Source organism: Saccostrea echinata, unplaced genomic scaffold (assembly GCF_033153115.1).
Source record: "Saccostrea echinata isolate AGI-Se365-2 ecotype Australia unplaced genomic scaffold, CSIRO_AGI_Sech_v1 ptg000038l, whole genome shotgun sequence".
Lineage (NCBI taxonomy): Eukaryota > Metazoa > Mollusca > Bivalvia > Ostreida > Ostreidae > Saccostrea > Saccostrea echinata.
Window position 1 is genome coordinate 2,333,168 of NW_026889787.1, and position 251,833 is coordinate 2,585,000.

Genomic DNA, 251,833 nt, shown 5'->3' on the forward strand with positions numbered 1-251,833 from the left:
AAAGGGTTACAAAAAAAAATAAAAAAAAATAAAAAAACAAAACAAAAACAAAAACAAAACAAAGCACAAAACAATCAAAATAAAATTTAATTAAAAAAAAACAAAAAAAAAAACAAAACAAAAAAAAAAAAAAACAGACAAGTTGCTTCTGTTGAATGTGGGATAAAATGAAAACAGAAAACAAAACAATGGTTTTGTTTTCAATAAGAACCCAACTAAGAGAATTCGTCCAATAGCATTTATCTAATCACTATAATACTGTTCAACACCTGATTGCTATAAAAGCAGAAATGTTTCAGAGAGTTTTGTCTTTTCAGAGGAAAATTTCTGAAAAAGATACCGTTTCTGATGAAGTTCTTGTGAAAACCTAAACAATGTGTACGCATTATTGAAAAAGAAATAACCTTACAGTAAAATCATATCAATATTGTCATTTTTGGAGATGTTAAAGTGGAACAAAATGAGACATTTTTAACGTAGATCACAAAGAACTTTTACAGACATAGTAATTTTACTTGGAAAAGCTGTTCAACAAAGATATGGACAAGAAGTCAGACAAAGAAGAAACTGTGGGCTGATGGTTGATGAAGAGACAGATATGTCAGCTGCTGAACAAAAGATAACTTTTACTCAGTTTTATAGTAAATCCGATGGTAAAATGAAATCAAAATTTCTATTTGTTGATGATCTTCAAGATTCAAGACTGCAAATGCGAAAACTATGAGAATAAAACTATCTTCAACAATATAGCAAAAAAAAATTGAACTGGACAAGGAAGGTTTTGTGCATTTGTTTCCGAAGGTGCTCTGTAATGACAGGTATATAATCAAAAATGGTAACTCTATTAAAGAAAGAAAACCTTCAATTTAATAGCGTGCACTGATTGTTATTAATTAACGTCGAGCCGGCAATATTTCAGTCATATTTCGGCTCTCAGTATGCACAGTATTTCATCGTTGAGATCCGACATGCATAGATACTCTTTAGCATGTTTCTTACATTAAAAATATACACATTGCTGATGCACCTATGGAACATTTGACAAAATACCCCAAGAAGATTATATCCTTCTTGCAAACGATGCTGAGAATAAAGAATTTTCAATTAAAAAAAAAACTGGAGCCTCTTCAAAATTTTAAAAGGCATGTTCTACTAGATGATTTTCCTTTGAATCTTCTTTCCACGCCACTTACTAATAAGTTTAGGAGGTTGTTTTCCACACATGGAAAGTACGGAAAGAATAAGACCCAACATCCATTGCTGAACGATGTAAAATCCATTGCCTTAAATATATATGCGTGTTAAAATTTTAGTGAAGAACAAATTCATTCACTAACAACAAGACGGACTAATGATATAAAAGAAGGAAGGAAATACAGAATTTGGTATGGCCGAAACATAACAGTAAGTACAACTGATAGAAAACATCAATAATAATATAAATGTTTTGTTAACAATGTTGAAAGACGACTTAAAAATTGTCTACCAGTGTTGTCTTCTGTCAGTGTTTGGTCCCCTGTATTCACCAGGATTTCAAATTAATGGAGAATCTCAAATCACTGCAATATGTAATTATTTCACTCTGAAATTAAATGAAGATCCAAAAGGAAAATAATTCATGTCTGGAGAAATAGTTGCAGAGCATGGAAAATTTGAATATGCAAGCTGATCATGAAAGCAAAAATGAAATTGGAATCTAATCCTGAGAATGGACCTTATAAAGTTTCATCTTTGTAGTCGTGTTTGCAAAGGATTGTTGGGGCATCACTTTTCTACCTCAGATTGAGCTTTATTGCAGAGGCAATTCTGGTAGATCCTATATCTGATGCATGGCCAGAGAGAGGAGCCAGTTGTGTTAAAAATTAAGACAAGATTAAGATAAAAATTCTTCAACCAAACAATAAATGAATTTATGGCCGTCTTAAATAATGAAGAAGAAGCATGAAGAAAATGAACCACTTCTTTAATCTCAGAAGATGTAAAGATATGACAGGTAACAAAAAATGGAGGTTACCAAAGAAGACTCAAAAATATTCAAATATGTTGAACAAAATAGAGACAACGAAAATGGAACTGTGACTGTAATAGAGTCATGCTGCGGGAGAATTTAAGAGCCTATGTGAAAGCTTTATCATCATTCAACAAGGATGAATTTATTATTTCAGTAGACTCTAAAGATTAGGGATTAGATAATGATAATGATGATTACGAAGGTGATTTTTAATCAGTGTTCAACCTTCCATTAATATAATTTTAAAAAAAAACAATAAATATCTTCACCTTCTTTGGAGAAAAGAGTAAAAATACAAAACTAACTTTATTTTCTTTACAGAAAACATAATTTCAATTGAAACTTTGAAGAATGTACATTTAGTTTGCTAATTTGGATTATTAAATTTTACGATGTGTGTATTATTGACTTGTACGAGTTTTCTTTAAAATTATGTTTAAAACATAGTGGAAATTGCAACATAAAAATATGTGCTTTAGGTCTCTCCAGAACCATCTTAATCATTCCTAAAACTTTTAAATTCATTTTCGGTCACTTCCCTCTGCAGGTGAGCTATCTCCTCAGAACCTGCTGGGACAGGACACCAAGAACCCTTCTAGTTGTTTTTAATTTCACTATCTATTTTAATTCTTATGAACAAATCTGATTCATCTAGCAAAATAGTGCCTATATTTTTAATACTTGCCCCAGATTTTACTGAGAGAGAAGGAGGTAGAAATTTGGACGGGACCGAGGGGAAGGGCACTTTAAATTACAGATTCTTTGGGGTAATACTATTCTACCCCAGTTTATGAGTAAAAGAACCTCAACACAATACAAACAAATGCGTTCTAATTCTCCGGGTTTTTTTTTTTTTATGCAGTTCATGTGATGAATTAATCTCAATCTTCAGTATATTACTCGATTTGGAATCAATTCAAGTTATTATTCTTATCAATTTCCCAATCTTAGTGAGCGGCACAGGTGTCATTTAAATAAATCACAGTTATAGAGAACTCGTTTATAAGGGAAATTGATTTTGGTTATAAGTAACTTTTTACAAATCATTTATTATGCATTTCAATATGTACCTTATTTGGATACTTAAGGAAGCTTAATTTGATCTGAGGTCCAAATGTCTTTATTACAAGATTTTTTTAAATTGTACTTCTTTGTCTTTAACCAAATTTCCTTGTTGGAAATTGTCGGTACATTACATGTATATTGTAAACGAATTGCTAATTCTATGAATTAAAACTTTATTCAACATACATTTCTCGATGTTCAAAGAATATTTTACGTAAATATATAGAGGGTCCTTATTCTTTGTAAAACGCTATCTGTGCCCAAGTGTTTTGTCAAATTGTTTTTATGTTAAGTACCAGGCGCTGATCTGGGAGCAGGTTTGAGTTATCAAGTTTATTTAATGAATCAACCAAAAATGTTAATTCCTCTGCCTTAATTTCATTTGATTAAAAGGAACCTATGTTACTCAGTTTAAAAAATCAACAAGTTTTGTTACTGAGGAGCAAGTTTAACAACAATTCCACGTCAAAACCAGCGTCAAGAAAGTCTCTCAGAACCTCCGCCTTTTCCTGTAATACATGATCTCTAGCGCCTTTCATATTCTATAACATTTGACACCTAGTTTCTATCTATTTTTCGATGAGCTAAAGATAGTTTGTCAGTATTTTTAAATACTTTACTGTGTAACTCTAGATCTGCTTTCACAACTTCTGCAACAGTGAGGAACACATCACTTTCCATCAAGTTATTTACTCTGATGTATATATTTTGATCTATAATTTGTTTTTTTCACAGACATTCCATCGTCCGATTCAAAGATTGTACTACTCAAAATTGTCTTTACCATTTACATTAAATACATTGCATTGCTCATTTATGATACATATTTTCTGGTTTCTCCAGCATTTTCAGTTTTTTTTTTTTGCAGGCTTACCTAGTGCAAAAATAGATTTGATCGCTACTAGCTTCTCCCTGACCTCGTTTGACGTCATTTTTTGCGTTTTCTATAAGGTCTATCTATCTTTGGTTATTGATATCGTATAACGGGAATTTTAAGCGGGGTGCAAATTAAACTTCAGCTTATTTCAGCGGTTTTGTAGTAGCCCGCTAAAATTTTAATCGCTAAATTTGCACCCTAGCTTATAAGTACTGAATACAAGAAAAATAACTTTGATCAGCCTGTTGATAAATGTGATATATTTCATCTGGTATTGGTTTGTACTTAAACTCTTGCGAAAGTAAATATTCAAACGAATATAAAACGTGCTAAAATTCACATAAAATGTTAATTTCTGTGTCCGCCAAAACAGTTCCGCTAAAATTATTGGCAAACCTTTGAACAAGCTAAACGCCAAATTTTACACCCACTAAAGAAACCCGCTATAAGGTATATTTTTAAAACGAGGCAACTAGTTTCATTTCAAATTGGCATCTGACGGAAATCAAACAATACTAAATTAAAAACATTTAATGTCTATTTTGCTTAAACGCCATTTATTGGAGACATGACTGTAAATATTATAAAGTGTATTGTTGTAAAACTATTCTATTTAGAGCTTGCTCCGTGATCCCGTTTTCTCTTTCTTAAATTTGAGATAATTTTGATAAATAATATGATATATACATATTTTAAAATTCAAATTCATTGAATTATTTGATATTTTTATGTCCAGTTCACTTTGTCAATTCGATATTGTCGACATCACAATGTAAACAGTGTTGATACGGTATGGTGTTTGTTAGACATCGCAATGTCGACAATATTGACACGAAATCGTGATTTCATCGTCTACGTTGTTTTTATTCACTATGTTGGCATCGTCTACATTGCAAAGTTAACAATTTTGATGGGATATCGAATTAACATCGTCTACATTGTAATTATTTCTACACTGTATGTCGACATCGTCGACATCGCATTATTGATATGTTGAATTGAAATCGAGTGTACATCGTCTACAATGTTATAATTTCCAGTCTACATCGTCAAAATCGCAATGTAAACAATGTTGATTTAATACTGAGTTTACATCGTCCAACGTTACAATAACGACGATGTGAAGGATGTAATCAAGAAAAAGGGTTCAATGTTGACAGGATGTCGACTGGATATCGTCCGACATTTCAATGTCGACAATGTAAATAAGGAAAAAGAATGCATCGTTTAAATGATGTCGACTCGATATCGTCGCACATTGTAATGTCGACGATGTGAACAATATTAACAAGAAAACAGAAGGCAACGTAGAGACAATGTCGACTCAATATCGTCCAACATGCAATGTCGACCATGTAAAGGATGTAGACAAGAAAAAAAGGCAATGCTGATAAGATGTTCACTCGACATCGTTTAACACTGGAATGGAAATTAACAAAGATATTGTCCAACATTGCTATATCGGCAATGTAATCAGAATAAAAGAGTGCCATGTTGACACGATGTCGACTTGATGTTATCCTACATTGGGAAGTTGAAATAGTAACAGTAACAATGCTAGTTGAATGAGGAGCAATGTGTAAATGTGTTTATGAATTAAGAATTATATAAAGTGATGTCGACAATATCGATAAAAAATCCTCCACTGAACATACCATAAATATGACGACCAAATTTGGCTATAATTTGATGCTGAATAAAAAAAAGTAATGACAAAGTCTCCTTTTTTTTTTTTTGTTTTTTTTTTTTTTGTTTTGTTTTTTTTTGAATGACCAACGTACAAATGTAAATTTGTTTCATAAAGTATACATGTCAACTTAGTAAATGTAACATTTTCTAATTATTGTTGTATTCTCACCTGATATCTCTGTCCTCCACAGACTGTATTCACCCACGAATTCATTATCTACGAGAGAAAAAAAAATACAACGATAACTAAGAAATAATATAAGATAAACATTGAATAGCCTATTTATATATCTAAGATTAAGTTATCTGCCTTAATATGTAAAAATTGATTTTATTTTTAAACCAGAATACCTGTACTCATTGTATATGTTAATCATTTTAACCTCGCGTCATATTTTCAATCAGTTTTCTGTTTGTTGAAGTTTACTTTTAAGCATACTGTCATCAGACATAAAGAAAACAATACATATATTTTAGGAGATGTGTAAGAACTGTTAGAATGACAACGAAAACATGTGTGAGACATATGGCAAAAACGTGGGGATTACAGGGAGAAGCAATCATGCAAGGGACCTCTACTTATGAATTTTTAGCGAAGTCTCCCTCGGTTTCCTTTATGTTATTTTTCGACACTTTGAACCTAACTTCAATAAACGTTACAAACAACAGCCTAATTCACGTCAGTGAGTAAAAGAGATTATTTTCAATGTTTATAATCAGCTTAGCCCCACACTGTTGCCTGAACCCTCGCCTACAGGACATGAATTTAGCATTTCTGATAAAAGCCTGTCGTTCCTTGTAATCATGCAAACAGTTCTTCTGCTAGATTTCATTAAATAATTATTTTTTTTTTTTTTTACAAATCAAAGTTTTAATACATTATCAATATTTTCTAAACCTAAGTTCTATACCCTAGGCCCAGTGAGCTAGGACCAGGCTATTTACAGTTTTATTCTTCTTTATCATTAGATGCGCCATAGAAACATTGAAATTGGTGAGGTGTTCAGATATCAAGCTGAAACATTTGAATATCATTAAATATCAGAAGACGTATGGCGGAAGTAATTTAGGACACCACGCATTCCTGATATAAATAGTTCTGAAGAAGGATGTATTCAGAAATTCTTCCTTTAAAAAATCTACGTTATAATTTCCCATTTTATGCATACACTGTACGTTCATTCGATATTTCCCATTAGTCTCAAAGAAAAGACACCACAGAGCCTAACATATTCGTCTCATATTTTGATGTTTTATTAGAGAAAGACATCGATGTCAAACTAACGACTTAACTGTATGATAAATATAATAACAAACAATTATCTTCAACGTCCTTAATTTATGTAGCAGTATACAATAATCACCTGCATATTGTGAAAACGTCTCTCAATCGATTCAATACACAAGAGTATCTTTATAACGTGAGAATAATTTTTAAAACGAGGCATGTCACTGAAAATTTAGTTGATGATACAAGGGTAGAATGATACAAGAAGTCAACATTTGGAAAAAATCCATGGTCAATTCAGTGACCTTGTTTGCAAATACAATGTACAAGTATAGCTAGGTCAAATGTAGCTCTCTGGTTGAGAAAATTGTGACATGCAAAATAAAGAACTACAGATCAATGCATTGTAAAAACCTTCGATTTACGGCGACGTCTTTTTGTCTTAGCTAGATATCGCGTTCTAGTTACCAAGCCATTGAAAACTTTCTCCTTGTAAATGAAAGTTATTTGATAACCAGCAAAACATTGAATGTCGGGTAAAACTTAAATATGGCTTAATAAAAAGCAGCATCATGTTGACTTTTGGCTTGTATTGATTACTTTGAGTTTGTGGTCTGCCATTTAGTCTTCTAAAGTAAATCATTTACTAACGGTTTATTGGTAAGATGCTGTAGGCGTCCTTGACATTTCAGAGGAGCATTGGAACTTGTTAATTACCCTTTGATTTTAATTATAAATAATTGTGTATTTAATTGAATTTTAAAATTTATCCAACTAATTTCAGCTTTATCGAGTCATTCAAGATTTGAAGTTTATTCCTAGTATACATGAAAGAGGAAAAGAACTGATTTCTTATCACTATCTTCACATGAGCTTTGTTAAAACATCAGCATCCATCTTAACACTTACATGTAGAATCACGATAACCCCGAAGTTATCTATAACTTACACGTACTTGAGCTCTCTTGCAGCAAGATCGAGAAAGCTCTAAATCGTGCTAAAGAATTCATTGTTTAAGCTACAGCCGACCGCAAGATTGAACGGTCAGTACTCAGTATCTTAATACTGAGTGTGTCGAAAAAAGTGTATTCTTGAGGGTTGCACTTCAGAGAGGAGGTGTAGATATTGATACTGAATGTTATTTTAAGTTCTTCAGAATAAAATAAAGTTATGACAATCGATCACCGCCCCAAATTTGATAGATTATATATATATATATATATATATATATATATATATATATATATATATATATATATATATATATATATATATATATATATATATAAATATGTAATATGTTTCAACATAATTTAGGTCACTACCTTGAAAATGTAAAATTATTCATTCATTATTTATAGTCATTCATCTATTCCGCAATAATTTAACTGCTGGTATGGATTAAGCATGGTTTTGGAATTTTGATACTTTAATACTTTATTCAATATTGAAGACAGCCTTGTTTAAGAATTTTACAAAAATATAGAAGCATTATTCTCATATATTAAATATATTAAATTACCTTGGACTCTTTCTTCTCTGTTCAACAATATTTCACTTTCTTCTCCTTGCAAATAATAACAATTAAAAAATTAAAATAATTAAAAATATAAATAAAATAAAAATTAAATAATGGACAGCCAATAAGACTTCGAAAGCAAGGGAGCGGATCTTATGAATGAACATACGAGGGTTGTCCGGTAAAATCGTGGACAAGTAGTCTATATTGAAAAATAATCATAACTGCGTTCTAAAACTTTCACTACTTTTAAGTACATTTTTCATCAATATACATAGCAAATTTCAAATATATATCTTCTCAAATAAACGAAATATGAGACTTTATGTTATGTATGGTATCGACTTACGGCCGGCGCACGGATGACAACGTCAAAGTCTCTAAAGCAGCGTCATCTTTCCTCTTTGCTAAATTAAAGTTGGATAAGCCCTACATAAATTAGGGGATTTCATTGATGTACATTCTTGATTTTCACTTTATTCGTCCATAAACAGTCGAGGAATCAATTTCGCACACACCTGGGACCTTCTGAAGGTTTATTAGTAAGTTATGGGGAGTACTCTCATACATAGATGCATCATTTCACTTATTGCGGAAACATGTTAAAACTTATTTACACCAGTATTGTGAAATTCATATTCTACCCACAAAGTCAGAATGAACGGTATAATCATTCCTCGTGCATCAGAATTAGCATGCAGCGACAACACGCGAGTGATAAATATTAATTCATGTATTTTTAGGATGTTAACTGTTAGTAAGATTTCATGTATAACACATGCATTTGATCACTTCATTTGAAAACGTGGAGAAAAATTCATCCTGATACTGAGGAAATGGGGAGGGGGGGGGGGGTTACCAGCAATGTTCTTTCATATTGGTCGCAAGCTAGTATATGGCCCTAACTCTCAAACATTTGTTAATTCTCTTAATCAAATTTCCATATGCAAAACGTAACACACTTGCATTTAGTTTATACACAGACAGCTTTTGTTATATAGAAAAAAGTGTACTTGATACTTGTAAACTATTATCTGTTCACAGTACGTGTCATATAAGTCTGACAGTCCGGGTGTTAGTATAAATTTATTTTTAATGCATTTCAGAATTTCTTAGCCCGGATATACATAGCGACTACACAAGATTCAAATAAAAAAATAAACAAATAAGAATAATGATAATAATAATAATATAGAATAAATAACAGGAAAATACATGTGATTAAATTTCATCCGTTTTAGTGTTGAGGATTGATTCGATCTTGAAAGTATAAAAATATTTCCGCCCGGCTTTGATTCCCAAACATGGTGTATTAAGCATGTTCCCTTTGAGTTGCAAATTACGTATGCACATACAACCCTTCAAGTTTTCGGCTAAGCCTTTTTTTTTCTTTTTTGCATACCATATCTTTTATGATGACTAATTTTGATTGACATTTAGCTGTTAAGTACTGTAACACTTACGATATAAATTATTCCTTTCATTTCGTACGTATTTAGTTTGTTCTAAGACATTACACATAATCACATCAGAATTCAAACTGTAATTTAATAATACCCGATCTTGGTTGAGTTGGTTCATACATGTACGAGGTTTACGTACAACAGTATGCACTTTGTATTAATCTACTTGATTCGTACATACTATTTATGAAGTCATTTTCAGAGAATTATACGGGAAACAACGCAACGTCGCTTCTGTGACGTAATTGACGTCATAATCAAATGTGCACAAAATAACCACTCGAATCGTCAAAATTGTGTACCAAAATTGATGACAAAAGCAAACCCGCGATCTACCTTAACGTCGTGATGTTGACATTTTGTATAAGAAAGTAACAGATGTACGTTAATGGAATAAAAATAATCGATATGGGCTCTTCTTTAAAATTATGGGAAAATTTTACTATGAATTTTTCAAGAAGTTCTTTATTTTTTAATTAAAGCTATTTGTACTCTAAAGAAATGCCAAATATTTGTTATATACAATGGTTGTCTGGTATAATCGTAGATACATTTAACAAGCTTTAAATGAAAATATGAGATACGCTAAGCTGAAAACAAACTTTCAGGTCTGATAAGACATTAAAAAAAATCTTGATAGATATTTTTCGATTTTGATGACGTCACTTCCGGTCCGAATATTTGCGATTTAGTGATTTTTGGAGGGTCAGATTGTCCGCAGGTTTTCTTAGAACCACTCATCACGGGAATGTGAAACTATTAGCGAATACAGAGCAACATATGTAGACCTGTAATACGTAATTAACTTTCACCGGAAGTGCCACACGTCAACGCTCGCTATGGCCTGAAAAAAGTCATATCGATAGTTTCAAAATTTTGAACACCTTCTGTACGATATCTTTTTACCTGGAAATATTTTGTAAAAACACGTAGAACAAAATTTGCGCATGGATTACAAGATCTTTTAAATGATATCTCAAAAAAAGGGCCGGTCCCTTAAATAAGGGATCTAGAGGGCCAAAAAATATTTTCCTGATATCTCAAAAAGTATTGAGAATTTGTAATACTTCAAAGAAGCAAAGTTGTTCAACATGACAAGTAGCAGCTTGTGAGATCATCAAAATGTGTCGAATGACGTCACTTCCGGCCAAACAGGAAGTAATAGAAAATTGCTTATTTTCACAGATATTGGTATTGAATTCAATTATGCATGTCACAGAGGACGTCTTATTGTATTTCTTGTCGAGTATCGTCACTTTTGTCAACTTCCGGTTAAACCGGAAGTAGCTATAAATAACGTATTTCTGCAGAAATCAACTTCAAATCAAATGATTTATATAGTTACTTCCGGTTTAACCGGAAGTTGACAAAACTTCAACTGCTTGAAGGAAAAGTCTTGGGTCAGGACTGAGGCACGTAGTACACAAAAAGTCGACATTATTGCCTGCATGCGGTCATTCTTAGCGAGAGTTTTGCGTACTTTTTTGGCACCACAACACAAAATAAATTATGATAAATAGAACATTTGCATTTCGAAAATTCTTAATATTTACAAAAGCAGTATAGAATCTTTCTTCTCTATTAAACTAGGGTAATCCCCGTTATTTCCACTGTGAGAGTCGGTGATAAGAGATTTGAATCGAATGTAAAGTATTAATTTCGATATGGCCACACCCCTCGAACAAAATAAAAATATGCTTTATTTATTCATATTTTAATTCTTTTTCCAGTGGTAGAGATTTTATTTTGTTCGAAGTGCGTGCGTGGCTACAGCAAAAAATTGAACCAAAGACGAAAAAAAACCGCTTTATTTTGATTTTTTTTAAGCTTGACACCCAAGGATAATATTTCTATTGTTAATTTTTCTTCTTCCCCTCAGTTTAATTTTCCTGAAAAAAAATAGGCTGATTTAGCCCCTTCCTGGGATTACATGTAGCTCTTTCTCATCGAATGCTTTTATATATAGAAGTTTGAGTGATATCATAAGATAAAATCATCTATCTGCACCGATATTCTCTTCATCAAGCTATTCTAAATTTCAAGTGCAAGTCTCAGTATATCACACAGGATCTGCAGTGGCAGCACCCTGAGGAAGACGATTTGAAAACATGTAGTTGTATATACCCTATGTTAGAGTATAATTTGCTAGGTTGATAAAATGACCAAAAAAGCACCTTATTCGAAGTCGAAATTAAAAACGATTTATTTTGCCTGAAGACACCCGTATTAAAAACATTTTTGCAATATTAAGGATATCAGATGGAATTGTAGCCCTCTCCTGAAAAAATCAGATGAAAAATATCAGAGGAGCCTACATTTTTGCAGCTATCAGGGCCATTGAGTAGTAAGGGATAATTATCGCGCCAACGCCTGCCGTGACACGGAGCCTCGATTTTTAAGGTCTTATGTAACTTTCATTACACGTTCCACGCACTTGGCAAAGAGAAAATTGCTACATTACCTTTTTTAACGACCTAGGTCAGTCGCCGCCGCTGCGGTTTGAACCAACGACTTTTCGATCTCGGAGCGAGCTCTACTGACAGAGCTACCGTGACGGTCTCGCGGGAATGGAATTTTACCGTATTTTAAAGTTTCTGTAATTAACCAATTAAACAATTAATTACAGTCTCATAGCAGAAACTTTGTTCACAACCAAGCAGTTAGTTATGGTGCAGAAGTAGATATACACACACTCACTTCCCTTCTATTCTTTTCTTTTAATCGGTAAAAACTTTAAAATTCTAATTTCATGAAATGTCATTTTCACTTTGCATGTTAAAAATCCTTATTTATTTATTTCATTTATTTATTCTATTTATTTATTCCATTTATTTATTCCTTTTATTTATTTATGTATGTACTTATGTATTTTTTACCTGTTGTAAATTTATACTGTACTTCGGGTGCTCTGTTTCACTTTCAATCAAGGATAAAAGTATAGTACTGCGGCATAGGTAACTTATTGTGCATTATGTGATAAAAGCACCATTTTTTGGCAAAAGTATGGAAATTTACATTGTCAAGAGATCTGGATATTGAGCCATTGCAGAATAGAGACCTCGCGGCCATGGCAGCCATTACACAAAATGCCCGCCAGAAATTATCGTCTGATCGTTGAAAGTTACTAGAACCTTTCACGGATTTCACCTACAATCATGGTTTATAGATAATAAGAATACTCTCTGAATTGTTAAAAACAATGTTTAGTGCTTCAAAATAAATGTATGTCTATGACATCCTACGATGATGAAAAAGTTCGCGAACTATCTCCATATTTTCAAAACCACAATTCAGATCAGAATGAGATTTGGCACACATATAGTCATACACGTGTTCTATATATAGCAGTTTTATATAATGTTTTGCTCCATGTTTGTGACGTCACAATGTGAAAATGACGTCATTAGATAGGTTACTTGTGACAAAAAATGATTGACTCCGTCGTACTTGAGCAACGAACGGCTGTAAAGTTTAATGTGTATCTTGGAAATTCCTTTGCAGTAGCATATAATACTTTGTACCAAGTTTAAGAAGACAATAGACTTGCCAGGAATTCAATCATTAATTGGATTGAATGTTTTAGTGAAAGTAGGGAGATGGTTAAAAATGATGTTTGTTCTCTTGCCCAGTGAAAGCAAGCTAGGGAAGAGATGTGTCCTTAGTTGAGCAATTGGATATGAAAGACCGCCAAGTTACAGTTAGAAAAATAAGTGAAAATCTTAACAATAATGCAGATATCAAATCCCTAAAATGTCGTTTACTTTAGACTTTAATCATATCAGATATGATAAAAAGAAGGCGCCATGCCTTTTATCCACATTGGATAAACGACGCTCCCAAGACAGAAGACTCGGATTGTGATGGTCACCATGCTCATTCCGGGAAAGGATATCCTTATCCACCCATCTTTTTGCCGAGATTTGGTCATTTTTGACAAGTTGACTGTTCTTGTTATAAAAAATAACTGGCATGGTAGGAAATATAAGACTCGGAAATATCTTTTACATCCTGTGAACGGAACGCTTCACGTCACGTGACCGCCTGTACCACGTGATTCGCGCATGGGCCGAACGGTGGCAGATGTGCATTTAAATCGGAGAGGACTACTTTAAAAAATAATGAACACTTAAACCTAATTTCATTTCTTTTATGGAAGTTATTCAATTTGTTCGCTTTTTGATCACCCCTCGTATTTGATATACTATGCCACTGTTTTTTTTTAATCATACAGTACCGACCAGACACAACCTAACAGAAAGCGAACCCAGAGCGCACCCCGGGTTCGCTCTCTGGGTTCGCTTCGGGTTCGCTTGGGGTCCGCTAGTGCTGACCCCTAGCGAACCCGGAGCGCACCCGTAGCGAACCCGCAGCGAACCCAGAGCGGACCCAGAGCGAACGCTGAAAGCGAACCCAAAATTCAGTAGCGGTCCCAGAAAGCGAACGCGCGTTCGGTGATGCGTAACAGAGCTGTCAATCAGGATTAGCGATTAACTAATCAGCGCGTCGACCAATCAACATGCCGAACAGGTCTGTCAATCAGGATAAGTGATGAAATGCCTTGACCATCAGCGCATCGACTAGTCAACATGCCAGTTTGTAATCTAAACATTGTACAAGCAAAGCGTGTGAATGTACAATGTAAAAATATTATCAATATGATTTCTAAACATGATTTCATATTTATATATTTTAATTCTCCAGACAACATGCAATATTTACACATCTATTTTCATTATTTTTTATTTTTAAAATCTATTAATACATTATATATTTTTATTATCCAGGTAGCATGTTACATGTATAGTTACATATTTATTTTCTTCATATTTTTAAAATCCACTAATATATAAATATACATTGCGTAAATTTATCAGACAATAAGTACTTTAATTCATAATAGAAAAAAAGAAGATAATATAATGGTTATAACAATTGTTACTAAAAAAGAAAAAAGAATTAAAGAAACTGGTCTTCGATAAAGTATAGAATTTTAATTTATTATCTCAAGATACAGTATAAGAACATGTACGTGCTTTAATTTAATTATTTTTTATCTATTATTTCAATTTACATGCACGTTTTAATTTATCCAGATCAACATCGTAATTGTCATAATTATTTAATTTTAACACTTTAATAATTATAGTTTCAAAGTGAAGCCAAGGTCATCACGTGTCGGTAATCATCCACCTGTTTCGAAGAGATTTCGGGTGCTAAGAGCAATTGCGGTGGGTTTTTTTTTTAATTGACACTTGCTAGCTGGATGTATACTGTCTCCATGGTCACGGTAAACATGTACCTGAATATATACTCCTCCTACATTTGATCCCCTTAAGTTACATGTACCTCGTCTGGGCACGTTATCAATGAGAAATTCAATTATTATTATTATTATTATTTTTTTTTTTTTTTTTTTGATTTTTGAATTTGGAAACGTCATAGTTCTTTGGTACGTTGCATGAAGAGTACATGTTTATGTAATTTGCTGCCACCTGAATGCTGAAAATCAGTAAAATAGCTTTACGAGAGAGAGAGAGAGAGAGAGAGAGAGAGAGAGAGAGAGAGAGAGAGAGAGAGAACACTGTATATTATTTGTAATTAAAATCGCTACAACCGGCCCATAGAAAACAATTCGAGTACGGAGAGGGGTGGGGGCTCATCGAAATAAAACAATAAAAAAAACACACACACACATCGGGCGTTATTATCTTAATTTCATCTACTTAATCATGCGAGTTTACAGTTATTGAATTTTTGTTGTTTTCTTTCTTGTTTTTATTTTTAAACATTTAGAATTTTGTTTGTTAAGATGCCGCTCCAGTATGTACATGTATGTAGTGGGGCGGGGGGGGGGGGGGGTCATGAACCAGTAAGGAACACAAACTATTCAAATGATCATTTACGTGTATTTGAAAACAACTTAAAAAAATAATATATTCTTATCAGTGGACCAGTTAATAGTGTTTGTTTGTTTGTTTTAGTTTTTTGATTGTTGTAGTTGTTGGGGTTTTTTTATGAGTCTTCCGTTAAACTCGCCTTATAAAACAATGATTTATAGCATGGAAGTAAATTATAAATGATCTGTAAAACGAAACTCAAGTTACACTGTATGAGAATTTTTAGTGATTTTCACGACCTACATATACATATAATGGACGACAACCTTAAGCTTAAATGTAAACTGCTAATTATGAAAACTTAGCATTTTACGTGTACAGTATGTCTCAGTTATTTCATAGATAAGATCATAATTCAGTTATTTGTCTTTCAAACATTTAAATTACGATTTAGCAATTTCAATTAGAATTGGAAGTTCCAACTTATTTTAAAACGCATGAATTATGTAAACAAATGAATTTGAAAGCTTTTTTTTCATTAAGATACTCAATTTCAATCCGTCCGATACATCGAAAATAAATTTAACACCTTTTCTTCTTTTTCGTTCGAGATATACTTAGCTTGTAAGTTAAGAAAAATAAAAGTGATAATTCTACGTCGAATGTACGGTGAATTTCTTGAAAATTTATCAACGTTCTCCATATTGTCACTTACATGTACACACGTACATGTTTCGATCGCCATAAAAACAGTAATGATCGATTTCACTACTGTGTTTGGAATATACAAGGGGCGGGGCTTACTGGAGGCAAGATTAAAGCGAGGTCCGCTTCACGCATGAGTGCGTAAAGCGAACCCGGAAAGCGAACGCCGGGTTCGCTCTAGCTGACCCCGAGCGAACGCAGAGCGAACCCGAAGCGCACCCAGAGCGGTCCCATATTTTCTGAAAGCGGACCCGCAGCGGACCCCGAGCGAACCCAGGAAGCGAACCCGGGGTGCGCTTTGGGTTTGCTCTGGTGTTAGGCTGTGTCCGGTCGGTACTGTACGATGAAACAAAGATAAAGTCGAAACCATATTTGCCTCTTCCTGAATTTATATTAATTTAAGGGGGATGTATATAGGGTATCTTGGATATATCTGGTCTAAAGTAAGAAAAAAAAAAGAATTGGGGGAAATTGATCACGTTAGAACTGCGCAGCTGCAGCATTCAGGAGAAGAAAAATGCATTCAAAATTATGTCAGTTCAATTCATTAATAATATAACCATTTGGTTTGCTTTTTTCTTGTCATTATCCATAATTCATAAAAATTGGATTTTTCATATGGTGGTCTCCCTGTGGTCACATTTTCCTAATGACCGCCATTCTTCCTTCACATTGTTTTTTAAGAATATATGCAACAGTAATAACATCAAGACAAGACATTTCTAAAAAATAGTCCGTAGGTTAAAACTCAATACTTTTATTTGTTGCATCGCATCGTCTGATTAATGAAAAAAAAACACGATTTTAACCCTACTTTCGTAAACCGGGAAAAACGTCCTGTTATAGCTCGAATTTCCTCAGTCATATCATTTCACGGAGCACGTGGTCAGTATGTGCATATTTTATCTTTGGATATATGCATTTATTACACTTGAATTATGCTTAGAATAAGTTTTTGATAGTTTGTTGACTCCTTTCAAACTAATGGAAAAACATTTATAACTCCTAGACAAACATGTTAACGACAGGCCTCTTTACTAAACCGATAGAGGAATGAATGTCCATTATTTCCGGTTAAACAAGCTGATTGGGGTTTAAGACATATCGGGTAGGTAAAAACTTTCCTCTTAGCTTGATTCCTTGTAATACACATATAATTCTTTTCTAAAAACTTGCGGTGTTTCTAAAGACGCCATATATTTGTGTTATTTCTTGTCAATTGTCAAATATCGGTTTTTACTCTCGACTTCAAGTCCCTATTTGCCTTCTTATTCAAGTGTGTTTGTTTATACAGTCTATTTTTAAATTGGGTTCGGTAAGGAGTACTTAACAATTTTAGGAAGAAATATGGAGATAACGAACAGTATTTAGATTCAGATTCCATTTAAAATGTACAAATCGAGAAAAGAGCAAACACGGACCTCCAAAATCATCAGATTTTGGATCAGGTGCCATAGAGGAGTGAACATTCCCTGCCGAACGCTCACACCCGCTGTTCGCTCCTTTTTGTGATCAGGGAAAATGATCAATTCAGCGTGTTAATAATGGCCTAGCAATTAATATGAAAAACGTCAGTTAGCATTTGACTTAATGATAGGTTTTATTTGCTGAAAAGGTCATTGTATCGACCACAAAACTTGCCAAATGGTGACTTCAAACGAGACTATTGATAGCCTTATTTCATCAACTTGTTTGTCATTAGTTTGCCTCGTCTTAGATATTGTTCATACGTAGAGCATGCTTTTGCGTATCGAATCAACTCGGAAACAAAAACCCCATATACAAGTGATAAAGGTATAATGCTACATAAGTAAGGGAAGTTGACCATTGAAAAGTTAAAGTCATCACGTTTATCATAAAGCTTTATAGTTCGGTTACCATTAAAATCTTTTTCTAGTAAAATATCCAAATATGAAACAGATGTTTCAGACTCTGTGGTATCTTTTATTTTAAGCTCGCTGGGATATATCAAGTCGGCATATGAATCGAAGTAACTATTGTTAATTGATGATACGTCGTTGTTGTATTTAAATATCAATTTGAAGGCCACAGCAAGTGTATTCTTCTTCTCATGTAGACGTTCTTTAATAAATTCGGCTTCATATACAGCAATAGGTCTGCTAATAAGGAGGCGCAATTGGTATACATGGGTTTCCAACAGATTGTTTGAAGACCTGATCCCAAAAAACAACATAGATATTGTCAATCAGAAACTCAAGCATTTGTTTTAATATCAACTTCAGAGTACTTGTGTGTACAATCAGATTGTTTTTAACGAAATAATTTTGCAAATGACCAATGACAAGGTAAGTATATTTACGCGTTCCATTTTATTGAAAACGCCGCTGTCTATGATGTCAAAAAGCCTTAACTTTAATTTATATAAAGAAATTGTGTATAAAGTGTTGTAAAGTTGTACCACAGGTTTTGATGTAATTGATTTTGGAAAAAAGAATTGTGATTTCAAATTTTCTAAAGTTCCTTAGAGTTTTGAAGTATCCACATCTGATTTACACCACTTCTCGAATATACTGTTGTACAGTACCCCTGAAGTTTTTCCTTCACTGCTGTAAATATAATAGTGAGGAGTAAAGAAAGAGGCTTGATAGAACATTTACTGGAATCCGCTATGTATCTTTGTTTGTAAGGATTTATTTTGGAGTTTTAGAATCCAGTTTAGGTATGGTAATTCAATTCCATTTTGAGACCGTCACGGTAGCTCAGTCGGTAGAGCGCTCGGTAGAGTCGATAAAAAAAGTTAGCAAATCTTCCTTCGCTAAGCGGTTGGCACTTTGAAGTGAAAGTTGAGGGTCCTTCCCATGAGTCCTTCAAAACCAAGGCCCCGTGTCACGGTAGGCGTTGGCATGATAAAGAACCTTCACTGCTCAATGGCCCTGAGTGCCGAGTAAAGGTCTAAATTTGAAGCCCTTCACCGGTATACGATGACGTCTCTATATGAGTGAAATATTCTCCAACGGGACGTAAAACAACATACAACTAATCAATTTAGTATGCTGGAGTAGGTTGAGGATTAAAGTTTGAATTTTACTCATTAATTAAGTCATATTGACTTGAAATGCCCTTGCATGCAGATGAAAAAGCACTTGTTAAAGTGTTGACTATTTGATGTACAAAATTCATTTGATACCATGTAATTTTTAGTATTTATTATATTATTTGATGGAGATCAATAAGTGGCTTAATATCCAAAAAAAAATGTGTAATATATTACTATACCAATACTCATATCCACTTTTATCACAAAATGCACAAGTTTTTTGAAAATGTGCAGCTATGACTTATAGTCTTTCGATATACAGCATAAATATATTCACTACTCATGGTGGTAACAAGTTCTTCACCATGCCCATGTATCATTTGTATGTATATGTTAAAACATCGGGTGTGATGGCTTTGATGCCATATGATGTTCTAGAAATTTCTATCAAGACTGAGATCGGGGAATGCCGAAAACGACTGGCAATTTTTTTTTAATTTTAGTCAGTTCTCACAACTTATTTCTTCTACATGTACAGTCCCTGAAACGTTCTACTTTCCCACTTGAAGGGTGAGCGAACCCTGAACGAACGGTGAACGAACGCAGAGCGAACGGTGAGTGAACGATGTGTGAACGCTGAACGCAACTTGGTGAACGATGTGTGAACGGTGAACGGTGAGCGAACGCAGAACGCGAACGGAGCGCAAACGCGAACGCAAAGTGAACGGTGAACGAACGGTGAACGCAAGATGAACGATATATTCGGAATGCCTCTGATCTTTTCCTTGCATTAAAACTATTTTATTGTATTATAATGTCAGATGCCAAAAAACAAAAAACAAAAAACAAATAATAAATAAGTAAACAAATAAATGAATGAATAAATAAGTCAATAAAATAAATTCTCCAAAATTGTCCTAAGAAAGACGATGCATGCACATTAAGTTTTTAATCACACGATTTTTATCGCATTAAAACATTGCAATTGTTGCCGAACGCTGAAGTATAAAAGATGTTTTTAGTTGGAAAATAAAAATGTTAATTCTTATTTGATAACAAATCAGAGAAAACTTATGATTTATAGAATGAATTAAAGCGGACAACGAAAATGGAACTGTGACTGTAATAGAGTCATGCGGCGGGAGAATTAAAGAGCCTATGTGAAAGCTTTATCATCATTCAACAAGGATGAATTTATTATTTCAGTAGACTCTAAAGATTAGGGATTAGATAATGATAATGATGATTACGAAGGTGATTTTTAATCAGTGTTCAACCTTCCATTAATATAATTTTTAAAAAAAAACAATAAATATCTTCACCTTCTTTGGAGAAAAGAGTAAAAATACAAAACTAACTTTATTTTCTTGACAGAAAACATAATTTCAATTGAAACTTTGAAGAATGTACATTTAGTTTGCTAATTTGGATTATTAAATTTTACGATGTGCGTATTATTGACTTGTACGAGTTTTCTTTAAAATTATGTTTAAAACATAGTGGAAATTGCAACAAAAAAATATGTGCTTTAGGTCTCTCCAGAACCATCTTAATCATTCCTAAAACTTTTAAATTCATTTTCGGTCACTTCCTTCTGCAGGTGAGCTATCTCCTCAGAACCTGCTGGGACAGGACACCAAGAACCCTTCTAGTTGTTTTTAATTTCACTATCTATTTTAATTCTTATGAACAAATCTGATTCATCTAGCAAAATAGTGCCTATATTTTTAATACTTGCCCCAGATTTTACTGAGAGAGAAGGAGGTAGAAATTTGGACGGGACCGAGGGGAAGGGCACTTTAAATTACAGATTCTTTGGGGTAATACTATTCTACCCCAGTTTATGAGTAAAAGAACCTCAACACAATACAAACAAATGCGTTCTAATTCTCCGGGTTTTTTTTTTTTATGCAGTTCATGTGATGAATTAATCTCAATCTTCAGTATATTACTCGATTTGGAATCAATTCAAGTTATTATTCTTATCAATTTCCCAATCTTAGTGAGCGGCACAGGTGTCATTTAAATAAATCACAGTTATAGAGAACTCGTTTATAAGGGAAATTGATTTTGGTTATAAGTAACTTTTTACAAATCATTTATTATGCATTTCAATATGTACCTTATTTGGATACTTAAGGAAGCTTAATTTGATCTGAGGTCCAAATGTCTTTATTACAAGATTTTTTTAAATTGTACTTCTTTGTCTTTAACCAAATTTCCTTGTTGGAAATTGTCGGTACATTACATGTATATTGTAAACGAATTGCTAATTCTATGAATTAAAACTTTATTCAACATACATTTCTCGATGTTCAAAGAATATTTTACGTAAATATATAGAGGGTCCTTATTCTTTGTAAAACGCTATCTGTGCCCAAGTGTTTTGTCAAATTGTTTTTATGTTAAGTACCAGACGCTGATCTGGGAGCAGGTTTGAGTTATCAAGTTTATTTAATGAATCAACCAAAAATGTTAATTCCTCTGCCTTAATTTCATTTGATTAAAAGGAACCTATGTTACTCAGTTTAAAAAATCAACAAGTTTTGTTACTGAGGAGCAAGTTTAACAACAATTCCACGTCAAAACCAGCGTCAAGAAAGTCTCTCAGAACCTCCGCCTTTTCCTGTAATACATGATCTCTAGCGCCTTTCTCATTCTATAACATTTGACACCTAGTTTCTATCTATTTTTCGATGAGCTAAAGATAGTTTGTCAGTATTTTTAAATACTTTACTGTGTAACTCTGCTTTCACAACTTCTGCAACAGTGAGGAACACATCACTTTCCATCAAGTTATTTACTCTGATGTATATATTTTGATCTATAATTTGTTTTTTTCACAGACATTCCATCGTCCGATTCAAAGATTGTACTACTCAAAATTGTCTTTACCATTTACATTAAATACATTGCATTGCTCATTTATGATACATATTTTCTGGTTTCTCCAGCATTTTCAGTTTTTTTTTTTTGCAGGCTTACCTAGTGCAAAAATAGATTTGATCGCTACTAGCTTCTCCCTGACCTCGTTTGACGTCATTTTTTGCGTTTTCTATAAGGTCTATCTATCTTTGGTTATTGATATCGTATAACGGGAATTTTAAGCGGGGTGCAAATTAAACTTCAGCTTATTTCAGCGGTTTTGTAGTAGCCCGCTAAAATTTTAATCGCTAAATTTGCACCCTAGCTTATAAGTACTGAATACAAGAAAAATAACTTTGATCAGCCTGTTGATAAATGTGATATATTTCATCTGGTATTGGTTTGTACTTAAACTCTTGCGAAAGTAAATATTCAAACGAATATAAAACGTGCTAAAATTCACATAAAATGTTAATTTCTGTGTCCGCCAAAACAGTTCCGCTAAAATTATTGGCAAACCTTTGAACAAGCTAAACGCCAAATTTTACACCCACTAAAGAAACCCGCTATAAGGTATATTTTTAAAACGAGGCAACTAGTTTCATTTCAAATTGGCATCTGACGGAAATCAAACAATACTAAATTAAAAACATTTAATGTCTATTTTGCTTAAACGCCATTTATTGGAGACATGACTGTAAATATTATAAAGTGTATTGTTGTAAAACTATTCTATTTAGAGCTTGCTCCGTGATCCCGTTTTCTCTTTCTTAAATTTGAGATAATTTTGATAAATAATATGATATATACATATTTTAAAATTCAAATTCATTGAATTATTTGATATTTTTATGTCCAGTTCACTTTGTCAATTCGATATTGTCGACATCACAATGTAAACAGTGTTGATACGGTATGGTGTTTGTTAGACATCGCAATGTCGACAATATTGACACGAAATCGTGATTTCATCGTCTACGTTGTTTTTATTCACTATGTTGGCATCGTCTACATTGCAAAGTTAACAATTTTGATGGGATATCGAATTAACATCGTCTACATTGTAATTATTTCTACACTGTATGTCGACATCGTCGACATCGCATTATTGATATGTTGAATTGAAATCGAGTGTACATCGTCTACAATGTTATAATTTCCAGTCTACATCGTCAAAATCGCAATGTAAACAATGTTGATTTAATACTGAGTTTACATCGTCCAACGTTACAATAACGACGATGTGAAGGATGTAATCAAGAAAAAGGGTTCAATGTTGACAGGATGTCGACTGGATATCGTCCGACATTTCAATGTCGACAATGTAAATAAGGAAAAAGAATGCATCGTTTAAATGATGTCGACTCGATATCGTCGCACATTGTAATGTCGACGATGTGAACAATATTAACAAGAAAACAGAAGGCAACGTAGAGACAATGTCGACTCAATATCGTCCAACATGCAATGTCGACCATGTAAAGGATGTAGACAAGAAAAAAAGGCAATGCTGATAAGATGTTCACTCGACATCGTTTAACACTGGAATGGAAATTAACAAAGATATTGTCCAACATTGCTATATCGGCAATGTAATCAGAATAAAAGAGTGCCATGTTGACACGATGTCGACTTGATGTTATCCTACATTGGGAAGTTGAAATAGTAACAGTAACAATGCTAGTTGAATGAGGAGCAATGTGTAAATGTGTGTTATGAATGAAGAGTTATATAAAGTGATAGGTTTTTTTTTTTTGAATGACCAACGTTCAAATGTAAATTTGTTTCATAAAGAAGTATACATGTCAACTTAGTAAATGTAACATTTTCTAACTTTTTTTGTATTCTCACCTGAAATCTCGGTCCTCCACAGGCTGTAATCACCCACGAATTTATTATCTACGAGAGAAAAAAATACAAGGATAACTAAGAAATAATATAAGATAAACATTGAATAACCTATTTATATATCTAAGATTAAGTTATCTGCCTTAATATGTAAAAATTGATTTTATTTTTAAACCAGAATACATGTACTCATTGTATATGTTAATCATTTTAACCTCGCGTCATATTTTCAATCACTTCTGTTTGTTGAAGAATACTTTAGACTTTAAACATATGAGATATGATAAAAAGAAGGCGCCCATACTTTATCCATATTGGAAAAACGACTCTCCCGAGACAGAGGACTCGGGTTGTGATGGGTCACCATACTAATTGTGGGAAGGGATATCCTTATCCACCCATCCTATTGCCGAGATTTGGCCATTTCTGACAGATGGACTGTTTTTGTTAGAAAAAATAACTTGCATGGTAAGAAATATATGACTCGGAAAGATCGTTTTGCTTCTCTGAACAGACTGCTTCGGAGCATGTCACGTGACTGCCTGGATCACGTGATTCGCGCATGGGCAGAACAATAGCAGATGTGCATTAAAATCGGAGAGGACTACTTTAAAAAATGATAAACACTGAAACTTCATTCTGTTTCTTTTAAAGAAGTTATTCAATTAGTTCGCGAACTTTTTGATCACCCCTCGTATATATATCTCCGTGTCAAGGCGATTTCGTGTAAAGTAATGAAAAAAAAATTAATTACAAAGGTCAGTGGACGTTTTGCATTTATACGCTCGTATTCTAAATTTTTAACACAATAATATATGATGTGTCATTTCTATTTTTCATTATAAATTATTGAGCAGACTTCTACATGTATCTCTAGATGGCCGTGATTATACTCGGACAAGATAATACAAAGATACATATTCATATTATTTGTTATAAATTCAATTTTCAGAACTTGATATTTAAGTAATATGGTGTTATAGTTTTTATTAAACAGACAACTGAGAGAGAGAGAGAGAGAGAGAGAGAGAGTAATATTCAGTTTTAGCCCCCCCCTCCTGTCAGGCTTCACCAAATGTTTGTACCTATATGAAACAAAAAATCTGAAATTTTTTTTCTAAATATATCAGACAGTGACCGTAACTTTTTTTTTTATCAACAAATCATATCCATTTGTTTGACAGTCATACTCGTTTTTATTTTCCTGCTTCAAGTTCACACGAAGTCCACGTCATTCGACACTGTGCAGGTGTGAAAGTTTCGTCACATCGAAGACGAAGTGCGAGTATTTCCAACAAGTTATAACATTTATTTTTATCATTTCTAGATTTGATTCCAACATTTGAATAATAAATTAGTAAAATACACTGGGCATTAACACTTCAAAGTGAAACATACTCTATGCCAATTTCAAATACCACCGCCGACACGTGTACATTTTGATCTACCATTGTTTTGTGACTTTTTTAGATGCATGTTTGTTTTGAATCTGAAATTTTTGTTCTAAAAAAGACCGTTGCTTTTTTTTTTTTAAATGTTAATTAAAATATTCTGGAAATACGGTACTGACTAAGTAACCGATTTAGGGGGAAGGGCGGGGGGGGGGGTATTAATCATACCGAATGGCAAACATATAAAGTTGAGGTGAAGAAAGATTTTTTTCTCTATAACTATAGACTTTACATATTACAGTAGAGAAATTCTGTAGTGTATTACATTTTAAATAAATATTTCCTTTAACCACACTATCAATTTAATTCGTTCTAAAGATAATAAATTAACAGGATATCCGCAGTACTATGTGTAACTCTCAGAACTAGTTCTATTATATTTTCTGTAGTAATTGAAAAAAACGTATTAGAAATAAATATTTTTGTAATTTTGCTGCGTAATTATTTGACTTGGATAATAATATCTCCATTAACGATTTGTCGTCTTTAACAAAACAACAAAATGTAGCAGTGCTTGAAGTGTTTGCACATTGCCCTTAGTCAAATTTAATATTTCAGCATCGTTCTACATAGGTACAGAATGTGCTTGTAACAACATTCATTTTCCAGAGTAATTTAATAAATAACCTAACAGCTAAGTTAGAATAATATATATATATCGTAGATATTTTTCCTCATGAAATAAGGATTCTTTAAACACGATATGTTAGTTAATAAATTTAAAAACCTGTAACTCCTTAACTACAAAAAGATAAGTCCTTTCACTTCGGAGTTCCGAATGACAATGAAAACTGAACGATAGGTGAACGCTGAACGCAAGGTGAACGCAAAGTGAACAGAACGAAGACCGAACGCTGAACGCTTTGTGAACGGTGAACGCGAGCGCACGGTGAACGGTGAACGCAAAACTGTGAACGGAGAGCGAACGGTGAACGCACGGTGAACGAACGGTGAGCGAACGGAAAAATGGGAAAGTAGAACGTTTCAGGGACTGTACATGTATATCACTTAAATCGAGTTTAGAGTGAATAACTGACTATTGAAGTTTTATCAAATAATTAGACAATTACTTTCGTGAGAATTTCGTGAAAAAATCCCCATTTAAGAAGCTCTAAACAACAACAAATAATGCTTTATTTGGATTTTGATAATAGTTTATCTTTATCATACAAGGATTACATTGATTTTTCTAGATCATTTTGAACACAGTGTATCATCCTTATTTCTACAGGAAAAAAATTCAAAGACGAAATATTAGTAAACTGATATCACTGTTGTTTACTTTTATTGGGAAAATACGTGCAATTAAAATTAATGTCTCAGTTACTTTAGCTTGGTTTAATATAATATTTAGAATACTTTAATCTATTTTAAATTGTGTTATTCAATGTAGAGTTATCCTTTATTTCATTTTACATCAAAGGGCAGTTCACCCTGACTGCATAAAACTTCAATGGAATTTGAAGGCTTAAGTGGGCGTTTTGAGCTTCCATAACGTGCTAAAAATTTTGCACTGTGACCAAGACGTACGTTCTTAAAAAAATAAAACAATGAATGGAACGATTTGGATAATGAATTATAATGAAGTAAAGGTCAGTGCTACTAAATAAAATAAACGGTTAGAGTTTGGACAATAAACTTGATAAAAATATTGCAGTACGAATTTTTTCCTCTGTTTTGTTTTTTAATTATACCATTTTAAATCTAATATACAAAAAAAATGAATGATGAGACTTCTAAAGTATTCATAGCCTCAGTTTTGCTTCTACTGTCCTTTTATGCTGAAACTAAAATTATATAAGGTCAGTGATCATACTTTTGAAATATACTGAATTTAATTGCTTCTATTCAGATTTTCTTCTTGACATGCCCTTCCGATTATTTATAATAATACATGAATTTTAGTAAACATTATATAGGGGAAAAGATAAAGGGAAAAAAACAAAGAAACCTTATTTCTAGGATAACAACCCTAGAAAAATAATCACTTAACAAAGATAAAATAAAAAATGTTGACAAAATTCCCTCTGCATTTCTACAATTTTACATTTGTTGGTGCATACGATCTTCAAATTGTAAAACATTGAATCTTTTATATTAATATTATTTAATCACATGCTTATTTTGTCTGTTTAGAACAATTTTTGATTTAAATTAAAGGTTTTGTAATTTATAACCATCCGTTTCTGGCAATAAAAACCCTGAGTAAACGTCATCAGGCTCCTCCACACCCCGTGACTTGTGACGTATATCGAGAAAAAAAAATACTTTTATTTCCGGTTTTGTATAATTTAGGTACTAATGATTTGCCTGACACTGCCTTTGAAAGAGTCTTACAAACACTTTAGAGATCGATTCTTGTCAAGGAAAAAGTATGCAGAATGCTGAGAGCGACGCCCTATCATGAATAATGAACGCATGGTATGATCATAGTGTGAATGATAGAAAAAGTTCTCGATTTTTTCAGTAAATAAAAAACAACCGTTTGAGTTCTTATAGCATAATAATTTGTATTTAGCACGTATAACTATAAAAAAGTTTCCGTTTTTTTTTAATGAATACTTTATGGCCAATCAATCCAATGCGATATCGCCAACAAAGTCTGTTGTGAAAGTTTTTATTTTGGCAGACTGATTTGTGCTTTTCGGTAATACCTATCTCGTGTTTTCATAAATATTGACAAATAGTTTGCATTTCTAGTTTTGCTCATTTATATCTGTCCTGTTCACTTGCCAATTATGAGTAACATGAGTACGATGACGTAAACGGAGACTTACCAAAGTTTATGAGTCCTTAGTAACAGGAAAGATAACTCTAAAAAGGAACCTTGATACCAAAGATTTTGAATAATTTTTCTACATCAACAAATTTGATTCAATTTCTTTTTGTCATTTAAATCATTAATGTTTCTTCTATAGGATCAGGAGTCTTCTCTAATTTTTCATCCATGTATTTTACATAAAATCAGTTATATTGATTATTATGACTTAAATTAATTTCATAACAAAATATGTTGACGGATAAAATTAAGTTTTTGTGGTTGTTTTCTGAGCTTAATAATATATGCCAGGAAAAAGCAAAATTTGTTGTGCTTCTTATCAAAATTCATTGGGAAAAATATCTTAAAAATTATGAAATTATTTTTTTAAAAAGTCAGTTTAAATTAAACTTCAATTCCAATGCAGTTTTTAAAGTTTGATAATGCTTCTTCAAAGTATAATGTTCAGTAAAATTAAAACATAAGCTGAGGGTATGTAAAATTCATAAAAACCTTTTATAAAATATTAAAAATGAGCTAATATTATACTATACATCAACGAGCATAAATGTTGTAAGCATAAAAAAATAACTGAAACTAAGGAAAAGAAACACTTACTTGAAATTTCATTTTCTATCCATTTTTTCTGTCTTTGTTTTCTTTTCCACACAATAATTGCTATTATCAGAAGAAGTATAATAATAAACACAACAACAAAAAGACTTCCTACGATTGCCCCAACATTTGCAGAGTCATCTTCCGGGAATGTGGTTGTTTGACTATTCATTGCTGTTGTGTTATAAATTCCATGATCTGTTGTAATATCCCATGTGCTATTTCTAAAAAAAAATCAACACATATTTATGCTAAATTTAAAACTCACACAATGTTCAGTGATTTCTTAAATAAATAACAATAACTTACGCATTTGCACATGATGGAACTGCAAGATAGCAATGGTGTTGTGAATTAATCCTTAGACAAGCAGGATCTGATGCAAATGCATATAAAATAAACATTAAATAATATGACAGTAACTGTAAGGATGTCAATTTAGAGAAAAATGCTCCCTACATCTGTACAATTCTGTGCTGTGGAAATCGACATCTGGACAGCCCGTTAGAAATTCTGAGCAGTCACTTGTAAACAGTTTGCCCTCAGCTGTTTTCAAACAATTACCTAAGTTGTAAAGAGAATTGAAATAGATTAGAAAGTTTTAGGAAAGAAACTGGACACACTCAACTTATCATTCCTCAATCAATTAAAATAACATTGTTTGGCAAATTTTGAATACCCTTTTTATTTTAATTTATACATTGAAGATTACATATTTGTCATTTAAACATGTAAATGTGTATTCTTTGTAGTAGTTATACAGAAGGATAAACTTTCCTTTTATGAACTGTATATCATGACAACTCAATTAAATTTCATGAAGACTGTAGAGACTGTAGTTTATGTTTTTACATTTGAAAGACTCTGTGTTAATGCATACTTTAAATGAGTTTTTTTTATAACCACAATATTATATCACTAACCTCTTTCTATTATTCCCATGATTCCATTGTGACATAGTTCTACCAGACTGGTCTTCTCTATGTTGGGGAGACATATATACTGATCATTACCATACTTGTCACGACCACAACCCAATCGTGTAGATGCTCTTATTGTTTCTGTCAGGTTCTCGGGGCAAGCGTCAACTAGACTATCCATAGCTATACATTAAATAATAACATGCATGCGCGATATTAAAAAGGAAATTTAGCGATCAAAGTTGAAAAACTAGAAATTCAGTTATTAAAGTTGTTTTATAACAGTTTGAGTGCATGTAAAACAATGTGTATTTATCAGATTTTACATATATTTCTTAAGTTTACAATTCGATGCCAATTGCCAAGAAATATTGTTGAAATGAACTATTTTTTTGTTGTTGAATAAGCTAATGGCTGTGGAATAAAAGTTCTTTTAATATGTGTATGCGTGTTAGAAATTTAGCCATTTTACTTATATAATTATCATTCTTTTTCTAGATACGAAACCAAAACATCCAGTATATGGAATTCTTTGATATCAGGAATGAATGAAATCATAATGAAACAAAAATACATTTTTTAAATGAAAACAATGCTTTAGTTTGTTTGAATACTGTAGCACGATAATTTTTATTACCCATCTTTAAGTGTGAAACAGTATGAAATTTTGTAGTTTATTTTAAACTAGTTTTTTTTTAGTTTAAGAGTCTTAAAGAATCAAAAAAAAAATATCAGGTTTTATTTCTCTGCATAATATATAATTCTTAATGATAATGTGATTATTTAGCAATAAATCTGTCGTTTCACTTGAATTGTGTCAATTACGATGCTCTTAAAACACTTCAAAATGTCAATAAACATGTCTTATCTTTATGGAATACTTTGTTTCCCTTAGATATCGTGATACTGGCGATATATGATACCGATTTTAAATGAATAATTCATGTATGCATAGGTAATACAATTTGATTTTTAAAAGATTAATAATCTCATCGATTTCACAGAAGTCGATAATACTTTAATTTGTCTCTATATTTCTGCTTATTTCTATAATAATCCCTAAATATCTTGTAAGGGTTCATGTCACCATTGCTCCATTCAAACAATTAATATTTAAAACGAAACTAGATTTTTGTTTAACATATAAAAGTCATACTTTAAAAGATTTTATATAAAAGGATATCTTTTGTCATCCATTTTACCTCGTGTGTTTATCTTCTCTCTACATCTCTACAATGAAGTACTTTTGTTTTTCATCATCTGATTCCCTTACATTCAGGGCGTCCTTACATGACCTTCACCTTGTTTTTAAATATCCGCTTTACATGTGTATGGTGCACACCGTGGTGAAAAATTCTTACTATGACTATAAATCTGCAGTTCTATATTCAAACTAAAAAGAATACAAAAGCTTTGAAACGATTGGCAACACATTTTTTTTTACCTCACTATAGATGGATATACTGATTTAAAAAAGAAAAAGGATTGAGTAGTTTATATACACTACGTAGTTACTCATCTACAAAACAGTTTTCAACCTTGAGAAATTCTAAACGCAACATAGAATTTTCAAAACACACAATAAGCCGCTATTCTTTTTATACGGAAGCCTATGTCTGAAAAATAGCATAAATCGTTTTAGTTGGCGAGACAAATAATCATTATCATCAGTTATCACTTCTTTTATATCCATGCATATCTTTTTTTCTTACTTGATGGACACAACAAAAATTAATTATAATCGAAATTTTTTCTTCTATCTCCTTTTTTTGTTTCATTTCTTTTTTGAAAAATTGGAACATTAGGCTAATTTCAAGAGAAGATCTTATAATAATCTTGCCTCTTAATTAAATCTTTTAATTACTATAAATTAAGTTTTGATACTAGATGGAGTAAAGTGGACAGGGGTTGGAGTGCATGGTTTTCAAAGTCATATTACAATTAAAAACACAAGACAATTGTAAAACTAGAAAGTAGTATCTTAAATTTTGTAACTATTATACATATGTTATTAAACGTGAGAGGGGATTGCATATTTATGAAAAAAAATAGTACTATTTATCTAGCCAAACTTTATGATAATTTTACCGTATGTTAAAGTGTCATTGAGCCTACTGGCAGTCTTTGTAAAGTTAAGGACCCTTATTTTTTTACAGTCCAATTTTCATGGTTAAAAAAAAATATAGGCTCGAAGGGATTTGATTTGTGATTGAATAAGTGGGTTTGTTCTATTATTTTGAAATTTTAACTTTTCAATGTGGATATAAATTCGATAGTCTCTTCTTACCACTAAACAACAAAAATTAAAACCCCCAGTGAGGTAAATGATTTTACATCAATTTTTTAAGAAAGAAATATACTATAAGAATTTGTAAAACAGTTTTCCCAGGCTATGCTAATTATAAAACACAAAATGTTCACGAATGTTTTAACATAACCTGCCTTATTTTTTTTTTTCATATCTTCAAATTTATCCCTTTATATGTACACAAAAATTCAATGCAAAACATAAAGAAATGGACCTTCCCAACAGAAATGTCAATTTTCCCTAAGTCTTCCATGTTTTCATTTGTTTGTAACAAATTAAACGGAATCTTTAGTAAAAACAATACAGGATGTTAAAAAATACCAAACTTTCTTAAATATAGCCTTATTGTACTCCTAAAGGAACTTTTAGAATCATCCAGATTAAGATAATCTAATTCATACTGAGAGCAGTCAAAGAGAAAAGCAACATGCACCCAGATCAGTTTTGTTGTTAAGGTAATTATACCATCCCACTCCCCTTATGTAGCTTATTATGAGTGACTTACAAGTATAGAGATGTGACAAAACATAAAAGAGTTACAGTACCATACATTCAATAATGAACTATTCATTTTCAAAAAAGAAAGAAACTGTTTGAAGAACATATTAAAGCTCCAGTTAACTAAATATGTGCTCATATTTTGGATGAATACAATCTTTTGAAAATTTCAACAATTTTCATATACTAGTGTTGAGTATCCCTAATCCAATTTTAGTCAAGTTATTCATTTATGTTCAATTATTAGAAGGCAAATTATTACTACATTTATATACGTGGTTTTCCATCAAACAAGTATAAAAATACAGGGAGCCCAAGCTCAACTCTGCAGAATCATTTATGAGACCCCAACATTTTGAAAATTGTATCTAATGTCATTTTCCTGGATAAATGTATTTCAGCACTACTCAATCAAAACTATGAAAAAATAATAATAAATCATAATGCTAATATCATTTGCAGGCCTCTTAAGTATCAGGTGCACAGCTAATGACACAAAACATTTAATTTAGAAGACGTTCTTATTTTATCAAGTGTATAAGGTGAAGATAACGAACAGTGATCAATCACAGAAATCCGAAATTCCAATAAAGAATGTGAATCGTTAACAGGACAAAAACGGACCACTGACACACCAGAAGTGAAATCAGGTACCTACATGTAGTAATGAAAAGCATTCCCTGTCGCCCAGTCACACCCTCCGTGAGCCCTTTGTCTTAGTAATGTAACTCATTATGGAATGAATGGTTTAATAATTTGTATTAAGAGGTAAATTGTGAGCACTTTGTATTGTCTATAGATAAACGGAGTAATCCGTATTCAAAATATTATAAGAACAAGGCTTAAAAATTTGTAGAAATATACTACATGTAGTTAAAATACGACCAAAGATATGATTAATATTACGTTCAAGATCTTTGTCAGAGATTGCAAATAAAATAAAAAACGTAAGGCTTAAATTGAAATGTGTACTGAATCATGTATGTCATAAACACTTTCTTTGCGGAATTTTTGCACAAGTGTATTGGAAAATTGTCTCTTTCTCTCTTTATATCTGTTCCGTTATCCATATATTTGTTTGCTCACAATTTGGGAAAAATCAATAGCTGTGCAATAAGTTTATCTATGATAAACTTTTATAAGATATCCTGTCTATAATCAAAAACCAGACGCAAGTGAATCAAAGTTTGGTGACACGATCGAGGCGAGTCAGAGAGGCAACTTGTGTTTACACGCTGGAGTGATTTAGACAGGTATACTATGTTGACACACATAACTGCTTTAGAGTTCGTTATGTTGACGCACTGGTTTGTTTCGGACGGATATGTTAGCTAGACACCCTGAAGTGATTAGACAGGCACATTATGTTGACACGCTGGAATGATTTAAACAGGTAAGATATGTTGACATGCTGAATTGATTCAGACAGTACCTTATTCTGACACACTTATAAAAAAGACAGTTGAAAAATGACAAAAAGACAAGGCAATTGTTTCGCTATTTATTAATTAAAAATGATAATCAATGAATTTTAAACAAGAGGCCCAGGGGCCACATCGCTCACCTGAGCACTATGGCTAGGAAAAAGCAGAAATCAGTTCAGTCTTGAAAGGTTGAAAAGTTTAAATAAAAAAGGGGGGGAGGGGGGTCATGAATTGAACAAATTTGAATCTACATTATCTGAGGATGCTTCCATTTAAATATGACCAATCATGGCTTTGCTGTTCTTGAGTAGGAGATTTTTAAAGATTTAACCTATGTATTCCTATGTAAAACTTTGATCGCCCATTGTGGCCCCACTCGACCCCCGGGGGTCATGATTTGAACAAACTTGAACCTACACTACCTGAGGATGCTTCCATGTAAATATGACCAATCATGGCTTTGCTGTTCTTGAGAAGAAGATTTTTAAAGATTTTTCCTATATATTCCTATGTAAAACTTTGATCGCCCATTGTGGCCCCACCCGACCCCCGGGGGTCATGATTTGAACAAACTTGAACCTACACTATCTGAGGATGCTACCATATAAATATGACCAATCATGGCTTTGCTGTTCTTGAGAAGAAGATTTTTAAAGATTATTCCTATACAGTGCTCCCTCGGTATATTGCCAACTTTTGTCCAAGACAGATTTTGGCATTAGAGCGAGGGTGGCAATATAACGAGTTCTGTCATAAATTACAATGCAATAAGCCCAGTTCAAGATGAATACATAATTCATTTTAGTTAAAATCAAATGTCATGCTTTTGCGCGTGTGTACATACATATACACTCAAGCGCAACTTTCATTTCTTCCGGAAAAAAGTCATTAATGTATTTGTTTTTAAAATGAAATGAAAATGTCAAAATATTACGACATTTTTTCAATTTCCCGCTCATTCGCTCTTCTGTTGATCCTGGGTCGAAGAATTTAACAACCCGATGATAACGATGATAACGGTCTCAATAGCAGTTATAGTCTCTCGGTATACAAAAGTTTTTGAGGTTTATCGTCAATATCATCTGAATCGGAAGTAGATTATTTCACCATCTCAATAATACTCGAATGGAAAGTCACGTGCCAGGGCACATGAACCTGTTGTAATATACACGTATTCTCATGTTTGCTAGTACCTGAGTACTTTCTCTTCCTATTCTGTTTTGATATTCATCAATCAATCCATTAGGTGTCCAACAATTGATGACTGTTTCAGGGGTAACGGAATCCCAAGCTATTTTCACGTGCGGAATTATAGTAGTCTAAAAATAGAGATGGGATTTCCTTAGAATTTAGAATTTGGTTTTTTTTTTTATATATGGGGAATAAAATGATTTTTTCATTTATTATGGCCTGGTTCGGTGAAAGCAACAATCGGCGATTTACAGTTAAATAAAATGTACAATTATTTGTTTGGGTTTATTTTAAATTTTCGTTTGTAATCTAAATTTGTACGCTTTCTCTTCCCTGACTTTCCCATTATTGTGATGAAATAATACTTCTATCTTATAAAAACAACACAAAAGAAATTGCTAATTTTGAGTTTTATTAAACGATTATCTTTAATTTAGCTGAACTCCTTGTTCAGGCAGTCACGCTTCACCGCAACCACTGTCAAAGCACGGGTGTGACGTCCAAATTACCGACGCGCGCTAGATAATTGGCATTGTTACCGAGGGTTTTCCTTATATAATTTGACCTTTTGTTTCCCCAAACAAGTGGCGGATGGCAATAAGCGGGGGTGGCAATATAACGGGTGTATTAACACAGGGGGAAATCCGTTCTTGGAGAATTCCTGGCAATAAGCGGGGGTGGCAATATAACGGAGGGCAATATACCGAGGTAGCACTGTATATACCTTTGTAAAACTTTGATCGCCCATTGTGGCCCCATCCGACCCCCAGGGGTCATGATTTGAACAAACTTGAATGTACACTACCTCAGGATGCTTCCACATAAGTTTCATATTTTCAAGCACAGTGGTTCTTGAGAAGAAGATTTTTTAATGATGCCATTAATTTTTCACGAATTCTTAATTATCTCCCCTTGGAAGAAGGCGTGGCCCTTCATTTGAACAAACTTGAATTCCCTTTACCCAAGGATAATTTGTGGCAAGTTTGGTTGAAATTGGCCCAGTGGTTCTTGAGAAGAAGATGAAAATGTGAAAAGTTTACAACAACAACAACGACGACAACGACAACAACGACGACAGACAACGGACAAATTTTGATCAGAAATGCTCACTTGAGCCTTTGGCTCAGGTGAGCTAAAAAGTTATAATAATCTTGAAACAATGTGCATACTTTTCCTAGAAACTGTTTGTTGGAGTCATTATGCAATGCCAAATTCAAGTTATCTGAACGAATTAAGTAAACAAATGTCATGGAATTATTTCAACACATTCGTTTGTAGTTATTGCATTTGGCCCTTACATTTATATGATGTTGCTATGAATGATTCCCTAATTCAACAGATTGACATGCATAAAAGTAAGAAAAAATGCATATTATTTTGCTTAAGGTAAAATATAAATACAAAGTGCACACATGTATATATTATCTCAAATAACCAATAAGGATATGCTGCAAAATTATATGTATGAAAATACAAAAAAATCAAGTCATTTCTATTTATACACAATAGAAATTTTAATTCAACTCAAGAGGTCTAAGCCTGCTTCTCGTCATTCGGTACAGGTTCTTGTGGATGTTAATTATAAAGTCCCACTGAACTTAGAAATTTTCTCCAGTGAATGAAGGGAAAGGGGGATTTCTTCCACTCTGAAAGGTCCATTAAGGGCAATGAAGAACACTTAACACGGGGATTTCTGCAAAAAAGTAAAAATTTTGTTATTTTTGTAAAAGTATGCATAGATATACAAGAAAAACTTAATAATATTATTAAAGATCCTTTTAATCTAATTTAATATAGTCTGTTGTAGTTTGGATTGGTAAATGAATGTTGTGTTTAGAAGTGAAATAGGTGAAGATAAAGAACTGTGATCGATCTCAAAAAACCTAAAAACAATACAAATCAGTGAACGGGGGGAAAATACGCATCCCTGGAAATTCCAGAGGTGGGATAAACTGCCAAGGAGGATTAAGCATCCCGCTGTGAGCACTTTGCATTGTTTAAGAAGACGAGTAATCCGTTGTTAAACTTATTAAGAAGGAGTAATCTGTTGTTACATTTAGTTTAAAATCAAAAGGCCTAAGAATTGGAATGAAATATCTCTAAGAAAAATTAAACTTTACTCAAGAACGTTTTTATAAAATTTTTTTAGTCAAAATACGACAGAGTGATAGGTTGTATTTCAAATAGGATCATTATATCGACCATAGAATTTACAAAAGGCTGACTTCGATCGAGCTTGTTAAAATTCCTGTTACATCAACTTATCTGTCAATACCTCAAGAAATACAAATGAAGCTGGTTTCAATGTGACTCAGAGCTATTCAATATCAGATGGTTAGTTAATCTTTAACCCCACTCCCTACCCCCGCCGGCCATCCTCCGAAGTTCATTACATATGTTATAAATATGTATGAAATTGGTGAATTTATCAAAATCAGAAACTAAATTATCTATTATGAATCTTAAGTTTTCTAATACACAAACGCGCCTTCTTGGTGTATTTGCACTACACCAGTGTGCATTTGATCAATTTTACGTATAGAAATGCAGTAGTGGGATCTACCCCTGATACTTACTTTGATCCTACGAGGTTGAAAACTTCTTCCTGAATTGTATCCAGATTCAGCGTCTCACAAAGAATCTTAGATAACGTCATTTTTCTTATTTCTCTAAGTTGACCTACCAAAAATCATGTTTGTCAAATATTTAGCTGTAGATTTGCTTTGACATGCAGTTTACTTATTTATTAGCTGACATATTTACAAGTAAATGAGCAAAACACAAATAGGATTTATAAACAAACGAAAACTTCAAAAGTTTAACTTGGTTTAAAAATGTTTATCAAGTTGAGACAATACATTTTGGATGTAACAGTGCATTATATTTTTTCTATTTCCAAAAAGCACATGTTAACATTGTTCCATCTTTTTCTGTGTAGCTGTGGGATACTTACATTGTACATGCAAGATATGGTAACCTCAAAGAGTTCACGTTGCAACTGTATCCACGATATATTAATTCATATGTAGGAAACCGTATTTAATCATTTAGCAAAGATTGAATTAGTAGTCTTATTCGGCCCTATCTAATATTTATCCCAAATAAAATACTTGTGTATACCTCTAGAGAATCCCTCTATCCCCCGCTTTTCGTACCAATATCTGTCCCCAAACCTTAGGTCTCTGAACTGCCATCCTAGTAAACATTCGAAAAGTGGACCTACAACTGCGTCTGCGCGAGGTATTTCTGAAATACCTCCAACGAACACATCGATGTCATCAACGTGGCTGCAAATAGAAACACCTACATTCCTATGAACATTTCAATAGACATATTTCCTGAAGAGAAGTGAAGAGTTCTTCTTTTTCTCTTTCCAGAAGCTGTAGTTTATTTGATGTTCTAACTCAAATATTCAATATGCACTATTATTCTTAACAAATAGATTTGACTGGACATCGTTATAAGTATATAGAAACACTTACTCATAAACATTTTGCAATCTTGCAATCGTGTCAGAATTATGATCTTGTAATTCGGAAAAAGTGTTTGCTACCGGAAGTTTACACCACTTCCGCCATTCGTTGTAGGCAGGTAAACCGTGGTCCCGCCCTCTTTGAATGTTGAATGACATTAAGTCAAACGTTACTCCATTTATATCACGAAATAATTCATTTCTGGCGGCATTTTCAATTTGTCTGAAATAGTAAAGTAAAAACAGTTGACTCTAGAATTCATGTCTCCGATGTGTCCAAGCATGATTATTTACGAACTTTTGTAGAGCTTTGAATTAAAATTTATGTTTCAAAGAAAGGATATTTGTTCATTTACGTGATCTAATATTTTTTATAAACAAAATGTTAATATCTCAAAAAAGTCTTAATATATTGTTTCATTATTTGTTATTATTGTTTATCAATCCTAACGTCTGCATAAGAGTTAAAGTGAAGTAAAGTTGTGTACCTATCAATCTTTCTTGAGGGCGTGGCTAATAAAAACCGCGCCAAATCTGGAATGTTTTGTCCTTGTTGTGTAACAACTATATGGGGATCCATGAAGACATCTTCCGATTTAAATACTCTAGATGTGGCAAACATCCTCGTCATATAGCCTAGCTCTGGAGGAATCTGCAAAATGGAAAAAATTAGTTGTTCATTTTTTCGTACACAACAACAAAACATTATTTTATTTTAAAATAAATAACAATAAATAAACATAAAGAAAAGATCTTTAAGAAATTCGGAATTTCAGACATTATTCAATAACAAGGAACTTTGATTAAAACAAAAAAAATGGTGCATTCCACATCGTGCAGGACACAATTGCAAACATGCTTTTAAATGTTATTCTCAAAGTAATCATGAAGTTATCCAAACTTTAAGTTACCTGTGAGTGTCCATATCGAAGTGCTGCAGTAGCAATGACGTTCTTAACAGTGGGGTTCACCTTAGGATCATATTTATTCCAATAACCTTTTTGTCGAAGGTTTAGAGACATTTTTTTCCTAGTATCTTTCCCTAAAATAGCGGGAAGGTATTCCCCGTACGTCACTTGTTGCATAATGGCGCCCATAATCTTCTTTGTTTCCAAAAACACATCTTGACTAGATTGTCCAGTTAATTGGCGTAATTTGTTTGCTATGATATTGTGAAGGCGAAGGAATACGACATGGAGACCACCCAAAGAAGGGAATTCATTTGATCTTTCGTCACCTAGAAATTACATACATTTAGTGAAAGAAAGAACACTGCAGGCTTGGGGCGAATTACATTGTAAAGTAATGCATTACATTACAATTACTTCAAGAATTTGGGCATTAAATCACCTTTACCATTACTTTAAATTCTTAAAGTAATGCATTACATTACCATTACTTAGCATAGTAATGCATTACCATTACTTTTGAAGGTTTTCAAAAATAAAAGTAGAAAACTTTGCAACTATTTTCATAAACATGCATCCCACCCCTTTAAAATTGAACATGATGAATGATAATTCGAATTTAATTTCAAGTACCTGTATTTATTACATTGTACAGAAATAATTAACATATCCATTTATTATACAAAGGAAGTTCGAAATTTTCGACTGCCAATAAAATGAAAATATGTACAAATACACACTTTTTGTGTAACTATATAATTGATGCCATACAGCAATTAAACTTTTGGGGCAATTTACTCCCTCCCCAAAACTAAAACTAATCTTAATAAGACATAAATTAGAAAGATTATTTGGATCTAGTATACGTTAAAATATGACAAAATTTAAATGCATTGACAAACTTGTAAAAAGGGTTAGACAGAATGTACATTTTGCACTTCTAAAAGTAGAATGTCTGTCCTCTGTTCCTTTTGATGCAATGGATTTGTCATAGTCAGCTCAAGCTAGACCAGTTCAATTAATGTTTCATAAACACAGTCAGAAGAAAGGGGCTGGTTTTTGGAGTACTTCTCAAAACAATACATTGTTTTAATTGTTACACAACCTTAAAGGCATTTTGTGATTTGATGACACTCTAAAAAAACTCTTTAAAATATTCTTTGAAATTAAATCAGATCTAAAATAAGTATAAAAAATTATATGTATGGTATTTATACCTTCAACAAAATAAAAAATATATGTAAATAAATATAGAGAGTTTATTTAAAAAGGTTAACCTTTTTCATTCATTTCTATTATTTAAGAAAAAAAATTAATCTTAACAATTACTTCCATGTCCATTTTCATTTTTTTAAATAGATATATACAAAAGAATGCTTTGAAATGCTATGTCATGCCAGCATTACTCTTGATTTGAGAAAGTAATGCATTACATTACTATTACATGTAATGCATTTTTTTGGCATTACACATTACTAGCATTACTTCGAGTTCAAGTAATGCATTGCAATGCATTACCATTACATTTAGCATTACCCCAAGCCTGGTACATCGTGAAATGAAATAACATGTTACCTAATACTTGTTATACCGTATCATGAAAGGAAGTGAGAGCACTGTTTTTTTTTTTTTTTTTTTTTTTTTTTTTTTTTTTTTTTTGTTCGTTAGTTTGTTTGTTTTTTCTTATTTTTTTAGGAGTTAATTAATAGAAAATAACATTGTATTTGAAGTAGGGATGGTAATTCGAAGTATCCGTTGAAAACACAACCAGTTAAAGATTTTTTTTTTAATTTTAGATGCATCACAATATCAAGGCTGTGATGGATCTTATGAAAATCGCCCTTTAGAATTTGAATAAAGATCCGTTTCAATTCCTTACCAGCCAGTTGGCAGAAATCTTCTGTTTGAGATGTCTGACAGGCTCCTCCAGGAGGAAGTATGTCACCTGATGACGTCCTCATGGTTCCTGACAACAGGAAATGACGTCATATGATTAAAATATCAATAATATAAAATGACCAAAAGATTCATGCTGATCTTTTCAAATTTAATGTTAAAGGAAAGTTATGTTTTGATTTTTCAATAATATCATACCAACATGTCCATTAAGATTTTCATTAAATCGTTTAGAGTCTCCATATAACATTCCTGCATCAATAAAGGAAGATAGTCGGTTCACCTGTTGCCTAGGGCCTATAAGGAATGCAGAAACAGTAAGTTATTTTACAAAGGTTCAGAAAATATCTATAATCAATACACATATTATTGTGAATGCCGTTATTCTCTTCTCTTTTTAATTATTCAATATAACAATATCATGGGTTGTATGGCTATTGCAGCTATTCATAAGGATATTTCTTTAAATTTATAAAACTTTTTTAATCTCAGTTAAGTACCTATGCTGCAGCCTTCGTCATGTGGAGTCGGTATTGAGCGAGAAAAATCCATACATGTTCTGCTTGGAAATCGAGCATCGCCTGTTGGGATTTCTATCACATAACACTCAGAGCTATAAAAGGAAATAAAATATTTAGTTTACTTTGAGATATCTAAGAATAAAAATCTACATTAACAAGATGCCCAAGGAACGGTCACCTGAGTATAATACAACAATTTAGAGGATCTTTAGAAGTATAAGATAAACTGATAGATGGTTTTGTTACCCAAAGCAAAAGAAATAGGATGAGCAGGATCGACAATTTAAGATGATTTTTTGTCAAGACGAAAAACAGGATGAATCTACACCATTCAGTCATTTAATGCTTCTTTCTTTTTGTTTTCGTTGTTCCTGTGTGTATGTGTGTGTCTTGCAATAGTTTCATGTGAACAAAGTTTAACGAATCAACTTACTCCGAAGCATCGACTCCACAACAATCAAGAGGACTTCCATTTTCTCCTATAAAAACAATTATCATGAATTAAACGTATACAGGTTCAGACAATTCAAATCTTTCCACTTTTTTGGATGAGAAAAAATTAACTGCAACGATATTCTCTGGTGTATACTTGTAAAAAAAATTTTTATGCATTTTAAATTTGATCTGATTTAATATGAAGAACAGATTACATTTCTTTTGAATGATAAGTATGGATCAAAATTATAATTTACTAGAAGACCAATAAATTTGAGAATTAAGAGTAATGTTTCATTATTCACCAATAACAATGGGCGTAAAAGTCAAGTCGTGGTCTATAAATTGACCGAAGGTGAACAACATCAAATTCCGCTTGCTGTCTGGAGGTGTCAACATATCTCCGGCCAATACTTTGTTACTGATCTCTCTTGGACTTGGAAGTGTGCCTCCATTTCTACCTCTTTGACGCGGACTGGTGTACTCTATTCAAATAAAAAAAATGGCTATGGTCAGCTTTCAATCTTTGGTGACATATAAAATGTCGGGTTTACAATCTAGTTTTAGTTAAAAAGTTGAAAGGAATGGACCTTTTTTTTAAAAAAAAAAATGCAAATCGTAATATTGTCTTATCAATAAATATATTCTGCATTTACAACAAATACGATAAGAATATGGTGTTCTTACCATCATCATAGATGGGTTTTAAATACCGCGCATGGGCCTGCAGTGCCATACCCCATGTTGGATTGCGGAGATTATTGCATAAGCCGTCAGCACTTCGATATCTTGAATTCTTGTATTTTTTACATGAGGTAGGGACTGTATCACACAGTTGAGCCCGGAGAGATCTTTGATACTCATCGCTACTCTCTAAATCTCGAAATGTTTTCCCGGATCTGAAACATTTTGTTATTGTTACATATTTTAGCACATACTAGTACATATACATGAAAGAAAGATAGAAGCAAGTACTATCTTTGTGCTAACGAAGGAAACACAGTATGACTATATGTAAGACTCTAAACTTTGTGACATTTAATGTAGCTGGCGGGTTTACTGTCTGGCTTAAAACACAAACTGAAATTTTGTCAGCTAGATCCATTCGTTTCAAAATTTTATTTCTTTTTTGAGATTAGTCTGCATGGTTATGTTCTAATTGTATTTCAATTGCACCAATGTTGCTGAACACAGCTAATGCTATTTCATTGAAGCACATAGTAAAACACTTTTTACGCCGGTAAACGCAGTTTAAAAATATGCTCATAATTTTAAAAACAAAGAAAAATTTTATCATACTTAGCGCAGTTAAAGTGAAGATCATTTAGAATCAATCCATAAAAATATACTAATATGTGTTCTACCTCAATTTTTTGGCAAAAGTCCTCTTATTTTTGCAATCTTTCATCAAATATATTATATTTTCGTAATATTATTTTACGCGACGTCATTATTTTCTAATGTCTGAAATATTGTTCAACAAATAACTAAAAATAAAGCATGCAATCCGATATTTCAATTTTTTATTGAGAATACATTTAATGCATACTTTGCCAAAGGCATGAAATTATTTCTACTGACATTTTATGAAACATAGAGAAGATATTTATTTTAAATCTCAAGCAATGCGGAGATAATTGGAAAACAAATCATATAATAGAAAAATAGCATGAAATTGGTTTCGATTGTACTTGCAAACCGATTCTAAATTATTTTAATCTGTTTCAAAAAGTGCCAATTTTTTTATTGTAATTGTAAGAAAGTAGCATCGATCTCAATTGATATGAATTAAGGTAGCTCAGTGAACATGGAAACTTATATCGGTATTGCATTTCACGTGTATTTTGAAAAAATAGTATTCATTTTAGCTTCGCATTTTCCAACATAAGGAAAACTTTAAATTTAATTATACGATCTATTTTTGATTACGTTTAAATAAATATTTGTACAGAACACAAAAAGCTTTAATGAAAGTTTTGATTTATACTGCTAAAGATGTTTTGTAGCGGTTTGTAGTTTGATATTGTAAACACGGTAGCTTTTATACGTCGAATTCTATTGTGACGTCAGCAAATCCGCAAGTACCTCAGATATTATTGTTAATGTAATTCATATACGGTACTAATTTTGATGCACCAGATGTGCATTTCTAAAAATTATGTCTCTTCAGTGATGCTCATACCGAAGCGTTGGAAATCGAAAATAATTAAATAAAAAAACTTTGAAGAGCTGAAAAAAGGTGCCAAAGACTGGAGCCAAATACGTCGAAGGATCAGAGCCATGCCTGAGGGAGATAATCCTTAATTTTGAAATAAATTTCAAAATTTTACCACAGCAATTAAATGTATATGCGTCTTTTCAAGCTAGTACCAAAGTACGTAGCTACTGGGCTGTAGAGACCCTTGGGGACTAACAGTCCACCAGCAGAGGCCTCGACCCAGGGGTCATATTGTAAATCATATGCGGTACCAATTTTGATGCACCAGATGTGCTTTTCGATAAATTATGTCTCTTCAGTGATGCCTATGCAAAACGTTGGAAATCCAAAATATTTTAAGTTAACAATAATTTAAAATATATAGTTAACTATAATACTAGTAACTTTAGTGAATCATAGGTTGAAGTTTTTACTAAGTAAATCAAAGCAAAAATGTTTTACTGTAATAATATGAGTATTTTTACTATGGAGTTGAAATTCTGTTTTTTTATATCCCCAGAAGCAAGCGACTTGCATATTTGTATATTATTTACGAAATTACCACAATGTGTTTGCAGTTTAAAACTTAATAAAAACTTCAGATCAAAAACTAAAGATCGTACTTCCAAAACCAACCTAACTGAAAAAAGATACCTAACGAGAATCTTCTTTTAATTGAACTGAAATGTGACTTATTATATATGCATAAGCGTGTTACTATTTCTGAAATTACATTTAAAAAGCATTTTTTTCTATTGAAAGAATTTCTAAATAGTGCTATTGTAGCAATACGGTCAAAATTTTTAAAAATCTTAAAAAGTCTAATATTTGCTCTAGTCTCCTCAAACCTAAATTAGTCTATACCATGTATGTAAAAATATGTCACAAAGTACCTTTGGATGAGATTTTTTATCATACTCATATATTTGTACCCCGCCCTCGCTATCCTGTCTTCGTCTTCCTTCTGTTTCTGGAGAAAAGCAAAGCTGTTGCCGGTATCAGGAATATCTAAAGAGAAGAAAAGGAAACAAATTATCAATGAAGCTTCAGAAAGATCTCATGTTAATCTTTCGTGTTTTTAATAGCTTTATTGTGATTAACTAATTAGTTTTACAGTGGATTTTTTTTTATCTTCTTGCAATACAAAATGGGTCAACAAAAATGAAGTGAATAATGAATTTTTTTAAATGCAAAACTTCCTTAAAAATTTACGTTATGAAAATTACAAACTTATTCAAATAATAATAAATGCTATCTGTATGAAACGTACTGCCATCTCCTTCTCCGAATTTACGTTGAGGATCTCTGTATGTGTCTTGAATAGCGTCAGCAATGACGTCATCAACCTCTACACCACACTCCACATAAAAGTTTGAGAGATACGCGAACAGCAGAAATATATGCATGAAAACCATGTTGACAATTAAACCTTTTTTTTGAAATAAAAGAAAATCATTTAATTCTATTCACTTATACTTATAACAATTAATTTACTTGCAATGATAAGAAATACTTCTTGCAGATTACTAATGCTACATTTACATGATATTTGTAAGGACAGTAGTTTGTTGATCAAACAATTCTCAAACATTTCTCAAAAAAGTTTTGCTCTTTAAAAAAATTAAATTCGGAGATAAATTTTGTTGCACGTTTAGATTCATGTAAATAAAATAAAAAATTGCAGTTAAAATTGTTTCCAGAATTTTTCCGGTAAGTCCCTCAATATTTCAAACAACAAATATAAATTAAAGATAACATCAGAAAAAACTATTAAATATGTACATCCACAGAATAAAGTCAAAATTAAAGTAGAATTTACAACATTTGTTAAAATACAAGAGTTTTTGCAGACTTTTTCTTACACATTGTTCAACCAAATTTAAGTGTCGCTGATTGGTGAGTTTGCAAAATAACGAATACAGATAAACTACTAAATACATAATAAATAATGTTATTAGACATAATAATAATTTAAAATCATTTACTGAATAAGGCATTTTAAATAAAAAAATGAAAATGTGAATTATGTCCTTACCTTTAAAGTTCTGATTGATCTGATGGAAAAAATTGATCCCGTATTTTATAGATTGAAAAATATTCATTTAATGGGTTTTCCACACAAACAGATATTTTATTGCATCAACAGTACACTTTCAACAACAGATCTTATCAACAGAATATCGTTCATGCATATGAGTAGACAATCTTATAACAATGATAACAATAAAGATAGATGGGTTTTTAAACATAAAAACCTACCGAACCGGGTTTTCATGTCCTGTTATTCAGGATCAAGATAAGTAAATTTTCAAATATCTTAAAAGCAATTTTTGAAATTGTTTTTCAATGTGCATAACAGAAAAAAATGAACTGCAAGTACTATGCATGTATAATTAATTTCATTGTACATACACAAATGTCTCTTCAATTTAGTCAATAACTATCAATTTTCTTTATGAGATTCTTTGCCGAAATATGGCACTTTGTGGTTTTTCATTAAAATAAAAGATAAATTAAGTTAGAATATAATATGAATTGGTCTGGAAGAATAAATAAAAGTGATTTATTTACAAACAAAAACTTTTAAATCCTGTTTTATCAATATAAAAATCAACTCAACATGTTGCAAATATGATAAGCTAGTGAAAGATATTTTTCGTGTTTTGTGTGACCGAGCACTTTGGGTATAAAACATACATCTAGGATAAAATGAGAAAAATCGTGTTTCAATCCGGAAGGGGCGATTGTAAAAGTGTTGCTAAAATTTACCCAGAATACTTATTTATAAAATTGACTGTACTTTGGAAACAATTGATTAAAAGATTCTTTGAAATCTATTGATGCAAGATAATGTAACGTTATATAATTCTAAAAGACTAGGATGTTTAGTAGACAGTTAGCGGCTGAGTTGTGCCATGACAGCAACGCTGGGCAGCGCTCTCGTCCACTATATGCCAGAGCCTCTCCACTTTGTTCATAGATTGTTATAGCCGTTTATTTGAAGTTCCGCCATATTCATTAAAAATGTTTGGGTGCACAATTTAGCCGGTCTTAGTTTACCACAATTCACATATCGTCATTCAAACATGTATTTGTTGCATTTTCTCCAAAATAACAGTTTCAATATTTTCCTTTCTTCTGAAATCGATATGTACATAAGTTTGAAATATACTATAACTTATTACATATTAATTTATATTCTGAATAGGGATAAAGTGAAATTTGGACTAGACTTGAATTTAACTACTATCAAATGCATGGTAGAGATGAATTTAATCTTGATAAATTCATAGGTTTTTGTACATTGAAAGTGAAAAAGATTATAGTTTCTTTAAATTAGTAATACTGAATTCTTTGGATTTACGTTTCCAGTTTTCTCCAATAGATAGATAAATAATCAAATAAAGCTACATGACAAAGTCATTAAGACCAGTTGTTCGATTCCATTAGGTGGCATTTCAATTATGTTTTAAGGACAGATGATACAAACAACTTTTTATCAAAAATCTTGAAAATAACAACTGAATTCATGTTTATATAAGTAAATTGAATAAGTTTAACCGCATAGATTTTTATTTTTCTTTTAAAATTTCACAATAATTGGATTTAAAGTGACAAAAATTTGTATAGATTAATAAGGATAGTTGCAAAAAGGTGGATTTTTGAACATAGTAGAAAGTTTACAATTTCTTATTATTTCAGAAATTTATTGGTCACATCATTTACGACCAAAATAGGTAAAAAAAAATATATATATACCAATCCAGGCATCCATTTTTTCGTTTGTATCATCTGTCCTTAAACAAGAATAACTAACTCAAGATAATGGCGTGCAAAATGCCTATCAATAGCTCTAACTGGCCACGAACGATTGTAAATGATTTGATTTTCAGACTTCATAGTTATTCAATCAATTTGCAATGACATTAATAAACTTAACATATTCAGAGTTTATTTATGTCCAAAAAAATCAGTTTCTGTGCATCATATCTTTTCCTACAAAATAAACCCTAAATAATGAAATTATCACTTATCTCGGAATTTCAATGTAAAAAAATTCAGAGAGCATGTTTTCTTATAAGATTTAAAGTTTGATAAACAAAAAATGGTGAGTTTTGTCCTAATATAATCAATAAATTATTCAACCTGATCAACTTATAGTGCAAAGACAGTAAGAGCATATCAGTGTTAATACTGTCATATGTAACTTTCAAAGGTATTATTCATTTATCAGGACCGACAATGCTAAGCAAGAATGCATCACAAATGAGTTTCAGACTCACTGTCACCTAACGTGTAAGAAACTAACTGTATTAAATTTAATGAAAACGGATTTTAAAGTATATTAAAACAAATTTTCAAGGATATATTGACCGTTCACGGTAGCTCAGTCGGTAGAGCGCTCGCTTCGTGATCGGGAGGTCGTGAGTTCGAATCTCGGCCGCGACAGACCTAAGTCGATAAAAAATGGGTAGCAACTGTTCCTTCGCCATGCGCTCGGCACTTTGAAGTGAAAGTTGCGGGTCCTTCGGATGAGACCTTAAAAACCGAGGCCCCGTGTCACGGCAGGCGTTGGCACGATAAAGATCCCTCACTGCTCAATGGCCCTGAGTGCCGAGTAAAGGTAAAAATTTGAAGCCCTTCACCGGTACATGGTGACGTCTCTATATGAGTGAAAAATTCTCGAATGGGAAGTTAAACAACATACAATCAATCAATCAAGGATATATTGTGGCCACAGACTCGGCATAAATATGTGCAACTTGAAATAAACTACTACTAGAATAATTTTAACAAAATATGTTTGCATAGAAGTTTTATAAGTTTAAAAACAATATACGTAGAAATAGTTTGAGATAAAGTACCCCTTTATTACAGTTAGATTAAAAAAAACCCCTGAAATTAAGTATTGAAAATGGAGTTTTACAGGTATACTCGCTTATTCACAAGGAAATATTAAAAAAATTCTATTGTAAAAGGCTAAAATAATGTTCACATGTGTGTTTTGGACAGGGAAATACTATACCTTGACATTGTGGAACATTGTATTTAACTCCTTAGAAATTCTGGAAAACATGAGTTCCCTCTATTTTCCCCTTTCAGTATTCATGCGTGTCGGTGAGATTTTAGTGATAGATATGATGCATTTGGTTGATATTCGATATCTCCCTTCATATCAGCACGTAATATACATGGTGTAGCGCAAAGTACAAGGAATAATGATAAATATGCTGATCACTATCTTTGAAAAAGACAGCCAATCAAAAAATACGAAAAATGTAGTGGGAATTTATGTGACGGGAATTCCTGGAGAAGGAAATTTTGGCGAATGTACGTATAATTTTTGATAAATTTTAATCAATTAATGATCCAAACTTTTATTATTATTATTAATATTATTATAATTATTATTATTATTTTTCTATGAAACACTTTTCTTTTTATGCGCACGTGAAATTATTTAAATGAGTTACATGTAGAAAGTCATTTATTTTCAGAAAACAAATCAGTTTCAATTACATTTAACCTGCATTTCCAGGCCAATGACATTATTTTCGCTTGGTCAAAAATTTGCGATTATTATATTTCGTTTTGTCCAGAATAAGAAATATATGCAGATGTGCATTCGACATTCCTTTATTTTCTTTGACAATCATACCAGGAGCATTGAATTACAAACATGGGCTTATAGACAAGAATGACCAATACACGAAACGCGTACATTTAATAATATTAATCTTCAGCCTTACTTGACTTACCAAATTATATGAAAAGTATTTCAATCTTCACGGCTTTTTCAATTATTTTGCAATTGTTTTTCATTATCTTAGATAACATTTGTATTCACAGAGTTTATCTATGTCCAGTAGAAAAAAATAATTTTCTATACTATTGCATGACAAACGTTGCAATATTTGTATTGTTGAATTTTCTTTTTGCTTTGTATAATTTTGAATATGTATTGTATAATTTTTATTTGTATTCTATAATTTTCCATTTGTGTTTGATGTTTGATTTTTTTTTAAATTTCTATAGAATTTTTTTTTTCATTTGTCTTGTATGATTTTTCATCTGTATTGTATAATTTTTCAGTTGTATTCTGCATTGTATTTTTCCATTTGTAATTCTATAATTTTCCATTTGTATTCTATAATTTTCCAATTGTATTCTATAATTTTCCAATTGTATTCCATAAATTTCCAATTGTATTGCGTAATTTTCTTGACAGAAAAATACAATACAAATGGAAAATTATAGAATACAAAACAAAAAATTATTGATTACAAATAAAAATTGTACAATAAAAACGAAATAATTATAATACGAGGGGTGATCAAAAAGTTCGTGAACTATCTCTATATTTACAAACCACAATTCAGATCAGAATGACATTTACCACATACATAGCCAAAAACATGTTCTATAAATAGCAGATGTAACGTTATGTTTGCTCCATATTTATTACGTCACAAAGTGAAAATGACGTCAATATGTAGATGAATTGTGACGAAAATTGATTGACTCAGTCGTACTCGAGCAAGGAATAGCTGTTAAGTTTAACGTATATATCTAGGAAATTCCTTTGCAGCAGCATATAATAATTTGTACAGGATTTATGAAGATAAAGGACTTGCCAGAAGTTTAATTATTAATTTGATTTATTGATTTAGTGAAGGAAAGGAGATGGTTAAAATGATGTTTGTTCTGGTGCCTAGTGAAATTAAGCTTAGAAAGAGATGTGTCCTTTGTTGAGCAATATGTTATGAAGATCGCCAAGTTACAATTAAAAAAATAGTTGAATATCTTAACAAAAAAATAAATATCAAATCCCTAAAATATCATTTATTTTACACTTTAAACATATCAGATATGCTAACGAGAAGGCGCCCATACTTGATTTACATTAAATAAATGACGCTCAAAAGACAGAGAAGTCGGGTTGTGATGGTCACCATGCTCATTCTCGGAAAAAAATATTCTTATACACTCATCCTATTGCCGATATTTGGCAATTTGTGACAAATGGACTATTCTTGTAATAAAAATAACCTGCATCTTAAGAAATATAAGTCTCAGAAAAATCTTTCAGCCGCTGTGAACAGAACGCTCTTGAGCATGTCACGTGACCGCCTGGACCACGTGTTTCGCACATGAGCAAAACGGTGGCTGATGTGCATTAAAACCGGATGGAAATACTTTAAAAAAAATAATAAGCACCGAAACCTTATTTTTTTTTTAATGGAATTTCTTCAATTAGTTCGCGAACATTTTGATCACCCCTCGTATACACATGGAAAATTATGCAAAATGGAAAATCACAGAATACAAAGGAAAATTATACAAAATAGATGAAAAAAATGAAAATGAAAATTGAAAATTATAAAGTACAAATGAAAAATTATAGAATACAAAGAAAATTCATACAAAAATTGAAAATTATGGAATAACAATTGAAAATATACAATACAAATAAAACTTTGTAAAATACAAATGGAAAATTATATGATACAAATAAAAAACTTTGAATACAAATGAAAAATTATACAATACAAATGGAAAGTTGTAAAGTAGAAATGGAAAAATTATATAATGTAAAAAAAAAAAATCGTACAATATAAATGGAAAATTATATAATATAAATTGAATATTAAAAAATACTAATTGAAAATTATAAAATACAAAGAAAAATTATACGGTACAAATGGAAAATTATACAATGCAAATGGAAAATAAAACAATACAAAGGGAAAAGATTAAATATTGCAACATTTGACATGCTATGCTAAACAACATATATTTATCTTCTTAAGTAATATTTGGAAAATTTTAAGGTGTTGACCTCTAAATTTCGATAGATTTAAAAATAAAACAGAGTGCATATCGTTAAATTAGTTTAGTTTAATAAACAGTTATTAATATTGTTTTCATTTAATCCCTTTATCGTGTTAATGAGCGTGGGTAAGTTTAATGCATATTCAATCGATAGGTACGATGCATTTAGTTGTGTTTTGCAGTTTATTTCTGTACTGTATATCTGCTTTGATCAACAAGGAATGGATGTTGCTGCACCAAGTACAGTATCTGATTTGATCAGCATTTCAATGCATAATGTTGCTCTAAGTACACGGCAATAAAGTTGATCACAAACATTGATAAAGACGATGAATCAAAACATGGACTGGTGCTATTGTAACGGAAACCATGAGAGATGTTCGCAAAACAGCTCCCCTACTCCTTTATGGTGTCCTATTTTCTACAAGCTTCATTCAATTAGGTAAATTCTTTGTCTTATTCATCTACACTTTTTTCTATAGTATTTTACCGGAAAACTACTACGATATACCCAAACAGCTATTAGCCTATCCAATTTCAGCGCATGTGCTTACACATGTTTTCTTGATTTTTTTTTTCCATATATTTTCCAATATTTCCATAATATATATATATTTATCAAAATATACACTTATGTGTAAAATATCAAAGAATTTTATTGAAAATAAAGACAGACAATGGCATTTAAGTATTATAGCCAATCTGAATTCAGCACATACACTTTTTCTCATTCAGTTTTGATAGTAGCATAATGTAAAACACTATACTTATTTTCATTCGTTCTGTTTTGTTTAAAACTAAGAAAGCTATAACCATTCAAATTTTCTTAAAGTTTCAAGAATTCTCGTACTTATCGTTTTGTAGAACCTCATCATTTTTACCCATATTTTAAATTTCAGTGCATTTTGTCAAACACCAAGAAATTATTGAGGCTTTTGTACCAGCCATTCGTAACCACATCGTCTGTGTACACTACTAATGTACATGTTCGATGTTCGTATGTATACTGCGTTTCAAATCATTTCATCAAAAAATAACAAAGTTAAAGCTCTTTCAATTATATCAGTCATTGCACTCGTGGTGTGCACGTGCAAGTGCATGCAATTGTGCTAAAAATGACCTTCATTATGAACATCTACATGTCAATTAACCCTAATACAATACCATCTCAGTAGGATGAGTTGTTATATTACAGCTGCTGACAAAAAAAGTACCTGAGAAGATAGAAAAAAGGATAAAAATACAATGAAATAAAAAAAACCCCACAATATCCTATTTTAGAGGAAGAAATTTGGATTGATGGTATAATTTTATACTTAAGAAGAAATGACATATTCAACTTTGAGAAATCGGTAATTTAACGGTTGAATGATTTTCATCTCGTTACCGGACTAATGTTTGAGCCCTAGGAAACGGAAATCATAAATTACATGTTTAAAAATCATTTGGCTATAATTTTTGTTAATAAGAGGTTGTTTGAGTTTATCCTTGGTATTGCAGAAATACTCCGAAATAATTCTCGTTTCCTATTTAAGGTTTCCTGAAAATGTAAGCTGGAAATTCTAAAAATGATGATGATGAAAGAGAATTGCAGATGCAAAGATGCACTTTTTCAAGCTTAATGATGCTCATACCTCCCTTAGCTTGAATGGCTGTCCGTGGACCTAAATTGCAAGGATTACTACACGAAATCAGGTTGCAGGTAATTTGACTTCAGCATCTAAAGAGCAGACACTTTTAAAAGGTTGAAAAATATTTCTTTTGCTCAAATCAAGAGACTGATGAGTTTAATGCATCATAGATTCTACTGCAATTGTGCATAGTGGGCGTGATTGCTGTAACTAAATGGCGAAGGGGGAGGGGGGGGCGCTGTACGATTATCTGTTACTTTCTAAAGTTGAAATTTAATATTGAACGTTTTAATCAAATCTTTGTTGTTTTTAAATTAAGTTTTAGCTTACTGTTAAAATCTTTTTAATGTGAATATCATTAGATAAAAATTTCAGATATTTGTAATTAACTGCTTGTTGCGTTTCCTTTGCTTGTCAGTATGATAATAACAAGAAACAGAATAAAAATAAAATGTTCCAAAACTTTCAATTATCACTTCAACATTTTTTTTTCTATGAAGTGCTTTCTTTTGTCAAATATTTTTCATTTATTTCATTGTAGAAATAAGTTGATTAACATTTATAATAAAAAAGTTTTCATATACATGTATATATAAAGATGGTAAGAAACTGCGAAATACCTCTCAGTCAATTTTCAGTTGACATATTGAATGATTTTCATATATATTTATATAAATATGTATGTGAATTTCCATAAAACATAACTTATTTGGGAAAAAAGAAATAATTTTATAATTTTGGTAAAACTTGTGTATTTTACCATAGAAATCAATAAAAAGGGGGAAATATTTTTAAAACATCCCCCCTTCCCCAATGAAACAAATTCCTTTTTTATAAATTGCTATTTCTCAAATTCATACCAAAACTTTTGTTGTGTAAAGACTACAGATAAAAAATGTACGTTATCAGTCTTGTATGTTGAATTTTACATAACCGTGCACTTACGGGGATTGTAGATAAACCAAATTAATTTGACCATTTTAGTGCAAAATAGCATTTTCTCGAGTCTTGTCGAGTTATTTACTTAAAGAAAGATTTGAATTTTTATGTACATTCTGATTTATAAATAAATATTACACCCAGTTTGCCTATAAAACACCTTAATCGATATATCATTTTTTTTTAAAGTTTTGTTTGGAAATATGAAGAATAATTTATGAGAGAGAAAAAATCAGATTTATTACCATTCGACCACACATTCAAATGGGCGTAGTTTCTCAGACAAGCTAATGATCAGAGGAAATTGAAAAGTTTTTTTCTCCGCTTAATTCTAACAACTGAAATATGCAAAGGTACTTTATTAAAGTACATCATATTTAGAAATTTTAATCGTTCATAAATTCATGCATAAAGATCCCCTAGAAGAAATCGCTTAAGTATATTAATTGATGAGTTATCTTTCTATGACGTTTAATTAAAGCAATATCCGGTAGCCTTTTTCCAGTTATAAATATGATAAAAAAATTTTACACCAGAGAAATTTTCATTAACATTTTTATCAAGGATGTTTTTCGATCAATCATTAGAAAAAATAGATAGTAAAAAATATGCATGTATAATTTGTGTGTGTGTGTGTGTGTGTGTGTGTGTGTGTGTAAGAAAAGTACTTAATTCTTTTTTTAGGGAAACCGGTATCCTGTTTCGTTTTGTTTTTATCACATGTCAAATAAATAATAAACTAATTTTTAAAAAAAATCAGTGCTTTTTGATCAGATAAGTGTTGTTTACATCTTCATAAACCAAGGATTTTCCATACTATAATCAATTATGTTAGGGTATTTTATTAGGTACTGTATTTCAAGATAAATCTGAATTCAATCTTAATGTGTCTGATTCTCACTTCCTTATCAGATGATATGATAGCTTTAACATTCATTTCTTCTTATTATATCAACCAACAAAACGCAAGAAGAGATTTTGTCATTTAACAGTCATAATGGATATTATAACCTTATTTGATAGGGACAACAACTTTTGCAAAAAAATATGATAAAAGGTATGATTTTTCCGTTCCATCGTGAAATTATAAACTCTTAAATAGGAGTTTCTTTTTTACGTCAATGTTGTGAGGACACATTTACATATTTACACTGTAAGTTTGATATAAACATTCTCCCATGCTAAATTCTCCTATTTATAGTCAGAGCTGAAGATATTATTTTAAACTATCCAATGCTTGCGAGCAGATATCAATTCCTCAAATGTCAATTTCAATAAGGTTTTTTGATTAAAAATAAATCTCTATGAAAATGTACATTGAATGTATGGTTTTTCCTTTATTTGATAAGAATATTATGGTATGAACCTCTAGGAAGATTTCTGATACATTGATGAAGCGGATAAGGAAGGAATACTTCTGACATGTTTATATCAAGAAAAATTCTTCTTATCGGTAAGCACCACTAAAACTTTTATCATGATCGCACTTTGAAAACCTAAACTAGAAAAATGACATGATCATGCCATGTTTACTTCTAATTCCCTAAAAAATAAAACCAAGGAAAAAATTTCAAAATAAATCGAAAGTGACATTGAATAAGCTCATCGTTAGTTGATCAAAATACGTCTCAATTTCTCAATGCAATATTAGATCAAAGAGAGGTATAATACTGTTATTTACAGCTTACCATTTACTATAATTAACGCATGTACATTTGTTCAGGACATTTTAAACTTTCAAATCTAAACATATGGAAATCTCGTGTAACTTGGTGATGGAAGAAAACCAAAAAGGATTTCTAAAAACCGATTATTATTATTACTTACTTTCTCATTCGAATCAAAACTAGACCAGAAATATTGATAATTAAAACATTATATTTAAAGTCCCTAAATAAGAGAATATTTGGCATCAGGAAATTCAGGTAACGGGACGTTTTGGCTCCTATTGACGATTCGCACTGAGACGATTTACCCTACAAAAAAATAAGACCTTTCGCGTCATATATATAATATACATGGTACACATATAAATATGGCAGATATTCAGTTTTTAGAACCTGGCATGAAGAGGTTTTGCTACTGGGAATATAATATTCTTAATTATCTTCTGTACACTGTACATGTGTACAAATATAACAAAATTGTTCAGTTTCTGGTATACGTGGTAAGTTTTAGTGATAAAAAGTATTCGTCTTTATTACCTTTTCCCCATGTTTTACACTTTTCCTTATGCCCGTCTAAAGTAAATGTATAAAAATCATGCATGGTATTCAGCACTCATGAAACCTGTGATATTTTTAAACTAATCTATACGACGAACACTTGCGTTCATAGATCTATCAGTCATTCTACGATAAATGGACCAATTCAGGGTATAAAACAAGAAAAAAAATAATTGTTTCAAATAGCAAAATGAATATCATAATTCTCTAAATGACATATCAGTGAACTTGAAAAAAAAATTGTACACAAATCTGGTATCGTTAACTTTTTACAATAATTTTAATATACCATTGATTTTAAGGTAATGTTATGGAAGTTAATGCTTGAACGAGTCTTATTATTATTATTTTTTTTATTTTTTTTTTTATTATTATTATTATTATTATTTTTTTTTTTTTTTTTTTTTTTTTTTTTTTGCATAAAGCTGAATTTCACCAATTTTTCGTTTCTGATGTTCAGTATAGAAGGCTTAAGTATGATTCATGAAGTCTCGCATGAATCCGACATTAGGTTAAAATTTCGGGAAAAATTAAAGTTAATTCCCAGCAATAAAAGTTCAAATTCTCGGCAATAGTTAAAATAAAGTTTGTTTTAGGATATTAAACAAAAGTATGAAGCATTTGTCTCCCAAAATAATAAAAATCTTTATACTTTAATGCAAAAACATTCCTAAATTACCGTTACGGAAGTTAAATTTTTAAGAGAGACAACTGTTTTTGTCTAATTCATTTTGTTATGTCGAAAATGTAATCGTCTAAAATAGCAGACTCGCAACTAGAATCGATGATATAAGGTTCTGTGGTTACTTTCAGATGAGTTTCAGTTCTTTTTGAAATCTGGCTTCTGTGCGTTTAAATTAAAACAAAATCGTCACGGAAGTTAATCGATTTTTAGCGACATGCTATAATTTCGCAATGAAAGTTGATCCATGCATTTCTTTGCGAGAAGTGGTTTGATTTCTTTTTATGTAGGATAAATAACTTTTTTCAACATTCATTACAGTCTATTCGGAACGCTTTTACGGCCGAAAATTTCATCTTGATTTCATTTGCAGTGGAATACGTTCATATAAAAACTGTAACTGCAAATAGATCGGTAAACATTTACAAAACCATTTGTGTATGTTAAGTCTTAGAGCCTAAGCAACATTTTATTTACCATTTTAGAGCATTTTCTAATAAATTATTTAATAATTTTTATTGATAATATTTTGACAGTGTAATCAATATCTCCGTAAAGGGATCGCATTTGGTTACATACAATAATGTTTTGTTTGTTGTTGTTTTTTTTTTTTTTTTTTTTTGGGGGGGGGGGGGGGGGGAGTTTGTTCACGGTAAATATATGGGGAATACTTTATTTTTCCAAACACGTCATCTTACTTTAAAAAAAAAAACCCTGTTTTCTGAACAGGCAAAAATATATTAATGTGTGTATGAAGTATATTTATAGCAACTTTCAGTTATCATTCTTGACTTCCATATTTGGAAATAGTCCAGACATGATAAACGGAAAACCAGATAGGATGCACGCATCATATGATAGGACACACGCTAGATACGACAGGATTAAAGGATGATAGGACATGATAGAATTGTCAAGCATAACGTTGCTTATTACTGTAATTTAAGATCTTAAATACATGTTCTTTTAAAATAACCGAAAACATCTGGGTAAAACTGAAAGGTAGATGAAAGTGTCAATTTGCAAATCGAAAGTGTTTAATTTATATACATGCATTTAACTACAATTTATATATAAATTTTAATACTATTTTTGTTTGTTTTGTATTTAGAATACTTTTAACTTTGAAACCGAAACGTTGGCAGATTTCACGTTAATTAACGTGATTAAAACATATTTACACTTTATTCATAGGCTATATACATAAAAAGAGGAAATGTCCAAGGCAAGCGAGAAAATAGACCTGAGATTTTCTTTCTTTTTTTTCATTTGATTAAAATTCTAAGCAATTATAATATAAATCAATATAGTGTTTTTCATCAAAAAAGTTTGATTTATAGTATGAATTCCAGGTAGATTTCTCACACAGATTTCTGATGTCTCAGTCATTCTACGATAAATGGACCAATTCAGAGTATAAAACATGAAAAAATAATTGTTTCAAATAGCAAAATGAACATCATAATTCCCTAAAGGACATATCAGAGAACTTGAAAAAAAAAGAATTGTCCACATATCTGGTATCGTTAACTTTTTACAATAATTTCAATATACCATTAATTGTAATGCAATGTTACGGAAGCTAATGGTTGATCAAGTCTTATTACTCTTTACAATAAAGCTGAATTTGACCAATTTTTCGTTTCTGATGTTCAGTATAGAACGCTAAAATATGATTTATGAAGTCTCGTATGAATCCGAAATTAATTTAAAATTTCGGGAAAAATATCGTTACGGAAGTTAATCGTTACGAAAGTTAATTCCGAGCAATTAAAGTTAAAATTCTCAGCAATAGTTAAAATCAAAGTTTGTTTTAGGATATTAAACAAAAGTATGGAGCATTTGGCTCCCAAAATAATATCTTTTTAAATATCTTTAATGCAAAATCCTTCCTGAATTACCGTTACGGAAGTTAATTTTTTAAGAGAGACAACTGATTTTGTCTAATTTATTTTGTTATGTCGAAAATATACTCGTCTAAAATAGCTGATTCCCAACTAGAATCGATGATATTGGGTTCCATGGTCACTTTCAGATAAGTTTCAGTTCTTTTTTAAATCTGCATTCTAGGCGTGAAATTTAAAACAAAATAGATACGAAAGTTAATCGATTTTTAGCGACATGCTTATGATTTCGCATGAAAGAAAATCCATGTATTTCTTTGCAATAAGTGGTTTGATTTCTTTTTATATAGGATAAAAAACTTTTTTTAACATTCATTGCAATCTATTCGGAACGCTTTTAGGGCTGAAAATTTCATCTTGAAATTTGTAAATAAATGAAGCGACATTAAGATTTGCAGTGGAATACGTTTTTCAACATTGCATTATGTTCATATCAAAACATTAACTGCATATATATTACAAAACCATGTATGTATGTTGAGTCTTAGAGTTGAAATCGATCTTTCAATTTATAGTTAAGATATTACAACGGTAAATTTGTAAGCGACATAAGAATTCTTAATTGGCCATGTTTTTGTAGAATGACTGATATATCAGAAAATGTAGCATGTTTCCGCCATAGAAAAATATACATGTAAGTATTTATTTGTTCGATTTGTACTTTTGCGTCATGGACTAGAAAGCTGACAAAGTCGTGCTGGACCCTCTGCTTATATTGTAATTAGCGAACTTTTCAGAGTTGGGTTATTTACACAATAAATATAAGTATTTCATAATAGCAGAAAGCTGCAATGTTGCCCAATTCCATAACTGAAAGATATGGACCCAGTTCTTTTCTACCTTCTAACCCTTGCACATGTACAATTTCGTTCATTTTTATGAATACCCACGATAAATTAATAATTTCTACTTTATTTTAATATTTTGAGAATGTGTTAAGTCCATTCTTTTTATAATATCTCTATTTTAAAAGAAAAAAATATAGTAAAAAATTACCTACATTCATGGAACAAGTCAGGTATAAAACACACACCCAAATTGATACGTGTGGTTAATATCTGTTATAAAGATATACTGAGGGCAAATATGTACATGCTAAAAATATATTTATACCACATGAACTTATTTGGACCAGTGTGCCTTATATCCATATTTTTTTTAAAAATATGTGGTGGAAAATATTTTATGTTAAAGTTCTAAAAGAACAACGATCTCTAGTAGTATCTGTCCAGAATGATAATTTTGTCAACCACACTTAGCTATTAACAAAATAACGAACAAATAAAAACCCCAACAACTTGTCACACGTCAAGTAAATAAACTATACAGGTTCATCAGCAGTATCATAGTCAGGAATTTTCAATGCACGGCAAAATATTATTATATTAATTAATACACGTACTAAAGAATGGAAGCAATTCCAATGATCTACTTGATTAATCAAATACATAAATACTGATAGCATACATCCTAAGATACAACATCTGTAAGACTAGGCAAGATAGGAGTTTGAAGTTCTTAGGGATGGACCTGATAAAATTTTGTTCTTGTTTATTCAGCCAGAAAATAAGCATCAAAGTGTGGCATGTTTGGTACTTAGCTATTTATCCCAAGATGGAAAATTTAAGCATGATTTGTCAAAATAAGATATTTTGAAATAGATCTGCTTAACATCAATTTACTAATCACTTAGGTAAAGACATGTGTCAGGCACTGAATCGAATTATATGCATCTTCTTTATTAACACCTGCAAGTTCTAAAAGCATGCGATTTATAGCTACTTGGGCAACTGTACAGACCTGCTTGAAGGTTTTTTTTTTAAATTAGACGTTGCGCACGGTGTTGGTACACATTGACGTTACGTCAAAATAACGTTATTAAAGTCATAACGTTGTTACAACGTTTTAAACGTTAATTGAAAATTTTAGTTGTTTAATGTGAATTCTATTTATTAATTTTTTTTAAAATCTAAATAAAATGACAGAGCACAAACTTTTCAATTTTTGAATCTTCGTTGAAAATATTAAGATGTACACTAAAAATCTTATAATCTTATAGATATTTAATAAATTGTCAGATTTTTATTATGAAATTGTCACAGGCATACATATCCCCATTCATATTCTTGATTCTTCTTTCTATTTCTTTTTTCTCACTTTGTACGCTCTGTTTTGCAAAGAGAAAAACACATCAAGTAGCTTTCTCTTTCAACCATTTCTCCTTCATTTTTTTCCATTAGATCATTTCAAGTTTTCTATTTCTATCAAGCCCCGCATGCGCCTTGGTTTCTGACAACCAAGATCAGAGAAAAGCACAGAAAATCGGTTAATGCGCGGTTCCAGGAAATTTTGCGAAGGGGGGGGGGGGTCCAACCAATTAAAAAAATATGACACTCGAAGTTTTTGACAAGCAAAAAAAAAATATAACTGAAAATCCCAGGGGGGAGGGGGGGTCCGGAACCCCCTTCCCGACTTCCCCCGCCTGCCTTTTTTATTGAAACTTTCTTTCTATATTTTTCTAATATGTTAAATCAGGTAATGTACCTAGCATTTACAACCTTGATTTTGCGAAGGAATATATTTTTCTACGATAGAGAAAATATGTCTTTCTACGAGAAAAATAGAATTATGAAATCAAAACATATGAATGATGTAATTTTTATGACAACCGCTGTACAAAGTAGGATTTCCCCCATAACCAGCCCTCCACCCCATCCCGGAATCTATACTCAGGAATCTTACACTAGAGCTAATTTTCCTCTCTTTCTCTCTCAGAGTAGGTTTTCCCCTGTTTTATCAATGCTTAAATCATATCGACATTGCTAAAGTTTATATGAAAGTCAACTGGTTTTTTAATAGAAATATGAGTGTTTTCGCTCAAAAATTTTTCAAAGGATCACTTCTAGGTAAATATACACGCTGACTTATATGGCCGATATTGGTTTCAGTCTTTAGAGAAAGCTTATCGATATCCGTTCCGGTCCCTGACTTTAGGCCACATGCGTGTAGTTTCTTGTTTCTCATGTATCGTTTTAGTTCTAGTCAACTGTCTTCATATGACCCTACATCGATATTTACAGAAACATCCTTTATACGAGAGTCCTTACTTGATGCCTGGGTAATGGCAACGGGACATAAAACTTTAACTGACCTTACCACATTCTCTTCTAATCTGTAAACCTCCCCCTGAATTTTTGACATAACATGTCGCCAATGCACACAATTTTCCCGAGGAATGAACTGCATCTACTCTGCATAGCGCAGTATCTCTCCCAGTGGCACAACAGTACTATTACCCAGAGATGTTCTTGAAAGACAAACACAGCAATATTTGCTCGGCATGATTTTTTTTTCGTGACACCTGCAGTATCGAGTAACACAAAGTGAATGATTCGTGTCCTCGAACAAAGTGTGCTTACACTGAGGTATAGTTCCGGTTGATTGCGTTTAGTTAAAGAGAATTTATGATCTGCATTTCCATAAATGTCTTTTATATCAACAGCAAACATATACATTTAAGGAAGAAAATAGAAGTAAAATGAAAAATTAAATTCGTGTTTATACAGGTGAAAAATTTGAAAAAATAAAAGTGTGCCAACAAGTGGATTCGAACCAGGACGCTAAAATTGTCCATGGTGAAAGTCTACGGTCTGTCTCTCTGAGCTATACTAAATATGAGAACATACGTCTGACATAAATATAATCCAGTATGATAGAAATAGGTTTTTGCACTTTTTGTAGGTTTTTTACGAATTTCGACCCTAGGGCAGGGGTGTCCCTAAAAAAACCTTGTTTTAAATCATTCTTCAGATCAAAATCTATCAAAATTTCATAATTTAAATTAGGGGTAGGCCTGCCCTGAAGGACTTCTATTCCAAAATTTACGCAAAAATTAGTGCTTTAACGGATAATATACTGTCTTGACCAACTTTGTAGGTTAATTTCAAAGTTGCAAATAAAAAAAAAAGGTTCAAAATGCAAATTTGAAAAACTTAGACAAATTTACGATAGAAAACAACTAAAGAACATTGATTTTTAAATGTGACTTTTTCAGGAAATTGTTCTCTCCTATATAGGTCAAATCTTTTGTTATAACGAAAACATCCTTTAGTATGAAATTTTAGTAGTTAAAAAAATACAATACAAGAAGCACTGCTCTTGCAAGCCGTAGGATAGGTATGACCCCTCGACCACAGAGGTGTAATACTGGATAGCTATTTTAAACCCCAGAAACTTGGCGAGGCACTTAATCAATATTATGCACGTGTAGTTTTATGAAATATAACTGGAGAAAAAAAATCCATTAAAAATAAAATTCCTCGTTTTTTTTAAATTAAATGTTGACACAACTAGACTTTTTTTTATTACAATTTTTGTTAAGTTTCATTAAGATTGTCCACTGCGAGAGCACCTGTGAAAAAATTACAGAAAGTACATTTGTAACCATATGTCGCCCCCTCCCCCTCATATATAAGTACTGGCATGATATTTTATAGCAGAAGGGGTAAATTGGCTCTTGAGGGAATCGCACTTTATAACTGTTACACAGAGTAGGGATTTCCCCCGGAAAATTGAATGTGGTGTGAGATTTCTGATGAAGGGGAAATTATACTCAAGAGCCAGTTTTCCGAAAAAGACTTTAGAGGGGAAAGACCGGTATAAAGTTCTTGTTTTAATTTTGGGCTTTTGTACTGATATGTTTTTTGAATCTGTAGATAGATTCTAGAATTATAGGAGGTCGCTAAACGGAAAAAAAAAATTAAATGGCCTTATACTGAATTAAACTTTTCTTGTTTTTTTTCTTCACCCCAAGTAGTTAAGCTCTCTTTATAAATGGGGGGGGGGGGGTACTGACATGCAAAAAAGAAGGGATGGGGATATTTCGCTATTAAAAACCCTACTAAATTGAAAAAAAAAAACTAGCCAGAAAAAATAAAATTCAGAAACCCTTTCTTTTACTTTTTCGTGGAGGGTGGGGGGGGGGTGGGGCTCTCATTCTCATTTAGCAAAGAGAGAGAGAGAGAGAACAATAACGTGATATGTTTAGATATTGCTGCAGCAAAATAAAAAGGGGGGGGTTGTTACCGGCCTTTGAATGAAAATTTTCAGAATATTTAAAACAAAAGATTGTTCTAAAATGGTACTCCGGACCTGCAGAAAATTGGAAAAAAAGAGCACGGCGATACAATTTGACGCTCCCGACGTCATTCGTATATATGTAGTGTGTAAAATGACGTTTTTCGTACCTGTGACAAAATGGCTACATCTATATTAATGCTTGCGTTTATTTCATGTAGATGATAACCGTAAAAATTATTTTATTATCTAATACAGTATGAAATGTTCTTTCAAGATACAGTAATGATTGGTATATATATGACATTAATTTATGTATATTTGATATGTAACTGAGACATATTAAGTAAAAGTACAGCGACTCGTACGTGCATAACAAAATGGCTACACTTAACAAAGCCTTACTAATATTAACGTATCAGCAGTTATATAACATGTATCAACATAACTAATTTTAGAAAAATATGTACTTAAAGATTATTCATCAAAATTTATCTTTGTGTGGCATTTATGTCCAGTACACATCGCCATGCGGGCTAATGTCAACTTTAGGAAACGATTTTTTCCTGTTGGACATATTACTTACGCACTGTAGATACAGCCCAAACTCGTGAAATTGAGAAAATGATGCTAAAAATTCAACAATATCACAAAGAATGCATACATATTATTGTATTTCCTAAATTTTATTTAATTTAGAGGATTGGAAGTGGATCTTTTTTTTATCTTGTAGTTGCGCGAACAATAATTTATGTAACGTTGGACACGGGAATTTCGCCGTAATAACCAATAATGAATAAAGCCATATCATAGCTAAGATATTTTTATATTATTGCAGATTCCCTATTAATCAAACAAACAACAGATATTATTTTGCTTGTTTAATGTGGCGCTTCTGGCCGCGGTGATCAATTTGCTGGGGCTACCACAGGGCTGCCCCACAATCAACAATCAATACAACAAATGTGACGACCCAAATCGGGTGGATCATGCACTGGGTAGGTCACAAGTGCATGAACGTCACCAATTCAATTATCAATCAAGTTCAATCAATCAATCAATCAAATTCAATCAAACAATCAATTCAATATCAATCAAGTCAACTGCTTGTCAATTACAAGCCAATGCACAAATTCAAATCCCGAATTTCAATTTACATGTGCAATAGGATAAACAATGGAATGAGCGTAAGAATATGTGTTGCACTCCTCCAGTTGCGTTGAGGTGCGACGAAATACGCAAACACACAGAATTACCACCGCAACATCGGTTGAAGTGGAGGCTGTACCCAGCAGGCAGTCATCACGGAATACGCAAACACACAGATTTCACCACCTTCACATAGGCTGATGTGGACGCTGGATCAATCAGGCTGTATTTACGGAATACGCAAACACACAAAATTCACCATCGCCACGTAGGCTGATGTAGGTGCTGGACCAAGCAAGCTGTCCTTACGGAATATGCGAACACACATAATCCACCACCGCGACATAGGCTGTTGTGGAAGCTGGACGAAGCAGGCAGTCTTCAGCTACAATGACATAACAAAAAGCAGCAGTATTTGTTCTAAAAACAAGAGGAGGGTGGGTGGGTAAAATTTAAAACACTGCCACAATTTAACTCCCAAAAATTTTCCATGACCTTACCGTTTAATCGATTCTTTGAGAAAGGAGGTAGAAGAGAACTTACTATTAGATTATATACGAATGGACCTCAACTATCCGGAATGATAGCTTGTGACTAAGGGTGAAAATCTATATTTATCCGAATGTACGTAACTTATCCGGAATAGATAAATATTACTAGGGTTACTGAAATAAACTCACTTATCCGAGACCAGGCTCGTATAAGTGGTATTATTGCAGATTCCCTATTAATCAAACAAACAACAGATATTATTTTGCTTGTTTAATGTGGCGCTTCTGGCCGCGGTGATCAATTTGCTGGGGCTACCACAGGGCTGCCCCACAATCAACAATCAATACAACAAATGTGACGACCCAAATCGGGTGGATCATGCACTGGGTAGGTCACAAGTGCATGAACGTCACCAATTCAATTATCAATCAAGTTCAATCAATCAATCAATCAAATTCAATCAATCAATCAATTCAATATCAATCAAGTCAACTGCTTGTCAATTACAAGCCAATGCACAAATTCAAATCCCGAATTTCAATTTACATGTGCAATAGGATAAACAATGGAATGAGCGTAAGAATATGTGTTGCACTCCTCCAGTTGCGTTGAGGTGCGACGAAATACGCCACTTGCAAGGGCCATGAATACTCGTGTCTACCACGAGTAAACATGGAACTGCAACCGCCACCAATGGGGGTGCCAAGAACCATGGTGACGGCGGCAGTACCTCAACGCAAACGGTCACCGTCGACCAGGGCCTGCTCATTCACCAATACAAGTTATAAAACAAGTGACTTATTAGTCAATTTACTATTCAATGCATTAAAACAAAATATGAATTTAAATGCCAACGGTCATTCACCTATTCCGTTATAATTATTTTAACAAATGTGTTAAAATGCAATTATGGACTTGCGAGTATAAAACAACTCCCCGTTTAATCTAAAATTGTGGATCCTTACCTGCACTGTATTTCCCGTCCCGTTGGTTTCTTTAATCGTCTTACTTACCTACTAGGCTGTTACTCCTGTTACGCATTTTTATGGCTTTTATAAAAAATTTAAACTATCCTTGCAAGTATTGGTTATAGGTGTACTAAAAAGTTTGGAGTGTATCAGACCCATATTGAACAAAATCGAGAAATTTACGTCACCTCTCAACTTTTAGAATACTTTTAAAACTATATGAGTGTCCTTAACCACCCCCCCCCCTTTCTCATTTCCCCAGCTGCATAAATCGAATTCCCTCTTCGCAATTTATCAAACAACTATAAACCATAGCAAAATTAAAAAAAAAAAATAAATCATTGGAATGAAAGAAAGTAAAAATATGTGAGCCTTGTCACAACTACTTAATGGATGCATAAACATGTGCATTTTATAGCCAGCGTTTCAAAGCTAAAATAACCTTCCCTGTTGCATCTTGATGGCAAATGTGCTTTAGCGGTTGCTCTCTCATTGTAGTGAATGGGATTTAAATTTTGTATTCCACAAATAATAAAACATATCGGCATGATATACAGTATCCAATACTGTCTCAACCTGCTCTCAGTTTCCCTGAAAAATGATAAACGCCTTATATGACTACATTCTAACCGTTAACTTTTTTTTTTTTTTTTTTTTTTTTTTTTTTTTTTTTAATTACCAATAACTACCAAGGCTTATTAGTTTAATCATCACCTATTAAGTGTTTTAAAGTACGACTAATTTTAGCTTTATATAACCTCATGCCATAAGGGTATACTTTAACCATTTTAAACAAAAGAAAGGATACTTTATATCGCTATTACTTAACGTAATGAAACTCTTTCGCGTTGAAGGTAGGATACGTTGATTAATAGCTGAGGACAATGTGCTATTGCTATTGACTACACTATGAGATTGATCACTGCAGATTTTTAAGGGACATATAAGAAAGAAGCCCTGATGAAATACCTTGCTAAATGTTCGGTGCACCACGCTGCTGAAATTAAAATGCTAGCTCTCTTGTGTAAAATTTTTGTGGATATTTCCCTCTAAGTAGACTATTCTAATAATAAGTTTAATCATTTCTTTCTGATAAACGTTATTTTGGAAATCTAAAAACTCTGAATACTTTGACTTGCTTTCTGATGTGCAACCATCGGCATTACGTTGTACATTCGGCATACTTATTGTTCGTATCATTCCATTGTCGCTAGCGTAAACAATATATGTAAACAATATGTTATGCCCCGAAAATGAAGGGAGATTTATAACTTTCTTGCCTTTATCGCAAAACAGAGGCATTAAGTTATATAATTCGAGGTAATTGCGAAACTAAATGTTCTGAGTATTCAAAAAAAATGTCAACGAGGGAGTAGTTTTATCTCTGGGAAATTTAGGTATAAGCGTGGACCATTGTGTATTACACACAATTATACATGTATTTGGTAATAATTAAATAGAATGATAAAATTAGTCTCAAGGCTTAAATCCCCATTAGACACTGACATAGGTGCGTAATAAAATAAACAAGCACCATAAAATATCCGAGAAAACAAAATCTTGAGTATGTTGCAACTCTTTGTCCACGGGTATGTGCGCTGGACAAAATTGGTCTACTTGATAAGGCATACTTCTGGACATATCTTGGATATCCCTTACCAGATTAGCTTAAAATTGAATATCGTAGTGTACCTTAAATAAATGGATCAATATTGTTTTCACAACACATTATTAACTCCTTGGTTTTGACTTTTCTTATATACTAGAAAATTCAATATACTAGTTGATATTCAATATTGCAATTTCATATCAACCTATTAAATCTTTAGATAATTGTTGATTCATATATATATATACGGTAATTTATATTTAAATGATTATTCGACAAGCTTTGTTTCCCCGTCTCGTCGCACGCGTTATCAGACTATCCATTCAAATAAAGCCTGATAATCAACATACGGAGCAAGTGGTGGGTGCTGCTTATCTGAGTGAGACTCCTGACCAATCACTTTGTTAATCTGCCTATCACAGTGCTCTAATAGCTTAACTAAATATCAGAACTCAATCGATCCGAAGGAGATGAGGAACCAATTTGATTTTGACCATCTACTTAAAAAATTACCAGTTTACTTGAAATATGCCCCCCTCCCACACACACACACAAAGACCGCTTAACCAAATTATACTTTCCCTCATAATGTAATCTAATAGTTGCAATTAATTGTAGCTGGATTAGGATAAATATATCATTTGCCAATTCCACTTTTATATCTAGTTTTAGCACAACTGCAACATTTCCTACTTATTTCTTTTTTGCAAATCTTTAATTACTGTTCTAATGAATTACTGGTGGGGAAGTGATAAGGTCATGCTTTGATGGAAAGGAATCTTGTTCCCACTGCAGCTGTTGACTCACTGATAAAGCTGTCTTAACAAAAAATTAAAAATGTTGACCTGTTTTTGGTAATGTAGCTGAAAATAATTAATCATGGTAACATATATCTGTAATCACTATCACTTACTTAAGGTTTTTTATTGTACTTACTGCCTTTTGTACCAATATCATTTGCTCCTTGCTTGTGCCTGAACCCTGCAAATTTGCATACCTATTCTAAAGCATATGAAGAATACATTTCCACAGCTTTGCTACGGTTTGAATGCTCACTGTGAGACAAATGCTTGCAAAATTAATAAGAAATGTTTTCATCCTATTTCAATAAACTGTGATTTTGCTTTCATTAGTTGGATTTTTATGCAGTAATTGACCATGTGGACCACATGAGTTCCCATATGTTGTGTAACATAATATACAAATTAACTCCCCTCCCATTATGTAATAGGAAAATCAGTTCATACAATATCACCTATAAAACCTTAGACCTTTTTGTTTTCTTGGTAACATGTCCTATGTAAATGCCAGGATTACATGAAAAAAAAAAATTGGAAAAGATAACAAACAGTACTCTTCCATACTTTTTCAAAAGACCAATAAACAAATGAAACGTTACAAGTCTGCAAATAGAGCATAACACTACTACAACTTAATGAATCTCCTCTCAGTGCATACAGTACTTTGATTACTTCAAAAAGTGAACGTGCACAAATTCTCTTGAATGCTTTCTCCGATTTAACGACGATTACATTTTGTAAAATGCGAATCAATAAACCTCCTTCAAGCACGCTAAATCTATGTAGAAAACAAACTAAAATCCGTCTAATGAGCCCGGCTTCCTAGAATATTCCGTGTTTGATGAAATCCCCCCCCCCCCCCGTTATAGCTATGATGGACTCGAAGTTTAACATTTCGCTCCTAAAAATAATAACTCAAGTTAAACAATCCTTTGACCCCCAAACTGATGTTAATTTATTCCTTTTATCTGTAACTCACACATTACAATATCGCGTAAAATCAATTCAGTTTACGAAAAAGTTCCATCAGGCCAAATCCAAAGTCAAACTTCGCCATCGATACGTCTAACTTGCTTTGAAACTACAAACCTCAATAGTTATACTAAAAAACAAACTTATTTGATTTAAAAAATTTAAAACATTGCCACAATTTAACTCCCAAAAATTTTCCATGACCTTACCGTTTAATCGATTCTTTGAGAAAGGAGGTAGAAGAGAACTTACTATTAGATTATATACGAATGGACCTCAACTATCCGGAATGATAGCTTGTGACTAAGGGTGAAAATCTATATTTATTCGAATGTACGTAACTTATCCGGAATAGATAAATATTACTAGGGTTACTGAAATAAACTCACTTATCCGAGACCAGGCTCGTATAAGTGGTATTATTAAAAAGAGAATTTTTAGAATAATTCATTATCTTGGATAAAATAATTAATTTCATTTTTAATTTCTAGTAACTTTAACATCTTGAAAACGCCAGTTTCTTTACGACATCTAAAGAGTAAGATTTTATAGTACCAACACCGTGCGCAACGTCTTACTAATTTTGATAACCTTAATCACTTTCAGTATTGGAAACCTAACTGCACATTTAACTTGATGTAAATTTTGAATTTACTATAGGTGGAGGTAAATACAAAATTTACAACATGATAACTAGTTTACATTTACCTCCATCTTTAGCTAATTCAAATCTAGTTATCATGTTGTAAATTTTCCATTTACCTCTACCTAGCTACCTAACTCGCGAGGTAAATATTCGCTATATTCACGGTGTTGATAAATCCGTGAATTCAAGAAACAGTGAATAAGTTTTCAATAAACTATTTTTTGGAAATATGAGTATAGACTACGATTTACGTACAGTAGTCATTCAGTAATTATGAGTGGTACTTGTCAATTATTTTAATTATAAAGCTTTACTTAACTAATAAATCAGCAGATGATGACCTGTATTTATTGTTGAAAAGCTGTTTTATTAGCCAGCACTTCATGTTTGATCAATCAAAGCACGTGGGTCATGGGTATTGATTACTGATTACCTGTGCGTAACTAACATAACCACGCGTATTAGTTTTTTCCTGACAATTTGGTTCAAAAATATTTATTCGAATAACTCTCAAACTTACTGTAGATAAGAAAATATTTTATTTCGTCTGATGGTTTTCGATGCTATGTATTATTCCTTTGGAAAGAATATCTTGGGATGTACACACATTCATCGTAATATCGTACAGGAAAGTCATTCGCCGTTTATATAGTCAAAGACGTTCGACGGCAATGGTTTTCATTAATTGTAAATTACATACCAAATCTAATCACTTTATTTAAGCCTCCCAGGGTATTGTTTATGAAGTGAATACATAACGATGATGAATGTCGTTCTACAGCCAAGAGAGTTAATTTTATTTTACACCAATTCCGCGAATTTATCAAACCGCGATCATGTCAGAGGAGAGAAAAACGTGAAAATTACAACCCGTGAAATTAATCCCCTATACAGTATACAAAAATATTAATATACATATATGTCATTCTCTTGTATTCTTGTATATTCACGTGAGACTTTAATTTCTACCATTAGAAAATATTCATGTTAAAACTATATCTATTCGAATAGGGGGTACATACATGTATAGACTTTCCTTTTTAAAAAAAAAAGTTAGTATTGAGAAGACTTGGTTGTGATGTTTTGAATAAAAACTGCCTGACAGAAATACAGTTTAAATCAATACAAAAAAGAATTAATATAACTTCTGAATTTCAGTCATTATTTATCGAAATTTGTTTGATTCCGCTTTCTGGCAACCTCAAAAAATAAGTAAGACTTTAATGATTGTTTTTATATCTCGGAAGTCTACGAGCAAACCCTTCGATGCATGCAAAAATGTTAAATATCAGAAAAATATTCTTATTAAAGCTATGATATCTAAACGATTTCATTACCATTGACACTTATATAACAAAAAGTCTATACCAACAAGATATATATATCATTTTATGTTGCTTTTGAATAATAACTGTATGCCAGAGACACAAATATTAAAAACAGAATAAATACATTTTTTTTTTATTTAAGGACATTGGATTTTTCTTCGCTTTCTAGAAAACAAACGGGACATTAAAGGCCCTTTCTGTCTCTCTGAAATCTACGGACAAAATTTAAAATATCCATATTGCTTACTGAATTACAATTGTATCTTTATTTCAGAAACACATGAAAATGAATAATTGTATTATATACATATACATGTACCTGCCATAGATGTGTAAATAGATCAGCTGCCAAAGCAAAACATACACTTTACAAAAACAATCATACCGATTCTAACGGAAGTAAGAGTTATGGAACCTTAAACCGAGATTGCAGATCAATTTTCAGAAATGTTTTCATTATGAAAAACCTCATTTTGTAAACGCATTTGAGAGCTGAAGGTATTGGTGATAATATTTAATACTGGAATGTTAGCAACATTTTTTTATTGTTTAAGTGAGCATGTATTGGATTTACAATAAATACCCGAACACTTCTTTTTATAATCAGCGTTAAACTGAAGATGTCATCACATTTATATGAAAATATAACCAAAAAGAGACGTTATATGTTCAGTCAATCAAAATTCATATCAAGAAAATGACATACATAAAAATCTTCTTATGTCTTTTCAAACTAGGTTAATTCTCAAAATGCTAACATTTTTCAATTCCCAAAACTTTTAGAAAAGTAAATAAAAAAAAATAATAAACCTTATTTCAATGTTTGCATATAGAAATAAGAGTTTTTGTTAGTACATATTATTACTTTTTCTGATCTTTCTTCTCCTCTGATACCCTAAAAGCACACATAGATCAAAGGTATTTAATATTTTCCGTGAATACTAAATCTTAGGAGTTTAATTTAAACTGATGCTTTTTAATATTTCAATTTATTTTTATTTGAGTTTATATTTACGTATGTTATCAGTGCATCCCTGTTTTAAATCACCAAAAAAAATTCCAGTAAAAATGTTGATATGTCAACATTAATCAAACTTCCTAAAGATGAACAATAATTTTCAGACTGCATAAAACCCATTCATCATAAAAACAGACACTTAACACTCATAAAACTGTTAAATGGTACAATATTTCTGTTTCCTTATAATGTTCATATGAATTATTGTTTTAGATGGTGTAAAATTTCATTTTAGATTTTATGATATAAAAAAGTAAAACGTCTTTCTATGGTTTTATCTATAGTATTTAATAAACACAGCAAATAAAATCTGCGTACATATCAAATCATTTTGTAAGCTGTCAAATTTTATTTCATTGTTATGAAATATGCCCCTCTAATCAATAGCAGATGTAGGTTTTTATCTGATTTATAACGAAGATGAATATTAACAGAGTATTTATCATGAAAAGCAAAAATATCTTAAATTGTCCTTCAATATATATCACGTATTAATATTTCATGATCAGTAAATAAATTATTTAACCAAATTTCCTCCGCATATACAGTGCTCTTTTTTTTTTTTACAGTTCTGTTATTTGATTATGTTTGTGGAGATTCTTTTTCTGGAAATTCCTTTGAGTTTTATTCTCTGCTTTCCACGAGGTTGTCATTTTTAATTTTCAAGATTATCATGTTTCGTAATTATAACTTGAAATATAATTGAACTTTAAAGAAAAGTGCTTTTTAATACCTCTGTCGTTTAATGACTTTTATTTGAAAATTAAAATCAGTTATAAAAATCAGTAAACGACACCCCTTACCCGTAAAAAGCTTCTTGTAATTTCTTTTCTTTTTATGCAAACTTATTTTAAATGCTAGATATAGGATTTTACTTTGAATATAACATCGAAATTAAAGCAAATTATAGATCTTTATGTAAAGTAATGTTCATCAGCAGGCAGTTTTTATGATACATTTTGTTGAAAAATTCAAATATTTTACAAGAGCAAAAAAAACTCAATTTTGTGTTTGTAAAGTCATAATATATTTTTTCCAAAAAAATTGCAATTTTTGAATTAAATAAAAAAAGTTACTGCTTTCAGTTTTTAAAAATGCTGCACATTTTGAATTTTACAAAAGTATTGCATATTTTGAATCTTACAAAAGTACTGCACGTTTTGAATTTTACAAAAGTACTGCACGTTTTGAATTTTACAAAACTACTGCACGTTTTGAATTTTACAAAAGTACTGCACGTTTTGAACTTTACAAAAATACTGCAAATTTTAAGTTGAAGACTAACCTGTTTTCCTATTAATATTGGGGATTGGCATTGAAAAAGAGATAAATGTGTTCTAATAGCAAGCAACTGTCAGATTTATATTTTTAAAATGTCAACTTGTTCTTAAACATTATGTATCATTTCTTATTCCTGATAACCTACAGACACGACTTCAGATTTACTTGGGATTTATGATGTAAACATCTGCTACAATGATCACATCTATCTTTATCTTACAAGTAATCATGTATAAATTTAACTGTTACGCAGTAAAGAGCATCCCACAGAATGATGTGAATTTTCAATAAACATTTGAAAACTTTCGTAAAATTTATTGTCATTTTTTCTTCTATTGAAAAAGGATGGGCGTAGTTGGCACGTGACCTACAGGAATTATGTGCATGAAATATTTATAATTTAAATGGTTTATTCCCCGAACGTCTACTGGCTAAAACAACTATTTAATTATCACACTCAATTAAGAGGCCCTCTAAGGGGTCCAGGTAGAGTTTACCTGTGTTACCTTGATTGAACAAAGTAGTCAAAATCAAATAATTTAATATTTACTGATAAAACTGTGTACTAAAGCATAGATTTATTGATTAAAATATAATAGAATATTCCAGCACTTGAAAAAAAATTTACAAACAGAGAAAGTCCACCCCTCCCCACACACGAACACACAAAATAGGATTTTCAAGGTTTTTTTTTTAATTATTTAAATTTTATTTGTTAGATTTCTCTGGGGGATTGCCCCTTCTCCCACTGTTTAAACCATTGCTTGCTACCTCTTTGTTTGGAAGCAATATCTAATGTTGGGGGGGGGGGGGGTAAAATTCAAAATGATTTTTTTTTTCAAATATATAATCGTATCTTACTCTTCTTGATAGATTTTTTACCAAAATAAATTATATGTATATTGTGATAGAGTTTTATGATACAAACTTACAAAGATTTTGAAATTATTTATTGTTATAATATTTAAAATTAATGCTTTGAAATGATGATTAAAACTAAATTAAATTAAAAGTATCTAAAGCAAAATTTATTTAAAATGACATATGATCGATAGATTTTTCCTGTTTAACAGAATACTACTTACATGTTCACGGAAATTTTATTTAACCGATCTTTAAGACATCTCCTCTGATATATGGCTTAAGTATGGAAAGATCGATATTAGTTTAAATTAATTTTTATGAATTTTGGGGGCTTTTTTAAGAGAAAATGAAAAGATTGTTTTAATTGCAAATAAGATCCTTTAGAGTTTAAAGTTTTCCCTAAATAAATGGATAATATTAATATTTAATAGAAAATGTCAAAAAAATTAGATAAGGTTTTTTTTTTAATTTTTGCTAAAAAATTATTTATGAAAATAAAACACATTATTTTTAGCATTTTTTAACTAATGCATAAAATCTTCAAGATTTTTACATTTCCCCTGAAAAAAAAATCATGTTAAAACAATAAATATCTTTTATCAATATTTCCATGCTGAAACCATGTTTCAGAAGAGATATCAAACATTATTGTTGCTGTAGAATTCCTCCTTCAATAAATACAGGTAAAGCTAATTCATAAATGATTGTAGATCCTACCTGTACCCCTTACAGGGCGCCTTAATTGAGTGTGATAATTAGATGTTGGTTTAGTCCAGTAGACGTTCGGGGAACACATCGTTTAAATGTCCACTATTTGGTCGGCTGACAACAGCTGGACAGACTTTACAAGCTTACGCAGATAGGAAAATGTTAATTTTTTCATTGCAGTACCTTGTAAAATAGTAATATTTAAGTCAGTTTTTCTTAATAATCCCGATAATATAGTAACGTTTCCAAAAATAAGATATTGTTAAGTCCCATTACATTGACAATATCTATGTGGTTTTTGGAGACCAGGTCTTCCAACAATCTATTGGAATTCCCATGGGTACCAATTGCGCCCCGTTATTAGCAGACCTTTTTTTGTATTCATATGAAGCAGAATTTGTCCAAAATCTTGTACGTGAAAAGAAGAAAACACTTGCTGTGGCGTTCAACTCGACATTTAGATATATTGACGAAGTATTGTCAATTAACAATGGCTATTTTCATTCTTATGTCGATACGATATATCCTGGTGAAGTTGAGATAAAAGATACCACAGAGTCTGACATATCTGTTTCATATTTGGATATTTTACTTGAAAAAGACGTTAATGGTAATCTAACAACCAAGCTTTATGATTAACGTGATGACTTTAACTTTTCAATCGTCAACTTCCCTTATGCAGCAATATACCTTCATCACCTGCATACGGGGTATATCTCTCAGTTGATTCGATACGCAAGAGAATGCTCTACGTATGTACAATTTCTAAAACGAGGTAAATTATTGACAAATAAGTTGATGAAACAAGAATATCAGCTGTCTCGTTTAAAGTCATCATTTCGTAAGTTCTATGGTCGATACAATAACCTTGTCAGCAAATACAATTTATCATTGAGTTAAATGCTGACTGACGTTTTTCATACTAATTGTTAGGCCATTATTTACACACTGAATTGTCGACGGATTTTTCCGTTATTTCCCGATTATGACAAGGAGCACACGGCGGGTGTGACCGGTCGGCAGGGGATGCTCACTCCTCCATGGCACCTGATCCCACCTCTGATGTTTGGAGGTCCGTGTTTGCTCTGCTCCTATTTAGCATTGTATAATGGACTTTTGAGCTTGAATACTGTTCGTTATCTCCATATATTTCATGTATATTGAAGTTTCTGTAGGTTGGAAGAATTGCTTTCCTTGTCGGTGCAATTGAACTAAAAGATATCTATTTAGAAATTTTGATAAATCGTAATCACTAAATAAAATTAATCTGTAAAATTTGACTGTTTGTTTTTGAAATAAATAATATTGCGAGAAACGAACCAAAAGCTTTTTCTCGATTCCTGAGTGCTCTGGACTGGTATTGCATTTCAGTTCTCTGGGTCTTAACTTCATTTTTTTTCTTACTAATGTTTGCTCGTTTCCTTGAATGCTCGTGTCCTTAAAATGCATACAAATAAAATTTGATTTAAAATCGCGGAGAGATGAACCAAAGATGGCAATTTTTTTTATATAAAAACGTAAAAATTTTAAAAAATTTAAAAATGTAACTTTTAGTATTTTACATATGAATCATCTAGCCATATTTCAAGTTATTTTTAACTAGTCAATACTCAATATCAAGAAAATATTTTCCTTTCCTATTTCACAGGAACCCTATCCATCAAAAGAATGCTAAAATTTCATGTGACAGATCTGTGAAATTGACACTTTTCAAGCGCGCTTCGATTCCTGCCGAATGCCAGTCAAATGCGCTCTCCTTCGTACATGTAGTTGGACACCTCGTAATTTTAAAATATGTATTAAAGAGATTAGAATTTTAAGACTACAGGTAATACTCCTGTTAAACTGATGTCAAACGAACAAGTAAACTTTATGATAAACGTGATGACTTCAAATTTTCTTTCATTATGTAGCAAAAAACCATTATCACATGCTCATGGTGTTTATATCTCCCAATGGATTCGATACTCATGAGCATATTCTACGATCATTTTTGAAAAATAAGTTGATGTTACATGTGTGTCAAAGTTAACATTTTGCGAATTATACAAATGGTCAATACAATTGCATTTTTTGCAAAAAAAAATCTGTGGTTAGATCGAATGCTGACTGAATATTCTAATATAAATTGTAAGGACATTTTTACATGCTTACTCCTCCTTGGCACCTGATTCCAATTCTGAGATTTTCAAAGGTCTGTGATTGCTCTGCTCTCAATTTGTATTGTTTATTTGGACACTTAAGCATGATTACTGTCTGTTATGTTTATATTTCATACATGTATAATTCCAAAAATAACAAAGTTGCCCCTTTCTGACTACATCGTATGAAAATATATTCACATGGGTCCCATTAATTAATCAATTATTTAAGGCTTTTGAAAAAAAGCCCGATTTTTAACAAAATATTTTAAACATCATAATCTGAAATATATCAGATTTTTTATTTCCTAGCCTGGCATCTTATTTCATCGACGGATGTAGCATTTCAACGTGGCATGAAGCTTAGTATTTTTAACAAATTTAAGATAAACTTAGTTATGTAAACTTAATGTTCAGATATAATTCTTATCATTTTCATGTAAACATTCTTAGGTCACACTGATAAGTCTTGATAATTGGTTAAAAATATAAGATATAGTGAGAGTGTATACAGGTTGTATTTTTAGAGCAAAAAACAGACAAACTGTTCCGATCAAGTTTTTTTTTTTTGGGGGGGGGGGGGCAAAAACAAATTGATAATGACCATTTTCAATACAGAAAAATTATGTAAATGAAAATGAATAACTGCACAGATTATTAAAAAATAATAATTCTTAAAATGTCTGATGATTGAGGTTTTTCTTCATCGTTTTTGACCGAACAGTTTATTACTTTGCTGAATCAGAGGATGTTCAATTGGTCTAATCTACAAAAATAATTTCCCTTCTTATTTAAAAATGTATTTAAAAAGAAAGCATGTGTATGTTGATCAAAGCAACCATTTTAAGAACATCTGTATTTCGAAGTAAGTATCTAGTATCGAAAGTTAAAGAAAGACTGTGATTAATCATATTCATGAAAACTAAGAATTGCCTTCTCTTGCGGGTTTTCTTTCCCCCCTCATCTAAAACATGTTTTTATGTCTGGGTTCTAAATTCCATGTTTCCTTTCAAAAAAAAGAAAAAAGTGGGTTATCTTTCTTTGCTAAATATATTTATCATTTATCACAAAATATGCATGCTTTTCAAAACAGCGTGTAAATATTATCTATCAGAGACATCTGCAAGATTTTCAGTCGATGGACGTCCATGGCAGATCCTGTAAATCAGTGTTTTGTCGCCAACAGAGTTCTGTATCATATGTAACTAGCTGACATTTCCTAAGTCATTTTTCAAATTCAGTGTAGATTTTAATATAAGCGTGGTATGATAGATTTCCACTTTACGGATGTTTGATAGTAAGATTTTACGAATGAGTTACTGAAATATATAAAATTTATATCTTTTTTGTAAGTAAAAGGGAATATCACTTTTAACTTGTCTATGATATGAAGTGCTTAGGGAGCAGACCAATGACTTCCAGACTAGCTTAAGAGACCACCCAAAATCTGTGGGATTTTCTAAAATCTATTATTGTTATATACCTGTCACTAACATATTAACAGCAGTGAAGGAGAAAATTCAGGAGTACTGTGCAGTGAGAAGTGGTGTAAATCAGATGTGGATACTTAGAAATTCCAAGGAACATTTGGAAAATTTGATACACAAAATTTTACCAAAATCAATAACATAAATCTTGTAAACGACTTTTCAACTCTGTATACAACCACTCCCCACTAAAAATTAAAGTCCAGCTTTTTGACATCATTGACAGCTGCTTCTTCAATAAAAACTGAACTCGTAAATTTACTCACATTGTCATTGGTCATTTGCAAAATTATTTTGTTAAAAAACTTTGTGATTGTACACACAAGTACTCTGAAGTTGATATTAAAAAGATGCTTGAGTTTCTGATTGACAATATCTATGTTTGCTTTTTTTTGGGGGGGGGGGGGTGTTTTGTTTTGTTTTGGTTTTTTGTTTTTTTGTTGTTTTTTTTTTTTTGAAACCAGGTATACCTACAATCTGTTGGAACTCTCATGGTACCAATTAAGCCCTGTTGTAAACAGACCTATTTTTGTATTCATATGAAGCAGAATTTATTCAAAATCTTATACATGAGAAAAAGAAATCTCTTGCTGTGGCCTTCAACTCGACATTTAGATATATCGACGACGTATTATCAATTAACAATAGTTATTTCCATTCATATGTCGATACGATATATCCCACTGAGCTTGAAATAAAAGATACCACAGTCTGACCTATCTGTTTCATATTTGGATATTTTACTAGAAAACGACGTTAATGGTAATCTTACATCAAAGCTTTGAGATAAACTTGATGACTTTAACTTTTCAATCGATCGTCAACTACCCTTACTTATGCAGCAATATACCCTTATCACCTGCATATGGGGTTCATGTATATCTCTCAGTTAATTCGATACGCAAGAGCATGCTCTACGTATGAACAATTTCTAAAACGTTATTGACAAACAAGTTGATGAAACAAGAATATAAACAGCCTCGTTTTAACTCTTTACAACTTACTGAACTGTGACGCAACATACACTTAATGTTCACGTCATAGAAATATGATGTTACCTTTTCCTCGCAAGCACTTTATAGCGAGGTACAAGTTTCTCTAAAGTTTAGCGTAAATAATTATGACGTAATATTATAATAAGATCATAACTTTTCTTATTTTATGAGATTTTAGCAAGTATGAATTAGAAGGGAATTGGCATTAAATTGAAGATTAAATTTACTTTTAAAAGTGCGTGAAAAATGCTTGATTGCGGGGAAAGGGTATATGCGTGATTTTGCGTTAGAAATAGGAAATGGTATATGCGTTAAAATGCGTGACTGCGGGGAAGAGAGTTAAGACATCATTTCGTAAGTTCTATGGTCGATACAATGACTTTGTCAGCAAATACAATCTATCATTAAGTCATATGCTGACGACGTTTTCATACTAATTGTTAGGCCATTATTCACATACTGAATTGACGACGAATTTTTCCGTTATTTATCGATCATGACAAGGAGCACACGGCGGTTATGACCGGTCGGCAGGGCATGCTCACTCCTCCATATGGCACCTGATCCCATCTGTGTTTTTGGAGGTCCGTGTTTGCTCTGCTCCCGATTTGTATTGTTTTAATCGACTCTGAGCTTGAATACTGTTCGTTATCTCCCTATTTCACTGTAGCTAGTTAATGATGCGCAGTTCTTCTTTGAGACAATGTAACTTGTGTTCTGTGCCACAAAATATTCATCTTGATGAGAACATTAATATGCAACGTTATATATATTTGTTCAAAGTACAAGCACAATGACATACCTGTCAAATACGATTTTTTATCAACACCACTAGTAAAGTTTCATCAATTACAATATCAATTTTTATGAAATAAGTGTATGACGTACAGTGTACATGTATTGCACTTTACAACATCTACAATGGTTAATGTTGGACGATGCAGAGAAACTGTACTATAGTAAAATTGTATCAATAGCTAGTATACTGTGAAATCACGAATTTTACGGGGGAGGGATTTTTGTTGTTTTCGTGGTATGAAAAAGAGACCCACGAAACCATGTCCTCATGAAATGTAAATTTTTGAATGTTTAACAACACACTATTTCTTCATCCATGAAACCAAATTCCTTTGAACCAACATTTTCTCCTCAAACCACGAAAATTTGACCTCACGTAAATATGTGATTTTACAGTATATTATTCAACATTCTGATTCTTCCCCAAAGGTAGCGTAGCCTGCAATATTTTTATTTTCAATTTCAATTTTTGGCATTGCTTTCAAAATATCATACTAATTATGGATCTAAAAACGATGCTAGTTTGATTGAACCTCAGAAGGTTAAGTAAAACTGCAGAAATCAGCCATAATGTAAAACAGATATTAGCGATCTAAATGTTAAGTTTCAGAATAATTATGGGATGAAAATCATCAAGAGGGCAAATCCCTGTGTGAATCAATGCTCAGGTTTTGCATCTTTGACTTCCTAATGTTGTACTTATGTATATTTACGAGAGAAAAAAAGGAGGATATAAATTTCATTATCTTTATGTATGTACACTATGAAATCTCTTAATTTTGTAGATATTTCATCCATTATTTACATTATCTAAGTATTTATAAACATAATCGAAATCATCAATTATATATCACAGTATGACTCGTAATTTGTGTGCAATAAACGTAAATTAATATTCCCATATGACTGAACTCATGAAGTCAATGTTTTCTTTTTATAGCCGATTTTCAATCAAATAATGTCTTAAGCAGGTGAAAGAAGTGATAGAAAATGATTTGCCAAGCACTTTGAAGTTACGCAATATTGGCACTGCTTACACGCTGTAGATTTCGTGGACTTGATTTTGTCGATATTATCCCTCCGCGGGGTGATCACGTTTCAATTATAAATCTCCTCAATGTTATTATAACCAGATTGTGTGTCTTCAGTAAATTACAAATCAAGATGTATTTTTGGATGAAGTTTTAGGGTTGATAACAGATTTCTTCAGTCTTTCGTTCTTCCCTGTCCCGCTTGAATGTCTGTTTCCTCGTTCATTTCATGGGAAACTGAAAACATTTGCAGAAACAACATCGGTTTCTACGTACATGTTAGTAATAAAATAACATTCGGCATAACGTAGGGGGAAGTATGAAGAAACTTAAAGAAGACATGAAAGTATATTTTACAAAATTTTTTGAGCTAAGAAAGCATTATAGTGTTATTTATTCGTATAGATAATGGTCATGGAAAATATTTTTTTGTAAACTGTTCAGAAACTTCTGGAGAACCTGATATTTGTCATGCAGCCCAAAAAGCTTGTAATTTGTTACATTTGGCCACAACGATAGCAAGATTACATGAACATACAAAATTAGAGCTCATAGCGGAAAATTGAAAGACTGAGAGATACACTTCGAGATTCTAATTATTTCTATCAATGAAATTGCTACAAAAGGATGAATTGTACAATGTATCTACGTATAATTTATCGAGAAGGATATTATCATGTGATAAATTTTGAATTTACTGGATAGAATTATCATGCTGTAAATTTTGCATCTACCTCCAACCAGTAAATTTACAATTTACAACATGACATTATTTTCTAATCTCTGTTAGGTAAAAGTGATTGAGATTTTTTAAAATTATATTTATTAAGCTTAAATTTAGTTTTGTCCTTTTCCGTTGAAGATGCATGTGTGAAACCATCTTTCTAACGATAGAGTAAGAAACTATGCTTTTTTTAGGCAAAAATAAAAGAAACATAAAACCTTTCCTCTAAGACACTTATATACTAAGTACATTTATTACTTAAAATTTGCGAAAATTAAAAATATCACTATTGTTTAATTTCACTATTTGGTGCTGCCTCAGATTCAACATTTGAATTCGGTTGACATTTAAAATAAACATGTACATTTAAAGCTCTTAATGATAATGTCAATAATTTTGTCTCATTAACTTTAGAAGTAAAAAAAAAGTCTTATAATGAATATAAGAAAGAAGGCATTCAAGAAGTGTTTGTTTGTTTGTCTGTTTTACGTCCCTTCGAGATTTTTTCACTCATATTAAGACGCCACCACTTACCGGTGGAGGGCTGCAAAATTAGACCTGTACTCGGCACTTAGGGCATTTTTCGTGCCAGTACCTACTGCGACACGGGACCTCGGTTAATACGGTCTAATCCGAAGGACCGGTCTCCACGTCACGCAGCGGGATTCGAACCCGCGACTTAAGGATCAACTGCTTACTCCGCGACTCTAGAGCAGACGCTGTGACCATTCTAATCACTGCGCCAAGCGGGCGAATTCAAGTATTGAAGACTTTGCCATGCATAAAGTAATTTTCTTCACCACTTTTACAAACCTAAAACCTGTGATGAATTGTCATTCATTTTCCATCCGAGTTTGAAACTGGAAATTAAAAATTAATTTGTTTATTATTTTATTTATTAAACAAAGTGAGAATTTATATCTTTTCGTTATCTTTATAGTATTTTTATGGTATATGTTTTCTAATAAATATTTTTGTGACTGAAGGAATTGGTTTATTTTTGTACTTAATGAAAAACATGGTACATGTATGTTCCTCTGATATTTCAATTTAATTATCTCAATATACGTTGAACTGTATGTATAAAGTTATATATATAAATGCTTTACTAACATTTGGTCAACGTGAAGAGAGAAAAATTCAGCATGATATCATATCAACAGACCAATGGCCTTTTCTTAACAAAACCTGAATAATAAGGTATATTTAAAGACACGTTAAAATAGATAAGACACCAATACATTTTCAGTAAACAAAAAGTTAACAACATCATGAAACAGGCAACAAATATTACGATTTAATCAATGGATAAATACAGTCATTGTTTATTATTGTTATTTATTCAGATCGTTCAGCCCCCGATGATAGAGGGATCATTCATTCCTCCATAATCAGATCTTCTGATAGGGGATATGTCTCCACATCAGTCACTGGAGTTGTCCCGCGTTCTTTGTGTTGTATTTTGGTAATGGTCCACGAAACCTTCCGATGACGTCTTTGATTGCACCTATTATGCCTATGACCACCGTCTTGTATTTTGTCTTTCTTTATTATCAGTTTGAAGACAAAGGAGAAATAGACGGAGATATACACCATTTTTGTGTTCTGGGATGCTTTCGTGTGAGCTCACGTCTGACATAGAGAAGATACTTGTTTTTAGACATTGTTTCGTCTCTGAACAGAAAAGGATTAAATAACCAAATGATTTGTACGGGTGGATTTATATTTATCATTTAAAGACGTCTTAATCCAACCATAATCTAAATCTACTGCACGAAATCAGGAATCGATTGGTTTATACAAATTCAATCTAAATAAAGGCCAAAAACTAAATCAATGCCTATTACTGGATGAAAAGGTCCCTTGTGAATGATATTACTTGTAGAAATTCCTGAATCCTGAATTACAAGTCCTCTTTCGCAATTGCATTCTGCGGAATGGTGTCCTTTTTGGCAACTGTATTCGACAGAACGTATTTATTCATGAAAGGTTTCAATGAATTATAGTTAATAACGAAAATTGTTTTATCACATAAAAGAATGGTTCTTGGCAGATCTCCTACAAGTATATTCCAATGGAGACGTGTTGGCAGCCCTTATTATTCTAGATTCTGTTTACTGAGAGTGCTTTCTCTTAAAGATTTCTTTTTATTCTTTAGAAGAAATCGCTTATAAAGCAAGTTCAATAAGATTTTTTTCCCTAACATGATGTCCCTTTTATACCTTTGGTATCCTAACATGCGTACATGTAACCGCACCTAGTATATATATATATATATATATATATATATATATATATATATATATATATATATATATATATATATATATATATATATATATATATATATATATATATATATATAATGATCCCTCTACCCAGTGATGTACTTATCCCTCTTTCTGTGACAATTATTTTTAGAATTTCAGATGTACTGCGTGTGTACTTTAATACTATTTTTAACCTCTTTATTACACTCTTCTAGAATCTTATTATAAGAGGTTTGCATTTTCAATGCCATACAAAGTATGTCCGTGTGTGAACAGAAACCTCTTTCTCTGATTTCTAATCGGTTTAAATATTCCTGTTAAACCTTTTTAATGCCTCACACCATTTAACATGTTCTCCTACATTGCAAATATATATACATGTATGTACTTTAATTATCAAATTTTAAAAATATATTCACGTGCATGCATGGAAAAACGATGTCTTAATGTTGTGTATCGAGTTCTAAGAATATTTGAAGACTTCTTTTTTCCTTTTAAATCCCGAGAGAATTTTTTAATGAATGTTGGTTAATGATTGTTATTCACTGTTCGTTATCTTCACTTTTTTTCATTATTCTCTTTTATCTTAAAATATCTTTACAGCTACAATTTAATATATATAAAAGAATTTCTACTTTGTTTATTATACAAAAGGAGGGTTGTTATAAGGGTCTCATCTTCCGTTTCAAATCTACGTTTATTCCTCCCAAGATTCTCACACAAACTTTAATATCTTAACAACCGCTTTTTCTTTGGTAAACCAGGAAAAAGGGTGCTAGCACCACTGACATCTTTAAGCAGAATTCGGTTCTGTTTTAAATCAGACAGCAATCGCTACCCATAAAATGTACTTTGTCTCTGTCTTTGGATACTTGAACATCGATCAGAAGTGATTTTGCTAATGAGATAATCATGTCACAGTACCACAAACAACGTCATTGTGTGTGCAAAACAGGAGATTGAATATGATTATTATTGAATAGCTATTCACCATGGTTTGAAGTGCTAAAAAATTCTTGATTTAAACGTAACACGGAGCCTCGGTTTTTAAGGCCTCATCCGAAGGACCCGCAACGTTCACTTCAAAATGCCAAGCGCTTGGCGAAAGAACAGTTGCTACCTATTTTATATCGATTTAGGTGATTCGAATACACGACCTTCCGATCACGGAGCGAGCGCTCTACCGACTGATCTACCGTGACGGCGAGAGAGAGAAAGAGAGAACATTGCTAACGCGCCACTTAAAATACTCATTTTTAATTAAACATTTGCCTAATTGACTTTTGTAATATCTAATATGCAGTCGAATTGGCAAATGACAAGACGCTTTAATGACTTTCTTATCCGAAAACCAATTTCCAAGAGTCCACTGCGCACCGTTTTGCACTGATATGAAGTTAGTAGTTACCAATGGTCAGTGGTGTTGCAACAGAAGTGGCCTTCCAGTCAAAAATCAAATAATATAGGGCGATTTGTCTATCATACCTGCTAGTAGAACTCAGTGTTCTGGTGTCCATACACCGTCCACCACACATGGTTGCCCCAGTTTTATGTAACAATCTTGCAATTCTCATGTGATGACAACTGAATGTTGTTGCTATCTGTTAATTACATTCTAATGTTTGTTTATCTAATTGCAACAATTTTTCACTTGGAACAAAAATCTTAGAAATATTTTTATTTTTTTGCAAACCTCTCCAAAGGAACGCCCTGCAGACACCCTACCGACTATTTTAGCACGCCACATATTTTATTAATTTTATTCTGATTTTTTTTTTGTACAAACAGAAAGAAAACAAACACAGAAAATAAAATGGAAATTTGGAAAATTTATTACCCTTCAACCCCGTGAGCACGATTATCATGTTTTCTTCATAATGTGGATACATCACGGTTACCCTTTGGTAAAGGTTCAATCATATGCATGGTTACTTTTAAGTAGGGTACAATCATAGTAACTGCAGCAGTAATTGTACAATCAGTGCAAACCATACTTATAGGTACAAGCACGGTAGCTATTAAGTATAAAAATCATAATAACCTCTAAATATAGTTACAATTAAGTTTTGTAACCCCTTTGTTCAATCATTAAATTCTACAATATGAGAACGAGCATAGCATGAAAACATATGATAAAGGAATAAAAACATTGATAGGTATAGGGAAGCTTTTGAAGGAATTAGAAAGATTCATGTTTTAAAAGTATATGTAAACAGAATCTTTTTATCACCGAGACAAAGTTTTCATGGTAATTCCACAGATGCAAAGAAAATCGCAAAAAAATGATTATTATTTATATGAATTATGTTCTCTTTGAACAAAACAAAATTAAGAATTTAATTAAAATTGGGTAAAAAAAAATGAAATTTAAAAAATGAAAATAAAAGTATGAATATGCAACGCAGTACAATTTTCTATCGAGAACAGAAAATGGCACGTACATGTTAGAGACTTTTGTATATATGAATGTAATTTCAAAACTTAGAGTGAGACAGAGTAACTTCAACATTTGTTTTCTATATTTTAGCTTGAAGAACAATCAAATCTTTTCACCGATAATTTCAAATCCTTGAACACAAAACACTTCTGTGTAATCATCAATGTTCGAGGGGGGGGGGGGGTAATTTTCGTGGAGTTTCGTGGGTAATCCTAACCCACGAATTTATATATCCCAACGAACATCGACACACACATACATTGAATACATAAGGGTCATCTATCCTAATAAAACATACAAGTTAACTACGAAATTAGGTTCCCACGAACATTGACTCTCACGAATAATGATGACGTTATCAAATGTTGCAATGTTTTACTTTGTGATGTCCAGCAATGATCTGCATAGTCAGTATCTTTTTTCTAATATTTCTAAATACTCGTCGATGAAAATCGAACACACTTATAAGTGATTTTTTAGCTACCGTTATAAGAAAAATGTGTTATTAGATTAGGCCTTTTAAATATGTAATGATGGTAATTTACTGCATTAATTTTCTAGTTTTATTGGGTTATTAGAAGGTAATAACTGTCTCGAATATCGAATGTCTTTCCATCAACCAAAGTACATCCACAACTATGGGTCAGATACATTGTGATAATTATGACACATAATTATGACGAATACCAATTTCCGCATACACAATAAGACAAGTGTACCATCGAAGTTATGCTCAAAACAATAACAATCGTCAAAATGTAGAACAGGAATATACATGTATACAGTCAAAGTGACATTTATAAGATTTTGTGTCATTCATCGTCATACATATTCAGTTCTGTAAGTGAGTAGTATTCAAATTGTCTAGTTCTGGGATATAACTTAGCTTACATGAAACTTAATTAACTCTAATTGATCATTTTATGTAGGAATTGTCTTGTTGATTTACCGTGTGCGAGTAATTCAGTAAATTTAAAATTTACCTGATAGATTTCTAATCAAAGATCCAAATATAATAAACATTTTGAAATTATGCCGCTCCAAGTTATATCTAAAAGAATCTGTTTTACAATGAACATCATGTAAAGATGTTTACGTAGTTATGCCCACTTATACTCCTAGATAACATAACACTGTGGATTCATCTGTTTTATCAAAAGAATTTTATTCATAAAAAGGAAACATAACTGACCCATACAACAAGAACAAAGAACGTAAAATACTGATAAACAACATGTGTATTTTTATTTATCCTCTTGCGTCTGTTAAAACTCGACAATTTATTTTGATTCTGTCCTATTTACGTGTTTTTAAGAAATCAATACACTAGGTTTTACAGGATCGCTGTTTTTACAAACTTCGCCATTTCCCCGGCTTATCCTAGGAATCATATTTTGATGCGATTATTTATTGTAGAGCACTTCCGACAATTACGGCAATAATGACAATTAGATTGCTGTTCTTTGATTGAAAGAGCTGATGACCGAATCATTAGAAGGGAAAGGCAAAGTTTATTGTGCAACAACTGATAAATGAAGCCATGATGAGGTTGGGTGCCCCCCGGCGGCAGTGAGAAACATGTCGCTTACGGCCAACTTCAAGAAGCAAGGGTCAATATATGCCCTTGCCTTAAATTACACAAAACGTATTTTAAATAAAGTGTAAATTTGAAATGTTAATATTTTATTCCTTTCGAAATTTCTTAAAGAGTATCATTTTATGAATTCTGAATATTATGGTAGTAACTGTACAAAATTTTCTATGTGACATCTTGTCATATTTTAAGTTTTGTACAGTCGGAACTCATTAGTCCGAACGCTTGTTCTCCCGAGCAAATCTTCCAGATTAATGACGCGTTCAGATTGCTAAAACATACTTAATATATATAAACATAGATTGCATTTATATACATTTCTATATTACAACGATAATTATTGCAAAATTATCTATGGTGATTTAAAAATTCCTTTTGGAAAATATTTAGAGGAACCTGACTTTGTTGCGTCGTCTGCTTCCAGTGGAATTATCTTCGTCGACTGCCTCTGGTGGAATTATCTTCGTCGTCTGCCTCTGTTGGAATCATCGTCGTCTGCTTCTGGTGGAATCATCTCCGACCACAAAGTAGAAAATTTACAAGTTTTATGAATAATGTTCTAACAAGGTAGCAGAAAGGAACAACAACCTCTCTTACAGGATTGTAACCCTTCTACTACACTTAATGATATCTCTCTTTGTTATGAGACTATTACCCTACTATTACATCTGATGAGAACGATTAAGTAGCTATTTATAAGATGCGGGTAGTGTGTTTGTCCGTGTTAAAGGCATCAAAGGTGTAATAACTATCAGAAAATGTTTGCGATTGAGGCGAGATTATATTGTGTGTGAAACAACAAGTGGTTGATTTTTACAAGTACATTAAGCTACATTTACTTAAGTATATCTTCTTTGTTTCATGTAATTCCTCATTTACATAGGGTTCAGATAGGTTTTAGACTCCATTTAAACACTTTAACATATATATGTATAAGATTTTGGAGGTTGGTTTTTGAAAAAAAAAAACATACAATACATATCCAATATCCATTGTAAAGAAGAAACCATTATACTTTAGGTACGAATGATAAAGCCATCCGCGTGACGCAGTGGTTTGAGCGTTTGCTCTGGAATCGCGGAGTAAGGAGTTGATCCTTTCGTCGCGGGTTCGAATCCCACTGCGGGACGTGGAGACCGCGGTCCTTCGGATGAGACCGTATAAAACGAGGACCCATTTCGCAATAGGTGCTGGCACGAAAAAGATCCCTCGCTATTCAATGGCCCTGAGTGCCGACTATAGGTCTAAAATGTGCAGCGCTCCACCGGGAAGTGGTGACGTCCCAATATGAGTGAAAAATTCTCGAAAAGGACGTTAAACAAACAAACACACACACAAAAACAAATGAAGTGTAGTAAATAAAGTTATTATTTCAAACAACTTTTCTTTTGCTAATGATATCTTTTAAAAATTACTTGAATACAGAATCCCATTCCTAGTCTTTATAATTTTGTTTCCTTGTCTGTTGTTTGTTTGCTTGTGTTTTTTTTCTTTAAGAGAATCAAATGTTCAATTTTTTTTTTCTTTTTTTCTCTCAAGACTTTAAAGACAGTATGCAAAGAAAAGAAGAAACGCGTAAATGACATGCGTATTAAGTATATGAATTTAATGGAGGAAAAACTTTAGGTACATAAATATTGCTATTTATAGAGCTATTAAACTACTCACACTAAACGAAGGAAATGTAAGAATCTAATATCATTCATGTTGTTCATTTGATCAAGTACTGGGGTTATTTCTCCTCTGAATCTATAATAAAATAGATAATTATTTGAACCGGTTGATTTCAGCAACGTTTGCTCTTTTGATGAGAGATGAAATCGAATCGTCCTATTTCCCTCTGAAATTTGCAGACAATGTCCTACGTCATTTCCTGTTCTGTCTGAATGCTGAGGATAGAAGTACTTTTGATTAGTACGATCATTCATCGCAACTTTTGCTGCATTGCTCGTCATTTCTTTGAAGAGGCTATAATCAGAGAAATTAAATTTGCTCTGCACACGAACTCCCCGCTTTGTTGTATTTTTCTCTGATTGTGTTTTCACGCTTTTTCGCATTTGTGGTTCGTTTGTTTATGGTTTTCCAATTAGTTAGAAGTTCTGTTAAGACAGCCCGACAAGAATGGTGTGTTAAAAAGATATAAAGGAGAGTGTCTTTTGTAAGAAATCGGTTTCTTGTCTATGATGTTCCAATACAGAAACATGGACGTTTATGGCTCTCTTATAGTGCCGTTTCTGAACTTTGTTTTGTTAAGTTCCTAAAATCTTGGGTGATCGAGTAAATGAACTTCTTTTCTGGTTTTCTTTGATATTCGGTAGCTATTTAAAAATAATCTTTTATTTCAAATCATAAAGCGTGGAATATCAGCATGCCTTTAAAAGTGCAGCTGGACTAATACAGTGTACAATGTACTTCATACACATTGAAAAATATTGCACTACATCGATAACAGAAAATTTCTACTGATACACGAGAATCTCAAGGATAACACAGTTTTAAAAATAGACCAAAACAGCTATAAAATAAAATAAAATATGCTTTAAAGCATTAGACAGTTTTGAATTATAGAATCTCTTTTATATCTGTCTCTCAGACGATATTAAGAAAAACCTTATCCCAAAATACCTCAGACAAACGGAGGCGCTTTTTTTCCCCTAAAATGATTTCTCGTTTTGATAGCTCCACAGTTTTTTGCAATAAGTTGATCAGTTGACGTACATTAAATACAAGCAAATCGATGAGAGCAATTATTAGGCAATAAAAACACGAAAATACCCAGTTTCGAATTGAAGACTTACACCAAACGGGTTCTCACCACGCATTTCTCCTAGCTCCTCACGCGATAAGCTTTTGGAAATTAAAGCCCAACTTCTTAATACTTTATGTGATTTCATGTATCATATTAAGCATGTCTACGAGATAAAATGAGTTGATATAAAACTTATTTTTTGAAGATAAAATTTTGCGTGCACGTGCTGGCCCAAGAAGATAATCTGTGTTGATAATCAGAGAAATTGAAACATTGGCTTCTATAGAATTAATGGTAAGGACCGAGTGATTGAAATCTCGGTAGGCAAACGTCAATAGACTTAAGTATATAACTAATACTCCTAATAGATCTAATCGACGGAATGGGGAGAAAATAATTAAATTACGCGATTTTGTAGCAAATATTCTTCTAGAAACATTGAACGAAAAAAAGCAATAAAATGCGAAACTGAATTTCCGGGATATCATTCAATTGATTCCGGTATGAAAAATTAATCGAATGTAGTTCTTATTTATGGTGTGCTTGGATAAGGCTACAGAGAATTTATCCCAAGAGCGCATAAGAATGCTTGTAGAAATTGATGCACTATTATACTTATCAAATGCACATTCCTATGAAATTACATGTAGCTCACGAAAATTCAATATACGCCTGATCACTAAGCATCCTTTAACTCGGTTAAAAGCATTCAAGTTTCAAATATGACTATTACTTCTCATATTTTCAAATTTGCAAAATTTGGATAAAAATTGATACAAACTGAAGATTAAAAAAAACTTGATTATAGATGATTATATGGATACCCAATCAAGTCATCTTTTTCCGTGGGTATACTTAAATATATTTCCTAGTCTATCAGTTTGATTAGAATGTCTTCAAATTTGCATTGTTTTAAAATGAAATTTAGCTGGTTTATATTTCGCAAATGGTTGTTCTTAATTTGTTTTCGCAGACAGTTCGACTTCGGATATGCAAAAAACGTATTTACGTAACAGAAATACATGCACGGTGCATTAATCTTGCAAACTTTCTACAAACACGAATCTGGCAAAATTGACAAATGCCGTTAGCGAGTGCACAGACTTCATAATCGATCAGCTAAAAAATGAAATATTAATGTGAATCGGGAGTTTAATTGGTTTATATTTCACAATTGATAACACGAAAACATTACGAACCTTAATCACAAAATGTTAAGGCTCAATTTAATCATAGATTGCGCAGTGGAAAAAATCAATAGGACTATTGGGAAGGCATTTAAATCGTCAACGATGTAATGATAAAACAAGAGAAGTGAGAGTTAATTACAGTAAAATGCTAATTAAGTGTAGATACTGGTCCAGGAAATCGACATTTTTGCAACCTTTAGGCCTATCGAAGATATTAAGACTGGGGAGTTAAGCTCTACACTGTAACATAACATCTACATGATATTGTCTTTTTAAATGTCATGAAATATCGCCAAACCCAAATATGCTAACTTGAGCATCATTCTACCATTTGCAAAGCAGAAAAAATCTTGGTAATTTTTTTCTCTCTTCCACAGGAACTGTTTACATTAAGGGAATAGATGTACATGAACCTTGTCCCAAACAAAGTTGGGGGAGGGGGTTATTGTACAAACCTAATTTGTCCGCGGGGATTTTCACAAAAGGCTTGGACATTCTTAATGAAACTTCAAAGTAATAGTTACCAATAACAGTAGTTGTGCATGCAAAATTCAAATTGGCTCTCGTTGTCATGGAAAGGCGGGGGGGGGGGGGGGGGGTTCATGTCGGGTGACATACATGCTGACAATAGCAAAGTTTTTAGCTTTATTTACTTTTTGATCTCATCATTTTAATGATATAGCATTTCAACTTAAAATAAAATAACTTGATTCATAAAAGCATATAAATATGAAGTCCATTTTTTTTTCTAGTCATTTTTTCAATGTATATCCCCCTTTCCTTCTGAACTTAACAGAGGCAGTAATGCCAATTGTGCAAGAAATAGCTTGGTGCAACTAATTAAATCCTAATTTGTGCTTAAATGTTGAAGAAAAAAAAACTACTAACGAAATATTTTTTCCCGACTAATGTTATAGTTTAAAAAAATAAAAACGTCAGAGGAAGTATCAGTATTACTAATCAGGCTTTGCTGTACTTAAACAGAAGAATATTAAAGAATTTTTTTCCTATGTTTTCCACCGTCACGGCAGCTCATTCTGTAGAGCGCTTTACTCCGTGTTCGGAAGGTCGTGGGTTCGAGCCCCTGCTGCGACTGACCTAAGTCGATAAAGAAAAATAATAGCTAGCAACTGTTCCTTCGCCAAGTGCTCGGCACTTTGAATTGAAAGTTACGGGTCTTTCGGATGAGACCTTAAAAACCAAGCCCCCGTGTCACGGCAGGTGTAGGCACGATAAAGATCCCTCACTGCTCAATGGTCCTCAGTGCCGAGTAAAGATCTAAATTTGAAGCTCTTCACCGGTATATGGTGAAGTCTCTATATGAGTGAAAAATTCTCGACCGGGACGTAAAACAACCTACAATCAATCCATCCTATGTTTTCCAATGTAAACCTCTGATCTCTCATTTTTGCCCCACCTTACCCACCCTAAATTTTGAACAAATTTGAATCTACACTACCTGAGGATACCCTTTAATAATATGACTAATCATGGCTTTGCTGTTCTTGAGCAAAAGATTTTTTCAAGATGATTACAATATTTTCTTATGCAAAACTTTGACCCTCTGTTGTGCTCCCATGATTTCAACAAACTTGATTCTACAATGCCTAAGGTTGTTTCTGTATATATAAATATGACTAATAATGCATGGCTTAGTTGTTCTTGAGAAGAAGATTTTTAAAATATTTCCTCTGTAAAAGCATTTTACAATAGAAAAGGATTTACCAAGAAAAAGTTTCAAAAATGTAATTAACTAAGCAGTAATTAATCAACAAAGATTGCATTGAAGTCTATGGGGACAAGGCATTTTTAAAAAAAAAATTCAAATAATAAGAATATCAATAAATACTGTGGTGGAACGATGCATTAAAACACTATAAATAGAATGACAATTGAAAACTTTTTTTTACCAGATAATTTTTTTTAAATTGATTTTTTTATTAAAAACAGAGGGAGATAACTCTTACCAAAATTCAAGATCACAACTTAGGACACATCCCATCCGTACAATTTCTAATAAATAGGAATTATGTCTAAATATACTGAGTATTCAACACCTACACATCTGTATTAAATTTCATAGAATCTGTTGCTATTAGGGATGGTTACTATAACTTCTTTATTGCTGATTCAACATACGATTTCTTTAGCTAGCTTCTGAATGCCTGACTTTCCCAAAGCTTTGCCTTATATACCCTTTGGCTAGTCAATTCCAAGGGTTGTCAGGTCATTCCATTATTTGAGGTCTTCAATGCGTTCTACTCAAATGCCCCTTAACCATTACACCCATACATTTCTATGTAAAACTCTGACCCACTGTGTGACCCTGCCCTAAGCCTGCGGGTTATGTTTTGAACAAACTTTAGTCTACACTACCTGAGGATACTTCTATTATAATATGACTAATCATGGCTTTGCTGTTCTAGAGAAGAAGATTTTAAAAGATGTTTCCTATATATTCCTATGTAAAAATTCAATCCCCTCTTGCGGTCCCGGGTTCATGACATGAACAAACTTAAATCTAGAGTATGTAATGAAGCTTTCAGATAAGTTCCGTCTTTTCTTGCCCAATGATTCTTTAGAAGATTTTTAAATGATGTCACCAAATTTTCGTGAATTCTTAATTATCTCCCCTTAAAAGAGGAGTGGCACTTCCTGTGAGAAAACTTTAATTCCCTTCTCCAAATGATGCTTTGTGGCAAGTTTGGTTGAATTTGGCTTAGTGGTTCTTGAGAAGAAGTCGAAAATGTGAAAAGTTTACTGACTACAGATGACAGACGGACGCCGAAATTGTGAAATGTCTTAAAAAATGAATATACCAACATTCCTGCTGAAAAAATAGAATTCTAAGAAGAGATAAGTTTTTTTTACACTAGACACACAACAGGATATGCACCCAAGACTCCGAAACATAATAGTCTGAACAGCTTGTTTCATTTCAGTCATAAAACAAAATATGAATGATGGATATCAAATGTCTTTTGTTAAATACAAAACCCACTTTATTTGAGCCAGCAATGAAAACGTTTAAGAATATAATCATTCTACATTTCAACAAATATTTTCAGAAACAAATAAGACTTTTTTTCTGCTTATTGACAATAAAATAAAAATTAAAACACAAGCAAATCAAAGCATAAAATAAAAAGTATTTGAATGGTATTTGATTTCAAATCAGTTGTATAAGAACAAAAAATGATAAAGCAGTACAATTAGAGCACCTTTGCAGGTTTTTAATTGGCAGTAAAGCATATCAACATTAATTATATTTTGAAATATGACTGCAGTCAATGTAAATTTTTTGCAAGACCTTTTGCAAGGGGGGGGGGGGGGGTCACATAGAATGTAAAAACACAGCTTATAAGGTTCACTCGAGGTATCTAATTTTCTTAACTTGCCCTTCATGATACTCTCCCACGAATAGTTCATCACCTTTTGCAACACACAGGCAATAGGGTTCATTCAGAGATAAGTCTGTAATGAAGCATACCAACTGACCAATACGATCTAGGATATGTATACAGCTATTGTGCTGGTCGGCTATCAGGATATTACACTGACTATCCGTGGTTATGCCTTTAGGATAAAATGTAGGATACTTCCTCAACACTTGCTGCCCACAGTAGTGAAATTTGAAATTTCCCTTTCGGTCAACTACAGTGACGCGATTAAAATCGGCATCAGAGACACATACATCTCCATTCTTGTTTTCGGCTACAAAGTTCGGTGACCCATACAAAGGTCGGCCATAACTATCAAGACTGTATTCTCGTGTCTTTTTGGACCCTTGGTATCCGACAACACGAGCGCGTCTAGCGTCATCAGAACGCATGGCGACCAAAATATCGCCGGCGTCAGAGCAACACAGAGCCCAAGGTTTCCAACCGCTCAACTTTATCATGGGGTACGCCTGTCCATTCTGTAAATAAAATACGGCTCTTTCTTGCCAATCTGCGTAAATAATTTCCCCCGAATTTGTTATCGAGAAATCGTCAGGAGAATTTCCAGCGAGCGTCTCGATTTCGTCTTTGCAAGCATGCGCAGTCTGGTCGATGCTTTTGATGCATTTATCGTCCCCGCTGAAAAAGAGCTGATAATTCCTAACTCTGATCCGCCATAGGGGCTGACAATTAGTGAAAATGACGTCCTCCACGACCGGCTGCTGTAGAAAGGTCTTGAAGCAGAGTTGTTCAGACTCTTGCCCGTTGGTTTGCTGAGCTACCGACTGGTCCCGTATTTTATCCTTGCCAAAAATCCAAAACCCTGCCTGCTTTAAGATCTCCAAGATGTTCATATTCTTCCCTATTTATACGTTTAAAAAATGAAAATATTGATTAAAACAATGCATCATACGATAAGATTTTTAAAACAATTTAAAGGAGTTTTAAAGTGCTTTTACCTTTTTTCCCTGCTATAGTCCCGGACTTTCAGCGTCAACTGCTTGTTCTATTAAGTCTGGAAATGCGAAACATTTTAAACAAGTGTGACATTCTAGATTGTTGGTGTCTTTTTTCTTATACACACAATCCTGTTTCATTTTTCAAAATTAACTATAACATTGGTTGTTCCGGTGAGTTTAAAATTCTCTGAATTTAGAACTTTCGCATAACACATACCCCATCAAGTGTGACGCTACGGGATAGGCAGACGATTTTGGGAGAAAAAGTATTGAATATAGAACTTACAAGTCTGAAAATCTTTAATGTTCAGAAAGCAAATATCAACATGCATTGACATTTCAGAATTGTACTTTTTTAAGTGATGCAGAGAATTATTGTGAAAGATTTTCAATCCAATATAATCCAGTAATAAACAATAGTAACTGTAAATCAAAGAAAAAACCCTCTTAGCGAAGCGTGAACACATTAGGAACAAATCCAGTGAAAACAATGAGAATTTGAAGTCAGCTAGTAAACAAAACAAAAAAAAGGTAATGGATGAGGCAATTATTACATAATAGAAAAGATTTATTTCAGAAACTTGGGAACCCACGATAAGGGAGATTATACTGAAATATTCTGATATAAAGGTAACTGTTTTGTTGATGTTTAATTATTCTAGAGATTGAATTAATGATAGATGCATGTGCTAGACTGATTGTAATGATGTTACTGGCACAATATGAATGAGTAGATAGTCTGTCAAATTACTAGGAAAGAAATTTTTCAGTCAATTAATAGAATCCTCATAATTAAAAAAATAACACTTAGCATTTTAAATGAGCATACTATTTTATTTTTTTTAAATTTAAATTTTTATCAATTTATGAAAAATTATATTCAGTTATACCAGATACATGGTTTTCTTCTGTATACATCTGATGTTATAAATTGTCTGATTATTGGTATTAGAGCTCAGCAACATCCTGTCAAATAAAGACAATGTACATGTACACCTTAATACTAAGCAAAAAGTGCCAAATTTACTTCAAGAAATGGGCAGTCAGAAATAACAGTATTTAGAGTCTGCTTCAGGTCTTATATTGATATTTTTAAATTTAAACTGCAGTGCAACGGTTCCTTATTTATCATATGGCTACTAAACTGGAAGAGGTGAATTGCTATGGATCACTTTACATTCGGAGTGTTTTAAAGTATACGTATAAGGTGTTGAACTTTGCTGTCAGAAGATAGATTTTACTATCTGTAAGCCCTGTTTCATATAATCCACGGTGTGTTTCTATAGTACTTTAAATGTATCATGTTACTATGACGTAGGCAAATTAACATTCCATAAAACATTTAAAATAACTTTAAAATAAGTCATTTAAGTATTAAATGTAAATATTTTATTCGGTTGATTTGTTTCATGTATCTATTTCATTTTGATTAAAGTATCCAGTGGACACCCTTTTTATTTATCATCAGTGATTACTGAGTATTCTAATTTAGCACGGTGAGAAATTAGCCCAATTTCATGCCCCTTTACAGACAAAACTTTATTCATTCCGATGACCTAGTCATAGGTTTTGTATCGTTATGAATAGATCAAAAATATCTTTTCTTCTCTTTGCCTTGAAAAAATACATCTAAAATGCCCGAATTCTTTATAGCTTTAAAGACCAACAACAATTAAACAAAAGACATCGATATGAACATCTACGTTGACATTTTTCTCGTTCTCGCGAGAAATGAGACTTTGTCACGCCATCTTTGTTTTGTTCATAGCAGTCCTTGCATGTCTATTAAATCTACATTTCTTCGATGGAGAGTAGATTCAGCAATGAGGATTGTCCTGCCAAAAGCTTTGCGTGTTTCTAAATTGAAAAGGAGGAAATGTGCGACAAGTTAGAATATACTGCATATGTTTCAGAGAGAGAGAGAGAGAGAGAGAGAGAGAGAGAGAGAGAGAGGTTGATCATCTTGGGGCAAAAGAACGAGCGTTAATTTTTAGAGAATACGTCACAATACAAAAGTTGTTTCATTTCCCTTTTAATTTCCCTTTTAATTTTTTGTTTAAATTTACTTACTGAGTGATACAAATATTTATGAATAAATATTTCCGCTTTTGTAGTTTATCGTTATTTTTTACTACTAGACGTCTCGGTTATTACTTCAGTTAAAGCTTCTCATACGTCTAATGACTATGCAATACTGGGATGAGATTGGACGAAACTGCATGCTAAAATTGTGGTGGAAATCTTTGTAATTATGCAATACAGATTATATATGTGAAATACTTTAATAATTACTTGTATACATACACGTCATGGAACTGCAAATACGAATTACTAGATGTAATATTTGATTTACAGCAACAACAACCAAACAGAAGAAGAAGTAAGAAAGAAAAATTCTTAGAATCAAACTAACGACATCTTACGTTTATAAGATATTCCTAAGATACTTTCGTTTTACACCTTCAGACGAATCTTGAAGATAATCCTCAGATATGTCCCAAGGAATATATATCGTAAGACAAATCTTAAGACGTTTCTTAGGAAATTTCAATAAGCATGCCTGCAGGTTCTAATTTTTTTTCTTGAAAGAGGTTGTGTTTGGTTATTAATGATATCATCTCTTGATATATGATAGCAAATTTTAAAGCTCTGGGGTTCAAAATATTCAGCAAAACTTTTCTAGTTATAATTATTATATTAATAAAATATTAACATGCAACAGTATGGGAGGAAGTTCAGCAGTACCATGCAAAAACATATATTCTAGAATGAGGATAGCGCAAAACTTCAAAGAACGTTTAGAAAATTTGCACCAAATATTGCCAAAATCCATCAAAATGTATGACTTTTCAACACTTTGTACAACCATTCCCCAGGACTTATTAAAGATCGGACTTTAATTTTGACATCATTAGACAACTTTAACTGCTTTTCCAATAAAAATGAAACTCGCAAATTTTCATATCTTGTTATTCGTCTACAACCATTGTGATTGTTCTAACAAGTACCCCAAGGATGATCTTAAAAGGATGCTGGAATCCCATTGTCAAATCAACACTAGCAACTAAACTTTATGATAAACGCTGACTTCGCTTTTCTATCGCCAATTTTCTTAATAGTATGTAGCAATGTATCATAATCACCAGTATGTTAGATTTATGTCTCCAGCGGATTCGATACGCAAAAGCATATTCTACGTACAATTTCTTAAACAATTTAGCTAATGACTAATAAGTTTATGATAGAGGGGTATCAGCACTCTTGGGTAAAATAGACAAATTCTATGGTCGATACAGTGAAGTTTTTGCAAATACAGTCTGTCGTTATGTCGAATTTTGACTGACATCTTTCACTGGTTGTAAGGCCATTATTTCTGTACTGAATTGTCTATGGATTTCTACGTTTACCCGATCACGATAAGGGCCACTTGGCGGGTGCACAGAGGATGATTACTCCTCCTTGGCACCCGATCCCCATTCTGTATACTGATGTTTCGGAGGTATGTATTTGCTCGAACTTTATCGAGCAAATTATATTATTGTTCTTTATCTTCAGATTTCACCGGTGTTATGAAGCCGGATCGTTTCTGCTAACACCAAGTGTCTGATAACTAATGTTAAGCTTTTATTATTAAAGATGATAAGATAATTAACCTTGACTTTTCAGGTTTTGCGTTCAATGATAAGTATCTTCGGAGTAAGGAAAGACATTCAATAATTACTTAATTATTACGTCTAGTACTCCGAACACTTATAATTACATGCACCAATGGTTATTTCTTTGTTACCTACTCCACTGCAACTATCTAACTAACAACAACTGTATAAGGTCTTACAGCTTTTTATACCTCTGTTGCAAATGATCCAAAATTTTGATTGTTCTGCTTCAAGTTATTTTATTTTTGATTTGTTATGTCTCAAATTTCACACGTCCGAGGGAATGGACGACTGTTTCAATCCACTTCTTTATCATCTAATCTAGAGACTACACTTCAGTTTTTCCGTCGTCAACTTTCCTTATCTATGTAGTTATGTTTCAATATCATCTGCATATGGTGTTTATGTCTCCAAAATTATTTGATAATCAAGAGCCTCCTCTGAGTACGATCAACCTTTAACCCGAGGCATGCTGCTGACAAATAAGTTGATGTTCAGTGATTTCAACAAATCATATTTCTATAAATTCTATGGTCGTTATATAATGACCTTGTTAGCAAGTACAATCATTGGTCCGTATTTTAACTGAAATATTTCATTCCAATTGTAAAGCCTTTGTTTTATGCTCAGTTTGACGACTGATTATTCCGTCTACCTGATCAATACATAGAGATCACAGCGGATGCTTACTCCTCCTAGGCACCTGATCCTTCCCCTGGAAATTCCAGAGTTCGGCCGTGCTTTATCCTCTTTTTTGAGATCGATAATGTTAGTTATCTTCAGCTATATTTCTTTTCTTGAAAGTCAAAATCAAACAAATAATTAATTGGTAGGGATATATTATTCGTTTCATAATTCACATTCATCTGTGTTTTCCCCTTACACAAGTGAATATACGAAAAATATTTAAAAAAAATGTTTAAAAAAAAAACTTCCTAGTTTGTTATTCATGTTTTAATTATACCTTCCAATATCATCTTTCAAAAGAAGATATATGATATTTGTATATGTAACATATGTGTGCAAGTTTCCCTTTAGAATTAAGGGCAGAATCCATCGCGCTTTTATATTTATGCAGATTCCGGAAACAAGCACCCGTTTCCTGCCATTCACGTTTCACACCAATTCGTTACACAAAAATGAACTCAAGCATGTAACCGCCATCCTGTATTTCACAGACAAAAAAAAATTGGGAAAAAATAAATTTCTTAACAAGACATTCACGTAAAACTTAAAAAAAAAATCGGCATCTGCAGTTACAGTATTTTTCAGTTTATAATTACAGTGTATGCTACACTTAAAGATCTCTTTAAAGAAAATTTATTATTCAAATTTAGCAACAAAAAAAATCAAGAGAGTGATTGATATGGAACAAAGATTAAGATGTGTCAAAATGAAAGAAAATTGAACCATGGGTTGTAGATATTTTGGAGATTCAAAAAATTACAATGCCAAAATATTGAAAAGAATCAGATGATGAGGTCATAATATTTGACCTAAGACCTCTAAATATGACCTTGACCTTTACATAAAGCACCACAAAGCAATCAAAAGTTACACTTTATTTAATTACAGACGGATAAATTGCATATGTACATGACATGAACACAATCTAAATGTAGGCTTGAGAAAGTCTCATATATATATATATATATATATATATATATATATATATATATATATATATATATATATATATATATATATATATATATATATATATATATGAGATGTCTCAATTTTTTTTACAGAATAATGTAAATGCATGTCATATCTTATATTTTTACTTCCAAAGATAATTGATTATTGACATTAGTGTGATATTATTCATTTCTCTGGTGTGAGTTAGAAGAAATGAGTAAAAATTAATTTTACAGGTGTTTTGTACTACCTTAAACCAGCCACGAAAGTATGATGCTGGACAAAATATTTGATCTTGTCCTGTAAATCATAATACGTATTACAAATTATATCACTTCAAATTCATTGATTCGTTACAGTATATTTTCATTCCACGTGTATTTTGCTTATAAAGTGTGAGGAAAGCTACGGCATTTAAAAAACTACAAGAATACATTGATGTAACCATCAATTGTCGCCCGGGAAATAAATAAAGTAAACAATGGAAATGAGTCTTGATCATCAAACCGCTTCGATATGTGTGAAAAAGGCATGCGTCTAAATGATGGAGACGATAGTCGAGAATATTTTGAAAACTTATAGTCGGATGAAAATCGAACAAAAACGATACCCTTTTAAACTTTATCAATTCCTCAAGTAAATGTTGGCTGCATAAAATATAATTTGAAACCAGACACATGCATCACCTATTTTCAAAAATGTCTTTCACCTTAAGAATATAAAACACGAGCTGTGTAAAGTACGTTTTTATGCGATAAGTGAAATTCGATGTTCTAAAAAAAAAGGGACCTGTCGTTTTGTCGATAGTAAATGATAAGCAACTTTATATATTATAGTATATGAAAAACATATATATTTTTACAGATTCACTTTATGAAAGTAAATATATTGTGTATCTCGTAATTTATAAAGGGAAAGAACATTCTGATTAACAATATTTTTAATGTTTAGAAAACCTTTAATTCTGAATAACTTCTCCCACCTCAATCCCCATATACCAACACTTAAACTTATATGTATAGAGCAGCCCGGTCCTCCGGGCTGCAATAACACGGACAGGGGGTCAAAAGGTTAAAGTATGCGTTTTATTTTGACGTCACAAACATCGAACGCCGCAGAATTGCAACGTCATAAAGCGAAAATCAAAATTCACGGTCACGTTGAACAGAGGCTGTTGCAATGGCTCTTCCATAAATGGTAACTTACCCAAAGAATAATACAGGGATTTTGAAATATAAATAAGATTTGCAGTCAAGGCAAGGAGTTAAAAGATGTAAATATAAGCATTGAACCATTATTTTTTGAAAGATATAGTCTCATAACTGCAACGGTGTGCGCAAACAAATTTTTCATAACGCGCTAACGCGCGTTACTCAATTTGTTTGCACACACCGTTGCAGTTATGAGACTATATCTTTCAAAAAATAATGATTCAATGCTTAATTATGGTAACAAAATTCCTGAGTTTTCATTCTTAAATTAAAGAAATTTCTTTTAAAAGAGACTGACTGATTGAGGTTCGTAAACATCCATTTTGTTATTCTAAAAAAACAATTAAAAATAATAATAATAATTGATAATATAAACTTTTTATTCTCATCGGAAAATAAAGTAGAAATAAACCTATGTTGAATTCAGAAAATTCTAAATTTAGAACATGACACAATAAAAAAAAATTGCATGTTCTTTATTTATAGCTTTGCTGATCAGAGACCGGTTGAGCTATACAAAATTAATGTGATTGTAATTTACCCTACCTGCCCGTCGTCCGTCCATCTGAGAACTTATCAAAACCCTACTCCTCTTAAGATACATAATTAGTTCATAATGTATATCGGTTTATGTTTTTGATGTTGTTGACATGTTAACTAAAACTAGAGATTTCTCTGAAGTTCTTTTTAAAAAAGTGGTCCGATTTCAATAAAACTTGATACACTGGTGTATTTCAATAAGACACATAATTCCCCTGTATACATTTTAGATTTCAACAAACGGTGTAAAAATAGAAATTAGGTATACAGGTGAAGATAACGAACAGTGATCAACGTCATGGATCCATTAAAGAAAACGAGAGGTCAAAATCCGACTCCTGGAAACGCCACGCCTCGGTTTCAAAATTGTTCGTTCTCGGAGCATGTTATTGCGTAAGGAATTAGTTGGGAGACATAAACACCATATGCAGGTGATAGTGGGGAAAGTTGACGATGGAAAAGTTGAATTAAGTCATCCTGTTTGTCATAATGTTTAGTTGTTAGTTGGTCATTATTGTTTATAGTCAGTACAACATCCAATTATGAAACAGATGTAGCAGACTGTGGTGACTTTTATTTCGAGTTCACTGGAATATATCTGGTTGACATATGAATGCAAGTAACTATTTGTAATTGATAAAACGTCTTAATATTGAATTGAAGGCCACGGCAAGTTCTCTTCTTCTCCTGTAGAAGTTTTAGAATATATTCTGCTTCACTGGAATATAAAAACAGGTTGGTTAATCAAGCAGCACATCGTAATTCCAACAGATTGTTGGAAGACCTGATCTCCAAAGACTACAGGGATATTTGCTAACATGCTAAACCTCCTACAGTTTTAGTCTGATTTCAATAAGCCTCATTGAACAATGTTACAGTAATCAATAAAATAGGATAATATGTATAAACATCAGGATACACAATTCTGTATATGCAAAATTAAATTAAAGATGTTTTGAATCATGCTGTCATTTTTTTTCTCTTTCAATTACTAGTATTCAAGTACAAACCGTACACGTTAGAGCATGAGTCTCATCAGAGACTAGCTTCTAGTTATTAAATATTTTTAGGGGATTATAGACACATTTGCTATGGACTAATCAGGAATTGTCCTATTTTACCAAACTGATTCAATGAGGCTCTGGAAAATATTGTTCTTCCGACATATATTGGAAGCGACAGAGCGTGTGCAAAATAAAGGCAGTTATTCTCTTCATTAATCATTATAAGAGAGGGTTATTTATCTATAGTGAGTGATTCACACGAACTTGGTGATAATCATTTTAGAGAATCAAATCACGTGACTTTATTACGTTATCCGGCAAATTCTACTATTCTTATCCATTTCTGAAAGATTCGGAATTTTGATGAGTGGATAAAACCAGCCAATGGAAGTTGTTTTTATCATGAAAGTTCATTAATCAACAGGTCGATATCTGTTTTTTATGCAAGCTTAAACCTTTTGGGACTTAGCATCAAAGTTAATTTAGAATTTCATTGGTTAGTTCGGGGCGTCTCGGGGTTTTACCTAATGTAATTAACTGTTTTGTAACAGTTTTGTCTGTCCTGTTCTATATCCTGCACGCGATAACATGCACCGTTTTCCCAAAGGGCCATATGGTAAAATGGACCCTGGTCCCAGACGTGGAACCCTGAATATATTTGTTTAAAACCGTATGTTTAAGGCTTGGGAATGTCTTGGAGGCTAGTTATTGGATTTGCCGAGAGCAAAATCCAAAGAACACGGTTTCTTGTTCCGTCTTTTGACAGACAGAACTGACAGAATCTATTTCTTCCTGTTATATATTTCTATAGTTTTTCCGTCAATGTAAATTAATATACTATGGAAAATGTGACCGAGTAAAGAAAACAATTCTAGGGCTTTCTCCGGGAGGTTGATGATGAATCACTTTTATGCACTGTATCTCATTGTCAATGCTGAGAAAATTGGCCATTTCGATTTGAGTTTCTTTGTATTGGATATTTATGGAAGATGCACATGGAACTTTTTTGTCTTCGTATGGAAAGGTTAATAGTCGATGGAATCCATTTTTAGATAAAATTGATTTTAAAAAGATACAATTGACATCATTTCTCGAAACGCATACTCTGAAGAACGCTTATTTGAATTATAAATCCAAATTGCATAAATATACTACTTCGCTTTGTATTATATATCGATATACTGCTACGAGTATATATCCCACCGCTTGCGTTTATAAAAATTGGAGTTTTTCAAAACATTTGCATATAATTCAAGAATTTTAAGGAGAATGCCAGACAGCCTAATAGATATATGCAATAATAGATATATACATACAAGATCTATTTCATTATACATGTTTTATTAAGCTAACCAACTATCTTTCAAAAGTTTCACAGCCAGTAAATTCTCTCAGGATCCTCTCAAGTCCACCAATGCTGTAATTCCTCATAATAGTAAATCTGAAATTTACATATTAAAAAAATGATAAATAGATGAAAAAAAAAGATATAATATATCAAAAAAATGATATCTGCAAATACGACTTAAAAATGTGACAGTAACAAGTATATTAACTGAAATCCAGTCGAACGCTTGACGAACACCGAAATTTTGACGTTGTTGCTTTGATGTCTAATAAAATAATCTCTGTTAAAATAAAGAGAGAATCTCAGAAGTTTTTTATTAAGCAATTAGAAGGAAAATCTTAGCTATTACATGCATGCATGTTTTCTTGCGACTTTTAATGAACACGCGAGATTTTCCGAGACTTGGTGAACGCTCGAAAACTTCCGAGACATGGTGAATGCTCGAGATATTCCTATACTTGGTGAACACTCAAGAATTTCCGAGACTTGGTAAATAATTGAAATTTTCCGAGACTTAGTGAAACGAAGGAATAACATCCTCACTTGTGCATGAATCTCATCATATTTTAATTACTGTAAATCACTATATATTCGCGAGAACTATTTTTTCGTGTACCAACGCCAGAATGTCTACTTGTGAAAATTCATTTTCGCGTATATTAACCGAATTCGTGAAAATTTTTTCTATAGTTTATACATACTAAATAACAATTACGTGGAAATAAGGTGTTGCGAAAATTCAGTGATCTACAGAAAACTAGATACCTGTGTATTGCAATATGAACTTTAACAATAATTGTTAACCGTATCATTTGTTTGCAATTATAAATTCTAATTCATAGAAATTTACTTTTCTTTGTACCTTAACTATTAAAAATGACATGTGTTTTTCATACTGCCGAAACACTCGTAATAAGTTGTCAAATACCAGCTATTGACCAAATATCAGTGCTTCATTAATTACGGGTGAAGAGTTCTAATAAATTTAAGACGTGTCTGGATTCCTTTACAAACTTGATTAATTATTTGAAAATGTGCATGCTACATCGTGCTGTTAACTCAGCGACATAAACCCCTACTATACTGGTATAACAAGGGGCTTAATCGTCCATAAATACATCACCAATTGCAGTTAAAATAGCTGATGAGTACATATATACATTCTATTTAATTTTTCAATGTAAATCATATATTCAGTTATCTAATGCATTGCAAAATGCAATATTGCCATATCTGATAGTAAATGGAATATTCAGCTGCAGACACTATACAACACTACATACTATATTATGAATAATTTGAGTTTTGTTGAACTTGGTGCTATACCCAGTCCATCTCCAAAATGAAAATCCCCATTCTCTCTCTCTCTCTCTCTCTCTCTCTCTCAAATGAAATATTTCCATAGCTATTGTCCGTTTAATCTATAAGGAAGATTTTGAAACTCACTTTGATTGTATATAATCAACAAGGAAAAAGATGACGTCCTTGTCATTAGACAGCTTAAGTATCATTTGTAAGTGTCACGACACTCGTACATGCAATGTTCAAAAGGCACTTCTGCGCTTGATGAAAAGGAAGTACACGTGTTTATATACCCATAAAATAACAAACTTAAAATATTTAACAGAGTATACGTTTGCAGGCCTAATCAGTAGAAATTTTGTAAATTGTGTAAACTTTAAACTGTTAGTACAAAAACTTAAATGGGCAATCTTCTTTTTCGGAACTTGGAACCCCTTCGGGTGACTGCGTGCTCTAAGCGCACAAGTTAACCCGAAGCTTGTATAGAGGGTGACCTACATTTGTAGGGTTTCCAAATTTTTTGGTAATAAAGGACTTTGGGCCCCTACCCCGACTACAAACTTCCCCCCCCCTTTTTCAAGAATCCTGGATCCGCCACTGAATACATGTAGATTCTTTGGAGAACAAACCAAAGATAGGCTACACTGAAGTGCTACTATCTGCATTCGATCTAAAACAGTTCACTAATTTTTGATTATCAAAACGATCAGGAATTCATCGACGATTCAACAGATACAACATAATAGTAGAATTCCTTGGTTAAACAGATCTTCGAGTCTTGACGCAAAAATCTTGCATCGTCTACATACAATCAAGAACTTCTTTATTTGGTCTGTATAATCCTATATGTCAGTCATAGCAGAACTATCACCGTCTTGGGGAGAGGGGAGGGGGCGACATCCCACCCCTAGAAACAGATTTTGAAGTTCTGTGTTATAAAACAGATATTTTCTTGCCATTACAAAAAAGACAGACCAAGTCTTGGAGAAGTATATGCATAATATATATTTACAAGTGTATGTAAAAGTTCGGGGTACAATTAATATCTTAGACGCACAGCTCTATCCCAAAATCACCCCTTGTAGCCCAGGGAACAAGTTCATGTGTGCCTTAGAGAACTATAATTCCTATACCCACGTTTTAAGAAAAAGTAAAAAATTCTTGTTTATTTTTGTATTGAGATTTTCTTAAGGGCCCTGTTGGTTTTTTTTTTTTTTTTTATATTGATTGTGTCATACATGTGAGCGTAAAGGTACTTAGGACTATGATTCTATCTCATAACTAGCCCCCATTAAATATTGGAACAAATCTTTCATTTCTTCATCTAATACAGTCTCTGTAGGAATTTTTTATACACACGTGACAATTCCAGACAAGGTCTTGTCATATTTCATTCTCTTCATGTCAAGATTTTATCGGCTTTTTATGACCCCAAATTTTTTTTCAACGGTGCGTGAACAGATTTTTTCTCGCAACTTGATATAGTTCCTGTGAATGTAGGCTCTACTTTGTTCTTAATATAAATCATGTTTTTTATAGAGTTATTATTGTGGTAAAGATTTAATGACACAATATGTAGTTCTAAGTTTAAATTATTTTCAGACACTATATGTTGGATAATTATTTTTTTTTAAGATGATAAAAATGTTTTTCAGTGTAACATAAATTGAATGAAAGTTTTAAAGATTATATCTTGATAAATATAGGTATTAAAATCTGTTTATACCTAAGAATTAAATAAGTTATACAGGTCAACGTTAGCGTGGGATTGCTGGATTTATCCAACACAATGTAGGTCTTAATTAGTTAATCGTCGTGCAACTTTTTAAATTTCTTTCCACAAGTATTTATTAATTTAGAGTACACACAAAAAGGTCATTGAAAACTCAATACTTAACACCGGATTAACCAAGATAGATTTAAAAGAAATTAATCCGTTTTATATACTTTACTTAAAATTATTCCAAGCATGTTATAGGTACACAGGCGCGGATCGATAAATGTTGAATCAAATAAATCACATTGCAGCGCATGCCTTTAAAATGAGTCAATTAATTACATATTATTAGAACATGTCTTTCCCGTGTAATTGATTAATGGAATATGAGTTCTGATTTGTAAAGAAAATATTGAGTTAGTGCATCACGCTGTCGTAAGGTCCACCTCTCGATCACCTGTCAGATGTCAACAAATCCCTGCATTCCTCGGGCGTGGGGTGTCAACTTCCCCTACTTTTCTCATTGCATCCGTCTGCAGCAATCTTTTCATTTAAAATAAATAAACTTTCATAATACTATGCTGGATATATTAATCGATCAGAATTCAGAGCGATGAAAGTTCTCTTTCAAGTTCGAGGAAAAACGTGAAACCGTCCTGGACACCCCTTATAAGCTAAATGCAGTGATCCGTCATAGACATGCGCAATGCTTAGCACGTGTTCATAAACAATTTTACATGATAGAGGGGGAACATAAGAACTTATTGTAGTGATTTGTAGTTTTGGATTCTAACCCCTACTTAACTTTGGTAGTTTTGCAGCTCAGGCGCTTGTTTTAACATGGGGACTGAAACTAATAAAGACGAGCGTAACACTCCTGAGTATCTAGCACAGCTACTCAAAGACAAAAAGCAGATACAGGCTTTTCCCAACGTTTTTGTGCATTTAGAAAAACTTTTAGACGAAGGTAAGTTTCTTTAACTTGGAGGATTAAAAAACTTTCGGTTTCGTTTAAACAAGTTCTATGTCGTGTAAATTTTAGTCAGCCTAAATTTTCTCCTTTTTCGAGTGATTAAGAGGAAGTATTTGTCATGAGAGAAAATCGAGCGAATGCGCTGAGCCGTGAACTCTGTTACATGTATGTTTACAAAACTTTCTCAACTTGCAAACTCGCTTCAAAAGTGAATTCGCCTTTTAACAGCACTGAAAATATACAGTAATTACGAATACAAATATTCATTTATAAGTTTCAATGCCACTTCTTGACTAAAAACGATTAAAGAAAGGATTCATTTGGCACTTTGGCAGTAATTATTCAGAATGGGTGCCGTGATTTTTTGGCAGCCATTTTGAATCTCGCACTTCACTGCACACGAAAAAGAACTGGAATTTCATTTTTATGAAAAAGAAAGCAGTCTTTGGCGTTTGCTAGAAATAATCTTTATTTTGCGATTCTATGAATGACAAAAATTTCACCAATTTTGTTCAAGTGAATTTGGCGCGTTTTCGTCTTATCTGAATCCGTCAATCCTTGTTCAAACAAGGTGGCGATAAATAATTTTGTATTAGCTCACCTGTTCGCACAGGTGTTTATATTACAGATTAAAATTGTTGACAGAGAAACGGTTTTATTTGATATAGTAGCGCCTACCGAAAAATTAAAAGTGAATTATTTAGAAATTGATAATTATTATACTTTTGACTTGCAAAATTGACAATTGGGCACAATGAAAAAAAAGTTCCCAGTTGATTAATAAATTCTATGAATAATATAAATGCATTTTAATTATTAAAAAAAATCCGACTTTCCCTGCGCTGTCAAATTAACAAGAACTAGATTTTGTATTGAAGAATATGACCACACTTTGGTGTGCACAATGCTTTCACTGATTCTCTGCTTTTTGAAATCACAATTTTTTATCCTTGGGCAGAAGTTGGCTATGACAATAATATATACCTGGTGAGCAAGCTGTGGCAAAAAAATATGCAGGGTTGTTTGAGGAGTTGTGCACCTTTTTTAATGCAGCAGTTATCCCCCTTGTCTGACCACCTAAAATCCTCTTGTAACGTAGCACTGATCATGTAATGTAATTTTTACTGAATTCATGTATTGTCAGCATGCAAAAGTCTTTCTCTTTTTTTTATCCCACTTGACAGAATCTTTTAACGAGATGCTTTGGGAGTATACTGATCTCCTTTATAACCCATCATTAGATTACTGTAATAATATCATTTAATTAATTTTGTGTGCTAATAAAGTGACAATTTCTAAGAGTGCTTTTGGATTGTCTGGTTCAACGGTTTGTGCAGCAGTGTTTTTTGAATAGTTCGTAATTTTGCCAGTTTTGTGTATGAATTACAGAGAGCACTGGGCTAGAGAGATATATATTAATTCATACCGGTATATATAATTTCATTTCATCATGCACCCTTTTTTGGATATTAATTAATTACCTAATATGAATGCAGCTGTATTACTCATGGTCGTTCCATTTTTCCAGCCATAATTTTCTAACATAGTTGACTAGTTTGTCTTTTATCATTATATTTACTCAACAGTTTTTCTCATGAGCATTTTATTAATGTAACAAATTATTTTCCACCCCCCAAAAACAGTATCTGACTGGCTGAATGTGGCTGGGTTTTCTTTATATGCACAGTGGACATGAGTTTAAAACCATGTATACATATCTATTTATATACTTAACATCAGTAATGACATATACTAACACTTGATGGGTATCAGCTAACAGAATTTGACAAAACAAGATGACCCCCCCACTACAATAATTTTTGCATAGTACCCCTGTGATAGAAATTTTTGAAAAAATAAAAATAAATTGCAAAAACAGAAAGTGCTGTGCAAGTGGAATTACGACTTAATATTTGTGAAAGAAGATGGACAAATTACATATGAGCTCTACATTTTCTCAGGACAAAGGGATTGTGAGTCAATTACACCGAGCCCTTAGTCTAAAGGCTAACAGGACGATCAGACTAAAGGACAAGGTATGAACAATCTCATTTAAAACTTTTTAAAAATGTTAATAATTTAATCCAGATTTTTAGACCATAAAAAAGCCCCAGAGTAAAGTTTGTGTTCAGTGACAGATGCAGCAGAAATGGATCAGAGAAGGAAAATGTGGTATTGGTGCAGACTTTGTCCACATCGTGAAAATATTTCACTTCACATCAGGAAACTACATAGAAATTTGATTTAAGTGGTCACAAGGTTCACACTGTATGGGGAAAGTTTTAAAAAATACTTTGGATGTTAATTTTTATAAAAAGCCGACTCGCTGGATGCTTGTGTTTCATGTGCAATAAAAGCACTTGAAAATTTTTCTTTCCTGTATTTTTCCTGCATTGACAGGATTGAGGGATTTTAACATGAGTGTGTTTCACAAAAACCATAGTTCAATGAAACAAGGACCTATTAAAATGGATTATTGCAAGGGACATCCAAATTCAATTAGTCTTCAATAAACCAGATGTTTGCTGTGAAAATTGGTTTTCATTATCAAGTCAACATACACTTGATTTTCCTGAGAGTATTTGATGATTTATAACCAGGTTAATGATGGAAAATCCTATTTAAAAGATTTTAGTCAGCAATTTTTTTTAATTTTAGAAAAATGAAAAAAATTCTTTTGAGACATGAAGGAATTTTGAGACAAAGATAAATGTTTGGCAGAATGTGTTGGGAGTCCCAAGTCTGAAATTGATGCTAGCATGTTCCTAGATTGCTATCTTGTTGAATGATGGTAGTCTTCTATTCAAGACGAAATGTTCCATCTTGTCTAAAGGGGGAAAAATGCTAATGTTTATATACTATTATCAGCCAAGAAAGTTATCTATAATGTAATTTTTTCTTCACTGTTCAATTTCATGGAAATTTATCATGTATATATTGGTTATCTATTCCAGGAAATTTAAACAGAATTTGCGTTTTAATTTCAGAATATGTTGTGTGAAATTTTATTTTTAAGCAGGTATTTGTCCATTTATCATTTTAACAGGGAAATAATTGGTCTGACCCCTTTTGAAATTGAGCCCATTGTTATCTAGACTGTTGGTTTGAAGCAGGAAAAATTCTCTCTGTTCCTTTCTATTGTTGAAACAGAGCCTAATCAGATTCTACCTTAGACAAAATATTTCCCTGATTGTCTTTACCCCTTTGTGAGCATGTGAATTAGGTTTTAGAAGCTCCCATGTGAAAGAAATGCACAAATCTAGATGCTAGCTAGGTCATCCTCCTTGGGCCGTGTATAATGGGAGTGGGGTCTATCTACCTGGTTTGAAATAACAGACGTCTATTTATCGACACAAGAACATGACGAATAATAACACAGAGAAAGACTACCTTCGCAGTCATGGTTAGATAGGCCTACACAATGCGTTACAATTATAATACCCAGTGTTCAGAAATCATTATCCAGCAATCTTGGGAATCTCCAAATAAGATACTGTATCAGGGCATTTGTGACCCTTTTATTTTATTGGTAAATTCGGGTAGATAGATGTACGATGGAGATTCTCATGTTACAAGGCATTGGTTACAAAAGTCAACGGGCTTTGTTTGCAGGGGGTTTCGTTGACACGCCCGACAGGCTTGGGGGGCTTTTGTATGAGGAATCTGTGTCGATGCTGGCTTCCATAGTGTTTGTGCTTGTCATTGCCTTTGTTTAGGTTCTGTATTGTTCGCATTTTTAGAGAGATAGAATCAATTAGCTCAATAGATTCGTTTGGCAAAGTGAATGAATCAGTGCACTTTGTTTGTATACCGTGAATACAGTAGTCTGATGTCTTGGTCAGGACTATTCTTGCTGCGAAGTTATCTTTAACATGGTTAGAAATATGCGTACAAAATTCTAGTCGTATAAATGTAGAAGGCAAAAAAGATCAATGATTGATACAGTCTTGTAAAGTAAAGGGATTGATACAGTCTTGTAAAGTAAAGGGTTTTGAGACCCTTTTCAGGGTCAGAAAGAGCAATTAGATTATAATTGCTGGAATTCTCTCACTTTATTTGAATATTTTGAGAATATTCAAGAAATGAACTACGTACTATTTCTAGGCAGACAACATGGACGTTGAATGTTAAAAATTGTGAAAACTTTACACAAAGAATAACCACATCATTTTCTCTCTATTGTCAAGTTCATATAAAGATAATTTAATTATCCAAGATATGCCACTGAGGATAAATTCAGGTACGAGTTTCACAAGAAAATGCATATCTTTATATAGACCTGGGATTTAATTGTGTATATCATTTGAATATTTTATATGCTCAAGTGTCTAGTTGTAGTAATTTAATGGCAGGGAAGTGAATTAATTTTAAACTTTGAATTTAGAGTGCACTTTGCACGAGGGGCTCTGTGATGTAGCCTTTACTCATGTCATCATATTGATTTCCCAAACGCAGTGTGTAATTGAACTGTACTTGGAATGAGAGAGAAATGGGTGTTTAAAGTGTAGATCACACAAATTGTTGAGAAAATTTCACACATTTGTTATTGATAGTAAAAGGGTTACGATTTAGCTTGGAAATGCTTTCATTTCCACATTCTTGAAAGACTCATATTGGGGGAAAATTTTCAGATGATTCAAACATGTGTTAAAAATGTGTTTGTTCATGAATGTTCCAATTGAAATCCATTGCAAAGTGATGTTTTCCAACACAATAACAGAATGTGGTAGTCATTTGCTGAGGAGCAAGCCAGTAGTTTTAGTTAAGTGAACATAGGTGTTTCTCATTAGCTTGTATGGGTTTGTTAGGGTTCAAATGGCCTGCAGATGAAATTGTATTCATAAACCATGCTAACTGAAAATGGCTGAAAAAACCAGATTGCAAGGGATTTTGGATCAGTGTTTAGAGACTGGTTTTGATTTTGGCATGACCAGATGCCCAGCCTGTATTTAAAACTGGATAGATTTAGGTCTTGTGGAATGAAGTTTATCCATCTGAAGATCAGTCATGGTAAATTTTAGCGCCTGGCTTAAGAGTATTAAAAAAAGTCATGTTTTATGGCTGGGTCAAGATATTTTGGGGGGATTTTTTCAATTTGGGCCAATTTCTATGTTCATGACTGTTAAGATTGCTATCAACTCCTGCTGGCAATAGATGTCTTTGTTCAGGGTAGGGGTATAGAGTTACAGCTCTGTGGAAACCAATAACTTCCAGATGTTTTAAATTCTACAAAAAAAGGCTTTCCCAGGGATTGCAGAATAAACTCTGGCATCACACAGTGGCTGTTTGTGCAATTTGTTCACTGACATTCAAAAATTTTCATGGTTTCCCCCCACTTGTCTTCAGTTTTTTTTTTCCATGTATATTTGCTAGAATTGTGACTTTTATGCATATGAAAACAGTCTTTTTTTTCTCTATAATCTTTCATCTAAATAATGCCATTGGTCCCACAAAGATCAGCACTTACTGAATTAATTTTTAAGCTGATTAAAAATGTTTCCATGGAGATTAAAAGTGTTGTGCAATGTATTTAAGTTGAATTGTTTTGATTTCAGATGAAAAGGCATTATAAAGAAATAAGGGTGCCTGGCATTTAACATATAAAACAGTTTTCAATAGACTCGGTTACCTCAAAATCTAATCCCTACTAACGTTATCAGATTTTACTTAGTTGCAGGGGGGCATTCAGAAAAAATTACTGGTCACTGGCTTACAGTAAGTTTGTTTTTTGTTTCACAACAAAAATCATTATGTGGACATTTAACTAGTTTTAAGTTTTATTTGGAAGGTTTTAATCCTTTTTTAAACCCAACAGCTAAGTAGATAGTACACATTACATATTTATATTAATACAGTATAGAACTTGGAAATGTAGGAGGCCTAGATTAATAAGCTTGAAGTCAAGTGCACAATTACAGTGTACTTAATGATCAACAAAAGAGACAGGGGAAAGGGACCACAAACTTGTAGGTACACGTCAGTACCAAATCAGTATCAATTTAGGGACATTCTCTAAGTGTTTTGTCACATGTTCCTGAAAAGTACTTGTGAAGTATAGATACATGTATTCATTTACACATGATAAACACTTGCATATTCATATAATTGAAAATCAAAAATTGCAGATGTCTGAGTAGACATCTCCCAACCACCAAAAAAGGCAAAATGTCACTTTTACATTCACATTGTATGTAAAAAATTCTACTTTTAATCCATGATTTTGGATTTAAGAAAAATATGCTTTCAAACTGAATTTTGTAAATAAATCATATTTTTCTTTACAATCCAATAAATAATACACAGTCTACATGAACAAATCATTTTTTGCAAGACAGTTCAGCTTCTCTTAAGGACCCTCTATACACTGATGAAAAATGTTTTTGGGACTTTGAGAAAAATTATTTAGCATAAAGGAGGATATTTTGAAATTAACTAATTTATTCTTAATATAGGGAGTGTGCCTTTATTATTCAGGAAAAATCTTCAAAGACAATGAAGTAATTGAAAAGAAAAATTGCCTTCATTTACTCAAATGGTTAAAATACATGCAAATAAAGTTTTCAAATACTCTATTTTGGTCTAGTATAATGTTTAGAATACTTGAATTTATTTCAAATTATGTGATTTAGTTCAGATTACAATTTATTCTACTTGTATGTCAAATATGTCAAATGGTAAGTCAGTCTAATTACACAAAAGTACCCTGAAAATAGGGTGCAGTGTAGAGAGGGTCCTTAACACTTAACAGTCCATGTATAGTAGATAGTACTCATGTAAATATGAATTGTTCAAAATACTTGATAAAAAAAGCTGCACGAGTGTCATGGAAGTGTAAGACTGATGTGTAAATCTACTTAAAAACCAGCTGATCACCACTTCCTGTGTGGTCATAGAAAAGAGGAACATGCTTTGATGTAGTGTAAAATTGTAAACAATTGAAAAGATGGATTCCACCACATTAACACATGTAGTGTCATATAGCTATGTGCTAAGAACATAGAATTAGGTGTCAAAGAGTATCAGCTTCTGATGTCCAGGTTCTGTAACCTGTCTACCCATTTTCCCGTGACATTATGGTAGACATTGGAATTCTAATTGCAAAAGAAGGTGTATCTCAGGTGTAAAATTTTTTTAGCATACACCTTGATGACTACAAAAATAACAGCAGAATGATTTATTGAACATAAAACCAGTGCCAAAACAGCAGTAAAAATGATCCTTAAACCTGGTGAAGATTGTCATATTTTTGCCCAGGGGGCTCCCGAAATGACAAGTCGTGGCTGTGTCATGTTTTATCACCATTGAGGGGTGAAGGAATTTCAGCTGTTATCTAAGGTACAGTTAGTCAGAGATCAGAATCAGCAAGTACATAGAGGCTTGAAGCTAGAGAGATGGTGTAACTGTTGTAATGGTTACATCACGTGGGGGGTTCTTCAAAGACAAGCCGCCAGTGGGAACCGTTAATGTCATTCAGGTAGATGTACCTGGTTATATTTAGGTCGGATGACTTTTGTTTTTGAGGAGTTTGTAGGTCAGCACTTTTTTGCCAAAACCACCATCTTTTTGGTTTCCTGTATTGGTATGGGAAATGATTGCAACTTTTTAGTCTTGGATAGAGTAAAGAAAACAGGAAATTACTGGATATAATAGATTAAACAAACTTGTTTTTCCTCTATATAATGGTGGATATGGTGGAGAACTGCATGAGCATTTCTCCAATTTGAACAAATCAAGTGCTTTTACATTGAAAACACAAAATCTTCCCTCTCTCACTGTCTGAAAAATTAAAAAAAATGGGTATACTACAGCTGTTAATTGATGTTCTGTTTATTCATTCATTAGCCACATTTGATAATATTTGTACAGGCCTCTGTAGAATTCTGAAGGTTACTGTTTTATTTGTGACAGAACAGGATGTTTCTCGGCCCTGAAGGATCGAAAAACTCAGTCAGGCTTCAATATCTCCCATTTGTTATGTTTTCACCCACTATTGAACCAATGTCACCAATTAATTGTGCTAATAATGATAAGACTAGGGACCATGAATATTCATTAAGGATTTTCGGAATAGGAAACATCCTGTGGCTTATTGACTAAGTACAGATGATATGATTTATGTTTGGAGGTCAAGCCTTGGTGATGTGATTGCTGATATTGGTCAGAAGATCTGTAGGTTTACATTTTGTCACTGGTGGTCATGTTTAATCCATATATCTGTTTTACTTATACAGTTGTACAGGAATTCATCCTTAACATTCTCAAAATAATTTTTCTATACATTATGAATGTCTGTTAAATTCCTGTAAAATTCATTCTTTGTTTTGAATAATTGAATACAAAAACACTGTTTTACTTTTTAAACTAAGAATAACCCGGGTCTTGCTGACTTCAATAATATTTTTTCTACACATAATTTCAGGTTTTTATCCATTTTATGAGGGCTCCTTGTAAAATCATGGAGATCAGCTGCTAATTAAAAAGATGAAAAGAAAGATTCAAAGATTTGAGGTCGAGAGCTTTTATCTTGTCTGGGTTGGATGCTTTCTTTTTATCCTAGAGGATTGGGATTTAAAGGGTTTCTAATTGATGGTTTTGGGTGCAGGTGAAGCTACATTGTTGTGGTGGTCCATAAGGTCATGAGGCCAGCTTTCAGTATTTGGTCAAGGTGTTTCTTGAAGTGAACACACTGTCTGATCCAGAATTTTATACTCCATTGCAAATTCTTAGTTCACCATATCCTTGTAAGGGTTCTGAAGTAGAACTTTATGGTTTTTTAGCAGGAAATTTATGATTAAAATGAAAATGGTTTTGAATACTTGTTTTGATATTTTGAGTTGGTGCATAACCTTTAATTGAAGTTTTGTAAGTTTTCATGTATGGCCACAAAAAGTTAATATATTCTATTTCCTGATCCTTGGTTTAAAGGAGCTCTCTTTCAATCCTGGAAAAAGGTTCCCTATTGGACAATTGATACTTTTTTTTTTAATTATTTAATTGAGTATGACAGGAGGATAAGAGAAAGAGTATATCATAGTCATTAATTATGGAAAGCCATTTAATTTTTGGATCAACAGAAAGGAATAAACTGATTAGTAAAATTTCATATTTTCCTCTTGAGAAACCTTTTTTTATGTATATTTTCTGATCTTCTTCATTATGCTCATTGATTGAAGTATTCTCTGTTCTGGTTTGTGGATTGAAAGTAAATATTTTCTTTATTGCAAATAATTAGAAGAAAACTTAAAACATTTAGATCTACTGTTTCTTGTTGGATCAAGTGCAGCAAAGTTTCTTTTGAGAGAAAAAAAACTCCATTAAATGCCAGAAAGGCTTTTAAGAAAGCCAGGTCTGATTGGAACAGAAGGTTATAGTTAGTAGTAGTTAATAATTTCAACCATGCAGAGAATAAATTGGAAGTAATTTGCTGTACAGAAATTTTTTTGTTGTTTTTCGGCAAAGACAAACGTCAGTTACATCTGTCTTTCTGGTTCGAGCATAAGCTGACTTGGCAAAGAAAGTAAATGCCGGTTCAAAGGAGGGAACCAAAGTTACAAAAATATAAGATCCTCATTAATTTTTTTTCCCCTATTTTTTGTTTCTTTCAGAAATCAACAGAGTCAGACTTCAGTTGTTTCATCACAAAGGCAATGGCCGCATCCCTCTTGAACTTCCAGAACCCATCGGTCCTGTCCAAACCGTGTCGGAAAAGCTGTACGTCCCAGTCAAAGAACACCCAGAGGTAGGGCCTCAAAGAAATTCATACGAAATACGCACAGAAGACAAAAATTAAGAAATGATAAACAGCATGTTTAGTCAACACAACACACATTAATTCTTAAAATTCCACCAAAGAAATCTAAGAACTTGGATCAGCATTGTGCTGGTGTATATGCACAGAAACATGCAAACACCAAAAAACTACAAAGTTTACAAAATTGATAAACTGTATATATGTAGAGCAAAAATTCCAGTGCATGGCTATGACTGTTTTGCAGTATTCTTTTAGCAGAGCAGAAGTGTTATAGGAATCAGTTTTTAAAAACTGGAGTATGAATATAACTTAAGGCATTAACAGGGTTACTGCAAATATACTTATAATGAATTCATTTGGTTTTCATTCCCAGTAAATTTAATATACATACATGTGTGCTATAAGCTGTAAATGCATTCTTTGAATTGAAAGCTCATCAGTGTATACAGAGATAGTCTTTTTTGAGAGTAGCGTACTTGTATATAAGTACAGGTTAATTCCTTAGCAGACATTACTCCTCAGAATATCATGTAATGAGGAGAATTTCCGTGTAATTTTAGTATTCCTGGTTTCTAGTTGATGTCATCGCCCTTCGTTAGGGGAACTTGATGTTTATGTGGTGTAGATATCCCCCCTCCTAGTTGCGAGTCTGCCAGGTCACATGTTATGTCATTGCGTGACAACTTCTTTATTGAGCTTTTATTGCACGAGTGGGTGTGCATAGAAAGGAGAGACAGTTTGATTTTTGTGTGTAGCTGAGTGTGCATTTTTAGCTTTCCTGGTGTCTCAATTTGCAAATGTCGCTTCTTTTTCTCTTGAACCAGGAATATTATGATTCATTGGGGCATTTATTTTTCTTTTCAATTGTCATTAATAGATTGGTCTAGAAAAAGGAATGCTTTTTCTGTAGCTTGGAATTTAGTTTAAATTTCAATTTGATGCAAATTATTTTTTAAATTCTCTTTTGCAAAGTCAGGTTTTGAGTGAATCTGTACACATTATATTTATCTGACATGGAGAAAAAGACACAGCTAGTCTGCAGACTTAATGTCTTGTCTAACCTATTAAAGAAAATTTTGGAATAAGGGGTTGATAAAGTAATTAATGGAATACTTTCCAGGAGATCTTTAAACCAAGATTAAAAAAGTAGTAACATTTACAGAAAGAAGTTTCTTAGCATTTTAGTAATTTCTAAAAATGTTGATCTTTAATCAGCATCTTCACATGGATCCAGGGGAGAGAGAGGGTGGTAAATGGAATAAACTTGTACTTTGAATTTGTAGCAGCAGTGTACTTACAAGTAAGAGAAATGACAGGGATGTTTAGAGAGATGTACACTGTTCCTTTATCTGTAGGGGGCGCTGCTAGTTATCTGTCTGTTGGGAGTCAAAAGCAGCTAATTGTCTTAGAAGTGCAGACTCTATGTAAACAAAGATTTATCTGAGAACTGATAAAGAGAGGTGATGAAATTTCACCCACTGGTCAGGCCAGCGGAGATAAACAGTGAGCACACAGATGTCTTTGTACCAGGCAGGGGGAAGGGAGTCATTCTGGTGGGCTGTAGATTGTTGAGACATGTTTTATCATGTGTTTTTTTTGCATTTGAAATTCACAAATGTGCATGGGCAACAGTTTGGTAGGGGGTACAAGGAAAGCTACATTGCTCGACTGTTGTAAACAGGCAACTTCTTTATGGCCTATCTGTTGAAATATTAATGACATCTGTATTCATGTAGAATTAAAAGTGAATTTCTTTATTGAAATAAAACACTTTCCCAGGAAATTTGGTTGGTTACTGCTCTTCCAGTTTTAACAGACTGAAATGAAAAAAAAAATATATCCTGAAAGCCAAAAAAAAGTTCAAATCTAGTGTATACAGCAGAGGAGATAAGAAGGGTTTTCCACACTTATCAGTGAATAGCCTCCTAATTGGCTAATGATACAAGCAAGGGGAAATCACCACCTGGGGACTAGCTAATTAAATTCAGGGAACTAATGTTAAAGGCCACCAGAGAGACTCAGATGAAATACATGTGGGCATGCAGCTTTAGCTACATTATCTATAGAGTGTAATGGAGCAGAAAATCTGGTCAGACTCAGGCTTAATTAATTACTCTTGGAAAAAAGGGATGAAAAAACACACTTATTGGTGACAGTACACTTAATTTTTTGCATCATTTGGCAGGTATGGGCTGTTAGATGCCTTGTCCGTACTGACCTCTTGAATTTGTGTGAAAACCCAGGGGATCAATTAATGGATGCCATATTATGTTTATTAGTGCTTAAGAACTTCATAATTGATCTATGAATTGCTGTTAGGCACTCACACAAGAAGAAAAAAATACTCTTTGATGCAAACACATTTCAGGGCTGCATATTCTATATTTTGACATACCACATACATATACCCACTATGTCAGACTGATAGAAAATGAACTGTATGAGAAAAAAAATACATTACTATTGTTGACTTTAGCATTAAGCAAAAATGGTATCAGAAATGCATATTTTGATGTTTTTATTATCAAACATTATATTTGTTTATATATGTTTTCAGTTTAACTTTGTGGGGAGGATATTGGGACCTCGAGGAATGACAGCAAAAGAACTAGAACAGTACACAGGTTGTAAAATAATGGTTCGAGGAAAAGGCTCAATGCGAGACAAAAAGAAGGTAAGAAAGTCCCATCAGTATGTCAGGGGCTGTAACTCTGTATGTATAAGAACTTGTAATTCTTCATCTCAGTGAGTGTAACTATGTCGATCATGTCAATCATTGTTTAAGGATCTAGCATCTTTATAACATGGACTGTAGCTCAATTGATGTAAAGGGCTGTAATTCTTTTGTAAGGATTGTAAGGGGCATAACTCATATCAGACTCAATACCTCTTTCTTAGGAACAGTAACTCTACCTTGCGGACTATGTTTAAAAAAAAAAAAAGAAACTATTTCTTGGTCACAGACTGACACTCTTTTTCAATGACTGTAGTTGTGCCCCCCCCCCCCCCCAACAACAACAACAAAAAATACACAAGGACAGTAGATGAAAATTCAAATGCTTAAATGCTTATATATTTCTTTTTTTAAAAGAGCTCCTGTTTTTAATGTCATGGAAAACTGATTGGCACTCTCACTGTTTTTTTTTTTTTTGTTTTTTTTTTTTTAATGTTAAGGAACATTTAAGCTAAAAAGAATGTCACAGTTAGATGATGAAAGGAGTTGTTTCAATCTTGCATGGTTAATTTCTCAAAGTGTCTGATGGACAGAATTATGTAAATATAGTATTTTTAGAGCTTAGTAACAGCTGTTGCGTTTTCTTTTCTTTTCACTTGTTTTAGAGAATGATACTGCAGAAAAATGAGTCATGATTTGATATGAAATTCCAGCATGACTCGAATATTTGATTACAAAATTCTTTAAGAAAATTTTTATCAAATGCAGATGCACATGATACCTTTATAACTCCCTTAAGAGCGATTATTTACACATTTTGACATGTCTCTCCTAAATCCTGCAGATGTTCAGTCTTCCTTCAATTCATGCATATCACGGAAAGAAGATTCTGTCACTCATATTCAGAAATATTAAATTTTTTGACATCACTTCTTATGTAGGAGTATTTTTATAAAGAATTCTTAAGTTTAAAGGTGTTTTTGTGCATTAAGTCCTTCAGTATGTGTGGAAACTGAAATGCAAGTCTGTTCCCTGAAACATGCATGATCTTACAACATAAAGGTATTTCAGTGATTTCTGGAATCGTCTATTCTTTGGAAATACATAATCTGAAATGGTTATTCAGGTATTTCTTCTTTACACCAAGTACACACTGACCAGTTGAGGGGGTTAGGTTGGATATTATAAATATAGAGTTTGATTTTGTAGCCTGATTTAGCTGCTGATGGTTGTCAGATCTAGTTGGCTGTTGAGGAGTTATGGTAGAATTTATAGATTGAATTGACAGATCCTACCCAGACACAGCAATGATCAGTTTTTATATCTATTTGATAACCACAGAGGGAAGAAGATAAAAACTTAGTTCATGAAAGAATTTCTCTCGTGCTGCTCTGTTTACTGGCAGTTTTGCCTTTGATGCACTTTTAAAGAGAGTTTTATTCCTTATTATCTAGTTGCTTATGATTAAACACTCTGATATGATATCCCCATTGAACCAATATTTTAGGGTGAACTTTACATTTTCTAAGCAGACCAAATATATAGGTCATGAAATATATCCTATCTGTAGACTACACTATATACATTGAATGTTTTGTTATATGTGTATCTAGGTCCATTGAATTGAAATACATGTATTGTTGATGGATATTACTCAGCTATAAGTTGATTGTGTTTTTTCAAAGAAAAATTTGGTGGATTTTGCCCTTGACCTGATTATCACTTTTTATGATATTGTGGAGAGTAGAACAATTTTTCCCATCTGAAAATTTGATGATAAAATTTTGCTTGTAAGATTTTTTGACAGTGGTAAATATGTTCTTACATATTTTGATTTCATATATATTTAACTAGTATGCTGTTCTTGAAACTATACATACTCTCAGTGTGGCAATAAATATACTGTCAGCACATTCATTTTCTCATAAAGGTACCAGTGATTTCTAAATTGTGTGAATTGCAAGCCCTACATAATACATGTACAGTAATATGAAAACTTATCAGTTGCAATCTGGTCTTGCACTTCTGTGATACAGAAAATCTATCAGAAATCAAACAAGAGTAAATACTTTGAATATTTTTTGGATTCCCAAAAATCTGACATGTCTAATTATATACAGTAGTTTATTTTTAGGCTTTATCCAAATATATTAGGGAGAAAAGTTTGTCAGATTTTTTGAGAAAGTTTTCTAGTATAACAGATGCAGACAATTGATTAATGAGAGAAATTGTATGAAGGCATGTTCAAAAGTGTGTTTGGAGATCCCTAGCTTCTGTAGCCTGGCACTGAATGTGTCCATCAATATTCACTGATCAAACAGCTCAGTTCATATCTAGGTCCGGAGTGAAAAGATCCGTATTGACAATTATTTATCAGATATTTGTCAGAATTTAAGATTTTGTTCATCCAAGTAAAGGATGATATGAAAGTTCAAGTCCCACCTAAAAAAAAATGCAGCACGTATTTTCACCATACATCCTGACTCTCAACATGTGTGCTTTTGGACCCATATGTTTTGTTCTTTCAGAAATTATCAAAGGCAGTTTCAGAGATATTTCATTAACATGCATAAGTTTGGTTCCAGAAACAGATTTTTCTAATCTTAAAGGTTCTGATCTTTCTGGATCTCTCTGAATCTTTTACAATGTTACATGTACATAAAAAATGTGTTCAACTTGTTGCACAGTGTAAATTTGTAGTTAAATCTTAGCTGTTGGTATTAGGAAACAGAGACTAAATTTCTAATCATGTATTATAGGAAGAACAGAACAGAGGAAAACCTAACTGGGAGCACCTGAATGAAGAGCTCCATGTGTTGATAACTGTAGAGGACACTCTCAACAGGGCAGAGGTCAAAATGGCCAAGGCTATGGAGGAGGTCAAGAAGCTTCTAGTACCAGCTGTAAGTATTCATATGCACCACTAAGGCACTTATTTTTGTGATTAAGCAATCATAGAGCAAAGAATCTGAAATGGGTAAAGTTAATTGAAAACAGTTTTAAGTGGCTATAAACATGATCAATACATTTTGTGTAAAAGATTTACAAATGAAATAAATAACCTAAATGTGTTTTGATATGTGGAAAATAATGTTTGTGTATTTATTTATTTAATGCTGATTGGCCAAATTTTTCTCTAGCTAGCTTTTGCTGTTCTTTCATCTTTACTTGGCCATTACTATGGCATAACAAGACGACATATCACTCACATTATAACCACTATAGGGATATATTGTGTAAATAAAAATTGCATTAAATTCATAAAACTGCTACACTATAGCTATTATATAGTAAAAAGAAAGTAGAGGGCTACGTAATCGTGTAATGGTCACCAATATAAGCCCACAGATTACGATGAATAGTTTTTACACGCATATTTAAAACCAGCATTTGGTGTATATTAGAGAAGCCCTATATACAGCAGAGAGATTTGTCCTATGGCTCTGTCATACAACAGCTAATGGGGTCTTAACATGCAAACCTTGCAGCTAAGTTAGGACTGGGTCTCGGCATTCAATGAAAGATTATTGACAGATAATGAAAAAAATTGTATGCCTCTGTGAGGGGTTCTGGACCTTGTGCTAGTTTAGGTCGTCCAAATGGATTTAAGAACTTCTTAGCTTGGCCTTGGGCAGGAATTATAAAACTAACCAGTTTGAAAAGCAGAGTAGTCTAATTTTTAAGGAATGTTTTTAGGGAGATTAATGCTTAAAATTCTTTCTTGTGACACATACTGTGTATGGAGTGTAAAAATTTGATTTATAAAATACTTCTGAAAGATTTTGCCCTTGGGTATTGAAGCAATATTTATTACGAATTTGCAGCAATATTATCAATTCAGTCAAAATATATGCTTAATAAAATGTGTAGAATTCAAAAATGGACCTCATTAGAAGAGCAGGGTGGGAGAGATTAAAATCTAAGTGGTAGAGACAGTCAGTGTATAGGATGATAAGGAAATTCACTGGTTATAATTCCTGCTTTGTAATGAAATATTTCCTCTATCTCTCTAATTGAGGTCGGAAACCCACTAAAGGGAAACTCATGTTCGAGCACCGAGTCTTAGATTCAGGAAGTGAAAAACTGAAACTTTTCCTTATTAATCTGTTATCAGCATTCATTATATTGTTATCATAAATGGACAGAGCCTGCAATTAGAGTTAACATCCAAAAGGAAAACTTCTATAGAAATCTTGTGTAAAATTTCCTTCCTTTTCAAATTTTCATTAAAAAACATTAGGAAGATATATAGATGTTTTCACAAATTTGCCTGATTTTCCTTGTGATTAAGAAACATTTGGAAATTCTAAGCCATTTTTGGTAACTGTTTTATTATACGAAAGGAATTAAGTTGTACCGTTGAATGGCATAACCTTGATTCAAGATTTCTGTCATTGTAAAGACTCACAAGGAGAATATAAGCCCTCCAAATTGTCGAGAGTAAAGAGATGAGGTAATCGGTTTAAAGGTCTTTAAACACCTTTCACGAGTTTTAGACTCAAGTTTCCAGTCTGAATGGCAGAACACTAAATAGTGTTGTTATTTCTCAAGAAAAGATAAATTTTCTGTCATGATATACATTTCATAATTATTCAAACCAAAGTTTGCACGGTCTCATTAGAGTGCGTCCCTGAGATGTTGAAACGTTTTAGAGACCATCGTTGGTCTCCATTATTAACACAACTTAGGTGTAGGAAAACATGAACGTAGCAGGAGGTGGCTTGCTAGACTGAACAGTCAGGGTTTCAATTTGTTCTCTGGCCCGTAGAGAAATTGTCCCAACAATGAAGACCAAACATGTCATCCGCAGTAAAAATGTTTTTGTAGGGTTACAGGTTTTTCTTTTTCTGTTCGGAGACAATAGGTTGTCACTGGTGAAGCCCACCAGTACAAATACCAGGGGAAAATGTTTGGTCTAGTGTTTTTGTACTGGACAATGGTGGGAATGGATTTCATTGTGTGGATAGGGTCCCTGCTTCATTGCAGGAGGAAAAACTGCTGCCTTGTTAGACTGTCCGTTGACATAAGAGATTTTTGTAACTATTTCTTTGTTGACATAAGAAATCGATTGCAATTGTTGACTTCAGTGGAAAAATCAGCTTGTTAGGTGAGCCTCAGAGAAAATAAAGCAGGACACTTTATTTGGAAACAATTACCATTCTTTAGTGGAATATCTGTAGTGGTCATCAGAAATGGTACTGCTGTGCATTGGGTATGCATGGTTTGTGATGATGTCAAGATTTCGTTTTCTTTTGCCAGACTGTACAAATTAAAATTTTCTGGGCAAATATTAGAAACTCAAATAGAATTATTTGGTTTGTCCAGAAACAAGTAAACACTGCGTGGCTCTCATGAATTGATTTTTCCCAATGACTTTACAAACAACACAAGTCAAATATTGCTCATAAAAATAATTTTTTTTATTTAAATTGAAAAAAGGGGGTTGAATACTGATGGATTCAACAGTAAACATGCATCGACATGCCTGGAATAAAAAAGAAAATGTTGACCATTCTACATTTTCCAGTTTACCGTGCATAACTTTCAGTGAGAGCCCAGCGGCAAAATATGACCACTCTAAAAAACTAGGTCTCCTTTGAAAGTGTTCTAAGATCTGACATTTGGGTCTTGAGACCTTTTTTTTCTGATGAGTCCTGTCCTTGCACTGCATCTGTCAAGTCTTCACAACAAGGTGACAAATCTTCTCGTAAAAATCAATCAAAGGCCCTCCCGAGGAATTCATGGGAGAAATGACAGAGAGATGACCTATCGTGACAGCCCGAGTGATTGACAGGGCCCAAAAGTATGCACTGTACTCCGTACAGAAAAATAAGTCATCAATTTAACCAAAGATTAAGAAGTTTTTTCTATCAAGTTTTGATTAGCTAAAGGCTTCATATAGATGTTTGATGAATTATTTGCCTTAAGATAAGCAGTGATGATTCCTTCCATATACTTGTCCCTTTGCTCTCTTTATATTGATTATGCAGTTTAGATCAGATACAGGGTGTACCGAGTTCATGCATGGTAATTATAGAAGGAGCAATTAAGTTAGGGTGTGTTAATGACCATTACACATTTATAAATTCCAGCATTTATTTTTGTATTTATTGCATGAAGGCAGCATTTGATTTGCATCGTTTGTTTTCATAGTCTGTCAGGGAACGTGTATGGACAAGGCATCCGTTAATAAATATTCAAAAATCAAAACACACACTTGTTCTGTTTCTTTAAGCCTATAATTATCATATGAGATTGTCATTCAGTTTGTAGCCCCAAACCATATTTAAGGCTTGTTTGGTACCAAGGCGACACTAGATTTTTATCATTTTCCACCATATTTTTCTTTAGTTTGCGGAGTTAGCCGAAAGGTTTAGTCGAATTAGGGACCTTTTTATGCAGTGTTCATTGTCCTTTTAAAACGCATTACCTGTCACATTAGGACTGTTGATGCATTTATTTAATCTGTAAATACAATGAAGGAAATAAAGGGATTGTTGCCAGCTATATTTTTGATTGTATCATTTTGTTGGTACCAGCTGATCAAAGGACTAGGGAGCATTGTCATAGCTTGGGCTTATATAGATAGGTCAGAATTATAGAGATAAACATAACTATTCAAAATACAATTAAAATGGGTCATCTGGGTATATGCAAAGATCTTTTTCTATTGCAAAATTGTTGCTTGAAGCTTAATATTTTCAAGGGGGTTATGCAGCAAGTAATAGAATGTGATTTTTATTAAAACATTTTACCATATTTCTTTTTCTTCTTTAACAGCAGTAAGCAAAAGTAACAACATACTAATTGACTTGTGTCCCTATGTTTATCCTTTATTTAACTATAAATAAAATATTGTTGATGTCTGAATTTTTTTAAAAAATAAAAACAACAAAAATGAGAATGAATAATAAAGCTTCACTTTTGTCACACTGTCTAATAACCACAAAAAATTTACATTTATTTAACTAATACACAGATCAGGTCTAACAGCCTAACCTTTAAAAAAAAAGATTCCCCAATAAGTGTAAGAGATAGAGAATTTGGTTGCCTTTTTTCAGCCGGAAGGAGAGGATGATTTGAAGAAAATGCAATTGATGGAACTGGCCATCTTGAATGGGACGTATCGCGATTCCAAAGCGATCCCTCTAGCTCGTAAGTTTCAGCCCTGTCTCAGACAGGCTAACATAACAAAAGTGTAACTACTAACGTGTGAATGTTGACGTGTTTGCGACTCTTTTTTACAGCCCGATGGCGAGGATGATCTTAAGAAACGTCAGCTGATGGAACTGGCTATCATCAACGGAACATATAGGGACACATCTAAACCGGCCACTTCCCAGGCCGGCCCAGGCGGTCAATCTGCCTCTTCTCGTAAGTCCCGCCTCCCGGCGGCGCCCACTCGCAACCCATGCCAGTTCTGTGTGCAGTGTTTATAGCTTTATGTTTTTACCTTTTTATCCCTTGGCTGTCTGTGTTTATTCTTTATTTTGCATTGGTGTTTTTTTCTTTGGCTTAAGGAGTTTTCCTCAGTCCCTTGGAGAGGGCCACCACACCTGATGGAATGGGTCACACTGTACTTATAGTAGTCAATGCATGATAGATGCTTCTTTATTTTATCACCCTGTAAAATCTTTTTTTCTTTGTATATGATGATGCCGAGATGAGAATTTGATAAGGTTGCAAATTCATGAAATTAAGAAGAGGATTTTTTTTTAAGCAGAACATTGTATTTAGTAGCCATTTGTCTGAACTATGTGTCAGAAACCGCAGACTTTCTTTGTTTACAGAGAAAAGAAAGCTGCCAAATTTTATCTTCATGCAAGTTAATTGAGAAGTTTTTGTGACATGAAAAATTCTCATCTTAGTATCACCATAAGCTGAAGGCTTCAGAGAGGGGAGATAGTGTAATTATCTGTGCATGTTGGTGTAGGTACTGGTGTATATTTATATATATATGAGTATTTAATGGGAAAACAAGGTACCTGCTACCTAAATTAAACTTGTCAATATTGTGTGATACAAGCAGTGTAAGGGAAATAACTCTTACTACAAAATAGGCATCACATTACTGCATAAAAATTTTTTGGATCCTCATTTTGATTTTATCTTGAAATATTCATAAAAATTTGGGTTAATAAAGCTTTCATACAAGCTAACTCTAGAGAAAAGAAAAGTCCCTTCCTTGAAGCCTAAGTTATTTCTTTTTTCAGTGGCTTTTAATTATTCAGATAGTTCCAGTGTTCATTTAAAATATTTCAGACACATGATTTTGCTTGTTGTAACCTGTTTTATGACTTTACTTTTTTTTTTAGCTCTCCAATATTTTTTATATATATAGTCTCCTTCACGATCACAGCTGGGAAATTCTACACATTTGTTTATACATTTAGAGAGGCTTAGGTCCAATAGAAGATGAGGGAAGGTTGAATTTAAAAAAAAAAAAAACAACAAAATTTTAATGAATTAGTGAATATTTCCATATCTCCTATGATGGAATGTTAATAGTAAAATTTGCATTGGCTTGTTTGTTGGGGATTTGGATACGTTACTGTGGTTTTATTATTTTTTGTTGAACACCAATTGATGTAGCCTATTTGTCATTGGGCAAAATAATGAACCAAAGTGAACAGTGAACTACATTTTTTCTAATGATAGAATATGACAATTAGGTTGCTATACAGAATTTACAAATCAATGAAATTGTATTATTTTTTAATATAAAAATCATACCTTATAAAAATTAATAAAATCACAGTATCTACAATTAAAGATATTGACATATATATATTCTTGTTCCCTCCTTTTCTACCATAGACCAGTCACTGACTTCTATTTATATCTTTGATAATACATATTTATGTTAACAATATGACATTTAGGGTAATATAAGCTGCATGCTATGCCAGGTGTAGTTAATCAGTTTGACCTTGTTGTATATAAACAAGCATGACTATTTTTCTGAAACGTCTTTGAAAAAGTCCCACTCTAGATGTGTTTTTATTGGTGCTAACATTTGAATTGATTCTGGATTTTTGCCTCCTTCCATTAAAATGTTTACATTTCTTCTTTTTTTTTTTTTTTTTTGAAAGTGAGTTAAATTGCTTTGAGTATTCCCAAAGAAAGAATTTGCAATGATGATGGGAAAAGTTTTGAGGTTGCATTTGAATGTTGCAAATTGTTTCACTTTTTAACTAGAATTGAGCTTTCTGATGAAGCTGTGTAGGGTCCTATACTGCTGTGCCCTGGTTCCCCTTGAGTATTCACTAATACATGTATGACTAGAAGAATTACTGAATTAAAATGAATTAATAAAAAAAGGGGGGTATCATAAATTTTATCATACAATCAGAAACCCAGATTTTTTTTCATTTTAAATTTCAAAACTGTTTTAAATTGCAAAATGATTTCCTTAAATTTATTACACTTGTTTTGGTCTAAGTGAAGATCTTTGGATTAGTCATCTATCGGTAAAACTGGGAACCAGTTCAGCAGTAGGGGAACCAGCAGTTGATGATGATGGGGTTGTGTGCTAGCTGGTTTAATGACTCTTGTGTTTTTTTGCACCTTTTTCAAGATGCCTTTGGACTACCCTGGAATGCACAACTTCAAACCATGCAAATGTTGGGTCAATTCGATGCCAGTGGAATCGACCATAAGAGCATACTCAAGACTTCTTCAGGTATTATCGTATACCTGTACAGTACCTTACAATAGACAAACACTCCTTTTGCATCCCTTGGAGAATGAATTATTATTGAAAAAAAATTGATTTAGAAAAAAAATATAGTGGACCAGATTTTGAAAAAAGAAAAAAAATCTTCAAAAGGGAAATCTCCTCTAATCTGGAAAAAATTCTAAAGCTATTAAATGACTATGATTGCATAAAGGAATTATCCAACTACTGCCTTTATTTAAAGGATGTTTAATGGAGTGGAATATATTTGGTTGTTTGCGGCTTAGTGTCCTGGGGAAATAAATCAGGTTGCTCATCAAAAAAAAAAAGACAATTTGATATTAATTTCTAATTTATGCTGTTAATAACTTGATTATTTTCCCTTGACTTGAGCAGCACAACTTCATGTGAAAAAGCTAACAGCAAAGTAATGTTAGATGCATTGAAAAAAATAAAGAAAATACCAATATTATAAAAAATGGAAGGAAAATATAATTATATATACAGTATGCTCATATGGTGACATTCAGCATATTTGTGTATAGCAAGTACATACTGCATTTTTTCTCAATATTTACAGGGCTCTTAACCCACAATATATAGATTGGGTATTTAACGGAATCGATAATTCTGTCTGCTCCAGGTCTTTAGAAAACTTTAACATACTCATTGTAATTTTATTGGATAACATAACTAACAAGTAGTAGTAAATTGTTATAATAATTTTTTATTTTTCATAAATTTAGTTGATTTCACTTGTAAAAATGTATATTTATGCAAGAAAAATATATGCATTTTAAAGTGATTTTAGTGCCTTTCAAGAAAATAAAAGATAAAATTGTTTTATAAGGATCTAACTCACATATAAATTGCTTTCTATAGTAAAGAAACCTCTAATTTTACTAGCTAGGTTAAAAAAAGAGACTACATGGATAGCTGGATAACATAATTTATTTCGAGTAGATCTTGCTCTTGCAGAGGCCCCACGCTTTCTGACAGCAGCTTCACCCCTGACAGCGGGGATCACCGCAGCCACTCATCTTCGTTCTCCCACCCCAGCAGGTGCCCCCCTCATTCTGGCTCCAAGAATGCCTCAGGTCGCCACTAGCTCAGCATCCATGATGAACCCACCCCCCTTGGTGTCCCCTACAGATACGGCGGGAACAGGGCTGGTGTACAATCCTTACGAATACCCCTACTCCCTACAGCCAACGGCAGCCATTGTTGAGTACCCCACCTCTTTTGAGCAGACGGCAGCCGGTATGTTGAATTTCTCTGCTGTGCGATAAAACATCGTGTAGGATACAAGAGAAATGAATCAAACTTTTTTTTTTTGCATCATAATAGAATTTTTATTAAACATTAGAGCTATTTTTGTGCAAGTACATACAATCAAAGACATATTTGTGCCCAAATATTTAAAAGAGAGAAAAATAAGAGTCTCTTATGATAATTTTTTTTTTTGTACAGAACTTGTTGACTTTTAATATCTCCTTGTTTTTATCTATTTTTTCGTTATATATATACATATACTTATTTTAGTCGAAAAATGATTTAAGATTTATGTAATTATAATTTTTTTATTTCTTCCCTCATGATTTACTTTTCATTGAACATTCCATTGTTTCCAATGACAAATTGTGAACTGTGAAATGGACACGGATGCACATAATATTATTATGTACTTCTATATATAGCCACTTGTTTAGAGTATGATAGTTTGTAAATAAGATGTTGTTTTATTTCATGCTAGCCTGTGTTAATGGATTCATAGGGTAGGTGATGATGAATACCTGTTAGGTTTTAGCTCATTATATAATAACACATTTTTGATAGACTTAATGAGCAAAGGGGCGTAACTCTTAGGAAAGAAAAAAATTATAACCTGTAGGAATTTAATATTTCCATTATTTTATAGAAATATTCAAAATCACTAATATGGGAGGGCAAAGTAATGTTTTCAGATGGAATTTTCAATTTAAAAAATTTAGACTCGTAAAGGAAATTGAGAAATATTTAAAACTGATATTGAAAATAGGAAAGTTAAAACAAAGTATTCTAATTTTGATTGTTAACAGGTAAATAATTAGGAAAGTCGACGACCTTCAGTGCATATAGTGGAGAAGTAAAAATCTAAGACACACACTGTTTGTATGTGATCAAAACACTGCTCACTCGTTAACCAAACAGAACTAGATTATTAATGATTTAATAGATGATTTAATCGATGATTTTTCTACTTGATTTGGTGGTGGCTTCAAGATATTAAATAAATGAAATTTAAAAAACAACGCAAACTGAGAAATGCCCTGTATTTACCTGCGTCAGCTGTTGAACTGTATGTAGGATAATTCATTATTATTTGAGTTTTTATTTTGGAGTGAATGAATGAGACTTTTTTTCGTAGTGATTGCTTATTGACAAATTTATTTTCCGTCTTCTTTCATGTTGTATTAATTTTGATTTTGGAAGCTTGTGTTAATTTTATTCCTCTTCACGTCTCTAAGGGTTGATTTTCCATTGATGTACTGATTTCACACTTTTAAAAAAATCATAATCTCTTAATAGGTTTTCTTTTTTTTCGTGCTTATTCATTTGCAAATGAATAAGACATTATTAAGTTTTTTTTGGCATGTAATATGTAATATTTTTTGTTAAGCAATTGATTTTTTAATTACTACATTTTAATTAACATTTAGTAACCCCCACAAGTAATTAACTGTTTCTGGAATTAACACATTAAATTAATTAGATAGCCCTTTTCAAAAAAGGTGCTTTCAAAGCTTTACGTATAAGACCAGATGTCTTTCAAGCATTTTGGTATTTTTGGTATATATATTTACTAGTTTTTTGTTTTCGTTTTATACAAGAAATCAAATTTTTGTTGTATTTTTAGAAGCAATATTTTGCACAATCAGGACGCAATCAATAACATGAGTAGAAACATACACATGTACATTATATTCTGACTATATCTTTTCATATGGATTTGGACAAGTGTCCTAGGAATGGAAAAAAAAATGGGGGAATGGAGGGTGGGGATAGTCATGGTTGGGCGCATATTTAGAGTTCTTTAAAAAATGTGATTAATGGCTTAAATATTGATTGATAGAAAAAAACATTATGAAAGGTTACACATCTATAATAGATCCTTCTATAGGAAATTGAGGAGAAAAGGTGTGTTACATACACTTACAAGAAGTTTTAATATGATAGAGAAAAGATTGTAAGCAAAAATTTTGGAATGCAGTTTATGAATGATAAGTTTAAGTGAAAAGAACCTATTTGATGATGACTATACCTAGTATTGTCCTTCAGGCTGATTTGTCTGGGGTTGCTTCCCCTTGGAAGCGATGCCTATGTTGGTATAGGTTTTAATGTATCTAGCTATTGCAGGTGCTGTGCCTAAGATCCGCAGAACCCTGGACAGCGTAAGGACACACCCCTATACTAGGGTAGCCCTTCCATAATTTAGTAGGAAGGTTAGTCCCGTCTCTCTTCTATTTTCTCCTTCTTGTGATACAGTCTCCCGGTTACAAATTTACGCTTATCGAGAAGAATTCTCGATTATAATTAAAATTTTCGTTTGATAACACTTTATCCACTTGTTTTTCAGTTCTAACTTGAATGGTTTGTAAATGTACGTATTTTGAGAAACCTCGAGGCTGTATCAGGGCTTTTCCTTTGTTTGATTTGACCCTTGATTATTTAAGTAAGGTCTGGGAACGTCCTAATTTGAATGAGAGATCTAATAAATGTTTCTCAATCATTGTGGTCCTTGAGATAAAAATCTATCTCAACTAAAATTAATTGTATAGCACAAATAATTTACTAAAATTTGCCAATTTTGAGCTTGTCTTGATTAATTAATTAACTCATTTAACCTTTAATAAGTGGAAGTGTGATATAAAAAGCTCGCCATTAAACATATCATTGTTTCGAGATATTTTGAGATAAAATTGTACAAGATTGGCTATGACCAGGGAAATGCAAATGTCAAAGACCTCAACAATTTTTTTTTTATTTATATATTTGAAAAGTGTTCACATACAAGTTGTGCAATAAAAGAGCATTTTTGATCAGTGTATAAATGTTGGTCTTGTTAATTGTAACCTAATATGTTCCTTTTAGTGCTATTTAAACTTCATTGGATGAACTAACCCTCCAAAAAAACTTATTCTTTTAAAGATTTTTATTTCTCACTTTTGATGCCATGGTGGTGTTTTGGGAGTAAATAACCAACTGTCTGAAAAAAATAACCCCTTGTTGCTAACAATTATAATAAGAGAGCATTTTCCTGGTAATAGTCAAGACTTGGGAATATCATAGGAAGATTTCGTGTGCAGTCAACCCTCAGTAGCTCTAACTTACAAGTCGGACAAAAATCTCAAAAACATCTTGAGAGCTGAGGATGAGATTTTAGACATTGGGATAGGAACAGCCAATTTATTTCAACATATCCAAAGAATTAGACATATCGGGTTTATAGAGATATATAAGTTCGACATTGATTAACAATTTTTATGTAGAGTGATCTTTCATTCAAATAAGAGTCCAGACCATCCCAAATGTTTGTGGGGTATCATTTATATCATTTATGATCCATTTTTTCTTGTAGGTCATTTTATTGTAGGGTTTGAATAGATATTGTGTGATGCAATTTTTAAATGCGATGATATGTCATGAAATATTTTGTCCATAATACTTTTATTACAGGTGTAGAAAAACAACTATATTTGTTCATTTGAAATGAATCGGGATTTTTTTTTTTATGTAGTTATGTATAAGTGCAGGGATAGAGAGATGCCCAATCTTATTTATGATAGTCCCATATTTCGTATGAAAATGTGATGCCAAAGCCGAAATACAAAGCATAATATTGTATTGCGATGAACAATCATTCCATAATTTATTTGTATATCTCCAGCGTACTATCTCAGGCAAGTTTTGGAGGGTTTTGTAAAGTGCTGCAATTCATAGAAAACATTTTTTTGTTGACTTTTGCCTCCTGCTTATTTGTTATGTCTTAGTTTGGGTTTATAAAGCCCAATATCGTTAGTGCTAGATTATGATTTTTTTTTTTTTTGTGCTTGATAAATATTTATTTGTAAGAAATGCCAAAACGTTGCAATTGATGCTGAAAAAGAAGGTTTCTATATAAACATTGAACGAAAAGGACAGTCCGCAATGATATTTATTATTGATCGGTTAGAATGTCAAAAGATTATTTATTTCATAGTGTCAATTATTGTTTTATTTATAATGTTCGAAAATAAAATGAACCTTTCAGAAGTTTTTGTTCCGAGTTCTTCTACACCAGTTTACAATTCAGAGGTCATTGACAATGCATTGAAAAATGCTCACTACAATGTATTGAGGATTGCAAGTGACAAAAAGTGAAAAATAAAAAAAAAATTTTCATGACTGCTTAAGATTTTTCTGGAACAAATGTTGCTATAGCCAACTTTAATCTTTTCTTTGCTTGGGCTTCAGGGATAGCAAAAGACACTTGGTAGTTAAAATTTGTGTGGTGTAAAAATGTAAAAACGCAGCATAAGAACAATTGTGTTTCTTTGGTGTGAGTAGATGATGTCCGTGAGCAATGGAGCAGAATTTGCAGGGGTAGTGTAATCCCCCACCCTCTAACATGGTCCTCCCCCCAATAATAGATAATACAATGTGACCTGGGCTCTCAATAATGGTACAGTGACGGCTTAAACGCACTCGTGGCATCTCTCATTATCATGTACTCTTGGATTATCAGTAGATCGCACTTTGTAGCCTCTTCAACTCTCGTTATTATTAATTACTGTTTATTAGGCTTTGTATCATATGTATCATACAGACTAATACAGCCAGTTACTAACCAAGCAGATCTAAGTCGTGCAGTAACCAGCCATAATTGTAACACTAAATGGACCTCCAAAGCAAAAAGAGTTCTAAAGCCTCTTTCTTTGGGCTTTCCTGGAAGAAAATAAAGACATTTTCTCTCCTTGAAGTTCAATCATGTGAATCTCACTTCATCTTTGTTATATTCTAAAAGTATTGCAATTTGCTTAACTCTGTGTTCTTACTGCTTTAGATCTAAAAAATAAACATTTAAAATTATAAAGGCAACTAAAAATGTTTTTATAACTTTTTCCTGTTTGTAACTTTAATTGCAAAGTAGCATGATATAATATTCAGTAATGTTAACCAATCTTTTAATTGCATGTCAGAAAAAGAGTTCTTTGACCAAATGTGCACACTTTAATCTGCTGTGACTAGTAATGGCTGTTTTTCACCCATATGGTTTACAAGATGATAATATATCTAAAATACTTGAGTATGAGAATGATGCAATATATGGTAGCAGTATGAACTAACATTTTTTTCTTTTCTTTTTTTATTTTCACCTAACTCTCAGCTGTGCCTACGAAACTAACTCAAACCCACCAGAACACTTGAAAAAGAACAAAGACCTACAAAAAAAACACTTTGGATCAGGGGCCTACTGAAGGCAGCAGCGCACGGCACCTAACATTGTCGTCCATGAAGTTCTACTCACAATAAAACAAAGCTGACATCTTGGTGTGTGGGAATTATCCAACAAAAAAAAATATTGCTGGATTTTATACAAAGGCTGCCTTCCTAGCAAAACTGCAACCACTAACATGCCTTATATTTATAAAATTATATATATATCTATATATGTTCTGGCAGAAAATTTTTTTGACTTCATTTGGATCATTGAGAAAGTGTGAGTTGTGTTTATTTTTTAAAACTAAAGGTCTAATTTTGAAAATGGATCAAAGTGTTTTTGAACACTTATTTTGTGAAATTGAGGTTGAAATGAGGTCAACTGAGAACCGTCCTTGTGCCAATAATAAAAATCATGTAGAAAAAAACTAAGTGCCTGACAATTTATACTCTTCAGAACTAATGTAGACTAACATTGTTTATGTATCTTTTTTTGTTGTTAATGAATGTTCATTGGTGTGCAACAAGGAATATGCTATGTCATTTATTTTTTTCATTATTGAAAATTAACTTTTTTTTTACATGCCTTTCACATCAAGAATTTAGATGAGATTAACAGTTTGTATTATACATATAAAACACTGTCTGTAAAGAATAATTTATACCTCCCAATCTGTTTTCACAATTTGTACTATCATACATACTCTTAACTCTCAGTATAGAACAAAATTAAGTGTGGCTAGCATTAATGACAGGTATACAAGTACTTAACAATTTGTGCTGATGAAGAATCTTGGAAATATATCTTGCAAGAAAAGGCCCTAGACTTATCAATATTCATACATTGATATTATATTTTATTGATATCTGAGTTTATATTATATGTTTTGTAAGCATAATGTTTTAAGTTTTAATGAACAAATGAGCTTAAAATCAAATTATTTTTTTTTTCAATGAGGCTATCATGGTAAGATACTGATAATGCTATATATTTTGTCTGAAGATGCATTTCCAAGGTTTCGTTAGTTGATATGGTAGAATTGTAGCACCTTTTTGCATATTTAAAAAATGCTGAGATTTAATTTTCTGCACAGTCTTGGGTGAAGGATCCATTATTTTTTTTTTGTTGGTGGATCTCTCACTCTTCTGTTGCTAAGAGCCTTTAAAGCTTTTGTGCGAGTGATTTGGTGTCCATTGCCTTATTTACTAGTAAGAATTCTCAGACCAAATTCTTTCACTTTTTCTGTTAGTGTGTGCGAGTTTTCCCTGTGTTTAACATATCATGTTCATCGAGAACAGACTTATTTTGTAAGTATTACTATATTTTTGTGCACTTGTTATTTTTTGCCAAACATGGACAGCGTTCATATCACCTTTATAATTTTGCATTTTGAATTATTTTTGTACCTACATCACTTGTTAAATATCCCCAACACGGATACTGCGGCCAATTTTACTTAAAAATGATGCGTTCACAAAACACAGGGAAGAAAAATTAAGAAATTTTTGTACAAAACTCGAAAACCTCTTTTTGCACTGTACATATTTTTGTAGATACTAATTGTTGATGATTATATTATAATAGTAGCTATGCAGCATTTTCTCAAACTCCCTCTAAATTGTACGTGGTTTTAGGAGAGCAATGAAAGGCACTTTTGTATTCTAATATTAACCATATTTGTAACAGTGGTTGTGTCATGTCTGGGTGATTTGGACATGTTTGTTTTTTCTTCCATTAGACAGTAGTAATTTTCATGCCAGAATGCCAGAAAAGGTACTTTAATCAGTCATGTAACAACTGATCAATCTTTTGGAGAGGCAGGTTCTTTTTTTTCTTTCTTTTTTTTTTACCAAAATCATCTTGTTTTGAGTTGCTGTGAAATTTAGGCCTAACTTTTTGTGCTTTGGAATTCAAAAGTAGTTAAAATTTCCCCCCTCCAAGTCACCAAAAAGCAGCATGTGTAAAGTTTGACGAAAAGCTATGGGTAGACTGTGTTTAGAATTTAATCATTGAAAAAACTTTTTCAGATTGATCCATAATTTGTACTTGCACTATACAAAAAGCAAACTTGATGTATTTTCAATAATCTTTTTTTTAGTCATAATGGGTCATTTTTATGCTCAGTGTAAGTCATTTTAAGCTCTCAGAAGCTCTCAGAAAATTTTCTTATCATAGTAGATTAATCATTTTGGTTGAATCTCATGGGAAATGCATAGTACATCTATCCAGATTATTATTATTTTTGAAAATTTCAGTCTCCAAGAAATTTCAAATTATTTTTTTTGGAGTTAAATGTGAAGGAAGTGATAATAGATATGCTTAGAAAAATCATTTAAAACTTATTTTGATGATTTTGCTGCTTGTTAAGATCTGAAACACTTGGTTTTGAAAATGAAGTAATGTATATAGGTTTGTTTATAACACACTGTTGGCTATTCAGATTTTTATGTTTACCAATCATGGTGCATCAGCATAATATTCTGTTGTTGCAATCTCGAAGAAGTTTTTTGTTTTTCATACTCTTCACTTCTTGATGGTAAAAATTTCCATGAAAAAAGATCATTTAAATATATTTTTGGAAAGTCTGCAATATTTATTTTACCTCTTGTGAACTCAACAGAAAACTTCTTCCCACCAAAGCAATAATTAACAATGTATTGTCCATTACTGCTGCTGTTTAATATGGATAGTTCCGCATGATTCGCCTGTAGTTGTTAGAAATTTTCTCACAAGGTACTTGATGAATCTCAAATTCTTATCAACTCATCCCTCATTTACCCACTAACTCGAGCTTCCCCACCAAAACTGTTATTGGAAATACTCCCATATAGTGAGATTGACTACGTGTATGCTTCGGTAAGTTTTCTTCCTATATTCTGTATAATCCTTCACTGTTATATTGTATGATAGATTCCAAGTCTTTTGCCTATAGTATAAACACATATAAACGGCGAATTAACCTAACTGCTACTTAAATTGCATTTGTTGTCTTTTTGCATATTATTGTACTATATTTTTTTTTCTGTTCACTAGTAATAAAGGTTTGAAAAAGTAATCATCTTTGCAGTTGATACTAACCACTGGATATGAATCTTTATTTTAACACTGCATCGTTTCGTTACTAAATATAACCATTTATATACTTTGCTGTTGTGTTTCTGTTACTATAGTAACAATGCATGCAAAGCTCATTGGTGGAGTATAGTTCGTCCAAAGAAATCTGGACCCAATCAAAAAAAAGGATTCACGGTGGGTCAAGGGTCAGCAGATTTAAAAGGACGAGATAGTAAGCCTGATTAAACTAATGCCTATATTACAAATTGATTTTGGATACACATTTTAAATTCTTTAGTAACAATAGCAGCATCTTCTGAACGTGTTAAACACCCATGTAGACACAAAAAAATCAACAAAAAACAAAAAAAAATACAAACTTGTATTTAGAATGAAAAATTGGGTTAACTTTTTAAACCTTTTTTTTTTCATGTATTCCAGAAATATTACTTCCTTGGCATGATTTAACACTAATTCATAACTTTACATATATTGACGTTTCTTTGTTAGTTTTTATGGCTTAATACTCAACTTCAGTATTTAATCTACATAGTGTTAATCCTCACGATAAACTAAACTTTTACTGAAAAGAATACATTACACTTTAAACCACGAGTGCCTTATGGGGTATAGATATGATACAAAGCAACGTGCCAAAGACTCAATCTGCTATCAATACTACAGCCAACCAACGAACATTTTCAGGGAGCTTGTATTTCTGTGATAAACGATTGTCGTATTAAGGTCCCAACGAAAAAAGTAACCCATTTATACTGATCAATCATGTTTTAATTGTTGATGGATCAACACGTTCTTGCCGGGAAAACGGCTTAAGTTATTGAATATTCGTATCAATTTTTTTTAATTAAATTGAGATCACGTGACTCTGGAAAGCACGTGACCTCATGCTATCCATGACAAAAGTTTTCAGTATTGCTTTTTAAATCCACTTTATTATATTTTGTTACTTATTATATAAATCATGGTGTCAGTTCATAGGACAGTGTAGCATATCTTTCATTTGATTGGCTGTGCCCTTCATAATCTTGCGAATGGATGGAACGAAAGGTTAATCAAGTAAAGTTTTTCATTGGCCGGATTTATAATCATGTTTCATTGGTTGATGACGGTGTACAATCATGGAGAGAGGAATCTCTGTATAAATATGTTTATATACATTTGGTCATTGAAGTTTGACCTATTTATGCCAATGGACTCGTACAAGGAGTTTTATTTTGAAATATTAAAATCATTATGTATTCATTTTATTGTTTGTTTCTTTTGTATTGCTTTGTGCGGAAGATATGAAAAATGTTATCAATAATAGGATGAGATTAAACTGGTCCTATTAGCCAGTAACGGCAGTCACTCCACAAGAAGTGGGAATTAAAAATGCTGAAGAAGTATGAAATAGAAATCCTGTTTTGGACCCTTGAATTTTACAATTTGACTATATCATGACTTATTTGGTCCTAGTGCATCTGACCCAGAGTTTAAAATAAACTTTTCTGAAAATTTTTCGTTTTTAGTTCATTTTTTAGATTTTACATTTTCTTAGATCTTCAATACCATTTTTAGGTCACCGAAGTCACACAGGTGGCATATTGCCAAATATATCGTGCGTAAGTCGTAAACTATTGAACATTTTCAGCTTCTCTGAAATGACTGAACCAATGTCGACTAATTTTGGTTTGTATCATTAATGGGCAAAGGTGAACATAAATTGTGAATTTCATGGTTCCCGCCTCCCTGACGAGTGGGGCAAAAACCATAAAAATGCTATCTACAAAACTCCTTTTCACTACTGGACATGAAGTAGTCAAACTGTTGGATGATTATAATGTGCATTGAGCCCTCTATCACAATTGTGAAATTTATGCATGACCCAACGGTTGGGATTCTGGCGTAAGGGCGTGGCTCTTGTCTTGATCATATAGTGAAAAAGCATTAATTCTTTAAAAATCTTCTTTCCCCCTATTTATTTCGCCGACAATCTAAGTGCATGGTTATGATGAGCAAGGTTGTCTTTTCTAGAAATGTGAAATTCATGGCCCCAGTGTAAGGGGTTTTGGTGTTATGGCGTAGATCATCTATATAGAGTGAAATGCATACATTATTTAAATGTCCTTTTTCTCTCCCCTGTAGATTTAGCAGACAAACTAGCATGCTTATGATGACCAAGGGTGTCTCTGCCAATTCTGTGATCAAGCCCCCGAGTCAGGTGTCCTATTGTTATGGTTGAGCTCGATTGATTATATAGTGAAAATGCATTAATTTTGAAACGTCCTCTCACCCTAGCAGTAGATTAAGCAGACAAACTAAGAGCATGGTTACGATAAGCAAGAGCGATTCTAACTAAATCTTGCAATTCGTCGCCCGAGGGTCAGTGGTTCCAATGTTAGAGTGGGGCTCTAGTGATCGTTTAGTGGAAATATATTCATTGAAAATCTCAACATCTGGGTATTTAGCAGACAAATGCATAGTTGTGATGAGCAACTGGTGTGCCTCAACCTAAATTATGAAATTTATGGCCCCAGGGGTCAGGTACTCTGGTGTTAGGGCGTGGCTCTACTGATCATGTAGTGAAAATGCATAAGGCCATTCGAAGTTTTTTCTATGTTTAGCGTCCACCCATCTTTTAAAAACCTACCAACCTATTTTCGCCAAAAAAGAAAAAAACACACACACAGACCAACAAAGTAAAACACAGACTTTATAGTCAGAAAAATGACGTCATTCAAAGGATTTGTTTTCATAAATTCATTTTTCTCATACAAAGATCTATACTTCAGCAAAATCAGGATATTAAATGCTTGAAATATACGGCTAATTTTTGACATATTGCAGACAGATCATTACAGAAAGTGACAGAATTAAAAGTTTTTGACCAGAAAATCAATTTCAAGTATCCCGATTTGTTTGTTTTTTTTCTGATATTTGGTGTCAAAAACCAAGGCGCACGCAGACGTTAAACATAGAAAAAAACTTGGAATGGCCTTAATATTGTGAGAATCTTGGCGTTTAGCTCTAAACCGAGGAATAAAGTTGTAATGAGCAGGTTTTGTTAAATTGCTGTTGTGAAACTCGTATAACCAATGGGTTACATGTAGGAGTTCTGAGGCTAGGACAGGGCTCCAGTGATTATGTAGCTAATTTTTTTCTCAAGTCCGAAAGTTATTTATCTTTGATAATTCACCTTTGATAATAAATAACAATGGTGACCATTAAGGCCCCTGCATGGGTCTCTTGTTAATATTACTTGACAAACAGCATTTGTGAAGGACGCTCACTTAAAGTCCTGAGGGAAGATAACTAGGAAGCAATAGAAGTGGGATAGGTTATATCCAGAACCAGAGATAAGATAAACCAGACTTTAAGTACTAAGAGTTTGATATACACTACAAATCCATCCTAGGCGGAGCTAGCAGAATTTAACAAGATTAAGGAGGCTGGGGGGTCAACAAATTAACCACAAGTTAACCACCAGATTTAACTAAATTTTTTAGATATGATATCTTAAGCTGTCAACTATCATTTGGCAAAGAAAAATTTCAAAAATTTTAGTTTTAAAATTTGATCATTTTCTACATCTTCATATGGAGCTCTTCTTCTAAAGGAGATCAATATAGTCTAAAAATGGCCACAACCCCCCAGCCTCTTTAATGGAAGAAAATTTCTGTCCCCATACATGTGGAAAGCTGTGAATGGTGAAAATAACATTCAAGTTATTATAGCCCCCGCGACGGAGGTGGAGTTGTCACACAAAAGAGAATCAAAAGTTTTACATAGACAACTTATAGGTATATAGAGATCCCCGTTTTCTGTATGGTGTCTTTTCTATGGAGATCAGATATACATTTGTTTGAGTTGCAATTTGTGCAAGTAATGGGTAATTGGGTCAGGATGGTCGCTGACACTATTCAGTTCACAGATTTTAATATAAATGTTTAGAGAATTGGAAAGTCTATGTTCTTGTTCAACTGAAAGATTTTACCGATAAAGAAATACAAGTGTATTTTTCCTTAGCCCACCAATTTGTCGAAACGGTGTCAAATATACATTGCATTCATAAGATGTCTTTGAACAAAAAATATAAAGTATTTCATTTTGTTTTCTAACAAATTAAAAAAATATGTAATGCATATATTTCGACACATGCGTTAAAATTGGCAGGCGCGGATCCAGAAATTGAAGTTAGAGGGGACGCAAAAAGCAGGCAGGGGCCTGTCTCTAGGCAGCCCCCAGTGTGTCCAGGGCGAAGCCCTGGTGGGGGGGCCCATGCAGGAGGACGAAGCTCCCAGATTCCAGAAATGTTGTCAGGTAAAAATGAGGTCTATCGAGTAGATATTTTTTACATTTTCTAACTATGATTTACGTTATCTTTGACAATTTCGGGGGGGGGGGGGAGGGCGCTGTTGCACCCCCTTAAATCCGTCACTGATTGGTAATAGCGAACTACTAATATGTCCGTATTATGCTTTTTAATGAAATCCTTTTTAAAAAATGATTGCATTTCTGCGTTATAAAACATTTCTGACTGAGATTTAAGTTATTATGGTAAACGACTGTAAAAATTGACTTTATCAAGGAAATCATTAATTTCGACACATGCTTCTACGTGTTTGATTTTTTATCTTGTATTACGCAAGCATGTTTATAAACAAAAACGTCTACAATGTACAAAGAACTACAATGTAGTAAGATCCCCATTGATACCCGATGAAAATTGCGGAAACATCAAACACTGTTCTTAATCAATTTTTTATATACTAGTACTCGAAATTACTGTAAAAAAATGTGTTATATGCTCATCAGCTCAGTTCTCCTTTTCGTTCTATGTATGGCGGGAATAAGATGTTGCCAAACTGCATTTTAAACAGCTGATTTTCTTTCCCTTTCACCAACGAGATCTGGGGTTTTAATTGTTGTAATTGTCATAAACATCATAATTTTGGATAAGAAGAAAATGTGCATATTTGTGAGCCAAGTATTGTCAAATTTGTAAAGTCACAGAACATATTTTAGCAAAGGGAGGCCATGACTATAGTAGTCCCTGTATCTGCTGTGTTCCGAGTTCATATCTTTCGAAAAAAATGTTTCCGTGCAACTGTGGAACAATACTCCTTATAAAGGAAATGATCATAAGCCTAATACCTAGACGTATACATTTAGTTACAAGGTTGTTTTTTTTTTTCGAATAAAATTTATCACAGAAGTGTACATTACAGTTGAGAGGCGTCTGTATGGATCATTCAAAAAGCTCCAGACATTTGTTACGAGTGGTATTATTACAAAACCATGTCTTTGTCGACGCATAAATGACAAATTTTACATTAGAAATGTACGAAGCATGTGCAGTATTATATTTCAGCTTATGCAAATGTTTTATGAGAGGAACTTTGTATAATGTTTAATACAAAATTCTACAAGGTTACACTCTGCTATGTAATAAAAAAGTTGTTTGGAAACATTTTCAGTAAATATGCTTAGCGTTTAGCTTCTGATTGGTGCACATATAGTGGCCTTTCCTTATGCTTTTTCATTCAACCGAGGACCAATCCAGGATCGATCATCTCGCCATTTGTGAGATTTTGTTGTGTCACCTAATATTTTAAGTGACTGTCCACTTGCAGTAGACGGGATCTTTTCAAGCAAGGATATGAAAGGGTCGGGGAAAGACGATTTGGATTCCTTCATCTTCTCTTCCCACTCATGTTGCAGTGTTAAGAGAAGATTTTTTAAGAACATCGATTCTTTGAATTCATTTTCCCACTCTTTTTTTAGAGTTGATCGTAAATTTTCAATATTTGAAAAATGTGTTTCATATTCGTCTTTGAGAAGTTCCCACACGCCCTTCCATTCCTCTTTATGCACGTCTTGGTCAATAACAGCCCAGGTATTTGGGTACTTAACAAGTCCAAGTTTCCACTGTGAAATGGAATCAACTTCTGCTGGCCCACCGCGTTTAACAATTTTCTTTTCTACTTTGTAGTCTACATCTTCCTGAAATTTGCCTCTACTTTTGTCATTACTTTTCTCAGCATCAAGACGAGCTCCAAAACACCAGCTGGCCATTCCGGATCCCCCTGCATGAAGTGCCTCTTTACAAAGCTTAATTGAGTCTCCCTTGGTCATAGTAGATTCGCTTCGACAGACGACAGACCTCGTGTAGCATCCACCAAAGTGATAGGTTCCCGCGAAATAATGGGAACCAAAGTTTTCAAAAAACTCCCTGCAGAGATTAGAGTTATTTTCTCCGGAGAGCTTCTCCTCCAGCCTTTTTAGTTCTTCTAGAGCATTGCACGAGATAAAATGAGGCACGTTCTCTAGACAAAATGAAGCAATCGGAACATAAACGGTTTCTTTGATTTCAGTATACCCTTTGTGGGATTCACCTCTTCTGGTTTCATCATTAGTTTTCTTTATGGAGTAACTAATGTCTCCAGTAAAGGTTCCGATCAATCCGCCAGAAGCAGCTGCACTCAATCCCCAGTGATGCACAACGTGATCATAGAATGCGGATTTCTCTTCGTTGAAAAACTCTTCATACGTAAATGTCTCCGCAATTCTAGGGGCCAAAATCTCTACATTGTCAGGGATGGTGATCAGTTGTTTCCGTTGCACAACTCGCTTCCAGGCATTTTCATGGATATAATATCCTCCTAATATCCGACCAGAAGATATTTTGCTTACTATTTCTGAAGATGACAGTTTTTCGCGAACAGCAATCTCGGTTATTAAAAACTCCGTTTTCGTCAGTTCTTTGTGCAGGTCTCTCTGTCCTGGAGGAGTTTCTAAATTGATCTTCATCCTAGCCACCCTGTCCTCTTCTTCGGTGATTTTTTCAATTTTATTTAGTAAAACCTTGACGTGATTATCAGTTTTCTCCATCTCTTTCTGCCTTTCTTCTCTGGTTGTTTCAAATATTGCTGGAAAACAGGATATTAAGGCATTTTCCTCCCACCGGTACCTTTTCATGTGATTTAGCTGATTAAAATCTTTTCTACTAGCATGTTTTAGTTGTTTTCCATTTGTAATGCCAACGTCTTTGAACCTTTTCATCCAGAAGTCTTGGTCCAGACCATTGTCAGCCAAAATCTCACTCAAATCATACTCTTCCATAGTCTCTTTCTTCATCACTTTTTCTTCAGACATATTATAAACACTAACTTTTACGAGTTCTTTTCATCAGATTACTAGAATATTGCACTCTGTGAAATTATTTAATAATCATACATTTATTCCACTACTATAGCTAGCTAGGTGTTGCTGTAAGTTTACGTAGAAACACTTTGTATTCAATATTTCTGGCAAAGAACACAGATCAAGTGCACTACTTTTTCAACTCTATCGACCTTGGAATGTTATAAATGATCGAAGGATGAAATGTTTATTTCTTGACCAAATGTGCAGTTACTGAAGTAAAAAAAGAGCTACGTACTGTCATTTTCACCAAATCATCTTCACATTCAGCTCTCGATAGAAAATTTTTGAACTGGGTTAATATATGAACCAGAGAAGAACAGTGGTACCTTAAGTAAATGGGGTTAGAATCCATATACAATCATAATAATTCTTTTCATCAGGAATTTCCAACGAGATTTGTAAAAACGTCACATGCTTTATAATGTACTTAAAACATCGCAAATGTTTATGCTTTTTCAAAATGCATTCTCTTTCCGGATACAGATTTTAAGTGCAAGAAAAAGCACTTGTCCCTCCTTTTTAAAATAATTGTTAATTGTGAGTCACCACCAGTCACTTTGATAATACTTTCGGAAATGCAACTTTACTCGTTTGGATCTTTTGTTCATAATAATAATTCATCATGAAATTCGTTTATTTGCAGGTTTGAGACAGAAAACCATTGTTAGATTATTAATAGTTTTCGTTGTCCTTTTTTTTTTTTATAAATGCCACATTATGAAGCTAGGCATTTTCGTCTGAATGATCCATAGACATGAATTGGTTTACATCATCACGACTCCGCTAACTATCTCCAACGTAATGATTTTACATTCCGATGTAATGTGCAAAAAGTGAAGAAAAAAAACTGTTTCCTTTGGCTATACTGCAGCAAACTAATATTTTATTCAACCCATACTGGTTAAAAAGCAATTATAAGTTTTTATCGATAAAGGCCTGAATTGTCTCTGTTGCTTCTGAGTTCAGGGAGCAAATGTAACAGTCACCCTCGCCGTAGATAATATTAGTAAAGTCTTGGAAGCAGTCATCAGGATTATGTTTTAGCACTGGCCCAGGAGAGGTTCCCTGTCTGCAGTTGTGGATCACAACAAGCATACAATTACAACCTAAAGAAACAAAACATGCGCTTTGTTCAAGGATAAAGGCTTTAAAATACAACGAATGCTATTTATCAATGTCTGATTATTATACGTATGTAGTATGTGTATGTAGTTATGTGGTCGTCTTACGTTTTGGTGTTATCTTCACAATAGCTGAAATGTCATCCATTAGACGAGACAGTGTGAAGCAGAGGATGAGGCAGGTGGACCCTTCCTCTACAGGGTCTTCTCCTGTCACCCAAATAGGCTCGATCCCTACAAGGTACTTCTCCATGAAAGCTGAAAACGCTTTTCTTGACAAAGGTGCCGAGAATCTAATGTAAATGCTTTTTTTGTTAGAACGAGCCCATGTTGATTGAAATGTAAGACCAGCCGATTCATTTTCATTCTTAATTGAAACTCTTTCCTCTCGGATATCATCGGATTGTTTTCGTCTTTCACTGTTGCAGTTTGTAATGCCTAAATAGAAAGGTACAAGTAGTCTCAACACATTTAAACCTACATTTACATCTCATATTTGGAAGGAACAAAATTACTTTTGAGGAAAACAGCAATAATGAAAGTCTTATATGATAAAATTAAAGTCATTCAGGCAATAAATAATAATTTATTTTTTTTAAATGTGAAATACCCGAAATACGATATTTTTAAAGAGTTCAGTGATGTTCTTAAAGATCGAAGCATCAGGAATTATCAAAATAGATGTTGTTCTCAAGCTATTCTTCTCTAAAATGTTTGTTCAGAATTGTTAGTCTGAATATTTTATGAAATAATGACATTGTATAAAAATAATTGTTGTAAAAATTACTACTTTAGTATGCTTAAATGCAAACCACTAGACACATAGTCAAGGTTACGATATTTTTATTTGAAACTATCGTAAACTTTCTTACCAAAGGTATTTTTGTCGCTTCTACTATAATCTGAAACAGGAAAAAATGAGTATTTTATTGTATTATTATAAGTTTGACATACATGTATAAATAAGTATGTAACACACATGTAAATAAGAAAAATTGTTCATACCCCCTGAAATAAGGCCACTGATCATCCAACATGCTCTGTATGTGCTGTCTGGAAAACTGACAACTGTAATGTATTTAATCCTCGAGTCTTCGTAACATGGAACGAATTCAAACTCTGCATTATCTCCGATCATGATAACCATGCCTAAAATGGTTAGACTTAAAATATTAAAAATTGCAATGAGTATGGCAAATATTTAATACACTGAGCATCATACATTAGAAATTTAAGATACGAATTATAGTGAAAGCAAATACTGTTCAGTGTTCACCCGTGCCAAAATCATATATTTTTAGTACTACAGTCCCTGAAAGGTTCTACTTTCCCACTTGAACGGTGAGCGCACGGTGAGCGAACGCTGATCGAACGGTGAGGAAATAGAAAAATGGAAAAGTAGAACGTTTCAGGACTGTGGTGCACTGTAATTTTGCAAAAGGTGAGAGAAACAAAATGCTAGAAAGGATTAATCATGGATATTGATTGGAAGATAGCAATTTTTTTTTTAAATTTATTGTTTTTGTTATTTGACTCACAACATCCTTATTGCAGATCATGAGGTAACCATCTTTTTATTCTTTGTATAAATCATACAAAAAATGCGGAAGGTTATTCATTGAAAGTGATATACCCTAATTGATAGTATTTCGGAATTCTTTTTTATACGGAGAATATTTACCGTCTTTTTCAGCTTTTGGTAACTGGACATTTCGTATTGACTCTACAACGTCAACATTTCCCTGCTCTGGAAAACACACAACCTTACAAAATACGATCCATATATTATCTATAGCATCTTGAGCGTTCATACAGTGCACTTTTAATTTGAGATCACGTCCTCTGTTTTCCAATTTCATATTTTCCAGCATCGAAATTGCGCTGTGCTTCCATTTCTGTACGTCTTTTGAGAAAACGACATCCACATCTATACTCTCTTCATACAAAATAAGAAGAAAAACGTCATTATTTTGTTTTACTTATTATAATATCGGAAAAAATCATTATCTTAATGATTTCTGTTTTGCTATCTACCATATGATCATATTTTCTTGTCGCAAATTATGTATGAATGAAAATAACGAAAAGTGATCGATCTCAAAAAGTCCACAAAAATACAAATTTGTGAACAAGGCATAAAGCATAGTCCTCTGAAAATTCCCCTGAAAGGTTGTTCAGGACTGGTGCCTAGTGAAGTAAGTAAGCATCCCCTATTGACAGGTAATACCCGCCATGAACCTTATGTATTGATCAAGTAGACGGAACATTCCGTAGTGAAATTGAGTATATATTTCAGCAATTATTTTTCTTAAAGGACAGACTTTGCAGAGAGGGATATCCAATTAGTTATAGTTATTTACTCTGCAAATTTAATATGTGAGAATCCATTGGTGGAAGGGGGGGGGGGGTCCGGATCCCCCTTCCCAAGCTTCCGTTGGGCTGTTTTCAGCTCTTGGAGCACTCAGTCAAATGATTATCTTCTGTATAATTCTCCAGTACTTCATTTAGATCAGGACCAGCAAGATGAAAGACTGGTAAATTACTTGTACATAGAATTCATCGAACATAAATCATAGGTATACTTGACGAAAGTTAAACTCACCCCCCCCCCCCCACACACACACACACACACAAGTGTCTGTGACACTTACATGTGAAAATAATTTATATTTTCATCTGCTCAAACACAATTCCATAAACATATAGACTATTTTATTTCAGGAAAAAAATCGAAAATTATTTTATCTAAGAACTAATATATAATCTTACCATAGCCCCAAGGCCGAGATAAAATACTGCCCATATTTAAAGAGGTGCAGAATACTCGGTTTAGGCAATCTAAAATTTAAAAAAATGCATAATTACGAAGGATAATGAACAGTTAACATTCGCTAAAACTGAAATTCAAGATCTTTGTGTTTCAGATTAAGGTCCGAGAGTGGGACTAACTTGGCCGAAGAACGTCTTCGTTATTCACTGACATCCTTTTAGCAAACTATTTAACTGATTATAATGAGCACTTAGCTTTATTTTTAAAATTGTGAAATCACCTGGGTCAAGAGTCTTTGTTCTAGGATGGGATAAATGTTAATCACTTTTGAATTATTTTTATTATTGGCAAGAAGAGAAACTGTAAGATTATAATAAGCAGAAATGTTAAAAGAATGGTCCGTAATTCCAAAGATTCAGATTTGCGTGTGAATCGGTAATATATTAAAAGTTTATTTTACATGTTAAAATATGTAGCGAGCAACAGGTATCTATGATTTCGATATAATATGAATCCTTCAACAAATTGAAATTTCGTCCCTAAGGTGAGGGCAATTTCATATATTGAAAATGCATTGAATCATTTGAAATATTTTTTTCCAGTTAGTTTATATAAAATATGGAATGCAAAATTGGACAAAAGTCCTCTTCACATTTTGTTTGATTGTTTGTTTATTTATTGTTTAAGGTCCCTCTCAAGAATTTTTCACTTATATGGAGATGCCACCACTTGCCGGTGCAGGGCTGCAAATTTATACCTATACTCGGCACTCATGGCCATTGAGCAGTGAGGGATCTTTTTCTTGCCAACACCTACTTAACACGGGACCTCAATTTAAACAGTCTAATCCGAAGGACCGGTCTCCACGTCCCGAAGTGGATTCGAACCCGCGACGTTAGGACGTAAGCTCCTTACTTCACGACTCTAATCACTGCGCCACGCGGGCGGCTCTTCATATTTAGTAAAATGTATGTGACATCTAGATTACCAGCTCCATCTAGTCCTCCTAACTCAGTTGGTCATTATAGTCCGAGAAACCCATATTTCTAAATCAAATTTCAAGGCAAAGCACTGTAGAAAAGTGTCATTCTGCTGAGCAAAAACATTTAAGGTTTTTCACTATGATGTCTAGACAGGAAATTGTATATAAAATAACAAAAAAACTTCTCAGGCACTTGAACGGATAATGAAGTGTAAAGTGCACATAACATAACATGCACATAACTGCATTTTCTAAAAATTACATGTATGAATCCTTGATAGATACTTCGTTAGAGAGAGAGGAACATCACATTTCATATAGATGAGTCTTTATAATCATGCTAATTTCATTTCTGAAAAATAAAACACTGAATAATATTAGGGAATAGCTAAACATTATTTGTCATCTTTCCGTTTTTGGATGAAACTTAAGATATCACTACATGTTTTTTTTTTTCATATTCAGTTCGTTGTCGGGAACTTTACATTGTATATGTACAATGTAGTCAATAATTACATGTGTACAGTCAATTTTGATGTAATGAATCAAACATATTTCTTCCTTTGTTATTAATGTAACATCAAATGTCTCAGATAGATGCATTACAATTAATATTATAGTTAATAATTCGCAGTAAATATAAACAGTACTATTGTAAATATAGTATTAAGGTCAAATTGAAAGTGACTGGCCACTAATGGCTCGGAACTAGATATGAAAGAGAGGATGTGTCCCACTTTTGAAGGTAACTCACGATAATTACCACTGAGGATGTTATTGTCTACCTCTACTAATTTTAAGTAGTGCAATGAGATTTTAGGAGAAAATCACGTGAATATTTAAATATCTCTTTTTTCTGATTACAAATAAAATACTCATTTTTTCTTCTTTTTTATGATTAACTTTATCAATTTCTCAAATATGAATTTTTTAAAATACTCACCTACTAAAAACACTTATTCAAATATTCAGAAATGCACATCATTCTGGTATTTCCAACATCTTATAGCGCATGCATGTTATGTTTATGTTTTTAGTCTATCGTGTCACACCAGCAACTACCATAAGAGAATACAAGGACACGGGAAGGGTAAGCGTAATACTTAAACCTTTCACCATTTTATTTAGTTGTTTTCTTATATAAGGTAGGTTTCTTTTTCTTTTTTACTTAGATCCGCCACTTCTTCTGTGAAATATTTCAGCTTCATTGAGAGAAAAATGGGAAATGGAGAAAGTCAAGGTTTGTTGCTGATTATAATTTCTAGTATATACATATAATTTAATTTTGTTTGTATTCTAACCTCTGATTGGTTAATATCCAAAAAGGAACACAAATTATTTCTGTATAACATGGTTTGGTATGGGGACACACCCCCCTGACAACCAGCTGAATCAATCCTCTCATTTCCAGTCCTCGGGATTCATGGAAAATTCCAGATTTAATGAATGTACCAAACAATAATTCGATCTTACCACGTGTAAACAAACAACAAGGCTGCTAGGCCTATGTATCAGTTTTTACCTCCCCTCGCTTCCCATCACTTCCGGTACTTCCGTTACTACGGTTGTATTATTGAGCGGCAAATTTGAACTAATATAAAGCAACAAAATTTTACACCCATAGTTATTTGATGATTTTAAAATTAAATTATAAGGAATGACTCTAATTCTTGGCCAAATTATTCGCGTATAACCTGGTTTGGGTCAGTTTACGCTGTTTTATAATCCGCTTCGCGGATTATAAAACAGCGTAAACTGACCCAAACCAGGTTCGCGGATTATAAAACAGCGTAAACTGACCCAAACCAGGTTATACGCGAATAATTTGGCCAAGAATTAGAGTCATTCCTAAAATATTTATGATTGATATATATATATATATATATATAACTCTGATTTAAGGACTAGGGAGACCAGACCATTATATATGGCTTAAGGAGACAATATACAATTTTTTTAAATTTGCTTTTTTCTAAAAAGAAATACCAGATCAAAGATCTATAGAACACCATTTAGTCGACTCTTGCTTTATTTTTTCATAATAAATGCCTCCTAAAAATATATGAAAAAAATGGTCTCCTTAATATTTTATGTTTCTCTCATATGACTTAAGGAGACCAGTGTATATTTTTTATAAATATAACTTGTGGTTTAAGTAGACCATTTTTCTTTCATAGTAATTTCACTTATTATGCATTAATTAACATATTGTTTCTAACCAGAATAGTTGCAGATGGTCATTAGTCAAGGTCAGCAGAAAGATATTTGTGCTAATGTGACTCAACATGATCAGTACAAAACTTTGAATTAAACTAAAGTCATTGCACAAGTGACTTAAATAGAGAGTAGTTGCCCCAGTGGTTAGAGCGTCTGCTCTAGAGTAGCGAAGTAAGGAGTTGATCCTTACGTCGCAGGTTCAAATCCCACTGTGGGATGGGGAGACCGGTCCTTCAGATGAGACCGTATAAATCGAGGTCCTGTGTCGCAGTAGGTGCTGGCACGAAAAAAATCCCTCGATGCTCAATGGCCGTAAGTGCCGATATAGGACAAAATTTGCAGATCTCCACCGGCATGTGGTGGTGTCTCCATTTGAGTGAAAAAATCTTGAGGGGAATGTTAAACAATATACAATCAATCAATATATAGAGAGTATAAGCCCAGAGTAGCTTGTTCTGATATCCACATTTAACTCTCAATGCTGTCGCCCACGTGGTGCAGTGGAAAGAGCCAATGCTCTAGAGTCGTGGAGTTAGTTGATCCTTTTCTCACATGTTTGAATCCCACTGTGGGACGTAGAGACTGGTCCTTCGTACAAACAGAGGTCCAGTGTCGCAGTAGATGCTGGCATGAAAAAGATCCCTCACTGCCCATTGGCCCTGAGTGACGAGCATAGCTCATTTGCAGCTCTCCATCGGCAAGTGTTGGCATCTCCATATGAGTGAAAAATTCTCCAGAGGGACGTTAAACAACAAACAAACTCTCAATGCCCAAAACAGTTTAACCTAAAAGTGAATGCAGACATAGATTATTCTTTAGACCAAGTATAGTATACTCCATATTGTTTTGTTGAGGACACAAAGTTCACAGTGGACATCAAGTAGTTTTTCCTGCTATTTATACCAAGCTTCTTTTAAACCATATAGTCACTGAGTGCATTCGCTTTCCAACTAATTGATGAAGTTCTGACCTATGCCTATATTTGTTTAAATTCTTTCTGATTTAAGAATACATTTGACCAGTTGAAACCAAGAGTACATGTACTACATAAAATTTCAAGGTTGTGATTAAGATTCAGTAAAAGTTAAGCCCCATCCAGTATAGCAATATGTGGATGCCATGTTCAATATACATATTTGCTATCATTAAACTTGCAGAGACCATGAATCAAAATAATTCAAATGCTTAAAAATCATTTTATTTTTACTGCTAGTCAAAATACAGTCACTCAAGCATATCCTTTGTTAATTTGAAAAAAAAATGATAGTTTAACATTTATTATTAATACCATACCAAAGCACAAGATAGTGCACTTCTTACATAATCCAATGATTCATGCTGTGATTTTACCTATTTAGATGTTTCTTATTTACAGTTCAGTATACATGATATACCAGTACAATGTGACACTAACCTAGTATCAGTTAAATGGATCATTACTATTCTGTTTTTAAGAAGTTTGCAGGGTAAAAAGTATAATAAAATAAAAATGTTGATACATTTATTGATTGCATATGCTAAAAACTTTTATAAAATATCAAACATTGTATCATAACAGCTTTTACAAATGAATTCAATACATTCAAAGGTACAAAAATCAAATTATTTTCATCCACAGTTTTATCATATTCAGTTGAACAACAGCTACATCTATTATATAAAATGTATGGTAGTTGGCACTGATGGTATATATATCCTGAGCAAAGAAAAAACATACCTAATCAAAGAATACAAAGCTCACTTCTATAAATGTTATCTACTAGTAAGGCAAAGTCTCACTCAACAAACACTCTGGTAATGTATATCACCTGGATCCAAAATCTATGCAAGTTGGTCTGGGTTAGATTTAACTGCTCAATAACCCTGAAAATGTATGTTACATCCAGCATCAGAAGCAGGATACATCATCTATGTTTACTGATCACCAAAGAGTATATTGTTACTTTGAATGAACCTTCTCTAAAAAACTGGTCATTAATCCAGAAAATCTAAGTCAAATCAAGGATTGGTACCCTGAAACATTTACATGTACATACATCATCTTTGCAGGTTTGTTCAACATAGAGTTTATAATTACATGAGAATAGGACTGCTCAAAACACTTAATCTTGTGGAGTCCCCCATGTGGCGCAAAGGATAGAGTTTGTAATCTAGAGTCGCGAGTAAGGATTTAATCCTTAAGTCTCAGGTTCAAATCCACTGGGGATGTGGGGACCAGTCCTTCAGATTAGACCATATAAACCGAGGTCCCGCCTAGCAGTTGATGTGGGCACAAAAAAGATCCCTTACTGCTCAAGGCCCTGAGTGCAAAGTATAGGTAAAATTTTGCAGCTCTCCACCAGCAAGTAGTGGCATCTCCATATGGATGAAAAATTCTTGAGAGGGATGTTAAACAACAAACAAACAAAAACAAAAAAAAAACACATGAGGAAAATGTAGATCAGGTCAAGCATCTGAAGTAAATCTGTTAATGTGCTTTAATCCATGCAAGTTTGTCCAGGAAGAGCTTAGGAATGAACCTTGCTCCTTAAATTTTAACTGGGATGACAATGCTAGGTATATAATAAGAACTCATCTAGACTGTCCAGAAAAGCTAAAAAATATTTAGCAATTTCTTACTTGCATGATTTAAAAAAATCTGCAATCTAACATTATTTCAAAAAAAAATTCAACACATTTTCTAATTTTCAACAAATTCAATGCACTATGAGACGATTTAACATTTCTTAACCACATACACTGTACTTAAAGTGCAATATACATGCATTATACTGTATGTTAAATCTTTACAGTTTTCTTCAAGTACTCTAATAGTATATGAAATATGAAGATTACCAACAGTGATCAAGCTTTAAAGTCCATTGAAACAATACATAATTAGAGCAGAGCAAACACAGACCTCTAAAAACACCAGGTGCAATGGAGGAGAAAGCATTTCCTGCCATGTGCTCCTTGACATGACTGGGCAAATGGAAAAATCCACAAACAATTCAGTGTAAACAATTTTGATGAAAAACATTAGTCAACATTCAACTTAATGATCGATTGAATTTGCTATAACAATTAATTTACACGTAAGTGTACACACATGTATGCATACTAGATGAATTATTTCACAATATCCAAAATTGGACAATAATAGTTTCTAATCTAGCTAGACAACAGGAAATTTTCATTATTACTTACATTACATGAAACTATTGAAGTCTGTGAGCTACAAATTATATCTAAAAATTATACACATTTTAACAAGTGTTTACAGTTTAGTGTATTTATTATACACAAATGATGACTTAGTAATTATGACATACTAGTAAAGTCCACAGATTGACTTCCAGATTTCAGCTCAAAGGCTTGAAGATTTTTAGTGGCTCTTTCATCATTTTTTTTTCACTGAATATTTTCATTTTTATTTTCAAGACGCTGTTTTTGTTGAGGTCTTTTAGCAGTTTGATGCAATCCAAGAACTCCAAGGGCAATTTAAGAACTCCTGAATTTCTTTCTTACCTGGAAAAAATAAAAATTTAAAAGGTTAAAATATATTCAACTTACATGAAGAAAACTAGTAAAACTAGTGATAATGTAATAGACCTTTCAGATGTTCCAAAGCAGCTACATGTATCTAATTAAAAAATATAAAGTTTGAAGTATTTAGAGTCACCTGTACTCTGAACATGGGATATATGTATTTGACAGACAGATGAATGAATAGACTGATCACTATAGAGCACCTTAGTCTTTTTTCAATAATCTTTATATTAGTGAAAATCAAATAGGAACTAGAGTGTTTCAAGGAATGTATATGTCACCTGCTAGGTATCGTCATTAAAGAGGTAAATAAATCTAAGAGTGGTCAGCTATTAATTTAATATTAGCATGGAGGTTCATGCATTTGCCTGCAAGGAAAAAAAAAGGATCCAAAAGTAAAAGACTGGGATAGAATCTGCCAATCAAAGAAAATATGGTTCCCCAGTCCTCAAATGAATAATTTAATTGAAATTATGAGGAATAACTATTTATCATTTTATTAATACACATGTAGGTGCTTCCAACAATACTCGGAGGAAAGGAATTTCAGACTGTCTTTACTTTAATTGTCACTTTGTCAGTCAACACGATTCATTGTGGAATACTGATCCCAATGTATTTTCATAGTATTTAAATATAAGTTTGTGTGGTAACTGAATTTCATACAGTTTCAAAGTATAGTATCATGAGCTCAAAAACATATATAAATGCTAATTATCAAAACCCTGCCTCTCAAAATTTTGGAGATATAAGGTGTGACAGACGGACAGACAGACACCAGGTAAAGTGATCTCTAAGTGTCGTTCTGCTCTGCAGTTGACACAAAAATGAAAGTTAGTCAATTTTTGATCATGTATATCACTTCAGTGATGAAAGGAATGCTGAAGTGGTAAGTCTATCCTAATTATTTGAAAATACGGCAACCCCATTGGTCAGAATATAATACATATGCTGTCCAGCCTTAATTTCATTGGCATAAAGCAGCACAAAACACGATTTGATTGGATGGTGCAACTTGTTTTTCTAGGGGGCGCTGTTGCAACCCTGGAAAAGAAAACAGGACTGGGGCTTGCCCCTAGGGGGCACTTACTGATGGAAGTAAACAAACAACAGAAATAGCAATACACTAGAAATATGTCCATAGGACATGTATGCCTGCCGAGTGTATAGTAATGCAACATGAAATTTTGTGTTAGTGTATGAAGTTTGATGAGAATATCTTAAAAAATTTCTTTAAAATTGAAATTGAAATCTAAAAAAAATGGATATAGATGATAAATTCTCACCAAATTATGTATAGATGCATAGCCTTAGATATCAATATTTTAAATGGTTTTAAAACCATGCAAAATGCAAATTGAAGGAAAGTGAGGTCAAGGTCACAGGAAAGGTCAAAAGTTTTTGAAATAGTTGAATAGTTCTTACTAATTATATATGTATCAGCATATTACGTTTGATAAAAAATATCTTGAATGATTTCTTTAAAACTGAGCTAGTCACAAGCGTGGCGCCATGGTTAGAGCGTCTGCTCTAGAGTCGCGAAGTAAGGAGTTGATCCTTATGTCGCAGGTTTGAATCCCACTGTGGGACATGGAGACCAGTCCTTCGGATGAGACCTTATAAACCAAGGTCCCGTGTCACAGTAGGTGCTGGCATGAAAAAGACCCCTCACTGCTCAATGGCCATGAGTGCAGAGTATAGGACAGAATTTGCAGCTTTCCACTGGCAAGTGGTGGTGTCTCCATATGAGTGTAAAATTCTCGAAAGGGCCTGCAGATTACCTGTAATGATTGCGCAGCTATGTTTAGGCTTCCCGAAGCTTTAAAATGGGCTCAAAAAATAATATGTCATTTCGAGGTTGGTTTTAGTTTTAATTTAAAAGCATTGAACTTAAGTACTTCCAATTTATATAGAGGATTTCCTCGGCTATGTATTAACATATTTGTTATGATATCACATGACTTTGCTGATCACGTGACGGTCGACATTTATAATTTTTTGAAGTGTTTCATATAAATCGCTTCGGCGCAGTTGATTTACACAATAATTATTAACAATTTGTTATAAAAATAAGCTCATCGTATCCTTGTGTATCCTTGTGTATCCGAAATGTGCTTGGGAAAAGTCATAGTATTACTTAGATACAAAATATTTCCAGAGAAATTCAACTTACCTACAAATTTGAGGGTATTTTCCACACAATATCGTAATCTGTATTAAAACAAAGCCAACACACATTTTTCTCAAACAAGATTCAGTTAGAGAACAACCTCTTCTTACAGATTTCAACAAAAATTCTCAGATAAATCCTCATTCTTCACCTGCACCAGACTCTTTTATACACACTAAATAAATTCTACCTCCAACCACGGGTATAAAACAGAGTACATTTCAAAAGTATATTTTTCATAAGCATTTTGAACATGCTGAATTTCAATCAAGGGTAGGTAAGCGGTGTATTTTTAAAATATTCTGACATATACGACTTAAAAAAACCTTTAACGACCCGTGAATTTTGCAATAGCTACCTAGCATTTTACATGCAGTTTCAAATAAAGTGTAAAGTTCATGACACTCTCCCCGTCATAACACCTCAAGATTTCAGTGACTTGACGTCATTTTCCATTATTACGTCATATTTTGGTAGTTCAGAGATGTGAAGGCACAGAGTGCACTGTGATATTCTACGGGAAGCCTAACCTACCTGCGTGACCAAAATCCCTACTAGGCTTTAAACTCTTCATTCTTGACCTGTATTTCGTCAAATAAGATTTTTCCAGTTAATTAAGGTAAAATTACTAATTGTTAAAACTGTAACAATTTTTTTTTTTTTAACCTGAGCCAGATTTTTACTTTTCTAAAAAGTGTCTGTATTTGACTGTTGGTTCCACCTATCTCAAGGAAATGATCTGTAAAAGCTAGTAAATGTTAGAAATCATAATCTGTTCTCTATCTACTATAATCATGAGAAAAGGTGTTGAAAATTAACAGATGGAGATAAAATCAGCAGTCATATTAAAGGCTTTTTTCAATAATCAATTTATTAGTGAAAATCATAAAAGTATTAGGCAAAAAGGAAAAATAAATGTTGTCATTAATTAACCTTGCATATCTCTACAATTTTCTGATAAGAAAATTATACCCGATGGATGCAATATAATCACCCTTTGCCTGCCCCTAAATTAAATTATGAAATTTTGATAGATTTTGATCAAGTAAGCAATTATTTAAAACAAGGTTCTTTTAGAGGTGCCGAGGGTCGAAATTCATAGAAAAAAAAATACAAAAAACGTGAAAACCTATTTCTATCATACTGGTTTATATTTATTACAAATGTCCTCATAGTCAGCATAGCCCAGAACGATAGACAGCAAACTCTCACCATGAACATTTTTAGTGTCCTGGTTCGAAACCATTTGTTGGCACATTTTTATTTTTTCAAACTTTTTACCTGTATAAATACTAAAGAACGAGTGCACTTATGGGCCCCGGTAAAATGTGACAAAATGAAGAATTAAATTAAGCATAATTTTCCATCTCAGATCATTAATTGATATCTAAACCATAAGATTCAACAAATTTTATCGCTGAAATTCATGAATATACAAAGAGCAAAGCCATACAATGTGGTAGGGGTCAGCCGACATTCGTGATTTTTTATAGTAAATTGAGGACGGTCATTCATTTCAAAGCTTTTGTTTATTGTCAGCCTAACATTGTACAAACTTGTGCAATTGACAAAAAATGCATTATACATTTATAAAACTTGTGTGAAAGTAGGAAATTTGTACATGATTAGGCTTGTACTTAAAATATTAAAAATGTATGAAAAGTTCAATGTTTTTCCTATAACAAGCAAGAGCTATTTACCTGTATGACCTATGTTGAACCCACCCGTGGAATAAATTATTTAAAATACTGGTAGTCACGCGAGTTCTACCCAGGTAAACATTCCTCAAAGATGCTCACTGTAAAACATAACCACGTTTTGTATCATTATATCGAAGTCAAGCCGCATAGAGAAGTTTGTATGTATTTGGTTTTAGGAACACGGGATGGTTAGGAGAGTTTAGTGTCGTTAAAATGTCATCATAAATAAAAGTGTCAAACATTTTTAACATTCATGCAAGACAATGGTACTGGTATTGAAAGCCACCTAAATACACTTTTTTTCATTTTAAAATTTAAAGGAACTAATGTTAATAGTTATTGTATTATTTCAAACGCAAGCATGCCAATTTCTTAGTTTGATCACTATGGATACAGGTATCTATACAACTTCATTCGATTTTTTCTCGGTTAAAATAGCACAAGAAGTATCATTCGGCAAAAGTGGATGCTCTTGTGTATCGAATCAACTGAGAGATATAAACCCCGTATGCAGGTGATGAAGGTATATTGCTGAATAAGTAAGGGAAGTTAACGATTGAAAAGTTAAAGTCATCACGTTTATCATAAAGCTTGGTTGTTAGATTACCATTAATGTAGAACTAAAGCAATACATGAGAAACAAGAAACTACACACATGTGACCTAAAGTCAGTGACCGGAACATATATCGGTAAGCTTTTTCTAAAGACTGAAACCAATATTGGTCCTAGAGGTCATCTCATATTTTTAACTAGAAGTGTTCCTTTGATATACTATATTTTACTTAATTTCTATAGACTTACTATACCCTGGAAAAAAAAGGAGGAAAACAGGAACTACCTGTTTAAATGACCCCGACCACTGAGGTTAATCTAAAGTTTGTCCCTGCCTACCTGAAAAACAGACTGCCTCGGGCAGTCAGTAATTTCCAACTCTGGTTATGAGATGCTAAATGTTTAATATTTACAATTAAATGCTTATATTTACATTTTTAAATTCATGATAGATTGAGAAAGTCGATAAAATCATTTCTATATTAAGTCTGTATACTGTATAGGGGGAAAATAACTCGCGGTGTTAATATTCGCTATATTCACGGTGTGAATAAATCCGTGAATTCAAGAAACAGTGAATAAGTTTTCAATAACCTAGATGTTATATTTGGAAATTTGAGAATAGACTACGATATCATACTAGGTAAATATACGTGCAGTGCATGGTCATTCAGTAATTACGAATCGTACTTGTCATTCAATTACAGTGGCGCCGCGTTTATCCGGACGCCATTTATCTGGACGCTTCACCATCCGGACGATATTTTTTGGGAACCAATTTTTTCCACGTTAATTTGTCTCATTAATCCGGAAATTCGCGTTCCGTATCCGGACGGTCAATTTCTACTACAAAACATAATAGTTCATTGAAAAATGACTCGTTTATCCGGACGGTAATTTTTCAAGAAACGACATTTTCACACTTATCTTGCATTCGTGTTAATTGTTGTAAAAACATTGGCCATGCAGTCAGTTTGAAGGCGGTTACCTGTGACCTACAAACAATAGCGTCTATAATTAGCGTGTGTTTACCCCAATTCAATCACACGTTTGTCTTTATTATGGAGCTCAAAGAATTTAGCTGACACTGTGCATTAATTAAATAATAATCCCTTCAAAATCATATTGCTATCCATATATACATCGGTAAATTCAGGAGAATTTTGGAGAGTTGTAAATAAAATGAACAATAAATGAGCGATTTCGTAATGCTCTTTATCATGATGATTGCGTTGGTTCAAAATACGATGTTCCATTTCTAAAAAACGTAAATGTATTTGAAACGCTTTTTTCCCCACAAGACAGTATAGAAAGGTACATAATTGAAGAAATATCTCTATTTAATGTACTGCCGTTTACAGACGTCCATTACATATAAAACTGGCGTTACGTACAGAAGTTGATTACGTTTTTCAAGGTATTTTTTAATGATCGAAATTCAAACTTAGCGTCTGTAGAAAAAAATAATATTGATAATCATGAAGATAGCTTGTGTTTACGTATCTTTTTTTAAAAATACTTTGTTTGAGTTAGTTTGCAGTGTTCACTTAATTTTATAGTAACCCTGTGTAATGAATATACGGGGAATATACAGGGTTAGTTTATATTTGAACATTTTCAATGATGATGCTGAACAGTTCTGTCATATCATATGAGATTCAATAATTATAATATATGGCAAAATAAAACAACAGTAGATCAAAATTTGCTCAACCCATGAAGTCACATGCCAAAGAGAAGACGAATTAAAAAAGGAGGTCTCCGCATAAAATTGCCCATCCATTTTTTTTATTGTGTAAATTACATTTTAATATATTTTTTCATTAATCAATTACTGCTTTTAAAACAATTAACCAAAATATAATTTAAATTTTTTTTTTCTTTGCTGTCACATTTCAAACAAGAATGTGCATATATACATGCTTAGAGAGTGCTTTTTGAGATGTGATTCAATTATCCGGACGATTCATTTATCCGGACGATTTCGTTGGGGACAGAGGCGTCCGGATAAACGAGGCGCCACTGTATTTTAATTAAAATGCTTGACATTAATTTAGATCACTCAGCAGATAATAACCTGTATTTGTTTAAAAAAAAAAAAAAAAAACTGTTTTAATAGCCAACGCTACATGTTTCATCAATCAAAACACTAGGGTCATGGGTTTTGAATACCCGTAGGTAACTATGTTACGACGTGTATTTGTTACCTGCATTATCATGTTTTTATCGACATTTTGGTTTTAAAAAATCATTCAAATAACTATTGAACTTGCTGATGTATATATAAATCTACCCTGTTGTTCGTGAAGTGAATACATAACGCTGATTAATGCCTTCTAGCTATGCTATGGATTAAACGGATATAGACATTGAAGGGAGGTACATGTAACCTTAGTTATATACCGATTCTGCGAATTCAACAAACCGCGATCGTGTCAGAGGAGAGAAAAACATGAAAATTACAACCCCTGAAATTAATCCCCTATACAGTACTTCAACCGAGAAATTAGTTGAAACTGGTTCCAGAAAAGAAGCTGAAAATGTTCAATAGTTTACAGACAATACTTGACACATGATGACTGAACAAGAACAGATAGCAATAAGTAATTTAAATGACTCAGGTGAATTATAACCTGTTCAATCTTAGATCCATCTTTTTTCTAATACGAGGGTTGATCCAAAAGTTCATGGAATTTAATTATTTCTAAAATTTTATTGTGATTTGATGAAAGCAAACAATAGGCATATTTATAATATAGAGTCATTATGCAACAATACTGGAAAATTTCACCACGTTCCAATTACCAATAAGGTCAGTCACATGAGCTTTCTGAACACTGATAGTTGTAAAATCCGGGGGAGACTTCGACGTAACGTCAAATTAAGTATGTCATGTCATGTTATAGGAGCATCTCACCCTCATGTTCAATTCAACTAAGTAATTCTACAGAATATTCTGCCTTTTTCTCTTTTTTTCTCTCAAGAAAAGCCTGGGTATCCACCAATCGACTTATCTTTATATTACACTCATATTTCAAAAATACTCCCCATCTTTCCATATGATGTTCCAATTTCAGTAGCAAAGTCAAGCACAGTATGTCAGTGGTCAACATCCATCAACGCTTAATTTGTCTACGAGAAAAACAGACCCTCCAAAAGCAGCCACACCTTTAATCAACCTCCATGGAAGTTCTATTGTTCTTAAATTTCTCACGCCACTGGAAAATCAGTTGCTAAATGCATTTTTCTCCACCCTGTATCAGTAGTATACCCCTTTAAGTCAGAGTGTTCCTAAGATTTTAACAAAACTTATAACTTGACTGAAATGTGACATTCTCTAACAATTAAAAGATGAGCAAGAAATCATCAACTAATAATCTAAATATCAAGTTAAATCAGTAAAACTCTCACAGACAGGTATATTAGTGGTCAAGCAATTGTAATAATGACAAAATTCTCATTTTATTTGCCACTTAGCGCAGGTTTTTTCTTATATCACGTATTAAGAATTAAAATGATAATGAACGAGTAAATGTCTCCCCTGCATTTTAAAACATCCTTTGCTATGGCAACTGCCATAGAGTTACTATCATTAATATTTAAAATATTTTTTTATTAAAAAAATTCAACAAGTGTCTATATTTTTATTTGTAATTTTCAACCACTTTCACTAATAAATAAATAAAATAAGAAGAAATTCCATGAACTTTCGGATCAATCCTCATACATGTCAGTCATTAAATTTATATAATATACAGTATGCATAAGGGAGCCCAAATGTATTATTACTGCATTAAGGAGACCAACCACTATCCATATGTAAATCAGTATTCAACCACTTTCACTAATAAAAAAATAAAATATGAAGAAATTCCATAAGCATTTGGATCAACCCTCGTACATGTCAGTCATTAAATTTATATAATATACAGTACGCATAAGGGAGACCAAATGTATTATTACTGCATTAAGGTGACCAACTACTCTCCACATGTAAATCAGTATTCAACCACTTTCACTAATAAATAAAAAAAAATATGAAGAAATTAGTGATGAGACATCGGTTAATTTTCATAATCGATCATCGGTTGGAATTGGTTACTGCTTCTGATGCGATTTCACCGATTATAATCGGATTTCTTCATAGTTTTGTATACAAAAAGCAGACTATTACAATAATTTCATTTATTTCTTTAACATGAATATATAAAATACATAATATATTATTTTCTTTGTTGTTTTGCTTCTTTTACACTTTCTAGACCTAAAAATATTTACAGTGGACACCCAACATGGCTGCCTAGCGGCAGAAAACGAACTTCAAAAAGTTGTGGGGGGAATTGATCACTCTATATTTAAGGTAAATGTTGACTAAGTTGCATATTTTATATCTCAAATAAAAGATACAATTAATATTTTTTGAATAAAAAGAATCAGCTGATTGATCAAACCAAAGAGCAAACACAGATTTGGCAGAAAAAAATTCACCCGGGGGTAAATTGAATGGGTCGGTCGGGTTATTACAGGAAACAAAAATAATTTTTTTTAGGCCCTATATATGCATCTTCGGTTCTTAATCACCTCTGCTTCGTGCTAGTTGGCTAGTATCAGATGCAGATGCCATTTTCTTTCATTAAGAAGAAATAAATTTTAAACCAGAAATGGATAATTCCGGAATGTATTGTATTAGAAGTATGTTTCCGATGATCGATTATGAAAAACTATAATCGATCATCGGAATCAGTAGCATTTTTTTTGTCGACAATCGATGTTTTCTGATTATCGGTACAACACTAGAAGAAATTCCACGAACTTTTGGATCAACCCTCGTACATGTCAGTCATTAAATTTATATAATATACAGTATGCATAAGGGAGACCAAATGTATTATTACTGCATTAAGGAGACCAACTACTCTCCACATGTAAATCAGTATTCAAAACTTGAGATTTTAATACCCTAATAATTTACATGTTTAGTTACATGAACTAAATCTATTTACCTTTGTCATAACGCAAGAACTGTTTTATATTCAGCCAACTTTAACATTACACATGCATACAGTGTATGCCATGCATTAGGAAGACCAGATGCATTACTTCAACATTAAAGAAACCAACTACAATGGAACAATTAGACAGTATTCCAAAAAGTTCATTCCAATACCATAGTAATTTCCCTTAATTTGTTTGTATTTAGATGACTTAAATCAATTTATCTCAGCCAGAATTGGAACAAAAAAAACTAATCATAAAAGTGGCCAAACACATGAACAGACAGATGGACATGATGATTCCTATGCTTATTTACTCCCAAAGTTGCCAAAGTAGAGCAGATGCAGTGGTTAGAGCGTCTACTCTAGAGTTGCGGAGAAAGAAGCTGATCCTTACATCGCGAGTTTGAATCCCACTGTGGGACGTGGAGACCCGTTCTTCAGATGAGACAGAGGTATTAACCGAGGTCCCATGTCACAGTAGGTGCTGGCTCGATAAAGATCCCTCAATGCTCAATGGCCGTAAGTGCTGAGTATAGGACAAAAATTTGCAGCTCTCCACTGACAAGTGGTGGCGTCTCCATATGAGTGAAAAATTCTCAAGAGGGACGTTAAACAACAAACACTCTACACCCAAAACTTTGTTTGCAGAAGATTTTGAGATACATGCTTTACAAGTATACATATTGTTCATAAGGGAATAAAAATGCTATATCATTAAGGAAAGCAACTGAAATTAAATGTGCACTTCTAATTGAAATAAACAAAATTACCCTTTGTCAGAATGTAGATTTATAAACAGGAAGGCTGTTTTTCTTCATTTTTTCCATGTCAGATTCAGACTGTTCTTGAAAAAATTCTGGCATTCACCCTGTAAAAGTGAACAGTGCAGATAATAAAGAGCTTCTAAATAAACTGCATAATATTTAAATGATCCACTTAAAAGGGATAACAAATGCATTTAACTCCATCAAGGAGACCAACTGATATCCATATATATATATAAATCAGTACATGTATTTTAATTGTGATATTTTAATATCCTAGTAATTTACATGTTTAGTTTCATGAAATAAATCTAGTTACCTTTGTCCAATGACCAATGAGCACAAGCACTGATTTTTCCTCTTTTTTCTTAACGGAATCACCAGGGCCAGTCTGCGGTCCATATGATTCTGGCATATGTACACTCTGTAAAATGCATATTTGTACCATGTACAGGCATATGAACAATATTTCTATACTACATACATGCATCATTAAACTTAATAATCTCTTTTTTTCCAAAATTCATTATTCATAGTGTTTTGCTGTTAGCAAAATTCAACAAAAACTATACTGTATATATACTTGCCTATAAGGTGGTCCACCTATAAGTCAGTTGTATTTTTTGAGGTTATTTTGGAGGGATTTGCTATTGACCTGCTTATAAATTGGTACAACTTTTTGCCAGAATCAATTGACAATTTCAAATCAATGCTCTGATGTTTTAACCTGGTTTCAAAATACTAATCTTTTTATGACTCACCTATAAGCTGGACATAGAATATATACAGTACCTGCATTATACATGCATTAGGAAGACCAAATGCATTATTGCAATATTAAAGAGACCCTTGTGGCAAATGAAATCAATGTATGAATTGTATTCAAAACTACGGGTGTACTAATTTGTCTGAAGTATATCATGATATAATGTGATACACAAAGACTTTAACAGGATATGTACATATACCCACATGCCTAAATGTAACAACAGGAATTATCGTTCTACAATAATTTATTGAAATTGCCAATATGAATAAACAAAAGCAAACTTTGTTTCGATTGTATGAACTTTAAGTTTTCTTTTTCCACTATGGTCAGATAATCTAACTATCCCCCCTGGTTGGCTACCGGGTCCTTCGTTAGACTGCCTTATCGGACATGATATTTACTGAAGATTTGATTTTTGGTACTGACTTTTATACTCAAAATAATGTCTTTAATTGTTTAATTTCTTGAGGTCAATATCACTTTGATGTGTTCAGTGTTTACTTTGATATGTAATGATGTGTATAAGCGTGTATTTTCGATAATTTAAATTTCTAGTACAGTAATCGTCCCCAAGCTGCTGTTTCATTATCGTGTCATAGTATCTCTGAGAGTGCATTTTATTAACACCTCCAAATCACCTGGCCTGCGTAATTAAATTTAACTACCAAAAACAACAGCTTGGGACTAATAAGGTCTGATTATCAGCAATGGTCCCATGAAGCCTGTGCTAGACCTAACGGAAACGTTCAACAGACCGTAAAATTAGCATAATGGGATTATTGTGTGAATGCAGTGGAGCGAGAATTTGTTGGACTTCGAGATAACGCATGTGTTTATAGCACTTGGGACCGTAAATCTACTTCGAGATAAGCGAGGTATTTGAGATTTCCGTGTTCGAGATACCGGGGTTTTTTAAAATCATAAATATAATAAAAACGGCTGGGACCGTTGATTCACTTCGAGATATCCGTGTTATTCGACATACCGGTGTTCGAGATACCGAAGTTTACCTGTATATCGATACATATCTAGATTAATGAATATATCGTATCAAAAACAAGAGGCCCATGGGCCACAACGCTCACCTGAGCACATTGGCTAGGAAAAAGCACAAATCACTTCAGTATTGAAAAGTTTACAGGGGAGGAGGCTTGGATTTTGAACTACCTGAGGATGCTTCCATATCAATATAACAAATGGCTTTACTGTTTTTGAGCAGAAGATTTTTAAAGATTTTTTTCCTATATATTCCCTTGTTAAAAATTTCATCCCCCATTGTGGACCCTCCCTAACCCCCCCCCTCCCCTCCATCATTTGAACAAACTTGAATCTACACTACCTGAGGATGCTTCCATATCAATATGACAAAACATGGCTTTTCTGTTGATGAAAAGATTTTTTCCTATATATTCCTATGTAAAAATTTGATCCCACATTGTGGCCCCACCCTACCCCTGGGGTTTATGATTTGAACAAACTTGAATCTACACTACCTGAAGATGCTTCCATATCAGTATGACAAAACATGACTTTGCTGTTCTTGAGGCCAAAATGAAAAATAGGTTTGTTTCCCCTAACGCGACCGACCCACTTAAATCGTGCTGACTGAAAAGTTTTTTAATAAGATTATTCAAATATTTATTTTTATTGTTTATCAACTTTATAAAATACAATTTCATCAAAATTCGTTTTTTATCAGAATGGCGGCTTTTGTTTTACTCTCATTTGGCGCCCACAAAATGTGGCCACAGAGGGTTATTTAGTGTTTTAAAACAACGGCGATGTATCAATCTTAATATATATCTTTAACGTATTAGAATCCTACACTCTTGAAAAATTTCGTGAATTAAATATACTATGACTAAGGAGTGTTAAGATGGTATTTACAAATTTGTCCTCTAAAATTAACGTATGTTGTAAGCATGACAAAGCCTACCTCATGAGCAGATGAGGGGCCCACTTTGTGTGTGCATATCAATAAATTTCACTGCATTTCATTCGTTTCGATCAAAAAAACACTTCAATCATGTATGATTCTATTTTTACGATATAGGACCATAGGAGTTGTAAATATGTCTTTGTATAATTATTTCATCTTGATAAATATAATTCGGATGTCGTTTCTTCATTCCTTTTATTTATGGGGTAAACTTCGTGACTATAACATTAGATATATGAAACTTTAATCATTTTAGATATGGTTTGGGTGAATTAAATATTGTTTATACAGGTACATGTACTCTCTTTTCAAAGTGTTTAAATCTTTAAAGTTGACTTACGGTACAGCTTCCTGAGACGTCCAGTGTATTTTTCTTTTCTTTAGTTGGGCCCTTGAAAACAGGTTGTTTCTTTGCTTTAAAATACCTTTAAAAATTGCTGGGTCGACAACATTTGAACATCTGCCTGGTGGAAGGCTCCTAATTTAGACTTTTTCTCGGCACTTATGGCCATTGATCATAAAGCATCAGTAAGGGATCTTTATCATGCCAACATCTACATGTATACTGTGAAACTGCATGGCCGTACGTTTTTTACGGTCTCATTTGACTGACCAGTTTCCACGCCCCACGTCGGGACCTGTGACTTAGAATAAGCTCCTGAATTACGTCGTGATTCCAAAATGAAACACTAGAATTACTGCGCCACGCGAGGTCCTTGACATTTTATCTGTGTAAGCGCTCAAAGATGACAGTAGGTTTGAAAAAAATATACTTGGATGGCCGATGGTTGAGTATTTGCGAATCTTGTCTTTTTGTAAAAATTCAATTTCAATAAATTTACGCTGGCCTGAGATATTTCACAAGTTCAAATGAATAATATTTGTGAATTAATTTATCATACATGTTGCTTTTAAATATCATTTGTATGATATTCAGTTTAAAAATCGGGTTCTTTTGTTCTTTCTTATTTATAGAGATATTATTCAATTTTCAGAATGTATTTTCAAAACTGCTGTCAGAAAAAAAAATAATTTACCTACCTACCTACTCAACTTGAAATTTTAGGGTTGGGTTAGGGGAAACAAAGATATTTTTAATGATGGCCTGAGAAGAAGATTTTTGAAGTTTTTTTCCTATGTATTCCTATGGAAAACTATGATCCCCCATTGTGGTCCCACCCTACCCCCAGGGGTCATGATTTGAACAAACTTGAATCTACACTACCTGAGGAAGCTTCCATATCAATATGACAAAACATGGCTTTGCTGTTCCTGAGAAGAAGATTTTTCAAGTTTTTTTCCCTATATATTCTTATGTAAAACTATGATCCCCCATTGTGGCCCCACCCTACCCCCAGGGGTCATGATTTGAAAAAACTTGAATCTACACTACCTGAGGAAGCTTCCATATCAGTATGACAAAACATGACTTTGCTGTTCTTGAGAAGAAGATTTTTGAAGTTTTTTCCTATGTATTCCTATGTAAAACTTTGATCCTCAATTGTGGCACCACCCTAACCCTGGGGGTCATGATTTGAACAAAGCTAAATCTACACTATCTGAGAATGCTTCCATATCAATATGACTTAACAAGGCTTTGCTGTTCTTGAGAAGAAGATTTTTCAATTTTTTTTTCTGTATATTCCTATGTAAAACTTTGATCGCCCCTTGTGGCCCCACCCTACCCCGAGGGGTCATGATTTGATACAAACTTGAATTTTCACTACCTGAGGATGAATCCACATCAATATGACTAATTGTGACTTTGTTGTTCTTGAGAAGAAGATTTTTCAAGATTTTTTTCTACATATTTCTATGTAAAATTTTGATCCCCCATTGTGGCCCCACCCTACCCCTGGGGGTCATGATTTGTACAAAATTTAATCTACACTACCTGAGAATGATTCCATATCAAAATGACTAATTGTGGCTTTGTTGTTCTTGAGAGAAAGGTTTTTAAAGATTTTTTTCTATAAATTCCTATGTAAAATTTTGATCCCCCATTGTGCCCCCCCCCCCCCCCCCCCCGCCCAGGGGTCATGATTTTGTACAAACTTGAATCTACACTACCTGAGGATGCTTCCATATAAATTATGACTAATTGTGGCTTTGTTGTTTTTAAGAAAAACAATTTCAAGATTTGTCCTACATATTTCTATGTAAAACTTTGATCCCCCATTGTGGCCCCACCCTACCCCTTGGGGTCATGATTTGAACAAACTTGAATCTGCACTACCTGAGGATAATTCCATATCAATATGCCTAATTGTGGCTTTGTTGTTCTTGAGAAAAAGATTTTTAAAGATTTTTTCTATATATTCCTATGTAAAACTTTGATCCCCCCTTGTGGCCCCATCCTACCCCTGGGGGTCATGATTTGAACAAACTTGAATCTACACTACCTGAGGATGATTCCATATCAATATGACTAATCGTGGCTTTGTTGTTCTTGAGGAGAAGATTTTTAAAGATTTATTCCTATATATTCCTATGTAAAACTTTGATCCCCCATTGTGGCTCCACCCTACCCCAGGGGGTCATGATTTGAACAAACTTGAATCTACACTATGTAATGAAGGTCTCACCTAAGTTTCAACTTTTACAGCCCAGTGGTTCTTGAGAAGAAGATTTTTAAAAGATACCACTAAATTTTCACTAATTCTTAATTATCTCCCCTTGAAAGAGGGTGTGGCCCTTCATTTGAACAAACTTGAATCCCCTTTACCCAAGGATGCTTTGTGACAAGTTTGGTTGAAATTGGCCCAGTGGTTCTTGAGAAGAAGATGAAAATGTGAATACTTTACGACAACGACGACAGACAACGGACAAATTTTGATCAGAAAAGCTCACTTGCGCCTTTGGCTCAGGTGAGCTAAAAATAACTTAATTCCAATACATTTTGGGCAGGCAGTTTTTTTTTATGTAATTCTGTGAAAAACTTGGGAATTTCAATCACCAAAGATTATATTTACCGGTAACTGTTTTGAAATAAAACTGATCAAAAATGATATAATCATTAAGGAGGTAGCACATCTTAAATGATTATTACAAAATCATAAAAATACATAGACAACTTTACTTAACATGTTGATTTTACAGTCAAGAAAAGTTTGAATTTGAAGTGTAATTTTTAAAGACGGTGAGACAAAAAATTAAAAATGAGAAAAAAACAATTATTATTTTTATAAAATTCATGCATAATGATTTATAAGACTTTTTTGATAGAATTGTTAAAGAATTCAATATATTGCATATCGCATTAAAAAATGTCTCCTTTTTTTTTTTTTTTTGCTCAATACACAGCCCTAGCAAAAATGATATACAACAAGGACTTTGATTGGATTATTAACATTCATTCGATTGATCATAATTATTAACTGTTATTGCACTTTCATTTTCAAAATGTTGTTAGGTACTTTGTTTGTTCACTCTTTTGCATTGATATTATAATTTTATAAAAGAGTATTTTAGCAGAAAAAATTATCAATTTACCTTTCTTGGAATAAAGACATGTTGACACTTGAGCTGAGATTTTCTCTCTTTCCATAGATTTGTTACACTGGGGTTCACATGATTCTAGCAGAGACCCTGTAAAAAAGGACTTAACTATGGAAAAGCATGAAGAATATATGCCTATTATACATATCTTAAATTCTAATGAAAACAATGTTTTTTAATTAAGATCCATATATTTCTAATGATTGACATAATACAAATTCAAAATAAAATATGCATGTCTATATTATACACTGTACCTTAAGCAGACCAATTGCATTATTACATCCTTCAGGAGACCAACTTAAATCAATGTTTGAGAACTACTTGTGAGAACAATAAATTTGTCTACTTTACAGTACTAAATGTACATGGAATCTATAGGATCATGTTACTTTAATTGACCTGCCTTAGTTCAACACAGTAATCTAACAAAGAAATTGAGCCAAAACAACATTTTAAGACTTTTTGAACAGTGCATGTTCCTATCATTTCAAAACCATTACCAGTAAAAATGCTAATACATGTATAGGAAAATGATGACAATTAATTAATAATGTACTTTCAGGTATATTAGATGAATTAATCTGATTCGTCAAGAAACATTTGTTAAAAAGCACTATTATCCGCTGAATAATGAAGCCACGCCCAGTGTCGCAACAGTCAACATTGCTTGACGACGGGTGATATTCCAAAAAATAGTGACTGCGCAGATTTATGCGCTCAAGGTTCACTATTATTTGTATTTGTATAAAACTTTCAGTATAATATAATAAATATTGCATGTAATTGAGTGTAATATTGAAAATTTTCACCCCTCGAAAACCAAATACGTCAAAAAGGGGATGGGTTTCTTTTCCAACTTCTACATAGTTTCGCCCCTGCAAAAACTGGTATAGACCTTGGAAATGTTTAAACGGGCTAAGAGAAATCAAATGCATCAAGAGTACTTAATTGTTTTTACCCAAGTTACATGCCAAAAAAGATTCAGAGAGACGTCACATAAAGTTAACGTTGATTTGAACTGAAGTTAGGGTGTCAAAAGTCATTCACATCCAAAAGTGACATTGATCATGTGTGGTAGATAATAAACTCCTACGGGCTAAATATGCTGCCATAATCAAGTGAGGATCTTTCCCTAATCCTATATATAAATCCATTTAGTACAATATTATATGCACTTAAGCAGCTGTTTATGACATTGTAAAATTATACATGTATAATCAAGACCGGTTTATATAATTTATATCAATTTATATAATTAATAATATAATTTATGTAATTTTATCAAGATAAGTGTATGGGGTAGAGGGAGCAGACATTGAGAATCAATGTTGTCGGACCTCATGAAACTAAACTAACAGTCTTCCAAATAACCCGGGAGTCCAATGCCAGGGACCTGTTAAATTTGCAGCCGGGCATGTAAAAATTGCCAAATTACATGTCTGAAGAGGGCATATGTGAATCTTCTTTCATTGTACGATCTTTACTTGCCATTTACTCTGTCCTACCCCCATTATTCGCTTAAACGTTGCTATATGTAATGTCGATGGATTGCCTGTCTACATTCTCGATACAACCTGTCAAATGATTGTCAATCTAATCATTGAAGTGTTTAGTTTAACCTATTTGTTTTCTCGAAGTTGCTTGCTAAATTACGAGATGTTCATCAATGCCACATACTGTGGCACTACAGTCATGATCCCATTTCTGAAATTCAGTTCAGCTAAACCGGCCAACAAATGACCAGCATGCAACTCAAAAGTTATTTATGAACAAAAACGCTTTAGAAAATGGCAATCACAGGCCATGGTTGGTTTACGACGCTGAAAAAATTAATATAAAACCTTTATACCTAATGGGTTTTTTTTGTTGCACAATACTGGTAAATGTAAGAATTTTGAGTAGGACATGTACAAATTTGAATGGGCTGGGTAAAAATGATAGGTCTACATGCCCGAAGGGCATGTGCTGAAAAAGAATTGTTGTGAAGACTGAACTAAAGCGACAGTGCCGGGTGATCATATAAAGTCCCCTTTATTACATAATAATTTGGCAAATTATCAACACATCAAGCTAAAATTTCCAACATATCTTATAATCTTAACGGTGAGAATTTTTATTTTTTAAGTTGAAACCTCGTGACCTGTGAAAGAAATGAAATTTGTATCCCATCTAAAGTCTTAAAATGTATCAAGGTAATTTTCGATACAAATTTGCGGTTGGGGTTATAAATGAAGGATAAAACCAGAGACCTCGGAATGGAATACTCGGAAGTCTCTTGTTTTATTCTACCCCCAACTGGAAGTTATATCCCATCTAAAGTCTTAAAATGTATCGAGGTAATTTTTGTGGAATAAATGAGTACTTTACAATAAAGAGACTCAACCAGAGATGTCTGAAACAATTTATTTGACAAGAAAAAAGTCTCTTGAAGCGAACGATGTCATTTTAAAGTAGGTTAATGATTGATAATGATACATGAACAAAATACGAGCTTGAAGCGGGGGTGCCTGAAATTGAGTTAGATACCTTGTGGTAAAAATAAGTAGGGGTGCACCGTATATGAAACAAGTGCCTGTGATTGATAGTCTGAAATTTCTCTTCACCTAAATATTAAAAGCTTGCAGTGATCGCTATAAATCTATACAACAGTCAAGTTACATATGGTAAACTAACATAAAAACAAGATTACAACAGTCATGATTACAGAAGGTATATTTTGAAGACTCTAGGTCAGTAGGTGAATGTAAACAGGTAAACACACGTGGGACAGTCACCGCAAATATGAACCACAAAACGACTTATAACATTAAAATGTAAATATTCATCTGCACACAGATTTTTGCATAATAATAATAATTTTTAAAAGTGTAAATTAAAATATAAAATAAACAAACCTCAAACCAAGGCTTGTTTCCCTACAATCTTATTCTGGTTCTCTGTGGTTCACTGAAAATGCAGCGAACCAGGCTGCGTTATTAACTCGTACACAGATTTGTTGATACGAATAAACCTATAAACATATATACGAAACAAGTATTAGCTTTCCTAAAAAGCTTGTCTGACTTGGGCAAATTTATTTTTACCCGAAGAATCAAGAAAAGTTAAATTCAGTGTAATCAACATGACTCTGAGTCATGAAATGAATTAGCACTAAGAAACAAGAAAAGTTCAAATCAGAAACTTGGACATGAGTTTATTCTATCAGAGGCGCGATTCTATATACACTAATATTACTTTTAAATTCTTTTTTTCATGGACGTAGGAACCGGGGGGGGGGGGGTCTGGGACCGTGAGCTCAATAATTTTCGGGGATTTATACATAGCTACTTTATGCTTGTGTTCCCTAAATCATGTAAATATTAACTTCAGATATCTTAATTTTTTTTAATGCCCGATAAGGAATTTTTCCTTGATTGTGTCCACCCGAAACTGAAATTTTCTGAAATTTATTTTTTTCAACGGGTAAAAAAAAAAAAAAAAAAAAAAAAAAAAAAAAAAAAAAAAGAAAGAAAGAAAGAAAGATATAACCAGTGCTTTTGACAGAAAAAGTTACAACACATAAAAATCTAAACATCACTTGGTGAACAATTTTGATAATTAAGAAATGTCTTATTAAAAACAAATGAGCTAATATCTTTGCAATTAATTTAAAACAAAAGAATATATTCAACATCTATCCTTCACTTTGATATTTTTTAAAACTATGAATAAATCAAACGTCTGCTAGTTATGAATATGTGTAGATTTATAAAAATTCTAAAGGTAGAGGGACATAGTGTATACATTGAAAATAAACATCCAATAGTTTATCTGATAGTGTTGACCTGACCAACTTCATTCCTTCTATTTTGCTGGACATGAATGATGCAATTTTCGAGAATGGTCAGATGTTATGTAACCTGTAATGTGTAATGTGATAATAATGACATCAGATCCAATGCCCTGGCTTGTTTGGGTGTTTAGCACGTTTGCTCTCCAATTGATAGTTAAGATAATATGAAGTTTCCAAGATCAAGTTATCACAAGAATTCTATTGAACGACTTGACCAACTAGCCTTGGCTAAATCTAATACTGTCTGACGCCGTGACGTCAGACAATAAAATATTATCATAAAAAATGAAGAATTTCAAATTGCTTGAAAAATTATCTTTATGTAGTTTATAATAAATGGTTGTAATTGTTTATTAATTTCTTTCTATCCATTAAAATTTGATACGTATATCAGCTTAATATGTATCCGTCTGAACAATTATTGTTATTACACTCCCTGTCACATCTTCATAGTTAAGCCTGTAAGCATGGTAAGTAGGAATCAATTTCAGTTGAAGGGGACCAAAACCAAACATTTTTCAGTTTCATTTGGTGGGGAGGGGGGGGGATATAAACCTCAAATGATTATTTTATCTCTGTCACTGAACTGCTGAAAATAATGAAGGGAACTAGGCTGCGACAATGATTTGTTGACAGAATTAAAATACGAAATAAATTATCATAAATAAAATAATTTCATGAAAAAATAAAGAATTTCCAATTGCTTAAAAAAAAGAAGCTTTTCATGAATGTGATTTACAATAAATGGTTGTACTTTTATATTTTCTATATATCCATTAAAATTTCACAGTATCAGTATTTCACTATTTGTAAACATTAACAATAATATTAAATAAATGTTACACTCACTGTGGCTTTGACTGAGTTACTGTCACATCTTCATAATTAAACGAGAATATTCCCTTCCGTAAATATTGCTATATATATCTGAACTGTTACCAATTCATCTTTCTTTGGTGAAAGAAAACCTCAGGGATGGAGAATAGGCCCGTACGTAATTTAGTTGCGGGGGGGGGGGGGGTGAGCACAACCAAACAACATTTTTCAGTTTCAGGTTGGGGGAGGCTACAAACCAAAAAAATTTTTAATAAGCAAAAGAAAAATACATTATCAGAGGTTATTATTGAGGGGGCCCAAAAGCAAAAGAGAAATAGATCATCAGAGGTTATTATTGAGGGGGGCCAAGCATAAAGGAGCAATGTTTTCTATAGTATACCTAAATTTCAGCAAAATTACAGGGGGCCTGCCCCCCCCCCCCCGTTCCTTCAGCCATGTATTGTATCAAATCTGCTTCACCCTGATTCAGATTTTTTTTACAGCATATATATTCTATTAGCAGAGGACCACAATATATTAATAAACAATTATTAAATTACAGCTATTTTTTTCTTACAGGGTCTGTTTCATTTATACTATATCATGATGAACATGTCCTGCATGATGTTTACAGAAAGTTTAATTTAAATTTTTAAGCTCGAAATAGCTGCGTCAACTTGCGAGACTATTTTTTCAACCTTCGGCCTAATCTTTAAATATTTAATTTGTTTGTGGACTTGCATAAAAGAATTAAAAAAATATAGGGGCCTATCATTTAACTTTATTTCGAATTTCCTTCAGGATTTTATATACCGAACTATAGTCTAACGATTATTTAAAATCATACTTTTTCTCTTGAAAGCTAAATTACTAGGCAAAAAAAAAAAAAAAACACAACAAAAAAACCAAACGAATGTTTGTCTTGTGTATTCTTAATTACAACTTATTACTGTATCATTTTAGTTACTTACCCAAATTTCTCAACATCCATGGTGTTCAGAGGTCATTTTCTGAAAACTGAAGGGGCTTTCCGATGGCATTCGGAACAAATGACGGAAAGCACTTGCTAAGAATTCAAAACATGGTTCATAAATTTACAATATTTTTCCTTTTTAGGTTTTTAACATAAAACATGGAAAACTAAGTTAAAGAAACACTCATTTGAACAAATCAAAAGCGGAAAAAATATATATGCTAGATTTTTTGTTTAATTGCATGTTTTTCATGGTCTCCAAAATGCAGAAAAATTATCCTTTGAAATTATACGTAGGTTATAAATTCTTTTCTTTTTTAGGGAAGATGATAGAAATTAGACAACTTTTGAATGTTAAATAACAGAGTTAAAGATTAATAATATTTAATGGCAGACTGTTTATTTATCTATAAAAAGACATTTGCAATACTGATGAGGTCAAAATAATAGGGAGACCGAAAAAGGTCGCCTTAATCCAGTGGTCTCCCTAAGCCAGAAAATATATCCTCCTTGGTCTCCTAAAGCCATATGTCATATATATATATATATATATATATATATATATATATATATATATATATATATATATATATATATATATATATATATATATATATATATATATAAACGTATATAAGATGAAGTTACATTGATATCGCTATAATAATATGAAAATTGTCATCTATCAAAATTGTCTGTTTCAGCTCTAGAGGAGGAAAAGGGTAATGTATACAATTTATGCATAAGGATTTTTTTTTTTAAACAGAGGGTCTTTGAAGATTAGAAGCACGATTGTTAACTCGTAAGATCCCCGTTTTTCTTCGGACAGATAAGTGGGTGCAAACCCCCAAATTTGATGCATTGTTTAAATATATTTTTTGACGATATGTTTATAGGACCAAAAGGAAGAGGGAGTCCTAAACGAAGTAATTAAATCTCATGTAACCTGGACAATGAAGGTTCCTTGCCTCAGGATAAATAAACTAGGATTTACTTTACTTTCTACAACTGTTCAATCGTCCGCGTGGTGCATTGGTTAGAGCGTTTGCTCTAAAGTCGCGGCGTAAGGAGTTGCTCCTTATGTCGCGGGTTCGAATCGAGACCGGTCATTCGGATGAAACCGTATAAATCGAGGCCCCGAGCTGGCATGAAAAAAGATCTCTCACTGCTCAAAGGTCGTAAGTGCCGAGTACAGGCCTAAATTTGCAGCCCTCAACCGGCAAGTAGTGGCGTCTCAATATGAGTGAACAATTCTCAAGGGGAGTCAAACAACCAAACAAATACAACTGTTATTGAGCAAAAAACCCTCTCAAAATTGAGAAATGCAGCATGCTTCTTTGGTAAAGGTTCAGGGAATAGGCTAAGAACATTTTCGAACATGCATCAAATTTTCTTTCATCTTATTTTTTAAAAGCCTCTTGGAATATCTAGCATAAGAAATATGCCCATTTATAATAAACATCGATCCATGTTCCCAGTACTTTATTAATTTTTCACCTGTTTTATGTTAGGATGGTGAAAAAGTTGACCATGTACCGAAAATGCACTGAATATTCTAATAGTTTTTTTTTCTTCATTTTTTTCTTTGTATGTTGGCGGCCGGGGCAATAATTTCTATAGTCACAAAAAACAATGTACCTCTTTTGGTGTTTTGAACATTGGATTTCATAGGTCACTCAGCATTGTAAGTGTAGGCTAAGATGAAGCTTTTTTTTTTAAATCTATGAAAGTTTGAGTTCTCCTTGAATCCAGAAGACAAACAGCAAATGCATTTACTCATGAACAGTGAGCCTTTATCTTCGAATTTTGGAAAATTCGTGTATCGTCGAGGCATTGTATAAGCACTACTGTGTCTGGTAATATTGTCCACGAAATGAAAATGCAAAACATCATTTTGTCGATATTTTTTAAACCCTAATTTTTTGATTCATTACTTGACACAACTGCATTTCATTTTTTTTTTTTTTTTTTTTTTTTTTTTTTTTGTGTACCTTGAGCAAGAAGTTGGGATCTAATGATCAGCGGCTTACAAGTACAAAAATGTGATTTAAAAAAATCTTTAAAATTACCTTTTAAGTTGTACATCAATTTTGATTGACAATACCCTTCAAATCTTCAAAATTATTATTTCTTTCTGAACTTCTAGCATATAGAAGGTCAAAAAAGATTGTGAAACTGAGATATTTTGCATGAAAATTGAGTTACTGCTTGTCCTTTATGAATATGTTTCTGGACAAAAACTGCATATAATTATTAAACAGTGATTTTGTGTTTATCAGATAGAACACGGCAGCGTGAAAGAGAAATAAGAAGACTGGAAGGTAACGACTTCACATAAAATTTACAATTACAATTTGTTAAACGAAGACTTTAATATAATGAAAGTTAAAAAATACGCCATATTTTAATTTTTTAATACTTGGTTATTGAACACAAAGTCATAATCGATTTAGATATTAGGGAAAGATATTGCATTCTGGTACGATGTCATTTCTTTTTAGACAAACTGACAAAGCAGATCGAGGGAGGTAAATACTTAAACTTTATTGAACGATCTTTTTGGATTGCAAGAACGTACGTTTAAAAAGCAAAATACACGTAACTACATGACATCTATGTAAGTGATACTAGAACTGTAAAAAATATAAAGATGTATGATTGTCGAACTTAAAAAGTAACAATTATTTCATGTAAATCAGACAACTTACAATGTATTTTAAATGCTGTTTTACAGTCAAAAGTAAGACAGAACATTATGGATTTGAATTTAAATTGCTATTACATTTAAAAAATTTAAGACTGAAAAAAAAGTTTTTGTAAAATACATATAAACGGCAGCAACGTTCATTTAGTACAGCGAAGAAATTTATGCTTTCAGCTGTATTTGTCTGCAAGATTTATTCAAATAAGAGACTGAAAATCATTTATGAGGCATGGACATTCTTGTATTGTCGTTTTCTTTTAATTTAAATTTCTCTATTGCAAAAATTATTCCGGTTCAATGATTTGAACTTACATGAAAGTTCTTAATATTCAATCACCTACAAATGTATTCTTTATAATTTGACATCAAAGACTTGTAAACATGGGTGCGAGCTTCTGTTTTTGTTAAGTTTTGATTTGCTGTCACGTACTGCACACATCACTGCAACACTGTTATGCTGGTTTTGCATTTTTTTCTATTCTGAATTTTCTTGATAATAGTATGCTTTATCCGAACACCACACATTTCTCGCTTTTCTTAAATATTAAGGATAAGTTTTAGTTCTTGAAAGTGCGTGAATGTATGTCAATCAAACACGCCCGAAATTCATGTTTTTTTTATGATTTTCAGATGAAGTGTTTCAGCACACTTTATAATATTGTATACTGGATTCCTAAACTACATAGAAATCCTTATAAACAAAGATACATAGCGGTTTCCAGTAAAAGTTCTACCAAGATTCTTTCTTTACCCTTACTAAAATATTAACAGTGAAGGAGAAATTTTAGGAGTAATGAACAACATATTCGAGAAGTAGTGTTATCAGCTGTGGATACTTAAAAAATCCAAGGAACTCTTAGAAATCAATAACATTAAAACGTATGACTTTTCTAAATGTTATACAACTATTCCCATCGATAAATAAAAGTCCATGGAGGCTTTTGGATATCATAGACAGCTGCTTTTTCAGTAAAAATTGAATTCGTAAATTCATCTACCTTGTCATTGGTCATTTGCAAAATTATTTTGCTTCAAAAATTCTGATTGTACACACAAGTACTCCGAAGTTGATATTAAAAAGATGCTTGAGTTTCTGATTGACAATATTTATGTTGTTTTGGATATCAGGTCGTCCAACAATCTGTTGGAATTTCCATGGGTACTAATTGCGCCCCGTTATTGGCAGACCTATTTTTGTATTCATACAAAATTGTATTCATATGAAATAAAATTTATTCAAAAACTTCTACATGAAAAGAAGTCTCTTGCTGTGGCCTTCAATTCGACATTTAGATATATCGATATTTTTGTCAATTAACAATATTCATTTTCATTCCTACGTAGATTCGATATATCCCTTTGAATTCGAAATAAAAGACACCACAGAGTCTTACACATCTGTTTCATATTTGGATATTTTATTAAAAAAAGACGTTAATGGCAACTTTAAAAAAACTTAACGATAAATGTGATGACTTCAACTTTTCTATAACTAAGTTCTTTAACTAAGTTTTCAACTTCTCTTATTTATGTAGCAATATACTATTATCTCCTGCATATGGAGTTTATGTCTCCCAGTTGATTCGATACGCAAGAGCATGATCTACATACAAATAATTTCTAAAACGAGGCAAGCTATTGACAAATAAATTGATGATACAAGGATATCAACAGTCCTGTTTAAAGACATTTCGAAAATTTTATAGTTGTTGCAATGACCTTGTTAGCAAATACAATCTATCGTTAAGTCAAATGTTGACTGACGTTAACCGACTAACAAATTGTTAGGCCATTATTTTTACACTAAATTGACTACGGATTTTTCCGTTTGCCGATTCATGACAAGTAGCACACGGCGGGTGTGACCGGTCGACAGAAGATGCTTTCTACTCCATTGCACCTGATACCACCTCCGATGTTTTTAGAGGTACTTGTTTGTTCTGCTCCCAATTTGTATTGTTCCAATGGACTTTTGAGTTTGATTACTGTTCGTTATTCGTTATTTTCATTTTTCATTGGTCTGAAACGCTCTCACAACATGTAAAGCATGGAATTTTATTGAAACATTTTTGATGGATAATATAAACTTCAAAGCTGTGTCCATGCCCCTTTAAAGGTAATGCCCAGTACATATTCACAAATTTCAGTGAACTGAATCAAGAAAGAATCAAGAACAATAAAGATATGGTTTTATAGGAAGATTGGTGTCTTAAAATGGCTTTCTTGAGGGAGAACAATAATGTAATGTACGGCCACGAAAAGTTGAGCATATGCGTTAGTTTGCCCTACAATGATTGATGAATTTTATGCTAAAAAAAAAACAATAACAAAGTTCATAAATTTATTGATTATGTATGTAATTTTCATACCGTTATCATAACTATTCAAGCATTATTAGATAATGATAACAGATAATTATTAGATAATTATAACAGATAATTATTGAGATTTATTTTTAATCTGATTTTACATAATTCAAAGAAAAAGAACATGAAGGTAAGATTATTTATCATTATTTTGTTCATTTTGCATGAATGATGCGGCAATTTCTTACTAAAACAATGTGACCATAAAACATTAAAGACAGAAAATATATTAATTGACAGTTATCAATTGCCGAGTTAATTATGACTAGTTTTAGTAGTAAGGGGGTGGGGGGGGGGGGTAGTCTCGAAATAAAGATTCTGTTGATGTTATTCTCCAAGCTAACAATAGCTTTACTAAATGCATTCAGTTTCTTTGTATGGTACAATGTAGCAGTTAGAGTTATGTTAATTTTGAAAATGGAAGTCTAATTTTTTTTTTTTAAAGTTTTTAAAAAATTTCTGTAGGGTAATCACATGTGGTGAAACATAGTATGCCTTTCTATTTTTGTAACTTGTTCTTATGGAAATTATTACTGACTTTAACTTACTTACTAATATATGATTTTTACTTTCATTATGTTTAAAACTTTTATTTATGCATTTATCTTATTTTATTTTTAAGCCCTAGAGCATGAAAGAAGTAAGTGATTTGAATATAAAACAGATATGATAATGAATATTAATATATCAAAAATTAATTAACATATATTTGTATAAATCCGGTTTCAACAAACAAAGATTTAATGAACATAATCACATATAGAAGGAATTGCAATATAAGTGTAATCTAATGTTTACAAATAATGTGCTTAAAATATTGTTATGAGCATATATATATATATATATATAGAGAGAGAGAGAGGGGGGGATATTCAATGTTTTGTAGATGAATATGGAATTTATTTCACGAGTGGGACAGCATGTTTTGATATTTTCAAGAGTGCGAAGCACGAGTGAAAATATCAAAAAATCCTGTCTCACGAGTGTCATAGCTTGACGTCATGGTTGAGCGGTTGAGACGTCATAGCTTAGCAGTTGTGAGATTGAAAAACATTACTTAGCATGGATTTTAGCAACATATTTGGGAAGAAATTTGCAGTTTTAGCTCTACCAAGATGGTTAGTTACTATCTCTATCTTATGACAGGCCAGAAATTATTTTTTACTTACTTTGGTATCCTTTCACACTGTGAGAGAATATCATTTTGGTATCCTTTCACGCTGTGAGAGAGTATCACTTTTATTCAATTAATAAATATATATTATTATAACAGTAACTTGATCCGAGGAGCCGTATCACGTCGAGTTGACAGGCGCGGATCATCAGATCAAACGAGACGCGAAGCGTCGAGTTTGATCTGATGATCCGCGCCTGTCAACGAGACGTGATACGGCTCTTCGGATCAAGTTACTGTTATAATGATAAATTTATTATATACCCCTTTACAACTAGCAAAGTATAATAAAAGGAAAACTTTTTTGGATCAATTACATAACTTTTATCCATTAAACAAACCATTTTGTCAAGGAACTTTTTGATGCGCGAGAATAAAAACGTCATTTATCTGTGTACTACGTCATCAGTTTCAGAGAGGGGTGATATGGATTCAGAAAACCACAATGTGGTGATCTGGAAAGTCGGATCACACTCTGTAAAATTAAGGACATACGCAACGTAGTTTGAACTTTATTGTCTTTTTCTCTGGAGTTGAAGAGTTCCGATACTTAAAGGAACTGTGTGCTACATTTAAATGTCTATATATGCGGTTGTACACTTCTTCTAAAACAAGTTTGGATAAACAAAACATCTAGAACATATGTTTAGTAATTTTTGTATATTTTTCTTTGAATTGTACAAGAATTTTCATCAATTGATATCTTTTCAAAACCCCTGGTAATGCATGCTGCTTTTTTGTCTACGAACATCTGATGGCACTATAATCTTAAATTAAAAATATCTTGAAAAATTATCAGTAGGTAAGGTACGTTGCGTATGTCCTTAACAGTAACAAAAACAAGGAAATTGATGGGTATATAATAAATCACAGTATTTCACTGTTGAAAACGTAATATATATATATATATATATATATATATATATATATATATATATATATATATATATATATATATATATATATATATATATATATATATATATATATATATAACTCTTTACCAATTTTTACAGATCTCTGGATTCAAAAGCGGGCGGAGGAATACATAGGTAAGCTATACCGTGGTATATTTTATTGCACCGTGCTTTTATTTTCGATTTGCGGAGTAATAATATGTATCAGTGATTGAACACGTAATTCAGCACATAGAAATTAATTATTAAGTACTTTCACAGCCCAGCATATTGAAGAACGGGAGAGGAAAAGTAAGCATATATATAATAATGTCTATTTCCGATATCATATTTGAAAAAGTGTGAATTTCAAAATAATACTGTGAAATGACAATTATGTATATTACATTGAATTATGAACTATATATAACGTTTGGTGCTTATTATATAAATAGTGCACGTTTTTGAGGGTAACAGTTGAAATTGACACCCCAAGGAAAACCATTGTCAACCGACGCGTCAGCGGAGGTTGACAATGGTTTTCCGAGGGGTGTCAATTTCAACTGTTACCCTCAAAAACGTCCACTATTTATTTTATTATACTGAATGTCTTATTGATTTCGGATGTCATAAAAAAAATTCGGAGATCGTCGTTGAGTTCACGCTTAAGCTTTCATACTCCCCGCTTCTATTTTTCTCAATAAGAAAGCTTCGGAAAAGATTTATCAACCTCTTTATTGTTTGTTTGCTACTCAAAAAGTCCTTTATCATCTAAAGTTTGCACTCCCAAGGATGTTTCGTCTGTCATTTGTTGTTTTCAAGTAAGCTACATCAGACGCAAGCTTTTATTGACGTCGTTTATTCGTCTTCTTCCAAACGCACAACTGACGTTTTGAGAATTCTACGGTGAACCGTACGCGCATGATTTGAACGCATGTGATATTTTCGTAGTGTTACCCGTTGTCAAGTGTGTTGCTAACGCTGAGGGTAACATTACGGATTGTTAAATGCGTCTAAACCAATCAGATTTTAGTATTTAACATGAAAGTATAATAAAATTAAATTATTAATGTGTTTGTTTTATTTGTTTTAGAAGCTGAAGAAAACATGCAAAAATATTTAGGTACCCTTTTAAAGGATCAATTTTTCAAAATCCATGGCAAATTTTTTTGTAAGATTTCCCCCTTTCAGATAAAACTCTTGTTGTTTTAGAGCCACTCAAGAAGCCGTGGCGAATGATCTCAGCCGAAGTTGATGATCCATGGACTTCACAGGTGCGGGTAAAAACTGAAATACACATGTAGTTATTTACAAAAGTTATATCTTTAATACGGCGTGCTGCTCTGCATTGTTAATGTTATATATTTCATCATATTAATTAAGTTCAAAGAACAACTTATGGAGAAAATCGTAAACCTGGAGCCAGCTGCTGGGATCAACTATTTTAATATTTTGCTTCTTGGACAAGCTGCATCCGGAAAGTCGTCTTTTCTCAATACATGCGCTACTGCAATAGAGGACAATAATAGACTGATAACCCTCAGTCAAGTTTATCAGAAGGCTTCCAAGAGTGTGACTACGTCAGTAAGCAGCCATTTTGTCAGCAATCATATTAGGAAATTTATAAAGATGCGCAACTTTCTGTAGACTCTGTCATAGCTGTTATTTGTTATATCTGTATAGGTGATAACTTTATATCTTTATCTGACGAAATTCACTTCGTTGTAGTGAAATATTCTCTATACATGTATAAGCTTGATGAATACAAAAATCTAACAATGGCATATTCCCGTTGACATATCATTTTAGCTTGAAGTTTTCCCGCTTCATACCAGGAATGGACAGATTCTTCCACTCCGGCTGTTTGATTGCAGAGGACTTAATGTAGAACACGGTGTACCCACAGAAGACGTCATGCTGATCGTCAAGGGACACGTACGGAACGGGTATGAGGTATAAATATGGTTACAAATGCACATATACTGAGTACATGTAATTTATTTTTCAACTTTATTATTTATTTTTTGTTATATATATTTATTTTCGTACAAACACATTGAGGTCTGATTTTGCCTCATTTCAAATTCTCTTAAAGCCGTTTTACAGCTTCAAAGCTGTGTGATCTTTCTTGGATTTATCCAAGTTTGGTATAGCCCGCTGAGATGGACTTGGAGGACAAAATGAGTGAAAATAAATTAGTGATGAGATTTCTCAATATTCAGGAAAAGACTGATAAAATGTAAGAAGTTATTGTTGTAAATATACATTAATATTTTTTTAAATATGTCAGATTAATCCAGAAGTTTCTATCAAGAAGGAAAACCCAAAATATAGAGAAATTGCGGAACTGAAGGACCGTATGCATTGTGTGGTTTATGTTACTAATGCTGAGAATCCGTCAGAACAACTGACCGATCCCAAAACGGAGGAGCAGCTTAGATTTGTCCGGGAAACGATCGCCTCTGACCGTAAGCTTATTAACTAGTTTTCTTCTACATATTTAGATTACAGAGAAGGTACTACGCTTATTGCTAACCTCTACAACAAGAGGCCCATGGGCCGCATCGCTCACCTGAGCACTTTGGTTAGAGAGAAGAAGAAAATCAGTTCAGTTCTGAAAAGTTTAAATATATGTGTCCCCCCGACCCTACCCCTCTCCCTACTGGGGGGATGATTTGAACAATATTGCTTCCTATTAATATGATTAATCATGGCTTTGCTGTTTTTGAAAAGAAGTTCACTTTTCCGGTTTATTTTGATTTCGATGTATTCTTTGTTTGGTAAAACATGTCGTTACACGAACAAGTCGTACATGACATGCTGGCAGCCATTGTTTGATGTTTTTATTTTCGTTTCACAGATGTACCACAAATAGTCCTCTTCAGTAAGATTGACAAACTCCGCATTTCCAATAAGGATGATTTGCGGGATGTTTTCAGAAGTCAGGGCGTTAGGGATACCTGCTACAAGGCTGCAGAATACATGCAGATCCCGTTGATGAATGTCCTACCAATGTCAAACTACCACGAGGAAAACTTGCCCACTCTAGAGAAGGATATCCTAGCACTATTTTATTTATTGACCATGATGCAGAGAGCCAACGATTTTGTATCAAACTGTGCTAAAGTAAACGTTCCTGAGGAATTTTATGATTAATTCTGTTTTTAAAAAAATATCTGGGAAAAAAAAGCAAACGTATATTTAAATGCTAAGTATCTCTGTATTTACTTATTTATCGACTCTTACAAGAATATGTGAGTTGGAATTGATGAAAGACGTCACACTTAAACTACGTGCTAATTAAGTTTATCATATACATTGTTACACTCTCTAATGACGTAACAATTTATTTTTTAATTATCTCACTTGAGATCATCATGTATAATTGTTATATTGTTATATTCATCTTGTAATACGTCACATATAATATATATATATATATATATATATATATATATATATATATATATATATATATATATATATATATATATATATATATATATATATATATATATATATATATATATATTTTTTTTTTTTTTTTTTTTTTTTTTTTTTCAGAAATCATGCTGTATTAATTTTTACTTTATTTGACTCAGTTATTATACAGATAGCATTTTACACAAGGCTGTAGGAGAATGCATGGGTACTTATCCTGACAATCCTGTCAGATGTAGTATCTGAAGGTACTATGACAAGGCTGTGGCCACACAAGGGATCAAAAGTGTACTATAGAAATGTAGAGGAAAAACTTTAATGCATATTACGGAGTATTCCCAGGAACTACATGTATAAGGCCAGAACTTTTTACAAAGTTACAAGTAGTCTCATTTATGTTTACATCATACCCTCTGGGGGCGGATCAAAATTTAGTGAATCTGTGTGTATCATAACAGAGAACTTGACAGAATTGAAAGAATCCCCCACCCCCCACCCCCCCAAAAAAAACAAAACAAAACCTTGGAAAACAAAACGGCTACTTAAAAGAGTTCCCATTGTGGGAATGTGGAGGGGTTGACCGTTTTACAAGAGGAGGGGGACGGGCTTTCAATGAAAAATTTCATATTTAAGTAAAAGTAAAAGATTATTCTCATAAAGCCTCCTTTCAGTACTGTCGGACTGAAATGTGCCGCATATTGTATTAATTATTGTGTACATATATATCTGCAGTAATTAAATGAAGGCTGGAGAAGTACATGTATCACATTTTCATTAACCTAATCATACGACATGTACAGTGTGGGTGTATCTGAATCGATGAAAACATTTGTTGTTATAAACAATATCACAAATAAGTTTAGACTCAAGAAATTCGTTTAAATGCATTCTGAGAGTATTGCATAAGCAATACTAGTACCCTACCAGCAAGTGTAATCTGGTTCTCCTTAAAAATAAAAAGGCTATATAATTCTATCAAAAACCACTGAAATCTAACAAGATGCTCTTTCTGATCTATAATTCATCAAGGTAGATTCACATACCAAAAAATCAGCTCAATATCTGCAAGTTCTTTAGGGGAAAAGTGCTGAAAACCACGTGGGAAATCCGGTTTCCCTTAAAAATTTAAAAGGGGGGGGGTAATTCCATCAAAAATCATCTAAGTGGAACAAAATTCAAACTTGATCTGTAACTCATCAAGGTACATTCACATGCCAAAAATCAGCTCAGTATCTGCAAGCGTTTAGAAAAAAGTGCGGAAAATTAAGTGAGACGGACTGGCAGACAGATATATGGGGAGGGACAGAGAGAATGACTGAGTGACAGACTAGACAGACGAGGAGGAAACCTATAGTCCCCTACGGTTTCATCGGTAGAGGAATAAAAATTCATGGCATGTCTTAAATAATGTTATATAATGTTATATAATGACAAAGCTGTGCTGTTCATTTCATTAATTAATTTACATCTTATCAATCAAATGTTCATAAAAGTCTGCAAAATGGCGTATCTAAATAATAAAACCTCTCCAAAACATATTAATGAGAAATTGTAAAGATTAGAACAGGGGTGGATTTTTTCCCGAAGGAGTGGGGGGAGGGGGGCACATTAACTCTAGTTACAAATGAAATGTCAGGCTCACAAATTTTTTGACAAGCAAAAAAAAAAAAAGATAATAATAATAAATAAAATAACAATAAAATAAATAAATAAAAAAATTAATAAATTGATTAATCAATAATAGGGCCTAATAGTAAAAACTTCACTAAATTTGAAAAAAAAACTGTTTCGGGAGGGGGTGTCTTAAGTCACATTTTAAGAGGGGTTTGAATTTCCTAGGGGAGATCCAAGGTAACTTTTTCATTACTTTTTCATAAAAATTCAAATAACTCTCAACCCCACTCCGCCCTTGTTAGAAGGATGGACAATCGGTCTACTACAGTCCCTGAAACGTTCTACTTTCCCATTTTTCCGTTCGCTCACCGTTCGTTCACCGTTCGTTCAGCGTGCGTTCACCGTTCGTTCAGCGTGCGTTCACCGTTCGCTCTCCGTTCACAGTTTTGCGTTCACCGTTCACTGTGCGCTCGCGTTCACCGTTCACAAAGCGTTCAGCGTTCGCTCTTCGTTCCGTTCACTTTGCGTTCACCTTGCGTTCAGCGTTCACTTATCGTTCAGTTTTCATTGCCATTCGGAACTCCGAAGTGAAAGGACTTATCTTTTTGTAGTTAAGGAGTTACAGGTTTTTTTTCAATTTATTAACTAACATATCATGTTTGAAGAATCATTATTTCATGAGGAAAAATATCTACGATATATATTTTTATTATTTTAACTTAGCTGTTAGGTTATTTATTAAATTACTCTGGAAAATAAATGTTGTTACAAGCACATTCTGTACTTATGTAGAACGATGTGAAATATTAAATTTAACTAAGGGCAATGTGCAAATACTTCAAGCACTGCAACATTTTGTTGTTTTGTTAAAGACGACAAATCATTAATGGAGATCTAATTATTCAAGTCAAATAATTACACAGCAAAATTACGAAAATATTTATTTCTAATACGTTTTTTTTCAATTACTACGGAAAATATAATAGAACTAGTACTAGTTCTGAGAGTTATACATAGTACTGCGGATATTCTGTTTATTTATTATCTTTCGAACGAATTGATAGTGTGGTTAAAGGAAATATTTATTTAAAATGTAATGCACTACAGAATTTCTCTACTGTAATATGTAAAGTCTATAGTTATAGAGAAAAAAAAAACTTTCTTCACCGTAACTTTATATGTTTGCTAATCGATATGATTAATACTCCCCCCCCCCCTTCCCCCTAAATCGGTGACTTAGTCAGTACCATATTTCCAGAATGTTTTAATTAACATTTTAAAAAAAAGCTACGGTCTTCTTTAGAACAAAAATTTCAGTCTCAAAACAAACATGCATCTAAAAAAGTCACAAAACAATAGAAGATCAAAATGTACACGTGTCGGCGGTGGTATTTGAAATTGGCAGAGAGTATGTTTCACATTCAAGTGTTAATGCCTAATGTATTTTACTAATTTATTATTCAAATGTTGGAATCAAATCTAGAAATGATAAAAATAAATGTTATAACTTGTTGGAAATACTCGCACTTCATCTTCGATGTGACGAAACTTTCACACCTGCACAGTGTCGAATGATTTTGATTGACAGGACAAGCACGTGGACTTCGTGTGAACTTGAAGCAGGAAAATAATAAATGAGTATGACTGTCAAACAAATGGATATGATTTGTTGATAAAAAAAAAGAAGTTACTTTCACTGTCTGATATATTTAGAAAAAAATTTCCGAGTTTTTGTTTGATATAGGTACAAACATTTGGTGAAGCCTGAAAGGAGGGGGGGGGCTAAAACTGAATATTACTCTCTCTCTCTCTCTCTCTCTCTCTCTCTCTCCTCTGTTTAATAAAAACTATAACACCATATTACTTAAATATCAAGTTCTGAAAATTGAATTTATAACAAATAATATGAATATGTATCTTTGTATCATCATGATCTTGTCCGAGTATAATCACGGCCATCTAGAGATGCATGTAGACGTCTGCTCAATAAATCATAATGAAAAATGGAAATGATTCATTCTATAAATCATAAGATTTCTCTGATTTGTTATCAACTAAGAATAAGCATTTTTATTTTCCAACTAAAAAAAAATATCTTTTATACTTCAGCGTTCGGCAACAATTGCAATGTTTTAATGCGATAAAAATCGTGTGATTAAAAACTTAATGTGCATGCATCGTCTTTCTGAGGACAATTTTGGAGAATTTATTTTATTGACTTAATTATTCATACATTTATTTGTTTACTTATTTATTTATTTTTTTTTTTTTTTTTTGGCACCTGACATTATAATACAATAAAATAGTTTCAATGCAAGGAAAAGATCAGAGGCATTCCGAATATATCGTTCATCTTGCGTTCACCGTTCGTTCACCGTTCACTTTGCGTTCGCGTTTGCGCTCCGTTCGCGTTCTGCGTTCGCTCACCGTTCACCGTTCACACATCGTTCACCAAGTTGCGTTCAGCGTTCACACATCGTTCACTCACCGTTCGCTCTGCGTTCGTTCAGCGTTCGTTCACCGTTCGTTCAGCGTTCGCTCACCGTTCAAGTGGGAAAGTAGAACGTTTCAGGGACTGTAACGTTTTGGGGCTCCACCAGTACTGTTAGTACTTTGATTGCTTGTCCTTCGGAACTCAACATAGCTAGTTCTGTAGTAAAGCATCCAAGGTAAACCGAGTGTTGAATACCACAGAGAAAATTCGATTTCTGTAAACAAAATAGACTGAGCTGGCAGTATTTAAGTAAGTCTTTAAACCATGGCAAGATTTTTTGAAGATGAATTAGTTATCAAGTACTTTAATCTTGTTATTCCACGAGCGCCTGATATTTTATCAAATAAAGCCCTCGCTTAAAAAGTCCTTTTAGCTGTTTAGTTCTTTTAGACTGAGAGCATGATCTTTGATCTAGAGCTCAGGAGCTTACCTGCAACTTACTGATAAAATTTCAGGTACCTGTCTGTACAAATATAGAAGTAGATTTTCGATCTAGAGCTATGTTCATAATATTTGCAACTTGGTAAAATTCCAGGTGTGTCTGCATTAATTAATAAGACAACAGCGGTTAAATTGGTACGTTAGATCTTAACCATTAACTAGCAGTAATCCAAATTTCCCACTACCTACATGTCCACTACTAGGGTAAAGAAAAAAAGTAAAAAAGCTAAACATCTTAGTTAATTAAGTCTGTCAAGAGTGTGCTGACTTTTCCTATTCAATTTTAGTGAGGTGTTTCCACGCATGTTTTTGATGACCATCTTCATTGGTAAATTCGACATTATGTTAGTACATGTATATATGGGAGATAGATTTTTTAATTTTTACAAATTTACTATATTAAAAGGGGGTACATCAATCAGACTCCTTACATCTGTCTGTGTCACATACATTCTGTGTAAGAAGCTTATGTAGAGTGTAATAATATATATACAGGTGTGGATGTAAAAGTCTGATTTTAATTAAATTGGGTGATGGTGGGGGGAGGGGGTATACTATGAATGTTATTATTGTTGTTGTAAAACACACAATTATATATGCAAAATGGAAAGGTGTTAAGAAAAACAATATTTCTACTGAGCTGTTTATGTTAAGATGAATGCAGTATCTGGAAAAAAGAGGAATGTTACATGATTTGATACACTGAAGTGAAAATTCAATATTTTTAGCAAAGTTCACTCTTCTAGAAGACAGGCATATTCATAACATACAAAGGATTTTGCAATTGAACCCTAGCTAAAAGACACTTTTTATTTCCATTTTCAGATCACACTGGTACATAAAAAACAGGAGGAAATGAAGACTTCATGAAATGAATTAAGAATCTAAAATATGAGTGTCTATGTACAACAGTCAAAATCTGGTGAAACAATATAGATTTGCATCAGTACTGAAAAAAATAAAATGGGAATTATAGAATGACCATTCAAACTAGAAACTTGATCAACATATATTAAATTCAGTAAAACATTTCCCAGATTTGAAGATAATCATGGGGGATGTATTTGAAGATAAACAACATTCTGCTGAAAGCCCCCCTGCACAACGTGTGTCTCGCATGTCAATACCAAGCACTAAACAAAATGAAGACAAGCTTTTGGAAGAACAAAAATTAAAAGAATCTAAACAGGACAAGTCCAAAAAATCTCATACCAGTAGAGGGCACTTCAGTTTTAGCACAAATAGTCCAACACTTTCAAGTCTAAAACGGCCTTTGAGACATTTTCTTGTAGCTGCCAAACCATTTTCACCAGTAAAGCATTCAAAATTTAAGCTTGACAATAGTTGTAATTCGAACACACCCTTGCAACTTGGAGCTCAGAAATTTCTACAATTGTCAAACAATCTCTTGAAAGATGATCAATCAGGTGTGGCAGTGCCCAATTCCAAAGAGGTCAAGACCAAGGTTGTTGATTTATCCTTTAATGAGTCCACAGAAACTGGTTCTATGAGTAATACCTTAAGGATTTCTTCAAAGCATGGAACTGACAGGGCAGTAGAGGAAGTGTCTTTAGGGGAACAATACCAGCCATCTGACAATCTTTTGAAAGCTGATCTGTCAGGCATGTCCACTTCTGAAAAGGTTAAGACTGAGGTCTTCGATTTTTCCTTCAAGAGTTCCCTAGAAACCGGGTCCTTGAGTAATGTTTTCTCTGAAAATTCTCTACACCATGGAACTGAAGTGCCAAATTCAGGAGATGTTAAGACAAAAGTCTTTAATTTATCATTAAATGAGTCTCCAGAATTCATTTCCATGTGCAATGACTCAATAGACAGTTCTTCATGGCAGGGAATTGAAGTATCCAACGATGTTAAGACTGAAGTCTTGGATATATCATTAGATGATTTCACAGAAACTGATTCCATGTGCCATGACTCGACTGAGAAATTTTCACAGCAAGGAACTAAACTGTCCAACGAAGTTAAGACCAAGGTCTTTGATATATCTTTTATTGAGTCCTTAGAATCTCATTCCATGTGCAACGACTCAACTAAAAAGTTTTCACAGCAGGGAACTACAGGACCCAATTCTGAGGATGTTAAGACCAAATTCTTTGATTTATCATTTAAAAAACCCCCAGAAACCAATTCCATTTGTGAAAATTATTCACAGCACAGAAGTGAAGGGTCCAGTTCTAAAGATGTTAAGACCAAAGTCTTTGATACATCATTAAATGAGCCCCCCGAAACCAATTCCATGTGTAATGTCGCAACTAAAAATTCTTCGCAACACAAAACTGAGTCGGTAAAAGAGGAAACGACTGTAGTAGAACGACATGTCTCCGTTACCTTCCTACCAGTCCCTCACTCTGAAATGCAGCTTCTTCCTCTCCAGCAAGGAAAGATAAATCATAAAGAAAGAAGTAACGTTGAAGAAAGCAAGGATGATTTATGCTTACGTGAGATTGAGGCTGGTGAACAAGCAAGTCCCAAGAAGAGGCAGCAACTCAGTGGTCCATCCAAAGAGACTAAAGAGGAGCCAGAGTTGGTAAGACTATACATTTGTTTCATTTAAGGAGTAAATCATGTATGCACCTGCTGAAAAATGTTGTTTATGCATCTCCTACCTATACTATGCAGAGCAGGTAAATATATGTATTATACTTGAATTATTTGGGTCTCATAATTATTGTAGTATTTTAAAGTAGCTAGCATGCATAATGAATGTCAGACAGTGTGTTACTTGAATGTTCGTGTTGTTTACAGCATCTGGTGATGACTTATTTAATAACTGATGTATTATAGGGCTATTGAACTTATAATGGTGAATATTGGCTCGAGTTGGTTGTACAAGCCAATGAGTGCCAATATTCACCAAAATTAATTTAATAACTCCTTTACTATATCATTATAGTTAAACATTTTCAAATTGATTTAAATGTTAATTATTTATATCAAATAACTCAAAATTGATGTGTGAAAATAGACACATCTTAAGACCTAGCTGCCACTACCCAGCATAAATATTGCCATTGAGCAGTTCACCAGAGGACATATTTTTGTTTACAACGGGGCATTCAATATTGAACCCTCACATTCGGAATGATTCGGGGCATACTTGTATACATATTGCAAACTAAGCATTCAATAAAACACCAAGATATTGAACGCTAAAATTCTCTAGAATTTTAGTAGTTATTTTATCATAGACTATTTATTAGCTATATAATAATTGTCATTATTGTGTGACTGTCACACTTTCTTAATTTTAGACTTATAGAATGATGTCAGCTCAATTTTTTTCAACATTTGTTCTTGGGTTATTTTAGATGCAAACCTTTACTTTGTTAACATGTACAAGTATCTCATGACCTATACCATTTCTGCCATCTTTACTTCAGGAATTAGAGGAAGACACAGAAAAATCTAATGGAAAAAGACCAGCTTTAGAAGAAGACAGTGCAGAACCCAACAAGAAACATCGACCTCTCAAATGTGAACGCTGTAAACAGTTAATGCTATCCAATAACCTAGAATTGTCTAATGATATTTCTTGTGAGTTTTGTTCGAAAGAGTTTGACTGCTACTGTGCACTGGAATTCCACAAAGTAACCATTCACATAGAGAAGAAACCTCATTGTGCATTATGTTGCAAGGTTATAACGGGCCCGAAATTATCGGAGCATTTACAGAGCCATGGGCTGACATCACAGGACCTAATGATCACATGTGGTGATTGTAACATCTATGGTTATAAGTGGTCCAACAGAACCTTCTTTAAGAAAAATACTTTCTGTACACACCTGCAAGGGAAGGATACTCTTTATAACAATGTATTAATAAAATGTCCTAAATGTCCAGCAGAGTTTGATAGGCTGGAGATTTTTGAAAGTCATCGAGAAAAAATGCACTAACTTTCAACATGATTTATCGTACTGTAAACAGGGTTTTTTTTTCACCCTTTCACACTAATGTCTTGCAAACAATTTGTCCCATTTTAAATTTGCCCAGTCACAGTTCTGTTTTGAAAAATAATACCATTTTCTTTGAATTTGCCACGTTTTAAATTCACCCACCTGTGAGTAGGGAGAAATGGGCGAAAATAGGACGGTGGCAAAAATTTCCCTGTTTACAGTATAAATCAACAAATTAAAATTTCTGTCAAAGATACTGGATTTAAGCTACTGAAATCTCTAAACTCCAAGTGAACTTAAAGAAAAACATTTACTATTTTTTTGTTTCATTTATTGTGATTGTGATGGATTGAAATACAGCTGAAATTGTACACAGCAGAAATGATTTGTTACATATACATACAGTTTTTAGAGACAGTATATGCTTATTGTAGCAAACACATTCATTATAAATTCATAAATACGGTGAGGTGATTGTCCTCCCCCATTGCTTTAAAATAGTAAAGTAGACAGGACAAATATATCGAATTAAGTTATCAATGAAGCCAAATTGTCCGTCTTTAGCAGTGTTTGAAATAACTGTGTGCCCAACTGCCCAAGATGCACAAATTTAGCAGAGGGTGAACAAATTTGCATGGTTTGATGTTTGACTGGACCTGTTAAAATTTTCGATAATTAAAATTCATATATTTGTCAATGATAAATCTCTTTCACATCAACTAATAGTATCGGTAGCAAAGTGTAACAAGCCAAGAGGAAGAATTCATCAGTCTATAGATTCTAGTTGGTTTGAAAGTATGGTGACCTGGTTCCAGTCACATAATTGTTAAAAACAAATTTATAAATTACAGACATTTTCTCGGTCAAGTAGATCTTTGGCAGGGCTGACAACTTTTACTAGCAGTCAGCCCTGCATGTCTGGCTAATTTTGCAGTGAGTTTCAAACACTGTCTCTAGCACTTCTGTGTAAGTGTGTTTTACTGTTATGTATCAGGTTTAATGACAGCAGCTAGGCAATTGCATGAATAGTTTTTCATGTTAATTTTTGACTGGCTAAAAAGTTGCAGGGAATATATGATATATCATGTCTTTAATATATGTAAATTGTACTAAGGTAATCTATCATAATGTTGTGAGCATCAAATAAAAACATAACTATGTCTAATCTTTTTTTCAGTTTCATTTCTTGTTGTACAGGTCAAAGGTCAAAATCATATTCTGTAAGTTTATGTTAAACATGTTTGATAATCCTTAATATGATGTTTGCATAACTGTACCCTATTGTTCTAATTATATTTCTTGGTGGTAAGCCAAAAATAAAGAGACCATGATTTATCTTAACAAATGTTGAGGTCAAATTCACTTACAAGTAGAATAGAACACAGTTGTATTTACTATATTGGCTAATGCTCATCAAATAAAACATTGCTTCCAGTGAAATTTGCACTTCCAGAGCATAATCAGCTGTCTCACAATTTTAGAAATAAAAAAGAAATAAAAGAGACAGGTTTTGAACTATAGTAATGCAGGGACAAAAATATATACATTGTACAAATTAATATATAAATGTCATTTTTTATCTTAGTTGCCGTGATAAAATTTTCATAAATACTATGGTAGCACAGAATGACCAGTAAGGATTTGCTAGGGGGCGAATGAAATCCAGTCAATGCGCCCCCTAACAAAACCGTCCCGGTCAAAGCGCCCCGTGATTTTGGTCAAAGCGTCCCCTGATTTTGGTCAAAGCGCCCCCTAAAGAAATTTTACAGAAAAATGATGTGACAAAACCGCCCCCAAATATTGGTCAAATCATAGTAGAAAACAATTCCAACGAAATGAGAATGTTCGCCGGTATCATTTAATTATCCCCCTCCCCCTAAAAAAAAAATTGATTCCGATACCGTTGCCCAGCTCTTGCCACGTGGAGGCCTTCTCAAAAAGAGCCATAATTTTGAAGAAAAAATGAAAAATTTAACCCAAAGATGACTTTCTGAACTTCAAAATCCAAGTATTAAACACAATTATTGCAAAATATAATATACTCGATAATCTCTCAGGAACATTTCCAAATTACGGTTGACTTTTGTTTGTTTGTTTTATTTTAATATAGAACAGAAATGATTTTATCATACAAGAAATTTTTGAGAATGTTCGCCGGTATCATTCAATTAAAAAAAGCACCCCCCCCCCAAAAAAAAACAAAGAACAATACCGTTGCCCAGCTCTTGCCATGTGGAGGCCTTCTCAATAAGAGCCATAATTTTGAAGAAAAAATGAAAAATTTAAACCCAAAGATGAATTTTTGAAACAATCAGACTTCAAAATGCAAATAATTTAATCCAAACAGAAATAATGAAACTTTAAAAAATAATAATTTTATTTAAAGATGGATAATGAAACAATCCAAATGAAAAGGTAACAATTATTGATTTTCTAATACCGAATATTTAAAATAGTAATAATATTAAATCGCGAGTGTAAAAACGATGTTTAATTAAAATTATACAAGTAATTTAGCTTAATTTTTCTAAATTAATCAAATTGAAAAAAAGGAGAGAAAAAAAAATGAAAATCCTGAAAGGAAAACATGGTTAATTAAATGAACAATAAATGTTATCTGTGAAAAATTGCATTAATATCTTTTTTACCAAGACATTCTGAATTAAGAATCTTTCGGAGCAAGGTGGCACATATACAATATCTTAAAGAAAAAAGTAAATAAAATACTAAATTGAGACATTAAACGCATGTAAGATAAATGCTGTAAGTTACTATTTACAACTATGTACAACATCTGTCTGAAAAAGTTTCAGATCCCCATGCATCACGCAATGTCGCAGCAAGGCGACGTAGAGATCTGATACTCATTGTCCAGGGCTCTTTAAAAGGTCAGTCACGTCTGTTTGTCAATGGGGCCTATAATCTTACCACACTTGGAAAGGAACCGCAGGGAGCGAATTTCCTTGGACTCGTACTGGTCCCAGAGGCGGAAGATTCGCTGCTGTTGTCCGGTCTTCCTCTGTCTGCGGCATAACTTTCCTTCGGACACCAATTTCCGCTGAAGGGGTAGCAGATTGGCCTCTTGGTGGAGAAGTGGCACCAGAACATAGAAGGGCAGCTGTCCATTTGGTGATTGGTCGTTGAGGCGCCGGTGCCAACCCTCAACGTCGTTGTTGGTACGTATCGACTGCCTGAACACCGACCATGAGTGGGTGGGCCACAAGGGATTGTCTATCCAGGTCTCCTCCAAGTAAACCATCAGCTCCTGTTGTTTTTAAAGAAAATCATACTTAAGAATATGCAATTTTAATCAAAGCATATTGTTTTTTTTTTTTCAATGTAAAAAATAGTAATATATATAATGAGATGCAAAAGTTGTATTTAATAAAATACCTCAAGCAGGGGGGTCGAGGCTCGCTCTCGAAGCTTATTGAAAGCTTGCCCGATGTGTGCCGAAGGAAGGAACGGCAGGCCAAGGCTTATCAAATCGTGCGTCCCGTCGTCATGTCTGTACGCTGACGAGAGCCCAATAGAAGCAGCTTTTCGCCAGACAGCCTGGGTCCAGTGGAAGACACATCCATGGATGTTGAGGTCTGGTAAGGTCTCCCTAATGGCTTGCCAAAGACCTGCCTCAAAGTCAACAACAACGCTGTTAACTTCAGGCTGCCTTGGCAGGTGTTCCAAAAGAACAGAGAGGACCTGAAATAAGTTAAAAAAAAATACAAAACAATTTTTATTCATTGTCATTACAATACTGACATTTCACACACTTTAACTTATTTTAACTGAAAATATGTGATGTTGGTATACATGTAAACATATTGAATTTTTCTTGGCCGATTAAAATGTGATTTACTAATAACATTCATTTATTTTGTGGAGAATACCTCGCCATAATCCCTTTTCCGCTTCCCAGACATCAGAATGAAGACTAGCGGAAGCTGCTTCATGACATCGCCCGATTTGATGAAGGCGTGGATAGTCAAAAGCTGATAAAACGGTGCCCGGACGATCTGAAAGTCCCGTCCATATACCACCGTTTGGCCCCACAGAGAGTTTGAAGACCATCCGGGGTGGCAAAGATGAAATGGCGGCGGTCTTCTACTCGTGCCTCTCCTATGAAGAAGTTGTCCGGTAGAAAATCCACATTAACCTAGAAAATGATATTTTGATAAATCTAACATATATTTTTTTTAGTTTGCCAGCGATAAACTTCAAAAATATTTTCAACAAGAAAAAAAAAAGAAAGATTAATTAACAAATAAATGTGTATTAAACTTATAAAAAAAAAAATCTCGCTTGCCATTCACATACATTAAATATGTAGTTACTTTACCTCGAAATCTGCCAAGTTAACCGGGTGTTTTGGCCTCGCAACGCTTTTGATCTAACACTTCAGCACCAATCGACGACTGTGTTGTTCTTCCGCATTCGCTGTAGTAGAGAGAGTTATTTTTATTGGAATGAACAATAAATCGCCTTAAGGACATACGCAACGTACCTTACCTACTGATAATTTTTCAAGATATTCTTAATTTATGATTATAGTGCCATCAGATGTTCATAGAAAAAAAATCAGCATGCATAACCAGGGGTTTTGAAAAGATATCAACTGATGAAAATTCTTGTATAATTCAAAGAAAAATATACAAAAATTACTAAACATATATTCTAGATGTTTTATTTATCCAAACTTGTTTTAGAAGAAGTGTACAACAGCATACATAGACATTCAAATGTAGCACACAGTTCCTTTAAGTATTGGAACTCTTCAACTCCAGGGGAAAAGACAATAAAGTTCAAACTACGTTGCGTATGTCCTTAATCTATTATCAAGCATATTCTCAATATGACTATCCCATATACTATATAACAATCGGTTAATTTATTGTCAGCATTTTTGAAAATAATTAACTTTTTTGAATAGTAATTTATACTTTGACTGTGTAGGAGTATCCTCTGCTGTCGGTTAATTTTCGTTTTCCCTGATTTGACCCAGTCTCCTCCACATGATACTCGATGGGTCGATCCATAGTCACTTCCATGGGTTCATCTTCTGCCACCGACCTAAAAACAACAGATACTGCTTATTTACAAGCTTAGAACTAGTGATGATCTAAGTTCTAGGATGATGCAATATATTACACATGTAGGTACTGCAATTTTTTTTAATAATATATTTATTATTATATTAGAATGTATAATGTATTACTATCTCATATATATGATGTATGTAAATCTTACTCTTCCACGTCTTGAGGTACGTCATCAATTGGTCCAAAAGATTCGGAAGATTGGTCAACAAAGGGTGGTGGTGTCCTCCGTAATATAGTATTGTCCAAAATTACCCTTCTCGTCTGGTCTGGAACACTGTTATAAAGAAAACAATTGTTTATTTTCTGTGCTCGATGATACCCATATAATTACACATATATTCTCTATTAACTATAAACATATATATAATTGACTTAATTATTATAGAAAAGTTACTTGTCCATGTCGTCATCCTCAGAGTCACTTGAAAATTCGTGGTTCCGTATCACAAATGTTTCGTCCAGCCGTGCCTCCGGTATGTGCAAGTCCATGGAAATTGAAAACCGTCCAAATTGGCCCTCGGAGATTGAAGATCTGAAAATGAATTCAAACCAATTATATACAATCTCATCCAAATGTTGAAACGATAAAATGCTTTCTCTGTTTGTTAATTCGGGATGTTATGATTGCAACTATAACCTGCACAATTGATCATATGAGAATTTTCGTATACAATATTCCATTGAGGTAAATAAAATTAAAAATGAACTCCAAAACAGAATCATTACGTTACATACCGTATACTCTGATTCCCAACTCTGGTGCTTTCAAAGGCAGGCTGCCCGATCGTACTGCGCGATTGGTTATCATCGTTGATGGAGTGGTTGGTGTCCTGGGCCCCCTGGTCGTAAGTGGTGTTGATGTCCTGGGCTGACTGGTCGTCGTCCTGGGCTGGTTGGTCGTCGTTGTCCTGGGCTGGCTGATCGTCGTCATCGTTGTCCTGGGCTGGCTGGTCGTCGTTGTCCTGGGCTGGCTGGTCATCGGTGTCCTGGGCTGGTTGGTCGTCGTTGTCCTGGGCTGGCTGGTCGTCGTTGTCCTGGGCTGGCTGGTCGTCGTCACAGACCACATATTAAACTAAATCTATGTAACGATTGATGACACTTAAAAGACTTTTCATTCCGAATTTAGGGCTGTGTAATTTTCGATACGATACAATATTTTATAAAGCGCATTGTGGTATATTGAATTCTTTAGCTAGACTATCTAAAAAATCTGATGAATCAATTAATGCAAAATTTTTATAAAGAAAAAAAAACAACAACTAACTCCAGAGTTCCTGTATCATTGTCATTACAAAGCACACTTCAAAGAATATTCTAAGCTAAAGAATTCTAATCTAAGATATTACTGTATACTAAATCATGATCTATATAAACGAAACATTATACATAGTCCCTTATATTTATGCGAAAAAAATGAAGATGTGTACCATTTCCTTTTTGCATGCAGAAATTGATCTAATCAGGAAGTACTCTTTTTAATCGCTTGTTCACTCTTGAACTGGTTACTATCGATATAAATCTAAATCAAAACAGTTAAAAGGAAGAAACTAGCCAACTCCATGAAAGTCAATGTGTTCTTGATCAATAATATTGGATAAATTAAGGAGATAACATTAAAGTGCCATTAGATAAATAACATCATTTTGAGTATTATTCATTAACTATAAGAAAAACTGACTGCCCGATTCGTGTTGCAAATTATTTTTTCGATACAAAATTTACTTGAATATGGATAGGTATAGACATATCGATATATTAATACAATCCTTTTATATGTAATGCAGTCTCATTAATCTGCTGTCGAATTATGAATGTATCATTATTTGGAGCGAAAACTTTGATAGTCCTGCTTTACAATGATCAAAAGCTGCTGAATCTCAGAATATACTAGAATGTCAATTTTTAATTTAAAGAGGATAGCATCACATGGACATGTTATAAACCTCATATATAAATAATATCATTAAATATATAGATATGCGCACTACATATTTGTTATTTCTAAAAATTTGTGCGCTATATTTTCACTTCTTGTAGTGTTATTCATATCATACGAGGTTACAAGTACCTCTGACAATTTTGTTTTTAAAAATGAATTTATGCTATGTTATATTTTCTCTTGTGCATTTACGATAGCCACACATTTTCAAAATCTTATCATACGTAGTTAATCTAGTGATAATAATATGTTGACCAACAAAGTAGAAATGTTATGGGTATATTGAGTATGAATGTAAGAGGTTTTTTCTTCTAACAGCCTAAAACGTAGAGATGTGTTTAACTAGGTCAGAAATTAAAAAAAAAAATCTCCGTTTCCTTCAAGAAACACACAGTACTCAATTTTTGGCACCAGAGTCTAAAAAGTCTAAAAAGTTATTGAATAAGATGGTGTGTCGCGAAGTTTGGAGGTTCAGTGTCACAAACAAACGAATTACATTTTGTGAAGCAGGAAATGACGTAGATTCTTTGAATCTTTTCCATTCGTATAAAAAAGAAGGTCTTTCAGAAAATTGACAAGAAAGCATTGATGTAACCATCAATTGTCGCCCGGGAAATAAATAAAGTAAACAATGGAAATGAGTCTTTATCATCAAACCGCTTCGATATGTGTGAAAAAGGCATGCGTCTAAATGATGGAGACGATAGTCGAGAATATTTTGAAAACTTATAGTTGGATGAAAATCGAACAAAAACGATACCCTTTTAAACTTTATCAATTTCTCAAGTAAATGTTGGCTGCATAAAATATAATTTGAAACCAGACACATGCATCACCTATTTTCAAAAATATCTTTCACTTTAAGAATATAATACAAGAACTGTGTAAAGTACATTTTTACGTTTTTATGCGATAAGTAAAATTCGATGTTTTAAAAAAAGTGACCTGTCGTTTTTTCGATAGTAAATGATAAGCAACTTTATATATTAAACATGAAAAACATATATATTTTTACAGATTCACTTTATGGAAGTAAATATATTGTGTATCTCGTAATCCTCCTGTTTTAAACACACTTAAGGAATTAGAAATGAGTTAATCAATAAATATTTTTAAACACATTACGCGACGTCAAAATGAGAGATTTGTTTTAATAAACCTATCACAGAAAAGCACGGGAATTTTTTTCCCATAGGAATGCACATATTCACAAAGAAATTTATTAAATAAATCATTAAAAAAAATGAATAAAATAAACAATGTATTTTGTAAAATGGTTTGGTCTAAAGCCTAAGGTGATTAACTGTCAACAGTGTGCGGTCTTTGGTGCCCCCCCTCCCAATCCTGTTTTTTTTTTTTTTTTTTTTGTTTATGATAAAAGCAGATTTCATTCAGTTAGCTGAATTTGTGGTGTGTGTTTTCCAGGAGTAAAAAACATTTATCTGGACAATAATACGACACTGATGAAAAAATACATCGGAACAATAACTGTAGACCCTCTGTACACTAAGGAACATTGACATTAAGAAAATGCGATATATTTTGAATTAAGAATATAAATCATATTTCTTTTAAAAATGCTTTTCATCTGCAGAAATTAATAGCAATGATTATAAAATGTTATCTCTCTAAATTTGATAACTTCACGACCTGACCAGTGGGAGTGAGGGATGCCATCCTATTCAGACATGCATAGATACATGTAATATAAAATGTTAAAATCCGTCATAGTTTACAATTCAACATAGTCATTGTTAAACATAAGTATACATGGAAGTAACTATAAGCATATGGACTGGTGTTTTTAACATTACAGGAACTTATGTTTTATTATATTAAACATGCATACTTTGGTATGCTGGAAACAGAAATTAATTATAACATCATTTTCAACCATGATTATAGTTTGTTGATCATTTTGTTTAACTTACAAGAAATAACAATTTCTTCCAATTGAATCTTATAACCAACTATTTAAATAAAGAAAGAGATATGAAGGCTTGGCAGATTTATTGTTCATATGATTTTAAAGAAAAATTTAACCCCCCCCCCCCAAAAAAAAGAAAGTCTTTTAGGAAATGTTAACATCTGAGTCCAATTAGACTTGTGCTACTCAAATTATATCTCATCTACTTTATCAGTATGTTTACTGGAATGCTAAAGTTTATAAATACAAAAGAAAATAAACTTACCAGTGTTGCAGGTTCTGTGAGTCCATTTCTCACAGCCATCACACTGGATTGCGTGTTGGCGAGGCCTAACCGTCTTCTTACACAGAGTGCAGGAATTCATTTTGGTAAATGATATTGAAGTTAAAATTTGTCTCAATATATACTTTTTCCAATATTGAAAATAATTTAATTGGTTAATTTCAATTTGACCAATCGGAGGTATGCAGAAAATGTCAAATACACGATGCTGAAACCCTTAGATCCTCATGTTTTGATAACAATATACTAGTAAGAACTGACATTGCCCTCATTGGGGGTTTGTCGGTCCATTCTCTTTTGAAGATTGACACCCATCTCCCTATGATGATTGGTCGTCAACCTACCTCTGTCACCTTGAAAATGTTGACGAAGACATACACTTGCAAGTAGACTTGCACTCATTTACCAGTGAATAACACAATTTACTATAAGAAATTGATTACAAACATTCATTTCATAATATTATTTTTATATTTTATTTATTGCTTTAGACATACATCTTACCGCATTTTAACAATAACATAAATAATACAAAGTATTACATAATAGCTTTGTATGGCGATTTTTATAGATTACAATATGATAATAATGATTTCTGGGAAAATTACCATATGCGAGAACTCTCATATTTTTCTCTAAATTACAAAGATCATAGACATTGTGAGCACCTAATAATTGTAAAATGTTAAAAACAAGAGATACAAACTGAATCATAGTATACTTGTTCAAATAAATTTTCACAATTTATCATTGGGTGAAATGTGACGAAAAATATGGGATTTCGTTGTACTTCAATTTCCTGAATTTATTAACCAGTAAATAACAATTTACTATAATAGAATTGATTGCAAACTTTAACGCAAACTTTAATTCATAATACAAGAGTATAAATTGAATCATCAGTACTTGCTTAAATAAATATACTTGAATTTCTAATTACACATGCGCCACATTTTAATTAAATTCGCGCCTGAACATAAGAAAAACAATATAATACATAGTGATATTTGAATACACTATTGATAAATAGATAATGAAAAAATTATTGATATATAAATAATGAAAAAATATTGATAAATAGATAATGAAAAAAAGGTTTCGTATGTAATAAGTTTTCGTATCGTCTTTTCCCCTTAAAAAATAGGTTTTGGGGCGCTTTGACCAAAATCATGGGTTTGACCATTGCTTGGTGACAATTTCGAAAACGGGATTCTTCTATACAATTATATTAGGGGGCTCTTTGACCCAAATCAGGGGGCGCTTTGACCAAAAATTAGGGGGCGCTTTGACCAATATTTCGGGGTAGTTCTGTAACTTCATTTTACTGTAAAATTTCTTTAGGGGCGCTTTGACCAAAATCAGCTGGGGGCGCTTTGACCAAAATCATGGGGCGCTTTGACCAATATTTGGGGGCGGTTTTGTAACATCATTTTTCTGTAAAATTTCTTTAGGGGGCGCTTTGACCAAAATCATGGGGCGCTTTGACCGGGACGGTTTTGTTAGGGGGCGCATTGACTGGCTCCCGGGGCGAATATGTCGTTTTCAGTTTATTTACCCTCGGGTTCGTTATTCGAGTAATACATCTATGGTCAAAGCCAAGAGAACTTATCGGAGATGTTTTGCATATATATATATAACTTATAAGGAGGTAGATTACTTTGTAGTAAGTAGCATTTAACACAAGACTTAATATTTCCAATAGTATTGTGAAATAGGGACATATATATATACTTGTATATAGGTTCCTGTCTGCAGGTGCACAAATGTGTCTTTGACAGGGCAGGTGCTTGCCATCATAGATTTGCACACAGCTTAGCTGTTTTGTACCCCAAGATGACTACTTGGTACTTCAGGTGGTATAGGAAAGATCTGAACGTATGGTTATATTTTCTTTAACTGTGATCTCATTTTCAGAAGTTTATTGGAAAAACTTAAATTCTTTCGGGTACATATCATATGATGGTATCGGGTGGTTACGTTCCGATTCCGTGTTCGACCCGCGTGGTTACGACCCGAGTGGTTTCGACCTACTCTAGATCTAATATACATCCCTACATGTCAATAACTGAGTACAGGGGTACACACTGTGCGGTAAACAAATGAATATTCGGTAGCTGTATATTGCATGGCTTCAGAAATGTACGTGTCAATAGGTCGTTGTTTCCTTATGTGTAGCCAACATGCAGTCAGATGGCTTCCTAACATTTTTTTCTACTATCGCGGAGCATGGATGTTATTAATTTGATTTAGTAATGAATTATATTTGAACAGTTTTCCATAAAAATTAATCAAATACTTCTTCAAATGTACCGTGATCACATATGCACTGTCTAAACAATGTACGTTGCTCTAAATTAAATTGCACACGATAATTAACACTATTTAAATGATAAAAATATACTTGGTCGATATAAAAAAAAAGTAGACGAAAAAATAAAATGTAAAACTTTTGAAAGTGTTAATTAATTTCGTTCCGAAGCAAATAATTGTTAATTAAAAGCAAATAATTGTTAATTAATTGCTTTGGAACGAAACCACTCGGGTCGAACATGGATTCGTGTCGTAACCACGCGGGTCGAACAAGTAATGGGAACGTAACCACCCGCATTCCATATGATTATGAAACCAAAACATAGTTACACTTAACACGAACAGTGTATGTATTGTATCTTGATCAGGTTGAGGTTTGGTTCAAAATGTTTAAAATATGCGTAAATAATTTATTGCAACAACTTTTGATCACAGCAAATGAATGGATTTTAATGATTTTAATGAATATATTTTTTATAGAAGATCAACTTGCTCAGAGCGGAGAAAAAATGCGGGTGGTTACGTTCCGATTACTTGTTAGACCCGCGTGGTTTCGACACGAATCCATGTTCGACCCGAGTGGTTTCGTTCCCAAGCATTTAATTAACAATTAATTGCTTCGGAACGAAATTAATTAACACTTTCAACAGCTTTACATTTTATTTTTTCGTCTACATTTTTTTTTATATCGACCACGTATATTTGTGTTAATTATCGTATGTAATTGAATTTGGAGAAACGTACGTTGTTTAGACAGTGCATATGTGATCACGGTACATTTGAAGAAGTATTTGATTAATTTTTATGGAAAACTGTTCAAATATAATTCATTATTAAATTTTATCAACATCCATGCTCCGCGATAGTAGAAAAAAATGTTAGGAAACCTTCTCACTGCATGTTGACTACACATACGGAAACGACTACCTATTGACACGCACATCTCTGAAGCCATACAATATACAGCTACCGAATATCCATTTGTTTACCTCACAGTGTATACCCCTGTACTCAGATATTGACATGTAGGGATATATATTAGAGTAGGTCGAAACCACTCGGGTTGTAACCTCGCGGGTCGAACACGGAATCGGAACGTAACCACCCACCCGACAACCGGAGAAATATATGGCAAGAAATTGGTACTGTGTTTTGAGGTCATACTTTTGTACCCTAGGGTACATCCCCTATTTATCCTTTAACAATAAGGTTACAAAAAGGTTATAGTAGAAAACCATTGAAAAATAAAAGTAGAAATTAAATTTCTGAAGGACTGTTAAGGTGACCTGGTTACAGAGGGTACAATGCTTACTCTCTCTGGAATAAATTACAGGCAAACGAGACCACAGAATTTATTTAATGATTTGATAGAATGGGCAACAAATTGGAGAGGAAATTCTTCAAATAGACCTTATTTAAAGGTGCTTGGACACAGATTTGAAGTTAATATTTTCTCAAATTTTTGGTATAATATCATGACTTATATGTTTTATAGCATTTCACATGGAAATAAAATAAAAAAATTATTTTATCTGGAAATTATTGAAACTACAAATTTCGAGACACATTTGATTGACACATCTATGCACTTTCACAAAGTAAACTTCATCCTTAATACTTAAGAAAAGTAGAAATTTTGTTGTGCATTAATGAAAAATTTTAAACTGTAATCCAGAAAAATAAAGAGTAGAAATGTGAGAAAGCAAAACCAGCTCACCAGTATTGTCAGTCCGTGCTCAGTGATATGTGCAGATCGAGTTTAACAAATTGAACACACCCGTGAAACGTACTTAAACTGTTTTTGTAAACAGGGCACGAGCTCTGTTATTGTTAATGTTTACGTTTCACTGGGTGTGTTCAATTTGTAAAACTCAGCACACATCACTGAGCACGGACTGACAATACTGGTGAGCTGGTTTTGCTTTCTTACATTTCTACTCTGAATTTTCTGGATTATAGTTTGAATATATTTCATTAATACACAACAAAAATTTTACTTTTCTTAAGTATTAAGGATAAAGTTTGCTTTAAGAAAGTGCTAGGATGTATCAATCAAACGCGTCCCGTAATTTGTAGTTTCAATAATTTCCAGATAAGATAATTTTTTATTTTATTTCTGTTTGTAATGCTATAGCAACATATAAGTCATGATATTATACCGAAAACTTGAGAAAATATTAACTTCAAATCTTTGTCCAAACACCTTTAATGTAGCAGAACATTACTTGTTATGAAAATAAAGTCTTTGAAACCTGAAACTTTTTATTTATTGAAAATAATTACATCAAAAAAGTTAAAAATCACTAGTTCATATGGTATACAAATGATATCTAATAATTTTAAGTTTTTATTTTTAAGCGCTCGCTCTTTGAAATCATGCTTTATATTCATTAAAAAAAATTATATTACCTGGTACTGGTACTCGCTTGCATCAAAATTTTTAACCCAGGGGTTGAAATATATGCTAGCCCGACGACTGGGGCTAATCATTGAAAGACTCGGGCCAGCTAATTTAAATGTAACTATAGTCCGTTGGACTAGCAGAATGGAAAAAAATTCTCATCAGTTCACTCTCTTTTCTATGTAGACTGGTTTCTTTTGACCGAGAACTAGTTTAATTTGTTTCTTTCACCAAAGTGTTTGAATCTTTAACTTATGTTTTCATTTTGCATAAAAAAATTTGAGGTTTGGGCTAGTAAATTTTTACTGATCAGTAGCCCCTGGGCTAGTGGGATTTCCAGGAAAATTTCAACCCCTGTAACCCCAAAATGAAAAATAATATTTGTAAAATTATTTCGCCCACTTGCCTGACTTTTTATTTTTGAAAATCCGAAGAACTATTTTACAAATTGGACTGTGGCCTAAACAGTAAAGTATGACTGCTTTTATTATCTATGAACTTCGGGTTTCAGGGGACCAGTTATTTTCTGCAAAATAATTTCAGTTCTGCCATTCTTGCATTACTGTTTTCACAGATTTTCATTTTTTGTCCATGCAAGCATAGCCACAAGATATACCTACATTTTCTGTTACATATCATTGTTTCAAGACCTGCCCATGCTGACCAACATGATTTTAAATGACTGCAAGAATTAATTGATGTTTTGTTTGTGGCCTATATTTAATTCTTCAATCTTCTTTCATCATACATGTACATGCACGTGTAATGGCCAAAAAAAAAAATCCTCAATCATTGCAGTAAAAAAAAGAATAATGAAAAGAAATTTATTTTATTTAGTAACTAAAATCAAAAAGCCAGACTTTAAGTCATGTATTTTATTTTTCAGTGGGAAATGGGAAACATATCCTTAGTCTTGTCTTAGTGGGAGGCTAGAAAAGAAAAAAAATGTGTGACAAATCTTAAAACTCTGAGCAGAAACAGAAGTAGGATAGATCTTCCTTTGGAGACATGAATCAAAACCCCGTTTGGAATGGTGCTTATGCTCCAATTTTGAAGAGATTTCAAGAAGTGGTCAATGCCAAAAGAACCGGTGGTAAGAAAAAACAGTATAAAGTGGTAATACTTCGACCAAAACCAAGTGGAATTCTGGAAAGTCCAAATACAGTCCCTAAACACAAAGTTAACATTAAAACATATCAAACATTGGCAAACTTTACAAACAGCAGTTTGCCTCAAAATTTATCTTCACTTACATCTGATGGTGCAAATCATTCACCACCTGCTACTGACATTAAATCAGAGATTTGTGAAGATAATTTAGAACCTTCAAAGATTGTTTCAGGCTCATGTGATGATGATCCAGAAAAAAATTCTCAGAATTATCCAGCATTTCAGATCTTCTCTACCTCTACACCAGGAGAAGAAATACCTCCAGTTTCCCAAGAGATAAAATCAGAGGTTTGTGAAACAGATCCATCATCTTCACTATATTCACAGCCTGCACCTGTGCCATGCAGGGAGCTCGAGAGAAATTCTGAAAATTATACTCCATCTGGCCCACCTCCATATTTTACACTTCACACATCAACACCTAAAGTCTCCACAATTTCTGAAGTCCTCAAGTCTGAGACTGGTGAAGAGGATCTAGAATCTGCACAGCTCACAACTTTTTCAACTGTTAAACAAGAATTGGCCATGGAGAACTGTATTTCAAATGATAAATCTTTAGATTTCTCTCAAGATGTCTATAGTGGAAAAGAAGTATCAGAAATTCCCAGAGAAATCAAACCAGAGGTTTATATTGAAAATTTAGAGTTTTCACCACATCCCGAATATCCTTCTGTTTCAACCTTAGAAAAAGGCAGATTTTCTGCTGAGAACTATACCTATACTGCTGAACCTTCTGATTTCAATTACCACAGCTCTTCTCTACCTTTTCACATACCTGAAGAGAATGGAACAGAAACTTCTTCAACAGTCAGTGCAATCAAAGATGAGGACTACTCAGTATTTAATCAGACATCACAGGTCCAAAATTCAGAACACAGAAGTACATCAGATGAATTAATATTGACTGAACATCTTGTTCCAGTAACATTTAAACCTGCAATTACTGATCAAATAGAATCATTCCAGAGAGAACCTGGTCATACAACTGGACATGCTATGGTAAGACTTTTCATTTATAATACAATATTTTTGAATAAATGCCACTCTTTGTATATCCTTGTTTGATAATTTGATGAAAAAAGTATTCCAAGCCAGGTCACAAGCTTGCTTGATTTGATCATGCAGAACTAGCAATCTTTAAATGACTTGATTTGTAAATTTTTTGCAATGAAAAATGAACAAAATATTATCATTCACAACAGATTTTCATGATCTAGTGATTGAATTAAAATAGAATTGCTAGTATTAAAGAGAGATTTTTGTATTCAAATGAGAGGCCCATCGCAAACTTGACAGCAAACATTAAAAAGCTTTTTAAATATAATCTTCAATATTACTTTAATCCAAAAATTGAATAATTTCATTTGCAGGATGCAACCAACGTGCAACCAATATGCAAGTCCCTAGATGAATTTATGCTGACAGCAAAGTTTTTTAAATGTGGATTGTGTGATTCAGCATATAGGGAATTCCATGAATTGGGGAAGCATTTTAGGGCCAAACACACACGAACATGTCTTGTTTGTTCAAAACCTGTACCCCTATTGACGGACATGCAAACTCACTTAACTCATTGTCAACCAACTCAGCAAGGTCCTTTATTTGCGAATTGCCAAATATGTTCAAAGCAAGTAAGAGACAAGTCACTAGGCATACACTATAGGGTTCATGGACTCAGGCCTCAGGAGATAGTATTTAGATGTGATACATGTGGTAGGGATTTCCCATTTTGGAAAAGAAACAGTGATTGTGTGCACTTAGATGGTCAACCTTCCACCAGCAGAAAAATGATTTTAAATTGCTGTTTCTGTAAAACCCAGTTTGAGGAATTGCAGCCATTTCAAGACCACTTGAAAGAAGTTCACGCAGTAAATGGGCCAGAAATATTCCCTTGCAATATATGTTCAAAGATTTATAGTCGTCAATGTTATTTACAGAGGCACCTGGAGTGCCATGAAAGAAGAAGGCAACGCTTGATCGAACGGGAAATACAGCGTGAGATCGAACGGAAAAGGTGTCGTGAATATCAGAAGCGTCTAAAGGCTCTGAAGAAACGTGATAAAAGCAAGCTCAGGAGGTGTACTGTTTGTAAGAAATTTGTCATTCAAGCAAGGAAGATTTCAGATCACCAAGAAAAAGATATGCTCCAAAGCAAAGAACATAGGGAGGTAAACAATCTCAATTTTATGTGCACAAAATGTAAGGAACGAGCTAAGTTTAAATTAACTCTGTTGAAATATAGGATGGTCCAAAAAGTCCACAGATGTCAGGTTTGTTCAAGGACATTTGTTACGTTCTTTCACTTGACATCACATATGAATAGTCACGTGTCCAGCACAGAAAAGACCTGTGTTATCTGTTGGAAGACATTTAGTCAAAACAGAAATCTAAGGCTTCACATGAAAAGTCATGCAGTTTTTCACAGGTTTTCTTGTAAATTGTGTAGGAGAAAATTCACTTATCGCCATCAGCTTAACATCCATAATCAATTACATTACAACCCAGCACTTTTCTGTTATGTCTGTTGCCAGGACTTTGATAAACTTTACCGATTTGTTGTTCACAAGAAAAAGGATCCTAAAATGCACAAAAGGAAATCCTATCCAAAGGAAAAAAACCTTCACACTATGAATCCTGGAAACCAGACAGCATCTTATAAGTGTGTTGTCTGTAAGGAAGAATTTAGGTACAAGAAATGGTTAGACTATCATCAAATGACAACTCTGGACTTGAAGCACAATAGATTTTGCTTTGTGTGTGGAAAAATGTTCAAACTACCACGAATGTTGAGAAAGCATATGAAAACTCACCCAAAAGAGCCAGAAAAATTAAGAAAATCTTTCCTTTGCCACATCTGTGGTAAGCTTTTCATGCAAAGAACAAATCTGTGTTCCCATATAAAGTCCCACACTGTGAAAGAAATTAAAAACCCTGGAACACAAACGAGGTCCCCAGACAGAAGTTCTGTGTATGAGTGTGGTCTCTGTATCAGGGTGTTTTCTAGGAAGAAAGAGATGTTGATGCACAGAAAGGTACACGAAAGACTTGTCAGTCACAAATGTGAAGTTTGCAGTGCTGTGTTTGCCAGTCTGTCTGCGTTGAGCCACCACAGGCATAAAGTACATCATATTGAATTTAAGCGAATTTGTTAATCAGCAATGCATACGTGAAAAACTGAATTTAAGGGGAAATACATTTTTATTTAAAAAATGGACATATAGATGCTAAATGAGTACAAATTAGTATACATTAATGTCAACATATTGATCACTGTTAATTATTGGAAATATATCCTTATATATTACAATACAATATAGTAGAACCAATGACAGCTTTTGTTCTTTTAAAATGTATTGAAAAATCAAGGTAGTTAGAGAAGAGTTTATTGAAAGTTGAGGTTTAAAGCTGAGTTGAACATTTTACTACAGCAAAGGAGAGTACAGGGCATCATGGTTTATCAAGGTTAAGGATTAATATCTGAGGTCAACTTATCACTTAAAGAGCAAAGCAAAGGCGGATCCAACGCCGGCCCACCAGGCATGCGCCCCCCCCCCTTTTGAATTTTTTTGTTGAAATTTTGTTTGTATAGCAAGCATATACCTTCAGTTTAGTCCAGTTTAGTACATAAGTTGATAAAATGATACTACTGCCCTCCCCCCTTCCATGAAATTCCTGGATTCGCCACTGCAAAGGAGAATTATGGAAGTTTATGAAGGTTAAGGATGATGTTTACTCATGGATTTAGTTGACAGAAATGGATTGTTATAACGTACACTTAAATCATTTGCTGTAAATTGAGAAAATAAACCAAAATCAATATAAAATTGTATTGCTTATTATTTAACAAAAAATATGCTAGAACAATGGTAAATATATTGTGATGCAAAGGAAAATTGGATTATTTTTTAATGTTCACTATTGCACATGTCACAGGGTGAATAAATTATTATTCTGATAAATATTATATGTATGATTAAATATTTAATGACCTAATCACTAATCATCATTTCATTATCTTCATCATCATTTTCATCTATAAAGCATAGTGAATTACAGTCCTTTGGAATTTACTATGTGTTCATTCATAAAATATCTCATTCATATTCATGGGGTTGAATGCTCATTGGTGGATTTAGGAGTGTGAAAGGTCAAAGGTGTTTGTGTCAGAATGGGTGAGGCTTGGAGTTGTATGATTGGTTGATATTTTAGAGTGAGAAGTGTGTGAGTGGTTTTACTAGTTTGGTATTAGGTGCGCATGCTTGGCGCCAAATACCCCAACTAATTCACTCCACCCTAGGACAGCCAGGAGTAAGGAAGAATTCCTCTCCTACTCCACTAAGTCTATCATTTTATAATGTGGACAAATCAACTGCCTATTCGGTAAGAACTTTTACCACCGTTGCTTTGAATAAATTAAATATCTTATCAAATAATTATCTACTTAAAGATAATTACATTGGAAAAGTTAAAATATATTAAAGTAATTTAATGTGTGAATGTATAGGTATGAGAGTGTATTCATTTATTTTCATTACTGTTATTTGTTACAGGTCACCTTTTTAGTCTTACCATGAAATTGAAAAATATATAAATCGAACCCAACAGCTGTTTTCATTGTTATTATTAAAAAGGAGTAGCAAAATAAATTACGGCTGTGACACACAATTTTTCTTTTCTTGAGATATTATTCTGTAGGTCACAGTGACCTACATTTTGAATTTTACAGGTATTAACTCAAATGGTTTAAGATGCTTATGTTGGATACTGAATTTTATGATCATCAAACCTTGAGAGATGCATCCTAAGCTCTTGGAGTATATCAACCGAAAGTAGGCCACATTGACCTACTTTTAAAATTTCTTATCTAGTAAATATTTTGGATAAGAGGCCGAGAGAATCATCAAACCTTGTCAGTTGAAGCATCTTAGGTCTAATAGAGTATTTAAATATTTTTGGATAAAAAGATATTTAAAATTTTATTTTTTCAGTTGATACATCTTAGTCAACAGACAGTATCAATTAGATGTAGGCCAGAGTAACCTACCCTTGGAATTTCTAGTTGTATCTCAATATTTAGAGTACAAAGAGCCTTGAAATCATTTGGGTCCATGTACTATTTCAACCAAAAAGTAGGTAACTTTGACCTACTTTTGGGATTTCATTTTTGTATCGGCATATTTCAGATCATAATTAAGAGGTTAAGAATCAATTAACCTTGTCATTTGATGCATCTTGGGCTCTTGAGTGTGATATCAATTTGAAAAAGCATGCAACGGTATTTCAAGGCTTCAACTAAATATGAAACTGAGTGGCCTAGAATTAAAAAGACAGGGTACATTGTACAATTCATCAAAAGAGTGATTCTAAGCCATAGGGCCTGTTACATTAGGAGAGATATATTGCATCTTCATTTATTTTCTCTCATTTTGATGTGGACATCAAATTTATTAAATACCATATACTGTATACAGGAAAATTTTTGCCCCTTTTTAATTTTCACCCTGCACAGTTGGGCAAATTCAAAAAACAGTATAATTTGTGAAACAGAATTGTGACTGAGGGAATTAAAATGGGGCAAAATTGTTTGCAAGTGTGAGAGGGCAAAAATAATACGAGGCAAAAATAACCCTGTATACACTAGCAGGAAATTTTAATGGGGTGCTAACTGGCTTATTTTAGCAGTTTTGAAGTAGCCCACTAATAGTTTATTCGCTAAATTTGCACTTTGCACCCTTGCAAATAAGTATCGAATTGTAGAAACATAACTTTGGTCAGTCTGTTGTTAAGCATATCTTTCATCTGGTGTTGGTTTTTACTCAAACTCTTGCCTATATCAGTATTCAAATGTATATTACACATACTGAAAACTCACTAGTAAGAAACAAACTTCCTTTTTTTAACAACATCTTGGAGCTGTGTGTCTGCCAAAATTATAAGCATACCTTTGAGCAAAAAAAAAAAAAAAAAACAAAAAACATAGGTAATCAGAGATTACAGAGCTCACCTCAACAAATGTTGTCTTTAAGTAAGGCAAAGTCCCACACTAAACAAATAACCTTGGAGTGTGCATTCCTAGATGCATCATTTATGCAATTTTGGTCTGATAGGGCTTGCAGTTACTTCGGAATAGACTTATCTGAAAACTTAAAACTAGTCACTCATCCAGAAAATGCAAGTCAAATCCGGTATCCGAAGCAAGTTAACTTTGAGATTGTTCGTCCCTTGGTGCATCATCCATGCAAGTTTGGTTCAGATAGGCCTTATAGTTACTTGGAAATGAGATCTGCTCCAGAAACTTTAACCTGGTCACTCATCTGGAAAATGTAGGTCAGATCCAGCATCTGAAGCAAGTCCAGTTGTGTGAATCCTTAGATGTATCATCCTTGCAAGTTTGGTCAATATAGGGATTATAGTTACTTGGAAATGACATCTGCTCCAAAAACTTTAACCTGGTCACTCATCCGGAAAATGTAGGTCAGATCCAGCATCCGAAGCAACTCAAGTAGTGTGCATCCTTAGATGTATCATCCATGCAAGTTTAGTCAATATAGGGCTTATAGTTACTTAGAAATGAGATCTGCTGCAGAAACTTTAACCTGGTTCCTCATCTGAAAAATGTAGGTCAGATCCAGCATCTGAAGCAAGTCAAATAGTGTGAATCCTTAGATCTATCATCCATGCAAGTATGGTCAATATAGGGTTTATTCATACTTGGAAATGACATCTGCTCCAAAAACTTTAACCTGGTCACTCATCCAGAAAAAATATAGGTCAGATTCAGCATCCGAAGCAAGTCCAGTAGTGTGCATCCTTAGATGTATCATCCATGCAAGTTTGGTCAATATAGGGCTTATAATTACTTGGAAATGAGACCTGTTCCAAAAAACTTTAACCTGCTCCAAAAACTTTAACCTGCTCCAAAAACATAAACCTGGTCATTCTTTAGCTGAAATTGCAGCATCTGAAACCTTGACTGGTACAATGAAACACACTAGAAGCATCCTCCATGCATCTCTGACTAATATAGGCCATAGAAGTACTTGAAAAGAAAACTGCTCCAAAAACCTTAACCTGGGACACCAACGCTAAGGGTATTACATAAGCTCCCCCAACTTCGGTGAGGTGAGCTAAAAATGCCAAATTTCACACACTTGAATCTACACTACCTGAGGATGCTTCTATATAAATATGACTAAACAGGGCTCTGCTGTTCTTGAGAAAAAGATTTTTTCCTATATTCCTGTGAAAAACATTGATCCCCCCCATTGTGGCCCACCCTACCCCCAGAGGTAATGCTTTGAACGAACTTGAATCTACATGACCTGAGGATGCTTCCATATAAATATGACTAATCATGGCTTTGCCCCTCTTCATCATATTTTTTCTTGTATATATATTCCTATGTAAAACTTTGATCCCCCCACTATGGCCTCACCCTACCCCCGGGGGTTATGATTTGAACAAACTGGAATCTACACTACCTGAAATGCTTCCATATATGGCTTTTCTGTTCTTGAGAAGAAGATTTTTAAAGATTTTTCCTATGTATTCCTATGTGAAACTTTTACCCTCCCCCCATTGTAGCCCACCCTAGCCCCTGGGGTCATGATTTGAACAAACTTATTTAAATCTACACTATCTAAAGAAAGATTCCTTTAAGTTTCAATATTTTTGGCCCAGTGGTTCTTGGGAAGATTTTTTAAAACATGTCACCAAATTTTCACTATTTCTGAATTATCTTCCCTTGAATGAGGGCATGGCCCTTCATTTGAATCCCCATCACCCAAGGATACTTTGTGGCAAGTTTGGTTGAAAATGGCCCTGTGGTTCTTTAAAAGAAGTTGAAAATGTGAAAAGTTTACAGACAAACAGACAGACAGACTACACATACAGACAAAATGTGATCAGAAAAGCTCACTTGAGCTTTCAGCTCAGGTAGCTTTCAGCTCAGGTGAGCCAAAAATCTCACATGCTTTACGCTCAGATGAGCTAAAAATCGTAACCATATTTAGCATGGACTCTTCATTTCACAGAAACACAACACTAATGCTCCTCTTTATTTTTATTCACTATTATTTTATGCTAAAAAATATAGTATTCAATACCAATATTTCAACAACCAAAAAGATACAATGGTTATGAAATAATTATACATGGCACTGTTCATCTTGGGGTCTCATCACCTTATGTAGAATATATTCTGCTTTCATTTCTTTTCAAAAGTCTTCTTGAATTTTCCCCAATTCTGCACATGTTTTTTCCAAACATTTCATTTTCCTGTCCTTGTCATCCATTTCTCCTCTCAAAAGATCCAGTAGCATATCTTTCATTAACATGTCAATGCATTCATTCACAAATTTTGAGCTGTATTCAAGGTCTTATTAACACAAAAAAGCGAAATGTGTTGCTAATCCAGAAGCAAGTGTAAACTTCCAAGTCTACAGAGCAAACCAAGATGAAACATTGTATCCATAATTTCTTCTCGATCTTTTCTAACTAAGAAGTTGTAAGGCTTTGAGTAGCGGATTACACTTCTCTCATTTTCCACTGAATGACCATGTGCTAAGTTTGATAAATGCTCTCTGTCCAACTTCAAACACGTGAAAATGATCTGCAATATTGATATAACCATATTTTATTTATCTTATACATGTACAAGTAAATGTGAAAAAAATACTTTACATGGATTGATTTCAGTATGTTTCATACATTGGCATCATAAGAACTTGTTTGTACACTGAGCCTTTCCAATGGCATGACTTATCATGCCATTGCCGTTCTTGAGAATAAGATTTTTGAAATATTTTTCCTATGTTTTACAATGTCAACCTTTGATTGCCCACTGATGCCCCACTCAACTGCCAAGAAGCTGATTTTACATAAGTTTCGTATTTTCTAACCCAGTGGGTTTTCTTAAATGACCTTATAGGACACCCACCCTATTTTTGCCTTTTTTAATTATCCCCCCTTGCATGAGGATGAAGTTCAAAATGTGAAAATGTGAATAGTAAACAAAAGACATATGGCCAACTGACAAAATTTAATCAGAAAAGTACATTGAGCCTTTCCAGCATTGATATTAAAATTACTAACCATGTTCTTAATACAAATTATTCCTAAATTTGTATCTTGTAAAGCAGACTTTTTCCATTCCACTAAGAGCTCTCCTCCATGCCGCCCTAACAAGCTTTCTACAGACTGGCCTGTAAACTTCAATTTTCTGATATTGAAATCAGCGGTAGTTTTTTCTTCATGTGAAAGCGACCACCTCTTCACCTGAAATTAGATTTTTAATGTACTTAGTTTTAAAATCTACAAATTTAATTATTAACTAGAAGTCTATGATGACACTGTAGCTCTACTTATTTGTAATGAAAATAAAGGAAAACAGTTTACAAGCACCTGCACTTGAAAAAAAAAAAATCTTAGTTAGATAGTACAGAATCATGCAGCCTGATGCTTTTAATCTTGAAACAATTGCAAGTTTTGACATCAAATGAAAAGTAGGCATAGCAGTTTGATAGATATTTTCACATAATTTATCCTTTTTTAGCTGGGTTCAATTCTCAGAGAGCGTTAACTCCCTACTGTCACTGTGTGTCAACTGGATATGCTGACTGCACCACTGCCAAATTAGATTTACAAAATACAGTCAAACCTCATCATATCTAACCCGAGAAAAAACTTCTAGATATCCGAGGATTGGAGATATCGAGGGTAAAATACTTAAAGAATAAGTAGTTGGGAATTCGATCCAAATCACTTTGACATAATCATGTTCTTCGAGATATCAGTGTTAAAGATACCAAAGTTCAACTGTTTATAAACATGTAGTACAGTACTTACCGTAATACATTTACAGTATACATTAATCAAAATTATAATTGTTAACAGATACCATTTAGAACTTTTATACTAACCTCTCCAACAGTCACTGTCAGTAGAGATGAATTACTTTTAAAACCACTGTGACATTCCCCCTGCAACCTGTATCTCAGATCGGGAACACTTGTTGTAACTACTCCATCAAGCATCATTTGCATTTTCGGCAAAGCATCTCCTCTCCTGCAAAATTTGAATTGTCTCCCTTACTTCGTTTAATAAAAATACCATTTTTTTTTTTAGAATTTGATAAATAAGAAATGATATTCAGAAGATGTCTCATAAAATAAAATATGCTTCAAGATATTTTTTTTTCTCTCACGATAAAATTATTAAATGTAATTTGTCATGAAATGTTCCCCCCCCCCCCCATAAAAAAACTCTTTTGTAATGAAAGCAATACAACAAAAGATAGAAAAACATGTCCTTGAATTTTGTTATTTGAAAGCTGTTCATTTAAACATGCAACAAAGAAAGATTTGCTATTCTAAGCAGCTTAACAATACAAAGCTCACCTTGACACCGCTATCTACCGTATAAGGCAAAGCCTCACTTCACACCAAATAAATGTTCTAGTGGTGTTCATCCCCAGAGGATACATTGTACATCAGTCTTTGCAAGTTTGGTTAGGGTAGGATTGATAGTTCATTGGGAATGGACCTGCCTGAAAAGCTATAATCTGGTCAACTATCCCAAAAATGTAGGACAAATCCAGCATCAGAAGCAAGTCTGGTAGTGTGCATCCTTAGATGTATTGATGTATCACCCATGATAGCTTGTTCATCAAAGGGCTTACAATTATTTGGAATGAAACTTGCTCCAACTAAAGGTACAATGAACAAGCTCATAAAATAGTACCCCCCCCCCCCCCCCAACTTGACCTTGGTTAAAAAAATGACACATCCTATGGTCATGAATATTCTTTTAGAAAATTATGGAATAGTTGTTGACTAGGTGTTACCTTAATAACCTCCCCCACCCCTCCCCCCAAAAAAATCATTTGCTGGGGATAAAAAAAACTTTATTCATCCCAAAACTGAAGGTCAGATCCAGCATCAGAAGCAAGCCTGGTAGTGTGCATCTCTAGAAGCATCATCCATGCAAGTTTAATCTGTCACCATAGGGCTTATAGTTACTTTGGAATAAGATCTGTTCAAAAACATTAAGCTATAACCTTTTCACAAAATGTTTTACTGTAAGTATCATTGTAAGAGACAACTTATTTTGTTTGTGGCCCTTTTACATGTAAATAAACATGAATCCCACTCACCCAAGGATGCTTTGTGACAAGTTTGGTTTAAGTGGCAAACTTTGACCAACTGACTCCATTTTTTTTTACTCCAGAAACCACTTTAACACATTGCAAGGAACAATCCTTAATAGTTTCAGAATTGATTGGCTGAGAATTTACTGAGAAACAAGAGGCCCAAGGGCCTTGATGGTCACTTGAGTATAATACAATAATGTTGAGGGTCCATAGTATAAATTAAACAAAATAAACTGAAAGATGAAGGTATCTTGCGCAAAAGTAAAAGAAATAGGATGATCAGGGATCAACAAGATAGTTATTCAAGTAATCAGTAACAATGTAGATCTATTTACTTGCCTGTACTCGCAAACAAAACAATTACAAGTGCTTGAGCACATTTAGTAAACCCATCACATACCTTTTCACAGTGGCCTCTCTTGGTCATTGAAAAACATTTAACATACAGTAAAACTCGGTTATAGCAAAGTTCTAGGGACCTGAAAATTTACTTTGCTATATCTGTAATTTGTTATATTCGTTTAACGAATTCCTTAAAGTATATATAGGAAATTTGCAATATAGATTTTTTTCATTCAAATATGACTACCAATTGTATTTAGGGAAGTATAAAATACAAAATTTACCTTGAAGTTCAAAAGTTTTAGTATATTCAATCGAGTTTCAAATATCAATACTTACACAATTAATGTCAATTCAATATATTAAAAATTAAGATCTTTGAAAATTCGCTAGACGTCAATTTCTTTATTTTTTTTACTTCTAGGGGACACAAAATCAGTTCCCTATAACCCTAATTTCGCTAAATCCGAGGTCATTATAACGTTACCGTATATTTTTGCAAGGAATTGTTGAGAATTTTTGGGGATTGCAATAAACTTTGCTGTATCCATAAATTCGCTATATCCATGTTCATACTAAACGAGTTTTACTGCATATGATCTCTTATTGTGGCACCATCCTACCCCCAGGGATCATATTTGAACAAATTTGAATCTACACTATGTAATGAAGATTTCACAGAAGTTTTATCTTTTCTGGCACAGTGGTTCTTGAGAAGATTTCTTAAAAACATCTTTAAATTTTATTAATTCTTAATTATCTCCCTTTGAAAGAGGGCATGGTCCTTCATTTGAGCAAACTTGAATTCCTTTCACACAACTTTGGTTGAAATTGGCTGAATGGTTCTTGAGAAGTTAAAAATGTGAAAGGTTTACAGAAGGACACCAAAAAATGTTATCAGAGAAGCTCACTAGAGATTTCAGTTCAGGTGAGCTAAAAAGAAACGATTACAAGATATATGCCTCAAAAGTGTTTAACTAAATCAAGCATAGCACAAACTCACATAGCATTCAACAGGAATATCTTGCTGAAGAATATTAGAAGCTGACTGAATTCCCCTTCCACTCCACATCTTCCATGAGATCTCAATTCTTTTATTAGGTCGGAATAATACTCAACATACTCCAAAATACCAGTATGCCAAATGCTAAAAATGTGCCTGTAAAAATATAAACCATTTTACATTAAGTCATGAATAACGTATATGTAAATATAGTATGAACATGATGAAATGCAGGATTCAATGAATTTTCCTTAGGTTGATACTGAATTGAGTATAAATATTTGTTTTCAATTAGTCTGTTCTTCTTCATTGTCACAAGCCACAGGTTTCGTGTCCATTCTATTTCCCCAAATAGAATGGACACAAAACCTGTGGCTTGCGACTATGGATTTCATCTGGGCTGACTATCTTTCATGTAAAACACACCAAAATTATATCAGTCTGTGGTGAAACTCTTGACCACTCATGATGAATTATAGTACTGTAACAGTTACTTTACACTAACAGTGTTTTCCCTAAGAACCGGCTACCCGCCGAATTGAATTGAAGTGGTCAATTTGGCCAGTACCCGGTTCTTAGGGGCTTCAATTGATAAAAGTGCCACTTCGGAATAAAAAATGTATAAAATTTAAAAAATCAAAATTAGATTGTTGTAAGGTCCACAGAGATTTGTCATAAAATTCAACCCAAAGAGTGCGTTCAGAGTACTACTGTTGGCTGACAAAAGTTACCACTGGTAGAATTTCTTACCATTGGTATGCCAATGGTACATGTACCAATGTTTGCCCACAAAATTTACCATGGGTAGACTATTCTGCAGACAAAGTAGAGCTCTGTTAGCAATGGTAACTTATTTAATGACGTCAAAAAAATGGTGGGTACTGATCAAGTCGGTCCTGCTAAACAGAGAACACAAGAGAAATCTAGGTTCATTTAGTAAATTCAAATAAATTTTATGCATAATTGAGTTCATTTTTACTTTATAAATTGTTTTCTATCTATAAAATCAATAACATAATTATTTTATGAAAGTTTTATACATAAACTCTGTGTAATATATATAGGTATGGTACGTCTTTTTAAAACTTGGTTTTTCTTGACTGAAAGTGTCAGAATCTTTATATATTTTAACAATTTTTAAGTGTACATGTATTTAAAGTACATTAAAAATTTTTTATTAATTTATTTAACAATCCCGAAGACAAGCCCCTACGGTTTTGCAGGTGGGGAGAAGTACTTTACTATACAAAAAATGTATTTCTGAATGCATTCTCTTGCTACAAAATCATGCACGAAGCAACAATATATCTTGGTTTGACATTTTCCTTAATAAATAATCAGCCAATGTTTAACAATGGTACATCAATGACACCAATGGTGCCATTGTTAACATTGGTCAGTTTCCCACCAACTGTACCCAAAAACTCGTTCAGAGTACATATGGGTCCAATGGCACCAATGGTACAAATTAGTACCATTGGCAAACAGGTGATGGTACCACTGAAGATACTCTGAACGCACCCAAAGTCTGTTACGATTGATCTCTATCCCTTTACTTTGAAATAAAGGGAAAACACTGCACTACAACTCAGCCACAGCGAAGTCATGGGGACCTGTGAATTTACCTCACTATTTCCATGATTCCTTGTAACAGTATAATGAATTCCTTAAGGTAAATATATCCAATATTTGCAATATGCATTTTTTTTCTTCAAGTATGACTACCAATATGTTCTGGGAAGTATTAAATTACAAAACTTACCTTGGATTACTAATGTTTTCCTATATTAAATTATATTTTAAACAAAATTACTTACAAATTATTTTTTAGATGTTGAGATCTTTAAAAATTTCTTGCAAAAGATGTAAATATATATGACTATAACCTTCAGAGTTCGCTATTGTATCTGTAAAGTCATCACAACAGCTAGAGCCAGCTAGTTCATTATAACCATAAAGTTTAACAAAGAATTGTTAAGAATTTTGCCAAGGATACCAAATCACTTCCCTATATCTGTTAATTGCCATATCCATTGCAGCATTAATTGATGTTTTCATGCCTGACCTCTAAAATCGGTAGCTCTGGTGTCGGGCAATGGTAATTGCACACCCCTTATCCCATAAAAAAATTTCACCCCATATCTTGTTTTGTCCAATTGCACACATAGCTATTGTCTTTGATTACAGAAACCTTGTCCTTAAAGAAAAGAAAATTGTGAGATGGAATGCTGTTTACAACAATAAAGGGCAATTTGATGCACTACGTTATTTATTTTCCTTTCTGTACACAATAACGTACATGTAACTGCATGGTCTGACAAAACTTCATCCAGTACAACAAAACTTTTAACTGTGTCAGAACAAATGTCTGACAGTAATTTAAGAATTTTGACAACTCTGTTATATATAAAATACCCCCACCCCCATCTGCCCCAGTGAAATATGGAACAAAGAGTGAAAGGATATCAATGAAATACTACCAGGAGAGATAATCCATTGATGATGCAGATCCTTTCATTACCATTTCCTCTTTTATTTTTGCTATTGCTTGCAAACATTTTTCGGTTTCTTTCACAACAACAAATCGACTCATTGAATCAATTTCAGAAAATTCTTCATCTGCATCTAAGCTATGCATGCAACTTTTCGTTGATTCCACCAGAAATTCCTTTATCTCAAGAAGTTTAGACCACAACGTAGCATGATCTTTGATACCTAGTACCAAATACAAGTCTTTCAGGGCTGATTCATATAACTCAGATAATTCTGTTGCTTTTTCGTCATAAAAGATTCCAAAAGATTCTAATTTACAAATATCCCATTCTGAAACATGGTCTTCAGCAAACCTCCCAAATTTCACTCCGGAGGTGTAACTGTCGTCGCTTGAGTTTGATCTTCCCCTTTTCCGCATTAGTTCTGATGCTGAAGGGGATGCGCATGGTGATAAAAGGAAGTTGGAAGAATTAGATGAATCTGAAGAATTAGATGAATCGTCCATCCAATTTTTCTGGCGAATTATACAAATAGAATTTTCGGAATCTCGATCCCGAGTAGATATGGCAAGAAATGAACATACTTGAAAGTCGGGACTTATTTCTTGCCATATATGATCCCGAGTACTGCTGTTTTCACGAATTACGTCTTCAGGACGTGTTTGCGTGATATTTTGCCCGTAGAACGCGGGGGGGGGAGGCTATTTTGCTATGTAGTAAATTTTCCTCTAGATGCTGATCCCCCCCCCCCCCCCCCACACACACTTTTTGTTGTTGCAAGGTCGAGTACAGGCAAATTAAAGGATTTGGACAGTAAATTAGCTTCTTTTTTTGGGGGGCTTGTCAGGTAATTTTGGGAAGTTGCCCCCACCCCCCCCCCCTTTCACTTTTGGTCAGTTTAGGGGTTTTTTTTCAGATTTTTTGGGGAAGTCCAAAGTTGCCCCCACCCCCAACTTTTGAAACCATTGCTAGGGGCCTGTATTAAAACATTCAAAGCCACCGGCCCAAAGTATATATATTTTAAGTCACATGTATTTACATAATCACATATATTTACATAGTTGAGTTCAAACATAAAGCATAATATAACATATGTTCATCTTTACAATTCTTGTATTTTACAAGTATAACATGACTAATAAATATCAATCTTCATGAGACTCCATAAAAATGTCTCTTCTTTCAAAATCTAGAAAAAAAAATGTCTAAGCACTGAAGATACTTGTTTCCCCATACTGAAATAAATTTTCTTATTTCCTAAAAGAAATAGAGGATATTCAATGTTTTGTAGATGAATATGGAATTTATTTCACGAGTGGGACAGGATTTTTTGATATTTTCACGAGTGCGAAGCACGAGTGAAAATATCAAAAAATCCTGTCTCACGAGTGAAATAAATTCCATATTCATCTACAAAACATTGAATTTTCTGTTTATTACATTTTTTTTTTTTTTTGATTTTCCCTTTGCTTCTGTCTTTTCTTAATACAGTGTCATACATGTAGCTAGGCTTGACGTTATAGTTGAGCGGTTGAGACGTCATAGCTTAGCAGTTGTGAGATTGAAAACATTACATAGCATGGATTTTAACAACATATTTGGGAAGAAAAATGCAGTTTTAGCTCTATCAAGATGTTAGTTACTATCTCTATCTTATGACAGGCCAGAAATTATTTTTTACTTACTTTGATATCCTTTCACAATGTGAGAGAATATCATTTTGGTATTCTTTCACACTGTGAGAGAATATCACTTTTATTCAATAAATAAATCACAGTATTTCACTGTTAAAAATGTAATAAAGAGATATATTTTGATATTTGACAGCTTTTTCTAATATCATCTTAAATCTAAATCACAACATTTGATAAAGTGGACTACATTTTCAATATACAAAGAATACCTTTTCTATTAAATTGGACAAAATTTCATATTCTGTCATTTCTCGGAATATTTCTGTCTTATTCTATTAATTTCCACATAATGACAGGATACTCTTTATCTGCTCAAGGCTAACCTATAACTTTTATAATTTACAATATTCATGTATCGCACTGGTTCAAGGAGGGTTCTAAATGTACTTTAAATAAAATTCATGTTTAGTGTAAGTATTCAACATAGTGTGCCACTCATGCATATCTCCGGCCCTTTGTACGAACCCTCATTAAAATAAAGATACATTTCCAGCACCTTCAATTTCATGCAGTATCCAATTCGAAACATATTGGAAATCATACACAATGTACCTATACAACAAATTTCTTACCCCTATTGCCCATTTTCCCTTTGTTTTTCCAAGTGGCAACATCATTTCATGTGTCGTTTACCGATTTTTATTTGAAAATTAAAATAAGTACATCGTGTACTTATTTGTGTACTTATTTTAATTTTCAAATAAAAATCAGTGAACGACCCAGGTACATGTACTCATCATGCGCGGATCGAGAGGGGGGGGGGGGTCGGGACCCCCCTCCTCCCCTAGAAAACGTGGACCCCACCATCACCACCACAAAATAGGTGTTTTTCACGTTTGGGAAATGGATTTTAGGTTTGTTTGTTTGGTTTGTTTTATTTTATTTTTTTTGATTGTCAAGAAATATTTGGGTTGGAAATTTTTTTTGCTGGGGTGGACCCCCTGGAAAAAAATCCTGGATCTGCGCCTGCTCATGTGTTTCTTTTCATCTTAGTTCAGTCAGAGGTTAATCAAAATTTCCACATGCTTTTTTAATACACTGTATGTTTTCTATAATTTGTTTGTGCATGTAGTATACAAGTCATGAATCCCCATGCACAAATATAGAGGTAGGGTGGGTTCTGGGGGTCCGGAACCCCCCCCCCCCCTTGAATTTGCAAAGTTATTGAATTTACATACTAGTCTAAAGCAACTAATAGTGACCTTGGACACTCCTGAGTTGATGTCTAGGTACTCAGTTTACCTTCCTTGACTTTATGATGGCATTATTTAACATCAGTAGCGAAGTGTGAGTCACTTCAGAAAAATTCGTCCAAATTACTCTAAAACTAAATGTAGTACTACAAGTTCTACATTTGTATCTCTATGTCTTGCCAACTATTTTTTTTCATCAAGTTCTGTAGCTAAGTTGCTTGTAAATAAGATGTCAATCAGAAAGCAGAATGTTTTTTTTTTCCAGTTCATTCACGCAAGTCATCTATTAGGTCTTTCCTGGGAAGTACATGTATATACTGTCATCCCTGGTCTTTCACATTCGTACTGATTTCCATTTTCTTTAAGTAATTGGTTATCCTCAATGTCAACTTGCAACTCTAGATCTTACTCATTGAATTGAACATATTTTATTGACAGTCAAAAGGATTAGACACAAGTTCAAAAACTTAGATAGTAGTCTTCTCCTAATACAACATTTTGTAAAATTACCAAAATAAAATACATGTATATATAGATGGTCTACTACATATACATAGTAGTAATAGAAAGAAAACAAGCATTCTGAGAGTATTGCATTAGCAATACTAGTCCCCTACCGGCAAGTGTAATCTGGTTCCGTTCCCGTTAAGAATTGAAAATGCCATAATTCCGTCAAAAATTAATGAAGCAGGACGAAATGCAAACTTGATCTATAACTAATCAAGGTAAAGCCACATACCAAAAATCAGCTCAATATTTACAAGCGTTTAGAAGAAAATTGCGGAAAACCCGTAAAAATTGAAAAGACCGTAATTTCGTCAAAAATCAATGAAGTGGAACGAAATGCAAACTTGATCTGTAACTCATCAAGATACAGTCACATACCAAAAATCAGCTCAATATCTGCAAGCGTTTAGGAAAAAAGTGCGGAAAACCAAGTGGGACAGACTGACAAACAGACAGAGGGACAGCTAGACAGACGGACGGACAGACTCAGAGGAAACCTATAGTCCCCTCCGGTTTCACCGGTAGGGGACTAATAAGATCTTTAAATGTACAAATATAGATTTACAATGGGAAAAAATTAAGCTATTTTTTGAAAAGCAACCACATTCATTTAGAAAATTTGAATAATCTTAGAAAGTTCGGCATTTTGTTTAATAGTAAGAGAATCATCACCCCATAGCATTAAATGTACATCTATAACATATAAATTATTAAATGACAGTAGCTTATTCATTAAGGAATTCCTTGCATTTGCATAATTTTTACAAGCAAAAACAGATGGTATGCATCTTCTAGTAGTCCAAATGAACAATTTAGACTAGTTATTAAGTTACAATGATATAAGTCAGAGTTTAAAATACAATGGTGTCTCAATCTTGTATGAATTATGTTCAAAAACCTTTTTCCATATGAAAAATATTTCTGATGTTTTACAATATTGTTGTGCAGACAGTTCTTTAATTTTTTAATAGAAGTTGCCTCCCTTGCATTAAGACTAAGGGAATTCCACTTTCTGACAGTATCAGGAATAAATGATTTGTTAAATAATTCTAGTCTGTATTTTGGCAAAGAATAGTTTAAGGAATTCCTAGTAGTATATCCTGAAATATTGCCTCTTGTGTCAGGTACTAAATTTTGTATATATAGAGGATATTCAATGTTTTGTAGATGAATATGGAATTTATTTCACGAGTGGGACAGGATTTTTTGATATTTTCACGAGTGCGAAGCACGAGTGAAAATATAAAAAAAAATCCTGTCTCACGAGTGAAATAAATTCCATATTCATCTACAAAACATTGAATTTTCTGTTTATTACATTTTCTTTGATTTTCCCTTTGCCTCTGTCTTTTCTTAACACAGTGTCATAGCTAGGCTTGACGTCATAGTTGAGCGGTTGAGACGTCATAGCTTAGCAGTTGTGAGATTGAAAGATAACATAGCATGGATTTTAGCATCATATTTGGGAAGAAAATTGCAGTTTTAGCTCTATCAAGATGTTTACTTGCAATCTCTATCTTATGACAGGCCAGAAATTATTTTTTACTTACTTTGATATCCTTTCACAATGTGAGAGAATATCATTTTGGTATTCTTTCACACTGTGAGAGAATATCACTTTTATTCAATAAATAAATCACAGTATTTCACTGTTGAAAATGTAATAAAACTAGGTACTAAATTATTGTGCATTTTATACATTGTTATTAGTTTTGCTATGTTTCTTCTGTATTCTAAAGGTTCCCAACCTGTTTCCAAATATAATGAATTTCTTGAAGCAATAATTGTTAGCCCAGTAACTATTCTTGCAGCAAATAACTGAACTTTTTTAAGATTTTCAATGTCTGCCTTTGTGCAGCCAGACCAAACTTCAACAGCATATTCAAGGAACTCCAGCTTTTACATGTCCCACAGAGGAAAAAAGATTTCTATACATGACTTGTTGTGTGCTATTGCTTAAATAACTATCAAACCAATCTAGCATATCACCATTGATTCCATTTTTAGTTTGTAAATTAAGCCTTTATGCCAGACTCTATCAAAAGCCTTGGATAAATCACAAAAAAACCATACAGCAGAATTTACCTTCATCAATACTTTTCACATAACTATAGAAGGATATATTTGGTATACTGTGGAATGTCCTGGTAAAAAACCTGCTTGATATTTATAAAATATATTGTGTGAATACAGATAATTGTATACATGTTTAAAAATAATTCTTTCAAATATTTTGCTTATACAACTCAATGAAGAGACTGGTGTGTAATTTGAAGTGATGGAAGGGTGATGGAAGGGTCAACTTTCTTAAACAGATGAAGAACATGAACATGAGCTAATTTCCAACAGTCTGGAAAAGTTTTTAATGATAAGGATTTGTTGAAAAATTTACACATTCAAAATACTTTGAACATTAAATGCTCATCCAGACACACAGATTATTAGTCGCTCTTTGGGCACATTCGGAATAACTCTGCCGTAAATTTCCCGATGGATATATTCATCAAAGACGCCCTTAAACCATTGCCGTAGGCACCAGGGGGGGGGGGGGGTTGCCCCCCAATAATTCTGCCGATGTATAGAATACTATAGAAAACATTGCTACTATATACTTGTGCCCCCTCAGTAATAAAGTCTGATGACTTTTTTTTGCTTGTCAATTAATTATGGTACTCGATAGCCCCCCCCCCCAACTGAAAATGTATGGTTGTGCCCCCTCAAAGTGAAATTGCTTCCTACGGGCCTGTTAAACCCATATTTATTGTAATATTCAGTAAATAATAGTCTTCATATTCTCTGTATAGATAAACAGCCAACATAATTGATATGAGTTCCTCCGAAAAATGTTGACGGTCATTTAATTCACGTAGTACAAAATATCTGTGAAATCAATTTTAACTCATCTCTTCAAAAACACGCTAGAAAAAAAAGACTAAAATTACTCTAATGTTAATAATCAATTATCTTTGGTATTATTAAGATTATTCATTGATCAATTACACCTACCAGTGACCAATGGTAGATTTATGTGATTAATGAACATTAAAACCATGAAAAGAAAATTATAAATTTTGTATGCTCTTTATTTTATTACATAACACTCTAAAATTCACTGTTTCGCTCTGTTAGAGCTCATCAGGCCGCCTAGCAGACGACGACAGTGGGTTTTTTTTTGTCTTTTTGGCACAAACTACATGTATGAAACTTTCACTATTTACACATTTTGGTCCAGTTAAAGCTGACTTCTTTTTTATTTCGACAATGTTTGCTGAGCCATTTTCCTTTGGAAACTTTCTGATACCTGCACACTCAAAATGCAACTACACAAAAGGACAGTTCTCATCCTCACAAGCAATGACATTGTTTGAGTCTTCATCCTACTCTATCTGGTCGACACAAATAACTTCCCGTCTTCGATCCTGACCAATATTATTTGCAGGTGATGCAGCAGTCAATATTTGCTTATGGAGAGGAATATAGCTTTCCAATAAGTTCTGGCAGAATGGAACTTTAAAAAACACCTTCCATTATCTAGTAATATCCTTACACAGAGTGGTGTCCCTTGCAACGTACTCGTGTTGATCTTCAATAGTCCAAACAATAAAGTCACAGAATTCTTTCCCTGTCATAAGCAGCTGCCTTGTACCTTGCAAAGTATTGTTGAGTCCTCCAACTCAGCTTCAAGTTATTGTTCACAGATTGAAGGCAGTCTATCGAATCACTTATCTAAGAATCCAGTTCGCAATATGGACGCTTAATTTCAATAAGGAATTCCCTGCAACAGTCACAACTACCAATCCCATCTAGACCTGCGCCAATGTATGGGTGTTGACTGCTGATTACAAAACCCACATCCTTTACTTCAAAATTTATGGGCATCTTGGCCATTTTGGTTGCATATTGACAATGTGCCTTTTTCTCATGTTCACAGCCTAACTCTGTTGCCTTTGAAGAAAACGTCTTGCTTAACAAGGATTTTGGATGGATTTTCCATAGAAGTTCTGCATGCTCTTTTAAAACAAGTACATATAAGTCGTAAAGTGCCCCCACTGTTCCAGCTATCTTGCTCTCAGGTTGCAACTTCACAGTCTACAGCTTCCTCCTCTGTCACAGTGATTTATGAGAATGCATCCTCACCATGTTTTAACAACAAATCTTTTTGAAGCAATCCACAGTCCTTGTTGTACAGCTCTGAAAGCACTGTTGGGTATTTCTAATCTTAACATTGGCTTCAATGGCAAAAAAAAAAAAAAAAAAAAAAAAAAAAAAAAACAGAGCACCAACATGTGAGCACACCTCCCCAATACCTGCCAATGATAAAACAAAATAATTTATTCCATCAATCACAAAACCTTAGAAATATACTTTATATTAGAAATTATAATGAGAAAAAAAACATTATAATGTGGAAAATGTACACCATTTATCATGCTTAAGATGAAAAATAACGAAAGGTCCAGGGGCCACATTGTTCACCTGAGCACATTGGCAAGGAAAAAGTACAAATCAGTTCGGTATTGAAAAGTTTACATAAGGGGGGGGGGGGTTCTAAAGTACCTGAGGATGCTTCCACATCAATATAACAAATCATGTCTTTTCTGTTCTTCACAAGAAGATTTTTAAAGATTTTTTTCCTATTAATTTCTTTGTAAGAATTTGATCCCCCACTGTGGCCCCTCCCTACCCTCAGGTGTCATCATTTGAACAAACTTGAATCTACACTGTCTGAGGATGCTTCCAAATCAATATGACTATACATCTATAAGAGAAGAAGATTTTTTCCTATATATTCCTATATAAAACTTTGATCCCCCGTTGTGGACCCACCCTACCCCTGGGGGTCATCATTTGTACAAACTTGAATCTACACTATGTAAAGAAGGTTTTCTTTAATTAAGTTCCAACTTTTTTGGCCCTGTGGTTCTTGAGAAGATTTTTAAAACATGCCACCAAAATTTAACTATTTCTAATTATCTCCCCCTGAATGAGGGCATGGCCGTTCATTTGAATAAACTTGAATCCCCTTTACCCAAGGATGTTTTGTGGCAAGTTTGGTTGAAATTGGCCAAATTATTTTGATAAGTATACTCTTCACGTCTTTTAGGTCGCCCGCGTGGCGCAGTGGTTAGAGCGTTCGCTCTAGAGTCGCGGCGTAAGGAGTTGATCCTTACGTCGCGGGTTCGAATCCCACTGTGGGACGTGGAGACCGGTCCTTCGGATGAGACCGTATAAACCGAAGTCCCGTGTCGCAGTAGGTGCTGGCACGAAAAAGATCCCTCACTGCTCAATGGCCGTAAGTGCCGAGTATAGGACAAAATTTGTAGCTCTCCACCGGCAAGTGGTGGCGTCTCCATTTGAGTGAAAAATTCTCGAGAGGGACGTTAAACAACATACAAACAAACAAACAAACTTCACGTCTTTTAGACATTCTAAGAAGGTTTTCATTTTGTCCTCGATTTTAGATCCGATGGTATTTAACTAATAAAAACTATGAAAGTACGTTTTGTATTATATATAAAGCATTAATGTATAATTCTTTAACACCTTCCTCAAAACAAAATAATTCAGTAGATCTATAAGAAAGTAGTGAAGGAAATCAGGCGATCGAAATTGATCGCTAGTAAATTAAACGGGGATGATTCCAGCAATGTGCTAATCAAAATTTATTAATCACAGTACTTTTTTTTATGAAATCTGAAAAACACCGAATATTCGAATCTTAAATTCATATTCGAATATCAACTCATCGAATGAATATTCGAATGTTCGAATATTCGTTGACATCCCAACTATTAACTTTTTGTGCCTTAAAAAATTGCCTGGCGACTTAAAATTTGCATTGGCGACTGAATTTTTTTGATAAGACGCCAGCTGGCGTCTAAATTTTAGAGGCCCTTTAGAGGCTTTATATACAATTAATAACTGTAAATTCCAAGGGGGGTGGGATGGGGGGTCCGGACCCCCACTGGTGATGTTCACAATGACCACTTGACAACATATTCCATTTTTGAAAAGAGGAAGGAGGAAGGAGGGGACGCAACGCATTCTACAGGTGTTCCAAGAACAACATGGCATTCCTTAAGTTGGCATATTTTTAACTGTCCCTCTCCTCAAGTTCAGAGAGAGAGAGAGAGAGAGAGAGAGAGAGAGAGAGAGAAAGAGAGAGAGAGAATTAGGAAGTAAAGTATGAAAACCATTTGAAAGATTTTGAATATTGAACAAAAAATAACTTAACAGACGGTATGAATTATTTACATAAAAATTAATAGTCATAAATATTGAACAAGCTTTTTACTAAAATTATGATGAAGTAAAGTTATAGATTTCAGCGTCAGTCAGACATGCCGGTTAATGGAAGAATTGTCAGTCGTAAAGCAACATGTTCTTTGACAGACTAAGAGAAGAGGCAAAGGGGTAGGGGTGGGGGGTGGGGGGTCTCTTAATTTTCTCAAATACAAATGTAATATATATCATGTCTATATTTCCCACAAGACCTTCAAATTAGGTTTTCTTTTCACAAACAAAAACTACATCCCCCGCCCTCATTTTCCCTGTGATTCCGTGAAGGAAGGGGTCAAAGGCGTCTTCGTCTCTAGGCCCCTCAAACAAAAATCCTGGATCCGTCCCTGCCAGTGGGGCTTTTATGAAATAAAAAAAAAAATTCGTTTGCATAAAAAGTACCTGATGTGCTTGCAAATACGTATTCAACCATTTTAAGATCAAATCCCGATAGCTGTATTTACCGTGTACTTAATAAATATGTTTTTAAATAATGGCTATTGTTTCGAAATATTTATCATTTTGTGGAGATTTCTAAGCGTGAAAAAAGAAGGCGGAAAAACAGCAACCAAGTCATCGTAATCATGAATTAATTGCTGGATGATCCAATGACAAAGGAATTATTGATATTGATGTCGATGAAATTGTTGCTGGTGACCAAATGTGTGTAAACATTCCAATTTAAAACTGAAACTAAACAAAATAACAAAGTATGGATTACTGACAATCATAAAAGAACCAAAATTACTTGTCACAGATGATAGGACACAAGAGCCCCCCTCCAGTTTTATCCCCCCTTCCCTGGCTGTACGCTTGTTTTCTATTATTGTTTTCAATATGATTACTTACATTTTTGCTGATTTCGATGCAGAATGTAACGCTTTAATAACTGTACTTTTGCTTAATTGATCAGGACTAGGACAGGTTTTCTACCAAATTATTAAATATATTGAAGAAGGAAAGTGTTTCAAAATTAAAATCGGGATTGGAAATTTGAAGTTTTGGGTGTTTTTGAAGTAAAATTATTTGGAGGCATTTTCTGTAGTGACTTTAACTCTTTTTAAGGATCAGCCGTGGCACACACAGTCTTCAAACTCTCCATGATAAAAGTATTTGACAGGCTCTTAGGAAGCAATGTCAGGTTTTTTTCAAGGGGGGGGGGGCACAACCAAACATTTTCAATGGGAGTGAGCACTACCAAAAAGGAGGTCATAAGGATGTATTTATTGAGGGGGGCACATCCATAAAGTAGCTTTCTTTTCTGTAAAATATTATGTACATGTACTGCAAAATTATAGGGGGGGGGGCGCCCCTCCCCTGTGTTCCAACGGCCACGTTTGATAAAAAAAAAAACAAAACAAAACAAAAAAAAAAACAAAACAAAACCATAAATCAGGCAAAAATGGTTTGTTATGTGACTTGAAAAGTAGCATTATAAATGAACATGTTTAAAGTTCCGGTCTATCACTAACGTTGGCAACACTGTAGGACTCTGTAGGAATATAACAGTAACTCTTTCCTAAAGTTAAAGATGTCTTATTCGGATAATGAAATAATTTAGAATACAACTATATTACATGCGTTACCATGGAAATAAAGGTGTTAATAAGCAATCATTTCAAAAATAAAAGTAAATTGTTGTAAGTTGCAATGTTAAAAAAGAATAAAAAGGGTAGGAAAAAACTTGCTAGTAAAAAACTTATATATTAGTATTTTATGAAAGAAATGTGATATACTGTGTTGTTAATTGGTTGGCATCGTTAAAAAAAAAATTCTGCATATTTTTATCTATATCTTACTTTAGCACACGTGCCCTTGAAGTTTTACCTTCTTTCAAAAAAATAAAACAAAAAAAAAAAAAAAAAAAAAAAAAAACTACGAAAGCCGGATAGGCTCATTTTTGACAAGATAAAAAAATAATTAACTCGTTATAACGAGATAGTTTTCTCGTTATAACGAGTTAGTATCTCGTTATAACGAGTTAGTTATCTCGTTATAACGAGTTAGTTATCTCGTTATAACGAGTTAGTATCTCGTTATAACGAGTTAGTTATCTCGTTATAACGAGTTAGTTATCTCGTTATAACGAGTTATTATCTCGTTATAACGAGATAATTATCGCGTTATAACGAGTTAGTATCTCGTTATAACGAGTTAGTTATCTCGTTATAACGAGATAATTATCTCGTTATAACGAGTTAGTTATGTCGTTATAACGAGACAGTTTTCTTGTTATTTCGAGACTTAATAGCAATATAGGAATAAAAATGGCTGCAGTTTTAAATGCCATTGAATTTTTAGCAAGTAATTATCAGTCAAATTTAACTTGGAAGAATTGATAAATGGTTGAAAATTTAATTTGCTCTGGGGTTTACTTATGATTAAATCTTGAACTATCTCGCTGTCAATAATCATAGCAACTCTAAGGCGAACACATTTACACATTTTCGTGAACTCCTCCTCAAATTGTTGCATTAGGACGCGATATTTTTCTTAAAATAATATTGCCAAACATACTTGCTTCAAACTTTGGCAATTTATCTATGACAACTATTTCTGATGAATGACACTATTTCGATATGTTTTGGACGACTTACCGGTATACACTTTCATATATCAATTTCTATACCGCTAAAATTAAATATCAGAGACAATATAAGTGCAACATATCGTTTATGCAACATATAATATATAGATTACAGTGTTATACAAATGTTACTTCTGAGATTCAGAAATGTTTTGAAGACGGGGGATGGTGAGGCATCAGCAGTTAGATCATAGGCGTAGTAATAGAGGGGCTAATGTCCACACCACCACTTTTGAAAAGTGGGGGTTAAGAGTATCTTTGTGCCCCTTCATCCATATTTTTTTTGACCTGAGTAAATATCTCCCGAAAATAATGGCGAATACTCGTAGTTGGAATATCAAATCTATTTTTTTTTCTTTTACTTGTCAAATATTTTACTTGGTTTACCCCCCCCCCCCCCCTTGAACTTCGTGACTTAGCTTATGCATATTGTCCACTATAATGAGGAATGGTGAAGCAAAAAATGATATGTGTTACCATGGTAACCATGAAAGTTATTTTTAGAATAATATTGCCAATACCTAATTACATGAGGTCAAATATTTGTTTTTCTTACGTTGTTGATTGAGTTTGATCATGTAACATCTATCATTTGTGACTATGGAGCGTTTTTCAGCATTTTTAAGCATCAAAATTGTATTCCAAATGTACCCATGGTTACCACTTACATAGAGATAAATTCTAAATAGTTTCTTTATAGCATAAGTGGCAACAAGGTGTCATGTTTTTGGGAGAATGGTTTGTTTGTTTTTCTTAGTCTTTATTAAGGCTTAATAAAGATTTAAAGTAGCTGAAAATCTCATTTTTTTCAACTGTTCTGGCTGTTATCATGGCAACCAAGACACAACGAAATTTTATTTGATATATGTTTCTGGTGTCAAGTTGTAATAATGGGCAAAGTTTCATCAAAATCGGTGACAATGCGTGGCAAAGAAGTTTAAGTGGTTACAGAGAATCGCTATTAAAGCCTAACAAATGGTTTCATATCCACATGATTTATTCGGAATATTCAAAATAATGGGATTATTATTGCGACAAATATTACGCAAACATTATTATAATTTTAACAAATTCAAGAAAGCTTGAACAGGGCAGTTAAATCAGCCAGAGTATATCATTTTTTTTCTGATCTCCTTGTACAAGTTGACAAAATTTTGATGTTATATACATTCCATCTGAAGATGACACTAGTTCTATTTTGCAATTTTAAGGTATAACACAACAGCATGAGGCGGTCACGTTTCCGTATATTTGTCTTCGGTCATTCCAATAAACAATACTAATCAAAGGCATAACACAAAAAAACTAGTATGCTGTTCCATAAAATCTTTATCACGCACACTTCAAACAAATTTGATCGACTTGCTTCTGTATATTTCCTAAAAATAATGGTCTATTCTTTACTTAGATATATCAATTCTTAAACTAGATCAATTTTTATCTCGTTATAACGAGATAATTATCTCGTTATAACGAGATAACTAACTCGTTATAACGAGATAATTATCTCGTTATAACGAGATAACTAACTCGTTATAACGAGATACTAACTCGTTATAACGAGATACTAACTCGTTATTACGAGATAATTATCTCGTTATAACGAGTTAAATATTTTTTTTTGTCTTGTCAAAAATGAGCCTATCCGGCTTTCGTAAAAAACAAAACAAAACAAAACAAAAAAAAAAAAAAAAAAAAAAAAAAACAAAACAAAACAAAACAAAACTTTAATCTTCATTGGCAGAACTATAGAGAATGAGAAACCAATAACTTAAAAGGCAATGGCGTGTTCTAAACTTCTCTATTTCAAGAAAATTCAAAACCCATGCACGTTTTTAAATTGTACGTGCAGTAAAGTAAGGGGAAAATGACCTTTGACAGCCCCCTCCCCTAGAAGAACAATACTCCCTCTAGATACCGGTAACACGGATCCCTGGTAAAATGTTTAAGAGATTCGCTTATGTATTCTATATATACATGTATGAAGAAAAGAGACTTGTCCTATCCCTCCCCCGGAAATTTGGAAGTTTCATATTTGTGTAGTAAATAAAAGTAAGGAAAAGATGACTATGGACAGCTCCCCCCTTACAGAACACGCACTCCATCTAGATAACAAACTATAACACGTATCCCTGGTAAAATGGTTAGGAGAGTGAATTATATATACATGTATGAAGGAAAGCTACTCCCCCAAGGAGGGGGTAACGCTACCCCTCCCCCAAATAGGATTTTTGGGTTTGGACAAGCTGTTTAGGATTCTTTGTTTTGTTTTGTTTTTTTTTTTGCTCGTCAAAACATTTCTGTAATCAATTTTTTAGAAGGTACCCCCCCCCCCCCCGGAAAAAAAATTCCTGGATCCGCACATGAAACCAATGCAATGAATGTCGCGGACGAAAAAAAAAAACTCTCAATGCTAGCGCTACGATAGAGCTTGATAACAACAGATTCTTTCAAAGTTAATTAAAATATCTCTGTTTAGATGAGACTTATTATTTTTTTTGTAAGGTTATAACTAGCAAAATTAAGAGTTGTGTCTTAACGAGAGATCATCCATTTTTTCCTCAGTCTAGCAGTTCTGCATCATGCAGCCTGTCTCAATGACGTCAATTAATTGCTCCTCTTTATCAGTCTGTTGTCTCACCCACATTTTTTACTGTTAGCAAAATAGAGTAAGTTATATTTTGTTGATGAGATGGTCAAAAAGTAAATATAGTATTTCAGGTCAAGGTTATCCTTAGATGATTTTTTTTGAGTTTAGGAAACATTTGTTGTTATTTATATCACCTGCATTTTCTCTGCTCACTTATATAGCAAATACACGTGAATTCTATTGAATTTTATCAATTTTTAGTACAGTTGATCTCCAGTGTTAATGTAAGAGACTGTGCTACAGAGAGGACGACAGAGATGGAGGCCAGGTCGAAGTAACGGTGCATGTATCTGATAATGGATGATACCTAGGATAGTGGATGATATACCTAGGATAATGGATGATACCTAAGATAGTGGATGATACCTAGGATAGTGGGTTTTACCTAGGATAGTGGATTTTACCTAGGATAGTGGATGATACATAGGATAGTGGATGATACCTAGGATAATGGTTGATACCTAGGATAGAGGATGATACCTAGGATAGTGGTTGATACAAATGATAGTGGATGATACCTAGGATAGTGGATGATATCTAGGATAGTGGTTGATACCTAGGTTAGTGGTTGATACCTAGGATAGTGGATAATACCTAGGATAGTGGATGATACCTAGGATAGTGGATAATACCTAGGATAGTGGATAATACCTAGGATAGTGGGTGATACCTAGGATAGTGGATAATACCTAGGATAGTGGATAATAATTAGGATATAGTGGATGATACATAGGATAGTGGATGATACCTAGGATAGTGGATGGGGTCACTATACGCGTGGGGTCAGTTTGTCATGGATGGAATATAGAGACAATAATTTTCTAAGCATTTTTTTTCTAAGAAAGGTATGGATATGTTATTATATAAAAGAAGGACAATTTTTTAGTATGCGACTGTAGTTATTACAAATCAGCTATGAACAGAGTCGTCGCCAAGTTTCTGGAAATAGGAGATGGGATTTCCTCTTCTTGGCCATTTTTACCGGTTCTGGTGCTTTTTAAAGTCATTTTTCGACAAGTAAACAAAATGTATATAGTGGTGTGACCTCAGTCAGAAAAGTAATGAATATATTTATTTTATTTATTTTTATTTCAGATATAATCAGTATTTTCAAGTTTTTTTTAAATAAGAGGTGGGATGCAATCGCACCCAATGACGTTGAATTAAATAATATATAACTTACAGCCTATTTAGATATAGAACAATAGTTTTTTTGCTGTAAAAATCTAGACAAAATTTTCTTTTGAATAGAGTATTAAGGAACCTCTAAAAAATGCACACTTATGATCGAGTTTTAAATCAGTGATAAATTTATCTGTGATCAGCCCTAGGATCTTCAAGAAAATACATGTAAAGTCATTCTCAGTTTTTTATCTATGCTAAGCGCCTTGGTTTAATTATGACATCCCAGATCAGAAAAAAATTAGTGATCCAACAATTTCTTTTGTTCAGTAGAAACGTTTTACAATTTGTCAATTTCTCTCTACATATCTTAGTTGAAAAATCATTCAAATTAGTTTTATTTGACTTCTACTACTTTAGTTCTGTAAAGAAATATATCTTTCTATAAATGAAAGTAAAATATGAAACCATGCTGCTCCGCTGAATGAGATGTTTATGATTATAAAGTGTGTGTTTTATTTTTTGGACTGTGTGTGCTTTGTTTTTGTTTGTTTGATTTGTTTTGTTTACTTTTTTAAAACAATAAATTTTAACAGTCGTTTACTTCTCACAGACATCAATAAACCATTTGGGGCATTAGTATACCGTAGCTGCTGGTGAAGGATTTTTTCTTCAACTTAAACCGTGATGGAACGATGAATCTTTCAGGATTCCAATCATGATGCTGAAGATCAGGACTGCATACAATCTTTGGAAGGAACATTTTTATTTTGTTGAATTGAATGAAACAATGCGCCAGAAATATGATTTTGCATTTACCCAACTTCTTGGTCATCTTCATTGCAATGCGATGACAGCAGAAGATGTATGTAATAGGGAATATCAATTTCAGTTGAGGGGGGGGGGAGTAAACATTTTCAGTTGGGAGGGGGGCACTACCAAACATACAATCCTTGACAAGCCAGAGAGAGAGAGAGAGAGAGAGAGAGAGAGAGAGAGAGAGAGTCATTAGACGTAATTATTGAAGGCACGTCCATAAAAAGCTTTGTTTTTCTGTAGTACTGTATACTATATATATCGGCAGAAACATTGGGAGCCCCCCCCCCCCCCCCCCGTGCACACCTCGGTTCCTTCGGGTATTTAAAAACAGAAACAAGTGACAATAGTCCACATCATTCCTTCTCATCTCTTAACGCGGAGTTAGAAAGTAGATTCATACAACAACCAGTCGAGTGAAAAACTTATTAATAAGGAGAAAAGGTCATACTGTTAATAAGATTATTCAAATGCAGACGATACAGTTGGCTACATAACATTCAGGGTACCGATCTTCTTAATAATCATACATTGTTTTGCTTTTCTCTCATTACCAAAACAAAACAAATAACAAAAAAAAAAAAAAAAAAAAAAAAAAAAAAAAAAAACCACCACCACCACAAAAAAATTAATATAGATACCGTTTTCATCAGTTCATCAATCGAAGAGGAACAACTCTAAAAATCTCTAAAAATGTAGAAGATGCATGCATGTTTTCTCTCCCCTTTGTTGAGTTATTTCTGCTGTTTTCCGAACAATTGCTGCCTACAATTTTTCCACGAATACACAGATATACATTTACTGTGATTTATATAGTTATTTGTTAAAAATCAAAAGGACCATTGCAAAATAAAAGAAATTAACTACATGTACACGTTTAATTTGTTAGTGTTTTCTATAATAAATAATGTCATAGGTTTTCCTCTTTATCAGAAACGACACCATACGTCAGTTATCTATCAAAAGTAAAGGAGGAAATATGTCATGAGAATGTAAATTCTGCAACTAAATTGTCCTTTTATTTATATCAGCATAAAGAATATTCTTGAATTCATTTGCAGTTGCGTGATCAATCGATTGTTTGTATCTTTTGTGTCCCTTGCAAGATTGGACATATTTCACTCATAAAACACCATACTAGTTTTTCATATTTTGGAAGCCAATTTAACAGTATTATATAACGTGGTAACTAAATGCATTGGCGTATCGAATAGTATGGAGAGCCCGGGGTTTTTAACCCCTACCATTTTTGTTCTCCGGGACATTTTTGTATAGATTTCGAATATTAGGTATATTTCATTTAGTATTTGATTAGAAAAACAAGTATTATATTTAACAGAAAACCTAGTATTAAACAAAACACATATTATTTTGATTAAAGGATACAATCTTCTATGGATTGTAGACACCCCCCCCCCCTTTGCTACTTTGCTTGTTCTGGTTCTGTAATACAGATTTTTTTTGTGTGTTTGGAAATACTCAAAATAAAATTCTCAAAAATTCAGTCATATTGCTTTAAATTCAAGTTTTTGGTCTTAGTCGTAAGTTCTTTTGTAAAACGGGCTCCTAGCTTTCAAGAAATTTCAACAAATAAGTGGTACAATTAAGGACAAACGTATAGTTAAACTTAGTGTACCTCCAGATGGATCGTAAATATCACACTAGTCAATGGACATTATTTCAGAACCTATCAGAAGCAAATGTTGATTTTCCCTTTGATCTAGATAAAGCAGCTGTAAGGAACTCTTATGCAGATTTTATTAAAGAATATATCTCTGAACTACTTCCACATCTCACTTTAAATGGCACTCTGCAGCTGGATAAAATTTACAGCAAAATTAAAGAAAAGTTAGGTACTGTTGACACAATCAAATGTCTGATTTGTGGTAAATTATGGAAAAAAAGTAAAGTGTGCTCTTTGTAAAATTAATATGTGTGCATTTGAGAAATACATGTACAATTATATATACATGTATATATATAAAGAATTTATAAAATATCAGAGTTACATAACTCCCAATTTAAAACACAGCAGTTCATGAAAAGTTGCGCAAACCATCACCTTTCATTTGCACCCGATCCGATACTTATTAGCTGCTACTATAACAAACTTATTAGCATTATTTGCATGCTTATAAAACTCATAAAGTCGGACTTTAGACCGCACGGTCTACCGCGGTACAATATTAGCTGTTGAAATAATGCATCTACACTACGAATACATAACAAAACAGAAGCCCACGGTTCATTTATTTGCAAAATTAATCAAATAATTAATAATAACCAATCATAAATTACAGGAAGCGGATGTTATTTAATTCAAAGGAAATCTAAACAACAGAATA

The 251,833-nt window shown here is 33.1% G+C and overlaps 9 protein-coding genes and 2 long non-coding RNA genes across 15 annotated transcripts; 5 read left to right on the plus strand and 6 right to left on the minus strand.

Moving 5' to 3' along the window:
• Nucleotides 1-36,744: 36,744 nt before the first annotated feature.
• LOC133200335 (thyroid peroxidase-like) lies at nucleotides 36,745-46,114 on the minus strand. Its single transcript, XM_061336153.1, has 14 exons — nucleotides 45,970-46,114; nucleotides 45,593-45,707; nucleotides 43,190-43,401; nucleotides 42,808-42,987; nucleotides 42,501-42,546; nucleotides 42,047-42,159; nucleotides 41,745-41,843; nucleotides 41,530-41,616; nucleotides 39,654-39,979; nucleotides 39,231-39,394; nucleotides 38,753-38,965; nucleotides 38,391-38,557; nucleotides 37,847-37,949; nucleotides 36,745-36,963 (listed from the first exon to the last, which is right to left on the minus strand). The coding sequence occupies exons 1-14, from the start codon at nucleotides 46,112-46,114 to the stop codon at nucleotides 36,846-36,848; spliced, it is 2,088 nt and encodes a 695-aa protein (XP_061192137.1). The 3' UTR covers nucleotides 36,745-36,845.
• A 51,290-nt stretch (nucleotides 46,115-97,404) lies between these two features.
• On the minus strand, nucleotides 97,405-98,748 carry LOC133200360 (uncharacterized). The gene is made up of 2 exons (XM_061336175.1): nucleotides 98,640-98,748; nucleotides 97,405-98,542 (listed from the first exon to the last, which is right to left on the minus strand). The coding sequence occupies exon 2, from the start codon at nucleotides 98,532-98,534 to the stop codon at nucleotides 97,608-97,610; it is 927 nt and encodes a 308-aa protein (XP_061192159.1). The 5' UTR covers nucleotides 98,535-98,542; nucleotides 98,640-98,748; the 3' UTR covers nucleotides 97,405-97,607.
• A 13,019-nt stretch (nucleotides 98,749-111,767) lies between these two features.
• Nucleotides 111,768-144,909, plus strand: LOC133200293 (KH domain-containing RNA-binding protein qki.L-like). Of its 4 annotated transcripts, none has more exons than XM_061336113.1 (9): nucleotides 111,768-112,025; nucleotides 121,637-121,770; nucleotides 124,340-124,456; nucleotides 127,216-127,359; nucleotides 131,704-131,830; nucleotides 134,034-134,138; nucleotides 135,096-135,392; nucleotides 137,529-137,614; nucleotides 140,539-144,909. In XM_061336113.1, exons 1-8 carry the CDS (start codon nucleotides 111,899-111,901, stop codon nucleotides 137,600-137,602), a joined length of 1,125 nt encoding a protein of 374 aa, XP_061192097.1. In that variant the 5' UTR covers nucleotides 111,768-111,898; the 3' UTR covers nucleotides 137,603-137,614; nucleotides 140,539-144,909. The 4 variants fall into 4 exon arrangements, with proteins under 4 accessions (XP_061192097.1, XP_061192098.1, XP_061192099.1 ...); XM_061336114.1 differs by having other exon boundaries at nucleotides 111,769-112,025; nucleotides 135,111-135,392; XM_061336115.1 differs by lacking the exon at nucleotides 131,704-131,830 and adding an exon at nucleotides 131,518-131,611 and having other exon boundaries at nucleotides 111,770-112,025.
• A 6,142-nt stretch (nucleotides 144,910-151,051) lies between these two features.
• Nucleotides 151,052-156,747, minus strand: LOC133200362 (uncharacterized). The gene is made up of 7 exons (XM_061336177.1): nucleotides 156,669-156,747; nucleotides 154,743-154,811; nucleotides 153,655-153,909; nucleotides 152,979-153,122; nucleotides 152,846-152,875; nucleotides 152,082-152,411; nucleotides 151,052-151,958 (listed from the first exon to the last, which is right to left on the minus strand). The coding sequence occupies exons 2-7, from the start codon at nucleotides 154,774-154,776 to the stop codon at nucleotides 151,765-151,767; spliced, it is 987 nt and encodes a 328-aa protein (XP_061192161.1). The 5' UTR covers nucleotides 154,777-154,811; nucleotides 156,669-156,747; the 3' UTR covers nucleotides 151,052-151,764.
• On the plus strand, nucleotides 156,740-186,314 carry LOC133200363 (uncharacterized). Its single transcript, XR_009722919.1, has 5 exons — nucleotides 156,740-156,815; nucleotides 156,898-156,965; nucleotides 184,189-184,206; nucleotides 185,764-185,805; nucleotides 185,986-186,314. It is a non-coding gene; the product is annotated as an uncharacterized LOC133200363 (long non-coding RNA).
• Nucleotides 159,123-177,946, minus strand: LOC133200361 (uncharacterized). 2 transcript variants are annotated; one of them, XR_009722917.1, is made up of 4 exons: nucleotides 177,855-177,946; nucleotides 171,974-172,078; nucleotides 171,661-171,758; nucleotides 159,123-161,449 (listed from the first exon to the last, which is right to left on the minus strand). It is a non-coding gene; the product is annotated as an uncharacterized LOC133200361 (long non-coding RNA). The 2 variants fall into 2 exon arrangements; XR_009722918.1 differs by lacking the exon at nucleotides 159,123-161,449 and adding an exon at nucleotides 164,358-164,379.
• A 4,434-nt stretch (nucleotides 186,315-190,748) lies between the features above and the next one.
• LOC133200364 (interferon-induced protein 44-like) lies at nucleotides 190,749-193,795 on the plus strand. Its single transcript, XM_061336178.1, has 8 exons — nucleotides 190,749-190,780; nucleotides 190,907-190,936; nucleotides 191,718-191,747; nucleotides 191,837-191,898; nucleotides 192,008-192,208; nucleotides 192,434-192,577; nucleotides 192,915-193,092; nucleotides 193,485-193,795. Exons 3-8 carry the CDS (start codon nucleotides 191,732-191,734, stop codon nucleotides 193,778-193,780), a joined length of 897 nt encoding a protein of 298 aa, XP_061192162.1. The 5' UTR covers nucleotides 190,749-190,780; nucleotides 190,907-190,936; nucleotides 191,718-191,731; the 3' UTR covers nucleotides 193,781-193,795.
• Nucleotides 193,796-198,354: 4,559 nt separating this feature from the next.
• LOC133200336 (uncharacterized) lies at nucleotides 198,355-202,528 on the plus strand. Its single transcript, XM_061336154.1, has 3 exons — nucleotides 198,355-198,422; nucleotides 199,440-201,162; nucleotides 202,016-202,528. The coding sequence occupies exons 2-3, from the start codon at nucleotides 199,666-199,668 to the stop codon at nucleotides 202,526-202,528; spliced, it is 2,010 nt and encodes a 669-aa protein (XP_061192138.1). The 5' UTR covers nucleotides 198,355-198,422; nucleotides 199,440-199,665.
• Nucleotides 202,529-205,336: 2,808 nt separating this feature from the next.
• On the minus strand, nucleotides 205,337-206,639 carry LOC133200365 (uncharacterized). The gene is made up of 3 exons (XM_061336179.1): nucleotides 206,416-206,639; nucleotides 205,922-206,227; nucleotides 205,337-205,793 (listed from the first exon to the last, which is right to left on the minus strand). Exons 1-3 carry the CDS (start codon nucleotides 206,476-206,478, stop codon nucleotides 205,422-205,424), a joined length of 741 nt encoding a protein of 246 aa, XP_061192163.1. The 5' UTR covers nucleotides 206,479-206,639; the 3' UTR covers nucleotides 205,337-205,421.
• A 6,736-nt stretch (nucleotides 206,640-213,375) lies between these two features.
• Nucleotides 213,376-220,985, plus strand: LOC133200366 (zinc finger protein 184-like). Its single transcript, XM_061336180.1, has 3 exons — nucleotides 213,376-213,436; nucleotides 217,371-218,653; nucleotides 219,025-220,985. Exons 2-3 carry the CDS (start codon nucleotides 217,493-217,495, stop codon nucleotides 220,804-220,806), a joined length of 2,943 nt encoding a protein of 980 aa, XP_061192164.1. The 5' UTR covers nucleotides 213,376-213,436; nucleotides 217,371-217,492; the 3' UTR covers nucleotides 220,807-220,985.
• Nucleotides 220,986-225,709: 4,724 nt separating this feature from the next.
• LOC133200294 (uncharacterized) lies at nucleotides 225,710-233,126 on the minus strand. Its single transcript, XM_061336118.1, has 5 exons — nucleotides 232,629-233,126; nucleotides 230,149-230,304; nucleotides 227,575-227,719; nucleotides 226,748-226,930; nucleotides 225,710-226,265 (listed from the first exon to the last, which is right to left on the minus strand). The coding sequence occupies exons 1-5, from the start codon at nucleotides 233,057-233,059 to the stop codon at nucleotides 226,062-226,064; spliced, it is 1,119 nt and encodes a 372-aa protein (XP_061192102.1). The 5' UTR covers nucleotides 233,060-233,126; the 3' UTR covers nucleotides 225,710-226,061.
• Nucleotides 233,127-251,833: the final 18,707 nt, after the last annotated feature.

Excerpts from the sequence above, each read along its gene's own strand:
- LOC133200335 (XM_061336153.1), bottom strand. The coding sequence starts at position 46,114 with ATGGTTTTCATGCATATATTTCTGCTGTTCGCGTATCTCTCAAACTTT. Across the intron at positions 45,708-45,969 it reads ATTCGGAGAAGGAGATGGCA|ATATTCCTGATACCGGCAAC; the intron begins GTACGTTTCATA and ends TCTTCTCTTTAG. Across the intron at positions 41,617-41,744 it reads AAATCTTAATGGACATGTTG|GAACCATGAGGACGTCATCA; the intron begins GTATGATATTAT and ends TCCTGTTGTCAG.
- LOC133200360 (XM_061336175.1), bottom strand. The coding sequence starts at position 98,534 with ATGAACATCTTGGAGATCTTAAAGCAGGCAGGGTTTTGGATTTTTGGC.
- LOC133200293 (XM_061336113.1), top strand. The coding sequence starts at position 111,899 with ATGGGGACTGAAACTAATAAAGACGAGCGTAACACTCCTGAGTATCTA. Across the intron at positions 131,831-134,033 it reads CGGTCAATCTGCCTCTTCTC|ATGCCTTTGGACTACCCTGG; the intron begins GTAAGTCCCGCC and ends ACCTTTTTCAAG. Across the intron at positions 134,139-135,095 it reads CATACTCAAGACTTCTTCAG|ATCTTGCTCTTGCAGAGGCC; the intron begins GTATTATCGTAT and ends TATTTCGAGTAG.
- LOC133200362 (XM_061336177.1), bottom strand. The coding sequence starts at position 154,776 with ATGGGCAGTATTTTATCTCGGCCTTGGGGCTATG. Across the intron at positions 153,123-153,654 it reads ACCAAAAGCTGAAAAAGACG|GCATGGTTATCATGATCGGA; the intron begins GTAAATATTCTC and ends TAACCATTTTAG. Across the intron at positions 152,876-152,978 it reads CAGTGGCCTTATTTCAGGGG|ATTATAGTAGAAGCGACAAA; the intron begins GTATGAACAATT and ends TTCCTGTTTCAG.
- LOC133200364 (XM_061336178.1), top strand. Across the intron at positions 192,578-192,914 it reads ACGTACGGAACGGGTATGAG|ATTAATCCAGAAGTTTCTAT; the intron begins GTATAAATATGG and ends TAAATATGTCAG. Across the intron at positions 193,093-193,484 it reads GGAAACGATCGCCTCTGACC|ATGTACCACAAATAGTCCTC; the intron begins GTAAGCTTATTA and ends TTCGTTTCACAG.
- LOC133200336 (XM_061336154.1), top strand. The coding sequence starts at position 199,666 with ATGGGGGATGTATTTGAAGATAAACAACATTCTGCTGAAAGCCCCCCT. Across the intron at positions 201,163-202,015 it reads CTAAAGAGGAGCCAGAGTTG|GAATTAGAGGAAGACACAGA; the intron begins GTAAGACTATAC and ends TCTTTACTTCAG.
- LOC133200365 (XM_061336179.1), bottom strand. The coding sequence starts at position 206,478 with ATGAAGCAGCTTCCGCTAGTCTTCATTCTGATGTCTGGGAAGCGGAAA. Across the intron at positions 206,228-206,415 it reads GGAAAAGGGATTATGGCGAG|GTCCTCTCTGTTCTTTTGGA; the intron begins GTATTCTCCACA and ends AACTTATTTCAG. Across the intron at positions 205,794-205,921 it reads CCTCGACCCCCCTGCTTGAG|GAGCTGATGGTTTACTTGGA; the intron begins GTATTTTATTAA and ends TAAAAACAACAG.
- LOC133200366 (XM_061336180.1), top strand. The coding sequence starts at position 217,493 with ATGAATCAAAACCCCGTTTGGAATGGTGCTTATGCTCCAATTTTGAAG. Across the intron at positions 218,654-219,024 it reads ATACAACTGGACATGCTATG|GATGCAACCAACGTGCAACC; the intron begins GTAAGACTTTTC and ends TTTCATTTGCAG.
- LOC133200294 (XM_061336118.1), bottom strand. The coding sequence starts at position 233,059 with ATGCGGAAAAGGGGAAGATCAAACTCAAGCGACGACAGTTACACCTCC. Across the intron at positions 230,305-232,628 it reads TCAATGGATTATCTCTCCTG|GCACATTTTTAGCATTTGGC; the intron begins GTAGTATTTCAT and ends ATATTTTTACAG. Across the intron at positions 226,931-227,574 it reads TGACAGTGACTGTTGGAGAG|GTGAAGAGGTGGTCGCTTTC; the intron begins GTTAGTATAAAA and ends ATCTAATTTCAG.